We start from the raw sequence: 216261 nt of genomic DNA, 5'->3' as shown, positions 1-216261 counted from the left end.
GATTGCAGTAAGTGAAGTTACCTGAATTCAAGCTTACCAGGTGAAATCCACAGGTCCTTCACAACATAATGACGTGAGATGATCGGTTTCATTGAATTTGAAAATGAGGAATACACATGCGCCACTTTTTCACGCTTGTGATGTGCTTATGAACGATCTTGCAATATTTATAATGTTCTAAATCAAGCGCAGAGTTTTATTATTATTATTATTATTATTATTATTATTATTATTATTATTATTATTATTATTATTATTATTATTATTATTATTATTATTATTATTATTATTATTATTATTATTATTATTATTATTATTATTATTCCCCTGAATATGCTCAATCTAGAGGCAACATGGCGAAAATGTGATGCGAACAGCTAACCTAAATATATTCAGTTACGCGCAGGGATAATACATTCTGTTCAAATGTGTCGTTGGCTTCCAGCAGCTGACAGCATTTGATCCCTACGCTTTCCTGAAGTTTGGTGACTCGAGGCATTGTTCAGCGGAAGGTGTTTCGTGCAGTGCAACCTACATATGGTCAGGCTTGGTGGCTGTAATTTGAGGCAGTCTCTTTCGGGAATCGATCTTCATTTTACTTTTCGTGTTCCCTGTCTGGCGCCCGTGCTTTCGTTCCTTGCAAGTGCGTCGACTGGCCCCGAGGCGTCTCGGAGTCAATCGATACGCGGTGCGAGCTCTGGCGCGAAGAGACTGACAGAAGACCGGAGGACAAAATGGGATCAATTCTTTGAGAGAGATTGACTCCGAATGCAGGCCCGTGGCGGTTCCATTCAAAACTGACCAAGTTGGGAACGTCCGAGGCTAGGAAAGTGAATGGAATTCCAGATCATGTTAATGTCAACGGGCGGTAACCGGCTGTAACATTTGTCAGGCGCCCGAGTAAAACATCATCACATCGGCCAAGGAATGGATTTCGGTACGGGCTTCTTGGAGCGCTAACTCGGCCAAAAGCTTCGCATGCGGGAGGTTTACAATGCGGCGTCTGAAGTGTTGTGGTTTGGACACGGCTCCGTGCACCTGAGCGCACCCTAACAGTGACGCAAGATTTTCCTACAAGTAGCCTTGCACAGCTGGCTGAGCCTTGTGTTGCTCTGGAACTGAATACACAGAACGACTCTTTTGAAAAGCACTAACTCTCTTTAACCGTATAGATGTGTCTGCATTTTGTCTCGTGGCGTAACCTGAAAAATTCGCGCTATAGGTTTACATGAAAGGAGCATGCGGCGTAAACAAAAATTACTGGTCACAAAATACAAATAACACGTCATACATTCGATGTTCTGTGATTTCTGGATTGAAGCATTGAATGCTTCACGTCGCCTTCAGTGCATGGCTGCATGAGGAGCCGTTTTGAGTAACTTCGAGTGTAATTGGTCGGCGCACGCCAAACTACAGAGAGAAGACATTTCAAGGCTAAAAAAGAAGGAAGCTAATATTTTTTTCAAAAATGGACGAAGCGCAACCTAGACATTCACAAGAAAGGAGACACGGAAAAGCGCTCTTGTGATTGTGAATGTCTTGTTAGCGCTTCGTCCATTTTTGAAATGTTGCACCAACTGGCCCAGCAAAAAGTTCATCTTGCAGTTGATACTGATTTACAGCCGATTAACCGATCAATCATGATGAGCTGACAGAGGCTGTCGGCTTAGCTCGATAAACTCCCTGACACTACCGCGGCTTCGACTGTAGGTCAGTAGAGTTTGAGTCCGCTTCGATATTTCCACTTTTAAAACGCTGGATCTAGTCTGCCATCTTAGGCTCTGTCTAGCCACAGGTACTTTCAGCGCAAGCCCCATCGAAAGCATATGCTTGAAGTTGAAATACTTGTCCTTGGAACACAGGCACAGTCTAACATATGTGCTGCAAAAGTGGCATTACAGAAACATAAAATAACATTGCGCTCGACACATTCACAACAGCCTCTCCGCTGTTGCTAAGTGGATAGAGCATTCAACTGCTGATCGCAAGGACGTATAGGTTCAATCTCACCGCAGCGGCCACTTTTTGATGGCGGGGAAAAGCAAGGCGCACGCGTGTACCGTGCGATGTCAGTGCATTTCCATCGGAGAACACCGGGTAATCTCTGGAGCCCTCCACTATGGCATCCCTTACAGCATGAATCTCTTTGAGGCGTTAAACGAATAAATCAAATCAATCCGTTCACGTCACTAAATATACCCGATGGACAGGACGTGTTTTGTTGACAGTAGGCAAGTTGGGCCACGTCCCCTGAGGTTATTTGCAGCATTTGTCATCCATTAAGTTCAAGTTAAACTGTCGATGTTTACATAGATTCCTTAAAAATCATATATTGATTATCAACAGTACGCTTCGAGGGGTTAAATGGTGATACATTTTATTTCTTTCTCAGAAATTCATGCGGCGCTGCTTTTTCAGACACGCAAAGAAGCAGACATGGCAGGTCGGGCCATCACGTCTCCCTGCGCGCGTATCTGAAAAAAGCAGTGCCGCATTACGTTACATTGAATCTTGTGCAGCACATCGCACCAGCTTAAATGAAGCCAGAACAATGAGCACAAACACCAGCTATACTGCAGAGCGGCACAGAATTCTCACAGCTATGAGAACTCATTTATGGATCCAAACTTGGCAGAATAACTAATATTTACAGACTCATTCAATCTAGTATCGTCCCTGAGTTCAGGAAAATTTCAGAATAGACAAATCTTCTAAACATATTAAACTGCATCGTGATGGCTACGCCCACAGCCTCCGGTTAACGGTGAGCTATAAGTATCACTTTGTAATTGCTGGCCGAGATGCTGCATCTTTTGTTACTCTTCTGAACACTACTGACGCTGAATGCCTGCGTAATAAAGGAGCATCACAAACCGTACATAGATCATACTTAGGCCGACACGCAATCGAAAAGCAAGAACGAGCAAGAAAAACGTACTGCACTGAAGTTCGAGAACGGGGGATATACATACTAGACTCGTTTGTACCTTCTTAACGGTCTGCGACAACAAGGTAGGATTTGAAAGGGGTACGGTCCGCTTCCGGGGAAAGCCATGCTGGACAACTTTCTTTTCGGCACAAGTACAAGGAATGCATGGTTCAAATGAGACGGTCCCCTCCAAGAGTGACTGTTTAAGTCCGCCTTTGGGCGAGAACCGAAGTTTTCCGAAGTACAGAGCCTGCCTCCCTGTGTTCCATGCCTTGATGGAATGCCTCGTCAAGAAAACGTCAGAAAACGATGTTTCCATGATACGTGCTCATACCCACCGCGGTGATTCAGTGGTGCAGGCGCTAGACTACTGACCCGGCGACCCCGGTTCGATCACGGCCGCGTTTCGATCGAGGCGAGACGCAAGGCGCTCTTTGAACTGTGCGATGTTACTGTAGGTTAAAAAGCCGCACATGGTCTTAATTATCCGGAGCCCTCCACTATGGCATCCCTCGTAAGCTGAGTGGTTTTGGGATGTTAAACCCCCTAAATCATACCGCATGCCAGTGCATCTCGCTATGTAGTAACTTTGATATCGTGTCTTCTCGCCCTTTCACCCCATCAATTTTTATGCAATATCGCCCTCCCATGTTTCACTTTTTCATCAGCAATATCATCTCTCAGGGCTGGGGACATAACAGTCTTACTGTGCCCATAGTCTGTCCCCAGGCGTGTCCACTGATATTGCTCGACAAACAACTGGGCACCTTCTTCAATTTTTGGCCCCTTCCGCCCTCCAAAAGCACTGCATAAATCGTGCGCAGTTTATAATAGACCATGCATGCCTAACTCTATGGATTTGTAAAAATTCAAATTGGGGGCCGTCCGCGCATGACAGCTTGCTGCGCTAAGCTAAGAATCGCCACCTTTGTGCTATGATAAGCAACTTCGCTTTTTTACCGGTTGTGAAAAGGCACGGTTCCAGCGTGCATCTTCTGTAGTAACGTCCAATCTAGTTCGATGTGCGAAGGACGAAAAAAAAAGCAGCACTGGTATTAGCGTACCATGTCATGACTGGTTAGCGTTCTTGAGTACGACACGTACGATGGCCGCAGGTAAAAACGGAGCAGGAAGGCAGGCCTCGACAGTTTCGTTATTCTGTTTGTGTCAGCGCTTTCAACAAATTGAGTTCGTCGGCCATCCCTTGAAAGATGTCTGATAGTTTCCTAGCAACTTCCTAGGTATTTCGTAGAAAACGATGTTTCCGAAACCCTTTAACAAAAAGTTGGCCTCATTGAGAGAAGGTGCTCAGTTGGGAAAGACAGGCAAACAGCGCTCATCAAGAAAAAGAAGCTTAGAAGTCAGCCCTGATGCATCAAACACTAGCCACGTATACTCGGAGCTGAAGTCAGTGAAATCTCTCGATGGTAGAGAACGATCACTATGGCGATTTAGACGACTAAGATAAGGAAGCCCTAGAACAGGGTGCGGAGCATAGGGTGAACGCCGAACTTTGCAGGTGAAAAGAACTTCCATATTTTAAACATTTCCTTGAAAACATGTGGTCGATACGACGCTTTAAAATGCCATCTAAAAAGCAAAAATTGTTTCAGTTGCTATGTTCGGTATTTTTCAGATGTGCGGCATGTGCGGCCCTTCTTGAATTGAACCTGTCGACTAAATGAAATTGGCCTGCATTTTCGCCCTAGTAACATACAGCCATTTTCGCCGAAAATGGTCTCATTAATGAGCGATAAGCTTCTGTAAGTTATAAAATGAAATGCAGTGGTAGTCACCGGCCAATTTAGATATATTTTTTTTCTTAGTAAAGGGGCGCACTCTTTTCGATGTAGATTTGCCCCACAAGTTTAATTCGAGTGGCGGAAAAGCTTTTCGGCAATAAATGCGAATTTTGCCTCTGGATAAATATCAAAGTAACTAGAAAAGCACATAGGTCGATGTTTAGCCAGTATAACAATAGGGACGTTTCCTTCAGCGTTTGTTTAAGTTCGGCAGTTGAGACTTCCTGCTTAGCAGAAAGCACACAACTATAATCGATTCGCGTGCCGAATTTCTGAGTCTAAGGCTTTTCTGTAGGATGGGCGACACACCCTTATTCGCGACTCTCTAGAAGATGATGTCCCTGCCAAGATCAGTAATTATCTTGGGCGCTACGCCAGATACCAGCGAACATGAAATTCACGCCCGGACGTTTAAAAAAAAAGAAAAAAAAAACCGCTCAAGGGCAGAGTTGACGCCAGCTTTAGTTCTCATAAAGTATCGTTAGTCCCTTGCTCGCGCATGCCACGCCTTTTGCGAGGAAAGCACGCCATCGGCGAAATGAGCGGACTAACTGCCATGGTTGAAACTAACGGAAGGACGAGCCCCTGCATAGCAGGACACGAAAATCGCGGGAAAAGGCCCAAACATCAATACTGTTTTTTTTTCTTTTCTTTTCTTTTCTTTCCTTTTTTTTTTTTTTTCTTTTTACCGCACGATGTCATCGAATGATAATGAGAGCACAGCCGCTGACATCTCTGTAGCGGGTCTACTGCTCTGCATGAGAAAGATACTTTGGGGGATCAACGCAATCGGCAGCTGAGAAAGAGCATAAACATATATACGACGCGCTTAAATGCACGTCGAATGTGGATTGCGTTAAGTAACTAAAATAATTGGAATTCTCACTCGTTTGTTTATGAGCTTATGTGATGTAATTTGAGCATCGGTAACACTTGAAGAATCGGTGATATTGGCAAACAGTAAGTTGCCTGTCGCCGCTGCCCGCTACAGTGACAAAAAACCAAAAAACTATGTAAAACATTTGCTTATATTTTTATTTTCAACTGGCCACAACGTGCAGCTGCAGTCGCTGCAGATAAGATAACCTTATGCGCAAGGAATTCTGCTCCATCGGTTACGGCTCGGATTCGCGTACACCACATTGGCTACCTTCACAAGATCGCAGCTGAAGCAAGCCCGAATTGCGTGAACTGCAACATTCCAGAGACAATTTTTCATATTATTTGTGAGTGTCCTACCTATAGTGACGCGAGGAGGGCCTTGGAAAATACTATCTAGCAGTTGGGCAGCCACCCTCTCTCTGAGGAAAAACCTCTATAGGGCAAAACAAACGGATAACTGGAGCATGATGAAGGCCCTGTTCGATTTTGTAAGTGAAACGGGCCTAGATTCCTGCCTGTGACATTGGCGTCTGCTGTGAAGCGAGCGGGTATCACAAGTGCATACGCGCTTGCGCTGAAACATGTGTCAGTGCACATTGAGTTTTTTCTGCTGAAGTGCCTCGTGTGAATGCTTCCGCGTTCGTGCCGCCGTGTGTGTTCAGTAACAAGCGGTGCGTGTCCAAGACATATGCGGCATGTTGCGTTCTACGAGTGTGCATGGTCTCCTCAAGTGCGCGAGCACGACACATGTATGTGGTACTTTGAGGTTTTCTTGTGAAGCGCATCGAGTGCGTGTTTCTGCGTCTGTGCTGTCATCTGAGAGCGCAGAGTTTTTTGTAATTGTGGCGGTGTTTGTTCAGCGACAAGTGGTGTGTGTCCGAGACATGTGCGGCATGTGGCGTTTCAGGAGTGTCGTTAAGTGTGTGCATGGTTTCCTAAGTAACTCAGACCGCAAGTAAAAACTCACTGACTGTACTATGACATCATCGCCTTTCATTCACACCTTACCCCTCTTTTACTTCCTCTTCCCCCTTCTCCATTGTGTAGTAGCACGCCAGGGTCACTTTACCGCCGGCCGACCTCTCCACCTCTCTCATTAAATTACTCCCCCTTTCTCTATAACCTTATGCGCAAGAAACGAAGAAAAAAAAAAAACGATTGGTGGTTGCGGAGCATCGGGAAATAAAGGCTTTTTTTTGGTTTACATGTTTTAACGTTCTAAAACGAAGTAGGCTATGAGGGACGCGGTAGTAGAGGGCTCCAGAAATTTCGACCACCTGGGGTTCTTCAACGTGCATAGACATCGCACAGCGCACGGGCGCCTTGCTTTTCGCTTTCACCGAAAAGCAGCCGCCGCGGCAGGGATTTGATCCCGTATCTTGGGGTACAGCAGTCGAGCACCCTACCTACTCTGCTTCCATCGTGGCGGTGCGTATTGGGAAAAAGTGTACACGGTGCAGCATCGTCTTTTTTTTTCTTTCTTTTTTTGCTAAAGACGTGATTTAGAATGGTTTCCCTAAGCTGCAGGGATTACTACAGCTTGTTGCAAAAATGTAACTGTCACCGCCATTAGCTTGAAGCAGCACTAATTTAGATAAACACGAGCGGTCAAGTAAAATATTTGTGTTGTTCGTATATTAATGCTCTTCTTTGCCACTCTGGTCCGTATATGGTACGGTGACACAGTCATATCCACGCTCGGTTCCTAAATACAAGGTCGTGAGTTCAAATTGTGGTATTTTCCTAGGTATTTATTTGTTGCCTTTGTAGTCTTATGTGTGGCCAGTCCATAAACCATAGGTCACAAAATAAATTTGGAAATGAATGACGCGGAACTTGATTTTTTTTTTTTTTTTTTTTTTTTTTTTTTTTTCATCCGAAAACTTCCTACCGGGGAACTTTGCGACGTCCTCGGCGCGGGGTCACAGTCGCTTCCAAAGATCGCTCACTCCATAACCGCATTAAGGAGGCGATCAACCTTATTGAGGTGACCCGCACTTCGATAACTGTTCGAGTGCCACTGCAGAGAAATCCTCATGTGGAACTTGCCGGAGTGGACGCGGGCGTTAGCACGGAAGACCTGATTGCTGCCCTAAACCGCCGGAACCAATCGCTGCAGCTGGACCCTGCCACTTGTAAAATGCGTCTTTCTTATAAAGAAAGAGGCGGAACTTATGCACACATTAGTGAAGTGTGCATTAGTGAAGTGTGCATAAGGGGGCGAAACGCCCTGTGGCGTTTCGCCACCTGATGGCAGCCAGAAGTGTCATTGTAAGCTGGTCATCAATCGCAGTCCTTAAGGATTTGCACGTTCTTCTTTGTACGCACCGCTCAGAGTGTGGTAGTGGGCTGAGCCGCTTTCCGCACGCAGACGACCTCTCAAAAGCCATCTGCGCACGTTATGCTGGACCCCACCGCGTCACAACTTGTAGCGTGTGTGTGCGGGACTCCGCGGTTTGTTGCGAAGCATGCAGTCAAGCTGGGCAAATTTCGAACCATCCTGCCGGCCACGGAACATACTCAGTTTTAAAGGATAAAGTAGCCCGAGTGCGAGCCCGAAATAATTATGGTGGGGCATCTTAATCACAAACGACAGTCAAAATGTGAACCGCCGGCTACTGCCATGGTTGCGCGGCAATGGAATTACAGAGGCTTTCGTCAGAAAAGGCAGGTCTGCAACCATTTTTAGAGTCTCGCGAACGCAAATCAGATGTTATCGCCCTCCAAGAAACAAACTGCACATCAACACTCACAGGATATTCAACATGTACGCAACAAACATTGGATCCCTACGGAACACCACGCGTAGCCACTTTGGTTACCAATGACTCAATGACACAACACTCATACATTTTATACGTTTTTCTCGAGCTCCTGCCTCGGGAAAGAGGCCATGACAGTGTATTTGTGTTGAATGTTTACAGTCCTCCCAAAAAGGGGCAAGATGGACGTATTTGAAGAACTCTTCCACGACGCCCTCAAGCTTGTGAAGCCTCGTCACAAGTCATTACTAACTATGGGTGATTTCAACGCGTCCCATCCTTCGGGGGGCTACATAACCAAAACTCCCGAGGGCCGTAAGTTGGCCCTGGCTATCACCCGCACCCATCTGTCTCTTTTGACTGAAACTGATCATCCCACCCGTATGGGCAACAGCGTGAACCGGGATACTAGCCCGGACCTGACGCTAGTTCGAACGCAACACCCGTGCACGTGGACGAACTTAGAAGAAACTCTGGGCAGCTGCCATTTTATCCTTGAGACGGTGATGCAAGTGAGAGTGGGCCGCGTGACTGGTCGTCAGCGGCGCCTCACGGACTGGGACGCCTTCCGAAAACAAAGACTTACTTCGAAAGAAGGCGAGCGTCTCTCTTTGGCTGAATGGGTGAGACAGCTCCAGACGGATTTAAAGAAAGTCACCTCTGTAGTGAAGGCCACAGAAAAGGCACCTGAGATCGACCCACAGCTCCTACATCTGTGGGAAGCTCGAAGAAGACTTGTCCGAAGATGGTGGAAAGAGCGACACAATCGAAAGCTACGGAAACGTATAGCGGAACTTACTATTGCGGCAGAGCCCTACGCGGAAGAACTAACAAGTTCCAACTGGCACAGACTCTGCACAAGGCTGCAGGGAACACTCGGCACGGCCAAAACATGATCGCTCCTCAGCGTCCTTCTCGACCCATCCAAGGCCAAAGAGGAAATCTATAAAGCGGTTGCCAAACTCCTGCGTAAGGAAGCGAAATATAGCACTGCACTGCTGCATATCCTGGAGGACGAACGCTATATACTGACGGGTCCCAGACCGCAGTATAGGGACTACCCCCATCAGAATGAGTGTCCACCCCTGGACGACGACATCACGGAATCAGAGGTTCGGGCAGTGCTCGCGAGCCTGAGAAGGAGAACTGCCCCTGGGGTGGATGGTATTACATATAAGATGCTCCAGAACCTTGACGATGAATCAATAACTGCCTTGACCAGTTATTATAATGACGTATGGAGGACCGGTACACTTTCGCAAGAATGGCCTCATGCTGACATAAATTTAATTCCGAAACCAAGAAAGCAGCTCTCCCTCCAGAATCTTCAACCTATATCCTTGACGTCGTGTGTTGGGAAATTATGGAGCACGTGGTGCTCAACCGGCTCCACCCACACTTGGAAACCAACATCTTCTTTCCTGACACTATGTTCGGGTTTCGGCCGCATCTCTACTCAAGATGTACACCTTCAGCTTAAAGAGGAAGTGATAGATCATCTCGGCAGGACCCAGGCCCGTGCTGTCCTGGCCTTAGACCTGAAGGGGGCCTTTGACAACGTGTCGCACGATAACATCTTGGCGGGCCAACGAACTTATGATTATATGAGGGCTTTTCTCATGGATCGAACTGCTACCCTGAATATCGGAGACGTACGCTCTGAACCGATACACCTCACTGGTCGAGACCCCCCACACGGCTCAATGTTGTCGCCCACGTTGTTCAACGTGGCAATTGCAGGACTTCCTCCGCAGCTGTCAAAAATTCCTGATCTGCATCATGCGCGCTATATGCAGACGACATCACGTTATGGATAACCAAAGGGTCAGATGGCCACATCCAAGACAGCCTTCAAGAAGCCATTGAGATAACACAACACTACGCAACTGAGAGCAGGCTTACATGAGCGCCTGAGAAATCAGAACTGCTTGTGATTAGTGCGCGAACTGGGACCCAAGTAGTCGACCGGGAAATATACCTGCACCTCGAAGGCACTCTAGTTCCTAGAGTGGATCGACTAAGGGTGCTGGGCCTATCCTGTACCTGCAGTGCAATGGCAGAGCGACCTACACTATACCGCTGCTCAAGAAGCAATTCGCGCAGGTGGCACATTTGATCAGCCGTATTTCCAACAGGCGATGGGGGCTAAAGGAAAACGATACCATGCGAATCGTGCCGGCGTTAATCAGCCGTGTGACGTTAAATCTAACTGAACTTAATCATCTGAACAACTTTTTTTGCGACAGGCGGTCAAGGCAACCCACGGACTGCCCCCGTACACCTCGACGCATCGACTGCTTCAGCTTGGCCTCCACAACAACGCAGAAGAGCTGATAGAAGCCCAAAGGACTGACCAGCTCACGCGCCTTCGAGACACGAGGGTGGGCCGGACTGTTCTGCGTTGACTAGACTACCCGGAGCCGACAACACCGCTGCAACAGAGGTAAATCCCGCCCAAACTGGCAGCTAAGATCAGAGTCGAGCCAGTCCCGAAGAATATGCACCCCGAACTCCACACTGGTCGTAGGACCTCTAGAGTTGAGGCACTCCTTCGCTAGTACAGATGTGTCCAAACAGTTCTATATGTCGACGCGGCGAAATATCCATCGGGTACAGACGCTATGGGGACTAGATTTTACGGACGGTAACGGCTCGCTTAGGATCACGGGCTCCGTTTGGGGCTGGAACTCGAGCACGACGGCTGAGGAGACCGCCATAGCGGTAGCACTTGCTTTCGTACACCACATAGACACATGCGATGAACATCACACCAGTCTGACATATACAACAATCACAGATTCGCAAGCTGCGTGTCGCGCTTTCGCGAGAACACATTATCATTGGACGCTTCGCGCGTGCTCTCACTTATACACTGTAATACATTTCCCGTCGTTAAAATCGTTTGGACCCCTGGTCACGCCTCCCTTCCCGGCAAAGAGAGTGCGCACGCGCTCACCCGAGCAGCAACCTTCCGGGTGCTGTGGACGGAAGCGGAGGGGGAAGTAGACACAGAGGATGGCAGCGCAGTTCTGAAGTCTTACACCCACATTACTCTATATTACCGTACACAAAGAAGAACACTGCCACCGCTGCACCCAACACTCACCAAGGCCGAAGCTGTGGCATGTCGCCAACTGTAGACTCATACGTATACGAATCGGTACCACAAACATGTGTTCTTCCCCACCCGCTACCCAGAAAAATGCCCCACCTGCCAACAACATCGACCTGCACTATATCATTCTGTTTGGGCCTGCCCAAAACCACCCACCGGCATTCCACCCATAACTCACCCCGCCCTCTCCTCTTGGGAAGATGCCTTATCCCGCACGGAGCCGACCGAACAACGCCGACTAATCGAGCGTGCGGCGAGGATTACAGTGGCCAATGGAATTATGGACTGACACGCATTTATTACTTCCTGGGAGCGCTGCAATAGCACCGATCCGCAAGACCAGCGACAGCTGCTCTGGCGGGCCTGCAGGATCGAGGCGGCACATAGAGCCCTGGACTGAAGGCTCCACTCAGGAAGATAAGCAAATATAAAATAAAAGTTTTCCTTCTCCTCCTCCTTTTCGTCCTTTTTTTTTTTTTTTTTTAGAGTGTGAACTAAGGATTGGAACATGGATGCCGGCGGCTTCGTCAAGGGCCATCTTTTCATGCTGATCCCATCTACCTGACGCAACTGAAACTAAAGAGAGATGTCAACTATATAGTAATGACACTTACACTTGGCACAGTCCGAGACACGGCGGCTACAACTGAGGTAGCTCCTACGTACCTTTGGGCAATTTGTAGAATCACAGAGGTGCGCCTTTGTGAAAAGTTCGCTACGTCACGACGACCACGGCCGGAAGGGACTAGTAACCGAGAAGGAGCGCTGAAATCTGCGGCGCGGGTTCTTTGCGCAAGTTGGGAGAAGTGGGTCCTCTTGACCTGGGGCCGATGACGAAACCCTCTCAAAAAATTTACAAACGTCTACTACTCCAATGTGAGAAGCGTTGGTCATTCTACGGTGACATCGATACCTTGAGCATGAGGTTTACTTACTGTACAGATGACGCCAGACGTATTTCTATAGCGTTCCATTGCGCGGCATGCATGGGTAGCGAAATCTCATAGCATTCGAGGCGAAGTGCACCTGTCTTTGTGGCTTGCACGTCTGTTCTGTTTCACGTGGGAGGGGCGCGCACAGGCACTGTCCTCGAAACCCAGAGGCTGCGGACATATGGCTCTTTCCTCGGTACTTCAGAATAGCGCTTTCCAGCAAGGTGACAGCCGCTGCCGCACCCGAAGTGCAACGACGGCAAGCGCGTGACAGAAACGCGTCCGCCAAGCGAACCAGCCAGTGCGTCGGCGTATAGCCTGCAGATTGAGCTGGCCCCGTACGTGGTTCGCTTCGCTAAGCGGCTGCGCGCACGCGCGCCGCCCGCGTAAATTTAAACACAGGCAGAACAGCCACGTGTGCGCTTTCACATTCCAAGGCAACACCTGGGCCGTGAAGGGAGCCGTATAGGGAGCTGCAGTCTAACACATTCTTCAGCGTGCGTCACAATTTCAGGACAGTGCTGCACATGCATAAGCAGTCTATCTCGTCGTATTGCGGCCCCGTCCTTTATAGGACGTCTCAAAGCGTTGCTCCGAACACAAACTCACCCACTATGCCGCCGCATGGATAAATAATCGAACCACTGTGTAACAAAAACACCCACCGTGATTCAGTTAAACAGTTCGTGCATGATGAAAAAAAAGAAACACACACACACACACACACACACACACACACACACACACACACACACACACACACACACACACACACACACACACACACACACACACACACACACACACACACACACACACACACACACACACACACACACACACACACACACACACACACACACACACACACACACACACACACACACACACACACACACACACACACACACACACACACACACACACACACACACACACACACACACACACACACACACACACACACACACACACACACACACACACACACACACACACACACACACACACACACACACACACACACACACACACACACACACACACACACACACACACACACACACACACACACACACACACACACACACACACACACACACACACACACACACACACACACACACACACACACACACACACACACACACACACACACACACACACACACACACACACACACACACACACACACACACACACACACACACACACACACACACACACACACACACACACACACACACACACACACACACACACACACACACACACACACACACACACACACACACACACACACACACACACACACACACACACACACACACACACACACACACACACACACACACACACACACACACACACACACACACACACACACACACACACACACACACACACACACACACACACACACACACACACACACACACACACACACACACACACACACACACACACACACACACACACACACACACACACACACACACACACACACACACACACACACACACACACACACACACACACACACACACACACACACACACACACACACACACACACACACACACACACACACACACACACACACACACACACACACACACACACACACACACACACACACACACACACACACACACACACACACACACACACACACACACACACACACACACACACACACACACACACACACACACACACACACACACACACACACACACACACACACACACACACACACACACACACACACACACACACACACACACACACACACACACACACACACACACACACACACACACACACACACACACACACACACACACACACACGCACACGCGCGCGCACGCACGCACGCACACATCCACATTATTTAAGCTGAGAGCGAGGTAATCTAATCAAGTGATTAAGCTACTTCTTTATGGCTAATGGACTGAGGTGCTAATGTATAAGTGGCGGCCAGAGCATACTCGAAAGCAATTCGCATGTTCCTGTGCAAATGGGAAGCCGTGAAAGGAAGGCGAGATGAAACCTACCGGGCTATATACTTCTCACAGCGGTGCTCAATTGCTGGCTCGAGTGAGAAGGCAGTAGTGAACACGCCTGCTTGCAAACCTTGCATTGGATCATTTGCAAGTGGCACATTTCCGCACAGTATTTTGTGCCCGATGTTCAGTGAGCGTGAGGGCAGAATATCCGGCTCAGTATTCAAGTGGCACACGAAGTGTAGCCAGCGGCAAACTTCCTTCCGTGAGCATACATCTATGCTGGTGCAAGCAGCCGCAAAAATACATTCACGATTTTGGATGCCTTAAGTTTCAAATTGCGTAAATGCGCCGCATCGCGTCGGCTAGCAGCTCAGCAAGCGTTACTATAGAGACGAGGGCGCACCCGTAGGCAGCGTTTTTGCTTCGCTTTCAGCGATACAAACCCGGGTGGCAATGTGCACCAGACAGACCCTCTGTCGAAATATTTTCCCGCCGTCTGAGAAACTTTCCTTTGCTTCGGCTCGCTTGCGTCACTTTCATTGCGAGGGCTTCACTCGTGTTGTACCTCCAGCTGGAGAACGTTGATTGTTGCAAATACTTTTCTGTGCGTGCGTGAGATTAGCTTAATGCCAAAGGCGAGTATTTCATTGAGAAATGGGCACTGCTTCTTTTCATTCTGTCGAACGCAAAGTTTGATTTCTGCCCGCACTCTTGAACCTCGGCTCTTTCTGTTGCAGTGGAGAGTATACCTGCTTGCTTCTTGATCATGCAGCATACACCGTCTTCGCGAATAGCCCTTGCCGCGTGCTTTTCGCTTCTGCGAATGTGAAATTATTCCTCGGAACAACTGACACTATTCTCGTGGCATCGCTCCATGTATGTGGCAGTGCATAACCTCTGCGTGTCTGATGGACGATAGTGGACACGAGGGGGGAGATGATATTGTGAATACATAATATTGTCATATTCGCCCAATGTATACGCACATCTAGCCACCGTTAGCGATGTGTATTTTCTCTATTCTGATGACGGTGGTGAAGACGTAAAGAGGATGATATTATTATTACGCAGACCCGATGAATATAATAGGAAACACCCATTCTTCGTGTAACAACTCCTTGACTTGGTCCTTACTTATTAATAAACGGACAGCTGGACCCTGGTGGTAATCCATAAGCGATGTTAAAAGTGAAGATGTTTGAGAAAGAAAGAAAGAAAGAAAGAAAGAAAGAAAGAAAGAAAGAAAGAAAGAAAGAAAGAAAGAAAGAAAGAAAGAAAGAAAGAAAGAAAGAAAGAAAGAAAGAAAGAAAGAAAGAAAGCACTCATGAAGATGCCGTTAACTTAACTAGCAAATGCTGTCGCGCCATCGGCATTTGCAGCGATCTTAGCACATGCACGAACTTTTGCAGAATTTTTTTTTCTTTGATTATTTTCTCTAAGCGCTCTGAGATAGCGCGGGCACTGCAGAAGCGCCGTCCCGGAGGCTCGAAGCGTTTGGCTGCTCTTCCCAGTGTTTAAGTGCCGACGGAATTTCGATTTCGGACCGAAACAAGGGCAACTTCGAGATGGCGATTTCGCAACAGACAATGTGCACTCGACCTCCTGATGAGATTCGGGTGGGAAGAAGCCGACTGCTCTAAGCTTCTCCAGTCTTTACGCTTCCTTCACGTCAAACGCACCCGCCAAGTTCTGGACGGAGCAAGAGCCATACTAAGGAAGAAAAATAAGCTCACACACTGCAAGAACCACGCGAGAAGCAGCAGATAGCTTCGATTCGATAGCGGCATGCCTGCGGGGACGCATTTCGCGCGTTTTTGGTATCGGCTCTAATCAGCCAGCAGTGACGTCACATCTGATTCGCGTTCAAGAGCGTGGAGTGCCATTCCTTTTCGGGAATGACCGCCTACGGGCTTTTCAAGTGGAGCAGCGCTCCCGTGAACATCAATCGTTGCAGTGATAGACGCTGATAGTGGGTATGAGACGCTCGGTATGTCTTTGATAGCTTTCGAAAGCCACCGCCAGGGATACGGCTCTCCGGGCTGCGGAGATGCGTGTTCATTTTTCTAGGTTCTCCACTCTGCCAGTTTACTTGTGAAAGCAGTGCGGTGCCTGAGTGGACTATCTGGCTACAGAAACCTGAAACTCGGCGTCGTTAAGAACGTGAATAAGAGTTGAGTGCAGGAACTCTATCGTGGAGGCATTTCCTTACATTCCTTGAACACACACTCTCAACGATGTTATGGATTCCCGGTGAAGTCTTGTTATAAGGCCAGCATATATTAGTCAACGTGTGCTGGTTAACGCAACGCTATGACCAAAGCACGGGATCTGCAGCCAGCGACATCCGCGAATAACGGCTGATTACCGGGTCCTTTAGCATTGGGTATGTTAATCTGCTGAACGTGGACACAGCGGATCATCTGCCTTGTAAATGCTGGGGCCAGGTTGTATGCCGCCTTGAATGTGCATTGTTCACTGATGGAAATTATGTACACTCACGTGTGAATGGACATAAGGAGCCACCCTAGAAACTGCGGCCTTTGACCGATTCGTTAAATAAGCGTCTGCGCCTAGGAAATTGCAATTGTTACTATTAATCACGACACTAATTAATCGATCTGTTCCATAGTGCTAGCGAGGCATAGATGAAATATTAAACAAAGTTTTGTTCATTCTAACTAATTAAAACGACGGCAAAGCTACAGTAGCGCGCAAATAAGAAAAAAGTCGACTGGGGACCTCTGCTTAGGAGAAGGTTTGCCTAAATATTAAAATAATAAAGGCATAGTGAAGTGATGCTTCATAATAACCCGAGTAAAAACAAAGAAAAAAAGAAACATAATTTTAATTCTTATTTGTTAGTCTAGGAGTATACACGTGAATCCCCTGCCTCACTGTAACGGCCGCGAGTAATTATCACGCGAGGTTACTTGCGCACCGTTCGAAAGGTTTGCGAGGTTGTAACTGTTGTTGTATGGCTATGGGTTATTCTTGAGGAGGGGAGCGGGGGGGAGTTTGGGGGGGGGGGGACTGGACTCGGGTTATGCCAGTCAGCTTAGTGCCGTCACCCTTGGCATCCTGGGTTACCAAGCTCTACGGGAGGCCCAGGTAGCGTCTGATCCATCTCCACGGATTGTCTCTAGGGGATTTACTCGAGTTGGCCAGAGGGAGAGACAGGACAAGGAGGTAGCCGCTACCTCGAACAGGCGACAGGCCCAGGTCGTGGTGGAGCCGTTGCCCCCAACCCAGGAGGCGTTGAACAGAGCGTCCGACGCGGTTGAAATGGGTAGAAGGGGTTTGTGTGCTAAAATCCAGGTCAAGTGGTGGTCAATGATGAGCCCGAGCTACTTGACCTGGTGCTTTTTTTTTGGTATGTTTGTATACATCAATGTGTATGATGGTTACACGAGCCATGATACAGGCTCCCCGTGGATGGATCATTAGGTCCGCGGACTTGAGGGCCGAGAGGGAGAGGCATTTAGACATTAGGTACAAATGCACCGAGTCGAGGGCTCTCTTCTCGGATGGGCCTCCTGACCGAGATGACATACCTCCTCAGGGCACAGACCCAGACAGCAACATCATTGGCGTATATCGAACACAGGATTTTGTGTCGACAACGCTGTAGGATGGCCCTCGGGAGGCCAGCCAAGACAAGGTTAAAGAGGAAGGGGTTCTATGCCGATCCTTCAGGCACCCGGTGTTGATGGGACTAAGGAGGTTATAACAGAACTCCTGGAGGGGAGGAGGCGCCCGTGAGGAGAAGCCGCACTCCGCCATCTCTCCATAGGCAGAAAATGCGCTGGTTTCGCTTGTCGTGGTCGGTTCGTTCGCTTGATTTTACGCTCACGGATTCTGACCTGCGAGAATAGTGGCGTCGTGAATTCCACATGAATGTGCACATGGCGGGAAGAAAGGTTGAGAGAATATATTCCATCTGTAAGTACACTGAAATTAATAAACACAGTGCGTGCTGCTGGGATCTTGTATTCGGAATGCGCTCATGTATAGAAATACGCGGTTTCGTTTTTCAAATAACGACGATGTGCGAAGCATATGGAACCATTAAAAGTGAACAGTGGGAACCAAATGAAGGAGACAATTTGCTTCCTGTCCTTCCGCAGCACCTTCAAGAACCGCTAACTACCCCCGTTGCAGTCTCTATTAAAAGCTTTAGCATTACTGTGCGAAGGCGCAGCTTAATTGAAAAATGAAGCACAGGCAGGAACATTGTAAGTGTTTTGCATTAAAATCTCGCGGACAGTACCATTCGCTATTGTTAACGCTCAAGTGAAGATGAAAAATGCTGGCTGCAGCTCAGGTGTAAACATTGGCTAGAATCTTGGTTTGGACCTATTGGTCAGAATAACTGAGGCAGCGCGAGCAGAGAGTCAGCGCCAGTCCTGTTGTCTTGTGTTCGTCAAGTCTGTTCGCTCTGTCTCTTATTATTATGTAAACATTATACCATATAAAGTAATGGGATAAAAAGAATAAGTATGAATTATTGTAGTACTCTACAATTGTTTACTTCGCTATCATCCTACTGTCTAGTGCACACTAAACGACCGTATACATTTTAGTGATTCTTCATACATTTGTAGTCTGCACAAGTGATTACTTTGAAATACTGGTTTGCAAATTGTTTATTGAAAGTGAAAAGGAAACGATCGCCCCTGAAGCAGATGATCATATCCTTGACTATAATGGCCTGTACAACACCACCTTCAACTTTTGCAAGAAAATATAGTGGAACTGGATAAAAAATAATAATAATTTGGCATCACATAACAAATAATTGGCTGGGGATCGACCATATACTTGAACAGAGTTAGACGATCGATAGTGATCAGTTTTGCATTGTTTTGCGTGGTCTAGCGTTTATTTTTGGATTATTATAATTGAGATGTTTTCAAGTAGGTACGTATGAAGATGCTGTAGCGTAAAATACTCTACTTTCGTCGCAATAAATATCCAAATATTTAAAGTTAATTAAGGCCCGTAATTAGTCCGGTGCCATTATATCGACGCAAGCTCTCCAACGATATATGATATTGTCTGCAGTGTAAAGTTTAATTTTTAATCACAATTAAATGAACTGCGAGTAGTTGCGACGCGCAGTTAGTAAAGGTCTGTTCTTAACGTAAGCTATCCAAATATAAAACATTTGTGTTGCAATATTTCTCGGCGTAATAAGCTACACAACGATGTAACACTTGCGTGTTGCTAAAGCTTGACTGGGATATTCATTATTGCTACAACAGCAGGTGAAACTCACTAACAGAGCTGATGTTGATGAAAAGCTGAAATAAACTACATTTGCGCGAGGACGTTAAAGGAAGCTTGTGGGCTTTCTTTAAAATAGACAAGCACAGCGCTGATTGCGCGTTTGTCTCTTTTCCATCTTCGCCTGCTTTGAGCTATAATTGTGAAATTAATTTATTTCTCAAGACTTTTTTGGTTCAGCCTTAAGGTCGCCTCATCTTGCTTAGTTTGAAACTTCGTGTGATGAACGCGCGACAGCGGATTATTTAGAAACAGAGCAAGCACACCACCTCAGCAAAATATTGCGTTGAAACACTGCTAGAAACGCCACATATTTAAAAAGAAAAGGCTAATAAATTCATTCCTTGATCAAAACAAAACTACTCCTCTAACCACCCCTTCCAAGAGACCCTAATAAATCCGCTCCTGATCCGCAAATATGACCGCTGAAAGAATGTGTACGAGTGTGCTAGGCACCCTCTTTTTCCTACGGCAAGATGGCTGCCGCGCACTCGACCAGGCTTCACCGCCGTACGTATGCCGGTATAGGCGGCTCACACTCCAGCAGTTCTATCAAGGCGAAAGCCTTTATTGCCTCATCGTTGTCGACAGCAAAAGTGTCACGCTTTTGCGGCGGCTCTGATTGGTCGAGACGAGATGACGTTATTGAGATCTCGACCAATCACAGAGCACCACCACAGTATGCGCGAATGCGTGCCTTACATGGCAATCAATGATCAATTACAAATTAATTGCTAATTAATGACTAATTAAAGAATCACTAATTATCAATAACTAGTTACTTATTGTTTACTAATAACTAACTAATGACTGATTTTTAATAATTACTAATTTGTACCATTTGCGTAGTTAATTAATTAATTAATTAATAATGTCGTGCACCCGGCAAAATCAACCACACAACAGTAAACGTAGAACAACTGCGGAGAAACAAGGAGCGCGATCTCGTCGCTGCCAAGCAGAATTCAGTGAGTAAATGCACTCGCAGAATGTGAAAGAGTAGTCGCTCGCGTTACTCGTAGCAGCATTCATCGCTACATGCGCAACAGTCGCGTAGCAGAATGCAGCACTCAGGCTTTCGCCTTTCATCATTTTAGTCGCCAAAGTGTCCTCGAATTTTTATACCCTCCTTGGATGGGACGAGGCGGGCTGCTGGTGTGGCCTATCCGTACCTGCATGGATCGGTTGGAAAGGAACGCCGTTATGAACTGCCTCTCGTGCACCCGGGAGCCATTCCTCTTTCCCCATGTAGAACTGGAGAGACCTCTCCACAGACGGGGAGGCGAGCGCACCTCTCTCGAGTGCCTCTTGTCTTTGGCAGGTAGACGCGGACCACAAGCAGTGGGAAACCCTCCTGACCGACCCCGACCCGAACAAGAAGCTTATGTTGCTGATGAGGGCTGGGAAGGTGGCGGAGGTCAACGGGACCCTGGTATAGGGAAAACTTGACCACTGAAGCTCCAAATCTATCTATCCCGCACCGCCCTATATGCCTTAACTCTATTTTTTTTTTGTGTTAATGTTTTTACTACTAATACATGCAGTTTTTACAAAGAGACCACCGCCGCAACCAAATCGCCCGGCCATCGTACGCGACTGACTGCTGCAAGCCGTGAGCGCGAAGAAACGTGACATCAGAACTTTCCTCTCACCCTTTCGCATGTGCTTCCCCTTCGGCGGTTTCTTGCACCCCCGTACGCGGCCGTTCCCTCGCTACGGTGGTTGATTTTAAGTGTTGTTTTGCCTTTGTATATTTACTGGAGCGCAGTAAATGCTTATTCGAGCACGCAACTCGTTTTAGTCTCACATTGGTGGAACCCGCCGTTGTGGCGACTTATCGCACTTCTGGTTGGGGTCAAAGCTCTGACCGTTAAGGTCGGCACGCTGGGGCTAGAAGGGGGCTACCGGGCCTAACACTCTGAGCGTTATCGCAAAAAATAACCTCGAAAAGTTATATTAGCCATGTGCTAGTGGAATAAGTAATTTCATGTGAATATGAGCTATTGTTCTCTCTCAGACTAAGAGTTAAGTGATTATTAGATTTTCAGGTGCCAAATTAACAAAGTGGGCTATGAAGGACGCCGCAGCAGAGAGCTCGTATAGTCGGTGTTGGCCACCCGGGAATCTTTAACAAGCATCCGAATCTCGTTTCATGGGCGTTTTTGGTCGCCTCCATCGAAATGCGACCGCCGCCGTCGGAATCGAACGCGCTAACTATGTACTCACGCCATGGCCATTAGCCTCCTTTGCAGACAGACTAATAAATCATGCATTTATTCTGACCGTTAGGTCACGTTCTAGTGGCGCTGCTGTTCAAATACAAAATCAATGTAATCTTATACAGCTGCTGCTGCCAACGTTATGTTTGACGCCACAGGCAAGTCGAGCTTTGTAAACGGCTTCTGTCACAGTATAGGCCGAGCGAAGCTCATCAATCAAGTTTTCTATTATAGCAACCGGATGAGGTTGCTAGTCGGGTTAAAGCGAGACAAATATAAAATGTCACATATTAAGTCGCTACACTCGTTTAAAAAAAAAAAAAAGGATTTAGGGAGCCTGAAACGTAGTAAGATGGTCCAGAGACGCCGGACTCCAGTTACTGGATGCAGGGGAATGATGTACGAAAGCATCTTTGATGTCCGTCTGTATGTTATTACACCACCGTTTGCTTCAATGCGGCAATGCAGCGCTGCCGGAATACACGGAACAAAGCTTCTCATTTCAGCAACGGCGCGCCAGTAAAAAAAAAAAAAAAAAAAAAAAAAAAAAGAAATAAGACGTATAACCATTACAGTAAAGGTCAGCCCAAGGAGTGTCTTGCATTGATGAAAATGATGAACGAGCCTCGGAAAAAAGTGTCAGTCCTTAAGAAAAGTGCCCGGAAAAAGTCACCCGTTCCTGTCGCCTCTCCACTGGCTCGCTAGGATCGTGAAAAGCTGGGAAACGTCACAATCTCAGCGGCGGCTGTCACGGGATATAGCTACCAGGCTATCAAGGGCTGAGAACGCCGGAGGAGACCGATATGTGTCCAGCTGTGGAGTAAGCCCGAATTGCTTCTACAGCGGCGTGATTCTGACTATAGGTGCCTCAATTTGACCCATGCACACCTCGCTGCTTTTAGTGAAGAGCCTGATCATGCTCATAGGGACGTTAATAAAGGTTCAACGCGTCGACCGTTCCTTTCCGTAAATGTCTCCAAAGATATAGAAATTATGTAGCCAGCGTACAGCTTTAATTCCTAAACCCAGATAGTCAATAGTTCTGGAGTATACGGCTAGAAAATACTGCATGTCTGCGCCAGTGAGGTAACGACGGCATCTTATGTTGCTGGATGAGTTGTTTACAGACATCTTAAGTCATGCGAAATTGGCTGACGAAAGACGAACAGGCACTGCACCTCTGTGCAGTTGTGTTTTTTTTTTTTTCCGCGCTCCCTTCGTCTGCAAGAGCTGCACGCCTTGGAAGGAAATTAAGGTTTCAGTTCCATCGCCTGCTCCCAGCTCTTCGTTAAAGACCATAACGATGCACATAAATAAACTAGGACTTTAGTCACAAGAGTGACAACGGACGGGCATGCACCCCAGAGATGGTTTCCTTTTCGTTCTCTGTTTATTTGTGTCCAGTCCTCAAGAAAAATTACGTCTAGAGCAGCATGTGATCAGCAATGTTAATGAGTATCAAGGGCCATATTACTTCTCTTGTTTCTTCTCAATACGTTAACCTACTTGCGGCCGCGAACAAAAGTCCGCGGGGTGCGGGATCGAGGAAAGTAAAAGTATCTGCGGTGCCTATAGCCACACACTAAGCTAGTACCGATTGCTGTGGATGGAACATGCGAGTACCCAAATGCAGTAAAGTATTTCATGGGACCGGTTTTCTTGACCACGCAAAAACAAACAAAAAAATGCGCACGTTATTTGTGTATCAAAATTGTGCAGTGGTTAGGCCTGCATCATAACGTTTCGCTTCCGGTTTAGCGTCCATGCACCAGTGAACTCAGTTGGAGGATATATTTCCTTTTCCCGAAAACCAAACCAACTAAACACGTTTAACACTTTGCCGAGCTATATGGCAGTCTCTCAGTACCAAACCGCCAAGCGAAAGCATGTCAAAACATGCCAAAAGTGCTTTTGCAGGTCTTAATCGCTTTAAGAGTAGTTAAACTAGGGCTTATTTTACGCGATAGTGTATGCACCTCGTTCCGCCGAAAGGGCACTGTCGCCGTGACAACTGGCATCGCGCAAGCAGCCGCCAAACGCGTTGGGAAAACAGGCACGCTACCGCGTCAACCCGTTCGCACTTGAGCATTCGGCGGCGCGAGCGAGCGAAATCCGCTGCCGCCGACACGCTGCTTCGTTCACACTCCTGGGCCAACACATCGCCGCCGTCGCCGCTTCGACTGCGAGCTCCCGTTCACCCTGACCTGACCGCTAGACTGCAGCTACGTAGTACGCCACGAAAAGCATACATATGCTAAGTGCCGAAGGAAAAACGTATTATCATTCAATTGTTCACTGAATCACGGCACATCTGACCCACATACTGTGGCAACAAGAGCTTCAACGTGCTATTTGCAGGCATCGTAAACAAAAGGGGCATACTTATCGATCTTATTCCAAACGTCATCTTTCAACACATTGTTTTTGTGTTCGCGGTGAGGCTTGTCCCACCGCACACGATACAGCTTCTCGGCGTCGATACGGATTTCGGCTGTGGCCGTCACTTATTGTGAGCCGAAGGTAAATTTCGAGTACGCTGTTGACGTATTGGCCCCTGAGGGATGCTACCGATCGACGCCGCTGGCTACGCCGACTAAACTTCCTCGCCTTCCTATTGGATGATGGAATTCGGCGGAAAAAATCTGGCAGCAAGGTTCGGCCCCGGATCGAATTGGCTTTCCGCCGAGATTTCGGGCGGATTCTCTGCAGCGGTAGCGGATTTCGCTCGCTTTTTTTCGCCGAATGCTCATGTGTGACCGAACCATTAAGAGGTGTTGTCTGTCAAGAATTTTTTCCGGTCTGGGGACGGCGTCGTTTTTTTTCTACGGAACGAGCACTATACGCTATCGTGTAATATACCGGCACGAGTGCGCGGCTTCTCCACTAACTGATATGATCGGAAAAAAGTTTAGCAGAGAATGTATTTTCAATGCTCTAAATCAGAATGCTGCACTAGTGGTTGAAAAACTGATCCAACACGTTAATGCCACCACTGAATTTGGCCAGAACACAACTGACTGATAAGCGATAAGCATGCGGTTATCGATGGAAGTGATACGAAGCACACTGCCTTAGCCCGACGACTTCATATTTGTCTAAGGTAAACCAGAAAAAAAAAAAAGATACGACGTGAAGGAAGCGGACAAGACAAACGGCGAGTTATAGCTGCGCAACTGCACCGATGCTAAGTATAAACAACAAAACATGGCACCCAGCTTCCCCTGTAGCACGAGAGTGGCCTAAAACGTGTCGCATTTACCTACAGCAGCGCTCTTGCCTGTCGCATTCTCTACACTCTCCGAATAATGATCGGCGGAGCTTAGACAGGAGCATTCATGGCGTCGGCCTCAGAGATTTGGCCTCCATCGGTGCGAGCGATACGAACTTGCCGCACCGTGCAGTTATCGCGAGTGCAACATTTGTTGTGGCTGCAATTCCACGGTGTGATAGGTTGTGCGCAGTAGAAGGCACAACGCATGTGCACAGCTTCCTATGACGTCCACCCGCACACTGGCAGCGCTACGACCACGCCGAACCCATTCCCCCGTCCTCTCTCCCTCTCTCTCTATAGCACAAATCTGGACCTGAAACAGCGACTGCTATCGTGTTCTAGTGTTATAATATCGTCGGCCTTTCAAGAAACATCGACCTGTACGGGGAGGCGTGTGTGTGCGTGTGTTGCGAGTAGAGTGGATGGGGGTAGATGTAGTGCGGCGGATAGGGGCGGTAAATAACCCCGGTTCAAAACAAACTGTGGGTTTTGCACCGACCGGTGCAAAAGGCGCGCGCTTCAGAAGCTAGCCTCGTTTCTTGTCGGCGAACGCAAAGAAACTCTCTCTCGGTTTGCGTGAGAGGTTACTTTTACGGCGTCAAATATTATAAGCAACACCAACGGCCCGATAATATCGGAGCTTGTCTTGGGAGCGCTATTCAAAGAGCGGCTATTCACACCGCCTATTTTTCCCACTCTCAACGTCTGAAAGCGCCTCCGGTGTCGTGGCTATCAATATAGCTCAAAGGCGGCTTCCTTTAAGGCTTGTTAAGCAGCAGTAACGTAAAATGACTGGCGCGAAATATGTATACTCTCGTGACTTGATAAAGAAAAACGATATCCAAGCTTTTCCACTAAACTTACGTGAGCCGCCATGAAGCAGTCAGTTTGCACTCAGCCGTGGTCTTTCTGTTCACTTCCTCAAAGAGTTGTTAATGAAGTAAGGCGACTGGCGGCAGGATACGTCGCGATAAGGTTTAAAATAGCAGCCTTCTCAAAGAGCGAACATTATTTTTCCCACGTGTGTCATCGATTTCAGCACGGTCCGGGCCAGTGTGCGCAAAAATAGCGCTGACAGCGGCTTCGTTCGTGTCATAAGCGCGAAGAATAAGAAGGGTTCAAGCACGAAGATCGGATGCTCCATGTTCGGAGTTCGGTGTGATCGGCAGGTCTGCTCTATATACGACCACTCTTTCATAGTTCTCATTTCCTTCTAGCGCTCTCCCGATGTAAACGAGAAGGGACAATTAAATTTTTTAAATGAAATTTGCACTGAGAAAGAAAATGACTGTTCGTTCCTTAACTAAACTGTGCTTGTAACATGCAGTGTGAAGCTTCCTTTTTTTCTTTTTCGTCCTTCTCCGTAAATAAATGAAGCAGATCAGTTCTCGGATAACACAAGTTCTATAGTAGCTGAGTGGCCCATGCGGTTCTTAGCCACACACAGGCATTACTCGCCCTCTGAAGGAAAATGTCATGCGGTGCGTATTTTTATTTCTCACTTTAGAATCACCTGCCTTCCATTCTACAAGCGGCTTTTGCGAAACACAGCTGCTATGGTAACCACTGGCACTTAACTCAAGTCAGACGGCTAAATATTCATCACAGGGATTAGCCTATTAGCAAGTCATTCCAGCTGTTTAGCGCACTATTTAGTACTCTCGTAGCTGCCACGGACGAAGATCCAGCTCGAAAAACGGAGCCAGCCAATTAAGCGAAGTTCTTTTCGGCTACAGTAGGCCGAAAAAGATTAAAAGGCCGGCCCGCTTACGCTGTGGCGAGCAGGAAAGAGAAGGGAAATTTCTATTCTAAGTGCGCAGTCCGGGCCTAGCAGTGGTGTGTCCACTCGAAGCACGCCATGGAACCGTGGAATGCTAGAAGTGACACACACACGCACACGCACATACATATATATATATTATTTTGTTGATGGGGTATACTCAGCTCTTTCAAAGGGGATCAGGGTGGCGTCAGACGCTGTACAGCTAGATTTTGTGGCCTCTTGGAAGCAGTTGGGGCTATTTTGTGCAATGCTCGAGGTAATCATTCACTTTGCATCGCAACAGTGCGTCGTTATATCAAGTGCCTCTGCGCGGTAACCATCTCCTGGCAAAACCACGCTCCTTTCCGGTTGTATGTTTTTCGTTTTTTCACTCATACGGATTTATTTTAAGCGTGTAATCATATTTTCGCACTGCACGGCTTTATGAAAAGAACGCCTTTTTAACTGCATGCCTTAACAGCATAACACTTGACAGCCTGAAAGTGCGTCCTTCGCTCTACACAAGTTAACAAAAGCACGTGCACGTTCACCGAAGGCATGCAGTTAAAATAGCATGATGGTATCAGAATGTACAGTCGTGGGCAAAAGTGGTATACAACACTTAGCTGGTGGCGGAGCTCGGGAAAATTGCATTCCAACTTAATCTAGCAACAAATGTCTGGGATCGACATAATAGTGGCGGTGCCCCATTTTATCCACAAGCCTGTTTAGCTGTCGCTGTCGCTGCCGATGTCGCTAGATGGAATTTCAATGCAGTTTTCCCGAGCTCCGACATCCGGCTCGGTGTTGCATATCACTTTTGATCTCGAGTGCACTTCCTCTTTATATTGTCTCGGTAGGAGCCCGACCCATCACAGTTGAACAGGAACTCTTTGAGCGTCCTCTGTTGCACGCCTGAAAATAAACCCTTTCCAAACAGTCCAGAAAAACTAGGTCGATTTACTTGGGTTGTTTACATATCAAGTAGTGGGAATACTAGGAAAGCAAAATACCCTGTCTTCTAAGAATATTCTGACTGATGATGTTCATGTATGCAACTTAAAGAAGAAAGTTTTAACCACAGAAGGAATTCGCATTCTACTACATCACTTTCAAATATCACCGTAGCCTCTTACGCGGATTGGTGTAGTTTTGTAGTGAGGAAGGGGAATATTGGCGTTTGAATGTTGAGGGCATCAGCATGCATGCAATATCGTTCGTTCACTGCGAGGAGGCTTAATATCGGAAACATTTAAGAAAATGACCTTTTTCCTCCAGGCGTAACGTCCAAGCGAGGAGGAAAAACAGAAGAACGCGTTCTCACTTTCTTACCTAATTTTACACCTCCTAGAGTAGCTCACGAAGGAGGAAGATAACAAAGGCTTTCGTGTTCCGCTTCTTCCGTGATGACCTCGTGAATTACAGGCCTATCCCCCCCCCCCCTTTCTTTTTTCCATTGCGGTGCTGGTTGTCTGAAAGGACAACCATCACCGCCAATCCAAAATAAAGACGACATAATGGACTTTGAAGATTCTCAGTAATTATTTTGAACTATTTTGTACATTGTTATTTCCTCAGACGCATGCTTTGCTTTCGTGATCCGTGCGAGGGGTGGTATTGCAATATGAAACCTTCCGCTCGTCTTGTCCATGCGGCGAGATGTTTTGGCTTTATGATATTTTGTAACTTTAAATTAATCTGAATATTACATAATTTTAAGCAGCGAAATAAGTGAATTGTTGCCAAAACTATGTGCGAAGCATCAAATTCGGAAGCTAAGTCTCTGCTTCTACTTTCGAAGGCTGCAAATGGTTTACACCGGAGAATTGTTCAAGAAACTGTTCATAAGCAAGGTGAAAACCGCACTGAACGCAAGTGAACTCGCTACACAGTCGCAAGCAGACTGCGAACAAATGGCGTCAAATCGTAATAGGCCTTCATTGTGGATACTGTACAAGGGCTGCAAGAATTTGGCGCCTACTTCCCGTTCATAGACTGCTGTGCAAGGCTATTCACCTACAACCCTCGCGAAACGTGAAGAAGAAACGAGCGGCAAAATCCCTACATACCTGGTCAAACTACGTAAAATTAATCAAAGGTCAGCTGCGAGCTTAGTCCAACAATGGGGATCGACACTGGCCTAAGACTGGTCTAAAAGCAGGCAGCCAACATAAGGCCGGCTTCAATGGCCGACGTGAACATACATAGACCAGCAATCACCTTCTGTGGGATCGATGCAAATTTGCAACTTTCGATCGGCCATCCGCCCTATATTAAAGGAAAAATAATTCTCACACCGCCAGTTAAGTAAATCACGTGAAACAGATTGAGGCAGCGCATGCAGGCTTGTAACAACTTGAGTCATCAATTTAGGTCCACTTCCGAAAGTGACACAAGAGAAATCGCGCTTAATACAAGCCAGAACACATTACTACGCAACTGCATACCGCGCCCCATATGTATTTACGAAGCACGTTCTCCCTATCGCTCATATACTTGCCACATATATCTGGTTTCCCTTTTACTTTCCCGTTGACCGACAACGTTTATATTATGCCCATAGGTGCTTGCAACAGATGAGCGGAACAATGCTCATCAAGCTGCAGGCTCCTTTTTACTAAAAAAGCATTTCGAAACTTTCTTTATCGCGGCGAAAAAGTGACGAAATCACGAATGTTGGAACAGGCGCCGCCAGTGCTTGAGCCGTTACGCGTGCCCGTAATACGATAAATGCGAATAGCTGTGCCGAACCCGATCAACGGGGTAGATGTTATCATTTTGCATAACGTTATGTGCACAAAAAGTGCAGTTCAGTACACACTATATCGCAAAGTGCATATAACGGTTGTTCTGTTACAAGTTAGTTTAACTTTTTTCGCATGAGTTATTCCCGCAGCGATCGCGTTGTCTTACCGCCTGTAGTCGCGCCTGTGGATTCAGAAAATCTCATTGACTTGGAAATGCTGCCCCAAAGCAACTTTAATAACAGTTTCTGGGACCTGATTACACTGAAAAAAGTTTGGTTGGACTTAGCGGTCTAAAGTGCGAGGCAAAATACCGGCAAACGGCTTCCGCTATAGAGATGAAATGGTCAGACCAGGACATATAGTAGTTTGAGGCAGAGAAGAGACCTCGCTCACAACGCTATTTTATCGCAGGCAGCCGAACACATGCCTATACTTCCGCGCGGGCTTGTCTGGTCGAAAAAAAAAAAAAAACATGTCCGCCGACTAGTTGTCGACCGGTTACCAACCGCCGGCCACGTCTGCTAAGGAAAGCGACGACACCCCATGAACTTATCTCATACGACGCTCTGGGCAGAAACGTTGCACCGAGGACAGTAGCTCAACTGTGCAAGGTTTACTGATTTTTATTACACTTATTTATCGAGAGAATTCAATGTCTCAAGTTTTGTACCGCCATCCAACTCCACAGTGCCGGCCTCGCTATAGGCCCCCGCATTCTTTCGTGGAATCTCCCAGCAGACGAAACAAAGTTCGGGAAAAGTATGCATTGCTCGTTTCCGCAAGATCATGTGCCTTGTGCAAGACAAGCGTCGTAGTCGCGAGTTGTTAATTGCCAGCACTGCTAAAAACGATCCCGACGTGGAAAAATACCGTCGACAGAAAGGAGTGTCCAAAAACGGCACACGTATTCACACGCGTATGGGGGCCAAGGTCATCTGCTTGCGAAAGCGCGCTCCGAGGCCAGCTGCGGTAGCAGTCTGCGCTGTGGCTGACATCCGCCGGTGTCAACAACATGCGCATGGCTCACAAATGAGGGTGCTTTCCCCGAAGTAGCCAATCGGAATTTCCCTGGCAAATCTCCATACCTTGTCCTCTCGTACGAGTGGTTTCCGCCAATAGACAACCTATAACAGAGAACACGTCAAAGATTGCCTCGTAAGGTGAGAAGCAAAAGTACAGAGGCCATGTTTACTAAACTCGAAGATGAGGGGAAAAACGTAAGAGACCATACTTATTCCCAACCCGATGCGAAGAGTGTGATGGAAATCACGATGTAATGCAGGCACACAGGTGACCGCGCTGACGGAGCGAATGTATGCTTTCTGCTAATAGAACTGCGAAAGAAAAGAAAGCGTTCGGCTCGAAATTTTGAGCTGTCCTTAACGGCATCACTATTTCTTTGCGAACCTGGCTCGTTCCTGATTCCGAGCAAATTTCGCTTATTCTCTTCGTTGCACGTCCGTCAGGTGCCCTTGACTTGGTCGACTCAGTGAATGACAATCACATTCTTGGGTCAAAACCAGCTCCACAGGGCCACGTATGCGCAAAGATCTTCGCACGTCTAAGATCCAATCACCATAGGCCATTGCGCTGTGGTACTTCACCAGCCATCAGCCGATATCCCCCACGCAGACGTGCCAACTGCCTTGCGAATGAGGCCCCAGAGCGATAACCATGTGCAGGGGTTTCGACCCCTTCGCGGGACCGCCGAGCGAGCCGCGCTTGCAGCATGGGAGTGTCGTAACCACGTGACCGAAATCGTGCCCAATTTCGAAATCGGTCTGGTTTCACAGAAAGTGATGTCATGGTCTTTCCCGCCTTCCCTTTCTTGTTATTTTTTTTTCTTCCCTTCCCACAATGGCTGCGCCGCACTGGTCGATCAGTGGCGGAGACAGAAAATTTGTGGAGAAGTCTGGTACACTTCTGACCCTTGTGGCAGAGAGGATGAGATGAAAATTATGTGCATAACGCAGTCGACCGCATCACAAGGCGAAGGGAGAATGAAGGGCGCAGTAATCGGTATACGGCTAGGCTTCATTAGCTGCCCTCAGTCCCGACGCCGTCTTTCTTTACCATCGAAATCGATCGTAAAGCCACGGCGCTGTGGTCGGCCGTTCCCAATTATCAGCCTATGGCACGAGTGGTAGTCGGGGATAACTCGCCGGGGATAACTGCACCGAGAATCTTGGTCTCGGTCAGCGCACGAGAGACTAGGGAGTGCGCCGTCCTCGCAGACAAGGCCTGCAAAGCAGCCAGCGCAGCCGTGATAACCACTTTACGGCTCAGACGACTCTCGATGGCGAACGTTTCAAGTTTTCTTGCTGGCTTTTCTGAGCCAAACGCGAAAGGTCGAAAGCGGACAGCCGGTGCGGAAGCTTTCTTTTGCTTTTCCTGGGGCTCTTTCTTTTTTCTTCTTCTCTTCTAAAAAAAAAAAAAAAAGAGAGATAGAGAGAGAGAGAGAGAGAAAAAGAACAGAACAGGAAACGTATGAGCTGGTAGGCCTTGTTTTTGGTGGCGAGGCAACCGCTGAAAGCATTTTACGCGGCCAGACGGGCGCGTTGCGAACTGGGGCGCCGCGCGATCAGAGCGGGCGGCCGAAGCTATACCGTCACCGCGTCAAATAAAGGATAACGGCGGGTGCGCTCGTTACAGGCATCGAAGGACTCTGGTTACCGCGCGAAGCGAGGGGACGGTGGTTAATACATTATTTACACGCGCCAGTAGCACAGCTGTGCAACGTGCGATAGAAAAAAAAAAAAAAATGCAGCGCTTTTTGACAAGCGGAGCCCGAGATCAGCGTAATACGGTAGGTACACGTGCACCGTCGACGGGTGTCCACTGCACAGGAGTGACGAGGTTACACTGTGCTACACAAGCTCGTTAGCATTCCGCCTACGTGGAAACGAGATGTATGGTCGAGTGCGTATACCACCATGGTGAGAGGTTAGCCAAGGCGCTGAAGGGTGGAATGGAAAAGCGTGGGTTCGATGCGTCCGTATATAGTGGGCGCGCTTCGGCTGGAGCGGCGAGAATGTTCATTCCGGAACACTGCCTTCCGACGCATTACGCAGAGCCGTCTGCAGCTTAATTAGGCCTGAAGCGCTCGCCTGCGTCGTCCCTGCCAAAGCTGTTTACATTGCTGACAGATGTAAACGCTCAGAGAATTTTAGCACAGCGCACACATACTAGCGTAGACACATAGCTGTTTACCGGACGCCTCCGGCGCACGCGCACTGGCATGTGTGTGGCAAAGTGCGGCCACTAAGCATGTGCAGCTGCCGTCCGGCAAGCCGGTATACGTATACGTCATTACATCTCCGCTTTGCTAAAATCCTCTAATTTCGATAAAGAAGTTATGCTGCTACGTGCCCTTTTATAGCATCCCGACGACTGTGTCAGAGCCTGATAAAAAGCGCGGACAAAGACGATAGTAGAACAGACTATAGAGCAAGCAGCACTGAAAATATGTCGCGATGCAATTACTTTGGCAATCCTATCGCTCTAGTTGTAACAAAGTAAGACCATACAAGAGAAAAAAGGAAACATTTGACTACTACCCAAGTGCGCGGGCTGGCGAGATGACAGCAATTCCTGGACCGCATATACTATATGGAACTTAAACAAACGAATCATGCCCAAAAAGACGATGAAGCTAGGAAGCTTTACCAGCTTCAATGCAAAGAAGTATCAATAGCATGCTAGAATTCACAGCTGTTTTTATCATATTTTTTTTTTTCAACGCGAACATATAGTCTTACTAGTGCACCTTACAAAGCATTAGTAATTGGTTTTCCGTACTTAAAAGACACCGGAAAAAGGTATGTTTCTCGTTACATACCTTAGGTTTCTCTTTAAAATTGTCCAAAGGGTTATCGACTGTCCCGAACTGCTTAACTGAATCAAATCTTGCATTCACAAAAAGTGAGGAATGCCACTGAAACCCACTCGCATACATTCTGAAAGCGTATTCGGGACAGCTGATATAATTCACTGGCACGCGTTCTGTGCAACACTTCTGTCCATAACGTAGGCTTCTATTCCGTAACTGAAAAAAAAAAAAAAAAAAAAAAAAAAAACCGGTTTTCACGTTCCTTGAGATCGAGAACCGGAAATTGTAGATGCCTTGGTTATGTTGCGTTTTAAACTTGAGTTTGCTTCCTTTCCGTTATTTCTGTTTCGCAATTTTAATAACCCGATTCCAATCACACCGATTGTGTTTCTCTTTCTATGCACCCTATCATTTCTTCCAAGTCTCTGGATCATCTTACCCACCTGGATTACAAGTCTCTGGATTGCTTTCCCACCTGAAACCCTATGTCAGGTACTAAGTCATAACGTGACATACACCGACGTCAGATTTGTCTCCCGATGGGGCCTCCAATGCTGATAACCTGAAACTATACTCCACGCGTTTCTAGGCCCATTTCATGATGCTCTCAAGAACTATCTTTTTGAGCAATAGCAAGTTGTTTTGGACTAGATGCCAAAAGTGAGTAGTATAGGCTCAGTGGCTATGGGCGCTCCATGTACTGTGCTATGTCAGAGCACGTTAAATAATCCCAGGTAGTCAAAATTATCCGGAGCCCTCCACCACGGCGCCTCTCATAGCCGATGTCGCTTCGGGACAGTGACCCCATAAACGAAACTAAACCAAACTAAATACTTGTATATATGAAGTCGGCTTCCGTTGAAGTTCGAAGTTCCTAGGGGCTTTATATTATCACCTCTACGCTCAATATATTAAATAAGAAATTACTTATCTGAGGCCATTTCTGGAGATTAAGCATTCCAATCAATCGACAACAGTCCTGCTTTCAAAGCACTTATCTCCAAACATGGCCGTTACTAAACTGCAGGACAACGTACACAAAACAGTGGCTTTGTTGACTAATAACTGCTTAGAAAGTAACCCGCTGAAATCAAACGCCTTTGTTTTTGAACCCCATTAAAGTTAGCCGCAATAGGTGCATAATTTTTCTTTACATCTTCACAACTGTTCTTGTTCGGCGCGTATGCTTATTACCTGCGTGCACTCGGTGAAATAAATGGGAGTAGCCTTCCAAAGTGATATGTCTTGCTGCAGTCATGTTGGGGCAGCACGTTTTATTTTAAGGCGATAGCCTTTAGGCTCACGCTCGCCGATCGTGTGCGTCCGTCCGTCCGCAACGATTTCGTTACGGGGAAGGCGGCAGCTGGCAGCTGACATGACCGAGCACCAACTGGACGTAGGGCCTTCCTGACATTGCGTTTGGCCGAAGCTGCCAACTCGGGGCCCCTCCTTTCACATCGGAGGGTGATACAAGAATCAGCCTGCCAAGATATTTGCATTCACGTTATCCCTAGGCCACGCAGGCACGTTCCTACGGCTCGGTTAAAGCGGGGCTTTATATGATGGCTGGTAGGTTGCGCTATTGCGACATCGCGAAGGTGGGAGTGAAAACAGAGAGAAAAGAGACGCCGTAGTGGAGGGCTTCGGACCACCGCGCGATAGAGGCTTTCGCCTCATCGCAGTTTAGTGATCCAAAGTGCCCCCTATAATTTTTATGCATTAATTATATTGTTTCATTTCACATAAAAAAATTACTGCGCATGCTCTGGTCTACGGGAGTCCTCCGATATGAACGCAGTAAAATATCCGGTATGAATTTCATAAGGCTGTGGTATCCCGGTTCATTGCATGGAGCATCCGGCGTGAAACAGGACGGAGCTGTCATTCCGGATTGCCCTTTATTTGTCGGCTGCTTTGTTTTGTGGAGGCCAAAGCAGCCCTAGCTGAGTTCGAAAGAAGTTCACAGCTATAAAATTACATGGCTACGTTAAAAAAAAAAGAAAAAAAAAAGCGTACCCATCCACATCTTTCGAACCATCATATTGCCATGTCCTATAGTCGAGAACGCTAACCACTATTCTATGTCAACATTTTTTTTTTCTCATGACTAAACAACTTTACTTAGATTCATAAGTATAGGGTTCCTACTCGGCTATAGCCAATAGCACAGGCTGCTTAGAGTGTTAACATCGCTTTGAAGAACCAGGAAGGGGAGAGTAAATGAATGCAAAAGAAAATTATGCGGATGGGACTGTTAACAAGGGGATGGAGAAAGTCACTTAGACATATTGGCCTGTGATACCCACAATAAAGCAATCAAGTGAGAGAGCCAGGGAGGAGGGAGTCAGAACTTAGCACGGGGTTGTCGCCAATGATGCCGACTTCAGCGGCGCCTGAACCACTTGTACTATGGGGCCTTGAAGAAACCGCAACTCGGAAACCCGCTGCATCTCCTCCCGCAGGCTGTGTTTGGAGACAGACGCTTCGAGTGCGCTTTTTTATCAATTCTCTTTTGTTCCCAAGGTGCTGCCATGCTGGTTGTAGGCCACGCACGCAAACTGCCTTATTCACACGCGCGTGCCAGAGGGCAGATAGTGCGAGAACTAGCACACAGTCTCGGAAGACTGGACACTTGGATGGAGCTTCGAGGCACAAGAGGCCAGCCAGGTGACATGCAACAACATGCCGAAAAACTGCGCACTTCGTTCCTGAAGATAAGCGCAGTGTTACAGTACTCCATGAAGATGTGTTGTGAGGCCTTCCGCTTGCATCACAAGAGGCCGTTTGCGGCCCATGGTAGGAAGACACCTCGACCTTCCTGACGGTCGTCAGGGACAAAACTCCTGTGTGTAAGCTGAAGAAATCCTTGCAGCCGTTGGAACGCGTGGCCTCCTGACTCGCCTAAGAACATTATTTTCTTACCCACTCCTGCAGATGGTTTCCAACATATTGATGGTTGAAGAACTTGCGCCAGTAAGTCCCGGTAAAGCCTTTTGGGTTTTACTGAGAGCAGATATTTCTCTCACAACAGCGCCAGAGGCAGTGCCACTTTGTGGAATGTTGTCTCTCATACTGAGTGCACTGCTTCAATTGTGGGCAGCCATGGGGAAAAGTGCGCGGAACCGGTATGTTGAGTGCCTGCACGAAGGAAATCATCCTTTTCATCACGAAAAAAAAAACGAATATTTGAATGATAAGCTTAAGGTTTATGTTCACTAGGCCCAGTCCGCCTGCCTCCATGCTCCAGAACTGGTTATTTTGGCGCAAGGTCTCGGCCGTACAGCGCCATACAAAAATTGCCCATCATCTGTTTGGCTTACCCACCGAACCTATGAGCTCTATAGTGGTTGCTCTGGCCGAGTACAGAACGGCCCAAATAAACGACCTCATTACATACGTAGGCTGTTGTGAACATGACTATGTGTCGCGGTCGCTAAGGATAAAGCTTCCTTTCAGCGGCAGCTATAGTTTGGTTTACCACATAGCTTCTTTGCAGTTGACTTCGCCTTCCTTAAAAGAGACATACTGTACTTGCTAAAAACAGAAAATATGGCGTATAGCGCCTTAGCCTGGCAGATATCTTTTGGCATCAGTGCGAATCCCCCCTCTTTGTCCGAAGTCAGCGACGAGAGTGAATGATCTTTCAGGAACTTCATCGCACGTCCGACAGGGAGGCCTCTGCTGCGCAACTTGCATCGCGCGACCACGTCGACTCCGTCTGCGGTGCACCTGGCACTTTCTTGCTCCGTAGCCACCCGCGCCACTTGTCGTACCATAGCCAGGAGTTCCGGTGTGGTTTTCCTCGGCTCCAAAGCAGACTCGCTTTGTCGAATGCGCGGAAGGTGTGGTTTATTCTCTGCCGTCGAAATGTGAAAAAAAAAAAAAAGTACATAGGACCGACCGGCAGATGTACTAACGATAGACTGAAAGAACATAAAATTAACGTCGATCAAGCACGCACATATTGGAATACATGTGGGAGATTTCCCATCCAAAACTTGTACAGCTGAGTATGCACAATGTGAAGTTTTAGTTTGGGGTGGCACCGGTTCGTGGTTGCTGCACCCATATCGAGCTTTATGCGCGCTTATCGATTTTACCACTCTACTCCAAAGGGCTTCTTGCTTCAGCCCCCTAGTCGGGCTCCTTGGGATTCGTGGAGGTTTTGCTCAGCTCCGGAGGATTGGCAGAAGCTGTTTGCAAATCAGATCACCTCTCCTGATTGTTCCTGCAACGTGAAAATGAATGCTGCGTGATCCGCGCATGCGAGGATGTGTAGTTCTTGACAGCCAATATCTAAACCCTACTACTTAAGTTCTACTTAATTTATACTTAAGTTCTATTTTAATTTGAGGACAACCAAGAGGGCTATGGAAAGAAAAATGGTAGGGGTAACATTAAGAGATAGGAAGCGTGCAGAGTGGGTCAGAGAAATAACTCAAGTTACCGACATTCTAGTGGAAATTAAGAAGAAATGGGCATGGGCAGGACATGTAGTGCGAAGAGAGGATAACCGATGTTCGCTTAGGTTAACAAACTGGATTCCAAGGGAAGGAAAGCGTAGCAGCGGCGGCAGAAAGTTAGGTGGGCGGATGAGATTAAGAAGTTCGCAGGGGTCAAGTGGATGCAGCTAGCACGGTACAAGGTTAATCGGAGAAATATGGGAGAGGCCTTCGCCCTGCAGTGGATATAGTGAGGCTGATGATGATGATGATGAATATCTAAACCCGTGATGGATTTAGAAGCAAGTGCCATGCGACAGAGGGGCACTAGGAATAAGGTAAATAGTATATGTGATATCAGGTACCTGGTCATACCGATCTATTTACTAAAATTGGGGCGCTTGGTACGAATCTTGAGAACGATTGAAGCACTGATACCAGTGTAGCGAATTTCGAGCCAGCCTATTATGTCTTATCCAACTTCACATTAATGGAGGAGAGAAAACATACATGGTATAGTCTACCTGATTGAAAGCCTTTCCAAATCAATCTGGAGGACAGCTAAAGGAAGGAAGCCCACCCCCGCCACTTCACGTATGCAAATTAGAGCGACTTTTGAAGCCACATGTTTGATAAATTATCACTACACTGCCCCAAGTCTACAGGTAAGAGCTCTGGCCAGAATTTTATAGTCTGTGGAAAGAAGATTTTACGACCTGAAGCCAGCTACATCGGGAAACTAATAGAGGACGGCTCCTCAGAAATTAGAACTAAATTGCTGCGCCAGATGAAAAGGGGGAAGAGTTCTCGTTTTCTCGCCTCCTCAAAATTGCAGCTGTAGTATTGGGATAAGGTCTTTACTAAATTATTTAGCAAAATTGGGCAATTGTGCCGTCTCAGTAGAGTGATTTGTTCTTAGGGAGCTTTGCAATTACGCGCTCTATTTCCTTGGCAGTTAGTGAGGGGTTCGTTGTCTCTCTAATCGCCCGGGGGAATTTACGCAGTTCGCTCAGGACTTCAGATGGCGCGGGATCTGGCGGTTTACCGACCCGGAAAAGCGTAGTTTCGCGCTGTTTTTTCATTACGCTGTTTTGGGTGCAACACAGTAATGACACCATGGTGAAGAAGTTACTACACATCGCAATATCGCCCTATTTTGTATGTTCTCTTAACTGCTATACCGGCATTGCGCACTCTTTAGCCACACTCTTTAACAGCTCCGCGCCGGCTAACTGATCAGCGGCGGTTGATGCTGACCCGCACATCGCTTCGTGATAAGCGGACACATGTGTGTAATGAAGCAAATTTTACGATGCAGCCTGAATTTTCGAAAACTGAGGTCGGTACATATGTACATTAAGACCCCAGAAATTCAGGCTAAAAAAAAAAAAAACAGGCTGCTTGTGTCCGTTTGTGCAGTGCCTTTTATATCATCACCTATAGACAATGAAACAACTCGTCTAACGGCAACTTCTGTCAACGTACAAGAGTACGTTGACAGAAGTTGCCGTTAGACGAGTTGAGTCAAGAAAGGGAGGAATCAAATTGAAAATGAACGATGTTAAATAGCGAAATCGCAGATTATCGAGATAAAATGCTGTCGCAAGGTTCAAGAGACTATGCCGTGACCTGCAAGGAATGTCCACAACATGTAGTGCACTACAGTATAATGTGTTGATGTATCTTGCAAAGACAACACATAGACTGTGAACACCTCACGTTCGGAAGGAGGGTGATTATCATTCGCGATTTACTGGTGGGCTTAAGACGCATTCGGACTGCCGGGAATATCAGAGGAGAACAGTATTTGAACACGTTGTTGGCTCCCGATTCAATCAGGGACAGTATTCTGTCGTAATGTTTCATCGGTTCATAATAGCCGTCAGTTGTGGCATCAATGCAGAGTATATAGTTGCAATGAGGCAAGTAAGTTAGTAGCCTCAGCGACGCAGCCTTCATAAGCACCGGCTGGCCATTCGGCAGCCTCCGTTTGTTGAATCATAAGGCGACGGTAACAGCGGCCAGAAGAGGTCGTTCGAGAAGCTGCATAAGCGTAAGAGGGGCCTTGGCCAGTGCCGGCAGATTCTGACTGGACAGCAGCCGCACAGCAACAGCAGCCGAAGGCAAGCCGACGGCGTGTTGCGGCGAGAGTCGGGGAGAAAAGGCGGCCGAACAGTGGCAGCCATTAGCAGCGCGTATGAGCGGCGGCTGGCGAGGATTACGCGAGAACACATAAATCCCCACTCGCTGAACCGAGGAGAACGGCCCGACGCCCTGGTCTTGAACTGACAGCGGCGCCATCTTTATTTGGGCGATTAGGCAACTAAGCCTCGCTCTCGCACCCTGGCGACAGGTATCAGATGCAGCGGACGACATGGAACGCCAGAAAACACAACGTACTGATCGCCGCCGTGCCGGCTAATCCCATTGCACTGTGTGCTGGGCTTAGCCCGCGTGCGCGATTATTGACTCGGCGCAGCGGGGAAGGGAGAAAGAAGAAAATAAAAGAACAACAAGTGTGAGGGACGAATTCGCGGCCAGAGAGCCTTGGGATATCTGTCCAGCGGCGATTCGGGGTGAACGGGCGCAGCAGCGAGATTGAATCCGCTGCAGGCGCCGACGGAAGCGGCGCACCCTGTCTCGCGCCGGCGGCGACATCGCGCCGAGCGGAACTGTGATACGAGCCGGGCACAACAGAAGAAACAGCGGAAGGGGAACCACCGCGATTTATGCGTTTCGGTGAGGTGCAGCTTTGGCCGCGCTCTGATTGCCTGGCCCAGGTGACGCCGCACTGACACACGGCACTGACCGGACGCCGCAGCTGCCGGAGCGCTTCGACCCGAGGCTATCCAGGAAATGTAAAACTTCCTCTCTCGACGTGTCAAGCTATCTAATACTACACATACATTTCAATGCTGGTAAGTCGTTACAATTAACGGCGTAACACTGGATATGCGAAAGCACTCTTGTTCGCTCGGCTTTCTAACTCATTGAAGAAGAGTGCCGCGGTACGCTGTAGTGGACGTGAACAGCCGGCCCCGACAAGCACACTGTGCATTTTTATCCGTCCTGCCTTCAGAGGAAGGCACAAAAGATAGGCTTGTCTGTGTCACTAACTTCCGCTGTACACAGTCTTTTCCACATGCTCAGGTTTTCGCCATGACTCGCTTCCGAATGCCTCACTCAAAATAAATGAGTGTTTTTTAACGCAGAATAACACAATGGGTAACTATCACATAACTCACTCATACACTCTCAGGAGTAAACTTTGGAGAGCCTGCCAACGAGCCTCGTCACTGAACGGGCCCTCGGAATTTGCGGATGCGCCGTCGAGGCGCAGAAAAATGCCTGCAGGGAACAGGACTCGCGCCGTCTCGAGGTGCGCCTCGTTGGCGACGATTAGGCGGGCGGGTGTGCACTCGCCAAGGCCGCGGTGCGGACGAACGAGCTTCTCTGCAACAAGCTAAAGAGCCGTTGCTGCGCAGGTAAGGCGAGCCAGCGGTGGCCGAGGAACACGGGGCAATCGTCGCACTCCAGACGCATGCATTAAATCAATGACAATTAGGCAAGCGGTCGTACGTCGCCAGCGCCAAGGACGCAGACGGAGAAGCCATTGGTTCTGCAATATCCGCGGGGGCTATCACGCGGCCGCGCTAAAAAGCAACCAATGCAATGCTTGGATCGGCACGTCGCGATGAAAGGAGCAGCCGAACAGACCGCAGGATCGGAGGCGGTGGGTGTCTGGCGCGATCGAGGGCGTTCGCGCGAGCAGCCCTGGACGTGACCGCGACAAAGGATGCACAGGCGCGGGCCGGACGTCGCGCAGCCTGACACGCGTCGTGTGCCCCTCCTCCTGCCATCGCCGCCTCCTCAGACCCAGACGCCGCCGTCTGCAGCCGATGAACTTGCATATAGTGGGCTGCTCGGCTTACGTAAGCACCCTCCGACATGTTATACCTTGAGTTTCTGCTAAACGAACGAGTGCTGGGCAGCTTTGTGCGTCATCGACCCCAAAGGCACTCAGTAAGCCGGGTCACAATGCAGTTGACTTCAGGAAATAGAGCTTCCCATGCACGTGCATTTTGCGTGATAAGAGGATACACAGTATGGGACCCTTCGTTTTCTTTTTCCCCTTAGTTAAAGGAGTAAACATGGGGAGCTATTTTGCGGGCTCGAAGTCGGGTAAAACTCGGGCTATTCAACCGATATCTCTGACATTCGGGTTCCTTCGGGTTATTTTTTCAACAAAAAATAAGTTATCAGCTCAAGTTATGCGGTGATGAAATCGGCATGCATTAATTTCATGGACAGTCTCGAAATTGAAACTTGCACCAAGAAAGCCTCTACATGTCAAATATTTGTTCTTTTATATTTGCGATTGCAACATACCTCGTCGCGTTTGTTACCGCCCTCATGTGCCTCAATTCCGCGTCTCTCCTAGACCTACCTGCCTTTTTACACTGTGGAATTATTAACTTATAGCGGCTCCGGGATACAACCAGGTGAAGAATATGCACACACAAAGTGAAAGGAAGGGATAATGGGGACAAATGGACTCGTCTTCGTTAACGCAGCGCGGTCATCACTGATGGGGTTTTTAGGCTTTTGTTTCCCAAGAGCAAAAGCAGGAGCGAAAGAGGAGGCGAGTAGGGAGAGGAATCTGAGGCTCTCCCTCGACCCTTGCTCGGCTTCTTTTGTCTGACATCATAGCGGTAATCTGAAACTCACAACATTATTGTACTCCTACTTCGCTAGCGTTTTTCAGCACTTGATATCAATAATACGGCCGTTAAAGCATCCATTCAGTGGATATATTGTTTTGTCTTCCCTTCGGTGAGGCGTTCTTTTCGAACTTATAAACCATTCCGTTAATAAGTAGCGTCGCAAAAGAGGGTTCAAATCATCTAGGGGAGAAAGCCTCTCAGAAATACACGACGTGCGCTAGTTTCCTAGGGCGGTGTCTTCAGCTTTGTATGCGCACAAAGCCCGCGTTGAAATGCATTGTTGGGTTGGACTGGGGTTCCGAACCGTTAAACATCCAGCGTGAAGTGCAAGAACCAGGCGAAAGTATCTTAATCTAAAACAACCCCTCCTCCCCATTCCACCCACCCCTTCCCATTTTTAAAGTATTACAGATATGTTCTAGCAGCTACGTTGCCAGGAAACGTCTTTAGTGGTGTGTTTTTACCTCTGGCCTTTTTCTAACGCATGTTTTCTCTCTTGCAGGGAATTTTTGTCAACGGTCCGTTTCTTCTTTTTCTCTTTTCACAAGTTTTAGTGCGTAGCACTACTAGCCGCAATCACGGATTTCGCCGATGTCTGTCCGAAGCCGCTCACTCTCGCTCTCTCTCTTCGTGAACTTGAAGTGGAGAAAGAGAAGGTGGCGACGCGCGCGTAGCGCGGGTCAGCATTGAGGAGGTGGAGCGGCCGCATAGCTGCAGCAGAAGCCGCTCTCTCTCTCTTCTCTCTGTCCATCCGTCTCTCCGTGAACTTGAAGAGGAGGAAGGGAAAATGGCGACGCCCGCATCGGAGCGGCCGCATAGATGTACCCAGTGAGAGAATAAACAGTGAGAGAGGGGCGTGTCAGTTGCAGACGTGGCGGCCGTCACTGGGCAGCGTTTCACAAGCGTGTGTTACTCCAGAGTGAGCAGTCGTGTGTTGCTCGTGCGTCCTCAACTTCGGCTTCTCCCCCCTCGTATCAGTCACTCCTCAGCCTTCATGCATAGCAGACGTCCACGCGCGATGCTCACTAGAACTCGGCTCCTTACCGCTCGCCGCGTCGTGAAGCTGCTCGTGCAACTGGCGCTCGCCTTCAGTTCAATTCAATTAAATTTATTCAATTCAATTAGAAGCATGTTTCCCTCTCTCTCATCTGTTTCTCTTTCTCTATGATCCTATCCGAGACCTTTCGGTCGCAGAGCAGTGAACTGTAAAGAGGTACACTGTGTGCCTGTTTTCGTTCATTTCTGAAGATGGTGTAAGGAAAGCTGAGGACGCGACTGCGCCGCGCGTTTGCTTCGCGTCGCGATGGATGAAGCTCGGCCGTCAGGCACTGCGGCGCATGTTCGCCGTGCTTTATGTGCTGAAGTACAACGGTTAAGCAGTGCTACGCACCTACTTCGCATTTGATTGACTATGCAAATCGGCCGTATTTTTTTCTTTCTGATATTTTCTTCTAAACTGCTTCTGTCTTGTGTTCTGTCTTTCTTGATTTGTGCTGCACAGAAGGTTTGGGCAAAATCAAGTTTGTTTGAAGAAAACAGCGAGTGGAATAACGCAAACATGAACCTTTGAAGTGGAATTACTACCGTAACTTCAACGGCAACTTGAATCGCCGGTGAGATAGGCAGTTGGAGCTGAAACATTGGCTGGCATTACTTAGCCGAAGTAATTACTGGAAGTAGTAGGCGAGTATGTCTACTTAGGACAGGTAGTAACCGCAGATCCGGACGATAAAAAGGAAATAAAATGAAGAATAAGATTGGGATGGAGCTCATTTGGCAAGCACTCGCAGATTATGACTAGCAGCTTACCGGTATCGCTCAAGAGGAAAGTATACAACAGTTGCACCTTACCTGTACTCACCTAGGGGCTAAAACGTGGAGGCTAATCAAGAGGGTTCTACTTAAGTTGAGGACAACCCAGAGGGCTATGGAAAGAAAAATGATAGGGGTAACATTAAGAGATAGGAAGCGTGCAGAGTGGGATAGAGAATTAACTCAAGTTACTGACATTCTAGTGGAAATTAAGAAGAAATGGGCATGGGCAGGACATGTAGTGCGAAGAGAGGATAACCGATGGTCGCTTAGGGTAACAAACTGGATTCCAAGGGAAGGAAAGCGTAGCAGGGGGCGGCAGAAAGTTAGGTGGGCGGATGAGGTTAAGAAGCTCGCAGGGGTCAAGGGGATGCAGCTAGCACAGAACCGGGTTAATTGGAGAAATATGGGAGGGGCCTTCGCCCTGCAGTGGGTGTAGTCAGGCTGATGATGATGATAATGATGATGACGACGACGACTTAGCCGAAAAGATGCCCCGCCAGACCTTTGCAGCCAGCAAGTTCCTTGGCATAGTCTCATGACTAAATGTATGATCGAATGCGTGTGTCAGGTTTCTGAGCCCACTCAGTCTTTGTAAGTGGGTCAGTGTCGTAATACCTGTCGTCCCGCAAGTCGCTACTAGTAACCTCTGTTGTCCTTACGCTGACGAATAAAAACGCCTTTATTCAGCAGTTCAATCTTTCTTTTGTGCGGGTGATCACTGATTAGTAAAACTGGATCATCTGCGTCCATGCTATAGTTGCTTCTGGCAAATGGCATTTTCAATAGCATTTATTGGAAAGCACCTAGCTGTCGCCTAACAAATGCGCTATTATGCTCAGACACTCAGCTGTAACTTAGGCGAAATACTTTTGTTAGGGAAGCTTCATGAGAAAAGTAAGGAAATTCTAAATGGTGCGCACGTCCTCCGTTTGGGGCTCGGCGTGAAACTCTCTCTTCGCTTGGAAGAGAAACGGTTGGGAGCACTCTTCAAACTGACATTAAAGCGATTTTCTCTTATTGCACGCACACACACACACACACACACACACACACACACACACACACACACACACACACACACACACACACACACACACACACACACACACACACACACACACACACACACACACACACACACACACACACACACACACACACACACACACACACACACACACACACACACACACACACACACACACACACACACACACACACACACACACACACACACACACACACACACACACACACACACACACACACACACACACACACACACACACACACACACACACACACACACACACACACACACACACACACACACACACACACACACACACACACACACACACACACACACACACACACACACACACACACACACACACACACATGAAGGAAAGAAGCCAACAGTTGGCGAGGCCAAGGAAAGCGTTGGGGATGGAACTTTATTACTTTTTTCTAATTGTTTTCTTGGATAATCACAGAAATTAGTAATGTAGTGTTTAGGGGAAAGATAATTAAACACAAAGTAGAAGAAAAAACAACGTGCCGATGGTGGGAACCGAACCCACGACCTCCGAATAACGCGTCCGGTTCTCTTCCAACCGAGCTACATCGGCCGCTGTCCCCCCTGATACTTTCTTTGGTATTTATGTTGTCTGTATACGAACCTTGAGAGTGTTCACCAGCGCCACTCTCAACCATAGCGGCGGACGTAGAACGTCCTTTGTTACCGCCAGCGTTATGTAGAACGTGATCAAGAGCGAGGGCGAAAGCTGTGCTACGCTACCTATGGCTTCAAGACTGCCAGAACGATACCCCCGTAAGCTACGAGCAATCAATTAAGGGGAAATGAGGGTGCTCGTTATAATACATGAAGGAAAGAAGCCAACAGTCGGCGAGGCCAAGGAAAGCGTTGGGGATGGAACTTTATGTCTTTTTTTCCTATTGTTTTCTTGGATAATCACAGAAATTAGTAATGTAGTGTTTAGAGGAAAGATAATTAAACACAAAGTAGAAGAAAAAACAACGTGCCGATGGTGGGAACCGAACCCACAACCTCCGAATAACGCGTCCGGTGCTCCCCTAAACACTACATTACTAATTTCTGTGATTATCCAAGAAAACAATTAAAATAAAAAAGACATAAAGTTCCATCCCCAACGCTTTCCTTGGCCTCGCCGACTGTTGGCTTCTTTCCTTCATGTATTATAACGAGCACCCTCATTTCCCCTTAATTGATCTATATATATATATATATATATATATATATATATATATATATATATATATATATATATATATATATATATATATATATATATATATATATATATATATATATATATATATATATATATATATATATATTATCATGTTACCTATGGTACGAGCTCCCGGGTTTTCATTTATTTATGAAACGCAGAAATCAAGGCAGCATATGGCGACGCTGACGTTCCGGGTATACGGACATTGCGTGAGAATGACAAACGAAACAGTGCGGGGAGACATCGTACAGGCATTTTCTGAGGCAGCTCAGAGCGAAAAACTGTTTGATAGAACGCTTGAGAATTACTAGCACGAATAGGAAATCAGCGAGGCTTCCAAGAATGTTCAAGTGAGTATTACGTTGAGTCAATGAAATAAAGTAATTCGAAAAATAACCAAGCTATAAGCGCTAGACAAGAAGGAGAGAGTACTTAATGAAACGGCTTCTACTTAAACTTTCACGTTTGAACCTTGACCCACTCATTCTAACTTGGATAGAACACTTCCTCACTAACCGTAAGCAGTTCGTACACGCTAATGAATTTTTCTCACCTTTAAGCTCCGTCGCCTCTGGAGTGCCACAAGGTACTGTACTCGGTCCATTACTTTTCCTTATCTATATTAATGACCTGGCTACTGATATAACTTCTAACATACGACTATTTGCGGATGACTGCGTAATAAATCGACCTTTCGCTAACAGCAACGATACTAAACTGTTACAGAACGACTTGAATAACATCGAATCCTGGTGTAGCAAATGGCTCATGTCCCTAAACACAAATAAGACGTCATTAATTACATTCCACCGTAGACAGCCCTTTCCTTCACCTTCGTATTATATATTTGGCTCTCAAATTTCCGCAGTTGACTCTTATAAATATCTTGGTGTAACCATTACCCGTTCCCTCACTTGGTCTACTCACGTCTCTAACATTGCTAAAGACGCCAATCGCACGCTTGGTTTTTTACGCCGTAACTTGCGACTTTCACCTCCTTCTGTCAAACTGCTGACCTATTTAACACTTGTCCGTCCCAAACTGGAATAAGCATGCGCAGTTTGGAACCCTCACCAGTCTAACCTTTCCCTCACCCTCGAATCCATCCAAAATCGTGTAGCAAGGTGACTACTCATATCACTCAAGTGTTACTGATTTGAAGACAAAATCTAATCTCCTTTCCCTCCAATCTCGCCGCAAAATAGCCCGGCTGTGCCTTTTTCATAAATTTTACCATTCATCACTAGGAAACTGCCATCATGCCTTGTCACCGCGTATCCCATCGACTTAATCACAATAAAGTAGTATACCCGCCATCCGCAAATACCACTGCACATCTAAATGTTTTTTTCGTCCAGACAGCAAAGGACTGGAATCGCCTTCCTGCCGACGCAGTTCATCTCGCTCATCCAGCACACTTCAAAGCATTCATTGAAAGACTCGCCAATGAACTGTAACAGCCCACCCTCATGTAATACCCCACCAGGGGCATTTGAGGATGTACGAATTTTTCTTCAGCTATATACGAACTTTCTATTAAAGCTGTACAGCTGTTCTTTGTAGTGGTATGAGAGCTTTGGGATAGATAGTAAAGAATAATTGCTCCTTATTACTAGTCAGAATCATTATTGTTACGTGCTTTGTACGCATGGGGGGGGGGGGGGGGGTATTTACAGGGATCGGTCCAAACAGGACTGCGGCGAAGCGTACAAACGTTCCTCTGCCCTTGCTCTACTTTTTCTTCACCGATCTACCGGACCGTTCTTCCTCATCTTCCGTCAACGTTCTGCGAAGGCGTGTGACATTTCCCTCCTCGCAGACGAAACCCGTCAGGCGAGTTACATAGAACCTCTGAAATGAAATCGCTTGAGGCGGGCTATACATGCACCACCTGAGACTGCCGTGACCGTCGACCTCGCATTTATGCGTGCTATAACATAATTCAGATCATTGATGCGCTCTAACACAACAAACGGTCCGGTGTAGTGTGACAGCAGTTTTTGACAAATACCACGCTTACGGAGAGGTATCCACAACCACACATAGTCGCCAGGAACATAAGAAACTTGTTGGTGTCGGGCGTCGTAGTGGTTCTTAGAACGTTCTTGTGAAGATAAAATTCGAACTCTGGCCAGCTGGCCAGCTTCTTCAGCTCTGCAGAGTGTGGTAGCAAGAGAAGGTTCTTCATGAACGAAAAATGGCAGTATGGTATCGAGGCGTGCGAGCATACAGAAGGTAGAAGGGGCTGTATCTCATGTTGCGCTGTGTTGTATGCGTGGGTAATGAACGGTAGAACGCCATCCCAGTCCTTATGATCTGCAGCGACGTACATAGCCAACATGGTGGTGAGCGTCCTGTTAGTTCGTTCTGCCACACCGTTCGTTTGGGGATGATATGGCGTGGAGTGGCGAAAACTGCAGGCGCTGAGGCGAAGAAGTTCTTCGACAATGTCCGCTGTGAATTGGCATCCACGGTCACTAATGATGACTGCAGGAGAGCCGTGGCGAAGAATAATGAATCGAAGTAAGAAATTAGATACTTCAGACGCAGTAGCGGATGGTATCGCGGTTGTTTCACAATAGCGTGTTAAATAATTCACGCACACAAGAATCCATCGGTTTCCTTTAGAGGACCGTGGGAAAGGTCCAAGAAGGTCAGTGCCAACTTGCTCAAACGGAGCTGTTGGAGGTGTGACTGGCCGCAGTTTTCCATGTGGACTTGAAGTCGACAGCTTAAAGCGCTGGCATTGCACGCAGCTCGCTACATATCGTTCGATCGTTGAACGCATCTTCGGCCAGTAAAATCGCTTCTGTGTGCGGTGGAGTGTTCGGGCCACTCCCAGGTGACCAGACGTGGCGTCATCATGCATCATTTCTAGAACTGTGATGCGTAGGCTTTCCGGAACAACAAAAAGCATGCGTGCTCCCCCAGAGGCGAAATTCTTTTTATAAAGCACACCTTCGCGAATGTTAAATGTGTTTTTCAAAGGTTCGTTAGCGAAATCAAACAGAGAGGTGAATGTTTGGTCTTTGCGTTGCTCGGTTCGGAAAACTCGGAGATCGGGGAAGGTTTGTGAGATTGGAGCCAAATATTCATCGAAGTTGTCTGCATCGTCATCAGTCATTTGAAGCGGCAAACCCGAACGACAATCAGCATCTGAGTGTTTATGGCCGCTTTTATGCACCACAGTAAAATTAAACTCTTGTAGGCGTAAAGCCCATCGAGCGAGCCGCCCGCAGGGGTCACGAAGACTCACGTGCCAGCAAAGGGAATGGTGGTCGGTCACGATGGTGAAAACATTCCCGTACAGATAGGAACGAAAGCGCTGTACAGAGAAACCAAAAGCGAGACATTCTTGCTCCGTAACCGTGTAATTTCTTTCACATTTACTCAACGAGCGGCTGGCATACGCTATCACGTGCTGATCGCGTCCATGGCGCTGTATAAGTGCAGCGCCGATACCGATACCACTTGCGTCAGTGTGTACTTCAATTGGAGCTGATGGGCAGAAGTGACGGAGGATGGGGCCCGAGGTCAAAAAAGAAATTTCAGATGACGGAAAGCTGAGTCACATTCGCTGGTCCAATTGAATGGTACACCTTTATGCAGTAGACACGCGAGTGGGTAAGCTGGTTGGTTTGTGGTGTTTAACGTCCCAAAGCGACTCAGGCTATGAGAGACGCCGTAGTGGAGGACTCCGGAAATTTCGACCACCTGGGGTTCTTTAACGTGCACTGACATCGCACAGCACACGGGCGCCTTGCTTTTCGCCTCCATCGAAAAGCTGCCGCCGAGGCCGGGATTCGATCCCGCGTCCTTGGGAACAGTAGTCGAGCGCCGTAACCACTGCGCCACCCCGGCGGGGTGCGAGTGGGTAAGCGATGTCTGCAAACCTCGGTATAAAGATTCGAAAGTACGAGCATAGCTCCAAAACGTTCTGCAGCTCTTTTACTGCTTTGGGCACGGTGAAACTTTTGACAGCTTTATTTTTTGGGGATCCGGATCTGGTCGAACACCTTCTTTATCAACTAAGTGGCCGAGGACAATTGCTTCACAATCACCAAAATGACATTTTGTTTGCATTCAGTACAAGACCAGCTCGTTCCATGCAATCAAGTACGATATCCAGACGGCTGTTGTGCTCACTAAATGTTTTGCCAAAAATTACAACGTCGTCCAAATAACACAAACAAATTTGCCACTTTAGTCCACGGAAAATTGTATCCATGAAGCGCTCGAATGTGGCAGGCACATTACATAATCTAAAAGGCATAACGTTAAATTCATAAAGTCCGTCTGGTGTTACAAATGCCGTTTTTTCTTCATCTGCAATGTGCATGGAGATTTGCCAGTAGCCGGATCTCAAGTCAATAGAAGAAAAGTATGAAGCTGAGTGCTAACAGTCAATTGCATCATCTATACGTGGAAGTGGGTAGACATCTTTCTTCGTGACTGTATTTAAGCGGCGGTAGTCAACACAAAACCTCCATGTGCCATCTTTCTTCCTAACAAGGACAACTGGAGCTGCCCAAGGACTACAAGACTCTCGAATAATGCCACGCTTTAGCATGTCTTGAACTTGCTCATCTATTACCTTACGTTCAGTTGCTGAGACTTGATAGGGCTTCTGACGTATTGGACGTGCGGACCCGGTGTTGATCGTGTGATGAATACGACTGGTAGGCAGTGGCGTTGAGTCGTCCTTGGCAAAATCGAACACTGTCACGTGTTTCAGAAGTAGTTCCACTAGAATGCGGCACTCGGTTGTAAAAAGAGTCTTATTAATCATAGCCGAAACTTGGATCTCCATACCTGGTTGCACCTGCTGCTCAGAGACAGAGCTGTTTAACGCTGCGACGGAACCTGATACGCCTTCCTCGAAACGGGCGAGTTTTAGGCTCCGAGGCAACACATTTGGCTCTTCAGAGTGGTTCACTGTCCATAGCTCATTGCGGCCTTTAGTCATGGGAACGACGCAACGAGGCACAAGGATACTCTTCTTAGAGCAGGTGAGTCTCGTAGGTTCTACTACAGCTTCCAAAGATTCGCACTGGTTGCGAATAGAAGAAACCCGAACGAATTCTGCAGATAACGCTGGCACAATTGTGTCTTCTTCCACAGCAATTTCTCCAAAATCAGTTGTCGAGTCATCCACAAGAACCGAAAGTAGTGGAGATTCAAAGAAATCTCTCCGGTACTACAGTCTAAAGTTGCACCACGCTCTTGCAGAAAATCAATCTCAAGAATCACATAATGCGTTGATCGGGACAGCACTGCAAATTCTACTCTAAACTTGAGGCTACCAGTAACAACATTCGAAGCACACACACCAAGAGGAACTAAATGTTCACCACCGACACCACGGAATAACACTGCACGGTCACCACTGAACATTACTTTCCTACCTAAACGGTTCTTAAAACGTAAACTCATAACAGATACTGTAGCACCAGTGTCCACAAGAGCCATTGTTTTCACACCATCAACAAACATTTCTAATTTGTTCTTTAACATGAACACGGGTAGAGGTATGGACGTCTTCGACTCGCCGGCGGCCTCACCTCCATCGGCCGCGCCTCCTAGTTTCCCTGAGGCGAAAGGGATGAATGACGTCGAGGGGAAGGTGACCTGCGCTGGCGCTGGGGTGGCGGCGTCACACTACGATCAGATGCAGTTGATGAATTCCGCAAATATGTCGAATGGTATGAGTCCCAAGTGGACATAGTCGTGGATCGCTGCTGTTCTGTGTGCAGCCGTCCGTGAATGTTCACGGAGGATCGGTAGTCTTGGACAGTTGGAAAACGGCGGCGGCAGTACCTAGCAATATGCCTTGCAATGCCACACCTGTAGCACACAAGTTGAGGGCGCCAGCGATCAGCATAAGAGTCCTCACTAACAAAGTCGCGACGTTGGTTGCAGCCAGGCTCTCGCTGCTGACGAACAACGTTTCCAAAGTAGGCGGGCCTCTTTTCCGTCGGCTGGTAGTCATAATGTTGAGTAGACCTGCGCCGATCGTTCATATGCGAAGCGCCGCTAGGTTAAACCCACGGAGTGGACAGGGCGGCAACATTTGCCTGCGGTGCACAACTCTGCCGCACATATTCTTCACCTCAGATGGTGTCCCTGGACCTTGACAATTCCTCGCGTACAATCTCTCGTATGATATCAGCCATTGAAACTGAAGGACAGGCTTCAACACTTGCTACCGAGGTGACATTGGCCAGTCTTTCGAATTCAGGTGTAATTCGACGCAGCTTGAGAGCCTCAATTGTGTTCTACAATGCTTTATGACATCAGCGGTGGTGCTCAGGCTCTCTTTGCTAATAAGAAAATTACAAGCATCTTCCGCTATTTCTTTCAGGAGGTGGTCGACTTTGTCTTCTTCAAGCATAGTGGGGATTGACCAGCTTGCACAGCTTTAAGATGGCTTCGATGTATGAAGTACAAGTTTCTCCTGGCACTTGCGCCCGGTGAACTAAAGTCTGTTCAGCGCGTTTCTTCTTTGCAGGTTCAGCCCCAAAATTTTTATTGATCTCGCTTGTAAAAATAGCCCTATACTTAATGAGTCCTCGTGATTATCGAACCAGTCGAAGGCAGTGTCGGCAAGGAAGAACACTACGTTAGCCAGCTTAGTAGTGGCATTCCAACAATTGTATTTACTCACTCTTTCGTAATGCTTCAGCCACTCATCAACGTCCTCCTCAGGTTTTCCAGAGAATGTTCGTGGCTCTCGATAATGGGGCCAGTTGTTTGCCGTGGATGGTCCTGGCTGCTCTGTACTGCTGTCTTCAGTCATGTCCGATGGCATGGTTGGTAAGCCAGCGAGTCTACGGCTTCTTCGGTAGATGGAACGCTCCGTGGTCGCTACCCAAGCACCTCTCACCAAGATGTTACGTGCTTTGTACGCACGGGGGGAGGGGGGGGGGGTTATTTACAGGGATCGGTCCAAATAGGACTGCGGCGAAGCGTACAAACGTCCCTCTGCCCTTGCTCTACTTTTTCTTCACCGGTCTACCCGACCGTTCTTCATCTTCCGTCGACGTTCTGCGCAGGCGTGTGACAATATTAAGCCGATTCAGTTCAGTTCAATCGTGTCCGACCCTTCGTGACCCCATGGATCATGTCACGCCACGCTTTCCGGTCTCTCACTATCTTGCTAACATCACATAACGTCATCTGCAACGCCTGGATAATGCCATCTACACATCGCGTTCGCTGCCTACCCCTCCTCCGGTAACCCTCGCTTTCCCAACATCAAATCTTTCTCCAGCGACTCCTCTCTTCTCATCAGATGACCAAAGTAGCTGAGCTTTAACTTTATAATTTGACCCTCCAATGAGCAGTCAGGGTTTATGGTCGACAATATCGACTGATTTGATCTTCTGGCCGTCCAAGGAACTCTCAAGATTCTCCGCCAGCACCGCAATTTAAACGTGTCAATTCTTCGGCGGTCAGCCTTCTTCACAGTCCTACTCTCGCATCCATACATCACAACTGGAAAGACCATAGCACGAGTTATACGGACCTTGGTTGGCAGACTAATGACTCTGCTCTTTACTAGGCGGTCAAGGCTAGCCATGGCTCTCTTTCCCAGAAGCAGGCGTCTCCTAATTTCATGGCTGCAGTCTCCTTCTGGGGTAATCTTGGAGCCCAAGAAGAGACAATCTGTCACAGCTTCCACTTCTTGTCCCTTGATGCTCGAGGACTCTATAGGGCACGACGCCATGATCTTCGTCTTTTTACTGTTCAGTTTAAGCCCAAACTTCTCACTCTCTTCTTGTACGCGCACCAGAAGTCTCCTGAGTTCCTCTTCACTTTCTGCCATTAAAGTGGTATCATCCGCATATCTAAGGTTGTTGATACGTTTTCCTGCAATCTTCACTCCAGCTGAAGACTCATACAGACCGGTCTTCCTCATGATGCACTCAGCATATAGGTTAAATAGGCAGGGCGACAGTATGCAGACTTGTCTCACTCCTTTCTTAATCGGAAACCAATCAGTAAGACCCTGTCCAGTTCGGACAGTGGCTTCTTGCCCTACATACATGTTCCTGAGGAGACAGATGAGGTGAATTGGAACTCCCATCTCTTGGAGAGCTTGCCACAATCTGCTGTGCTCTACGCAGTCAAACGCTTTCGCATAATCAATAAAGCAGAAGTAGATGGGTTTCTGGAACTCTCTTGCTTTTTACATGATCCAGCGAAGGTTGGCAATTTGGTCTCTAGTTACTTCGGGCTTAACTACTACTCGTATAAGGAGCTCTCCTACAGCTCATTTCAAGAAGGGCGAACAAAATCCATTCATGCAGCCTGGTTCCCCTATAATTCATCGCTGATTTTAAGTGATTGTCGGACCAGGAAAAAATCACTGATCGTGGTTGGCCGTCATAAAACTGCGATCACCTCCCTATTTAGACGGCTATACATATTTTGTAAAAGTGCAATAGGAAAGAACCCTGACGAAATGGATATTAAATTTTATATGGATGTGACTCCTCGATGCCTAACGCTTGTGCAAATCAAATTGTAGTCAATCTTAGTCAGAAAAAAAAAACATCTCTCGTGGTTTTTCATCATATCATCTTAAACTTTTGAGAAATGTTTGCCTGAAAACTTTTTAACTGACTGACATCCAAAATTATTGATTAGTTTTCATGTTAAAGTTTTTTCGTCAGAATGAAGATTATATTTTTCTGATTACATTCTCAGTTCAACTTGTCTTGGGGATTAAAAAGAAAAACAGAAGTCGTGAGTCATGTGGACAGTGTTCTTTTATTAAAATTTTGCTGGGTAATGACATTTGCACTGGAATTTTGACCTAACATTGATTAATAACGTTTAAGCATCGGTGAGAAGCGAAAATTTACCTTCGATACAAGAACCAAGGCTATTTCGTACATTTTCTTCATACACTGCCTCACAAATTTTCTTCAACTGCTCGTACAGTAATGATGCACAAAAACTAACATAACTTTGTAATTAACTTGCTTGATTTGTACGTGCCACCGATCACTTACATGATGCCTATTTTTTAGAAAACTACTTGTTAACAACTCCTCACTAAGGTTTATTGCGAGGTCTTTTATTGTCGATATGAGCATTAGCCATAAGTACAGTGAAGTTCGAATCAGTTGAATATATCGGCGTGGTGTACTGGGTGTTTCAACGAAAATGAAACAAAACGTTTGGGGGCTTTTTGAGACATAGAGAGGGCTTTATCGGCGTTCCAATACCTGCGTTGGCTGGCGTTAGAAAATAGATGAATTATGCTAAGCTGGTTAATTATAATTCAATGATTTTACCTTAAACTATTGCACTTAGCTACTTGCATGCATTACAGATTTGCAGCCGGCTGTTAATATTAGCTATAACAAATTTCAATGTGCCGAAAGTGTGACTTCGCTTTGCGCTGCGGCTGAACAAGTTTCGTCCATCACACACCCTTCTCGAAAAGCGCCCGCTGTTAAGCGGTGTCCATCACTACCCGTTACTCTGTGGCATGCCTGCCACATGACTGGTCTTGTCTTGGCTTTGTCTTGTCCTGCCCATGCTGTGGTATGCCTAAAATCCCTAGGTGTGCCTCGATGCGCGCGCCCTCGGAGAGTGGGCGCATTGAGGCACCACAGCCGCTGCTCGAACCCCCACGGGAGGGACACCACGTCACAGGTGCGTCACGCAGTGGACGTCTCTTCACGGCCCGCCAGAGCAGCGCGCTTTTAGAAAAGGGTGCGTGGTGGACGAAATTTGTTGAGCCACAGCGCCAAGGGAAATGGTGCTTTCGAAATTTTCAACAGCGATATGGTTATTAGTAACGGTCGGTTACAAACCTCCAATTAACTCCAAGCCTTAAAGTGCCAAAGATAAAAAGTAAAATAGTGGAATTTAGTTAGCCAGCTTGCAAGTTCTTATGATTTCACCTGTTTCTTGATATCAGACGGTATTTAACATTATTATTATTATTATTATTATTATTATTATTTTTTTTTTTTTTAGATGACGCCCAGTAAGGACGCATGTGCGCTGTGCTCCCGCCCGTTTTTTGGCAAGCAGCAGTTTTTACGATGTGCCGACTGTGCGAAACGTGTTCACACGAAGTGCGTCACTTGGGCGGATGACGAGCTGCAACTCCTGAAGTCCGGCTCTCGGCCATTCGTGTGTAATTTGTGTGCGTCGTCGTCGTCTGACGGTGTTAGGCTTAGCGACGCTGGTGCGCCGGCGGCTACGTTCCTTTCTCCCGTCGCCCCGCTCCTGGCCAGCCACCCGACCGGTTTTCCCCCTTCAACCGCGACCGGCGAACATGGCGGTGAGTTTGCCTCGCTACGGGCTCTCCTCCTCGACGCGCTTGAGGGAACCTCTTTTCTGAGCGATGAGGTTGCCCAGCTACGGGAAGAGAACGAGCGCCTTCGTGGAGAGAACTCGCGGGCTTTCGTACAACAAGCCGAGGTCATTCATTGCCTTTCTACGTGTCGATGTTCGCGGCCTACGCCAGGAGCTTGTGCGGTGCTCTGCTTCGCAGTGTGAGCGTCCTCTCGTCGAGCGTCCTCTCGTTGCCTCCGTGGGCAATCCTACCCGTGAGGAGCAGCCATCTGTGGACTACTCCGCCGCTCTTCATCGAGGGATGACTCCTGGCGATATTACCTGTTCATCTTCTGCCTCTGCTCCTCCCCGTGCGGTTAACTCACCCAGTGCGATGAAGAAGCACCGAAGTCGAGCCATTACCGGCGCATCGAGCTCATCTGTCTTGAACGTTGCCATTTACCAAAAGAAGCGTCCGAAGACTACTTTCGTCTCTAAACTCAGTCCCGATACTACATCGGTAGACCTTACCAACCATCTAAAATCAGTGAATATTACCCCCATTTCCTGCCGGCAGCTGAAAACAAGGTACGACTCCTACTCGTCCTTCCATATTGAAGTTGATGAAGAATCCTACAGTAAGTTTGATGAGCCTTCGATGTGGCCGATGGGCTGCATATACAAGGACTTTCGTGGGAAGCTTTACGACGATATGCTTCATCCCTCTGAACTGACGCAAAATTGCAGTGGCCCCTAATTTGGATATCTATTATCAAAACGCCCGAGGTCTTCGGACTAAGGGATCTGAATTTTTTTCAAGCGTCTTGTCTTCTTGTTATACCGCTGTTGTGGTTACCGAAACCTGGCTGTCAGGTGATATTCCTTCCAATGATTTCTTTCCAAATAATTACTTTGTTTTTCGTATCGACCGCCCTGAAACAGGTCCCAAATCAAGAGGAGGTGGAGGGCTCATTGCTATTGACAGTTTTGTGAAGTGTGTTCGACGTTCCGATATGAAAACTGTTGAAGAATGTGTGTGGCTCGAGCTCACTTTAAATCGACATGAAAAACTTTTACTTGCAGCTTTCTACATTCCTCCGAATCTTCCTCCTCCAGCCTATGATGATGCTCTGCTCTCAATCGAACATGTTATAACCCGTCATAGCAAACACAAACTTCTTATTTTAGGCGATTTTAATACTCCTGGTATTAACTGGAACTCATTTATTTCTTCTCACAACAATCATTACATATTAAGTAAGTGTAACGCTCTACTTGATTTTATAGCCTTTAACTCTTTGCAGCAACACAATTTCATTGAAAACTGCTGTGGTAATATTCTTGACATCTGTCTATCGAATTTTGAAAGTGTTCGAGTCTCGAGTTCAGGCATACCGCTGACTCGCTGTGACAAATTTCACCCTTTGCGTCTAGTTACTACTGCTGTCTCTGCCTCACCTTCTACTAAATCAGATCGGGTGAGGAATTCGCCCCGTTTCGCGTATGCACGTGGTGATTATGTCGGTCTTTTCAATTTCTTCTCTTCCGTCGACTGGTCCCTTTTAAATGACATTAATGATTCAGATGGACAAGTCAGTCGCTTTACAGAAATAGTTCTTGATGGTATGCGTCGGTACATACCTTTGCATACTCCTACGCGTAGGAAGTTCCCTTCCTGGTTTTCAAGGGAACTAATAACGGCGTTAAAACTCAAGGAACGGGCCCATCGTAAAGCGAAACGCCCTGGGTTTCACAATTGGGCAGATGAGTTTCGCCGTGTGCGTTCTCTTTGCAAACGCTTATACAAGCGGGACCACGACTCCTATCTTGAGTCTTTAGAGAGGAGTGCCACAAATCGTCCTAGTCAGTTCTGGCGTTACGTTCGCAAGCGTTCCATTAAATCAGATTTAAGTATCAGCTTAGTTGACTCTCAGGGTTCGGAAATTCGGGATGTTGCCGACAGTTTTGCCCAAAATTTTTCCTCCGTTTACAAACATCCACATTGTGATTCCGTTTGCCTCCCATCTGGTGCACTATCTAATTCCATTCTCTTTGACGAGGAGTTGATAACTGAGAGTCTTAAGCGTCTGAGACCATCTTTGTCTCCTGGACCTGATGGCATTCCAGCTGCCATAATAAAAGCCTCCAGTTATATCTTTGTACCAGTACTGACTGCCATATTTCATAACTGTTTAAAAAATGCTGCCTTTCCTCGCGTGTGGAAAATGGCACGCGTGTTTCCTGTCTTCAAGTCTGGAAACAAATCTGATGTTTCCAATTATCGTCCGATTTCTCTTCTATGTGCAACCTCTAAGCTTTTCAAATTAGCTTTGCACAGCGTACTTTCCTTTCATCTCAAACATATCATAGTACCGAATCAACATGGCTTCATGTCGGGTCGCTCTACTTCTACCAACCTAGTCACGTTTATGACGTATGCCTCTGCAGCAGTCCTTCAGAGGGGTCAGGTTGACACTGTGTATTGTGATATGAGCAAAGCTTTTGACGTTGTTACTCACTCACTACTTCTTGAAAAACTTCTACTCTCTGGCGTTGAAGTCTCACTCGTAACCCTCCTACGCAACTATCTCCTTGATCGCTTCTGCTTTGTCAGTGTCAATGGACAGACTTCTTTCGTTTACCCTGCAACGAGTGGAGTTCCTCAAGGTTCAGTACTAGGCCCGCTTCTCTTCTCCGTTTTTATTAATGATGTTTCCTCGGCGATAAAGAACTCCTCGTTTCTTCTTTATGCTGATGATATAAAAATATTCAAGGTAATACATTCTTTTCAAGATTGCTTTTTGTTGCCGTCGGACATATCTGCCTTTTCTGATTGGTGTGCGAAGAATCGACTTACCCTCAATTCTTCCAAAACTAGGGTTGTGTCCTTTACTCGTAAAACACATAGCTTTCTCTACAATTATTCTGTGAATTCCGTGCTGTTGGACAGGGTTGATGAAATTAATGACCTTGGTGTACTTTTTGACCGCACCCTCAGCTTCTCCTCTCACACTAAACGCATTGCTCAGCGGGCTATGCGCACACTCGGATTCGTTTGCAGACTTTCGAGAGAGTTCCATACTCCACTTCCTTTCCTAAAACTGTACCTGTCCATATGCTTGCCGGTCTTGGAGTATGTGTCGGTTGTTTGGAACGGCACTTGCAAATCAAACTTGGACAAGGTTGACAGAGTACAAAAAAAAAATTTTACGGATATTTCATTATCGCTTTCCTTGCGCAACTTCCCCCTCTCGCTCCACCAGGAGCGCCCAACTGAATCTTCCTTCTCTTCACTGCCGTCGTATCAGACTTGATATCATATTTCTGTACAAACTCCTTCATGGCCACATTATGTGCCCTCAGCTCTTAGAGTACATCCTACTGCGTGTTCCCCGAAAGAGCATGAGGGAATTCAGACCATTTCAGGTATCTCCTCTTCATTCCCACTCCCCTCTAGACAGGAGGATGCAGTGGTTATTTAACTCTTTTTGTCCTCACCTTGACATCTTCCAAAACTCGCTCTGTTCATTTACATTGGATGTTCGTAGCGTTGTATTCTAAATAGTACTTTACTTTCTAGCCTTAATGTTGTATTTACTTCACTTTCTGCTTTTTCTCATGTTCAATGCTGTCTGTATCTTGAACTACTTTTTATCCGTTTCTTACTTATATTTCAACTTTAAACTTTATATTCGAATGTTACAGTCCCTTGTTCAATTTTACTTCTTTATTGTATTATTCTGTATTTCTAGCCTGTGTTTTAAGTACCAGGCACTTGTTGCGCCTGGAATGGTTGTTTATTTTATGTATATTTCTATATTACTATAATCAATGTCAGTTATTTGTTGTTTTTTTCTCTTCTATCTACTGCTCTTTTTTTTTTTTCTTTCCTGGTGTGCTCAAAAATTCTCTCACTGTGTATATAAGTGATGCTACTCATTGATTGCTTACTTTCCGTGATACTTTTCGTCTCAGTTTCATTTCATGTATTATTTATTTCTTTTTTTGTGTTCTCTCTGTGTGTGTAAACATGTTTGTGCTTTTTCATTTTTGTTTAATTTTTTTATTTGTGCTGCAGCACAAAGACCACATGGTTGTTCCTGCGCACATTAAATAAAGATTGATTATTATTATTATTATTATTATTATTATTATTATTATTATTATTATTATTATTATTATTATTATTATTATTATTATTATTATTATTATTATTATTATTATTATTATTATTATTATTATTATTATTGGAAATCCAATGGAGTCACTTCGATACCTCCGAAAGCCTATCTTTAAAAATTCTTTTTCACTTTTGCTGAACCGCCCGTTATATCCCCACAACATTTTCGTTCCATGCTCTTAATGTCGTTATTACCTGCTCCTTTCAGAATGTCGATGGAAGCTGTCTGTCCTAGTAATTTACTAGTTTAGTCTTTGTTTTAATTTCAGCGGAAATTGCATATAACTGTATACCATGGGTGATCGGGTTACATTTAAGAGAGCATTGCCGTAGCGTTTACATGCTAGTATGAATAAAAATTAGAACAAGAATGACAGAGAAGACGTTCTTTATTTTTATTTTATTTTATTCTTTTTTTATTTTTACCAGAAAACAGTTAGTTGTCCCGCAATCACCTATACTTTTTCGCAACCATATGTAATTTTCCGCATCCACCTATACATTTTTTCCAAGCCCCTAAGTGGCTGGGGGAAGATGGAGGCAATTAAGGGAATGGTCGTATCGTCCATCTAGCCATTCACGATAAAAAATTGTGCTGTCGTCTACCAATGCCACGATGAAAAACGCCAATGAAAAGCGAGTGTGCCGGATTGGTCACTGGCTCACATACCTGCAGGTAAGACTGCAGGTAAGAGCCCGAACAAATCAACGGTCTTTCAACACACGCTACTCATAGTGAGTGGCTCAGCGCGTCATTGCCCTATCTCTTAAAACGCTATTACACTAAGAGCGTTAAAGCATCACGCCTAAGGCATTTTCCCAGCACGCACATGGATGTATCCACACAGGCGCAACCGTATACGTACCTCTCTCCCAACATTCGGTCCGCGCCACATTAACACACTACATATAATGCGCTGCGGAGAGGTATGTTCCAGGGCCCTCTTCTTTTGGTGCAGTCATATTAGCGCTTTCTTTCTTACTCTCGCCCATGCTCTCGCATCAGCGGCCGTATCAGCGTGCGAGGCGCGGCTGCCCTCGGGGCGCACATCCGCGCAGCCGTCCGCTCCAGTGGCGGTGAGACAGCGCTCCCGGTGCCAGACAAGGCTCTTGTTTGTGTGCCGGCGGAACACGTGGCAGACCAGCGGACGTCGGCGAGCGGAATGCTTATGCAACTACAGAGGGGAGTAATCTGCTGGGCGCGAGCCCGCGAAGCGACGGCGGAGATCGACCCGCCATCGGGTAAAAAGCGGTCAGAACAAAGCGGCCGGGGGCCAAACAATCGCTGTCTGCCGCGCCCCAGTGCGGCGTAAATCAGACGCGCCGCAGTTGCGAACGCGGCCGGCCGCCCAAACACACAACCGTCGCCGAACTGCGCTGTCGCATTTTCGGCGCTTGAATCAGCGCCGCCGCGCGAAGCGGCGACAATTCGCGCGACTAAGGGCGTCGTTATCAAAGCCTCTTGTTATATTTGGTCGCCCGCGTATACGTCTGCGCGCCCTGCGATGCTCGAAATGGGCGCGCGGGGCACAGGAAAAAGGCAATAAACGGGCCGCAGCAGGCTGGGTTCCGTGTCGCGACGCTTTCCGCCTCGCGCCTGTCTGCCGGGCCCCACGCGCCGAAAACAAAGCGGCCAATTGGCGAAAGACGCGCCCCGTAAACATCCGCTTCTCGCCGCAGTCTTGGACGATAGAGCTCGAATGGTGATTCAGGAGAGCGACGAGAACCAAAAAGTAATCTCCGCGAATTTCCTTTCCCCGTGGCCAATACGCGCGGAACTTCTGTCCGCAGGTGCGCATGCCGACTCTGGCCTAAGGCTAATGTTAGTTTAAGGTCGGCTTCCTGCATTTATTTATTGATACCACAGCACTACATTGCAGCAAGAAAGTTAGGCCAGGAGGGTACAGGAAACAACGTCAATAAGCACAGCTGCAGAAACACAAAATTTGATTGCCTGCACGTACCTACATACTCGAGAAGTGAGTGCAACGTTATTTTTTGCGTAGATTTGGAGGTCGGGCCACTCCTCGCCACGTGCCACCGTATACCCTTAAGCGAAGCGCCGAAAGTCAGTGACGAGCCGGATGGAAAGATGCTGATGACGGCCCCATGAAGGAACTATATGCTGGCTGCTCGAAGTAGCAGTAGCGGTGACGCAAGAAGACTCCCTGAGTGCCCTGTGAGGACAAGCACGGGCTCAGTAAGAGGCAGGCTCTTGCTGGTGACGTCACGTCTGCCGAGCATGCCGCGGGCTCTTTTGCAATGACAGCCTTCGCCAATCCGTCGAGGAATGCTGCCCTCAGACGCTCTCGTTTTCAGCGGCGGATTGTGTTTGCGCCACTTCTGCTCTCGCCCGCAGCCGCCTGTGTTTAACGAAGCCCATGCCGAGAGGGCTTCGCTTTTCTTTTTCTATCGACTGTCTCCTCCGCCCTTTTAATGTGGGATATCATTGAACTCTGCCAGGTATTTCGACTTATATACGCAAACCTGTTTTCATATATAAGCAGCTTAAGCTTATCAAAATAAGCATTGCGAATGCAAGGGGGGTGGGGGGGGTGGGGGGTGAGGGGGCGTGGCGTGGCGTTATACTTTATTCGTTACTAACGGTTCTCCAGGACAAGGGCCTAGAATATAAGCTTTGATAAATGAGTCAGGAGCTTCTCGGATATCTTCGATCTGTTCCCTCACATCACCGAGGGACCAAAGCGCTTCTCAGCGGCGTATTTCGCTGCGGTGGATTTTTTTCTTTGGCCCCTTTTCGTTTTTCTGCAGGGCGCGGACAGTAGGCGCGCTAGCAGTGTGCGATGTGACCAGGGCGTCTCAGTGAGGGTATTGAAGCTCATCCTCTCGCGGCGCCCACTCAATTCGCGTGCCTTGCTCGCCTCGTGCCAACGACCTCTCGGCGACAGCGGTGGACGGAGGCTTGGAAAGAAACGGCGCGTTATGTAAAGACAACGCGCGTAGGCCGAAGCTGGCGACGCGAATGTGAAAGACAGCAGCACTGTCTGTAAGTAGATCGGATATGCACAACAGGTAGCGGTTCACACCTACACTGCATATAGCTAAGCTAGCGCCGAGAATATTCTGAGAACCAGCGCTGAAAGGTCATGGATGCAATACTTGGAGGCTCGGGAGCACTACTAGGAGTTACGAAACGCGCTGCAGCAATGGGGATAAATGAATTTCGCAGGTCGGAGCATCGGCTATTGCCCTCGTATCGTATATCTATTGTCCTTTGGGCTCAAGGAGGTTGTGCAGCCTAACGAACTGCTCGTTGGAGTCAGTGGCAACGAGAGAGCTGATGTATGTGCCGCAGCAGTCCAATAATGCTAAAATGGCTCATGTAAGTGTACCACATGTTAGGGGCAAAACAGGGCGGAGTGGCAGGATTAATGGAAGAATGGAATAAGCCACAAACTGCACCTTGTCGAGGTAACTGTCGAAGAATGGAAATCATGCATTCACCAAAAACGTTTCATCGAATTTTCTGTAACCGTCGCATTGGACGCACCACGTCTGACCATCTGACACTCAACTTCATTCGTATGAAAGAAGAGAATTAAGCCGATATGCGAAGGGGGCGGAGATGAACTAACAATAATCTGCATTTTGCTCTCGTACACTAAACTTCAGAAACGAATGAAAAAATGTTTTGCGCAGTTTTACAACGAACCTATTCCTTTCCATCCCAGCCTGCACTGAGAGAGAATGCGCTAGTCGAAATTTCCTGCAGTTTCGGTGCCTTAAACGAAGCAATATGCTCCTAATATGCTATTGTAGTCATTCTCCACAAAATAACCATGTTTAATGTCGTTTTTGGCACATGGCGGTCCTTAGTCGCCTATACGACAAAAAACGCAATGCAACAATAACGAGTTGGTGGAATTACGGTGTCCACTAGTTCCGAATAAGCCAAATTATTGACCTGGATAGCATTATCTAGAAGGAGCAGTTGGTCGGAGGAGATGCCTTCAACATCGAAACATTTTAGCTCGACGCCGTTTCTCGTTCAAGACTGCTGATCCCAAGGACGCGGGTTCGATCCCTGCGGCGGCGGCCGCGTTTCAATGGAGGCGAGACGTAAGGCGCCCGTGCACAGTGCAATGCCAGTGCACGTTGAATAACCCCAGGTCGTCCAAATTTCCGGAGCCTTCCGCTACGGTACCCCTAAAAGCCGATGTCGCTTTGGTTACTCCTCTTCACAGAGGTGACAGTTTCTCGTTCTAGCACTATATCCGACGAATGGTAGATGGTTACTTTTCTTCACAGGTGACTCTTTTACTTTTTTATACCACTATACGGCTTCCTTCAACCGGTGCATGACACTTTTGCCCGCACAGGAACACCATATAGTTAGCCTAAAAAAAGCGACAATTCGTACGAAGAAAGTAATTTATTCACACACACACGTACACACAAAAAACGAAAGTTGAGTTCTGAAATTAACACACATCGTTGGGTTCATATGATTCTGGACTGACCGCTCCGCGGAAATACGAAAAACGGAGCTGCGCACAGCACCGCAAAGTATCTATTGCCTGTCCTTACCCGGTATTCCTCTGCACGTTAGAAGCCGAGGCGTCGCACTGGCTTCATGGTGCTCAGTGGTTTAATTGGAGAATGTCCAACGCTTCCCGCATTTTTATGCGCGAGTGTCTCCTGCAGTCTGAAGCGTTTTTGTAGTGCCTTTAGATCGGTGTAGTCGTAGTCGTGTTCGTCGCCTGAAGTTTAGATTAAAATCAGAGCTATTTAGCTATTGTGCGCTGTCCGCACGGGCAATAACTGCATAGTGCTGGACAGGGTATTTAATAGAAGACTGCCTTGTGGAGTAGTTAGTAGGAAGGTTGCAATTATAGCGTTTAGCGGCCCGCTATTCGAAATTTGCACCTTCAGCTGTATTGGGCAGGCAGTTGATCATCATTTTGAAGAGCTTCTATTTTCGCACTGCTGTTTTCTCCACTCAGTGCCTTTTTCAATGGCTCCCAAGATTCATTCTCACGCGCGTGACGAGGGTCTGACTGTCGACCCCCTTTGTACTATTCCATGAGGTCTTCATCATGAATTTACTGCTCAGAAAGGGCGTGGTAGTTTCTTAGGTTACGCAAGAGCTTCGACTCATCTGCAATTTGCACGGTGCTGTCTCCCTGTTCGGGCTCGAGTTCGTCGCTCGTCGTTAGTTCCTCAAGATCCATCGAGAGCCTCTACAGTTGAGCACGCGTCACCGATATCTTTGCTTGAAGCCGCTGCGTCGTAGCCGTACGCGTCGCACTTGATTCCGTTTTCGTAGAGCGCTTTCGTAGAGCAGAGAGTTCTTTGCCAGATTTCGGCATCCGTTCAACCTTTACTGGGATCGGCCATAGCACCCCGTTCACTGATTCCATTCCATCTTCCTCTGGTAAAAGCGGATGAAATAAGATTTATCTTGAAGCTTGTATATAGCACACCCGGCTATTGCGGAATCCTCGGTACGTTCACATTACGCAATAGTCACTCAACTACTGCAGCAGCATGAAAAAGGCGGAGGGTAAAGAAAAGAATAAGGAGTCTTCGGAGAAAGGAGTGGAAAAGGCTGCAGATTTCACCTTGTGGAAGAGACTAATCACATTCAAAAAGAACAGGTACCTCATGTTGATTATTGCTTAACTTATGTAGTCACGGCTGCATAAGCAGAGAACAGGTATGACAAAACGGTAATAAGTATTAATACATTAATTTTGCTTAATGTTCACAAGAATCCTCTTCATATGACGAGGAGGGGGAAAAAAGAGGATGAATAATTTGCATAACCGGACGGATTTACTGAGGAGATGATGGCGCCGGATTGATTAATTAAGATCTGACCAATTAACCATATCCGGGGAGCTGGAGAAGGAGAAGAAGGTAAAAAAAGAAGCAAAGTGTGATGGAAAGATATGAAGACGACACATATTATTTACTGAAGCTAGAGCTTAGGCAAATATTTCGCTTGAAGCCTTCAACAGCCCATACTGCCTGTTCAGGGTTGGAAGATGATCGTTTCCAGCGAAGGCCAGCTGTCCAACTTGGCGAGAGTGATTCACAACTGGCGTTCTTTTCCCGCATGTCTCTTACGGTGAAAGTTGTATTGTCGACCTCACTCGAAGTCATGTAGGCGGCACTGGTGCCCCCTTCGCACACCATGTACATCCATACAATCATTTCACTCGTTTGTGCCCTGTCACTGTGCTTTCCGTACCAGGCCCTCACGTTACGTATACGTATATATGAGTGACCGCTCGTGAGCGTGTGGGGCAAACGGTCGTGCATCAGCATTTCGTATGGCCCCAAATTACCCCTCCCTCTTCTTCTCGCCCGTTTCCCTCGCTGTGCCTGCAACTCTGGACACGCGCCCGGACGTCCCGCCGTGCACGACGGAAGCCTATCGTACGCCCTCACCCCCACCCCATGACTGGCTGCTGTATCCAGCTGCTTCAGCACCCTCAGCAAAAAACATACACTATAAAGCGCCACAGCGAATGCAGCTACGTAAGTACAAGTCATTCCACACCCAAGGTCACTGAACACTTTAACACCCCTACCCCGGGGCACTGTTTCACACCATCCCTGCTGTAACATTTTTTGAGGGTAAATAAAAAAATATGTACACTTTTCTTCCTATAACTTGTGGATGAACAACATGTACATACGTTTTCTACGGAGCTGCCTTCCTTTTCAGTGAACTCTAAGCCTATCTAGGCACGAGCTTGACATCGTATAGACGATCAATACTATGAGCCCATCCTTTTTGAGTTCTCTTATATAGGTTTATATGTTTTCTTTGGGTGACGATTGTGATACAGAGACATTTTTCGAAAATCTGTACCACCCGCCACCTATCGGCTACCCCTCTTTTTGTCTTCCCTCTGCCCTGTAAGAGGAAAGGGGGATTTCTCTCTTTCCAGTATGCCACAGCCACCCAAGCCTCTCATCATCGCTTCGCATTCTCTTTCTCTCCCACTTCTCCTCTCACTTCTAGCGGAGAAAAGGGCTTTCCTCTCTCCCCTTCTCACTTTCCAACACCGTCGGCAGACACTTTATTTCTTTCTTTTTTTTTTTTTTTTTAATAGGGCTTTTAGTGCTGGAGCACGAATAAACAAAACGTTATTTAAGGCCACCGCCAAGGCTCAATGAAAAAGCGATTGCGCCGCTAAGTTCCGTTGTTCATTTACGGAGCCGCAAAGACGCCGAGCGCCCTAAGAAAGAGGGGGATTGGTAAGCGAAATAAGGAGAGGTAATGGGCGGTGTACAGAACGTGTTCTGTGCCTGCACTCACCTGCGGGTAGTTGGCACGATAAGTTGCGTCACGCGATTTTAATTTGCAGAGCATTAGTAGGAATAGAATAGTGTAAGTTTGAACTTTGAGAAGGACGTGTGCTTGTCCCGTGTTGAGTGTCAGGTGGGGTTGGGTATGCGCTATTTGCTAGTGTTCTGGAGTTAGTGTTCAGTTATTTGCTCTTTGTAAGTTGCAATGTCTTCCTCTGAAGTTGGGTTTAGCTAGGTTATCGAGGGCCCTCGGATGTTAACTTCACGGGCCCGTTCATGAACCAACCAATTTCCCTCAATCTCAGCATGACCAAGCATCCTGTGCGGGTTTAAGGGATTCTGTTTGAACGTCGAGTAGATGAGTTTAGTGTAGTCGGCGTTGTATGCTGTGAATGACTTTGCAAGAAGGAGGTTTTCAGTTTGCTGTGAAGCCGCACTTGCACCGCTTCCCACACATGTATAGGTGTGTTGAAAATCGGCCACAGCGCCAAACATACCTGAAATTAACGATATAGTTCAAATGACTCTTTGCTGACGGTTATGCCCTGTTTAAAAAATTACTCCTGCAACGCTCCTAACGCCTATTAATTTCACCGTATGTAGATATATTTTGATGGTGAACATTGTAGCGGGCGCCTAAATGCTGTCAGAATCACAACAGCTAAGAACCTAAGCTGGAAAACACTCGTCTCTGATAGTTGCGCATCGTCACTTTCTATAAGTCATTGCTTCTAATGAAGGTACCGACTGTAACTAAACGTTGACGTCACGCTGCTATCATAAGGAAATACTCGTATACGTATCCATAGTTTCAGACGCCTGCACCGAACAAACATACAGGCAGAAGAAAACAAACAGCAAAAATCTACCAGGCTCATCTACCCATTCATATCGCTTCTGAGTGGAAATGTGCATGGTTACCCGAAGATACAATCCGAATGAGAAAAGCGAAGAAAAAAAATAAAGGTAGAACACGCGGCATGCGTAGATGACCTGAATAGAGCTGTCTAATATGACTGACGTGTACGCTTACACCCATACCTAGAAAGTTTGCACATTTTCTGCGAAAGTGTTTTTTCTGAAAGTAATTTTGCACTCAGTGTTTAACATCACGATAACAATCAACATACCCCCAAATGTGCCTTCGGCAGGCTTCTATAGTTTCTTGCTACGCCTATTTAAAAACCTGCCCCTTTGGTTTTCTATGGCATCTTAATTACTCGCTGTGGGGACAGAACAAGCTTCAGAAGCACAATTTTCATACGCATCGTAAGCTTAGTAGATTCCCTCTATCAGTGTTGGTGCGTCCCTTTCGTGTCATTGTTTCTGAAGCAGGGACATGGCAGCAATCTGTTGCATCTTTTTTGCAGAGGCAGCTTTCACGACTAACTATTAACGACTCATTTTTGGTAAGGAATACAGGACCGGTGGCAAAGGTTTTAAAAGACAACTTCGAAAGGGCGCTAGCAGGTTTTTCTATTGACATAAAGAACTTATACTATGCCATTCCTCATGGAGACTTGATCAATTGCATCGGGGAACGTATAGACCAGCATGGAGCTGTAAAATTCCAGAATGCGAGTAACATTTCGACTGCCACAGGTGCCTACAATTATTTTTAAAAAAATACAGTCGATTTAACTAAGCTGACCAAATATGGGAACGTCCGTCACGTTTCATTTCGCTTTCACTTCGAGGCTAGGAAATTAAGGCTGGTATCGTGCTATAAAAGTTTTGGACATCTTAGCCACCTAAATTGGCACTGCGATAGCAGCTTGTTTCAATCCATTGCGCACGACCGGATGAAGACGACGGCGTGGAATGCACACCACGCGAGTGTGGCATTTAACATGCGACGACAGCTCTGAGGTTATGTGCGCGCACCCCGGAGACATTCCTGGGTTCCAATCCACCCCTACTAATATTTTTATTTTTTTGAAAAGTTCACCGTCAAGTTCACGCAATTTAGCCGCGAGATTCTTGGCTGGGTTTGACCATGTTAAGTAGCACTTTCGCACTGAAAAACGCAGTCATCGATAAAAGCAAATTTTTGCGACGCATTGGAAGCATTCCTATCAATGAGTGCGTGACAGTATCTTATAATATCGCGCAGTTGTCGCACAATTAAAAGGAGTGTCTCAGAAGTCTGGCCTGTTATCATCTCGTCGAAGTCGTCCGAAGCGGTCATCCGCTATTGTGTGACAGACGTCTATATTTAGACGTGTTAACTTCGAAACCCCTTACAGTTGTTTTATGGGGTTCGAGCCCCAAAGCAACTCAGGCTATAAGAGTCACCGTAGTGGAGGGCTCCTAAAATTTCGGCTACCTGAGGTTCTTTAACGAACACTGACATTACACAGCACACGGGCGTCTTGGTTTTCGCCTTTGTCGAAAAGCGGCACCCGCGGCCGGAATTGATCCCGCACTCTTGGGCACAGTATATTCGAGCGCCGTACCCACGGCACCACCAAGGCGGGGCGACACCCTCTGTAGTGACAATATAAATATTGAATTTAAAATTTTTTATTTTGTATGTTACAAAAGCAACTACCTAGTCAACCCATGAATAACTCAAACACAACTACGAAAATTCTACAGGGAACCTGCGATGAAGTTTGCTGTATCGATCGCCGCGCCGTAAAGCATAGCCTAGCGAGAAGAGCAAATAGTTTATAGGCGCTCCCGTAGGACGCTTTCACGCCACCTGTACGCGCTTACAGAGGTCAGATTGCACGCACCGTCGAACCCCTGGATGGCGTGCCTCAGATAACTGGGTTACACCGAGAGCGTCTGGGCACAGACGTTATCTGCTACACGCCTATATATAATGCTGCAGAATATCGTCGGTCGTTTATCGCGAACCAAGCGGCTAACAGCAGCAGTTTTTAGGCGCCCTGTGGAACAATTGCAGCTATGTCTAGGCAGTGCAGGTTCCCTATATATATGCACATGGATAGCCCAAGATATACATTATGGGTGCGTTCAGATAAGAACAGTAATCGAGGTCCCATGACCATTTTTTTGTTTTCAATTAAATTTTTGTATTTGGTGAGCAAATGTCTCGACAGAAAGGAATGAACCTTAGTTTTGCAAGACACGGCGTAGTTTTTGCGGACGAAAAATCATACATCCCTGGAGCTGGAAAACGCAGTTTTTGCCATTTCAATAAGTTGCAAGTTTGCAAACCTTAAAAAATTTATCAGAACCCCGTTTTGTTGCTGCAATTGATTTGGTAAAAAACCTCTAACTTTGCTTCAGGAGCTTCGCACTGCAAAAATGTTAGTTTTCAACCTTACATACTGGCATGATGCCTTAAGTTGTTTGTATTGAAGCTTTTTCCGTCTGTTATGCGGGTTACGTTCTTAATTTCAGACAAAATTTGGAGCTCTAGATGGCTAGGCGTATTCTCCAAAACGCATAAAAATAGCCCGAAATTTGAAAGTAAAAAAAAAAAAAAAAGGACCACTTTGATTCCAGTTAAAAAAAAAAAGAACAACAACTTTGATATTTATTAAAATCCCTCTCAACAATCTTAAATACCTCAGAAATATTATGGACTAAAAAAGTGTTGCATCGTATTGTTTGAATACATAAAAAGAGTGTTTGTTTGTTTGTTTGTTTGTTTAGCAGGTTTAACGTCCCAAAGCGACTCAGGCTATAAGAGGCGCCGTAGTGCAGGACTCCGGACATTTCGACTACCCGGGGTTCTACAGCACACGGGCACACGGACAGCACACGTACAGCACACGGGCACCTAGCGTTTCTCCTCTATCGAAAAGTGGCTGCCGTAGCCGGGATACGATCCCGCATCCTTGGACACAGTACTCGAGTGCCCTAACGCTTATTCTGAAAATAAAATAAATATAAAATCTAACGCTTATTCTGAAAATTGCCAATATTCAGCCATACATCCTGGCACGAAAGTGTTGTCATTGAAACTTTTTATATGTATTATCCAGCCTTTGTTCTTTATTTCTGGAAAAATTTGAAGCTCTAGAATAGTCCGTTCTTTCTCCATGTTATTTTGAAATCAGCCAAAATTCAATGATATCAAAACATTGACAATTTTGTTTAAAACTTAAAAAACTACTCCGATTTCGATTGTTATCGAAATAAACTAAAACAATACTAAGTAGTATAGAAATATCGGCACTAAAAAATATTATTATGTAAACTAAATATATAATGATAATTATAAAACCGAACGCATTCTTTTATTCTATAGAAGTGCTTAGGGCTTCCCCTTAAGGAGTAGGCATCAAACTTTGGACTTACTAACTTTTTATTAAGAAGAAACCGAATTCTTATACAAAAAATAAGTCACAAAGAATGGAACACTTGGCCAGACAAATTCAAGAGAGATCTTTTTCTTTCATCAGCCACATGAAAAACCTTATCAAGCGAGACCAAACATAGAAGCCCCCTCCCCTCCCAACGGCCCGTTTTACCAAGTATAAATTATCACCAGTATTTGCTGAATTTAGTTACATTGTATCTTATGCAATATCCCAAGCCATCTCAATGCTTATAAAGTCGTTTTCTGCTTGTTGACAGTGTTGATAAGAGCTTGAGACAGAATAAATTCGCGTTTTGTTGCAATCTCATGGGAGAATGCAAATGACGTTTGAAATTTTTCCGTATCCTTTAATCTATTTTATTGCGGGAACCATTGCTATTCAACCAAGCGTTTAAGTGTTAATGAATAACTCGCTAGCAATTAGTATATTTCAATAATCTGAAAATTTCTGTTATACAATGTCATACAAAAATTGTTGCATAAAGCATAAAGGAAACGAAACAAAAATGTTTTTTTTTTTTTTTTTTTTTTTTTTTTTTGAGGTTTGACCTCCCAAATCAACTCTGGGTATCAGAGACGCCGTAGCGGAGGGCTGCGGCAATTTAGACCACCGGGGGTCTTTAACGTGCGCTGGCATCGCACAGCCCACGGGCGCCTTGCTTTTCGCCTCCATCGAAAAGCGGCCGCAGGCCGGGATTCGATCCCGCATGTTTGGGCACAGTAATCCAGCGCCCTAATCACCGCACCACAACGGCGGGGCGGAGCAACAATGGCAAATAGAAATATTTCTCGATTAATCAGACAAAAATAAGTCTGTACCTAAAGTTGAGTACAATATTAACACCGACGATAAATTATCTCTTGCAAGATGGCAGAAACCAAAGCAGTTAGTTTCGACGGCATTCAGAAAAGGGTACTCGAAGATAATATTGATATAACCTGTCCTTAATTGTGCCACCTGTTCGAAACAGGTAAAATAGTTAAAGTTGCTAAAGTGGCTCGCATATATAAAGTAGATCCAGACCAACTAGGCATTTCTACGGGTCAATATATGTACTGAGTGTGTGCAACACTTTTTTTTTTTAAGTAATCGTGCAACAGGTTAAATAACTTCTAGGGGAGGATAGCATTATTACACCACAGCATTATGGTTTTATTAATAATATATTCAATCTACAAATATATTAACTTTATAAGAAGCTATTGATTCCGCCACGCGCCGAAATACAATGACTTCCGTTGTTTCGATCTTGTTTCAAAAATTTGTAAGCTGCGACTTTGCTGAGGGCGCAGTGAAATTCTTGCACAGCTATTTACACTGTCCTAAGCAAAGAGTGCTTATCAGGGATTTCATATCAGATGTCAAAAATGTAAATTGGTATGTAGCGTAAGGTTCTGTTATGGGTCCCACAATGTGTTAACCTCCCTTATATGGCCTTCCCCAGATGCGTACATCATTCCTTTTAACTATTAATGTACAGCCTTTGTCAAAAGCTCAGAGCCGAGAGGGTTTGCTTTTAAGCCGTATATAATGTCTTCTTTAACAATCGTGGAAGTCCTAGCCATTAGAGAGGATAGGACGAAAAATGTTCTTGCCTTCAGCAAGTTTGGAAACCTGGGAATGCGTTACGAGCCACGTAGTATGGCTCAAGAGCAGACCCCCTGGGCTCTAAACCTTTGACAAAGACTGTACGCATATGATGCATCCTTAATGGCTGCAGGTGAATCTCTACTTGTAACTAAAACCACAGTAATGAGTGAAGTGACATGTCATTTTTTGCCCTAGGCACAAGGCTACTCGGTATTCCAGAATTTTTTTTATTCAAATACTGAAGATAATTTTTATTGTCATTTGCATTGGAAAGAACAAATAAGCAATGCCTGCCAAAAAATTAACTTTCTGACGCCACGCATACGCTCATTTAATACAGCGAGATACTACTTCACTACTGCACTATCTATATTTCTCGCTCTGTCATTCATCTCTCAGTTACCTTCGAATCTTGGAGATAAAACATGCAAAACCTGTTTATGGGCTTTACTCCGCCCCAAAAACAGGTAGCACGTGCGATAACTTCTTTAAATTTCCATAGTTTTAGCAGCAACATGTCTGAGTCGAATCTCGTATTATTCATCCGGTCCTTGCATATCTATGAAATCTGGCTTTTGATGAAAAATATTATAAATAATATTTATCCCCTTCCATTAAGCCTCCTCGCCCTACCACGTCGTAGTACTAGACAAACATCTAAATGTAATTTTAACTAGTGAACGCCCGATGAAACCCGATGCAGCCAAAATATGGAATGCTTAGCCGATCATGGTCTGAACCCGGCGAGTAGATATTGCACTAACCTGGCCACTAGCCTTTTGAGCTATCGGTTCATGCATACTTGGTTTATCGCAATAAAGATTTTATTTTAAATTATTCTCCGGCTAACTTAATAAACAAACATAAAATTTAAACTGGTGGTCAGACACGGTGAAGATATCATATACTCGGTTTTTATTTCTGATAACGCATAAATAATTATTGTTCATTACTGGCCGACATGTATACAGCCCCTGATATAACAACTAACTAAGCATTATCCCCAAGCACCACGAACCCCACATTTGTGCAAGAACTAATGCGTTAAATATTTTTGTTTCTTCGGCGTACAATCACTGAGGAAAGCCAGGTATTTGTGTCATCCCTAAATATTATTGGCACTAACGTTGAGTTTCAATGTCAATTGCCGTGGTGGTGGTTATGGACTCTTTATTTCGCCCAAAAACAGAGGACCAGTCCAAGGACCGTTCGCGCTGGCTTAGAGGATGTCGGCAGGGATCCCTTGGGATGTCGCGGCCTCCACCGCGCTACAACCGCGCGCTGCATAAGCGGTCAATGGCCGAGAACCATTCACTATGCTTAGTAAAGCACGACAGTTATTGTTTGCACCACTTCTTGGGGATAACTACACAACCCCACTCTAGGCCTGATGTTTATGGAAATATTGGAAATATGGAAACAATATATAACAAAGAGATTAAAATAATATTGAAGCATACACTTCACCCCGAAGTGCGATCGACCCGCTATGAAGGCCTGTTTCTTCTCACCTCAGCACTATGATCTATGGGCGTGCCACATGCCTGTATATGAGTTACAGACCGCAGAATTATGCGTCACTCAGTTGTGGTCTTGGTTTCAGAGCATGGAAGCTGTGCAACCAGGAAGTAGTAAGTTCAACTCTCGTCCTGAATTTCCTGCGATCATATTCATTCTTGCAGCACTTTTTTCATTTTATTTGTTCGCAACTACTGCGATAACGCGTCATGATGATAACAGCGGCGAATAAGTGACCATCGTGAAGCGAATGCATTTGCCCACTCGCTGAGCAGCTCGAACTTTTCGAGCCTGCTTCATAACAGGGAACAACCATCTATTCAGCTTCTTCCCTCATAGTACAGGTTCCACTGTAGACTGCACGGTTTGCGTGGCAAATGACGAATTTATGCTGAGTGCTACGGCGAGAAGCGGTTAGACGACGTGCGGAGTCCGTTCGCTAGGCTTCAATGGCTATTCGCCAGAGGCACAACCAAATTATGGATCTCCTCGCGAAAGGATTACGTCCCATGTTCGTGAAATTCGCGCCGTTCATTAGTCACTTCTTATCCTAGCGCGTAAGAATCTCAGCCGGACGGCGCAGGAGATACACTGTGCATTATTTAAATGGAACGGAGTGTCATTATCGTTTGTCAAAAGAGAAGGAGCGTGAGAATGCAGCTTCAAGGAGCTCCTTCACCAGACCCTATTTGGCAGGGCACTTTATCTTATGCGCTTGCTACACGGACTCTATTACGCAGGGGACTTCTAATGAGCTTCAAGCAAAAGCGGGGCGACAGCATAGATAGTAGACTGGAAAGAAAAAGAAAAAAAGAAAGAAATATAGCTCGCAATGCTTGGTATTGTACTTCACTTTTATAAATCTAGACACAAACCATACGATCGTCTCTTCGTCCTGTCTTAATCCTGCATAAAAGAAAAAAAAAATGAATTTTACTGCACTATCGCATTTGTTGTTATGCCGCGAAGCGACCGAAGGGAAATTCGTGCTTGCTTGCATTAATTTCTGCCTGTATATTCTGCTAAAAAATTGAATAATGAACGTTGGTTTAGAATTTATTTCATTTATGTCTTCCGCCCTTTCGCCGCACGACATCCTCCAACGGCGCAAATCCCGCAACGAACGCTGAGGTTCTGCAAAGAACGTTAGTTGATAAATGTATTTCGATTTCTGCCACTAAACGTGAATTTCAGATCTTCGAGCACCACCTCATCGAAACAGGAAATTTATTCTACGCTCAGCGTGTATGTGGGCAATTATACTGCGAGCGCCATCCTCCCTTCTGATTTCCCACGGCAGACCTCGCGAAACTGCTTCCAAGCGAATGGAGGTCGAGGACCAAGCCGCCACCTATCGCCGCCCATAAGCGCGACATCTCATCTCAGCGCAGGTACGTGTGCGCAGGTTTTATCTGAGGCGCTTTCCGTCGAACGTTGAGACACCACCGCTGACCGCTGGCCAAGACAATGGTGAAAGAAACCAGCGCGCACATCTGCCGCCGCTGACGCCGTAGGAGAGACTAACATCGGCGTGACCTCTGCCCGTCTTGAACGATGTTTACTTTTTTTTTTCCTTTTTTTTTTTTTTTTTTACGTTTGGTGCGCCCATCGTTCCACTTGTCCCCAACCCTATTACGGCATCGTTCTCCTTCCTCTATTTCGCGATAAAACAGCGCTGCTCACTTCGTGTTTCCATCATTCTAATGATGTGGGATGACTCGTGCTATTCCTGTCTTCGACAAACATACGGTGCTGCTGGATGTGATTCGGGTCAAGTCGCGTACTAACCTCTACCAGGTCGGTCGCGATGGCGCTCGGGCTGGTAGTGCGCCGTGCCGACTCAAAAGTTAGTTTACGTTGTCCTCCTTGCACTGGACGAAGCCGAGGTGGTAAGAATTGGTTCTGTCAAAAGCACGGCTTTCACTACAGCCGGTGGAAAAGAGTCCTTTTCCGGTCACTAACGGCGGTTAGTAGTCGAGACCTCTGCACAGTTTAACCCCTGCGCCCAGGCCTACTACCGGTCAATCTTTGCAATATCCGCAAAATGTTTGGCACACCCCAGGCTGAACCGAAGCAGCATATAACGTTACTTCGCAGTCTGTATTCGGCAACGGATGCTGAAGCCGCCACTCAGACCCTCCACAGTGAAAGCAATCGGGTTATGTCTTCGAGTTATGCAGTGAAGCTCTCTATTGAACCCAAAATGGATACTAGAACTCGCCAAAAGCAGGAAAGGGTATACGCATGCATGCACAGAAACCCGCACACAATGCTGGTTATTAGTCTTGTTTTCCTTTGCTGATTTATTTTCCCCGGAACATGCTTCGGAAGTGAGATGTGATGGATGATCTATCGCGCATGCAATATGCATCCCCGAAAGGCGCATATCGCACAGGGTCATCACACGCATATGCAAATTCGCGAGACACCGTAGCGCCGCTGTGAGGGTGCGAAATGTAACGGCATGAGATGGTAAGAGAGGCATCGCAAAAACTGCAGCCGCGGCGTTACGACAGATGGCGTCGTCAGGACACTTCGTGCACTTACAACACCGACACGCTGAATCATGCAGACGCGCGAGAGTTTTTAGGCCCGCCCACCGGAGCTTTTTCTTTTTATCTATGTATTTTTTTCTCGTCGTCCTGGCTTATCGCAGCGCAACTCTTTGGACATGCAATAACGGCGCTGTATGATCTGTGAAAAAATATGCATGCACCATTAGCGTCGCCTTCTATACGTGAGTATTGCGATTGCAAAACGCGAACAGTGCTTCAGCATATTCAGGACATTCCTCATTTATTTTTCGTAGAAAAAAAAAAAACAGAAACAGATGAGAGTGAAAGAGAGTTAGAAAATTTGCGCATGCCGCTCGAATATCGACAAGCAGTGCGTCTGATGCAAAGCGAATGACTAGAGCTAACCCGTATCGAGAATATTCCCCGTGGAGATGCAATCCTCGCTTTCCTTGCAGATTAACGAGAGTTTGGAAAGATAAAAGAAATTCAAAATGGGAGTGGGGTACAGGGCGCCACAACCGATCAAAAATCCTCGGGCCACACGCGATAATGACAAACTACATTTCCTCCAATTTAAGTAAAAGCAGACGTCGATTGGCGGCCGCCGCTACATTCAGCAGGAGAAACACCCGAGTAAAGACAAAAATACTTGTACTGACGTCGAGAATCAAATCCGAAGTTTTCCAGTCGCAAAATGTCATCACGTCGATTCAGCCAGCGTACCGCAAGGAGGAGTTGAAAGCGAATAAAAACGTGCCCTTTTCGTGCTTCTTCAGAGGCTAACCGGGGGAAGTTAGAGAAAGGTCTATTTGTCGCCTGGCCCAGCACGATAATGTTTCTACCGAATAGAAAGAGATTCACATTGGGGTTAAGCTGGAGCGTTTTAACGAGACGCATCCCCGCCTAGAGGGTAGAGGTGAAGGAACGCGCGTCGCCATGACGTTATAAAGCGTTCACTGTTCGCGATCGTCATTAGGGCAGCACCGAGAAACAAGACCCGCGCCAGGGCAAACACGCAACTCGAGCCTGCAGCGCGGCACGCGCGTCTTTGTTAGCTCCCATTTGCCCCACGGCGGCCCGCAACCTAGACCAATCTCGAAGCAATTTCAACGCGCAGGGCAACCGGAGCGACGCCGGCCGCGCACGCACGCAATACGAGCAGCCAGCCAGACGAGCGCACGCATATTTCGCAATCAGCGCCAGTCTATGGAGCGTCACTTTCACAGAATGTGTTCGCGAACAGAAGTCGGCCGCTTAGCTTTACGCGCGCGCCTATATAGCTGCCTCCCTCGAACAAGCGCGACTAAATATAAACCGCAGTTCTTTCGAACTTGGTCCCTTTATTGGCTCGGCAAAATAAAATCAACGGAGTTGCAGCGACTGTTATGGAGCAATTGCAGACAGCTGTATCAGCGCTGCGATAATCACCTGGGGAGGATTGTTTTTCCCCTCATTCTTTCCCTGTCATTCTTACCGCGGTAAAAAAATTTTCCCCGAAACTGGGGTTCAAAAATGCATTTTAACTTTTCTTCTCGTAGCCGTCGGCCATGTAAGCTGCAACGAGAAAGCACGGCGCGGCGCTACTGTTCGCTCAGACCTGACTTTCTTGGCCAATTTGAAATCTAATTTCCCACCTAAACCGCGAGCTCTGCCCTCGCTATCGCCACCATGTGGTGAGATTTTGGCGCAACAGTAAAGGATTACATCGAAGGCAACGTTTCTTTGCAGAAAGCTAGAGTGGGGGGATGGATGGGATGGAATATAGGGGCGTCCCGTTTGAAACGGGGTGGTAGCAGTTACTATCATGCTCCTTTTTCCCCCTATATCTCAAATATTGTTTTAGAGTGGTTAACTATACTATCGTTATATTTACTGAATTTTTGTTTCTACATTACTAACTATATGTCACTTTTCTGCTTTTAAGCCACCAATCTTCCAATCGTTTTTTGCTAGCTTCCACCTCAGGTTCATTCACCCGGACACTGGTATCTCTAAACCCCAGAGCTTCAGGAAGAGTGACTGCGCCTGCATCGACTTCCGGATGGATACCATTACATTCGAGTATAATATGGTCAATTGTTTCACTGGAGTTACCACGTACAGCACATGCGTCATCTTCATTGTTAAATTTCTTTTTGTAGCTGCATGTTCTAAGGCGCCCTGATCTAGCTTCAAAAAGTAGGGCACTGCCTCTTGAGTTATCAAAGAAAGCTTCCTTCCTCATCTGCCTTTTCCACTTTCGGTATAGTTCCACACTCTTTTTCTTTTCCATGAAATTTATCCAATTTTTACCTATTGTGTTTTTCACTTGTTGCATAATGCTCTTTATTTCTTTGTCCTTGTGACCAGCATACTTATTATTTAGTTTCCTAGTTCTTTTCCTCCATTGTGAGTCAACGCTTTTTAGGTATAGGTATTTAAATACTTTAGCTGCCCATCTGTGACTGTCTATTTTCCTCAGGCGTTCCTACAGGCGTTCCTGATATTCCTCATATAGAGTGCAATTTAGAAGAGCTGCTCTCTAGCGGCCACTGGTTGAGGCAGTTGTTGCGCACTACGCTTTGACTGACGATTTTTCTGTGGAGGCTTGAGCAATGTGTATATTGATTAGCTATACTTCGCTGTATCTACAGGCCTTTGCATCGGGCGAGGGAGTTATCGAAATTCCTCCTCTCTGGACAGTCGGAAACCGATTTCGCTGCAGCTTCTACAGTGCTTGCGCAGGGTGCACACGACTGTCCAGTGAACAGTATGTCAGCGCCTAGGGAGACCAAAATGCAAAGGTCTTCTGAAAGTAATAGAAATGCGTACAGACAAAGCAAAATAAAAAACGGGTATCTTCGATGCCTTCCAATAATAGGTGATAGTGACGGAATCGCATAAATGCGCATTTAGTTGGCACTGTGGGAGCGTTTTCGGATATGGTGCGCGTGCGGATGCTGCCATTGTAGTGTGCGTGAATCCCTCGTGTGGTGTTCAGACGAAAGTCTTACTCGGCTCATTAGTGGCGTCTGCAGACTTTGGCAAACTATAGAATATATACGCCCCGTGCAAAGCAACGGCCACGCCACTGGTGGTGCAGTTGATAAGTAAATCCGAGATCAGAGTCGGCCACGTCGTCTGCTAGCCGTGTGTTTCAATGCAGTCGTTGTGTCATGGATTCATTTTCCCACGACGTTTGCATAGTCGCATAAACAACACCCGCTGCCAGTGCACAATGACACAAGCTACGGGGTATCCTCAGCAATAGTTTTTCCTTGGGTAAATGTTCGACAGCTATAAAAAACGCACTGCAGATTGCATTCACTCGTCTCAACTCGGCAAGCAATATGACCGCTTGTCATTCCTATCTTATATTTCGATATGAAAGCACTTGAAACAATGCCAGCGCGTAATCATGATTTTTATGACGATCGCTATGATTTGCTTTTAGTTACTAGAAACAAAATATATTGGTTGCTGCTTAAACCTGTAATAGTTCCTTTATTTAGCGCAGTGCTGAAAATTTTTGTGGTGCTTAATTTTTCAAGTCATTCCATAGTTGGCGAGTGCAAAGTAAAGACGGATATGATGAGTGTCAGGTACGAGATATAACGAATTAAACACTGTGCTCCAAGCGCGTAGTACATGCCTTTAATGGCATATAAGCAGTGCTTGTTAAGAGCTGCATCTCTATATATTTTTCCTTTTATCTAAGCGCATACCATTTACGGGGCGTAGAATTTATTGAAGGTCGTCAGCGCTCGGGTTATAGCGTTTCACCCAATTCCGACTGCGCACGCTAAGAAACGTGCCACCGCCACGATCCAATCCAGTGGGGGTGATGCTTTAAACATGGGGGTGCTTAATTAAGCATCGCCTATTTAGATCACAACGCGATTGCGTTGTCGGACCCCGTCCGCGTCGCTAATTAAGTAGGTCTACTTTTATTCAGCCTGAACATGCGAGCCTTCGCGACCTATGAGCGTGAGCCTATCTCGCAACACGAAAGTCCTGGATTCGGCCTCCACCCTCACTCAAAGTTGATTCAGTTTTCATTTCCGCCTAATTATCTTCCTTTCGTTACGGAACTTCCTTGAGAAATCATTCTGACTGTTCCTGAATTTTCCGGCGGTATTCTGCGTTCACAGCCAATTACGACGCTGCCGGATTATCTGCGACACAGGACCCTTAGCGACGTCGTATTAAAATCCCGTGAATTCAGCCGATGAATCAATATATATATATATATATATATATATATATATATATATAGAAGAGGGCGCGATGTAATGGCGGATGGCGCAGAAAGTCTCATATATTGGGTCTGGGCGCGTTACCATGAGCACATATGAAAATAAGATAGGAAAGGAAAGGCAGGGTAAGTAAAAAGAAATAAAAGAGCGAATATTCTTCTGAAGTAATCGATCAATCGATGCAGCATGTACCCACAGTAAAGAAGGGCTCAACATTGCAGCTGGTCATTTAGGGCTTGCTTATAAGAGGCACCTGGTGGTTATACATTAGTTTATCCCGGATGGCTGTAGCATCATCAATGTTTTCGCTTCTACACAAGAGGGTACCCCAATTTTAAGCTTCAGGTCACCAGAGCAAAAAATCGGCAGGAGGTAAAAAAACTATACAAAGATAAAAATCGCCGCCGGTAACGTCGGAAATTCTTGCAGCGACGCATGAGCAGCAGTAACTGGTATCCCGGCAGCACTTTTGAAAGCGACCTCTAGCGACCTCTAGGGCGTATATAGCACGGCAGTTCGCATCAAATTTGTGACGCAACCGTTGGTTTGTGTTGGTGCCATAGCATTTAGCTCCATCTGTTAGACAAGTTGGATGCCAGTTTGCGATTGGGATTCGACCCGACAACGTATTTGGTTCCAATTGTATGCCGTTAATTCTAAAAGAGTTGTCCACCGAGATGTGAGGCCGACAGTGCGCCTTTACTCAAAACCAACCAATTTTACGCGAAACGTACACAGCACGTTCGGTTGAAAAGCCATCGCCGTGCTCTAATTTCGGCTCTGGTTCTGTCGGAAGTTGAGGCGTTGTCCTTTACCTTACGGCATGGTGCAAGCGTTCGCCAAGAACTATGACAGATACTGCGCATTTCCTTTGCTTTCCTATATAACCCAATTTACAACATGAGCTCAAGTCAAGGGACACACAGACTTGAGTTAAAGTTGACAGATGGACGGCTCCGTTTTAAATATTTCCCCATAGTTCGGCCTCTGAGTTGCTTAGCGGAACATCGACTGGAGCAAATCGGATGTTGGTGAATTGTTCCTCCCTCGTTAACAGCCAATTACTTCATGCAGACACGCAGTAAGCAACAAACGGGGGTGCGGCAGCAATCGGGAGGGGTATGCCTGCCAGACAAGCAGCAGCTGTGCCAGGTCTGCCTGGCGTGGGGCTTCAGCAAAATGTTCAGTTTCACTGACCCTGTAATGTCTTACTGCAGACGACCAGGTTGGCAGGTTAGTGGCACCGCATTTTTCATTTCCTCCATTGCAGGGTAACTCCTGGGCCGGCTTGCACGATAAAGTCCGAGCTAAGTCCAGACTTAAATGGTGTCTTTAGAAAGACCAAGCTTATTTAAGACGGCTCGTGTTCCGAACGTCGAACGCTTCGGGTTCATGTTCACTAGAGTGGCTTCCCAGAACGGCCTCAGCAACCACTTGGGACATTTTTCCTCGTAACACAATCTTAAGACGCAAAAAGCAATGGCACGGATTTTACACAACGCAAAATTGAAGGAATGTGTACATCTTACAGCAGGGACAGTGCCAGCGCATCCCTGTATTTCCCTAATTTCTCTACTTAGACACCTGGCGTCCTTGTGTCTTAACCAAGACAGCACTAGAGTCGTAATCATACAAGCGACTTATTCAAGTCAGGACTGAAGCCCAGTCTTGACTCCAGTCTTAAGCGGCCATGCTAGTGGCCTATTCTTTAGACTCCAGTTAAGTCTGGACTTAGCTAAGACAGTCTTAAGATTGTTTTGTGCAAGCGGGCCCTGGTTAGGCCTCCAACCTGTTCTGTATCTATCCGAATACGTTTTCGTGCGTGTGCACATAAAAGCAACTTCTCCGCCTACAACGCTATAGTATCAACAATCGTCATGCGCTTTTTGTGTCGAGACCGAGCCGAGAAAATAAGCTCAGTTGTATGACATCACGACAGTGATCAACACCTGCGGTGGTGGCCACACTCTCTCCGGGGCAGTAGTAGATGGCTCGTTCGCAGAATCCCTTCATAAATTGTCCCCGGCTTTGCGTGAAATATTGAATTGGCGCATTGTTGATTTGTGTTCCTTCTTTAACTGTTCTTGATGGCGACTGTGGCAGCTGTATCGACATTTTCGGGCATCATTCGCGTGCCCTTCATTCACTTACGCCCCGATTGCTGAAAACCATTCATGAGTGGTCACGCTTTTGCTGAATCAAGTATGTTTTCCGCAATCCACGGATGTCCCACATTAATCTAACTGCAGGAAAGGGCAAGGACCCACGAACAGCACGTCTTGCTTTTACAAGCACCAACCCGATCAATTTAGATGACAGTGGCGCTTTTATCATTTTTTTACCCCCCCCCCCCCCCCACACACACACACAACTTACCCATAAATTAACTTCCCATTCAGAGCCATTGATCAAGAAGCCGGAGCTTGACAGTACAAGGTGTTTAGTTATATTTGCAGAAGCACCTTTCAGCGTTAGTGGTTCGTGATCCTTTTCTAATTGATAAAGCAGAGCAGCTAGTCCATTGCCTTAAGCTCAACAATCTGGTAATGGGTTCAGGCTTCAGTGTCGGTATAGAGTACCCTGTACTTTTCTCTACCGCACAAAGGCATCATGAAAGCTGTATAAAGCTGCATTGTTGAAGAGAATGATATAGTAGGTTTTATGGGTTAATGCGGAACATCACTGGATGCATTTCTTAAGCTCCTGTCGTTTTACTTGCAATCCACATATGTAGGATGGGGAGACGAAGTGTATGTGCAGAAAAGGGGTTTGTGCATCGGGTAAAATGTAGGTAGCACCAGTACCCAGCAATATTTTGTTGAGTCAAGTCCACAAAGCAATCAACAAGCACATCAATGGTCTAGCAGCACACATTTTCAAATATTGTGAAAGAAGGCTAGGTTGAGACGGCAAGGTCGCGACGGCAAGGCCAGCGATGCCTTGTCTAGCGTTTTAATCCCATGACAAAACCCAGGCGCGTGCCGGAGCCGGCGCCGCGGGACGATGATGATGGTATGTACAAATGAAAGAGGAAAATCATGGCATGTACAAATTAAAGAACATCCACAGAAGGCTCACACAATCTGCCCGGGGGGTCGGAAGCGGCCAGCCTGGCCGCTCCTACCTAACCGATGCATCGCGGCGCACAAACGGTTTCAGGCGAGACACATGTACAATTTCAGTTCCACGGTGGCGTCGATCAGCTGGGGGATCAACAGGCGTCACTTTGTAGTTCACTGGGGAAGTTTGCCTTATGATCTCATAGGGACCTACGTAGCGGTGGTGGAATTTGTCACTAAGGCCAGGGGTGCGCAATGGTGTGTAAAGCAGTACTTCGTCACCAGGACGAAAAGAGACCACTTGATGTGTAGAATCATAGCGAGTCTTGCGGACTTCCTGGCACGCTGCCGTGTTGAGGCGGGCAAGATGACGGCATCTGGCCACACCAGATAAAAAATGGGTAGGTACTGATGTGAAGTAGTCGGGCGTAGAGAAGAAGGAAGCGTCGAGAATTGTAGTGGGAGGACGGCCATAAACAAGGAAAAATGGAGAGTAACCGGTAGTTCGCTGTAATGCTGTATTATAGGCGAATGTGACGAATGGTAGAATAGTGTCCCAATTTCGATGATCTGGTGTGATGTACATTGATATCATGTCCGACAAGGTGCGATGAAATCACTCAGTCAGACCGTTAGTCTGGGGATGGTAGCTTGAGGTTGTCTTATGAAGGGTGGATGAGGCGTGAAGAACTTCGGCAACGACTTTCGATAAGAAGACTGTACCGCGGTCACTTAGGAGCACCCGAGGAGCGCCATGACGCAATACAATTGATCGCAAAAAGAAATTTGCTACTTCTGCAGCGGAACCAGTCGGTACAGGTGCTGTCTCAGCGTAGCGTGTGAGGTGGTCGACAGCTGTTATAATCCAATGGTTACCCCCATAGGAGAGAGGTAGGGGACCATATAAGTCGATGCCGACTACGTCGAATGGCGTGGTGGGACAAGGAAGAGGTTGTAGAAGGCCAGCGGGCGAAGAAGTCAGCCGTTTGCGACGTTGGCACAGAGGGCAGGATGCGACGTATTTGGCAACGGTGGAAGATAAGCCAGGCCAAAAGAATCGTTTTCTCACGCGGTCGTAGGTTTTGTCAAAACTAAGGTGACCTGCAGTAGCGTCATCGTGGAGAGCCGCCAGTATACGTGGGGGAAGCACACGCGGCGCGACTGGTATCCAGCGAGTTCCATCAGGGCTATACACGTAGCGGAGTAGGATGCCATCTTCGAGCTTGAAATTGCGAAGCTGTCGGCGAAGCCTAGCATTGGGCGGGTCCGAAGCGCCGATAAGGCGGTCGATGATAGGACGGCAGTAGGCATCGGCTAATTGCTGTGAGCGGAGAGCGTGCTTGTTCTCAGAGTCGTCAAAACAAACGGTTGTGATATACGTCGGGCAAAGAGATGGTCGGCTCTGGTCAGAGGTGGAAATGAATTGGGAAGAAAAGCAGCAAGTGGATTCCGAAAGGGGACAGCGAGAAAGAGCGTCGGCGTCTTGGTGCTGGCGACCAGATTTATAAGTGACGTCGAAATGATATCCTTGCAGGCGTAGAATCCAGCGGCCAAGTCGGCCTGTCAAATTTTTGAGTGAAGACAACCAGCAAAGAGCATGGTGGTCGGTCACAACTGTGAAGTGCCGACCGTATAGGTAAGGGCGAAATTTTTGGACAGCCCAGACGACAGCAAGACACTCCTGCTCGGTAATGGTGTAGTTTTTCTCAGCTGGAGTCAAGGTCCGACTGGCAAAGGCAATCACTTTCTCACGCGATGTTGCATCACGCTGCAGAAGTACAGCGCCAAGACCGTGACCACTGGCATCGGTGTGCAGGATAGTTGGAGCGCTGTCACTGAAGTGGCCAAGAACAGGATCTGATGTGAGGGTGTGCTTGAGGTCCTTAAAAGCAGTTTCGCACTGCTCAGCCCACACGAAAGGGCTGCGTGCTTTAAGTAGCTCATGAAGTGGTGCAGCAATAGTTGCAAAATGCCTTATAAAACGCCGGAAATAGGACGCGAGGCCGAGGAAACTGCGCAAATCTGTAGTCCGTTGTGGACGAGCAAAGTTCAAGACCGCGATTATTTTTTCAGGATCTGGGCGAATGCCGTCATGGCTGACCAGATGCCCCAATATTCTAATTTCCTTCTGTGCAAAGTGGGACTTCTTGGTGTTGAGCTGAAGGCCTGCCGAAGCGAGACAGGTGAGGACTTCATTCAGGCGCGTGAGATGGTCATTAAAGGTTGCCGAAAAGATAACAATGTCGTCCAAGTAACATAAACAGGTTCTCCATTTTAGGCCACGAAGTACAGTGTCGATCATTCTTTCAAATGTCGCTAGTGCGTTACAAAGCCCGAAAGGCATAACATTAAATTCGTAAAGGCCATCGGGTGTTGCGAAAGCGGTTTTTTCTTTGTCGTCCTCGTGCATAGGTATTTGCCAATAACCTGAGCGAAGGTCCAAGGTCGAGAAATATTCGGAGCCTTGGAGGGAGTCAAGGGCGTCATCAATTCGTGGCATCGGATATACATCTTTGCGGGTAATTGTGTTGAGTGCGCGATAATCAACACAAAAGCGTACCGAGCCGTCCTTTTTTTTTACTAGCACTACTGGGGAGGACCATGGGCTTGTTGAGGGACGAATTATATTGTGATGGAGCATGTCATCTACATTTTCTTCAATTACTTTTCGTTCAGAGAGGGAAACCCGATAAGGCCGTCGGCGAACGATAGAGTTACCTTCAGTAATGATGCGATGGTGCGCAACACTAGTCCGTCCCAGTGGTGTGGAAGTGGCATCAAAAATGGCTTGGTGGTGTCGAAGCAATGTCAGCAGTTCTTGGCGTTGGTTCGGCGTGAGTTTAGGATTAATAGCCTTTGCGAGAACAGAAAGAGAGACGTCTGACGAAACACGTTGCTGAGGCGGAGGGGCGGTGAACACCATCAGGGAAAAAGGTTGAACATCCACCATACAATTCAGAGAAGTTCCTTTTGGGAGCACGAGGGATTCACGTGAAGTGTTAGTGGCCACTACTGTCGCTGAGCCGTTGTGGAACCGGACAAGACTTGACGGGAAGGCGATGCCGCGTGCAAGATAACTATATGATGGTGCTATGAGTACGTCCCCGTCAGTGATGTGGTCAGAAACAACAGTAAGCAGTTTTTCGCACTGAGGAGGCAAAACAGTATCAGCGGCGGCAACGAGGGGATGATGTCGTTCAGAAAAGTCAGATGAAAAATCGCTGTCTGTCATATGGATAACACGGTCACCACAAGAAATTAACGCTGAAGCGGTTGACAAAAAATCCCATCCGAAAATCATGAGATGCGCACAAGGTGAGAGCACTGCAAACTGCACATGATGGCGGATGCCGTCGATAACAACTCGTACGGTGCACTTCGCTGAAGGGCGCAAAGGGACGTTATTGGCTCCACGGAGCTCAGGCCCATCATATGGGGTTGTCACTTTTCGCAAACGGTAGCACAAATCAGCGTGAATGACAGAAATTGCAGCCCCTGTATCAATCAAAGCTTCAACCGGTAAACCTTCAGCGATAACAGCAATCACGTTATACGGGCGATCAGGAGGACTTTTAGTAAGTTCGCAGAGTGCAGTTTGACCTCCGGAAACTGCAACACTTAGTTTTCCGGATAGCGGACAGGGAGAGCGGTTGCGGGGCGGAGAGGGGAAACTGAGCGGCGGTATGGGGATGGGGACCGGCGTCGGGATACATGGTTCCCACGAGGCTCAGAGGAAGATACTGGAGGTGGGGAGGATCGTCGAGGTGGGCTTGGAATAGACGGGCGTTGATAATATGAGGTTGAAGGCATGTCAGTTTCGAAGGCGTCGTAACCACGGCGCTCGTTCTGAAGGCGGCGACGACAAAAGCGGGATATATGTCCTCTAATACCACAGTAATAGCAGACTGGTCGGGAGGGACGCCAAGGTGCGTAATAGGGTGGTGTATGTTGAGCCATCGCCATTGCATTGACGTGATTGCATGTTGGTGCCGGTCGGGGCGGGGGAACCAAAGAAGTGGGGATGCAGCGACGTGCGCGTAGGTCGGCGCTGGGCGGATTGCAGAAGGTTCGGATGTCATAGGGCGGCTGATGGTAGCTAACTCTTCTTTAATCATGTTGCGGAGAACGGCGTCATTAGGAGGTGCGGAAGAATGATCGCACCCATGTCGACAGAAAGAATTGAGTGCTTGAAGCTCCTCGCGGATGATTGCTCGAATCATTGCCCGCAGATCAAGGTCAGCAGAGGTCGCACCAGTTGCGAAGCCGGGCTGTAATCGAGAGGACTGCAGCTGGTCGAGGCGTTGACAGGTCGTAATAATTGAATCAACACTTGAAGGATTCTGGGCAACTAAGGTGTGATATGCCATAGCATTGATCCCTTTTAAGACGTGGTGCACACGTTCAGGTTCCGTCATGGTGGGACTAATGCGCCAACAAAGTGCAAGAACGGCCTCTATGTAAGACGCATAGGATTCATCGGGACCTTGAAGGCGGGAAGCGAGCTTGTTTCTCGCGATCTCAGTCCGAACTGCCGGGTCGGCGAAGTATTGTCGGAATTGCTGTTTGAAAGTGGTCCAGTTGGTAGTGTGGGGTTCGCGATTAATGAACCAGTTTCTGGCGACCTCAATTAGATAGAACGAAACGTTGAGGAATTTTAAAGCACCGTCCCACCGGTTATAGGCACTGCAGCGTTCATATGTGTCGAGCCAGTCATCCACGTCTTCGTCACGACGACCAGCGAACAGCGGTGGGTCGCGTTGACGTGTGGGCAGAGTCGGAGGCGTCGGTGCAGCTGAGGTAGAGGGTCCGGCCGGGTCGGGATTGCTCTCGGTGGACATGATTATGGTGGCAGTTGCCAAACGGCGACCGGAACGTAGCTCCAGCTAGAGGCAGCAAGGGGATCGAATTCGACCTCCACCACTTGTGAAAGAAGGCTAGGTTGAGACGGCAAGGTCGTGACGGCAAGGCCATCGATGCCTTGTCTAGCGTTTTAATCCGATGACAAAACCCAGGCGCGTGCCGGAGCCGGCGCCGCGGGACGATGATGATGGTATGTACAAATGAAAGAGGAAAATCATGGCATGTACAAATTAAAGAACATCCACGGAAGGCTCACAATATGTACATGATCTTTTCATTTTAGTCAATAAAAACAAATTCAGCAGGGCTATAGTTGACATCCTTCAAGGGCAACTCCGGAACTTTTTTTGACATTCGCGTATTCTAGTAAACATTTTATTGCAGGTTTTCCTCTCCACCCTGACACATTTTACCAAATTTGGGAGCCGTGTGATCATTCGTTCGCGCGCAACTTGATTTCAAGATCTGCAGTTCTCGTGACCTCAGTTTAGATAATTTCTGCAGGTAACGCTGTGTTTGTGACGTCACAAACATTATTCCTGCATTACTCCAAGCTCCCCGTGTGTTCATGAAATTTTGAGGCATGTATTGGGCTATCTCAGGCATTTTATGTACTGCGTTATGATTTCCATGTTTTATTTCGGCCATCAAATGCGAGTGTTTTTCCAACACTGCATGTGACGTCACCGTTTTGTCACCAAGAACATCGTTTCTGGTCATTAAACCAGTTTCGGTTTCGATTTGCTGTTCTCACATTTTAAAAATATTTCTACTTCGAATTTCGTAAAACAGTTTTTGTGTCGGAGTTAGCACACATTCAAGAATGTAATGCAATAAATAACTCGAAATGATGAAAAAAAAAAAAAAAAGAACCCGGAGTTGCCGTTCAAGTTGCTTCGCGAATGTGCAACCAAGTTGTGTTTCACGGTCGAAGTTCTTTCAGAAAACACTCTCCAGTTTTTAAGTTTGAAGCTCTTTTAAACAATGATCACAAATGTTGATTGTATTCGCCAAGGTCCCAAAAAAACCATGCTAAGCTATTCGTCTGGCCACTCTAAGATTGTAAAAATGGAATCGCTTATTCTTGCATCCGCTCAGGCCTACAGAACACGTATCATCATAACATCCCAGATAGTGTACGGAAGCAGGCACACCGGCTGAAAAATTCGGGCTTCTTGTATCTGTCACCTTGGCAACGTGCGAAAAGCTTTTGCAACTGGTTAGGGATGGGCTTTCGAATCCTAAAAAGAGGAATAAGGCAGATAAAAAAGTGGCTTTCATTCCCTATGTGCACAAAGTATAGCCCACAATTTGAGAAACGTAGCAGGCAGTTTCGATGTTGGCGTAGTTCCTAGCGCCGTATAAGTTGAGTGGGCTATGCCGTGCGATCAGGGACCATCAACAGAGGTTAATAAAACTTAACCCCTTTAAATGCCAGGTGTCGCACGGATCAAGTATTGTAGCATGCGCTTGGGCTAGAGTATACGAAATTTTACTGTCATGCAACAAAGTATATATAAGGCAAACCGAAAGATGCATAGATATTCATCTGCCAGAACATCTCAGATCCCTCTCTGATACTAACTACTCACATTTGAAAGATGACTGTCGCAACTGCGAAAAAGATGAAAAGGTAAAGAAAAACAACTGCCGCCCTTTAGTTGCAAACACTAAGATTTTATTTCGGCACCGGTATAAAAAACAAGAGAGCTGATGGAGGCCTACTTGATCCAAAAAAGACAATCGCAATGTGTAAGCCAGCCTTTTGTTATGTTAGTTGATAACGAGATGCCGTTCCTTGATAATTCATAACCTTGTCCTTAATTTTCAAGGTAGAGAGGAGAGAATTATTTTTAGTAACTTGTCATCCAGTGATTGCGACCTATGTTTTGTACTCCTTGCAATGTGCTTCGCGCAAGTGCTTTGGGTTTCTTGTTATCACTTGAAATACTTGTATAAAGATGTGCATTTCTTTCCAATCAAATTTAGTTGCGAGTCAGAGCACGTCTGTCTGTCTTCTTCCTTTTCGTCTTGTGTCCTTTTGCGCTGTACCTTTCCAATATTAACCAATACCAGCTTGCCCAATTGTCTATCCTTTTTCAACGGCGCTTTTTATTTATTTTATTTATTTATTTATTTATTTATTTATTTATTTATTTATTTATTTATTTATTTATTTATTTATTTATTTATTTATTTATTTATTTATTTTGAGATACTGTCAATCCCACTCAGAGATTTTTACAGGCGTGGGTTCATTTGCTCATACAGGCATACACACATACGTACAGAAGGCATACACACATTTGTACAGAAGAGTAAAATCGAAAGCTCTTACAATAAAAGGAAAAAATAAAACGAGGCAAGCTTATGAAAAATGAAGGATACAGCCATTCAAAGGTTGACGTCATCACAGGTTCACATTATACATAGAAAATAAAACACATTAACGATGTCATCACTTCCTCGTGTTTGAAAATACAGAATTTCCGGCAAGTTCAACAAACTTGTCGATAGTGGACTGTGAGACCACTTCCTGATCTAAAGAGTTCCAGTCTCGCACAGCTCGCGAGAAAAACGAGAAACTGTATGTGTTATTAGCGCAAAAATATTCTTGAAGTGTGAGTTGATGCTTATGACGGGTTTCTCTGGAAGTATTAAAAGAAATGTAGGTGTCAGGATTTACTTTAGTCTTGTTATGCAGGATGAGATACAGAAATTTGAGACGTTGTAGTATCGCACAGCTAGTTAATGTATGAATACCGATCTCGGCCAGCATCTGCGTCGGCGAGTCGGTTCGCCTAAATCTGTTAGATAAAACGCGCGGCTTTTCGCTGGACAGCTTCGAGCGTAGATATTTGATGTTGGGTTAATGGAAACCACGCCACGTTCGCGTATTCAACTGCTGGGCGTATAATCGCCTCATAAGCCAGAAGCTTGGCTTCCTTTGTAGAGTAGGGCAAGGTCCTTTTTAGGAACATCAGCTTTCACATCGCTTTGTTGACCACATGTTCCACATGAGCCGCTCGTCATAGATCTGATGATATCACGACGCCCAAATACTTATACTGAGTGACAGAGCTCAGGATTGTGTTGTCGCAACTGTACTAAACAAAGCTTGGATTTCTTTTTTTGTAATTGACATTGATACTGTTTTATTAAGGTTGACGGCCATTTGCCAGTTTGTGCACCATTGAACTATCAAATTAAAATCCTTGTTAAGAGCAATTTGATCTTGGCACTTCTGCACTTCTCTATATTGGACGCAGTCGTCTGCGAATAATCTAATCTTAGATTCTACCTTGCTAGTTATGTCGTTTATAAACAGAGGGAACAGGATAGTGGCTAAAACGGAGCCCTGAGGTACACCCGAAAGGACGGGTGCAATTTGGGAAGTGTGGGCACCGTACTGAACAAACTGGTGGCTATCAGATAAGTAACAGCTTATCCATTTAACAATTGGCCCATGCCCTAAAATGTGTTTTATTGACAGTTTTGCATGGCAGACACGATCACAGGCCTTAGAAAAGTCTAGATAAATTACGTCTATTTGGGCTTTAGCAAAATCATGCAAGATCTCAACCAGTTGGGTAACTGTAGACAGACCTCTCCTGAAGCCGTGTTGGTAGGGATGGATGATATTGTTTTTTTCAACAAACTCTGTGATGGATTTTAAAATTATGTGTTTCAATATTTTACAGCAAGTACATGTCAGGGAAATTGGCCTATAGTTTGACTGGCAAGACGAATCGCCCGACTTATAAACTGGCACGATTTTCGAAATTTTCCATTCAGCTGGGAGGCATTTTTCACAGACTGATTTATTGTAAAGTAAGCATAAGTATTTACTTATAGGTTCAGCATAACGCCTCAAAAAGCGACTGGGGATTTCGTCTGGGCCACTGCACTTTTTGTCATCTAAGTTTAACAGCAGCGAGAACACGCCTGCTTCGGTTATAACTGGCACGCCCAGAGCATCATTTTGATCCATATTATCTGGCCTGAAATCATGCGTGATGCCATTATCAGGGGTAAATACGGAACAGAAGAAGTACATGTTAAAGACTTTCGCTTGTTTCTTTTCTTCAATCGCTGATAACGGTTTTGGGGGGTTGTCTTTGTGAGTGATATAACGCCAGAATTTCTGTGGCGAGTGGTTGATCAAATTACGGAGCGTTGTACTGCAAAAGCGCTGCTTGGCTACTTTTGTTTTTTCATTTATCAATCTGTTCAGTGAATTCACTTTTTGGCAGTAGTCTGGAAGTGGGCGTAGTTTGTAGCGTTTCCTTAACCTTTTAATTCTGCGTTTTAAATGTATCACTTCGCGTGTAAACCACGGATTGTGCTCATTTATAGTCTTTTTTACTAGTGGTACAAAGTGCCTCAAGCAGTGCATGATATGAGCCTTGAACTGTAACCAGATTTCATCAATGCTGGCGGAGCCCTCAGTAAACAGTTCACGGAAGTCGAAGTATTCGTGGGCAAGGTAGGTCATGATGGCATTATCATCTGCTTTGTTAAATACGTACACGTGTTTTCTAGTACTGCACTGGCGAATTTGATTTGGGATCAATAGCGTGCACAGAACCATATTATGGTCAGATAACCCTCCAAGAACATCAACGTTAGTCTTTCCTTTCAAAAAGTGATTACTTACAAAAATAAGGTCTAATATGGAACTTGAAGTGCCCTGCACGCGGGTATGCTTAGAAACCAATTGGGTCAGGTTGAAGGTAAACAAAAAACTGAGCAAGATATTGTTTGTTACATTGGATGGGCTCAAGGAGCTCCAGTTTACATCAGGGAAGTTGAAGTCCCCTGCCATTATTATGGCGCTTCCCAACATGTGCTTGTGCATGTATTCTAGAAGCTGATCAAGGTAAGTCACTTCAGCTTGGAGAGGTCTGCACACGGCGCCAACATAAATGTGGCTTCGTCCTGATCGGATCTTATACCAAATCGCTTCTACACCTGGAACATCAGGCATTAATGTATGCCTTGCCTCAGAAGCAAAGCAACACCACCGCCCCTAGTTTCTGTCTTTTCGAACAATGGTATAGCCCGGATGAGCTAGTTCATCGTTTGCAATGTCAGCATGCAGCCATGTCTCAGTCAAGCAAATAATGTCCGGTTCATGGGCGATCAGGATTGCCTCCAGCTGTTCAGTTTTGTTTACAAGGCTGCGTACATTAACATTGAGGACAGTTAGGTCCGTCCCCGGTTTCGAGTCTGCTTGGCTGGTCTGTCGCTCAAGCTTTCGTTTTTTGCAACTTCCACTATGTCGTTGATTTGATCGTCCCAGGTGTATACAAGCGGTTATTTATTTTTACTTTATCTTGAGTCAAGAAAACTTTCTCTTTCTAGCTGGTCGCGATGCACTTTTGTTCTTTCCCATAGCTTCTTTCTAACGACCCTTATATTTCGCGAACAATCCTCACTCACTGAGTAATCCGTCCCTTTTAACGTTTTGCAATTACTAAGTATGCTGGCTTTGTCACTATAGTCGAGTAACTTCATAATCACAGGTCTGTGTTTGGGGTCATCAGTCATTTGCTTTCGCCGAAGGCGATGTATTCTTTCGATGCCAGCCGTTTTTATTCCGAACTTATCTTCAAAGATTGTGTTCTCGACAGCATCGAGCAGGTCCATGGAGCGTTTCGTTCCCGTGTTCGGGTATACCATAAATGATAAGGTTGGATCTGCGGCTTCTGTTATCCAAATCGTCAACTTTTTTTGTCAAGGACGTAACCATTCGAGTTTATCAATCCTCTGGACACATATTCTGGTACTTGTTTTTCCATTTTTTCAATTTACTCTAGCTTTTTTCTATTGCTTCTAGTTTCTGATTGGTCACCGCTTTTTCATTCTTTATCTCTTGGATGTCCTTTGTATTTGCTTTACGTTGTTCAACTAGCGTTGTGTCATCAGGCCCAGGATTAGACTCGACATCGCCAGCTAGCAGCAACAGAAATCGCGAGGAAACCGACAGATCATAAAACCATTCAAGCAAAAGGTGTGGGCGAAGAGTGCTCAGAAGCGACGAATTATTACGGCAGAAATATGGTCCGAAAAGAAAAGAGAAGACAAAACCACGATAAAATAGGCACTGCTTCTCAAGCAGAGTGCCAAGTATCCTTAATTCAGACTAGCCTCTTCCCTGGGTACAAGTATAGTGCTTCCCTAATCCTATTTGTCGTTACCTTGCCTTGTCGACATTCGATTAGGTAAAGAAACGTGGCAGGCATTCAAGACCTGTAAAGTTTGCAAATTATGCGGACTAAACTGACCCTAAGCTACGTCGTATTTTCCGGGAAGCAGGCACTTTAAGAAGCGCACCGAGCTATTTCGCAACGATGTTGCACACATCACTCTGAGCTCCCGCGAGTACTGTGGCACAGGGAGAACAATAACCGCCAACGTGTAGACCCAAACAAAAAGCTACGAGCGCCGCACCTCGCGTCCTCGAAATCACATCCGCCGTCAGTGTCGCGCCGTGGAGCAGCCTGTCGTCAACAGAAAGGGCGTCCCAGAGGAAAAGGTGCACAACCGCGCGCACGAGCGCGGATGGACGCCGATTTGGCGGAAGAAGTGAGGATTGCGGCGGCGGGAGTAGTGCACGCACCGCGTGACAAGAGAGAAAAGGGCCGCGTGCAGAGCTGGCTGGCGCTCGGCCGGCGTCGGCCAATTTCCCCGCGGGCCCCTGGGTGTGCAGAGCGCGACTCCGGCTGAGCTGGCGCGCACCCTCCGACAGCGGTGGCGGCGGCTTGGCGCTTCTCCGTTGGGACGCTGCGCAGCTTCTTCCCCCCCCCCCCCCCCCCTCCCCCTTCCATCCTTACGCCCAGAGCGATGCTGCGGCCGCTGCAGTCGGCGCGACCGCCGCCGCCAGCGTTTCAGCCAGGGATCGATACCAAGGCACAGCCGCCGACTCGTCCGAGAGCGAGCGTGCGCGCTCCCCCGTGATTCCACAAACAAAATCGCTGTCAAGCGCCAAAGGCGAGCAGCAGAAGCGCAGAAGACGTCCCCCGCTAGCTTTGCCGGTGTAGACCTCCCCCAGTGCCGCTGCGTCGTCGCCATTGCCTGGCGACGCCTCCGCCGGAGCGAGAGGTCGCCAGAAGGTGAAGCTCGCGGCCGCGAGAGGCGGGTTCGCGATGCGGCGTGAGACGAACGCCTCGACTCGAAAGTGGAGGGGAAAGGTGCCTTGCATCGCGCTGCCCACAGATGTGGCCAGGAAGTGCAGGCAAAGACGAAGAAAAAAGTACTAGGAAAACAAATCATGTGATAGAGTGAGGGAACCCATCAGGGGCTCCACAGGTGACACTATAGCGCAGCGTGCAGACGGTGGCACTCGACGCTTTTGGATTATGGTCCTTGCTTTTCGAACAAGGAAGTCATTTCCGCTCGCTGTACGTAGTTGTTTTCGGTGAGAACTAGCGTGGAGGCGGTAAGTCAACAGTACGAGCTAGCGTTCATTAACGCGCGCGACATATTTGCTGCGTTTCGTGAAAACGGTTCGATGACACGTCTCTGGAACACGAGTTCAGGGTTTTTCATAGTCCAATGATATGTAAAACAATCTTCGGATGTATTCGTTATGGGATTGAAAATAATTAGGACCAAATAGCCAACGCTTAATTGACTACTGAAACCGTGCACATACACAAATGTCATGCAGGCCGTTGGCGCGCAGTGAAGCCGCAATAATGTTCGGTGATAAATTGTGGGACGCGAGGAACTGCAGGGACGAAAAAGGGGGAATGGCTGAGCTCCGCGCATTACGATTATTTGGCGGGGTGCATTATGCGGAATGCCCACTATACTGGGGCGTGTTTCGGTCAATAAAGTTTGTTGATAGCATACTCTGGCGAAAACGCGGAAGCCCATAAAGTGGCAAAACATCATGTCGCGCTCTTTTCCCGTATTTCTTGCTTTTCGGCGCCCCGCCACCGACCGCCAGTTTATGGACAACCAAGTCGCAAATCGAGCCAGCTAGAAGCCATTACGCTAACTCGAACGCGCCACGACATATGATAAGGGTGCCATTTTGGTTATCCTACGTTCACTTATAAACAGCCCAGATAATTTCCTGAATCTATGGGAAATAACTGCCGTCACTTATCGTGCCAGCAAATGTTCCGCAATGCTGTTGTCTCCCTCTCTATGACGCAGTGCCGGGTATGTCCGCTCCGCAACCGAGACAATCTACAGGGAACCGGCGCCCTGTGTCGCGACGCCGTCGGGTGAGTCATACCACGAAGGGAAAATCGCAGAGCATTGTGCGCACGGCACGATAGCGCCACTCGCTACATCCGATCAGCCACTCACCACCACGTGCACGTAACATGAAACTTCTCAAATGCGACATTATAACGTCGCATTGTTATAGAAGAACCGCCACTGCAAGATTCAGCGTCGCTTCTGTCATCCCTTCCGACTGAGCGTCAGGTGCGTGTCCGACAGGCGACACCGCAACTTTTGTATAACTGCGTTTCTCGCCCCAGACAATAGAGCTGTTTTAGATCGCCGCGATTTGCGATATGTTGCAGACTTAACCAAGCCGCATGCGCAGTATTTCCTGTGGAAAGCTCATCGCGATCGCGCGATAAGCTCTGACGCGCCGACTTCCATAACTGCCTCTTTTACGCTGCCTGGGATTTAATTCAGCTTAATCAACATTAAAGACGCACCTGTGCCGTTGATTTGATTAAACTTGTAATTTTGCAAACGTTGCTGAGGCGCGCTTACTTTGGTCGAACGACGACTCAGAATAATATCTCGGGCATCTATGCTAATCAAATGCCACCATTGAGTAAAAAAAACCACGCCGTATCGGTTCACGCGTCTCCCTCTTACGTAATGCTTTTAGCAGACCTTTGTCAAAGGAAGCTTTGACAAAATCGTCGCCAATATTTTTTGTCGCACAAGCCCCAATTCACTCGTAAAGGGTCGCATGTCAGCCATGAACAGCTCGACGGGGAAAAAAAAAAAAAGACAAATAAACATGGAAGCCACACGCGGGTAGCTTACTGCGTGGGCAGCGCTGTTCTAACCGCTTAGAGCTATAATGACGTCCTCCATTGATACGGCAGTCTGTAAAAGCTTCCCATTAACTCAAACTGCGTGATAGTCGCGGTTGTGCCTTTCATAATTTGTGTATGGGCTTTTAAAGCTTGTGTTTGGAAAGCACTTTTCATTATTCGTTCATTGTTCCACATCTAAATGTGTGATTTACCCCGGAAATGAATGTCTGAAAGGCACTTTCTTTCGCACAACCGCAGCTAATGCCTTTGACAAGTTGGTGGACCACTCTCCAAAATGCAATCGAGAGGGCAAGCAGATTTCGTTACCACCTCGGTACTCAGCTGGTTAGTGCGCTGGTAGGTCGGCGAAATCCAACAACAAACGTCCATTTCGAAACACTGCATGATGCGGCCGCGCGTACACCAACATCGCTCCATTTAGGAGCCCTATTCACGTCTTCGAATAATTTCATGCAGAGGCGCATGGAACACTCGCGCAAAGACTGGCGTACACTAGTCTGCAGAAAGTTGTCGGAACAATCTGGCCTTGTGAGGTGCGTGGCCTCCTAATATAGAAAGAGAACACTGGCGACGCCGAGGTGTGGCACTCCCTTTATGCATCCTTGCGTATACGTCATGGAGCAGATGTGCATGAATCACAAAGAAATGAAGTGTCCTGGACCGGTTTCGCTTCGCATTCCTTGGACATGCGTGGTCGCTGTCTCATGGGGCGAATATGAATTTTTGATACTGTGTACGTACATGCTTGCTTCCACAGGCGGTATGCGGTAGCCGAGCCACAAAAAAAAAAGAAAAAAAAAAAAAGTTGATTCCAATTCAGAAATTGCCGGTTGTTACCATGTGAACTTTTCAATCACGTTCTGCCCTTTGTTGAACCATACTGTATTCCGCAGATGATAATAAAATGCGACAGCAGTTTTGTGAAAAATATATGACCAACTTGTACTTTCAAACCTAAACCTAAGGAATAAAAAAACAATGATAAAATGCACATAATTCCTGTTCGAAGTTCAGTTTCAACCGAAAAAAGATCACAGCTCTTTACATGCGCAACAGTTAGCTGGCTAGCGTCTGGAAGTTATATTCAGTCAAACGAAAAAAATGAGCAAAAATGCAGAAGTCGGGGCGTAGTGATCGTGTGCCGTTCGATCATGTAGCGAGGCTGTTAATTTATGGTGTCGTTCCGTTGACACGTTTCTGCAGGATGAGAAGCTCTACACTGCCGCCATAGGCAGTCTTCTAGCGCAGCGCTGTCAGTTGTTATCAGCCGCTTAGGGTGGTTACCTGTCTTGACAGGTGTCACCATCTGAATGCGACGGCACTCGAAATCGTGCATAAGTGTCAAGAAAGAATGTTAAGCCACGTGATGCCTCTTCTCGCTCAGGCTATACCGTGCATGAGCCAGTAACGAATGTCCATTGAACGCCCTCCATTTAGTTTAGACATCAGTGGTAGCTCAGATGATAAATAGCAGCGCATCTTGTGTTACAGTAGGAATTGCTTGCAGTATACACATGTGTCGGGTAACGCCATATCCGAAAGGGCCAATTGGAACTTCTGAAAAACGCAACTGGAACCAGTGGGAATCTGGTTGGTTCCAGGTGGTGTGAAATTGCAATTTTTATGAACCAATTATTATTACTTCTGAAAAACATAAACCAGTTGGAATCTAGTTGATTCCAAGTGGTCTGCAATTGCTTGTTTTTTTTTTTTTTGTTTTTTTTTTTCAATGCCATTGTGCGCAGGAAGAGTGAAAGATGGAACTAATTTTATGGTGAAAAAATTCGCTGTACAAAAGAGAAGTAGACACAAGCGTATAAGGAACAAACAAGCCAGGGCGGGTGCTACACTTCTAAGGAAAATTTATTTCAAAAGGTTTGACTTTTAAATACAAACAACGCTTGTGGCGTGAAGACTAATCGCAGTTCTCCAAAAAAGCCATTTCATTTTCAAGCAAAGACAACGACGGTGTGCTGACACAGTTGTCATCAGCCTTTATGATGTGAAAAGCTTCTAATATTTCGCGCTCAAGCTTTGCAACTTTTGCAAGCCCAAGAAATTGTGTCTTCCCAAGCATGGGTCTGCATTTGCATTCCCGGCAGTGGGCAGCAAGTTGTCCACTTATACCATCCTTAACAAAATTGGAGTGTTCAAGCGCTTTCATTGAAACAACGGCTAGTTTGGCCGATGTACACCCTTTTGCACGTTAAAGGAATGATGCAGACGTTCTTCTGCCACTAAAAAGAACCCAGATTGCTCCCAGCAAGGTCATCGTACTTGGCGACGCCGAACTGTCGGAAAAGGTTCGCGGGGTCCTGAAAAAAGAACCAACGTTTTCTTTCAAACCTGCTTCAAAAAAGCACGAACTCTTGGCCATGGTATACATCGCATTGCAGAAAGAACGAAGAGGCGAGATAACTACCGAGCCATCTGGGAAGGTGCCGAGCCTGTGATGAAAAATGTGAGTCGCAGTTCAAATCGTCTTCCCAGGCATCAGAAGGTTGACAGCTATTTAAACGAGCCTGACCTCGTGGCACGTCAATCTGATAAAGAGTGCGGATTCGTAAGGAGATTTTCCAGAGACCGTCATGCAAGCTACAAGAAAAAAATTCAAAGAAACCAAGTTCAAGAAGAAATCTCAGAAGACAACGCCTATTCGGCTCCTTCAAGAAATGCGCCTCGACATCGTCGGAAGGCTTGTAAAGGAAAACGAAAGCCTAGAACCTTTCTTCTCTTGCAAGACTCACCAGACGAATTACCATTTTCAAGGTGTAGTTTCGGAAAAGAACTGTTAGCAGTCCGTAGTGGCGCCGTACTTACAACAGCAGCTAACCAAGCTGAAGATTTAAGATCATTTCGTCGTTCGAGGATCGCATAAGATTGTCCAAGGATTCACCTGTGAGCTCAACGGGACTATAGTAGGGGACAGATCAAGAAAACAGCGGCATCCAGCTATCAAAGGACCCCCTCCAACCAATAGCTGCCTATAGCTATACCATGACGTCACGGCCGACCACCTTGCACCTACGAGTAGCGCTTGCAACGTGGTTTCTTCAAGTGAGTCCATGCTTGCCAATAGTTCCTAAATGCTTCGTGAGTTGCATCAAAAATATACATACCTTTACTCAATTTACTGAATAGCCGTTTGCTCATCATAGTACAACAGGTAAAACGAAGAATTCTGATGAGGAATTTCAGCGCTGTCAAAATTTCACGAAACCACTTCGTTGTTCTGCGCTTCACTGCATCAGCTGTATCCCCTTGTAGGGCCCCATGGAGCCCGACGAGGTGACACCGCTGGCGACATCGACGGACGGACGCGACAACAGGAGGCGGCCATTTTGGTAAAAGTCCTCGAGAAGCACGGAAGAACACGTTTTTCTGCTTGTTTGTTTTTTCTTTCCCCGTGTGTGCCGTGACGTCACACATTTGGAGCGATGCCACTGGCTTCAGGGGGTCCTTTGGGGGCTGTTTGCCGCTTTTTCCTTGACCTGTATCCGACTTTAGTTCCGATGCCATTGGATTCTCTGTTGACGTTGAGGAAATTTATTACTTCATACAGTACGGCGAACTGTTCAAAGCCGCAAGGCTATAGGGAGATAGGAGAGACGGGAGAAGTGCCATTTCGCAATTTCTCTGGCATCAGCAGGGACAACTTTTTAACGCTTCTAGAATTTTATCTTCAAAGAACGGCCATCATTTTTAATGATCGTTTCTGCCCACAAAAGGCTGGCATATGCATAGGCTCATCAGTTGCCCCCATTTCGTGTGACAGAGCTCTTTCTTATGCTGACAAGAACATTCAAGATTCACTCAGGCGCCTTCATGTAAAACGAACATTTAGATATGTCGATTATTACTCATTAATCCTATAGGCAACGCGCATGTCTCATACCTTGACGAAGCCGTAGCTGAGATTATCACTGTTTTTGTAGATGCTGCTGGTGACTTAAATTTTGCCTACGAACTTCCCTAATGTAATGCCATAGTTTTTGGACCTAGAAATTTCTTTCACGAACAACCACATCTCTTCTCCCCTGCAATAGCGCACATTCCAAAATTAATAAAAGAAGGGACTGTTATGAACTGCATCAACGCCGCACTGAAAAAAAAAACAAAAACAAAAACAAAAACAAACAAACAAAAAAAACTTGTCCACATAAATTGCCAGAAAGCGTTAATAGGCAGGTGAAGCGGCTACGCATGGCTGGTTTCCCTGAAGATAACATTTCAGCGGTTTTGCGAGGGCCTACAGCAGAAATGCAAAAGACGCAAGAAAGGAGGGGATCAAGAGAAGAAAGACAAGCACTAAAGTAATTCCGTATCTCCACAAGGTTTCCCACCAACCTCAAGAAAATATAATCAGCCGTTACAAGGTTAACGTATAGTGTTTTCAGCACCATGCAAGCTATCAAAAATTTGCCCGATGATGACAAGGAAGAAGAAGGTGGTGTGCAAAATTAAGCATGTGACCAAGTTCACTAGATGCGTGATCAAAGTCATCGGCCAAACTGGCCTCTGTTTTAATGAAAGAGCGCTTGAACACTTCAATCTTGTTAAGGACGGAATAAGTGGGCATCTTGCTGTCCGCTGTCGGAAATGCAGACCCATGATTAAGAACACAGTTTCTTGGCCATGCAAAAGATAAACTTCAGCGTGAAATATTAGAACCTTCTCACATCATCAAGGTTGGTGACAACTGTGTCAGCACGCTGTCGTTTTCTTTCCTTGAAAATAAAATGTCTTTTTTAAAGAACTGCGACTAGACTTCACGCCACGAGCGTTGTTTGTATTAAAGAGTCAAACCTTTTTCAAATAAATGTCAGTTGGAAACGTAGCACCCGTCCTGTCTTGTTTGTTCCTTACGCGTGTGTCTACTCTTTTTTTGTGCTGCGAGTTTTTTTCACTATGGACTGCAACCAACTAGCCCAAACCACCGTGTTTTTGCAGCGAACTAATTCTATTGTGCGTAAAGCCTTAGAAATTATCATGACAGTGACCAACTATGAATATTTATTTATTTATTTATTTATTTATTTATTTATTTATTTATTTATTTATTTATTTATTTATTTATTTATTTATTTGTTTATTTATTTATTTCCAATACCTCAAAGACCCCAGGAATGCGGGGTTTTACATGAGGGGTAGACTTGATAGTTTTGTCGCGATTAACAAAAAAATGTTTCAGTAGCGGTTCTGAAATGGAATTGGGTTAGAGTGAGCAATGATGTCAGCGGGAAGATCGTTCCAGTCGAGGGCTGTCCTTACAAAACATAAGACAAATATACATGACTATCACTAACCGTGCTTTGGCTAACCATTATTATGACTAACCCTCCGTGGTGGTGCAATGATTACGGCACTCGACTACTGTGCAGAAGGATGCGGGATCGAACCCAGGCCGCGGCGGCCACTTTTCGATGGAGGCGAAAAGCAAGGCCCCCGTGCTGTGTGCGTTGTCAGTGCACGTTGAAGCACCCCAGGGCCCGTATTCCAGTTTGCGTCGTTACCGAAAGTGTCGCAATCTCCTCGACTTCGAGTCAGCTGATTGGTGGAAACGTCGCAACATATGTTGCCACCTCTTCCGGTTCCGTAGTAGCAACACCCGGTTCCGGCGTTTCGACCAATCAGACGACTCGAGGTCACGTGAGATAGCGACACTTCAATAATGACGCCGGCTTAGAATACGGGCCCAGGTGGTCGAAATTTCCAGAGCCCTCCATTACGGCGTCTTATAGCCTGAGTCGCTTTGGGACGTTATACCCCATAAACCAAATCATTTCTATGATTGTGAATAACTATGAATAGCCGTCGTTATTACTGACTATCACTGTGACTATCCATGACAATATATAACCATTTTCATTGTTGGTTTGGTTTCGCGAGGTTTAACGTCCCAAAGCGACTCAGCTACGGGGACGCCGTAGTGGAGGACTCCGGAAATTTCGACCACCTGGGATTCTTTAACGTGCACTGACATCGCACAGCACACGGGCGCCTTGCTTTGCGCCTCCATCGAAAAGCGGCCGCCGAGGCCGGGATTCGATCCAGCGTCCTTGGGAGTAGTAGTCGAGCGCCGTAACCACTGCGCCACTCCGGCGGGGTCATTTTAATGGTTAGTCATAGTCATCTGTAGTTATATCTAATTGGTCAGGATTAGTCATATTCACAGCATGGTTTGTCAAAACTGTCATAGTCATGACTAATCATAGTCAAACTATGACTAGTCACAGTCATGGTGAGTCATACTGATAGTAAGGGTTAGTTTAGTCATGGTCATACCCTAATTATGACTGACTATGACTATACATTGATTATTCATGACTGACTATGACTCACTATAATTATGTCAATTTATGACATATGACAATGATTATGAAAAACCAAGCTATTAATATGACTAACCATGACTGCGGCTAATTATTTATGAATATTTACCATAAATACCACTACTGATGACTGACTAAATATGACAACGTTTAAGCATTGTCATGAATAATCATACTGACTGTTAGTCATAATTAATATAGCGTGTACTAGCCATAACTTTAAAGTAATAAGTCAATCATAGCGGCAGGGAAAAACAGCCAGACGTTCCACCAGTGACGAAGGACGAGATCAAGAAAGCAATAGAAACTATGAAAAGGGGGAAAGCAGCTGGAGAGGATCAGATAACTACAGATTTCCTAAAGGACGAGGGGGGGGGGGGATATCGTGCTAGAAAAACTGGCCACCCTGAATACGCAGTGCCTGGTGTCATCGACGGTACCGGAACCATGGAAGAATGCAAACATTATCCTCATTCATAAGAAAGGGGACTCTAAGGACCTTAAAAATTACAGACCAATCAACCTACTGTCTGTTACGTATAAGGTATTTACTAAGGTAATCGCTAATAGAATCAGGACAACCTTAGACTGCAATCAAGCAAAGGATCAAGCAGGGTTTCGGAAACGGTACTATCGATCATATAGGTGATAGAAAAATGCTCGGAATATAACCAGCACTTATACATAGCATTCATTGATTACGAAAAAGCATTTGACACAGTTGAAACATCGGCGGTGATGCAGGCATTGCGAAATCAGGGGGTAGACGAGCCATACGTGAAAGTGCTGGAAGATATACATAGTGGCTGCACAGCAACCATAGTTCTGCATAAAGAAAGTAACAAAATTCCCATAAAGAAAGGTGTTAGGCAAGGAGACACAATCTCCCCAGTACTATTCACAGCTTGCTTAGAGGAAGTATTCAGAGACTTGGAATGGGAGCAGTTAGGGATAAGGGTAGATGGAGAATACCTCAGTAATCTGCGATTTGCTGATGACATTGCCTTGCTAAGAAACTCGGGGGATGAACTGCAAATAATGATTGATGACCTAGACAGGAAAAGTAGAAAGATAGGCTTGAAAATCAATATGCAGAAGACTAAGGTAATGTTCAACCGCCTTGGGAAGGAACAGCAGTTTACATTAGGTAGCGAAGTACTGGAAGTAGTAGGCGAATATGTCTACTTAGGACAGGTAGTAACCGCAGATACGGACCATGAAAAGGAAATAACAAGAATAAGATTGGGATGGAGCGCATTTGGCAAGCACTCGCAGATTATGACTAGCAGCTTACCGGTATCGCTCAAGAGGAAAGTATACAACAGTTGCATCTTACCTGGACTTACCTATGGGGCTGAAACGTGGATGCTAACCAAGAGAATTCTACTTAAGTTGAGGACAACCCAGAGGGCTATGGAACGAAAAATGGTAGGGGTAACATTAAGAGATAGGAAGCGTGCAGAGTGGGTCAGAGAAATAACTCAAGTGACCGACATTCTAGGGGAAATTAAGAAGAATAAATGGGCATGGGCAGGACATGTAGGGCGAAGAGAGGAAAACCGATTGTCGCTTAGGGTAACAAACTGGATTCCAAGGGAAGGAAAGCGTAGCAGGGGGCGGCAGAAAGTTAGGGGGGCGGATGAGGTTAACAAGTTCGCAGGGGTCAAGTGGATGCAGCTAGCACAGAACCGGGTTAAGTGGAGAAATATGGGAGAGGCCTTCGCCCTGCAGTGGGTATAGTCAGGCTGATGATGATGACGATGATGATGATGGTCATGGATAGTCAGAGTCATAGAGTTAGAGTTAGTCATGATTAGCCCTTGTGAAATTTAGTCAGCCGTAGTCATGTTTATGGTTAGTCATTGTCATAATCATAGTCATGGCTATTAATGTCATAGCTTGTCCTATATAGCTTGTCCTAGTCATAATTTTAAAGTAATAAGTCATAATCATGGTCATGTATAGTCAGAGTCATAGAGTTAGAGTTAGTCATGATTAGCCCTTGTGTAATTTAGTCAGCCGTAGTCATGTTTATGCTTAGTCATTGTCATAATCATAGTCATGGCTGTTAATGTCATAGCTTGTCATGGTGTTAGTCATGACAATGGTTAATAATCGTCACAGCAAGTCTGTCATCGCATAGATATAGTTGGCGAGAGTCATGGTTAGTCATAGTAAGTTACTTATGATCAGTCAAGGATAATTATAGTCAGTTATGGTCATGGTTAGTCATACGGTAATGGTTAGTCAGTCTAATCATGGTCAAACTAATTATGACTATGACTAACCATGAGCGTGACTATATAGATCTTAATTAACATGATTACTTATCAATGATTGAATTCATTATTATCGATCTCTGGGTAAATGACAAGTGCGAGGGAAGTTTTCAGATCACTCATTCTGGTCACGCTTTCTAGTCACACGAAGCATGAAGCATTTAAAAAAAGTAGTGGCTGAATGGGACATCGACGCAACAAAGCACAGAGCCTGCAGGACGCCCTGACGGGTTGCTTTGTCTTTGCCATAATGATTGCCCCACTGCAGCAACAAGAGAATGTCATGGGTTTACAGCAGAAAATAGACGAGAAGCAGATATCTCCTCTTTTCCTCTGTATACTGTCAAACATATTGCATCAGAAGATCGACAAAGAAAGAAATATATTTTCAAAAATACCCGTCTTCTACATATGAGCAAGTAGAATGCAGTTTATAATTTTAGCATCTGCTTTTGCATTCTACGTATTCTACCTCCACAAGGAAAGCGCCGAGAAAGCGCCGAGAAAGCGCCGTAGCAGACGACGCCAGGCTGACTCAACCTTGCGCACTCACTTCGCATGTACCTGGAGTTCCTAATCCTCGAAGGTTATCGAATGGGCACTCTGCGGAGAGCGGCGGCTAAGCGGCAGGGTGTTCCCTTTAACAGTGGACCATACTGTACATGTCACTATATAATGTTATGATTCGCATATGCACTCGGAGCCAGTTTGTGTAAGTCATATGAGTAGGAAAATGCCACCACCACGGTGCTCTACTGAAAAGCTTAGCAATGGTATGGCTCAGTGTGCTTGGCTCTCGCTCCACGCGCAAAGCATTCTGTGGGCCTTCTGTTGCTACGGATCGTCAAAAGCCGTTCGGTGGCGGCGGTATATCGTCGCCCTACAGAGAGGCCCTCCTTATACGCGTCGGCTTAAAGCCCCTCAATCCATCCAACGCCATCTGTCGCACAGATTACAAACTCAATTCGGCAACCGGCTACGTTATATCCAGTGGGCTTAATTCATTATATCCGAATTTTACTCTTAAGACCTAAATTCTAACTCTCCAACTTTCCCATTCACATTTTGGTCTAAAGCCAATATGTATTAAGTTAGAAAAATTAACACAATTAATCAATTAAGCAATTTCAAAAGAAAAATTTCCTGTGGTGCGCAAGGCGGCTGGAAGTTGTATGCAACTGGTTTCCTGGCATTTTTTAATTGGTTCAAGTTAGCTGGGACACCCGGTGCGTGCGTGCGTGCGTGCGTGCGCGTGTGTGTGTGTGTGTGTGTGTGTGTGTGTGTGTGTGTGTGTGTGTGTGTGTGTGTGTGTGTGTGCGTGTGCGTGTGCGTGTGCGTGTGCGTGTGCGTGTGCGTGTGCGTGCGCGTGCGTGTGCGTGTGCGTGTGCGTGTGCGTGTGCGCGTGCGCGTGCGCGTGCGTGTGCGCGTGCGCGTGCGCGTGCGCGTGCGCGTGCGTGTGCGCGTGCGCGTGCGCGTGCGTGTGCGTGTGCGTGTGTGTGTGTGTGTGTGTGTGTGTGTGTGTGTGTGTGTGTGTGTGTGTGTGTGTGTGTGTGTGTGTGTGTGTGTGTGTGTGTGTGTGTGTGTGTGTGTGTGTGTGTGTGTGTGTGTGTGTGTGTGTTGTCAGGCATGCGCACAGAAGAGGACAGGACAAGGAAGTGCAAAAAGAGGCTCTCCTGGATAGAGGTTGAAGAAGAGGAAGCTCGCCATCTGTTCGTTAGCGCACCAGGCTAAGGTGCAGAATCACTCTGTAAATAAACCTGAACAGTGTGGTGGAAGGTGCTGCAACAATCAACGCGGATTCCTCTCTACCTCGTTCGAGCCGACGACTCGACCCACAATGATCCAAGACGGCGACGCACGGCAGCCAGGTCTAGCGGCACCCGCATGGCAGCATTACCGTGAGCCGCGGACCTTTTCTCGCAAGACTGGCGAAGACGTGGATGAGTGGCTCACCAATTGCCAGCAGGTGAGCAAGTACAATCGCTGGGATGCCACTGTAATGCTGGCAAATGTTGTTTTCTTGGACTCCACAGCCCTGACATGGTTTGAGAACCATGAAGCGTCCTTAACGAGCTGGGATTGTTTTGAAGAGGAGATTCGAAATTGTTTCGGGGATACCACGGCGAAACGGAAATGCGCTGAGCAGACTGTATTCCAGCGAGCCCAAGGGCCTGGTGAAACATGCACAATGTACATACAAGAGGTCCTAAAACTCTGCAAAGCGGTGAATCCGAGCATGTCTGACGACAACAGAGTTGGCCACCTCTTAAAGGGCATCGCGGTGGACGTATATAACTTTTTAATTACAAAAGAAAACTTGGATTCTCCCACGGCCGTGATCAAGCACTGTCGGACGTTCGAAACTTTAAAGCTGCGTCGCATAACCCCGAAATTCGGCCGTCTGCCTAACGTGACCACTGTTGCAAGAGTGCATTCTCACGAGCATTCACATGAGCCTCCGCATTTGACCGACATGATTCGCCAAATCGTTCGTGATGAGCTCTCCCGCCATCAAGATGTGAACCACAGTGCAATCCTCTGTGATAGCTGCTTCCTTCAGGCAGCTCCCATCCAGCGCTCTTCTTCTTGGGGTTCTACCGCTCCTCCTTCCGTCCGTGACCACCTTAACGACTCCCCTAATTCGTTCCCAGTACAGGGCGCCACCTCCTCCGCAACAACCCCAGCGCTTGTACTTTGCTGATCGCTTCGATCCTGCTACCGAGGGCTATTATTTGGACCGTGCTCGTGAACCACCAGTCTGTTACCGCTGTGGTATGCTTGGCCACATATCCAGATTCTGCCGCCGCCGGAACCCGGCACCACGCTACCAGTGCCAATGGTCAAATCGACGTTCTACCGTGAGTTCAGAAGTCCGTGACCCGACCTATCCCCCTCCTTCCGGCTCCTACCCCTACGCACCAGCACGCAACGACGCACCAGTTTCTGACCGCAGCCTGACGCCTCCTGCCCGCCGCTCCCGACGTTCGGCTTCTCCCCGCCGTTCTTCTCCGCCACCGGGAAACTAGCGTGTGCGGCCGATGGAGGTGCGGTCGCCAGTTCATCGATATTGCCAATTCCTTTACCGGTCGTTATACTGAAGAACCGCTTGGAAGTGTTAGTGGATGGTGTTTGTGTTATGGCCTTAGTGGATACGGGTGCTGTCGTTTCCGTGATGAGCTTAGATTGAAGAACCGTCTCGGCCGCAAAATTATGTTTGGTTGAGATAGGACTGTCATATTTCGAGGTCTAGGGGGATAATCATTGGTTCCACTTGGTATTTGTTATGTAAATGTAGCGATCGCTGGACACGAGTTTAGAACTACACTCTATGCACGATGACGTTACAGCTGGGCACTTGGGGTTTGCCAGGACTCTTGCCCGCATTAAGGAACGTTTCTACTGGCCAAATATGCGTCGAGCGACTCAGCGTTACGTTAACTCCTGCGTGAAGTGCCAGCGGTTCAAGCTCCCCACGACTTCTACGCCGGGCCACTTACATCCGGTGACACCACCGACCACACCATATGAGCATGTGGGTGTTGACCTCATAGGCCCGTTTCCCCGCTCGTCGAAAGGCAATCGCTGGGTCATCGTGTGCGTTGATCATCTCACGCGTTACTGTGAAACTGCCGCCATCCCTTCCACCACCGCCGCTGACGTCTCTTTCTTTCTTCTTCACGCTGTCGTCCTCCGTCATGGGCCTCCTCGTGTAATTATCAGTGACCGAGGCCGCCAGTTTACGGCAGATGTTTTTTTGTTAGCGAGGTAAAGGCGAGCTTGGGGGGACCATCGGCTTTACCGGACCAGAAGCTTGAGCGATGCTTTAGGGTGACCATGATGCACGCCCGGTGTAAGCAGGACGAGGATTACCTCCTCCTGCTTACACCATCACCGCCCTTATCACCATTCTACCACTATCAGAGCAACGGTTGAACCTCGTCGCCAAAAATCTGGGTGGTAATTCTAGTAACGTCTTCTGCTTTGGTTGGTTCCCGGGACTACCATGCGCCGATCCGCTTATACCTTTCTCAGTAGGCAGTATCGCCAAGCTAATTATACATGTCTCAATGATTGTTTAACAAGCTGCGGAACTCTGAATCACGCAACGTGTAAAGAGCCAGATAGCTCTTTCACCATGCTTTTACGTAGTTCTTGTAAACATCTCGAGCGCCCAGAGGACACAGGTTCCAAAAGATAATTACATTTAACTCAAAGACAAGAAAAAAATGGCATAAAATTTGTATTTTTTTGGCGAGCCTTCGGAAGAAATCATTTTTAGAGCCAATTGTTGCCTTCTTAGTTGCCGCTTCTTCAGGGACAGTTTCTTCCGGGGCCGTAACTTCCGCGGCCGTAACTTACGGGGACCATTTTTGCGGGGGGGGGGGGGGGGGGGGGGTTACCTACACCCAGTACTTGGGACCCCCCCCCCCCACTCCCCAAATGACTCTTTGCGACATGTCTTGGCCTCGACTATATATATACATTAGGAAAAACGGCGTCCCACGAGTACTCTCGAGGACGGCGGCGTTCTACGAGAAAATTACATACGGGATGCGCAAATTCCAGTCTCTCTGGTCGCGTGCCGCAACATGCGAGAGCAGCTGCTTAAGAGTCTTGTTTAGCCACTCTACTTTCCCATTACATTCTGGGTGGTATGCTGTTGTTTTCAGCTTTTGGCCTTTAGAAATTGACGCACTTCTGTCATAACCACGAAAGTGAAATGGCTCCCTTGGTCAGTAAGCAGGTTTTCGGGCACACCGTGGTGCAAAACGACTCTCTCAGCAAAGCTCATCGCCACTATTGGCGCCTTCTGGTCACTCATTGGAATGGCTTCTGCGAATTTGGACAGATGATCGGAGAACACTAGCACGTACTTATTGCTTCCATTACTGGTTGTCGATAAGGGTACGATAACATCCATGGCCGCTCTCTCAAAAGGTGGGCTCATCTCTCCAAATTCCTGAAGCGGAGCGAGTTTCCTGTTTTTCGTAGCTGGCAGGATTCACACTGAGCGCAGTACTCTGCAATCGACTTCATTTCTGGCCAGAAATACTTCAATTCAATTTTCTGTCTCATTTTCTTGGCCCCGAAATGACCGGAGTATGGTGCGTCATGATATGCACGTAACACATCTCTAACCAGGTTGCGCGGTACAATCTTTCTGACCTTCGCGTCGGGTGCGGGCACACCTTTAAGAGCAAGCCAGATGCGCTCAATGCGTATCTCCTTGAATACTCCGGGTCGCCGCGTAGTTTATCCCTCATTTATTGATGTTTCTCGTCCTTCTGCTGGTCTTGTTCCAGCTTTCCTTCATCAAGAACCGGAATAAAAGCTGTGGTCTTCACTTCAGAGTCTGGTTCCGAGCTCACCCGACTCAGGGAATCCGCGTTTGCGTGCACTTTTCCCGCTCTATACTCTATTTCAAAGTCATAGCCTTGAAGTTGAAGTTCCAGCGTGCCAGCCGCGAGCTGGATCTCTGATGTTCATAAGTCACTTCAGCGGTTGACAGTCTGTCACTATTTTGAACTTGCGACCATACAAGTAACAGCGAAAGTAGCGGACCACCCATACAACAGCCAAATATTATTTTTCTCTATAATTTTGTTCTCTATAATGCGGCAGGCCCTCTGGTACACAGCTAGAAGAGGCACCCCATGTGTCTATGGGGTGTTGGATTGCCCCACATTAACTGAGGTCAAAGTTGCCTCGAGAAACATCTTCAGTGTATGCTTTGATTACCTTCCTCAGTTAAGTCAAGTCATTCTCAGTTATGTGAGACACATCAAAGAGAGACGTGATTTCATCATCTGTCAATTCCTGGCAATGATCTGTGACCGCAAGCACTTTTTCGTCTTTTAGTTCTTCCACAGCGCACAGATAAGTAGCAATGTTCTTATTTCGGGCCAAAGTTATTTCCAGGTTCACGGCTTCCTAGACTGAGGAGGCTGCCAACGTAGGGCAAATATTTCCCGCCTGCTCTGAATAAATGTTTCCCTCTCTCTCTCTCTCTATCAGAAAGAAGGAAGCCGAAGCAACACGCTCACGCGTGAGAATAATAATATAACCGTTCTTCAGTTGCTGTTCTTCCTGCTGAGGTGGCTTCGCATCGCTCCCTTGAAAATTTTCGCCGTCCTTGTAAACCCCTGTCCTGTCACCAGAGAAGTGGATCCTCGCCTTCCAAGGAAGATCCAGACGTCCTCTCGGCGTCAGGTTGCGAGACATCCAGCGCATAGTACCCATCCATGATTGGAGCTCAGATGGGTCCTGAGGCTAGGTCTAGTGCTGCCGCTGACACGCTAGCAGAGGTAGCTTTGCCGGCATTGTTCGCTGCAACACTTGCCCCGCAGTTGACACCTCAACCTGAACATCGGCCCCAGGTTCAGCTTGGTGCTCCCGGTACATCAGCACCAGCGCCCATCCAGCCTTCCCAAAATATTGAACTGCCCGTAAGTGATCCGTTCCCTGGGCGGAGCACGGCAGTGGCCACCCAGTCAGCACGCCGATATGGGCATCGAACAGTGCGACATGAAGAGACGTGTCAATGGACTTATCGGCACCACCATCCGTGTCAACGAGCACCCGTGCCTCTCACAAACGTCCTTCGGAAGACAATCAACCGAATTCATTTTCGGCAAGTGATGGCTATCAAGGAAAGCGCTCCGGTCTAACGATCGAATAGGTTGCGCCTACACCGGGATCGACATCTTATAAAGTGGCGATTAAATATCTAGCCAACAAAAGCTTGACAGATATACCAAACAGGATCATCCAGGCCAACTTGGACGCGTGTCTCGGAACCAGAGGTTTTCGGGGCTTCACGGCCAGGAAGAAGTCAATTAGCTGTGTGGCTCCCGACACTCACTGCGGTGGAACGTATCCAAACGCTTAGATGTATTTCAATCACAAGTGAGATCTCAGTGCCTGTGCAGGTGTATCTATAGTTGAAGGCTCCGACTTGCAGCGTTGCGTCGTTTACAACGTCGACATAAACGAAGATCAAACCACCCTTTAACGTGAGCTGTACTGCCCCACGCACCGGGTGATCCAGGCCCGACACATGGGAAAGGGGCGTTACTGCATGGTCACCTTGCAAGGCCCTCCAACACTCCCGGCCTGTTTGTACTCCTACGGCTGCATATTAAGGCCGCGGCCGTATAAACCGAGTGAGGTTTACTGCTACTACTGTTTCCGGGCAGGGCACACGCGCAAATCTTGCCCTTTTGCTACTGCCGATGAAGGTGCGTCTGAAGAAAAGGTTACGTACCGATGCGGCTTCTGCAGATCGGACGACCACGACATAACATCTACAAGTTGCCCGACAAAGCAAAAGGCTACGCAGAAGGCTCGTCTTCGGAACGCTAAGCATTCCTCAATAGAAGACATGACACCAGTGCAGGCATCCAATCGCTTCGTAGCTCTTCAGTGGAATGATGACGAGTGGCCAGAGCTTCCTGAGCCCGCTTCGAATGCACCTCCAGCTAACACAGTCTAGCGATACGGCACTCAAGGAACGCCGCCGACAGCCGCCAATACAGCAGCGTACTGATCTACCAGACGACGATATGGCTGTAGTGGATGAGCAAATCAATCGTCTCTTAGCAGAGGTCTCTAAGCTCCGACAGTACCGCGAAATGCTTGCTCGACGTCGGCGAGCTGCAGAATTAACCGCCAAATCTCCCAGCACCGCCGCCTTCATCCCGCGAATCAGTGCCATTTGCTGCCTCTTCCCAGTGTACCACAACGCCCGATGATAATTCTGCAAAATCGCTGCTCCGCTATATGGTCAACCAGTTGTCCAACCTGGCATCTGTGATATACTGCAGCGCTTGGACTAGTACCCGAAAATGGCGAATACCGGTCGCCCTGGTGTACCACAGTGGAACTGTAGAGGCATTTCCACGAAGGAGGGCGAGCTCAAGACCCGACTACGATTTAACAAGCTCCGGGTGTGGGCTATGTTACTACAGGAAACAAACGCATTGTCATCAATTCCGGGCTTCAGCGGCTACGTGTCTCCTTCAATGACCGACCGTCGCGTGCAGACTGCTTCTCGCCCGGGAAAGGCGGCGGTATATGCTGAAGCGCGTATTTCTCACGTGCGCCTTTCTCTCGAAAACTGGTGCACATCATACCAAGAGGTAGTAGCAGTTTCTGCGAAATTTCTGAAAGGAACCGTTGTGCTTGTTCCATAATACGTTAGACAAGCTGGAGGCGCCCCTTCCCATATTAATCTTGGCTGGTTATTAAGTGTCCGTCCGCAAAACCCTGGGTGTCGAATTTTAGTCGGAGGCGACTTTAACGCCCCTCACCCAGATTAGGGGTATCCAACGGCAATCCCTCGTGGTAGGCGTGTGCGGGATGCGTCCACTGATGCCCTGTTTGTTCTGCTTAATCACCCTGGGATAGCAACACGGCCTATGCGTCACATACGTAGTACGTGCTCCAGACTCGACGTGGTGGTTGGGCGCAGGAACTCCCTCATGGCACATGGAGCCAGACTGCTGGGGAAGTGATCACCACCCTATCATCATCGGTCTCCATCCCTCACACATCCGCCCTTTACGCCGCAAATGTTCTGAGATCAACTGGGACAGCTTTCGCTCGTCTCGACAGTATGTCTTCAGATTCGTCGTCACTCCTTGTTGGGCGCATAGAAAGAGCACTAAAAAGCGCTACGACTACTACCTAGATTGATGTAGGTCGACCGGCACCAGATCTCTGCCTGCTTAACTTGTGGGCTGCCCGCCGTCAAGCCGAGCTGGCTGCTATGCGAGACCCTACTTCGGCGCAGGCACGTACACGACTGCATTATCTTACTGCGAAAGCTCGGAGATATGAACGCGATCCCTCGCGACGCCAGTAGCATACATGGTGTGAACAATTTTCTGCTAAATCCTCGAATGCCTCACTCTGGAAAACGTTTCGTGCAATGGAACACGGCCGTCGTTCTACTGACGCAGCAGCAACAGCTTGCTTAACGGCTAATTTGTTGCCGGGAGATTTCGCCAAAGAAGCTGCTCGAAAAGTTTTCCCAAAATACGATATATTGCCTCCTTCAGCAGCAAATTTTAATTTGGCAGGTATCCTTTCAGACGCATGGAAACTACCATCTGCTGCCGACGCAGATGGAATTGCGAGTCCTTTTTAGATGCCTGATCTGCTGGCTTCAATTGACGATGGGAAACGGAAAACAGCGCCCGGCCTGGACAAAATTCAGTAAGAGGTTTACAAGAGCCTCAGTACTGTTGCACTCCCTCAACTACTGACACCATGAACAAAGTGTGGCTGGATGATGTCGTACCCGAGAGCTGGAAAACCGCTGTCGTGATCCCTATTCCCAAACCTCGATAGCCTCCAACAGATCTCGCCAACTTACGAACAATCTCCTAACGCTGTGCAAACTTTCAGAGAAAATGCTAGCCACACGACTTTCTTGGTGGCTTGAACAGCTCGGTTTTTATCACCCTGCTCCGGATTTCGTACATACATAGGTACAGAGGACGGGTTGACGGTCTTAGCATCAGCAGTTCTATCATCTACCCGCAGCCGCAATGTACGTACCATATTAGCAATGGACGTTGAAAAGCATATGACAACATCAGTCATGCTGCAATCCTGAATGCCACTGACATGCTTCATCTCCCTCCGAGAGTACGCACTTTTGTCGCATCATTTTTGGACGGAAGAAAATTTGCAATACGCCTCAGTGGTGACACATTTGGTTCATTCGTTTCACTACGTGACGTGCCCCAGGGATCAGTATTGTCTCCGACGTTGTTAAATATTACTTTCATCTCATTGGCATGGCGCTTCATGATATCCCTGAAATCAAGTTTTTGCAATACGCAAATGATATCACGGTGTGGAGCACTCACCATGATCTGCTCATTCAAGAGGCCGCCCTCAGCATTAGACATAACCTCTGATTACGCATCCTCCATTGGCCTTCAACTTTCTGTGTGTAAAATGGACCTTTTTCACGTTGGGAGAGCGCCCCTAGCGGCTGCCACCGAATCCCAGCTGGTGGTCTGAGCGGTTCGCGTGGCATAGTCAGTTTGGTGTTCCGTCAATGGGTGAACGAATGATTTCGTGCTATAGTGTTTGATTATGCCTTTGCCCTAAGTACTGCGAACAATATTTTTCGTGTAGTTGACAATGTTTTCGCAGCCGCATTTCGCGTCATTTTTGGACGAGCGCAAGCAATGGACCAGCAACCAGACTTCTGTGCCGCCGATCAGTCAGAACGTGATTGACGTGCACTTCGGAACGTCAAACCGGCAACTGCGGAAAGGATAGGGATTTAAAGAGGAAAAATACATTCGCCGCATTGAATGTTGCATTCATCAGCACAACTCGTGGCTACTGTTTTTATTTTCTTCGACCTTTCGAAGCGGGCGAGAGCCCAGACGCCGCTAGCGTTGTTGTGTTTGAAGATGGATGGCACGTAATCTGGGTGGTCTACGAAACGAGAAGGCACCCCAGCAAAAAAAAATAAATAAATAAAAAAGTAAAACTTATATGTATACGAGAAATGCACGTCAATCTGACCCTTTTAGGAAGTGCAATGATGCTGCTCTAACCACTGCAGTTTTAAGAGTAACTAACGAGAAGCAAATGTGTTCGAAAGCCCGATAGGGGTACCTAGGCGAGTATGCTCGTTGTTTGATAAGGCTGCGGCACAGCTGTTAATGAAGCGCATGATCTAGCAACCCGACACTGCTCTGTGGAGCCACCGAGCGCGCGAGGCGCTCGTCGGCTGGCTAGCGAACGCACCAGAGTTTCGCTGAGGAAGCCGTCCGCTAGTATATCGATGTCCTGAAATGGGCACAATCCACTGCAGAAAAGGTGGCAAGTTGCTCCTACGCAGAAGGTATCCGGTGTTCTGGAGCTATCGTCGCCGTTTCGGCGAGCACGGAGGCCGCGGCGCGCGCACAATCCCGCGGGCGTACATTCCTTCTACAGTTTACCTTTCACCCTCTCTTTTAGGCTTCCTTCTATTCGCATGCGGCGGTGATAATATAGCTACAAAGAAAGAGCCGCACGAACCTCGTAGACACGGACGGCGAAGAGGCAAACACGCACACAAACGCAGCGTATGTATGCTTCTTCGCCCTCCGTGGCTCGTTCGCTCTGTTGTTCGCATCTGTTGAATCAACTAGCCCGACAAATTTCCCACCTCCAAGGTACCAGGAGACAGGCCCAAGTAGATCCGCTTATTTCTTCATGCAGCAACCTCTGCTACACATCAGTAAACGGACGATCGAGTGTCCCACCCTGTTTTGCACTACAGCTTCTCGGAAGTGCAAAAAAGCAGAAAAGGAGCTCTTACCTGTCACAAAGTGGTCGCTGCAGACATGCGAGTTGGCTGTTGCCTACCACGAAGTTCCGTCAACATTCACATGGTACATTGCCTGCACCCACTTAGCCTTTTTAGCTGCGTACAGTGATGCCGCGGGGAGTCTAAAAAACCTAACATTTCCTGGCTTTTTGCTAGAACTAAAGTCCCCCACGGCGGCGCATCGCTAAGGCATCTCGCCGATGATTTCAGCGCGCACGCAGAGCGCAGAGATGACGACAACAGCGCAGCGGCGAAGTGACGAACGAAGCAACCAGCCGCACTGCTCCAACCGCCGAACTGGCCGACGAACCACCAAAAAACATGGCGGTCGCGAACTTCCCGCAATGCATTGCGCGCGCATGCGCAGAGTGCCATCATGAAAAAGGTCCATTACATACACGTCTGTCGCCAACCGCTGGGGACGCCGTAAACTTGCTTCAAATCCAATTCGTCTCTCTCTATCAGGAACCCCACTACAAGAAAGTCCGAGCATGAAAATTCTGGGTTGAACAATTCACCAATCAGGATCAGCGACTGCTTGGCTTTCTCAGGGAAAAAAGCAAGCACTTCAAACTATGAGTTTGATAAAAAGAATTGCGCCTAAAACGGGTGGTGCTGGCTCGTCTGTTGCACGCCAGTTAGTGAGGGCGATTCTGCAGCCATGTACGTATTGTTTATCAGGCCCAGTTCCAGCATCTTACCAGAGCGCAATGGGATCGCCTTGAAGCCGTACGTCGAGAAGCTATAATGACCATAACATGCATACCACGACTCACACGGGTCGTAGCGTTACAGGAGAATGCTCAGCTTAATACCATCGATGAACTTGTGCAGCAGCGCCGTGATGCTCGCCGACTCTAGGCCACTGTCACATTCCACGAAAGCACTGAGGGCATATGCGACGTCACAAATTATTCTTCAGCCACATGAGCCCAGTTCTCCCTCCCTGGAAATTTGTACAGTTAAGAGACAACAAGCCAACTGATATCCGAAGACCAACGTCTGCCAACTCAGCATCGTTGCTTCGCCAGATATTTGAACAGTAAGATGCTCAGCTGCCTCAAGGGTCCATTATAGTGTACGTGGATACAAGCCTGCAAGGCTGTGAAGCCAAAACAGCAATCTACTGTCCACGGAGACCTAGCCTGAATCAGACCTCTATGTTTCAGCTTTCGGAACCACTTACCTCTTTCTGCGCTGAGCTCGTGGCTGTTCAGGAGGCTCTTCTCCGTGGCTTCCACAACCATGCTCCCTGCAGCCAACGTTGTCATCCGCACTGACGCACTTCATGCAGCACGTTTGCTTCGACGTGTCAGCCGCTGCCCTAAAATATGACAAAACATCCACCACCTTGCGGCGCGCATCCTGCAGTCAGTACGCATCGAGTGGGTCCCACGGGACTGCTGCCTTCCCAAATTCAAGCAGATTTACCGACCCGCCTCGTGAACCAATGCTCATCAATGTCACGGCTCCTTGAAGTGTACAACGCTACCTTCCATTTATCAAGAAAGGAAAACCTCCGGCGCCGCACACGTGCACTTACTTATCTTTCCGTGTGCGGTATCCCTTCCCCGCGGTCTCACCCGCGCAGAGGAGGTTGCGCTTAGGAGGATCCGGGTCGGTGTTACCCACACCAGCTGTCACTAGAACGTGGTGTCACTTCCGACACTTATATTCCGCCCAGGGTGCCCGATCTGTTAAAACAAAAATGTTGAAGCCGACATTCACCACTTGTTGTGGGACTGCCCAGCACTGAAGCCAACACGAATCGGGCACCTAACGGTAGCTGGCCTTTCAGCAACCAATCCTACTTCATATATCGCTTGGACGCAGGGACCTCATCATCGCTCACTCCTGGACTTCATAAAATCAGCCAACCTTTTTCCAATCATTTAATCATTTATTCATCCTTCATCTCATGCCCTACTGATGCCCTTAGGCAATAAATATCGATTTAAAAAAAGTTGCTGTTCTCAACCACTCTGAAAGACCTTTATGGACATGATCCTTATGATTAACGTCGGGATTTATAGAATGTTTCCTCTCCTGTTCTCTTTTCATTATAGAAGAAAGACGGGGCAGTAGCCGGCCGCACTATTGCAAGGTAGGAACCTGCATTACACAACGCTACCAGTGCGAACCGATCGATGAAGCCAGCTGCTAACTCCCTCACCCGTTACATTATCGTGATAGGCAGTGTTTCTAAAGATGTCTACATGGGGCAGCGTTGCACGTCTAATTTCGGTTGCAAAAGAAGAGAAAAACACCACCACAACGACATTCTCTGTCTGGCGCAGCCTCCAGTAGCAGAACGCGCCATGCACTCTCTAACTAAACTTGCAGAAAGGTCGCATTCGTATTCATATATGACCTGCATTCTGATGTCTTGTGTCATTTAATCACGCCAAATACGAACACGAAGAAGCCGATCATAAAAAAAAAAATAAAGTCACGTCTCAGCCCCCAATACGAAGGCCTTGTTTACAACTGCAAAAAAGGCGTATAAACGTAGCTTCCTTCGAGACCAGTGGCTCCGTATGTTTGACGTGGCCATCGTATTACAGCGTAACCTTTAAATTGCGATGCAGCTTCAGGTTTCGCTAATTATTACTCAAACGACTTTGACCTTTGACCTCAAACATTTTCCCTCCCCTTACAGCGTGGCTCAGGTATCCACCGAAAATCGAGTCGGATCACTGGGCATTCTTTATTCTAAAAACCAACTTGAACGTTTTATTTATTTATTTATTCAATATACTTTGCAGGCCCTAGTTCGGAGCATACATTTCAGAGGTGTGTGTGTGGGGGGGGGGGGGGGGAGGAGGGGGGGAGGGGGGGGGAGGGGGGGTAACAGTTGTAAACTTATACAGACTAGACTTCACCATAAAACTATATACATTGAAACCGTGCACAACCTTCCATGCTTAACAAAGCTTTCGCTCTTATGACCAGGTTCATGCCATGCATAAACCCCCGCCGTGTTTTGCTACACGTTATTTTATTTTTATTTCGTAAGTTTTTTTACTATTTATCTTAGCTATAGAAGTAAAGTACCTTCGGCAACACATTTATGCGCCACGAAAGCAGAAAAAAAGAAATGGCACAGCCGCTTTTATCACACACTTCTAAAAAGCAGCCAGAATACGCGGCCGTCCTGAGAATAATGCTTCGGTCAGACCGATGACATGCGCAGAGTACAGTCGTACTCTGTGAGAGGAAGTTACTGACACGCGTTTTTCATAAACTACAGGGTGCATTATCGGCACGTCAATCTACAGTAACCTGCAAATTAGCCACGTAAAAGTTTTATACTCAAGTGAAGGACAGAAAATAATAGTCGTGTACACCGTGTGAGCGAAACAGTCCTCCAAACTGCAGCCGGCGGTGTATAGTAATTCGGTCGGCGACAGAATGGAGAAGGAGGTTCCTTTATCGCTTTCTGAGTAGATGGGCCATTAGCCTGCTGGGCCAGGATTTTCAGCTCAGCCAGCGGTCGACTGCAGAGTTCGTTGAGAGCCCTGAAACCGACTTGCACAAACGCCTACGCCGGCTTGCACAAACGGACGGCCGCGTCAAAACAACGGCGTCCCGCATCGACTGTCGCGACGCCTTTGAGCCCCAGGTCGTTGCAAAATGCCCTCGGCCTCCTGCTGAGCCAGTGCAGCCTGGAAACGCCCTCGATCGACATTGTCGTAGTCGTCACACGTAACGCTGTCAGCCGTTCCATTTGGGGAAAGCGCACGCCTTGCATCTCCTGCATGCGCTCTGCTGAAAAAGCAGACCAGGGCCGCAGTGAAGAGGCAGATGGATATGACACAGCGGCAACTAACATCCAAAGACGCAGTCTGCGGGGCCTCCTCACCAAATAAAGGATCATATCTTCCGAAAGCTAACTAAGTCTACGTGGCAATGTGCGTCCTGGCCGCGCCGCGGCTTGCATGCGGCGAAGGCCCCGAATTGCCCTCGGTGCCTCTGTGCCTGTCATCACATGGGGTAAAGTATTGCTCGCTTCGGCACCAGAGCTACCGTGGGGAGCCACTGGAATAAACCGCCGCACCCGATTCGAATGCAGCTTTGCCTGTGACAACGTATAACTACACGCGAGCATGTAAGAACACAATGCTGACTGCTTGTGCACCAGCGACATACTGTATATCATTTATTTTGCTTCTCTACTCTAGTTGGTCTGTCGTGGGAGCTTTCGTTGCACACACCGCACGTGGATAGAGGTATACCTTGATCTATTCTCTTCAGGAGAGCGATATTGCACGCGAGCAGTGCGTTCAACATAAACACATGGCTTTTCCTGTAGCCGTTAGTGTCACCAAACGGCTGAAAGCAAACAAATAAAAACGTTGAGCGTGTATCCAGTGCGTCTTCATCATCGTTGTCCTTTTCAGCGCGAGGATGGAACGCATTCGTTCTTAGACACGCAACACCCGGCTTCCACCGGCGACATTAGCTCATTCGAGTGCATGCTGAAGCTGTTGGGTCCCACGATTCGTACTTGTTTTGGAACCCAGAAATCGAAGGTAAGGGGCCAGACACGACCAACGGGACACGCTTCTCTTCGTTTCCTAACTACCGTTCCTGGCGAGACTACGAGCGAGTTCGGACGAGCAAGAATTTACATTGCTCGTAAGCAGCATTAGCCCCCCCCCCCCCCCCCCCCCCCACCCCCCCCTCCTCTCCTCTTTAAGTTTTCAGAATATTTCTCTCGAAGCTGCCCGCTGCGGAGAGGTGGTCATGCACAGGCGACGGCAAATGGTTGCCTCGAGAGGCAGCCGACCAGCGCCTACCGATGCAGACTCGCAGGGCTCTCCATAACTGCGGGTTTCCGAATTACCAGGTGCATGTCCGCGAGGCCGCCAGCACGCATTTCGACACCAGACAGTAGAGGAAGGGAGGGACGGTGGAAAGGTCGGCTCTCTGGAAAAAGTACGGCGCGATACAGACAAAGGGAGCCACGAGCTGCACGAAGGGACGCACGCGACTGCACGATCGGGAGACGTAATTAGGCGGCTGGCTCTCTCCATTACTCCCCAAGAGAAGGCTGCTAGCGGAGATCTCGAAACGATTAGTCTTAGCCGTACACAATTGCCGAGACGCTGCAGCACTGTCTGGCCGGAAAGACGCGACGTAGAGGTCGCAGCAATTTTAGTTTTGTTTTCCTTCTTCTACTTCTTCCGGCGAGGCGGATTGACTCCCGCAAACGCCAAAAAACACGCAGCCCGGCGTGAAAGCCGCCCAGGGCCCTCGCGTTGTCGCGTTCGACCGGCCGGCCGAGGACGTGCAACCACGCACGCGCCTGTGCGCTGACGATGCAGCGCCCTGTGCGCACTTCGCGGCTTGCACAAACGGCTAACTGCGTCAAAACAACGGAGGGCCACATAGTGCCCTGAGACGCCTACTCCGGGCCTGTTGCTAAACGCCTTATTTTTTGATGGGGTAAACGCTAGATTATACGTGGGCGAGGTTAGAAGAGGAGCAAGACGACGTCTGAGCAACACTGCGCGCTCTCCGCTGTGTAGACTCGCGTATCCTTACACACTCTTACCCACCCGCTGGGAAATTTAAGAAAACATTCTCTGGACGGCAAGGACATTCGAAACCTACCTCTTTTAGAAATAACAAGCAGCCTGTTTAATTTTGCTCGCATCTTGGCCGATTCTTTTTCTTCAAGTGGCGTCTGCTCAATTACAGCTGCAGTTCAATATAGATACGTTTACGCTACATGCAAAGCGGGCCAGTACGGCTGACGCATCTGCTTCACAGGACACTGACGTGGCTGCATGGGCAGCAGTTAGAAAAGCGAGGGTTGAGAAAACAGGCTCTCTGAAATAGAAATTTGTCTGCGCTTACAGTATGTGGCCCGATTTCGTCACGCAGCCGATTTTGCAAGCTTCTGTCCACGCTGGACTTTTCGACACCCACCGAGCGCTCCTACACGCTGGCGCCGGGGTACTGCAGGAAAGCTTTTGTCGGGGCAGAGCATTTGAATGTACGAGAGGAGACCGACCTGATGCCTTTACGTGGTTTCTTTTCTCCTTTTTCCTATAGTTTACTGGCTTTCACCAGTACACTCTTGTTTTCGCTATGTCCTAAATATCTAAGCGAAGCCTCAGTACGTGCAGTTATTCCCTAGCTGGAGGATGCTCCCCACGCAAAGCCATTATTCTTCAGCAAGATTGGTTATCAAGTGTGCTCTACGGCTTGCACCTTAAATTTGTTTAGTATTCCCTGCATTGTGCTTTATTCCTTGCGACATTTTCTAAAACAGTAGTGGGCGCCTTTTTTTTTTTTTTTTTTTTTCTTTGTCGACTCCAATGCAGTGAATTGAGCAATTCAGTTGAGAAAGCTGGTAAACAGCCATAATTTACCAACTGCGCGAGCAAATGACCTGACCAAGAAAGAGGACCGAAAAGGGGGGGGGGGGGGGGGGGGGCACAGGTGTAGTCTTGTCAGTCCCTTCGTTTTCTTTGTCACAACTCTTTTTCGAAAGTGCTGTTGGTTCTGCCTGACTACAATAGCCATGCACGGTACAGGCCGTCGGTCGTATCTATTTGCACATTTTTTCTTAATCCCTCCCCCTAATTACGGCGCTGTTGATGCGTCCACCGAAGGCGAGATAATTACACTGCTCTGACTCTTTTTTAAATAACACTTATTCCTCCTAATCGTCCCTTTTGAATTTTCAAAGGTAGCCGTGTTAGGTTCTTCTTCCTCCCGCAAGGCGACTGGCATGTGATACCACGCACTCCAGGTAGTTTGAAAGCTTGGACAACTTTCTTTTAGCCTCTCACCAACTAGAAATGCCAGAAGGGCTGTGGAGTGCTCCACGACATTAAGGAGATGGAAGCCTTTAAAGGGGTGACACTTTCATAGGCCCTAAAACGTGAGAAAAAAAATCAAAATGCTTAGATATAAACATGGATAGTGGAGGGAGCAGACCAAAACAAATTTCTTGAGGTGTGTCTACCCTCCACTAGCAGCACATAACAGAATAGCTTCCGAGAATTAAACAATGGCTTTCATAGCGCATAGCGCGTATAAAGTCGTATACCAGGTTTCGCAGTAAAAGAAAAAAAAAAAGGTCATTTACGTACCAATCTGGAGGTAATTTGTTTCCAATCACTTTGCATAGCTCTTAAAACAGACAAGTTGAAATTATATATATATATATATATATATATATATATATATATATATATATTTGTAAAACAGACTTTGTGTACGGATTTTCGGAAGTTACTTGCTGTTTAGTACGGCAGCTAACCCGCAGGACAGACGCCATGGTCTAAGTTACGCTTAAACATTCTGCAGGCGTAGCGTTACAACATCATAAAGTCTGCGCAATTCTTACAGTGGTAGCACGTTATTCATATGTGGTTGCTCCAAGTTATACACCCATGTTCTGTGCCTCTTATGCAGGGGCTAGAGGCGCTTGCCCCTCTATTATAGTTGTTGTTGTTGTTTTTTTTTTTCATTTAGTTTCCACCGCAGCGATAGCGCAACTGATGAGTGCAATTTCATAAATTACGCTGCTGATGGCTGTTACTATAAAAACCACATTAGTGCCCCGATTGTTTTCCAATATGCAAATGTTCATCCGGGCACACTGGGTAGAGTGTTGAAAGCTTCTTGTTCAAGGCAGGAAAAAGAAGTTGGGCGAAACTCCGCCTTTAAAAGTAGGGCACGACAGGGTTAATGGCTCGTCTGGCAGCTCCCCTTGCGGATCCTCGTTTATTTATTCACTCACTCGCTAATCTTTTAATCCGTGGATCTGCTATCTCGCACATACTCATTAGCGAAGAGTCGTAAGCTACACATTATATGAAATATCCTCCTATATAGATACAAAGCCCCGCTTGAACCAAGGCGCACGAACTTGCCTGCGTGGCCTCGTGTCTAATTCGAATACAAGGGTCCAGGAGGACTAAATTCTGATCTCAAACTCCCATCTCAAAAGCGAAGCGCGATTTGGCAGCGCCTGCCAATCTCGGCCATGTCATGTGGTCCCGTGACGTCACTCAACCGAAGGCCAATCAGTGCACGGCCATGTCACCTGCCAACCAGTCTGTCAGACAACGCCGACAAGACCAACCCCGGATTTCCTGGAGCACGAGTCATCTAACGCTATCGCGTTCAAACATAGACCAGTTATGGACGAATCGTCCGTTTTCCGCATTGCGGCACATATCATGACCTGATTATGGACGATTCCGCTATCAATTTTTTTTTCCAATGTATTCCTATGTTGATTGTTATTCCCTACAAGCGGAATGAACAGCTCAAATATAGAGTCAGTACTTGAGAACTCAAAGTTTGGTTTGGACGCATCCAGAGGAGGAGCGCTGAAGTACCAGGGATGACAAGACAGCCTTTTGACCGAATTGGTAGCTTACTATGTTTCGTCCTATCCACTGTACTTGTAAAATAACAGATGCGAAATGAGCGCCGCTGGCGGCAATATCGACTGACGCTCATGTGAATGAAATGCACTGTGTTACCCGCCACAGCGGCTCAGTGGCTTTGGCATTCGGCTACTGATTGCAAGGCCGTGAATTCGACCCCGACCGTGGCAGCCAATATTTTTATAGAGGCGAAGCATTAAAACACCTATGTGCTGTGCGATGTCTGCCCACGTTAAAGAACATCGAGTGGCGTAAATTATTCCGGAGCCGTCCACTATACGGCGCGCCCCTCAAAGCCCATATGTCACTTCGGCCGGGTCACCTCACAAGCATGCCACTTAGAAACGCAAATGTGTACAACCGTGTTTATTCGGATCAAAGCTGATTGTTCTTTTATTTTTTTTTTTATTATTATTATTTTCAGAATAAGAAATTCGAAACTGTTCGGCTTCTAAAACAAATAGGATTTATAACACTCATAATACACGACTACAACCGATTGAAACGGGAAATATGGCACGTAGATGGTGCCCCCACAAAACTATCAGAAGACGGCAGCAGCTATTACACTACTTCTAGCTGTAGCCGATGGAAGTATACTTGAGAAGACGGGCGTGACTGAACGCACCAGTAATTTCGCCAACCATAGAGCTTCGTGTGCCCCGTGACCCGCAGCCTGCGTGTTGTATATACGGTGCTTGCAAGTTCGCGAGGGGCAGGTGTGAGGCACCTTGCAAATAAACTTCGTTTGCTTTTTGTAGTTGCCGTCGCTCTCAATTTTCTCATATTTAGGTCGGTTTACTCTCATGGAAAGTGTTTTTTTTTTTTTTAATCTGGCCTTTAACTTTCCGGTGTCGGCTTAGAATGGGGGTCGGTCTAGATTCCAGTGAATGCCGTACGCACCTAAGTTTAACGCATGTACACTTCACGCGTCAAAGGCTTCTGCAGTTTACTTTCGTGCAAAGCAAATATAACCTTTTAAGCAATATCTTGCTGATGGATCAACTGTACACGATCATAAGATTACGCGGCTATAGTATAGTTTATACACTGGTCAGTTTCAAGTTGTCCTTCAAGTAAGGGTTCAAACTAAAAACCGTTGAGAGGGGGGAGGGGGGGGGGGGCGGTGTAGAAGAAAACTGCTAAAGTGAACACGAAACGTCCTTTTGTTGTTTTTATTTGTCCGGTTCACATAGAAAGAGTTGCAAATAGTATCATTTTCATACGTAAGATCATCCGGTTGAAGGTTTTTAACATGTTAAAAAGAATGATGAGTAACCGAACGTAATAGTCAGTTAGTCATGGATGCCGCTTACTCAACCTCCAACTGCCATTGGGTAGTTTTGTGGAATGGCTATGTTTAAATGCAGCCGAGCATTCACAAGCGCCTTGCATAACGTGGCAGAAGGTAAAAGTGCTCTCAAGCTTTATTTTGCCCCAGTACACATGAGAGCCTCAGTAAGTGCATACCCCATTCAACAGTAATAGAAAGAGCACAGCATCCCAACCTCCTTTACTTTCCTTTAGAAATTAACCTACAGGGCTGACGAAGAAGTAGCATAATTTTCTTTGTCTTTATTAGCAAAAGATAGACAGCTGATAAAAATACGGGACTTAGACAGATGCGTCAAACTTCCAACGCTGGTGTAATAAACGTCTATTTCCCAGTATGAGCACCTTATGCGTGGAGAAGACAGGCCTATTATCTGAGAGGCACAAAGGGAAGTAGCTTTAACTTTGGTATAGGCGCGAACGAATCCCTCGAGGTTTCAAATTATTTTATTTATTTATTTATTTATTTATTTATTTATTTATTTATTTATTTATTTATTTATTTATTTATTTATTTATTTATTTATTTATTTATTTATTTATTTATTTATTTAATTTTTTATTTATTTATTTATTTATTTATTTAGGAATACTGTCAATCCTGGGCGGGATCGTTACAGGCAGGGCACAAAACGTATACAAAAAGTCAGACAATATTTGGAACCTGTTCAAAGACAGGGACAATCATTTAAAATGAAAGGAAGATTGCGGTCAGAAATAAACGAAGCAAGACAATGATCAGTGTACAGTAAAAAGTACAGTGAACTATTGATACATGAAAACAAAGAACAAGTTATATGAATGGACACAGAATGGAAATAACAAAACAATAAGGGATTAGTACAATTTGCAAGTTATCAATGTATGCTGACAAGGAAACTATTCGGATGAACATTCATGAATTTGTGTGTAAATGATCCTCCACTAGCTTTACAAATTCATCCAGTGTTGCACTTTGTGTCATTGATGGTTTCAAGGTGTTCCACTCTCTAATTGCAAGGGGGAAAAATGAGTTTTTGAAACTGTTACAATGGCAAGAAAATTCATTTATAGTCAAAGAGTGTTTATAACGCGTGAGTCTTGTATCTTCGATGACGATGTACTTTGATGTATCTATATTAAAGTGGTTATGCACGAGTTGATAAAGAAATTTCAGACGTGCTAGTACTGCGCGTTTTTCCAAACTCAGCATGCCGGCTTTCTTAAGTAGGTGAGTTGGCGAGTCAGTCATTTTATATTTGTTAAAGATGTACCTTATCGCCTTCCGTTGTATTCCGTCTAGTTTTTTTATGTTTTGTTTAGTTGCCGGGAACCATACGATGTTTGCATATTCCACTGTTGATCTTATAAAGGCATTGTAAGCTAACATTTTAGTTTCGGGTGGTGCATCTCGGAGACGACATCTAAGAAAAAATAACTTTCGTGTAGCAGCTGCTGTTACGGTATTCACGTGCGAGTCCCATCTTAGGTTATGCGTATCAAGCCAAGATATTTGTGCTCGCTGACTCAGGTTAGTAAAGTATTGTTTATACTGTACGGAAAATGCAGGCACTCTTTTTTTTTTGTTATCGGCAGGAATACACATTTATTAACATTTAGCACCATCTGCCACTCTGTACACTACTGTGACACTGTTTCCAGTGCGTTGTTTAGAGCTATATGATCTTCAGAGGAATTAATTTCACGATAAAGGATGCAGTCGTCTGCAAAAAGCCCGTTATTTACGAGAATATTTTTCGGAAGGTCATTTATAAAGAGTAAAAATAATATTGGCGCCAGTATGCAATCTTGCGGTACTCCAGAGGTAACAGGTACTATTTGTGAGTTCTGGTTATTTATTTGCACAAACTGGTGACGATCTGTTAGATAGCCCTGGATCCAATCTATGACAGTGTTATCACCGAATATGGATGTTAATTTCTTGATAAGTTTTACATGAGAAACGCGATCGAAAGCTTTGGAGAAATCTAAAAAGATGAGGTCGATTTGTTTTTGGTTATCAATGCTAAGGGAAATGCCGTGTATTAGCTCCAGTAGTTGGGTGACGGTTGATAGCCCCTTGCGGAAACCATGGTGGAAACCACCAGTGCTCTCGATCATGAGGTGACGAAACAAACAACCGTGTTTCAGCCTGAACAATATTCAAGGACGGCGACTAAGAACGCCCAGCATCGCATGTCCGACCATACGCCTCCGCCTTGAGCATCCTTGTTCCCAACTTAATAGAGGAGCCGACGCTCTTCAGACGACGAAGTTAAAATAAACTGTAGATCGCTGCGCGTCCAACGATGTCACGAACCAGTTTACTCGCATGCCTTTGATTATCTCTGGAAACATTTCAGAAACGGACTGAATGTGAACGACACTATTAAAAAAAAAAGCCAAACGTTGAGGGAATGTAAATTTGCCTTCTTATGAATGTAAAGCCGTCAAGCTCGTCACTTATCAATGAGCCTTTGCAGAAAACATCCAGAATGCAATCAGCACGCGTTTCAAGCGAGTCAATGACAGCCCCAAGCTTAGCAGACTCCTCTAACATTTCTTTTTAAATGCGCGTGTGGGAAGAAATAAGATGACTTGTTTATTTATTTATTTCTGGAAAAAATGGCGACTGATTTCGCAGCTAAACTGATGCAGCTGTGAAGCGGCAGACGTAGAAATATCGATTTCGCTTTAAAGTAAAATTCAGCTTCATTAGGTATGGAGCCATTACGGCCTTGGTCCGAAGGAGCAGTTTTAAAGCGTCTGAAAGTCCCAGAACATGCCGGCTGCTTGCGGAGAGAACTTTTTTACTGCTAACCAGACATAAACAATCCCGATATGTGTTCTATTACATTTTGCCATTATTCGCGGGGTGCGCGAAAAAGAAAGAGCGGATTTGAAAACGTGTACGCTAAACGTCTGTCGCCAAGATAAAAAAGAAAACATGTGCGGTAATTTTGTTCCTCTTTTGAACCGACGAAGAGCGAAAATTTCACATCTCCGTGAGAGCAGTGTGGTGCTCAAACTGAAATGATATAGAGGCAAAAGTGCAGTGAACGGAGGCGAAAGAAATGCGACTGCAGTCACGAAACCACACAGTTTCAACACGCCGCTAATCGCTTCCCTAGGGTCCTGGACCTGCCTGTCCAGTCCCTAAACACTGGGGATAATAACTACGTCCTTAGTGAGTTCTGATCACCGAGAGTGTGCTTCCATTAAAAGCGCATATTTATAAATAAGAAAAACATTTTAAAAAAAAATGGAAAACAGGTGTCGCTATCACATGCCGTTTTCGTAAGTACACGTGACGTCAAAACTTTGTTTTCTGCATGGTTGAGGATATGCCGCCATTCACTTTCTCACGGTGATTACGGAGTACTTTTCTAGGTATTGACCTCGCGAATTGAAATCAAGCGGTGGAGAAAAATACTCCATTTCTTCTTGCAATGTTCTCAGCGATGCATCAGCTTCTCTGACGAAAACAACAAAAACAAAACGTCAAGATAGTCACAAAAAGTCACAAAATTGATTTATAAAAAGGCCCGATATTTTACCGAGCTCTCCTCAGTGTCTCTTTGAAAAATAGCTGGGCGTCCGCCATACTGGAGCCGCGTCGGTTTGCTAAAATCAGAGTAGCTTCCCGCCGCAACGTGTATAGCGTGGTATATATTGAATTGAAGTTTATTTGCATCATATACACATTGTATGTGCTATGATTTTATATGACACTGGACTCGCGAGGAAAAAGGTGTCTCAAGAACACCTTGACAAAGCGCCACGCTCCCATAGTGGCATCACACAACAGTGGCAGAACCGCTCTGTGACAAAAAATAAATAAAAATGCAACAATAAAACAGCAATAACAGTACTAATGCATTACTGCGCAACAGGGTCAAACGGAAAGGATGAGGCGAAATTGGCCAAATAACTGAAAACATAGACAATTTACAGAGAGTGCGCACAACACGGCTAATAACTAAAAAAAAGCGAAGGAAAACAAAGTAACGTATTGCCTTAATTACCATTGTTGAAGGAGTTACTGATAATGGTACGTATTTATTTGAAACTAACTGTATTGAGGTGAATGTTTTGGCTGTGAAGCCAATTAAGTAGCCTTGGTAATCTGCTCTCGATAATTTGTTGTCCATATGTTGTTCTATGTTTTTACTCGCCATGGTTCGCTATATCGAGTTGTGTGGATATGTTCACTTAATTGCAGATTGGCCAGAGTTGCCAAAAAACCAGACTCAATATTCAAACCTTGTTTCAGTGTCCTATAAATGGGACAGTCATATAGTTTTGCGACTGGCATTACTGCGTATTTGAAGAACAATTTCTGGGAATGAAAGGAGGCTGGAACGTTCTTAACAATTCTTAAAACCCTTTTTTTTTTTATAACAAAAATATTTTTGAAGGTTTCATTGAGTTGTGAACCCTGGACTAAATGGCATTAATTCTAGAGGAAAATAAGGTATTGTAAATTAGCATCATAATAGTTTGAGGCAATATGTAGTTTGAGGCAATATTCAAACCTTGTTTCAGTGTCCTATAAATGGGACAGTCGTATAGTTTTGCGACTGGAATTACTGCGTATTTGAAGAACAATTTCTGGGAATGAAAGGAGGCTGGAACGTTCTTAACAATTCTTAAAACCCTTTTTTTTTTTTATAACAAAAATATTTTTGAAGGTTTCATTGAGTTGTGAACCCTGGACTAAATGGCATTAATTCTAGAGGAAAATAAGGTATTGTAAATTAGCATCATAATAGTTTGAGGCAAAATGTAGCGATGACTGTAAACGAGCCCTATTATTTGAGATAGCTTACTTGCAACAGCGTCAACTTGCGCGTCCCAGGAAAGATTCCCTTCAAAGATGACACCTAGCACCTTGAACTTAGGCATGTGTTCGATCGGCATTGAGTTTATTAGAATTGGTTGATCGACTACAACAGTTTTAGTTTTGCTTCTGAATAACATTGCTTTTGTTTTGACATTGTTTATTTTTAAACCGTTTACACGAGCCAGTTGATTTAATTTATCCAGCGTATGGTTTGCTTTGTGAACGAGCTGATTGCCTGTACTACCGGTTACAAATATGCTTGTATCATCTGCATAGATAATATAGTTAGTGTCGGAGTTTATTTTTAAAATGTCATTTACATATATATTAAAGAGAAAAGCGCCCAAAATGCTGCCTTGCGGGACACCACAGGACAGTGGCAATGTATCAGAAAGGTAAGAATTTATAGTAACTATTTGTAGACGATGTTGTAGGTATGAATTAATAAGGGAAGCCGCGTTCCCTCGAAAACCGTAACGCTCAAGTTTTCGCATCAAAAGTTTATGGTCTAGATGGTCGAACGCCTTTGAGAAATCTACAAACACCCCCAGTACTATCTGTCCTCTTTCTATTGCTGCTAGGATGAGCTCTTTTTGTGCTAGCAAAGCAAATTCTGTTCTATATCCTTTGCGGAAGCCCCCCCCCCCCCCCCCCCTCCTTTCCAAACTGGGATGAAGTTTATAGATTATGCTTCCGTTCAAATTCTGTAAATCTACTCAAAACTACCTTTTCGAAAGCTTTTGACATAACAGGGAGTATAGATACGGGGCGGTAGTTATGCCGTTTTTATCTCCTTTCTTGTGAAGTACAGTAACACGAGCAACCTGCATTTCGCTTGGAAAAACTGCCTGGTTTAGACAAAGGTTAAAAATGTGGGCTACGCATGGTGTAAGAAGATCTGACACAAACTTAATTGGCTTTATTTGCATGCCGTTAATATCCTTAGCGGTACTATTGCTGAGGCTTTGTATAATGCAGTTAACTTCATGTTCATTCACTGGCTTCAGAAAAATGTTGCTCTCATTGCATACAAAACCCCGTAAATCATTAACAACGCATGTGTTATTACTAATCGTAATGAAGTGATTATTGAAAGCATCAGCAAGTTTTTTTTTCCTGATAGCTTGTAGTTGTCTATTTTCAGGTTATTTATTTTTTCATGAGGAACGCGTTTCAATATTGAATTTAGCCTACTCCATAGGAAATCAGAATGCCCAGCAGCTGCGATAAACAAGTTTGCAAAATAGTCACGTCTAGCCTTTTAAAGGTCTTTTATAATTTATTCTTTTTTGTTATCCTCTTGAGTAGCTTGGAACTGACCCATGGTTTACGCATCCTTTTTTTCTGCTTAGTTTGAAGTGGAAAGGAAGCTTCATATATCTGTTTTAGAATAAGCATGAACTCATTGTAGGCACTGTTTGCATCAGCATACCCGCGCACACTCTCCCAAGAGGTGAGGGCAATATTAGTACGAAAAACTGATAAGCTATGTTCTGTGATTTTCTGTATCGTTATCGTCTTTTGCTGCACCTTACTATTAACGTGGCGTTTGCAGCAAATAAATGTAGGGAAATGGTCACTCAGATCGCATGAGAACACTCCAGCCTTAACATTCTCATCGGTTGCATTTGTTACAAATATGTCAATTAGATATGCTGAGTGTTCTGAAACTCTTGTAGGTAAATTAGTTACATTGTGAAGGTCATAAACATTCAATAAAATGCCTGGCTTGTTTCTAGCGGAATCATTATTCAGCATATCAATATTCACGTCTCCACCAAATATGAAATTAGTGTTTTTCAGTAACCAAAGAAAAAAATGTTTTCTATTTGCTCTAAGAAAACAGCGACAGAACCACCAGGGGGTCGGTAACAAACTACAATTATTGTGTTTTGCAACTTAATTGACAATAATTTAGTCACCAGAAAGCATTGAACGCTCAGGCAATAATTCAGCGTTATAAGCCTTTCTGACTAAAATACAGACACCATGCACCACCTCTACAATCAGTGCGATTAATAAAAAAGGTGTGTGACTGGATGTGGAAAACAGTTTGGGCATCAGTAGACCACGTTTCCGTTAACAGTACAGCATCAAAAGCTGGCTCTACCTGATCAAAAAACAGCGTAAGGTTAGTTTCTTTATTCTTTACTGACCTTCCATTCAAGTGGAATGCCTTGAAGGATTTGTAAAACTTTGCCGATATACCTTTTAAAGTCATTTGGAAGCAAATATGATTGATTATTTCCACGCGCCATGGATGTTCAAATAGAGCCAAGCTATAGGCCTGAGCAGTGACGTCACTCAATGTTATCAAGATCACTTTCATCTTGGATGCGAAGCGCTTTATCATATTCGGCCTTTCTTACGAACGCGTGTCCTTCCCTCTGCCACACGAAACGATATCCCATCGCAGCAGTTTTAGTTCGCACTTTCCAGGCAAGAACGCTCTTCCATCCGTTTCTTTTTCAGTGGGTATGAAGCAAATCGTGCGACCACAACAGGCATCTTATTAGCCGACGTCGGCCAACAGTGCAGTTCCTCAAGATTCCAGTCAAGCAGCTCGGGAAGTTTCAACTTCGTTGCTAGATCATTTAGTTTCTCGAGCAAGTTTTCTTTTTCCTCCTGCGCCAGGCCATTTATCTCCATATTTTGACGCCGGCTGTATTGCTCAACATCATTTAGCTGCATCTGCACCTGTTTCACTGCCGGTGAGGTGCCGGCTTCAATCCCTGCCACTTCCTTTTTCAACGTCACAATATCTTTGCTGTTTGTTTCAAGGTTGGTAAGCACACTGCCATACTGTTTTGAAAGATGTTGCACTGACGCTTCAATATCTGTTATTTTCTTGTTCCGATAAGGCATCAACTTTTGCAACGAGTGGTAGAAGCAATGTTATTTTGTCTTTCAGCTCGTTCAGTTTACTGACAAGGCTCGGTTCATTGTGCTTTTTTGTCTGAGGTCCAGTTTTCTCCTTTTTTTTTAGCAGATTCACATGTGACGCATTTCCAGGCCTCCCTGAAACTTTCATCTTTGTTACGTTACGTAGAAGATGATATCCCCGAGCACTTTCCGGGGTGGTACGCATATTTACAGCCCCGAACATGTGACAAACAAACCATCCTCGGGTACAGTTTCATGACAAGAGAGGCATTTAGTCTCAGTACTCATAGCAGAATGAACAAGCAAGCAGATTTATAGGACCGGGGCACAAACAGAGGCCGCAGCGACGACGGCAAGAATATGCGCGATTGTGGTAACTAAGGGGATAATCACCAACCTGCAGTTTCAAAGGACAGCACTTTGAAGAGCTTGCATGCTGGTCGCCGCCACTGCTGCGTGCCAATTGCCGTGTGACTTGAACCTCATTCGCTTGTGAACCTTGCTCCGTCCGTTGGCGCAGCCGCAGTCGCAGGTGTGCTACGTTTCAGACGGCTTGGTAGGTGTTTCCAGGCTTATCTTCGGCGTCAGGTACGAAAATGGAAAGCAGCGTGGCGAAGAACTGGAACTTGCAGTTTCAAAGGACAGCACTTTGAAGAGCTTGCATGCTGGTCACCGCCACTGCTGCGTGCCAAATATACTCTCATGATTCGCTAGTACCTCGCTAAATAAAAGTTATGCTAGTGACTTTTTACCTAGCTTCGTTAAGACGGAAATGATGGTCTTACTGCGTACAAAATTCCTTCGAAAGGGCCTAAGAATGTGCTTATCGGCTAGTTAACTTCAGGCAAGAATCTGATCCACCTCTGGACTTCGTAGGACAAACAGTCTTCGTGGGACACAAAACAATGGCCAGTAAGAGGCGCTCAGGTATAGCGACAGCAGGCAGCCGAACAAAGCTAAACCCTTGCCCCCGTGCACTACCCAATACCGCTACCAAAAAATAATGACCACCTCCTTCGCTACCCGATACATTTGATCGATAGTTGACTGTTGGCATGTCGCGCCTCTCTCCTGAAAATAAAAGCAACTAAACTGACGACGTCCTTTCTTATTGTCTTGTGAGGCTCGCCATGTCACACAATATCCCCGAGCAAAAGGAATCACTCAAATTTCGAGCCGAGCGCCGTAGGACCGGAAGGGGGGAAACTACATCCGCGCGCAGCGCCTAACAGTGCACCTCCACAGCATGCTCGAAGTAGAAGACAAGAGATGCCGTGGCGCCGCTTCTTTACTTTCGTGCCTGAGACACCGGAGCGACTTTGAAGTCGGGTACGGTTTCGCTGACGTGACACGCAGGCAGCGGCCCTTATGATGAGGCTTAACCTGCTGGTTTAGTTCCGTGGTGGAAACTCGAATCTCTGGCTTTAACACGGTCACGGGGCTTTCTAACCGGGCGAAAGCCTAGGACGCCAAGCACAACCGATCGAAGCACGACAGCAAAAACACACAGAGAAAAATAATACGCCCGACAGGCATGCCAGACGGGCCCTTAGCAACGACAATGCCGTTGCCAGAGGCCCGAGCTTTCTCAGCAACAACAGTGCTGTTGCGAGTGACCCGACTTTTTAACCCCGAGCCCCATGGCGTGAATGCGGCCATGCTTCACTGAAATTAATTACTCAGACTCATCCTCTCACCTCTGAAATCGCTCCTATAAGTGCACGACAGGGTGCTTAATGAACTGCGTCGGCACAAGACGTTAGTGGTATTTGTGAAAGCACTTGACAAAGCATTCATTGGTGGCCTGGTGAATGATGACCACGCCGTAAATCAAATGTAACGAGGTCTCGTACGTTGGCCAGCCAAATTGATGCCGAAGGAAAAAAAAATAAAAAGAGCGTTCATAAATGGAAATCTTGTTAAAACACTGCACACACCAGACAAAAAAAGAAAGTGCGAAATACAACCATTTTTGTTTAGAGTACGTTACTACGGTTCAAATGACTGTTTGCCAAACGCCACCGGCACCAAGCACCAACTTGACAGCGTGCTTGCTTCATTCATACTGTAATGGCAGTGTGCAAATGTGAAACGAATTTATCAACATTGGAGAGCTTAAAAAGTGCATTCCTCTCCAAATTCTGCAGGAACAGACTGCCGTAACTAATATTCATTTCTAACCAAGATTTGTGCCGACGCTACGAGTTGGCCTCACGAGAAAAAGCAGATAGTGCGCACCGCCCTTGAGTCGGGATGAATCGAGAACGAAGCATGACAAAGAAAATTCCGTCTTGTGCTTGGCTACAGCGTAATGTGTGTAAATTATTTCCAATTTCGACGACTACACATTACACCACTTTTTGAGATCTCTGATTTCATTTCTTGATGTAGATAAAGTTGAACCGTGTAGTTATACGGTGAATAAAACAAGCAAGCTGCCAGTGCCAGTGGCGTTTGACAAATGGCCATGTAAACCATACTATAGTGAACTCCAAACAGAAACGACTGCATTTTGCGCTTTTTTTTTTTTGTCTAGTGTACTCTTCCCCTTTGCGCACTATACACGCAGTGTCTCAGTGGCAATGGTGTTCTCCTATGACCACAAGGCCACAGGCTCGATTCAAGTTTTCCGATGGAAGCGTAGTATGAAATAACGCCCGTGTACTGAGACTTCAGCGAAGCTAACGAACGACAGGCGGCCACACTTATACCGGAGCCCTCCACTAAACTTTTCCTCATAGCTCATCGTGTTGCTTTTGGTCGTAAAACTCAATCAATATCTTGTTCTTCCTCCGTACACCATCGCCATCGTTATCACCAAGTTCTTTAAGCATGGCCGACCATGCCGTAAAGCAGAGCGCCTTCCGAAAGCCCTCGTCAAATGACCGAACGTCTCGGCTTTCTCTGCTGACAACAGCGAGGCCCTTTTTCTCATGCTGCTACAACCTACCCGATGCTACAATCCACACTCTGCTACAATTTTTCATCCGGCTCTCACGGTAGCCTGCATCAATCACTTTGAATTTGCTTCTGTATCCGCCGCTTCGTTGCCGAGCTCAAATTTCGCTGCTGCTGAACATTTCTTTTTAATAGAACTGTAAACCTTACCCTTCGCGAGAAAAAAAAAAAAAAAAGGAACTTCCGACACGGTAAATTTGAACCGAATAGTGTGGCCATAGCCAGTTTCGAGTTACCATTTTCCAGGCTAATTGGAGGCAGCAGGAATGAAGAAACAATGGCCCTGGGAGCAGCATAATAAGAGAGGTTTGGCGTAGGCACACGCGCGTCAATTCATAGCGGCGCGGCAGCCGTCAGCTAGCGTCCAAGGCTCTCTGCAAAGAGCCAATCTTTTGGAAGAAGCGCTAATCTCTGCCTTAAGGAGGAGGTCTAGACGCGCACACAAGGAGTGCGAAGGTCGCTACGCAGCTTTTCCGACAGCTGTCGCCTTGGGGTAACTTTCATGTATATGCCATTCCCTACATGCCTTTGAGCGGCTTCGGTGGCTTAGATGCTATGGCATTCAGCTATATTGAGTCGAAGGACGCAGTGCGGAATGTGTGGGTCACACTTGATGGTTGCGGGGTCAAATAACCCCAACTAGCCAGAATGAATCTAGAGTTCTCCACGATGACATTTATTATACACCATGTACATCCTCGGACGTTAAATCTCAGATAACATATCATATCATACCATATCGTAATGTACCATGCATCAATGTATTCTATTCAAACACATGGGTTATCTATGCGCATGGGTTTGAAGCTACATATATATATATATATATATATATATATATATATATATATATATATATATATATATATATATATATATATATATATATATATATATATATATATAGCTGTGTAATATATATATATATTTCTTTGAGACCAATGAATACTGCGTAGATATCATTGAATCTGGGATCATTTTTCTTTGGTGCACTGACCCTCCAGTTGATGCGAATCACTGATACGGCGCCAGATTTCGAAGTGCTGCGAAGTGCTGGTATAAGTGCCGCGTGACAGCACTTATACCATGTCACCCATGCCGCACGCTACGATTAGAACAAGAGGACATCCGCCTTCCCTCCAATTCAGATTTAATGGCCATTTCTCCATGACGATGTTGTCGTTATGACCGTGCCAGCGCCGAAGTTACCTTAACTAAAGGCAACCGCTTAAGACTGTGTGCCGCTTGTCTGCAACCGCCCGCTACAATTTTGGCGCTTGTTGTGTTTGCTTTTTTTTTTTTGTTTTTTTGTTTTTTGCGCCGATGACCTGGAAGCGGGTGGCGGACAGAGATTCCTAATTTGGGGGACGACGAGCTGCGTGCACCGCCTGCACGAAGCGACGCTCGGACCGATCGCGTGACATGGGCCACTGTTCGGCGCGCATCCGTTGTGGCTGTCACAGCGCGCGCATCAGCGCCGCCGCACCCCAGCAGCAGCGAAGGGGGTTCGCGCCCGCACTCTGGAAGGAGGAGCGGGAAACCGAGGGGGAGGGCGGAGAGTGGGCTTCCCCCACTTGTCTGCGGTGCGCTAGCTGACATTGGCAACGTTCAAACAGCAACGGGGGAGGCGCGATAGCATTCTCTCGGCACTGCGAGACAGCCTCGCGCGAGCGGTCAGAAAGCAGAATAAAAGCAGAAAACTACCAGTGTTCGCGACGCGCGCAACTGCTATCATGGAACGTGGAGCCCGGCGCGCACGTGCTACTCTGCGGAGACCAAGTTTACGCAGATAAACGAGCACGAGCCCGGTTTCCGCCGTGGCAGATGCCGGCACTTTCTGTCGCCGCACCGAGCCACGCTCGAGCGGGCGGTGACCTCAGCTGAGGTGTCTGGATGCGCATCAGCTGCCCATGCGCCAGAGCTTATTCTGTATTCCATCACCACCCATCCGCTATCCTATGCTTTGTCTCCCCGTTACGACATCTGGCTGATGTTTTCCTTTCACCCCACCCGTTCTAATCGGGTCCTGCTCTCATCTGCACACTGGAAATCATTTTATGGCCGGCTATGAAAAACGCACTGAGCGCACTGAGCACTGCAGCGACTAGAGTGAGCATCGGCTTTCGCCCGTGTTTTTTTAGTCGCGGGCCGCAGCAGCGGGCAGCATTGCAGTCGCGTGTTTTGTCTTCTTCCCGAGAGCCGCCGCGCTCGAGGTTCTCTCGCGGCTGTACTGCGTAGCGCACAACAGGGTTCATTGTCTACTCACCACGTGCTCTTCGGAATGCTGCAGAGGCGGAAACCTGGCGCCACTGCGCCCCCCTTCCCCCTCCCTACTTTTACTAAGCGAGCGTTGTCAGTCTGCTGCAGCAGCCTTCGCAGCGACGGCAGCCGCTTTCCTTCCAATACGTGCGGCGAGTGCAAATAATAAACAAAAACTTTACACGCGTCTGAGATAACCAGAGGTGGCCAAACTTGCTCCGGCTTTCCCTTCTTCCCGCTCACCCTTAAACTTACGCCCCGAATTGCCTCGCCTCCGTGGTCCTAACTGCCACCTTTTGTTTCTGGGATGCAGCTAAACGTAAGTTAGAATGTCTCGAGGCACTCGTTAGATTCGTTAGGGAGAGTCGCCATTTTTTTTTTTTTCTCAAATAGCTGTGGACTCCCTTTTGCGCCGAGTGGCGAGTTGGATAAGGAGTGCATGCATATTTCATAAACGCAGCCTGTTGTGGTTTTTACTGACTACGGAAGTGGGGGAGGGAGCTAACGGGCTTCGCCATCGCTCACTCGTGAGCTCCCATCGTTAGGTAGTTCGTGCTGTATACTTGCTCATTTTAAGAAAATGCGCACAACGAACTTCACCGGGGCTACAATTAAAATAGTTCAAGTGTCTCGGTGCAAGAACGCCAGCCGGCCAAAAGCTTGGCACTTCTTTCGCGTCACTTCCCCAACAACACCTGGACGGCCAACTGCACTAATACGTTCGTGCTGCAAGAGTGCTATCGAATATGGAGATCTTAACCAGTTCCCACACTTTAATATATACGTCGCTACTCCCATTACGAGAAAAGCGTACTTGCGGATGGTCCTAGAAATACGCCATCAAGCAGTCGTATGGTGCAAAACTACGACTAATGACACGGATCCATTCTAGACGGAGAGCATCGCCCCTTTAAATAATTACATGCCTGTCGTTTGTATATATACTGCCTACTCAACTCTGGAGGACCTACGTATGACGGCAGTTTTCCCGACATTTGTGTCGAAATTGTCATGCAGCCGTTCGTCGTACCATGTTCCGGTTTGTGTCATACCATTTTTCAGTGTGTATAGCGCACATCTGTGCGTCCAGTTGTAGGCTAGCTCGCAAGAGGGATTCAAGCCGTGTGTACCTCAAATTACGCGCCTTCCCGTACTTTCGTGTAAACATTGTTGTGCAACCATTCGTCGTATAAGCCCCCCCCCCCCAAGTGGTGGTGGCATAATTCCTTGCTGCATATAGCATACATCTGCTAGTCTGGACGGAGGCTATAGCTATCGACAGGGGTTCGAACCGACGACATACGTACCTCGAATTGCATGGCTTCTTCGACTTTAGGGTCAAAAGTTTGATGCAACCCGCGTATGATTTCTCGTTGCAATCAGCATGGATCCACTACTCAAGTTGCAGGCTAGCTCGCGAATGGGATTTGAGCCGACGACGTAGTTATGACTATAATTCTATGCCTTCAAAACCGAGGTTTCGGCGATTATCAAACGCAGCGCGAAGCACGCCAGTCTATGTCCAACTTAAGAAACCACACACCCCGAATACAATACCAGCCGAAATAACTTTAATACAAGTCAGAAACCTCACTCGAAAACATTTCACCCTGGGAACTCTCGCTTGAATACCCGCCAAGTTCAAAATTTAAAATACCCAGCGTACGCCTGCTCCATCAGTCCACAACTGCCTACATCGACGTTCCTGAGTCGCAGTCAATGCTTGAATATGCAAGGCGATGACAGGGGAGGGTCTGTAGAAAACTTAAAAAGGTGACGATTGGGCCTAAGAGGGATCCCTCAGCCCACAGTAACTGGAGGGGGTTCTCAAATTTTCTCGAAGCTGAAGTGGTGTGGTGCCATTGCCACAATAGTTTGGCTTGAGATCGGTGCAGCGTATAGTCAGCTGGAATATTTGCATACACAAGCCTCCATAACAGGGGACAGTTCGGTAAGGGTGTTGTTAGATCCGTTGTGGTGTTTGATGGCTGTGGCGCTCGAGAAATGAGCACTGCAGTTCATGGGTGCGATCACAGATGTGTTTGCCAAATTTGTAAGGATGTCATATGCGAAAATGGTAATGCACGGACACTAATGTGCACGTTAAAGAAATTGAGGTGACTGGAATTAACCTGACGGCTCCATTACACAGCGCCTTGTTGCTGATTACAGGGCTAATTGATTTGCCACGCAAGAAACAGAACAGTCATGCATGCTCATTCGCAAATGTTGCTCAATCTCAAAATCGCGCGGTTGTGCGCTTTGGGGTACTGTTCCATCAGTTGACGCACCTCTTCGAGCTAAAGAGGCTCCAGCTCGTTGCCTACTGCCCTCTGCTAAAGCGTATGGAGCTGATCACTGTCATCACCCGCATAGGGCACCTACTTGGTTAAGTAGCTTCGTACGCTGCATGCGAGGACCGGGAAATCATGTCGAGAAAGTATGTCATGTTCTGGATACTGCGACGGTTAAGCATCCTTAAATGTTCAAAGGCGTAAAGGACAAGACGATCACGAAGAACACGGTGGGACGAAGCGCCTACTTCGTGTTCGTTTTGTTCTGTGCGCCTTTTGAATATTTAAGAATGCGCCGCAATCAACAGCAAGTTACCTTAGCCGGTTCAGCAGCAATTTCATCGCTACTGTTAACATGCAGACCACGCCACGCCTCGTCTCCTCGGCATTGCGCAACAATCAAGGAATAATATGACAACTCCCGGTTGGAAATCAGCGTCCACTTGCGTTTAACAGTTGTATAGTTTAGTAACTTCCGATGCTTTCGTTTTATCCGGTAACGTTTAGTTATGCAAGCTGAGCTTGAAATTTTTCGCTAGCAATTAGCGATAATTTGTTTCTTTTGTTTCACTGCTAAATCGAATGCTTAGTCCGACAAAAACCTTAAAATAAACACTAAGTGATTTTTTTACCTGATAGGAATGGCACATTATATCACCGGGGGAAAGTCCGTAATCTACAAAAAATAACGTTCGTCGACGAAAGAGAGAGAAAGAGAGAACTGCCGCAAATTTCGCTCTGAAATGAAAACTGAGAAATGTTCGCCGAATTATCAAGAAACAAAACCTAAATGTCCAAATCCTAAATATGTATATGCCTTGACAGGTATAAATGAGGATTTTTTTCAGGGTGCCCTAATACTTTTTATCGAGCAGTCAGCCGTTGTTATGTTAAACTATTTACGCTGTCAAGTCTGTCGAGAAATTTGCGGAACGAGATCAGGTATTTTTGTTCACTATAAGAACGCCAGGTTTTCCGAGGTAGCAATTTATGCTAGGCATTTAGAGAGACGCAGCCGAGAACGAGAATAAACGATATATGCACCGTCTTTACCGAAAGCAACCTTGCAAGCAGACTGTGCTCTGCCTGCCACTCGTATTACGGTCTCCTTAAGAGAAAAAGAAAAGGTGGAGTTTTGTAAGGTGAAGCCAAACATATTCCTTATAGAAAGTTAGGTCCTGAGGGATGGCATAAGCTAGCGCTCCGCTACGTGCACGGCTGAGAAGCAAACCGCATGCTGTCTGGCTGCGTACCTATAGAAAAGACGGTACGTTTCCTCTTTGGCTACAGGCGCGTCCGAATGCAATGCACGAGACGCTGGGTTTGCTTTTCAGCATTATACAGCGATGTGCCGCCTTGCGAACTTCAGCAGTAATTTTACAATCATAATGTCATCGACTTAGCGAAGCCAGTTTTTCTCCTGGTTAATACACGGATGAATACGATCGCCAAGTTCAGTACGCTTGAGCCAAAAAATAGCATTTGGAGACACTTTTCAGGGTCGCAGCAGACCGAAATAGCATTCTGGCTGCCGCATAAAAAACGCTTTCGTGCTTGTTTACGTGTGTGCTCTAATTCACCTCGATTGAAGTGAAATGCATGCAGTGAGCAGGTTTTAAGAGTTGTCTGTTTTGGATATACGCTGCGTCCCAGAAAGAATCAGCGCCACTTTTAAACGCCAGCGTGTTATTTCATCAGGGTAAAGAAAAAAAAAAAGGTATGTATGGGGAAGCCTGAACCAAAAGCGCATCTCACGAAAAGATAGAATCGACCAAAAAAAAAAAAAAGCTCACTGATTAAATCTGCAAACGACTGTCGTCGGCCGACCTCGATCAAAGATCACTGATGAAATGGTGTTGAGAAAGCTAATTCTGCAGATTAAGGCCATCTGACATGTGTGCAGAAAGTGGATTGACTACTCGCGGATCTATTTACGTGGGAAGGTCTTGCGTACAGACGCCTGCCTTATTGATCCGAAATGAGAAGACTGTGCTTCGTTTGATGTTTTATAGTAGTCTGATGAGCCATGACTAGGATGACTAAAAGTACTAAACACGCAAGATCAGTGCAGGGGAGCACACTGCTTTGATATTTAGCGCCAAAGGCATATCTTTTCAATATCCATCTTGCACTGGCTTCGCCTAAGGAGCTCCCACCGCGTGTTTTGCATGTTGCAGGTCGTATTGAGAGGAACAGTACATTTATCGTACATTTTTCCTGGAAAGCGTGGACCCATGTTCTGTGAGAGCACAATGTGTCAATGTTTCTGCCCTCATGCAACGTCTCCTTAATTGTGCTTCTTCTTCGGTTTGGTTTGGTTTGGTTTGGTTTGTGGGATTAAACGACCCAAAGCGACTCAGGGTATTAGAGACGCCGTATTGAAGGATTATGGAGATTTCGACCACCTGCAGTGGTTCTTTTGCATGCACTGATATCGTACAGCAGACGGGCGCCTAGCTTTTCGCTTGCACCGAAAAGCGGCCGGCGTCGTCTTCTTCAATCTACCATCCTCAATTGTGCAAATCTGTGCAGAAAATATGCACAGATTTCCCTATTATACCACGCGATCGTGGGAGTAAAAGCTAAAGCTGAGGGCGACTTCCTGCGCACTTGTCTGCACTTGTCTGCGCCCGCGACGACGTCAATGCGTGCCCGAGATGACCGCATCCTCGTCAGCGCGCGAGCCTAATTGGCCACCACGGTTACACGACAATCGCTTTCTGCATGACAACAGCCAACCGAAGTCACGGGCGCGCGATGGCACCCTAAAGTCGGTGAAGCTAAGTAAAGTCTGCTTTCTCTGAGTTTTAGCTGTGGCGTTGTGCAGCTTTTTTTATTATTATTTAAGTACCCTAAGGACCCAGCTGGGCATTACATTGAAGGGGGGGGGGGGGGTGATAATATAGAGAAAATTGGTTACATAAAATGCACATTGGTTCACGTCATACATAATACAAGTAAAGGAAAAACAATAATGAAAGAACATGGTGTGAGTTATAAAATCAGCTTTGTGCGAGGTCAAAGGTTCGATGCCTCCGCTGTGCGGCTAGATTTCCATGATAGAAAATGCAAACACGCCGTCTACTGAGGCTTTCGGAACAGGATAAACGACCCCGGGCTGTCTGCGCATCCATTATGTGCATTTGAAAACACCAAAATAACAGCTAATTTGTCAACACTTGATGGACACTGCGTGTATTGATGTGGCACGTAATCGTGAAGGCGCCACACGTTCGGCAACTCTCATGCCCCGCTTATCCAGCAATTTTGTTCTCCTGCAGCCACAGGGTAGATAGAAGAAAGGTCACAGTTGTCATATCTCGTGTGTATTGGCAAAATTAGGCGTGCCACTTATGATGTACAACGCAGTCGAGGTACCGTTAAGCGTCAACGCCACGAAAGAAGCGGGAGGCGTCAATCATTTCCTTGCCGGCTTAAATGCAGTTCTCCAAGTTTACCCTGCGGCTTATATAGGCCGAGGAAAGTTCCACTCGAAAGGTAAGCGCGGTCGCTGCCATCCAACGAAGAACAACTTCGCGACTCACCGTGCCAAGCTGTTTCGCAGCAGGGGAACGTGCTCCTTTCAGCCCCGACACAGGCGTCAGCAATGGCAGTCTGTTTGGCGGCCATTCGCCAGTGAGTGTGCGCTGTTTTTCTTCCTGCGCGCGTCAGCCACTGCCCGTCTGTGTGCTCGAGAGTGCAATGCAGCGCTAGTTCTTGTATAGACCAGACGAAAAGCGAAAAGAACTGCAGTGGTGCGTAAAGGGCCGCACTCTGCGAGGCCAGGTTCGATTCCCACCTGTGTCGAGGTAGCTCTATTTCAGGAGTGCAACTCGAGCACCGGCTCGCGGCAGATTCAACTGATGTTTCTCCATGGGCTCCCAACGGCTTCTGAAGCAGGAACTCCGTAGCACATTCTGTTAATGATTAAACTTTCGAATGGAACTGTGCGCAAAGTACTCTACCTATTGATTGGCATAATGATGAATATTGGGCGCGAGCTCTATCACTGAAGCGAGCAGCGCTAGCGTCGACCTAGAGGAGCAAGGTATATCAAGTGACTTCCCCTGCTGCTGCTGGAGGAGGCGCTCGATGGAATTTGTGCATTTTAAAAGATGAGAGTCGCGTTTTTTTTATGTAGTTTTACTTGCTAACGACTGTTAGTAATGCATATTTTGATTTTGCGTCGTCGTGCGTTTGGTTTGGTTCAGTTGGTTTGGTTTATAAGGTTTGATGAAGCAAACAAATTCAGACTATGAGAGGCTCCGTAGTGGAGGGCTCCGGAAATTTCGACCACTTGGGATTCTTAACGTGCACTGATATGCCTTGCTTTCCGCCTCCCTCGAAAAGCGGCCGGGATTGGATCCTGTGTCCTTGGGTTCAGTTCGTTAAACCTGTTGCCACGGTCCGTTACTGCTCGGTATCCAACGACGGACGTACGCGACGGAACCCGGCGCAAGCTCCCATTTTTACCTGAGCAAAGCTGAGAGAACCTTGGTTAATATAACTACGAATGGCCAAACAAGCTAGTGGCTGTTCTCATGTGTGCAGCAAGTGAGTGTTCCAGCGAGCAAGATTTCGTCTATGGAGTTGGCTCTAAAGGGTTCAGGGAGTAGCGACTTAAGGACAGGAGCGCGTGCATGTTTGCGTCCTTGCATTCATCACTTGGCGGTAACGAAGGCTGATTGCTGACAGAATGATTACTTCACAGAGAAGTGCCTTCTCAGGGCAATGAAAGTTGTTCCGAAGGCCGGGTAATCTCAAATTTCTTTTCAGCGAACGCACTTATGTCCGACAGCGACAGTTTTACGGCACTGATTTTAAATAACTGAGGAAGCAAATAAGCATAAATAAGAACATGTCATGATCTGATGAGAAAAACGTCAGTAATACTCTGCGCGAGGCAAGCAAACACCCGCCGGAAGCCCGAGTGACAATGATCGCAGTCAGTGCACAAGAATTCGCACCATTGAATATACCTCTGCTATAACTCTGCACAGATTCATTAAATGATTTCTCCGCGTCGTCTCCATTATCCAACTTCCGTATTCTGTTGCCCATAGCTCCCTAGTCAGGTACCTGACAACTCCGCTCTTATTATATCGTATTACCAATATTCAACGGCCGCCTACATCTGACTACCCCCCCCCCCCCCCCCCCCAGTTCTTTCTATAATAATAACAACAATGCTGCAACCGGGCGCGTCGTCGTCACAATAAAGGTTGCCGGGGTACGCTTCCGTAGCTCTCTGACTCAATGAAGCGCTTTCTCGCCGAATGAATGGGCCTAATATCTTAAATTAAGCCTAGCCCAGACCAAACAACCGGCCTAGGCCCCCCCAGACCAAGAGGTATAAATAAATATATTGCGAGCCCTCCACGGATCTTCTTTCATTTGCACATACCAAGATCTTCTTCCTCTTGTACATACCATCATCATCGCTTGGGTTTTCTCCATCAGATTAAACGCTGACACGGCATACCTTGCCTTGCCTTCACGACCTTGCCGTCTGGACCTGGCCTTCTTTCACAAGTGGTGGAGGTGAAATTTGATCCCCTTGCTGCCTTGTGTCCTGCCTCCAATATCATTATTACAATATCATATAATATCATATTACAATATCATATTATTATTACAATATCAATGTAATAATAACCCGCAATTAAACTGCCTAGCAAAGCATCACACCCCAGAAGTTCAGCACGCGTTATCCCACTTAGTGTACGCCACGCAGGCGCTACCGACAGGTGGCGCTACGGCATGCCCTCGCGTAGGGAGAAAAATTGAGCATGATAGCTACTGCTACCACCCCGTCTCAAAGGGGACGCTCCTATATTCCATCCATCCATCCACCCATCCATCCAGCGTACCCTCGCGCCCAGTGTTGCATCAGTGAGACAGGGTATGCATTAGTTGGCAGTAATTCATGGACAAGTTGTTTCCTTCCTCCATGTTCATGGACAGCCATGGTTGAGACAGCTTTGCCAAGCTCCATAGTAAGTGACCAGAGCGCGAACCACCAGCTTCCAGACTCGTTTGGTCGGATGAGTGCGTGAGTATAGCAGCGGAAGGCGTCGCCTCGCGTTCGCAGCCGCAAAGCACACACCTGCAGAAGTTCGTGCTCGAGTATCCCAAGATGAGAGGAGGCGTTCCGAGAAGCACAATTCGTTAAAGTCATTCCGCGGTGGATGCGAGAGTACCTCACGTGGGGGTGCTTCCTCAGGCCACCTTCTGGAGTGAAGCAGTCAACAGCCTGCCGGTTTTGCTGCGACCTCTTGTCGCGCCTCGGGCGTCACCCAGGTGAGACGCCGCGCGAATGCGTACACCTGAATACAAAGTGCGGTTTTCTCCCGACTGCGCTAATCCATACTAATCCATTACGCAGCCCCCTGACACTGACGGGCACGAGCAGCTGGGGTGTGATTTCTAAAATAAACCTTTCAGCAGCAACAAAACAACGGAACGGAGCGGCGTTCGGAAGCCTAGCAGAGAACGACACCTTTTAGGCACGGTCTCAGGTGACTCCCGCAATTGCTGTCGTCACCATGGCGTATTATTGTGTAAGCAATACTACGCCAAGTTTCAGCCCGTCGCGTAAACCCGTTCGGTAGCCATGCCGCGCCGCAGATGGCGCGTCGTTGCCGTAGCAACAAGAGCGACCACAGATGGGGCTGTTATGATCGTACGAGCTGCGGCGGCCGTGGTGGAAAGGCGACAATGGATCGAGACTGGAGTGGTTTCAAACCTACATTGTTGCATACACACAGGAAAGTTCGACACCCGGCGGCAATTACAGTATCGAGCATTCCAGGCGTCTCACCAACCGGGCCTTGAACACGCAGCCGGGTCACAACAGGACCCCTCTTCAAGCCGTTGGGTAAACCCGGTCGGTAGTCACGCCGCGCCACAGATGGTGCGTCGTTGCCATAGCAACAAGAGCGACCGCAGATGGTGCCCCTCTTCAAGCCGTAGGGTAAACCCGGTCGGTAGCCACGCCGCGCCGCAGCTACAGCTGCGACGCTGCCGAGTGGTGGCGCTGGCGTCGCTGAGGGGGATAAATTGAATAAAAAGTGGATAAAATTTGATAAATTCGATGGAGAAGAAACAGAGTGTGGAATTATACCGAAAGAGGAAAATGCAGATCAGGAAGGAAGCTTTCTTTGATAACTCAAGAGGCAGTGCCCTACTTTTTGAAGGTAGATCAGGGTGCCTTAGAACACGCGGCTACAAAAAGAAATTGAACAATGAAGATGACGCATGTGCTGTATGTGGTAACTCCAGTGAAACAATTGACCATATTATACTCGAACGTAATGGTATCCATCCGGAAGTTCATGCAGGCGCCGTCACTGTTCCTGAAGCTATAGGGTTCAGATATATTAGTGGCCGGGTGAATAAACCGGCGGTGGAAACTTGCAAAAAACGACCGGAAGATGGTAGAAAAACGGTAAACTTTAATCCGACGTTTCGGCCAGGGTCCGGCCTTTGTCAAGGAATGTAAGGTCAATGAAAGACAGAACCCCGGCCGAAACGTCGTTGGATTGAAGTTTACCGTTTTTCTACCATATGTCATCTCCTTTACGTTAATATATATTAATTAAAGGTATTTTCTGTGACACCATACACCAGAGAACATAAATGGCTGCCTATAGTTACGCGTCTCTCACTAATGATCCCGCGTGGCCATACGTCGCGTATTGAAGCGTAATAATTAGAGGTGTGCCAATAGTAGCCTTTCAAAGACGAATCAAATAAAATCTGTTATTGATAGAACAAACTCGAATACTAATCGAATGTTTCTGCTAATATTCGCTACAAGGTAGAACAGCGCAAGCTAGACAAGGACCACAAAGGGAAGACGAGACACGTACAGATACGTACTGCGCTGTACGAGTCTCGTCTTTCTTTTCTCGTCCTTGTCTATAGCTTGCGCTGTTCTGCCTTTGGACTAGCTCGATATGTGTTACTTAATATTCGCTACTTGTGCGAATATTCGTACAAAACGAAGAATAGCGTGAAACACCGAAGCTCCAGCGCCGACACTGTGGTACGGTGCAGCACGAGGTCCGTGAATTTATTAACTCTGTGACTGTCAAGTTATACGTGTAGGAAAATGATCTGTTGCTATTGCCGACGAAAGAGAACGAACTAGTCTCTTATCAGGACACGAGACAGGTTATGGGTGACAGCTACCTGTTAGTCATGACCAAGGAGTCTTTTTTTTTTTTTTTTTTTTTACTCTCAAACGATGCGACTGAAGGACCAAGATGTTAACATATGAAGGCTAAAACCTTTAAAATTCTTCCCAGATATGTTCTTACTCCTAAAAACTATGAAACTTTCAATTCCGCTCATGAAACTGGGTTTCATATGGCAGGTAAAGCATTCTCCCCCCCCCCCCCCTACTCTTTTTAAGAAAAAGAGAAAAGGAAAGGAACCTGGCCGCTCCCTTCCTCCTTTCAAAAGTACCGTTCAAAGAGAAATAATTCACGCAAGTGTGGACAGTACTGGAAAAGATGCAGAAAAGATTACACTTTCAGAAATGCACCAAAATATAACAAAGTGGTTTCTTTTATTGCCTGATTTTCCTGTCTCCTGAGCGCGGTTCAGAGGCGTCGGAACCAACCGGGGTGGGGAGGGAGGGGAGGGGGGTGCTGGTAGAGTCCCCTCAAGTATTCTGATGTGTAGGCGCACCGGCCTTCCGCCCACATAACTCCCTGCCATATTTATATTTTTTTTTCTCTAGCCTAACTTCGGGCCACCTAGCTCCCATAAAATCAGCAGCCCGCCCCGCCGGGGTGGTGCAGTGGTAAGACGCCCGACTACTGTGCTGGAGTACCCGGGTTCGAACCCAACCTCGACGGTTGCGTTTCGATGGAGGTGAAACGGAGTGGCGTCCGTGTGCTGTGCGATGTCAGTGCACGTTAAAGAACCCCAGGTGGTCGAAATTTCCGAAGTCCTCCACTACAGCGTCTCTCATAGCCTTAGTCGCTTTGGGACGTTAAACTCCACAAACAACAACAACATAAAATCAGCTTCTACCACGAAAACCTAGTAGGCAGTTAAATAGGATGACATCCACGAAACACGAAAAGACACAAGATTAGAGGTGCTTTGCGTCATTTTAGTTTTCATAGAACAGCAGTTTCGCTTGTATCGTTATGAGTACTCATTCGAGAAAGGACATAGAATGAGTACTTTCAGGTACATAAGCAATAAATAAAAACAATAAAGCAAAAAAAAAAAGAAACGTTTTCCCAATTGAAAGTTCCCCAACGAAAACTTGAAATTAAGGGAATGTACGTACGTTTTAAAGTTTACTGCACAGCTTTGCTACAGGCACCACAAGAGGAACCAAGTTAGGCACAATTAAGTACCCCGTCCCAAAAAACAATATAGCAAAATGTAATATACAACTGTGAAAGGGAAAGTTCCCCAGCAGTTAATGGTAAATTTTTCTTGTAGTCCGGGCAATAACACCTGATATAACCTTTTCTTGCAAAACGTTTTGCAATACCTTTTCTATGACATGTAACAAATTTGTTTAATACAGATCTGTGAGGGAGAAAAAGTAAATTTCAATAAAATACAAGGCAGAGCTTGCAGAAACTAAACAGTTTAAAGAGGCATGTGACCGAGAAATACTGACCTGCAACAATGCTTGGTACAGTGTACATAAACATTGCTACGGCTTTTTTAGTGCACACAGCAGCTTAGTCCAAGTTAGCTTCAGATTTTCCTAAAACTTCCTTCCACTAAATTGCATAATGTTGAACTAACTAGTCGATCCAGTTTTAATTTTGGCATACCGCTTTGGCACAGCTTCAATGCCCTATTGATTTTTGGCTAACCATTTCCAAGACATTAATGATTACAAAAAAAAAAAAAACCTGGAATATCTGTGGACACACTGTTTCCTAGCATTTTAATACTAGCAATTTCATGTCATTACTAGCTACTACTCCCACGCTCATGGACCCAACAGCTACTGCCTAGACCAACCTCTGCCTATCCTGTGGCGCCTTGCACATCTTGAAGTAGTTAACCACCGTCTCAGTAATGATTTAGATCACAAAAACGCCTTTTAACTTTGTTACCTTTATTTCTAAAACTTATTGCCTCCTCATTGTTAAGAAAGACGTGGTGTATCTCAAACACAACGCGTAGAAGGCAGGCTGTGCTTGCCGGCAATTGGTTTCCAGCCATTCTGAAACTCGTGCGGAATACCTCAGAAACGAGAAACAATGACACATGAACTTATTTTATGCAATATCATGAAAACAATAAGTGCAGTACTATGCAGATAATCATATGTAAGCTATATACTTAGATGTAGACATTCACATTTTATGCACATGTTCACTCGCAGGCTGCAGTCATAAGTAAACTCTGCTGTGCTGCATAGCAACAATTTGGTTTTATACCATTTTTCTCGGACAGCAACCATCATCATCATCATCATCATCATCAGCCTGACTATACCCACTGCAGAGCGAAGGCTACTCCCATATTTCACCAATTAACCCAGTTCTATGCTAGCTACATCCACTTCACCCCTGCGAACTTCTTTACCTCATCCGCCCACCTACTTTCTGCCGTCCCCTGCTACGCTTTCCTTCCCTTGAATCCAGTTTGTTACCATAAGCGACCATCGGTTATCCTCTCTTCGCACTATATGTCCTGCCCATGCCCATTTCTTCTTCTTGATTTCCACTAGAATGTCAGTAACTTGAGTTATTTCTCTTGCCCAACCTGCACGCTCCCTATCTCTTAATGTTACCCCTACCATTTTTCGTTCCATAGCCCTCTGCGTTGTCCTCAACTTAAGTAGAACCCTCCTGGTTAGCCCTCACGTTTCAGCCCCATAGGTGAGTACAGGTGAAATGCAACTGTTGTATACTTTCCTCTTGAGCGATACCGGTAAGCTGCTAGTCATAATCTGCGAGTGCTTGCCAAATGCGCTCCATCCCAATCTTATTCTTCTTGTTATTTCCTTTTCATGGCCCGAATCAGCGGTTATTACCTGTCCTAAGTAGACATATTCGCCTACTACTTTCAGTGCTTCGCTACCTAACATAAACTGCTGTTCCTTCTCTAGGCTGTTGAACATTACCTTAGTATTCTGCATATTGATTTTCAAGCCTACCTTTCTACTTTTCCTGTCTAGGTCATCAATCATTATTTGCAGTTCATCTCCCGAGTTACTTAGCAAGGCAATGTCATCAGCAAATCGCAGATTACTGAGGTATTCTCCATCTACCCTTATCCCTAACTGCTCCCATTCCAAGTATCTGAATACTCCCTCTAAGCAAGCTGTGAATAGTACTGGGGAGATCGTGTCTCCTTGCCTAACACCTTTCTTTATGGGAATTTTGTTACTTTCTTTATGCAGAACTATGGTTGCAGTGCAGCCATTATATATATCCTCCAGCACTTTCACGTACGGCTCGTCTACCCCCTGATTTCGCAATGCCTGCATCACCGCCCAGGTTTCAACGGCGTTGAATGCTTTTTCGTAATCACTGAATGCTGTGTATAAGGGCTGGTTATAATCCGAGCATTTTTCTATCACCTGGTTGATGGTATTGATATGATCGATAGTAGAGTACCGTTTCCGAAAACCTGCTTTATCCTTTGCTTGACTGCAGTCTAAGGTTGTCCTGATTCTATTAGCGATTACCTTAATAAATACTTTATACGTAACAGACAGTAAGCTGATTTGTCTGTAATTTTTAAGGTCCTTAGAGTCCCCTTTCTTATGAATGAGGATATTGTTTGCATTCTTCCATGGTTCCAGTACCTTCGATGACATAAGGCACTACGTATACAAGGGTGGCCAGTTTTTCTGGCACGATATCCCCCCGTCCTTCAACAAATCTGTAGTTATCTGATCCTCTCCAGCTGATTTCCCCCTTTTCATAGTTTCTATTGCTTTCTTGACCTCGTCCTTTGTCACTGGTGGAACGTCTGACTGTTTTTCCCTATCGCTAATGTCATTACGGTCCTGACTACTTTGGCTACTGTGGAGATCTGTATAGAACTCTTCGGCTACTTTAACTATCTTGTCCATATTCGTGATGACGTTGCCCGCCTTGTCCCTTAGCGCATAAATCTGGTTTTCGCCTATGCCCAATTTCTTTATTGCCGCTTTAAGGCTTCCCTCGTTCTTTACAGCATGCTCAATTTTCTCCATGTTATACTTCCTTATATCGACCACCTTGCGCTTATTAATTAGCTTTGATATCTCGGCCTATTCTATCTCTACTCTGGCGTTTCTTAATCAAATCTTTCGTCTCCTTAGACAGCTTACCGGCATCCTCTCTAACTATCCTACCGCTATACTTCTGCAGTGCACTCAGTAATGATATCTCTGAAATTATTGTTCATTACTTCTAGGGTAATGTTGCAATCCTCGGTTAGAGCTGAATATCTATTCTGTAGCGAGATCCTGAACTCTTCTGCCCTCCCCCTCACCGCTAATTTGTTGATGGGTTTCTTTCTTACTAATCTGTTGCGTTCCTTCTTCAGATTTAGGCTAATTCGGGACCTCACCATCCTGTGGTCACTGCATCGCACCTTCCCGATTACCTCCACATTTTGCATAATGGCGGGGGTGGAACGCCGTATGAAGTCAATTTAATTTTTAGTCTCACCGTTAGGACTTCTCCATGTTCATTTCCGGTTCTTCCATTTGCTGAAGAAGGTATTCATGATTCATAACTTATTACGCTCTGCAAACTCAACTAGTAATTCTCCCCTGCTATTCCTTGAGCCAATGCCGTAGTCACCTACTGCCTGGTCTCCTGCCTGCTTTTTCCCTGCCTTGGCATTGAAGTCACCCCGAGTTACTTAGCAAGGCAATGTCATTAGCAAATCGCAGATTACTAAGGTATTCTCCATCTACCCTTCAAGGGGTCAGTTGGATCCAGCTAGCACAGAACCGGGTTAATTGGAGAAATATGGGACAGGCCTTCGCCCTGCAGTGGGTATAGTCAGGCTGATGATGATGATGATAATTTTTCTCCACTGTCAGTTCTCCTACGTGCTGTTCAATAAAAGATTAAGAAGTGCTGTACAACGTTGACGCCATGTTATTTTTTTAATTACTTCGAGCTCAAAAAATGCTTATAAATTATTCTTATCTCTTCCTAACGGGATAATCTTATTTGTAGCCCTATCGTTTAGTACACAGAATATGAATAAACCTAACTGCGCCATTCAGGTCTGAACGAACAGGAAAATTTATTGTATCATCTTCCTTCTGATATTTCCACACTTGCAGCGTGTTCAAATTGATTTATCATCTACTGGTGAAACATTTTAAGAGCGTAAACTCTTCTCACGTTTGGCAATTTCTGTCGGTCTGTCGGCGGCTCCAAATCCAAGGTGGCGGCCTCCTCATGAACCTCCTGGGTTAAGTAGTGGTGGCATCACCACGCGTTGCATGACGAATGAAATGAAACAACTTTATTGCCTAGGATATGGTCGGTTAGGGCAGGTGGGCTTGGTGTGGCCCCCAGACGGGAGCGACTTCCGGAGCCCACGTGGCGAGTGCCAATAGTGTCATTTTATCTGGTCGGCGTAGGAGTATGTTCCAGCCCTCCTCAGAGGGGGCTGGCAGCAAAGTTTGAGGAGGCGGAAGTCCCGCGCATCCCCGTAGGATATGTGCTTGTGTGGCAATTTCAGCCTGCGGGCAATTTGGGCATGCGGGATGATATTCCCCATTGGTGATCAATTACAATCTCGAATGACTGAGAATCGACTGGGTCTGGAGTCAGCGCAGCGTCGTAGCCTGCGTTCGAGTGAGGTCCGAATGAAGGGGCAGAAAGATACGTCGCATCTCCCTGTAAAGATTTGTGATTTCACCAAAGGTCTGAGGGGCCTCAGCGCACGTGGCCGGAGCGCAAGGGGGTGACCACCCGGCTTGTTAGTCATCGGGTTAGACGGCCGACCCCCTTGTTTCCAACGTTGGCCGCATGGGCAGGAACCCAGACAAGGTTTATTGGGTGGGTAGGCGAGAATCCGCGCAGTACACGGGCGGCAGGACGGCACACGAAACTGGCTGAGTAACTTTATGATCGCTGTTTTAGGATCACTGAGAATGGTTCGCGTACGGGGGTCGGCGATGGCCAGCGCTATTGCTGTCTCTTCTGCTGCAGTAGATGATGTAGTGCGTATGGTAGCAGCAGCGAGGAAAGTGGTGTGGCGGAAGCGGCCACATAGGTAGTGGCGTCCTGTCCTGCTGCATCTACGTAAACTACACGCTCGGCAGTGGAGTACAAATCGTCCAGTGCTTGAGCTTTAGGTTGACGGCGTCTTTCATGGCGGCCAGGAAGCATGTTTTTGGGAATTGGCTTGATGATCAATCCAACGGTGAATTTCAGCGGGGAGACGAAAGACAGGGTTGCGGCTCACCGATAGGGTTGATATTTATACGACCAAGGATGATGCGGCCGTGCTCAGTACGAGAGAGGCGGTGTATTTGTGCTGTTTTGTGGGCCTCGATGAGTTCAGAGAGAGTATTATAGACTCCTAGTTGAAGGAGGCGTTGTGTAGTAGCATACTGAGGAAGACCCAGAACAGTCTTATATGCGGAGCGTATGATGCTATTTACTGTCTTCTCGTCCCTTTTCCTCAGTTGATAGTACGGATATGAGTAGACAATTCTACTTATTAGGAAAGCTTGGGTTAGTCGGCAGAGATCAGCCTCCTGCATACCATAGCGAGTAGCTACGCGGCGAAGTAGGCCAGCAATCTGTTGGACGGTAGTGCGAAGTCGCTGTACGGCTTCCGAGTTTTGCGTATTATTTTGAATGAGCATACCGAGGACACGGATAGTGCGGACGGAAGGGATTAGGTGCGTATCGATTTGTAAGGTAATGGGTTCCTGTGTTTGCGGGTGAAGGGGTCGGGAACCTTTACTCCGGATCACTAGGAGTTCTGACTTGGTTGGTGAACAGAGTAGCCCATTTGTTTGGACAAAGGTGTGAACTGTGTTGATTGCTTCTTGGAGTGAAGCTTGAATTTCCCCGCCCGAGCCAGTGTTTGTCCATAAGGTAATATCGTCGGCATATATGGAGTGTTTTACATGCGGTATGTCGCTTAGCAAGGGGGGGAGTCTGCGCATGGTGATGTTGAAAAGAAAGGGAGAGAGTACTGCCCCTTGCGGCGTGCCTCTGGAGCCGAAGGTATTGCGCTTGCTGGAAAGACCCCAATGTGGAGATCTGCAGTACGGTGACGGAGGAAATCCGCTATGTAGTTGTATGTACGCATACCCACGTTCATTTGCGAGAGGTTGTCCAACATAGCGGCGTAGGACACGTTGTCGAAAGCTTTGCTGACATCGAGACCCAAGATGGTGCGGGTCGCTCGAATGGGGCTGGGGTCTAGGATGTCGTGTTGGAATTGCCACATTACATCTTGAGTGGAAAGGCCCGCTCGAAAGCCTAACATAGTAGGGTAGAAACGATCTGCTTGGTCAGCGTGTATGTGGAGTCTGTTTAGCACAACATGCTCCATAGCTTTCCCCAGGCATGACGTGATATGGGTCTGAGATTGCTTAGATCAAGCCTCTTGCCGGGTTTCGGAATTAAAATGATTTCGGCGTGTTTCCAGGTATCAGGCAGACGGCCTTCCACCCAAATGCGGTTGAAGAGATCTGTAAGTGCCTTAACCGAGGGGTCGTGAAGGTTCTGAAGTATTTTATTGGTGATCATATCCCCTCCGGCTGCAGTGGTCTTAACTTGATTGAGTGCAGCCCTAACCTCCGCGGTTGTAATAGCTGCATCCATGTTAAGGTTAAGTGTGCCTGTGTATTCTGTCGGGATGGGGATTTCAGCGTAAGTGTTTATATATTTACCCTGTAAGGTATCGAGGAGTTCGTCATCCGTTCCCGAGAATTCGTGTATGACTCGAGTGAGATTTTTGCGAGACGTCGACTTTGGGTTGGGTCTAATAGGTTCTTAAGCAGAAACTAGGATTCATGTTACCTAATTGCCCATTGAGGCGATCGTAGGTTTGATACCATTGCTCTCTGCTCAATTGGTCAGAGTAGATTTCAATTTCTCGCTCTAGGCGAACTAATCTGAGGCGTAGAGCACGATTGTGTTTCTTGCGAAGCCATCGAGCGTGGAGGCTGCGCTGTGCTGCCCACATGTGGCAAAGTTTGGCATCTGGTGCGGGGCCAAGCTTTCTTGAGTAAGTGCAGAGGTGGCGTTTTCTACGTCGTGAAGGAGCGAGCTAGTCCATGAGTCAAGATCCTTAATTAATGAGGGTGTACGGCGTTTTCGAACGTACCGAAAAGTGTCCCAGTTAGTGTGACTGTGCGGCAGGAAGGTTTTACCAAGCGTGGCTGTGAAGGTCGCGCTTAGAATATAATGGTCGCTGTCCAGATTCACGTGTAGGTTTTCCCAACGGGCGTCTGGAATGTTTCGGGTAAAAGTGAGATCGGGACAGCTGTCTCGTTCAACACTGTTGCCGATACAGGTTGGCTGATTGGAATCTGTGAGAAGTATGAGACCGAGAGTTTGGGCCATCTCCCAAACCCTGGCGCCCTTACGACCACACGCCTTACTGGGGTAACCCCATTCAGCGTGTGGCGCGTTTAAGTCGCCAAGGACCAGAAGCATGCCAGCTTGGACGGATAAGCAGGCCTTGCGGATGAGGGTCGCAACTCGTGTACTTTTATCGCTGGGGAGCTGTAGATGTTGAGGATGTGGAAGGGGGTGTGAGAGCGACTGTTGGGAAGGACCTGTACGAAAGTATGAGGAAAATAGGTGTACTCGAGGTCGAGCTGATTAGCCGTTACGTTTCTGTGAATTAAAATGGCCGTATTCGGTCGTTGGTGAGAGGTGCTGTATTGGTTGTATGCAGCGTAGCTAACCAATTTTGTTGTGATGCATGTTTCCTGCAGGGCGATTATGTCAGGTGTGTGTGACTGAGCCTGCAGGGTAAGCTCCAGGCCCCGCCGCTTTGCCCTGAAGCTCCTGCAGTTCCATTTCCACACTGTGACGGGAGAGCTGGCCATCGCGTTTTCCGTACGGCTCTGTGCGCTGTGGAAGCGCTACAGGTGCTTTAAGCATTCCGCCTGCTCGTGCCCGCGCGTCTGCCGTATCGGGGACAGGCGTCGCGGCCTGTGTTGAGGAGTTGGAAGAAGTAGCTGGGGTAATCGAAGGGACAAGAGCTTCAAGGTGCACGGTGAGGTTTTGAACGTTTGCTGTCATTGCTGCACAGCTCGCAACGAGACGGTCAATGGTGGGGGTAAGTTGAGTGAGGGCGTTTTCAAGAGCGGTCAACCGCTTTTCCGTAGCCTTCTGTTTGACGTCAAGATTAGCTTGGGGGGGGGGGGGGAAGGGAGTGGTTTACGTTTAGCGCGTGGCGTGGATTCAGTTTCCATACGCGGAGGATCAGAGGCGCGAGTATGGGGTTGAATTTGGCGCCTTTCTGTACCGACTCCAGACTGTGGATTTTGGCATTTGCATTTGCTAATTGTAGCTTAAGTGCATCTGCCATTGCTGCCAGCTCTCACACCTGTGAGGTTGGGACGGAGGCGTCTTCTCGCACCGGTGATTTCCATCCAGCTCGTTTGGTATTGGAGCGGCTGCCTGCGCGGCTGGCTTGGTCGCTACCGCCAAGAGGGGGGAACGACTCTTCTCTCAGTGGCTTGGCATTTGGCGGAATGTGGGTTTGAGGTCGGGATTTATGTTGTGAAGCGTCGGGGTTGGTTGACTTCGAAGCATCATGCACCGGTGCTTCGAAAAGGGAAGACTTCGAAAGTGAATCCCAGGTACCTCACGAAGCGGGGTAAGTCTTTGTTGCCAAACGTAACGACGAAATGGCGCGTGCCGCCCATGCGGCGCGCCGCCACCACAGGGAGGTCGAGGTTGCGAGCACGTATCTCGGCAAAGATCTCGGTGTTTGTCTCGTGGCTGTAGGTACGGTAAAGCACCCCACGTACTGAGTTTCCCGGTGCTGCGGCGTAAGTTGCAGCTGGAGTAGTGGTCTATGCAACAGTGATACTCTTGATGTGGACATATTGAGCAGCGCGATGCTGGTCTGGAGTGCTGACCGTGACGGTGTTATTCGTGGGGTGAATTATCACCTGGTTAGCTGTTATTGCTAGTCTACCGTCAATCTTGTCGGCTTCGTAGATTGCCATGGACAGGCCGGCCGGGCCTACAGCAAAAAGGTCGAGTGACCCTAGTGGTCGCAGAACCAACTTATAGTCATCTTCCGGTAGGCATGGAATGGGTCGGTTTTTCTGTTGTGGGGGAGGTCGGGCACGAAGTCGCGCCGCCTGGCGAGCAGGCGGAGTGTTGTCCGGCTGGTCAGTAGATATTGAGGGGCGGCGGTACTGACGCCGCATCGTCAATGCCGTCCAGGTGCTGTCGGCCAGCTCCGCGGCGGTAATATTTGTTCCTGAGACTGCGTAGTGCATCCTCCGAAAAGTCGATGCGCGAGGCAGTGGCCGCAGCTAGACAGGCTCGGATGTGGAGGCGATGGAGCAGCGGCCGGGGCTCCCTCGAAGACGCGCGGGGTCCCGGGAGGCCCGTTTTCACAGCGGCGGCAGCACTAGGTTCTCCAGACGCAGACGCTTTTCCAGGAAACTGGAGCCCTACTCGGGGCGATGGGTCGCGAGTTGCGGCGAGGGCACCGGAGCTGTCGAGAAATGCGTCTGCTTCCTATGCTTTCTTGGAGGGAACCACAACGCGTTACAGGTTCCCCCTCGTGCGCGCGTGGTTGCCCGGGCTAGCAGATACTTCACCACTTAGAGCTTCCATTGGTGTCAACATTGTGGCCCACCCGTTCAACACAGAGAGTTCGGAGTGGTGGCAGACGATTCTGTATGATATCCATGGAGCACAGAATTACTAGTTGAGTTCAGACCTAGCGTTTGTGAGGGACTCTCAGCGACTTTTTGTCCTCGAAACCGTACTGAGTGTTACGTTCGGAGGGCCATGGCGGCCGAACCAGTGGTCGCCGTAGGACGTCACTTCAACGCAAATGAACGCCACTTGGTTTTAGACCTTCGGAGCGCCGTGGCGGCCGACCCAGTGGTCGCAAAGGGACAGCAGTTCATTGCAGAGGGACGCAATTTCGTCGCACACCTCCAGAGGGCCGTAGTGGCCGAACCAGTGGTCGCAGAGAGACGTCACTTCACTTCGTCGCATAACCTCCAGAAGGCCGTGGCGGGTGTACCAGTGGTGGCAGAGGGATGCCAGTTCGTTGCAGAGAGACACCACTTCACTTCGTCGCATACCTCCGGAAGCCTGTGGCGGACGAACCAGTGGTGAAAGACTGATGCCAGTTGGTTGTAGAGATGTCATTTTACTTCGTCGCAAACCTCCGGAGGGCCGTGGCGGCCGAACGAGTGGTCGTAGAGGGACGCCACTTTACTTCGTCCTAGACCTCCGGAGGGCCGTGGCGGCCGAACCAGTGGTCGCAGAGGGACGCCACTTCACTTCGTCTCAAACCTCCGGAGGGCCGTGCCGACAGAACCAGTGGTCGCAGAGGCACGCCAGCTCGTTGCAGAGGGACGCCACTTAACTTCTTCGCACACCTCCGGAGGGCTGTGTCGGCCGAACCAGTGGTCGCAGAGGGACGCCACTTCACTCCGTCACACACCTCCGGAAAGCCGTGGAGGCCGAACCAGTGGCCGCTGAAAGACACTAGTTCGTTGCAGAGAGACGCCACTTCACTTCATCAGAGACCTCCGGAGAGTCCTGGAGGCCGAACCAGTGGTCGCGGAGGGATGCCACTTCACTTCGTCGCAGACCTCCGGAGGGCCCTGCCGGCCGAACTAGTGGTCGCAGAGGGATGCCAGTTCGTTGCAGAGAGACACTTCACTTCGTCACAAACATCCGGAGAGCCGTGGTGGCCGAACCTATGGTCGCAGAGAGATGCTACTTCACTCCGTCGCACACCTCCGGAAAGCCGTGGAGGCCGAACCAGTGGCCGCTGAAGGACACTAATTCGTTGCAGATAGATGCCACTTCACTTCGTGACAGACTTCCGGAGAGTCATGGAGGCCGAACCAGTGGTCGCAAAGGAATGCCACTTCACTTCGTCACAGACCTATGGAGGGCCGTGGCGGCCGAACTAGTCGTCGCAGTGGGATGCCAGTTCGTTGCAGAGAGACACCACTTCACTTTGTCACAAACCTCCGGAGAGCCGTGGTGGCCTAACCATTGGTCGCAGAGGGACGCCAGTTCGTTGAAGAGGAACGCCACTTGACTTCGTCACAGACCTCCGGAGAGTCATGGATGCCGAACCAGTGGTCGCAGAGGGATGCCACTTCATTTCGTCGCAGGGCCGAACCAGTGGTCGCAGAGGGATGCCAGTTCGTTGCAAAGAGACGCCACTTCACTTAGTCGCAGACCTCCGGAGGGCCGTGGCGGCCGAACCAGTGGTCGCAGAGGGATGCCAGTTCGTTGCAAAGGGACGTCACTTCACTTCGTCACAGACCTCCGGAGAGTCATGGATGCCGAACCAGTGGTCGCAGAGGGATGCCACTTCACTTCGTCACAGGGCCGAACCAGTGGTCGTAGAGGGACGCCAGTTCGTTGCAAAGGGACGCCACTTCACTTCGTCACAGACCTCCGGAGAGTCATGGATGCCGAACCAGTGGTTGCAGAGGGATGCCACTTCGTTGAAAAGGGACGCCACTTCACTTAGTCGCAGACGTCCGGAGAGTAATAGAGGCCGAACCAGTGGTCGCAGAGGGATGCCAGTTCGTTGCAAAGGGACGCCACTTCACTAAGTCGCAGACCTCCGGAGTGCCGTGGCGGCCGAACCAGTGGTCGCAGAGGGACGCCAGTTCATTGCAGAGGGACGCCACTTCACTTAGTCGCAGACCTCCGGAGAGTAATAGAGGCCGAGCCAGTGGTCGCAGAGGGATGCCAGTTCGTTGCAAAGGAACGCCACTTCACTTAGTCGCAAACCTCCGGAGAGTCACGGAGGCCGAACCAGTGGTCGCAGAGGGATGCCAGTTCGTTGCAAAGGGACGTCACTTCACTTCGTCACAGACCTCCGGAGAGTCATGGATGCCGAACCAGTGGTCGCAGAGGGATGCCACTTCACTTCGTCACAGGGCCGAACCAGTGGTCGTAGAGGGACGCCAGTTCGTTGCAAAGGGACGCCACTTCACTTCGTCACAGACATCCGGAGAGTCATGGATGCCGAACCAGTGGTCGCAGAGGGATGCCAGTTCGTTGAAAAGGGACGCCACTTCACTTAGTCGCAGACGTCCGGAGAGTAATAGAGGCCGAACCAGTGGTCGCAGAGGGATGCCAATTCGTTGCAAAGGGACGCCACTTCACTAAGTCGCAGACCTCCGGAGTGCCGTGGCGGCCGAACCAGTGGTCGCAGAGGGACGCCAGTTCATTGCAGAGGGACGCCACTTCACTTAGTCGCAGACCTCCGGAGAGTAATAGAGGCCGAGCCAGTGGTCGCAGAGGGATGCCAGTTCGTTGCAAAGGAACGCCACTTCACTTAGTCGCAAACCTCCGGAGAGTCACGGAGGCCGAACCTGTGGTCGCAGAGGGACGCCAGTTCGTTGCAAAGGGACGCCACTTCACTTCGTCACAGACCTCCGGAGAGTCATGGAGGCCGAACCAGTGGTCGCAGAGGGATGCAACTTCACTTCGTCGCAGACCTCCGGAGGGCCGTGGAGGCAGAACCAGTAGTAGCAGAGGGATGCCAGTTCGTTGCAGAGAGACACCACTTCACTTCGTCACAAACCTCCGGAGAGCCGTGTTGGCTGAACCAGTGGTCGCAGAGGAACGTCACTTCTCTCCGTCGCACACCTCCGGAAAGCCGTGGAGGCCAAACCAGTGGCCGCTGAAAGACACTAGTTCGTTGCAGAGAGACGCCACTTCACTTCGTCGCAGACCTCCGGAGGGCCGTGGTGGCCGAACCAGTGGTCGCAGAGGGATCCCATTTCGTTGCAGAGACACACCACTTCACTTCGTCGCAAACCTCCGGAGAGCCATGGTGGCCGAACCAGTGGTCGCAGAGGGATGCCAATTCGTTGCAGAGAGACGCTTCACTTCGTCACAAACCTCCGGAGAGCCGTGGCGGAACCAATGGCCGCGGAGGGACGGCACTTCACTCCGTCGCACAACTCCGGAAAGCCGTGGAGGCCGAACCAGTGGCCGCTGAAAGACACTAGTTCATTGCAGATAGATGCCACTATGCCACTTCACTTCATCACAGACCTCCGGAGAGTCATGGAGGCCGAACCACTGGTCGCAAAGGGATGCCACTTCACTTCGTCGCAGACCTCCGGAGGGCCGTGGCGGCCGAACCAGTGGTCGTAAAGGGATGCCAGTTCATTGCAAAGGGAAGCCACTTCACTTAATCGCAGACCTCCGGAGAGTAATGGAGGTCGAACCAGTGGTCGCAGAGGGATGCCAGTTCATTGCAAAGGGACACCACTTCACTTCGTCACAGACCTCCGGAGAGTCATGGATGCCGAACCAGTGGTCGCAGAGGGATGCCACTTCACTTCGTCGCAGGGCCGAGCCAGTGGTCGCAGAGGGATGCCAGTTCGTTGCAAAGGGACGCCACTTTACTTAGTCGCAGACCTCCGGAGGGCCGTGGTGGCCGAACCAGTGGTCGCCGAGGGATGCCACTTCAATTCGTCGCAGAACCGAACCAGTGGTCGCAGAGGGATGAAAGTTCGTTGCAAGGGGACGCGATTTCAATCGCAGACCTCCGGAGAGTCATGGATGCCGAACCAGTGGTCGCAGAGGGCTGCCACTTCACTTCGCAGGGCCGAACCAGTGGTCGCAGAGGGATGCCAGTTCACTCTGTCGCACACCTCCGGAAAGCCATGGAGGCCGAACCAGTGGCCGCTGAAAGACACTAGTTCGTTGCAGAGAGATGCCACTTCACTTCGTCACAGACCTCCGGAGAGTCGTGGAGGCCGAACCAGTGGTCGCAGAGGGATGCCACTTCACTTCGTCGCAGACCTCCGGAGGGCCATGGCGGCCGAACTAGTGGTCGCAGAGGGATGTGTGGGGTTTTAAAGGGGGAACGGAAATCCGAAAGGGGTCTCCCAGAAGGCGCTGCGAAGACAGGCGTCGTCTCCTAGCGAACTCGCTGACACAGTCGACATCACAAGCATCGGATAGTCAGCAGCAACAAAGCCTTGGGTGCCAGCGACGGTCGCTGCTCTAGCCGCCACAACAGAAGCGCGCACTCCCTCGAGACCGGCCGTGCCACAACCCAAGTCGCCGCCGCCCAGCCGTCAGGAAGCAGCGCGCCCGGCGACGGTTCTGGACGGCTGTAGGAGCAGCAGCTGCCGGCTGCAGTGCTGCCTCTCGAGCGCCGGATCGCCATGGAGGGACACTTCTCGAGATAAGCGCTTCGGATATCGCCGCCGTGTTTCCAGCAAGTGGCGTGTGTGCGTGCGTGCGCGCGTGTGGGTGTGACCGCGGTCGTCGCAGCTGTGTGACAGCATTTCCGTGCGGTCGGCATACCGACGAGCGGTGCCATGTGATCATCGCGAGCTTCGAGGCAAGGGACATAATTCGTGCTTCACGGCACACAGAGTAGCGGTGGAGCAGCGAACGGAAAGATTATGGCGCAAACAACCCTTCAGGCACTGGACGTCGCGAAACCGCCGTGGCGGCGCTTACACCTGCGCAGTGAAGAAGTGTACGGAAGACCGGACTACTCGACCATCCCAACTAGCCACCCGGACAGCGGCGTTGGAGCGTTGGATGCAAGACAAGGCGGCAAGGAAGTTGTTGCCGGCCTACCGTCGCCTGATTTCAGGTGACGTTCGGTCTTTAGGTAGGAGGAGTGTAGCGATCGCGGAGAACCGTGCATCCCTCCGAAGCACTGCGCGCCGCGGAGGATGAAGGGGACAAAAGTATTCCTTCTCTTCCGAGGTTGAGTAACCCAAACGGGTTGCTCGATAGCGCCGCGTTTCCCTCTTCCCTCGCCGAGCGCAGGAGCGCACCGCTAGGCGTCGCAGACGCGACGCTCATTGGCCGAAAAAGGACAAAGGACGGGGACGACACAGTTAATACTCGACTGCTATTTATTGCACTTGCAAATAATACAGAGCATGCCGGCTAGCTATACATCAACAAGGTTTTCCTTGGAAGGGCAAGGCTACGTAAGAAGCACTTTTGACTCACCGGCTGGGGAATGGGGGTGCGACTTCGGCGGCGGACATTTGCACGCGCCGTGAATATGGTGGCCGGGATCTCCCGTGCGCGCCGCATTCTTCGGACAAAGCCATACCACGGCGTTTGCCGCGGGAGGCGGCGAGAGCGTGAGGTATTTACCGGTCGCTTCGCCGTTGGGAACCAGAAGATGGGCGGTCGTGCACGACGGGTTCTCCCGTGTGCGCAGCGTACTCCGTGCCCGCTATCCGCCGGCATTTGCCGGGAGAGGCGGCGGCAGACGACCGCTCTCGGTGCCGGCTGGGTCCAGAAGCTCTCTTTCGTCTTCTCGCGGGAACCCGCGTAGACGTCCTGGTGGCGAGCCCATCGCTGGTCTCCTTCCCCTAAGGGGAGGTATTTACCTCCTCTCCCAGCCGGCGCTGCCATGAAACTCGTTGGGGTGGTGGTGGTCGGTCGCGGCGAAGGAGGAGAAAACTGGTTTTCCACAGATGCCAGTTCGTTGCAGAGAGACACTTCACTTCGTCACAAACATCCGGAGAGCCGTGGTGGCCGAACCAGTGGTCGCAGAGGGACGCCACTTCACTCCGTCGCAGGGCCGAACCAGTGGTCGCAGAGGGATGCCAGTTCGTTGCAAAGGAACGCGATTTCAATCACAGACCTCCGGAGAGTCATGGATGCCGAACCAGTGGTCGCAGAGGGATGCCACTTCACTTCGTCGCAGGGCCGAAGCAGTGGTCGCAGAGGGATGCCAGTTCGTTGCAAAGGGACGCCACTTCACTTCGTCACAGACCTCCGGAGAGCCATGGATGCCGAACCAGTGGTCGCAGAGGGATGCCACTTCACTTCGTCGCAGGGCCGAACCAGTGGTCACAGAGGGATGCCAGTTCGTTGCAAAGGGACGCCACTTCACTTCATCACAGACCTCCGGAGAGTCATGGATGCCGAACTAGTAGTCGCAGAGGGATGCCACTTCAATTCTTCGTACGGCCGAACCAGTGGTCGCAGAGGGATGCCAGTTCGTTGCAAACGGACGCCACTTCACTTCGTCACGGACCTCCGGAGAGTCATGGATGCCGAACCAATGGTTGCAGAGGGATGCCACTTCACTTCGTCGCAGGGCCGAACCATTGGTCGCAGAGGGATGCCAGTTCGTTGCAAAGGGACGCCACTTCACTTCGTCACAGACCTCCGGAGAGTCATGGATCGCGACCCAGTGGTCGCAGAGGGATGCCACTTCATTTCGTCGCAGGGCCGAACCAGTGGTCGCAGAGGGATGCCAGTTCGTTGCAAAGAGACGCCACTTCACTTAGTCGCAGACCTCCGGAGGGCCGTGGCGGCCGAACCAGTGGTCGCAGAGGGATGCCAGTTCGTTGCAAAGGGACGTCACTTCACTTCGTCACAGACCTCCGGAGAGTCATGGATGCCGAACCAGTGGTCGCAGAGGGATGCCACTTCACTTCGTCACAGGGCCGAACCAGTGGTCGTAGAGGGACGCCAGTTCGTTGCAAAGGGACGCCACTTCACTTCGTCACAGACCTCCGGAGAGTCATGGATGCCGAACCAGTGGTTGCAGAGGGATGCCACTTCGTTGAAAAGGGACGCCACTTCACTTAGTCGCAGACGTCCGGAGAGTAATAGAGGCCGAACCAGTGGTCGCAGAGGGATGCCAGTTCGTTGCAAAGGGACGCCACTTCACTAAGTCGCAGACCTCCGGAGTGCCGTGGCGGCCGAACCAGTGGTCGCAGAGGGACGCCAGTTCATTGCAGAGGGACGCCACTTCACTTAGTCGCAGACCTCCGGAGAGTAATAGAGGCCGAGCCAGTGGTCGCAGAGGGATGCCAGTTCGTTGCAAAGGAACGCCACTTCACTTAGTCGCAAACCTCCGGAGAGTCACGGAGGCCGAACCAGTGGTCGCAGAGGGATGCCAGTTCGTTGCAAAGGGACGTCACTTCACTTCGTCACAGACCTCCGGAGAGTCATGGATGCCGAACCAGTGGTCGCAGAGGGATGCCACTTCACTTCGTCACAGGGCCGAACCAGTGGTCGTAGAGGGACGCCAGTTCGTTGCAAAGGGACGCCACTTCACTTCGTCACAGACATCCGGAGAGTCATGGATGCCGAACCAGTGGTCGCAGAGGGATGCCAGTTCGTTGAAAAGGGACGCCACTTCACTTAGTCGCAGACGTCCGGAGAGTAATAGAGGCCGAACCAGTGGTCGCAGAGGGATGCCAATTCGTTGCAAAGGGACGCCACTTCACTAAGTCGCAGACCTCCGGAGTGCCGTGGCGGCCGAACCAGTGGTCGCAGAGGGACGCCAGTTCATTGCAGAGGGACGCCACTTCACTTAGTCGCAGACCTCCGGAGAGTAATAGAGGCCGAGCCAGTGGTCGCAGAGGGATGCCAGTTCGTTGCAAAGGAACGCCACTTCACTTAGTCGCAAACCTCCGGAGAGTCACGGAGGCCGAACCTGTGGTCGCAGAGGGACGCCAGTTCGTTGCAAAGGGACGCCACTTCACTTCGTCACAGACCTCCGGAGAGTCATGGAGGCCGAACCAGTGGTCGCAGAGGGATGCAACTTCACTTCGTCGCAGACCTCCGGAGGGCCGTGGAGGCAGAACCAGTAGTAGCAGAGGGATGCCAGTTCGTTGCAGAGAGACACCACTTCACTTCGTCACAAACCTCCGGAGAGCCGTGTTGGCCGAACCAGTGGTCGCAGAGGAACGTCACTTCTCTCCGTCGCACACCTCCGGAAAGCCGTGGAGGCCAAACCAGTGGCCGCTGAAAGACACTAGTTCGTTGCAGAGAGACGCCACTTCACTTCGTCGCAGACCTCCGGAGGGCCGTGGTGGCCGAACCAGTGGTCGCAGAGGGATCCCATTTCGTTGCAGAGACACACCACTTCACTTCGTCGCAAACCTCCGGAGAGCCATGGTGGCCGAACCAGTGGTCGCAGAGGGATGCCAATTCGTTGCAGAGAGACGCTTCACTTCGTCACAAACCTCCGGAGAGCCGTGGCGGAACCAATGGCCGCGGAGGGACGGCACTTCACTCCGTCGCACAACTCCGGAAAGCCGTGGAGGCCGAACCAGTGGCCGCTGAAAGACACTAGTTCATTGCAGATAGATGCCACTATGCCACTTCACTTCATCACAGACCTCCGGAGAGTCATGGAGGCCGAACCACTGGTCGCAAAGGGATGCCACTTCACTTCGTCGCAGACCTCCGGAGGGCCGTGGCGGCCGAACCAGTGGTCGTAAAGGGATGCCAGTTCATTGCAAAGGGAAGCCACTTCACTTAATCGCAGACCTCCGGAGAGTAATGGAGGTCGAACCAGTGGTCGCAGAGGGATGCCAGTTCATTGCAAAGGGACACCACTTCACTTCGTCACAGACCTCCGGAGAGTCATGGATGCCGAACCAGTGGTCGCAGAGGGATGCCACTTCACTTCGTCGCAGGGCCGAGCCAGTGGTCGCAGAGGGATGCCAGTTCGTTGCAAAGGGACGCTACTTTACTTAGTCGCAGACCTCCGGAGGGCCGTGGTGGCCGAACCAGTGGTCGCCGAGGGATGCCATTTCAATTCGTCGCAGAACCGAACCAGTGGTCGCAGAGGGATGAAAGTTCGTTGCAAGGGGACGCGATTTCAATCGCAGACCTCCGGAGAGTCATGGATGCCGAACCAGTGGTCGCAGAGGGCTGCCACTTCACTTCGCAGGGCCGAACCAGTGGTCGCAGAGGGATGCCAGTTCACTCTGTCGCACACCTCCGGAAAGCCATGGAGGCCGAACCAGTGGCCGCTGAAAGACACTAGTTCGTTGCAGAGAGATGCCACTTCACTTCGTCACAGACCTCCGGAGAGTCGTGGAGGCCGAACCAGTGGTCGCAGAGGGATGCCACTTCACTTCGTCGCAGACCTCCGGAGGGCCATGGCGGCCGAACTAGTGGTCGCAGAGGGATGTGTGGGGTTTTAAAGGGGGAACGGAAATCCGAAAGGGGTCTCCCAGAAGGCGCTGCGAAGACAGGCGTCGTCTCCTAGCGAACTCGCTGACACAGTCGACATCACAAGCATCGGATAGTCAGCAGCAACAAAGCCTTGGGTGCCAGCGACGGTCGCTGCTCTAGCCGCCACAACAGAAGCGCGCACTCCCTCGAGACCGGCCGTGCCACAACCCAAGTCGCCGCCGCCCAGCCGTCAGGAAGCAGCGCGCCCGGCGACGGTTCTGGACGGCTGTAGGAGCAGCAGCTGCCGGCTGCAGTGCTGCCTCTCGAGCGCCGGATCGCCATGGAGGGACACTTCTCGAGATAAGCGCTTCGGATATCGCCGCCGTGTTTCCAGCAAGTGGCGTGTGTGCGTGCGTGCGCGCGTGTGGGTGTGACCGCGGTCGTCGCAGCTGTGTGACAGCATTTCCGTGCGGTCGGCATACCGACGAGCGGTGCCATGTGATCATCGCGAGCTTCGAGGCAAGGGACATAATTCGTGCTTCACGGCACACAGAGTAGCGGTGGAGCAGCGAACGGAAAGATTATGGCGCAAACAACCCTTCAGGCACTGGACGTCGCGAAACCGCCGTGGCGGCGCTTACACCTGCGCAGTGAAGAAGTGTACGGAAGACCGGACTACTCGACCATCCCAACTAGCCACCCGGACAGCGGCGTTGGAGCGTTGGATGCAAGACAAGGCGGCAAGGAAGTTGTTGCCGGCCTACCGTCGCCTGATTTCAGGTGACGTTCGGTCTTTAGGTAGGAGGAGTGTAGCGATCGCGGAGAACCGTGCATCCCTCCGAAGCACTGCGCGCCGCGGAGGATGAAGGGGACAAAAGTATTCCTTCTCTTCCGAGGTTGAGTAACCCAAACGGGTTGCTCGATAGCGCCGCGTTTCCCTCTTCCCTCGCCGAGCGCAGGAGCGCACCGCTAGGCGTCGCAGACGCGACGCTCATTGGCCGAAAAAGGACAAAGGACGGGGACGACACAGTTAATACTCGACTGCTATTTATTGCACTTGCAAATAATACAGAGCATGCCGGCTAGCTATACATCAACAAGGTTTTCCTTGGAAGGGCAAGGCTACGTAAGAAGCACTTTTGACTCACCGGCTGGGGAATGGGGGTGCGACTTCGGCGGCGGACATTTGCACGCGCCGTGAATATGGTGGCCGGGATCTCCCGTGCGCGCCGCATTCTTCGGACAAAGCCATACCACGGCGTTTGCCGCGGGAGGCGGCGAGAGCGTGCGGTATTTACCGGTCGCTTCGCCGTTGGGAACCAGAAGATGGGCGGTCGTGCACGACGGGTTCTCCCGTGTGCGCAGCGTACTCCGTGCCCGCTATCCGCCGGCATTTGCCGGGAGAGGCGGCGGCAGACGACCGCTCTCGGTGCCGGCTGGGTCCAGAAGCTCTCTTTCGTCTTCTCGCGGGAACCCGCGTAGACGTCCTGGTGGCGAGCCCATCGCTGGTCTCCTTCCCCTAAGGGGAGGTATTTACCTCCTCTCCCAGCCGGCGCTGCCATGAAACTCGTTGGGGTGGTGGTGGTCGGTCGCGGCGAAGGAGGAGGAAACTGGTTTTCCACAGATGCCAGTTCGTTGCAGAGAGACACTTCACTTCGTCACAAACATCCGGAGAGCCGTGGTGGCCGAACCAGTGGTCGCAGAGGGACGCCACTTCACTCCGTCGCAGGGCCGAACCAGTGGTCGCAGAGGGATGCCAGTTCGTTGCAAAGGAACGCGATTTCAATCACAGACCTCCGGAGAGTCATGGATGCCGAACCAGTGGTCGCAGAGGGATGCCACTTCACTTCGTCGCAGGGCCGAAGCAGTGGTCGCAGAGGGATGCCAGTTCGTTGCAAAGGGACGCCACTTCACTTCGTCACAGACCTCCGGAGAGCCATGGATGCCGAACCAGTGGTCGCAGAGGGATGCCACTTCACTTCGTCGCAGGGCCGAACCAGTGGTCACAGAGGGATGTCGCAGACCTCCGGAGGGCCGTGGCGGCCGAACCAGTGTCGCAGAGGGATGCCAGTTCGTTGCAAAGGGACGCCACTTCACTTCATCACAGACCTCCGGAGAGTCATGGATGCCGAACTAGTAGTCGCAGAGGGATGCCACTTCAATTCTTCGTACGGCCGAACCAGTGGTCGCAGAGGGATGCCAGTTCGTTGCAAACGGACGCCACTTCACTTCGTCACGGACCTCCGGAGAGTCATGGATGCCGAACCAATGGTTGCAGAGGGATGCCACTTCACTTCGTCGCAGGGCCGAACCATTGGTCGCAGAGGGATGCCAGTTCGTTGCAAAGGGACGCCACTTCACTTCGTCACAGACCTCCGGAGAGTCATGGATCGCGACCCAGTGGTCGCAGAGGGATGCCACTTCACTTCGTCGCAGGGCCGAACCAGAGGTCGCAGAGGGACGCCAGTTCGTTGCAAAAGAGACGCCACTTCACTTCGTCACAGACCTCCGGAGAGTCATGGATGCCGAACCAGTGGTCGCAGAGGGATGCCACTTCACTTCGTCGCAGACCTCCGGAGGGCCGTGGCGGCCGAACCAGTGGACGCAGAGGGATGCCAGTTCGTTGCTGAGAGACACCACTTCACTTCGTCACAAACCTCCGGAGAGCCGTGGTGGCCGAACCAGTGGTCGCAGAGGAACGCCACTTCACTCCGTCGCAGGGCCGAACCAGTGGTCACAGAGGGATGCCAGTTCGTTGCAAAGGGACGCGATTTCAATCACAGACCTCCGGAGAGTCATGGATGCCGAACCAGTGGTCGCAGAGGGATGCCACTTCACTTTGTCGCAGGGCCGAACCAGTGGTCGCAAAGGGATGCCAGTTCGTTGCAAACGGACGCCACTTCACTTCGTCACAGACCTCCGGAGAGTCATGGATGCCGAACCAGTGGTCGCAGAGGGATGCCACTTCACTTCTTCGCATGGCCGAACCAGTGGTCGCAGAGGGATGCCAGTTCGTTGCAAAGGGACGCCACTTCACTTAGTCGCAGACCTCCGCAGGGCCGTGGTGCTCGAACCACTGTCGCAGAGGGATGCCACTTCACTTCGTCGCAGGGCCGAACCAGTGGTCGCAGAGGGATGCCAGTTCATTGCAAAGGGACGCGATTTCAATCACAGACCTCCGGAGAGTCATGGATGCCGAACCAGTGGTCGCAGAGGGATGCCAGTTCGTTGCAAAGGGACGCCACTTCACTTCGTCACAGACCTCCGGACGGTCATGGATGCCGAACCAGTGGTCGCAGAGGGATGCCAGTTCGTCGCAAAGGGACGCCACTTCACTTCGTCACAGACCTCCGGAGAGTCATGGATGCCGAACCAGTGCTCGCAGAGGGATGCCACTTCACTTCGTTGCAGGGCCGAACCAGTGGTCACAGAGCGATGCCAGTTCGTTGCAAAGGGACGCCACTTCACTTTGTCACAGACCTCCGGAGAGTCATGGATTTCGAACCAGTGGTCGCAGAGGGATGCCACTTCACTTCGTCGCAGGGCCGAAAAAGTGGTCGCAGAGCGATGCCAGTTCGTTGCAAAGGGACGCCACTTCACTTCATCACAGACCTCAGGAGAGTCATGGATGCCCAACTAGTAGTCGCAGAGGGATGGCACTTCACTTCGTCGCAGGGCCGAACCAGTGGTCGAAGAGGGATGCCAGTTCGTTGCAAAGGGACGCCACTTCAATTCGTCACAGACCTCCGGAGAGTCATGGATGCCGAACCAATGGTTGCAGAGGGATGCCACTTCACTTCGTCGCAGGGCCGAACCAGTGGTCGCAGAGGGATGCCAGTTCGTTGCAAAGGGAGGCCACTTCACTTCGTCACAGACCTCCGGAGAGTCATGGATCGCGAACCAGTGGTCGCAGAGGGATGCCACTTCACTTCGTCGCAGGGCCGAACCAGAGGTCGCAGAGGGACGCCAGTTCGTTGCAAAGGGACGCCACTTCACTTCGTCACAGACCTCCGGAGAGTCATGGATGCCGAACCAGTGGTCGCAGAGGGATGCCACTTCGTCGCAGGGCCGAACCAGTGGTCGCAGAGGGATGCCAGTTCGTTGGAAAGGAACGCCACTTCACTTTGTCGCAGACCTATGGAGGACCGTGGCGGCCGAACCAGTGGTCGCACAGGGACGCCAGTTCATTGCAAAGGGACGCCACTTCACTTAGTCGCAGACCTCCGGAGAGTAATGGAGGCCGAACCAGTGGTCGCAGAGGGATGCCAGTTCGTTGCAAAGGGACGCCACTTCACTTCGCCACAGACCTCCGGAGAGTCATGGAGGCCGAACCAGTGGTCGCAGAGGGATGCCACTTCACTTCGTCGCAGACCTCCGGAGGGCCGTGGCGGCCGAACCAGTGGTCGCAGAGGGATGCCAGTTCGTTGCAGAGAGACACCACTTCACTTTGTCACAAACCTCCGGAGAGCCGTGGTGGCCGAACCAGTGGTCGCAGAGGGATGCCAGTTCGTTGCACAGAGACACTTCACTTCGTCACAACCCTCCGGAGAGCCGTGGCGGAACCAATGGCCGCAGAGGGACGCCACTTCACTGTGTCGCACACCTCCGGAAAGCCGTGTAGGCCGAACCAGTGGCCGCTGAAAGACACTAGTTGGTTGCAGAACCGCCACTTCACTTCGTCACAGACCTCCGGAAAGTCGTGGATGCCGAACCAGTGGTCGCAGAGGGATGCCACTTCACTTCGTCGCAGACCTCCGGAGGGCCGTGGCGGCCGAACTAGTGGTCGCAGAGGGATGCCAATTTGTTGCAGAGACACACTTCACTTTGTCACAAACATCTGGAAAGTCGTGGTGGGCGAACCAGTGGTCGCAAAGGGACGCCACTTCACTCCGTCGCACACCTCCGGAAAGCCGTGGAGGCCGAACCAGTGGCCGCTTAAAGAGATTAGTTCGTTGCAGAGAGATGCCACTTCACTTCGTCACAGACTTCCGGAGAGTCATGGAGGCCGAACCAGTGGTCGCAGAGGGATGCCAGTTCGTTGCAGAGAGACACCACTTCACTTCGTCACAAACCTCCGGAGAGCAGGGGTGGCCGAACCAGTGGTCGCAGAGGGATGCCAGTTCGTTGCAAAGGGACGCCACTTCACTTCGCCACAGACCTCCGGAGAGTCATGGAGGCCGAACCAGTGGTCGCAGAGGGATGCCACTTCACTTCGTCGCAGACCTCCGGAGGGCCGTGGCGGCCGAACCAGTGGTCGCAGAGGGATGCCAGTTCGTTGCAGAGAGACACCACTTCACTTTGTCACAAACCTCCGGAGAGCCGTGGTGGCCGAACCAGTGGTCGCAGAGGGATGCCAGTTCGTTGCACAGAGACACTTCACTTCGTCACAACCCTCCGGAGAGCCGTGGTGGAACCAATGGCCGCAGAGGGACGCCACTTCACTGTGTCGCACACCTCCGGAAAGCCGTGTAGGCCGAACCAGTGGCCGCTGAAAGACACTAGTTGGTTGCAGAACCGCCACTTCACTTCGTCACAGACCTCCGGAAAGTCGTGGATGCCGAACCAGTGGTCGAAGAGGGATGCCACTTCACTTCGTCGCAGACCTCCGGAGGGCCGTGGCGGCCGAACTAGTGGTCGCAGAGGGATGCCAATTTGTTGCAGAGACACGCTTCACTTCGTCACAAACATCTGGAGAGTCGTGGTGGCCGAACCAGTGGTCGCAAAGGGACGCCACTTCACTCCCTCGCACACCTCCGGAAAGCCGTGGAGGCCGAACCAGTGGCCGCTTAAAGAGATTAGTACGTTGCAGAGAGATGCCACTTCACTTCATCACAGACTTCCGGAGAGTCATGGAGGCCGAACCAGTGGTCGCAGAGGGATGCCAGTTCGTTGCAGAGAGACACCACTTCACTTCGTCACAAACCTCCGGAGAGCAGGGGTGGCCGAACCAGTGGTCGCAGAGGGATGCCAGTTCGTTGCAGAGAGACACCACTTCACTTCGTCACAAACCTCCGGAAAGCTGTGGTTGCCGAACCAGTGGTCGCAGAGGGATGCCAGTTCGTTGCAGAGAGACACAACTTCACTTTGTCACAAACCTCCGGAGAGCCGTGGTGGCCGAACCAGTGGTCGCAGAGGGATGCCACTTCACTTCGTCGCAGACCTCCGGAGGGCCGTGGCGGCCGAACCAGTGGTCGCAGAGGGATGCCAGTTCGTTGCAGAGAGACACCACTTCACTTCGTCACAAAGCTCCGGAGAGCCGTGGTGGCCGAACCAGTGGTCGCAGAGGGATGCCAGTTCGTTGCAGAGAGACACCACTTCACTTCGTCACAAGCCTCCGGAGAGCCGTGGTGGCCGAACCAGTGGTCGCAGAGGGATGCCAGTTCACTCCGTCGCACACCTCCGGAACGCCATGGAGGCTGAACCAGTGGCCGCTGAAAGACACTAGTTCGTTGCAGAGAGATGCCACTTCACTTCGTCACTGACTTCCGGAGAGTCATGAAGGCCGAACTAGTGGTCGCAGAGGGATGCCACTTCCCTTCATCGCAGACCTCCGGAGGGCCGTGGCGGCCGAACCAGTGGTCGCAGAGGGATGCCAGTTCGTTGCAGAGAGACACCACTTCACTTTGTCACAAACCTCCGGAGAGCTGTGGTGGCCGAACCAGTGGTCGCAGAGGGATGCCACTTCACTTCGTCGCAGACCTCCGGAGGGCCATGGCGGCCGAACCAGTGGTCGCAGAGGGATGCCAGTTCGTTGCAGAGAGACACCACTTCACTTCGTCACAAACCTCCGGAGAGCCGTGGTGGCCGAACCAGTGGTCGCTGAGGGATGCCAGTTCGTTGCAGAGAAAAACTTCATTTTGTCACAAACATCCGGAGAGCCGTGGTGGCCGAACCAGTCGTCGCAGAGGGATGCCACTTCACTTCGTCGCAGACCTCCGGAGGGCCATGGCGGCCGTAACAGTGGTCGCAGAGGGATGACAGTTCGTTGAAGAGAGATACCACTTCACTTCGTCACAAACCTCCGGAGAGCCGTGGTGGCCGAACCAGTGGTCGCAGAGGGATGCCAGTTCGTTGCAGAGAGACACCACTTCACTTCGTCACAAACCTCCGGAGAGCCGTGGTGGCCGAACCAGTGGTCGTAGAGGGACACCAGTTCATTGCAGATAGACACCACTTCACTTCGTCACAAACCTGCGGAGAGCCGTGGTGGCCGAACCAGTGGTAGCAGACGGATGCCAGTTCGTTGCAGAGAGACACTTCATTTTGTCACAAACATCCGGAGAAGTGTGGTGGCCGAACCAGTGGTCGCAGAGGGACGCCACTTCACTCCGTCGCACACCTCCGGAAAGCCGTGGAGGCCGAACCAGTGGCCGCTTAAAGACATTAGTTCGTTGCAGAGAGATGCCACTTCACTTCGTCACAGACTTCCGGAGAGTCATGGAGGCCGAACCAGTGGTCGCAGAGGGATGCCAGTTCGTTGCAGAGAGACACCACTTCACTTCGTCACAAACCTCTGGAGAGCAGTGGTGGCCGAACTAGTGGTCGCAGAGGGATGCCAGTTCGTTGCAGAGAGACACCACTTCACTTCGTCACAAACCTCCGGAGAGCCGTGGTGGCCGAACCAGTGGTCGCAGAGGGATGCCAGTTCACTCCGTCGCACACCTCCGAAAAGCCGTGGAGGCTGAACCAGTGGCCGCTGAAATACACTAGTTCGTTGCAGAGAGATGCCACTTCACTTCGTCACAGACTTCCGGAGTCATTTAGGCCGAACCAGTGGTCGCAGAGGGATGCCACTTCACTTCGTCGCAGACCTCCGGAGGGCCGTGGCGGCCGAACCAGTGGTCGCAGAGGGATGCCAGTTCATTGCAGAGAGACACCACTTCACTTCGTCACAAACCTCTGGAGAGCCGTGGTGGCCGAACCAGTGGTCGCAGAGGGATGCCACTTCACTTCGTCGCAGACCTCCGGAGGGCCGTGGCGGCCAAACCAGTGGTCGCAGAGGGATGCCAGTTCGTTGCAGAGAGACACCACTTCACTTCGTCACAAACCTCCGGAGAGCCGTGGTGGCCGAACCAGTGGTCGCAGAGGGACACCAGTTCATTGCAGATAGACACCACTTCACTTCGTCACAAACCTCCGGAGAGCCGTGGTGGCCGAACCAGTGGTCGCAGAGGGATGCCAGTTCGTTGCAGAGAGACACTTCATTTTGTCACAGACATCCGGAAAAGCGTGGTGGACGAACCAGTGGTCGCAGAGGGACGCCACTTCACTCCGTCGCACACCTCCGGAAAGCCGTGGAGGCCGAACCAGTGGCCGCTTAAAGACATTAGTTCGTTGCAGAGAGATGCCACTTCACTTCGTCACAGACTTCCGGAGAGTCATGGAGGCCGAACCAGTGGTCGCAGAGGGATGCCAGTTCGTTGCAGAGAGACACCACTTCACTTCGTCACAAACCTCCGGAGAGCCGTGGTGGCCGAACCAGCGGTCGCAGAGGGATGCCAGTTCGTTGCAGAGAGACACCACTTCACTTCGTCACAAACCTCCGGAGAGCCGTGGAGGCCGAACCAGTGGTCGCAGAGGGACGCCAGTTCATTGCAGAGAGACACCACTTCACTTCGTCACAAACCTCCGGAGAGCCGGGGTGGCCGAACCAGTGGTCGCAGAGGGATGCCAGTTCACTCCGTCGCACACCTCCGGAAAACAGTGGAGGCCGAACCAGTGGCCGCTGAAAGACACTAGTTCGTTGCAAAGAGATGCCACTTCACTTCGTCACAGACTTCCGGAGAGTCATGGACGCCGAACCAGTGGTCGCAGACGGATGCCACTTCACTTCGTCGCAGACCTCCGGAGAGCCGTGGTGGCCGAACCAGTGGTCGCAGAGGGATGCCAGTTCGTTGCAGAGATACACTGCTTCACTTCGTCACAAACTTCTGGAGAGCCGTGGTGGCCGAACCAGTTGTCGCAGAGGGATGCCAGTTCGTTGCAGAGAGACACTTCATTTTGTCACAAACATCCAGAGAGCCGTGGTGGCCGAACCAGTGGTTGCAGAGGGATGCCAGTTCACTCCGTCGCACACCTCCGGAAAACCGTGGAGGCCGAACCAGTGGCCGCTGAAAGACACTAGTTCATTGCAAAGAGATGCCACTTCACTTCGTCACAGACTTTCGGAGAGTCATGGAAGCCGAACCAGTGGTCGCAGACGGATACCACTTCACTTCGTCACAAACCTCCGGAGAGCCGTGGTGGCCGAACCAGTGGTCGCAGAGGGATGCCAGTTCGTTGCAGAGAGACACCACTTCACTTCGTCACAAACCTCCGGAGAGCCGTGGTGGCCGAACCTTAGGGCGCAGAGGGATGCCAGTTCGTTGCAGAGAGACACCACTTCACTTCGTCACAAACCTCCGGAGAGCCGTGGTGGCCGAACCAGTGATCGCAGAGGGATGCCAGTTCATTGCAGAGAGACACTGCTTCACTTCGTCACAAACGTCCGGAGAGCCGTGGTGGCCGAACCAGTGGTCGCAGAGGGATGCCAGTTCGTTGCAGAGAGACACCACTTCACTTCGTCACAAACCTCCGGAGAGCCGTGGTGGCCGAACCAGTGGTCGCAGAGGGATGCCAGTTCGTTGCAGAGACACCACTTCACTTCGTCACAAACCTCCGGAGAGCCGTGGTGGCCGAACCAGTGGTCGCAGTGGGATGCCACTTCACTTCGTCGCAGACCTCCGGAGGGCCGTGGCGGCCGAACCATTGGTCGCAGAGGGATGCCAGTTCACTCCGTCGCACACCTCCGGAAAACCGTGGAGGCCAAACCAGTGGCCGCTGAAAGACACTAGTTCGTTGCAAAGAGATGCCACTTCACTTCGTCACAGACTTCCGGAGAGTCATGGAGGCCGAACCAGTGGTCGCAGACGGATGCCACTTCACTTCGTCGCAGACCTCCGGAGGGCGGTGGCGGCCGAACCAGTGGTCTCAGAGCGATGCCAGTTCGTTGGAGATAGATACCACTTCACTTCGTCACAAACCTCCCGAGAGCCGTGGTGGCCGAACTAGTGGTCGCAGAGGGATGCCAGTTCGTTGCAGAGAGACACCACTTCACTTCGTCACAAACCTCCGGAGAGCCGTGGCGGCCGAACCTGTGGTCGCAGAGGGATGCCAGTTCGTTGCAGAGAGACACCACTTCACTTCGTCACAAACCTCCGGAGAGCCGTGGTGGCCGAACCAGTGGTCGCAGAGGGATGCCAGTTCGTTGCATAGAGACACCCCTTCACTTCGTCACAAACCTCCGGAGAGCCGTGGTGGCCGAACCAGTGGTCGCAGAAGGATGCCAGTTCGTTGCAGAGAGACACTGCTTCACTTCGTCACAAACTTCCGGAGAGCCGTGTTGGCCGAACCAGTGGTCGCAGAGGGATGCCATCTCGTTGCAGAGAGACACCACTTCACTTCGTCACAAACCTCCGGAGAGCCGTGGTGGCCGAACCAGTTGTCGCAGAGGGATACCAGTTCGTTGCAGAGAGACACCACTTCACTTCGTCACAATCCTCCGGAGAGCCGTGGTGGCCGAACCAGTGGTCGCAGAGGGATGCCAGTTCGTTGCAGAGACGCCATTTACTTCGTCACAAACCTCCGGAGAGCCGTGGTGGCTGAACGAGTGGTCGCAGAGGGACGCCTGTTCGTTGCAAAGGGACGCCACTTCACTTAGTCGCAGACCTCAGGGGGGCTGTGGCTGTCGAATCAGCTGTCGCAGGCAGAAGGATGTCACTTCGCTGCGTTGAAGAAAGTGAAGCAACGCGTGCAACGGAGCGCGCCATGCTTACGTGGCGATGGACCCATTCGGCATTAAAACATAACTGCTTATGCTCTTGCGTTTCAACGCCTATCGGCGATGGCTGCATTTTTCATTATTGGGCAATAAATTAGCAATGATTTCTCACGTAACAATGTATAAACCTTACAAGTGCTTATAAAACACATTCGTTGACAACCTGGCCAGCAGTCACGCAACGACCCTTCGATATCGGTAGCTGATATCATTGTCGCATTGGCATTGATTCGAGGATCCCGCATGTAGCACAAATACCCGTCGAAAACTTATTTCACTGCTTATAACGCCTTATCACGCACCTTACCACGCTGTACTGACGTAGGCCGAGTGCGCATGTACTACGTTTGCGAAGCTTTTCAAGAAGTGGAACGACCACGTGCGCGCCACTGCCGCGACAGAGCATAGCCGATGCTGACCGGGCGACAACTTTGTACTATACTTAACGAGAGAAAGCAACCTACTCTACCAAATCCACTAGTCTTCACAACACTGTAAAACACTTACCGACCACTCGAAACAAAGGGCCCGTGGAGCTAGCCGTCGGCGATATGCAAGCGGATCGCAACGACCGGCCTACTGTTTTTGCCGCTCATTCATTGACTGAATTCAGGGCGTCCTGTATCCCATCGCAAAGGAGTTGCTGCAGTTTGAGGCAGCGCATGACGCCGTTTTTCCAGCGATGTGAGCGCTAGTATTGACGCATTACAGGTTAAAACCGTACTCTAGCAGGCAATACCTTCACAAACGAATCCACAGAAACTCAAACTGTGAAACTGAATCCACAGAAGCTGAAATTCAAGTGACAAAGCTTCGTCGTGACGTAATTTCCGTCGGTCGTCATTGCACCACATCTTTCTGTGGAATATTGTAACATGCCGTTAAGAAAAAATATTGAAGGGAATGGTTTAATCTCCTGATGCGCAGCAAATCTTTCTTTTATTAAACTTTGCCCTTCACTTTGGTGACAAAACTACGCGCCTCTCGATGGGAAACTTGCAGGTATATCGATTATCATAGCGTAGTTTTAAGATATACGAATAAACTGCACCCAAAACAACTTCCCGCTGAAATACTCGTTTGCTCGAAATTTCTCGTTACGAAAGCTGTTAGAAACAAATAAATCAAAAACCAGCGTCGGCGCTCAGTTTGTCTCCTTTCCTATAGACCTGCTGTTTTAGCGCTACATTTTGTACGTATTGTCATCGCCCCTTGCCCTTGTAAGCAAAAGAACAGGAAATTTTAACACACCCAGTATTTGCATACAGCCGGCTGTGTCTGTCAACTGCGATTAAGAAGCCTCACATTTCAAAAATGAAAGATCGCCTGCAGTGTGGCAGCGTTCAGCTGTGGATTTGTTAATGTCAATCGACTTGACAAGCATCGTATTACCACACTTCGCTTCGGAGAGTGAGTGAAAAGCAGACGTTCACACCTGCCCTCCCTCTGCGGGTGACGACTGCAGCAGCAAACTCGAATGCCACGAAACTTGATCACCGGTGCATGCATGGCATCCCAAGTTATCTGCATGAATTGCGAGGCAAGTTATCCACACCATGTGCAGCCAAAGCAATATTTTCCCTTTTTTGTATTTGACTACACAATTGCAGCGTTTCACTGTAACACCACAATAGCAGGACTTGCATTTGATGGCCACACCTGCGCTGAGGTTCATTAACTTTAGCCAGCCGCACTGATGCATAGACGGGCTTTTTAAAAATTGCTTCTGCTGCTAGTGCTGTCCAGTACTCTCATTGCCTTTCACCCTCCGCATTGGCTCCGTTGTTAAGGCGTTCAGCTACACAATAACCATTCTTGCTTAACGTTTTATTCTCAACTTCGATAGCTGCGGCGGCAGCATTTCGACGGAAATAAAATGCAAGAACACACGCACGTGCCCATATCTGGGTGCATGTTAAAAATACTCCGTCTAGTTTTAGCAAGAAAAAATGTTATCGATGTCCTCTTTCAACGTGACGCCGCGCCCTCCAACGCGCATTGTTTTTACGTCGCTAATATACAGAGATGTGCTGTGAGAAAAAAAAAACTTTGATGGAAAAAAAAATTGCTGGTGGCTTAGCTCAGCTAAGCCAGGATATACGTAACGAAAACTGCGGTTAGGCCTAGTTTTGCTTGTGTGTGTATGCAATGATACTGTAGTAAGAGACACGGTTTGTGGTGTGTAAGATACATGTTTATTCAACATTTGGTTTTATGCTTGTGAAGAGACAGTCAGACGGCCGCGGGTGAAATGTTTTCTGAGGTTTTCACTGAGGTTTTCAACATGCATTAAAGTTCTTTCCGCAGATACTGTATTCAGTGCCTGTATGTTTGTGTATTCGGCGTAGACTGTCATGCTTCAGGTGTCGTCTCTCGTCTGATGCCGCAATCGCGAAAACCTCTATTTGAAGGCATGCAATTGGAGGTAGCCTACATATGCCGTCGGGTCGAATACTTATGACGAGCTAGCCTCTGACTCGACTAGCAGATGTGCGGTATGTGCAACAAGAAATTGCGTTTCACCACTCGGAGGGCTATACAACGAACGTTGCATCACAATTTTTACACGAAAGTAAGGGAAGGCTTTCAGTTTGAGGTACATAATCCCTGTCGCGAGCTAGTAGATGGATGATAAACTCAACGAGAGATCGTATGACGCCACCCGGAGCACTGTAAAATGAAGGTTGCATTACAATTTTGATACCGCTGGGAAAATAGCAGCCATAGTAGGTCCACCAGAGCAGAGTATAATATATACAATCGACATGCACGACATTATTTAAGGGTTCGATGCCCTCAGTCGTAGAAGCATGGGTTTGCGTCACGGCGTTATGGTATCGTAGCTTTTGCGTCAAAAGGCTGCTTGATGACGGACTTTTAGAATCATCTGGGCGTACACTTCAGCTTTTCTTCTAATAGGAGTAAGGCTTCGGTTTATGGGGTCTAACGTCCCATAGTGACTCAGCCTATAAGAGACACCGTAGTAGAGGGCTCCGAAATTTTCGACCATCTGGGGTTCTTTAACTTACACTGACATCGAACAGTAGACGGGCGCCTTGTTTTCTATCTCCATGCAAAAGCGGCCGCCGCGGCCGGGATTCGACCCTGCATCCTTGAGCACAGGAAATTTTCCGCAACCGTGGAGAAAATTACTACACCGAGTCATTCAGGCACATCTGGCCTAATTACGCCTTTACGTTGAATTAACAGTTTCTGAGCTGCCAACTACGCAGCAATGCGTTCCACGTTTTTTTTTTTTCTTCTTTTTTTTTTTTTTTTTTTTTGCCTGTGTGAACGTATAATTGTGACTAATCAGGGTGCCACTCGATGTACGTTGCCAAAGCAAGCTCACACCAAAGCGCACAGAAACCGGCGGAGTGACTCGGCATACGCGTCCCCCGTACGCTTCGCGGGATTCCCGACAGGCGGTGCAGCCATCGACATGCCCATAGGGTTTTGTACTGACGTTAAAATAATGACTACTAACGGCGTGCTGGATGTTTTTAACCTTTCTTGCCTCATGCGTTGCGCGCACAGAAAGTGTGACCAGAACACGTCCTTCCCTTAAAGAAAAAAGCTTTCTCCACGAGGAATCGAATCCCTATCCCTCCGGTCCCCAGCCGAGCGTGCATACTAGGGGTGTGCGAATATTCGATAATTTCGAATATTCGGTCGAATAGCACAGCATTCGATATTCGCTTCGAACCGAATTCTCGGTATTCGAAATTTCGAAGTATTCGTCTCGCGCGAATTGTTTCTGGGACGCTCGCCCGCTTGCTTTGTGTGGTTTCGGTTTCGAGTAATGCCGCATGGCTTTTTACGCGAAAGCGTATACAGGTCGTTCGCCCGAAAATTCGTCGGCCCCCCTCCTTTTTTTCGTTTTCAAGAGTTGCAGAAACGATTATCCGACAGGACAGATGCAAACATAAACACGCAGCCCTACCACGCTATCGCTTCATTCAGTCAGGTGACGAATCATGCGTACCGAACATGGGCGACCGTTCTCGGAGTGGCGAAAAATTCAGCGGCAGCCCGGAGACTTGATGTCGCCGAAGTGTATACTTACGTCAATGGGAAGGGCGCCTTTAGCGTGTAATAACGCCAAGCTTATTGCGCACCCGTGGAGCGTTATACTGCCGTGAACGCTCGGCATAGGTCACTGACAACGGGAGAAACTTTGTTTCGGTGGTTGCGCGATCGTCGTGGCAGGGCGTGCTGTGTTTCGACCACACGCTTCAGTTATGCATCAATGATGTCAAAAAAGATGTGGCGGGGCTTGCGCAGCTTTGTGCAAAAGCAAGGTCAATAGTAGGTCGGTATAAGCGAAGTGCCAAGGCTCGAGCACGCCTTAATGAAATTCAGAAAAGCATGCCTTTGGATTGTCTTGAAGTAGTGCAGGACGTACCGACACGTTGGAACAGCGAGCATGCCATGATGGCCAGACTTCTAAGACTTCGTGCCCCTATTACTGTGGAACTTTCAGAATGTGACGTGGTTGAAAATCTCGCCGCACAAGAGTGGAAGCTACTAGCAGCATCAGTAAAGGTCCTGCAGCCGCTTGATCAGGCCAAAACTCAACTCTCTGGGGATAGCTACCCAACTCTCTCACAAGTTATCCCGCTGCTTGAATGCACAAGGATCGTTCTTGCACAGCATTTGAATGATTATGATGCAGCATCAATTGCATCCAGCCTACTAAAGAGCATCAAGTCTAGATTTCCTGACATCAAGATGTCTCAGCTTCCAGCATTAGCCATGTTGGCTGACCCTAGGTACAAAGATGCATGCTACACTACCGAAGCTGAAAAGAAATGGGCGCTTGATCTCCTTGTGAAGGCAGCAGAAGAGACGGTGCTAGTGCATCAGCATGCTGAGGTTCCAAGCGGAGTCTGCGCATCTCCAAGACCTTCCACTTCGGGTGACTCTGTGTGGTGCGCCTTTGACAAATTTAGTTCCGATAAGAGCCGCCGACCACACCATACAGTGAAGAATGAAGTCGCCGAGTACTTGAAAAGCCCCCTTCTTCCGCAGTCTGAAGACCCTTTGGCGTGGTGGAGAACCAGCGGCAGCCGTCTGTACCCATCCATAGCACCACTTGCACGCAAATATCTTTCAATCCCAGCAACACAGACTACCAGCGAAAGGCTGTTTTCAGCTGCAGGAAACATTGTGCGCTGTCAGAGAGAGAACCTGCTCACCCGTCATGTAGAACAGCTTGTGTTTCTGCACGATAACGTTTAGATTGGAGTATGCTGGGCTGTAAATGGAAGCTGTCACCGGAAGTGCAGAATGTCTTTTTTTTTTTCTTTACTGTTCTTAGTGCTCTTGCTGCAGTGTAGTGCAGTTACTACTATACTTTCAGTTATTGGTTGTACTACTGGCACCGTTCTGTTATACTCTCATTTTTCTAAATTTTATCTCGAATTTCTTATTAGAAAGCCAGCAGTATCTTTATGTGCTATAACTTTTTATTACCAAGCCAGCAAAAATTGTTCATCACTCACTTTAGGTGCTTTCTTAAAATTTTGAAGTGTGGTTTTAAATAAAGCCTCAGTGCAGTATGTAATGGCATCGTGTATTGGGAAAATAAATGGTTTTGGAAATGCCTACTGTGATTCAGCCGCTTTTTAGTGCCAGAAGTACTATTCGAACTATTCGCTTCGAAATTATTCGAAGAAAATCACTATTCGCTTCGAATTCGCTTCGAATCAAAAAACCACTATTCGCACACCCCTAGTGCATACTACTACTTCACGCCGGGCTCGCGGAAAACCAGTCGTAATTATCCTTGTGTAATGTAAGGATAATGGCAGCAATGATAATGACGATGCAGTTAGTGATAATGATAATAACTAGTAGCGATGACAGTGACGGTGCATTTAGGTGATAATGGTAAAGATGATAGTAGCGATAATGACGATGTTACAGTAGCTATTACAATAACGATATAGTAACGAAAACAGTCCTGTAAAGTGGTTTTCGCCATTTCCGCTCTCAAGCAGACAAAAGAGCAATCCTGTAATTTTAGTATAATATTAATGTAAAAATAACGCGAACAAGTCCGTAGTACCATAATTTGTCCGCGAAATTTATGAAGGGACTACATCCTGCTGCGCACTCAGCTGGTGAGTGTCGACTCTATAATTTTCACTGCAAGGCCATAGAAAGTTGTCCCATAGTGTACAGTTAAACGCTTTTAATGAAACCGTGAGTATATCTGCGAGAAAAAGAAAAACGTTGTGGCAATGATATTAGATCATTTGATCAATTGCGTAGAGATTCTTTCTTCTGTTATTATTAAGAGCATAGTCGTATTTTCATGCAGAACGCCCGCAAACGAGGAAAACAACAAGCGAAGCTTCTGGCGCCATGCATAATTTCCACCTCACTCTGCAGCAGGCTGTGCTCTCGGCCTGTTTCATCAGTTCCCTACAACGCAGACAATCGGAGCAAAACCGTCTCGAAGCTGTCTGCATGAATTATCAGTGACGGCAAGAAAAAATATTCATTGAAGCGTACGTGACAAGACTAGCGAAGATGTGTTTTTGTTTGGTGCAGTATCGTCCGTGCAGGGTTGTGATTCACTTTTCCCCGCATGCACTCGGCAGTCTGGAGCTAGAAGAGTAAGAGATAAGGGGTAAACTAGCAGCCAGGGAGAATACGACGGCTCATGACCACGGCCTTCCATCGCTTCGTCTCGTCGCTTAACCGAGGAGCAACCGCCTGTGCAAGCGATGCTTGGGTGATCTCATGCGTCTAGACTGGTCTAGACATCACTGCAGTATAACCAACGCGCACCCGTTCCCAGCGAGACGAATCAAGATATAACGAATGAACTGATGTTTTTCGTGCTCCTTCCCCTCTCTCATCTCCTTTCTAGAATCCCTAGCACCGAAAATAGCGCAGTTACTAAGTTCCATCTAATTGGAGGCATTTTCACTTTGTGTTTACTAATGGCGCGCCTCGGGCTCGCACTTAGGTCGCGTTTGTAAATAGTAAATAAAACATTGGCTTAGCAACGCGGCATACAGCCGCTTCGGAGGTCGGAAATAATGCGCGCAGAGGCGATGGCTCCATTTTGCATGGCGTAGTCCGCGGCAACGGCGGCGGCGGCGCGACGCATTACTAATGGCCCGCGCAAGGGAGACAACAACCCAGGGACTTTCCAGACGTTGCACGACCGACCGCACGGGAGCGCGCGTGGTGGCGGCGGACCCGTGCACTCGCCTTTTTTTGCAGAATCGTGTGCGCGCTAGTTCCCTCTCTCCCCTCCCCCTTTCCCAAGTTTGGTGTGTTGCAACATGCGGCGTCATTTTTCAAACTAAGCCGCAGACACAATGCGTTCGCCAGACGCATATACAGGCCGACCGCCATTATAGCTTGGGACACACTTGCACAACTCGTTAGGCGCGTCTTTTCATCGTTACACTAACGATCGAACACCCTGCTGGAAATGTCCATAATAGCCGGGAGATAAATATTCCGCCGCCTCATGCTTCTGGGTCACGCGAGACACCACGGCTGCGTCCTTTCGTCTCGAATGACACTCCCGCCCGGTGCGGTGCGTCTTCGGTTTGCCTCGCTTCGCCAGATGGAAAGAAAAATTAATGTGAAAAAAAAGCGGAAACTGCTGTTGGGGGATATTGTTCTCGAAGCTATTCGATGCGGGCCGCAGCAGACGCCCAGCAACAGGCCAGATGTACTGCCTAGTTCGTTAATCAACGGCCTACCGACTGGTGCTTAATTTCCTTGTGATGGGAATTGCTTTTTAGTCGTAAGCGTCAACTTAACGGAGTTTGATCACATGCGATACCTTTCGACCTTGCCTGATTACACATAAAAAACATATCTTAAACGAAGCGTGACGAACGAGTGCTTTCAAGGAACAAGAAATTGTAACAGCAAAAAACTTTCTGGAACGACCAGTGAGAGATGTAGCTCGCACTCATCATCCTCATCATCATCAGCCTGACTATACCCACTGCAGGGCAAAGGCCTCTCCCATATTTCTCCAATTAACCCGGTTCAGTGCTAGCTACATCCACTTGACCCCTGCGAGCTTCTTAACCTCATCCGCCCACCTAACTTTCTGCCGCCCCCTGCTACGCTTTCCTTCCCTTGGAATCCAGTTTGCTACCCTAAGCGACCATCGGTTATCCTCTCTTCGCACTACACGTCCAGCCCATGCCCATTTCTTTTTCTTAATTTCCACTAGAATGTCAGTAACTTGAGTTATTTCTCTGACCCACTCTGCACGCTTCCTATCTCTTAATGTTACCCCTACCATTTTTCGTTCCATAGTCCTCTGAGTTGTCCGTCCTCAACTTTAGTAGAACCCTTTAAGTTAGCCTCCACGTTTCAGCCTCATAGATGCAGTACAGGTAAGATGCAACTGTTGTATACTTCCCTCTTGAGCGATACCGGTAAGCGGCTAGTTATAATCTGCGAGTGCTTGCCAAATGCGGTCCATCCCAACCTAATTCTCCTTGTTATTTCCTTTTCATGGCCCGGATCTGCGGTTACTACCTGTCCTAAGTAGACATATTTGCCTACTACTCCCAGTGCTTCGCTACCTAACGTAATCTGCTGTTCCTTCCCGAGGCTGTCGAACATTACCTTAGTCTTCTGCATATTGATTTTTAAGCCTACATTTCTACTTTTCCTGTCTAGGTCATCAATCATTATTTGCAGTTCATCCCCCGAGTTACTTAGCAATGCAATGCCATCAGCAAATCACAGATTACTGAGGTATTCTCCATCTACCCTTATCCTTAACTGCTTTCGTTCCATTCTTATCCCTAACTGCTCCCATTCCAACATTCAGAGACTTGGAATGGGAGCTCGCACTACTCTCTCTGAAATTATTTGTACGCAGTTATTTTTCTTGCAACGAAGCAAAAGTGGAGTTCATGTAATGCGATGACGATCCATTTACGGTTTACGCGCTAACTAGTTCAAAGCTCCACTAATCTCTACTCGTGCAGCTAACAAGACATGCGGAACGTGTACAATGCGGCATCATGGCGGATTCACTAAATATCAGTGCCCCCGTATAAACATCACTCAGGTATAAATCAGGTATCAACATCACTCATGCCTTGTTGAAACGCGACGACCATCTTGGCACGCGCAGCCTTTGTCAAAAGAATCGAGCAACGGGCTCCTTTGTAGGTCACGCAGTGCGACTCGTTATAGATCGCCCTCGTTCCAAATATTTCGATGACGAGAGTCTCTTTCTAACCCGATGATGGTTAGGATTTAAAAGGGCTTATACGGCTTAGAAACAAATCCCTTGATTTAGAATTCACCATATTTTTCGCGCGGGCTTCGAGTGAGGTTTACTGCGCACTCACGGTAAATGTACATAGCGGCGTAAGGACGTGCAACTTCACAAAAGCGAAAAGCAAAAATCATCGCCACGAAGACACGTGACATATGCACCGTCTTATCGAAAAGTATGAGCGGGCTGCCTGGTCTGCTTCTCAATCGCATAGTGGAGCACGTATATATATATATATATATATATATATATATATATATATATATATATATATATATATATATATATATATATATATATATATATATATATATATGAGCATTCCTCGGCGATGGCAGGGTCGTTCGATGTATTGCCGTTTTATACTTCTATGAATAATACACAGGACTGTGATACTACTCGCAAAGTTTTAGTGCCGAGCGCGTGGCGCATACTAAAAACAAAACAAAAAAAAACGCGATAGACATTGGAATCGAGAAGCTTCTCCCACCGACAGAGACCGCCATTTTGAAATGCGCGTGTGACGTCTGCGATGCAGGCTACAATATCAAAGGACACGCCTCTCTTCTGCCTTTTTTTTTTTTTTTCACAATTGACACATTGGTCGTTCCTCATGCAGAAGTGCTTGATGAAGATGTTACCGCACGAAAGCGATAGAGAGCAAGGCATGTTTTCTTCAGCATAAGGAAATAACGCTCACAGTCAGTGGTCTGCATGGTTATAGGAAGGTTCTTTAGCTTATCGACGCACTGATCTTTCGCATTACACCGGCGACATACGACGCTAACACGGCCAACGGGCGCTTATCGTCGCAGTGTGAAGTTTCCGGCCCCGCGACGCCGACCGAACTGATCAGCGGACGGTCGTCCGATATGTTTTGGTCGGATCAAAGGCCGAGCGAGAACCCGATGAGTGAACGGCTTGAACAGCTGCGCTTGTCGGTAGCCTAAACTGTGTTCGAAAAATGAAGACAAGAAGTTACACTTTATATGTTCTCCTTGCCATCAGCAATGACCTTGGCCAGAAATTTTAGTCGGCGCCGAATGAATGAATGAATGAATGAAAAACTTTATTCAGACAAAGGGAATCCGCTCGTTCAGAGACGAGTAGGCCTAGCGCGAGTACGCGGAGTTCGGGTCTAGAGTTTCGGCGATTACGGAGCGCGCATTCACAAGTTTCACGGTTGCATGTGGCCATCGAGTGTAGTTCTGGCAGTAGTGACCCCAAATCGACGACTGCTTACATCACAAAACGAGTGCACATTGAGCGGGAAGCGTCGATATGTGACCCTGTCTAGCGAGCGCAGACGACAGCTGTCGGCGCCGCTTAGCGCAAGCAGGGGATGTATCATCCACGGCGCTTCTTACAGTGCAGTTTTAGTTTGTGAACAAGTAAAGGTACAACCGATGCGAAAAGAAGTGGATAGTTTTGGTATTGCTAGCTCAGTTTGCATTTTATGCCGTGCAAATAAGCAGCATACATTCAGTCGTTGCAAAAGCCATGTAAGCAAACACGCTGGGGGCGCAGTCGTAAACCGCGAATCGGCGCATTCCTGCGGGATTTTAGGGTTCACACACTAAATACTAAATGGCGTATGCTTACGTTGTAGCACTCACGAGTCATTTGCAGGAGAAGCACTATAAAAACGCAAGGTGAGGTTCGGGAGTCGGTTGCTTGCAGTCGCGCGCGCGGCTGCGGAGGAGGCGAGACGGAGACGGCAGCGACTGGGAGGCTCTTGCTGGGTGAGGACATGCAGTGAAGAGCAATCGAATCGCGTTGGATTTTGCGATGACGGGACTGAAGTGGCGGCGGCACGTGCTTTCGTGCGCTGGCCGTGGCCAGGCCAAACATAGTTTTGCAAAAATGCTTTACTAGCCGAAAATAATTAGGTCTTACTAACACGCGCATAAACAGCAAGTCAAGACGAGGTACCGCTTCGTTCAAAAGTTCAAGAGAGATGCAATAATCAATTTGTGCTCAGTTGTTAGCTGTCATGACCCCTTTAAGGAGGCCTCTTTGTCTCACCTTTCAAAAACTTTTGATCTTTGGGGAATTGCTAAGAGCTTGACGGTACGAATTGGAAACAAACCTCGTGGCCTATTACTGTTTGCATAACATCCGTAAGCACGTGCAAGTCGCAAAAGGCAAAACTTACCATGACAGACTACAAACCTGACCTGTGCCGCGCGCTCTTTCTTCGAAGTATAAGAACTATTTTTCAGAGAACGAGGCGGTCGTTTCGATAACACCCTTACCAATTTCATTTTTAATGCAATAGGATTCATAGATTTATCTGCTAAGCTAAGGAGAGAACGTTTTGTTTTATTTGTTTGTTCGTTTTTTATTTATGTCCATTTCCTCAGTGCATAAAGCGGTTTTCATCATGGAATAAAAAAAGAAGCCGATAGCCAAATCAATGATGAAAGATCAGTTCAATAAAGGACGGGTGCTTTGCCTTAGGATACTTACTTTTGACAAAGGCTATACGATAGGAGCAACTAATAAGATCATAGATGTTTTTCCACTCCAGCAAGTCACATAGTTCATGTAACAATGAGGAAGGAAACCGATAAAACAATTCACATCTCCACCTTTTTTGTGTAGCATTTACGAACGGTGAATAAAGACGTTAGATTCCCGGGTAGAGCTGAATACAACTACTTGCTTCAATATCAACTCGATTTTGAAGTTCCTGATATATAAAAAACAAGAAGAAAACAGGGAAGGCGCACTTAACAGGGGATGCAACGCACCGACCGTTAGTTGGTGGCTAGCTTCTTGGTAAACTATCAGCGCTCCAGGAAGCAGCGGTGATACCGGGAAGCAGGGTGATTACAGCTCGGGGAGCGTACATGGCATGTGCGACTAGGTCGCGGTGAATCATAGGGGAGGAGTTGGCCGGATGGCCACATCATCATCCCCGCCTTCGCTCCCCAAGTGCGACTCTTCTGCGCTTTGCAAGATGACAGCGTTGCTGACAGCCCTCGGCGAAGTATATGCAACTGCGGTTGCTCCTTTTGTAGCCTGTGTTCCTTTGTTAAGCCGCAGTAGCTTTGCTTCCACGCGAATAAAAACGTAGGAGTCAATAAATGTTTAATCGCCGGAGAAATGCAAGAAGAAAAAAAAAGGTTCAGAATGAATTAACGCACCGCCAGGTATTTCGCTGTTCGTGCATGCAAAGTGGCTCGTTTTTCAAGCTAGTCTACCCGTTTAGTTGGATGCTAAAGACGGCACAGGGGTGGCTCTCGTACCGTCCGCCTCGGAGTTCTCTTCACCCTGCGCTTTCAAGCACTCAGCCTTGTGAGATCGCTCCCAGTCCTGACCCTGAGCGCTTGATTCTCTAGGTGCTCTCAGCTTTCTCGTGCCGTCGCACGATGTGCGCTAGAGCAGACAGTTCTCAATGCAGGAAGAAAAAAAAAAATCACAGCACAAGCGGTCATAAACGACAAAAAAAAATAAATAAATAAAGCGCGGCAACTGCCGGATCCGCGCACATTTTCATTACACGTTCTTAGATCCGTCGCAGCTGCAGCTAGGTGTAGTCTGACGCCCCGTCTGGGCCCTCGCAGCCGCGCGCCCGCGTTGTCCGCGCTGCGTAGCGTCATGACGGGCCCGACTAAATAAAACGGGGTCAGCCAGCCGACGGCGGCGGAGCAGCAGGGGCATTTCCGCTCTGGGCCCCGGTGGGCCGAGCTGCAGGTGCGCGCGCGAGGCACCGTCGCAGTGCACGCAGTGTACGCGCGGTCAGCAACGACCCCTACTCACCCCTAAACGAGCAAAGCCTTGTCTGCGAGCCGCAGGCTATCTCCAATGCTGCGGATTCAATTCTAAAATATGTGCGTGTTTTGAAGGGGAGGGAGGGTACCCTCTATTTCGTCCCGTCGCGCTGGCTCAGTGCGGCTGTGGCGTTCGGCGTCGCCGGATGGAACCCTGGCGGCGGCGACTGCATTTCTCTGAAAGAAACCTAGCTGGTTGAGACTAACCCGCAGCCCCGCGCAGAGGCGTACTTAAAAACTTGGCATGTAAAACATATATTTAATGACGACAAGATGGCGAATCTCAGAGCGTTCACCAATCATCAATGCTTGGCGCTTGCGCGGTTATTGTTCGCGGGCTTAGTTTCGACGGGGCTGCATGCTGCGTGTGGAGCGAGTGGTATCGTGTGAATGCCACGTCGCGAAGGGCAGAAAATGAATAATAAAAATTAGTTGTGGTTTAGCTCTGGTTAACCCTAGTTGAATTGCAAAAGTAATGGCGGGAGCTTCTTTTGCCTGCTACATTATTCCCCTATCACGCCCTGTCAGTGTAAGGTGCTACATTATTGGGGACACTTAAGCTCATCATTTAAGGGTATGACGTGAGAGCGTAAGCTTCAATCAAGCCGTATAGACGTGCCTGCGTGTCGTAGGGGTAACGAGAATGCAAACTGTTCTGGAATGTTGATTCTGATATCACCCTCCCATATTTTCGAAAGGAGCGACCCCAGTTGGCAGCTCCTGCCCTTTGGCATAGGGGTAACGTGAATTCAAATGTCATGACAGGCTTTTATTATTATTATTTTTTTTTTATGAGGGGTCGACCGTAGCTACGCCTCTTCATGGCGTAGCTGCGGCCACCCCAGGTCTCGCTTTGGTTGTCGGAGTGATGCTTTCGCAACAATAAAGAATGTGCGCAGTATATTTGTTCTTAGCAATTTAATGAAACAACGGCAGGAAAGCATGCTTTGCCTTAATGAGATATTGCAATTTCGCCTTCACCGAAACATAAAGGTGTCCATGTTCTGTGCGACGTCAGTGCACGTTAAATATCCCCAGGTGATCGAAATTACCCCGTAGCCCTCCACTACCCGGTACCACTTTCTCTCTTTCTCCTTCCATTCCCACCTTCCTCCCTTCCCTTGCGGGGCGGTTCAGCTGTACACTGATAAGAGTGACAGATCATTTTATTTCCTGATAACCAATTTACATTAACGAACATGTAGAGCCCGCGAACGATGTACCGGAATTTAAGCCAACGATTATAACCACCTTCAATACAACGATATGAAGTTGACTTCATTTTATTTGAACATTGTATCGCCATTACGCACCAAGTCAGAAGCACGTTTTCCTTCCGTTGTTTCATTTATTTGTTTTGGCAAGTTCATGCGAGAACAGACAAACTACTAAAAGCATTTTTTGTGTGTGCGTGTGCGTGTGTGTGTGTGTGTGTGTGTGTGTGTGTGTGTGTGTGTGTGTGTGTGTGTGTGTGTGTGTGTGTGTGTGTGTGTGTGTGTGTGTGTGTGTGTGTGTGTGTGTGCGTGTGCGTGTGCGTGTGCGTGTGCGTGTGCGTGTGTGTGTGTGTGTGTGTGTGTGTGTGTGCGTGTGCGTGTGCGTGTGTGCGTGTGCGTGTGCGTGTGTGTGTGTGTGTGTGTGTGTGTGTGTGTGTGTGTGTGTGTGTGTGTGTGTGTGTGTGTGTGTGTGTGTGTGTGTGTGTGTGTGTGTGTGTGTGTGTGTGTGTGTGTGTGTGTGTGTGTGTGTGTGTGTGTGTGTGTGTGTGTGTTCAGAGGTGCAAACCAAAAACCTCTGAGGTGTACTTTGCAACTTTTACTTTTTTCTTCTACATCACCCGGCGTAGCATGAAATACCGTAATTCATTCCATGCAATGGGGGCAGACGATGCATCGTGTGCAGATATACTAAAATATTCTCGTTTTTTTTTTATTCAGATTTTTGTGCGGACTGTACGCCGAAATTTACAGTACAGGAAAGAGCAAAATATCTTGCTGGGATATCCCACATATCACGTAACGGCGCTAAAAATAACGCCAAATGCAAAATTGTCAAAAACAAACCGGCCCACACAGGCGCTGACTGACAACTAAATAGATGTTTTGCAACCGGGCATCAAATGATGAAACACTTAGAGGCTTTCTAGCGTGCAGTGCGACTCAAAGCAACATCTTTTTTAATCTAGAGCAGATTTGAGGAAACTCATTTCAACAAGGGCAACGAACGTATTTGAAGAGTCGGCATCTAATAGCGTTAAGGTAACGCGTGCAGGGATGTGGGTAAAAGCCGCGTCAAGCGAGCAATTAATTTTGCACTGTGCTGAAACTTCCTACCGCCGCAGTCAGCGTGGACAGCGAACTGAGCGATGAGACGCTTATGCCGTTGCTTTTAGCGCTTCCTTGTCACGACTTCGTAGACGTACTACGTTGTCGCAACCGTCGCCAGACATCGCAGGCGGGGGTGCGAAAATCCCTCGCGTTGCGTCACAGTACTCCAGCCGTCGGGCGCAGCTAAACGATTGCAACCCGCAGCATTCAAGAAACAAAACCTGCAGTGAGGATTTCTGCTGCTCTATTGCGCCAGGTCTTGCTGATGCCGGACAAGACTACGCCGCTGTCAGTGGGCGAGCATCCGCAATGAACGGAGCTTTCAAATTCATTTTTATTATTGTTTTGTAGAATGAGCAGGTATATCACGCTGGAGTATAGCTGCGCTTGCCCAACGTCACTTGGGCTAGGCAAGGCCAGTCCAGTCTCCACTGCTCCCACCACGATGAGCCTGGAGGTTCGGCTTCCTCAGCGAGGTTCATTTCTGCGCGCCCCTTCGTGTTGTGCTGGCCGCGTTCGCGTTTCCATAAGTATAAAATACTGCGCTATATGCCACCACTCTTTAATATAGCGGATGAATTTCTAGACTTCTAGTTCGTACGATGTTGGCGAACTACACTGCTAATGTTCACAATTGCTATGCGAGGAGCCCGCCTGGCAGAGCTGAGCAACGGCCACGCATAGCACCACCGGTAAAAGTAAAAATAAAGAAAAAAGCTTAACGCGACTGTTGCGCAACTTTGAACATAACTTTTATCATTTTCAGACAAAGAGCGCAACGAGTGTTTTCTTCTTGTTTTTAACGGCCAATGTGAGATTTGCAACAACCTGTCGCACCGCTTGCTCCGACATAACGGGGCTCGGTGCTTAAATGGCGCCTGAAGCAGGAGAGATACGACGCGGTGCCATTGCGTTACTCGCACGAATTCTTGGTGCTTAACGGAATGTTGCCCAGCCGTTCTTCGCACATAGTGTTCCTCCAAGTGGGGAGGCCTGTTATGTGGACTTTCAGAGTGTGCGGAAATGATGCCTGAATAAGTAACATAAAAAAAAAAAAAACAACTAAACATACAGGAAGAAGAGGTTCGCGAAGTAATTATTTGATCACTAAAAATGACGGGCAAATACATTTCATTATTTATTGTAGCACGCTATATTACGCAACCATCTCACTTTCTCTATGTATTACTTATTTTCTTACACATCTCGCTGAACAAGGGTAAGCCATGTGTGGCCACTTCACCGCACGCCGACTGTGGATGGGCCAAGTATAGCGTCGCTGGAAATAAAGAGATTTAGCTTACCGTGATCCGCGATCCGCTACGGTGATCCACCACCGCGCGTTCCATTGCGCATGCTCAGATCCTCTTGACGCCGATAGATGGTGCCACATACTTGATGTCGGCACATAGACCTGCCGCGTCGGGACCAATCAGCATGTGCGCCCCGCCCCGCCCACGCGCGATAGAGGGTCGCGGTAGCGAATCGCGGATCACGGTAAGCTAAATTTTTCTAATGTGACAGGGTGCCAGGTGTAATTCCTGGTGCATATGGGGTGCAAAGCACCCCATATGCACCATGCATATAATATATGCTTTGAGGTGAAGACGGACACGGTGCGAGCTGAACAATGTTATTGAAGAAGCACTTTTTGTTGCGGAAGCAACGCTACGCTAGTCGGTGAGCCATTTCGCGGAGCCCCCGATGAGCCAAGCTGCGCATGCGCGAGAAGCGAGTGACGTCACCCTGAGCACAGCTGGAGAGTCGCGTCAGAACTGCCGCCGACTCCTAAGCTGCGCGGGTGACTCAGAGGTGCCGCCGCCGCGCCAGCTCGCATGCACCTGAGGGAGGGGCGTCACACAGTGCCATCATACGATCATACTTCCGTGGCGCGGTGACTCAGGTGCCACCGCCGCCACGTTCGCCGCGTCGCGCATGCACAGTGACGTCATTGCTCTTCCGGTACGCCGGAGCCACAGCGCATGCGCGGGGTGTATATATGTGGCATCGTACCGGACCCGATACCGACGCAGTCAGCCATGGAGAAGTGGAGCCGAGCAGAGGCTAATCATTGCCTTAGGCGAGCCAATCTTCGTGGTCAAACCACAGCCAATTTTTTCTCATTGCTGCACGCGAATATTGTGCACGCTTTACGTAGATCTGTCGATATACAGACGCAGTGAAGATAAGCAAATGAGGTTTGAATATACGTCGAAGTATCTACAAGTTCTAAGCTGGCTGCCAAACTTCGGAACATTGAACAACAGAGTGACATGAACGGCACGTGCAAATGCTTCCGCGTTGAGGAGCGCGTGTGATTCTGTCAAATGTGCACAATTGCGTGGTCGCATTTTCAATAAGAGACAGCTGTTGCCAAAGGAGTAGGACCATTGACGACATCCTTCATGGGCCTCATGCGGCAACGGAGCCAGGTTCACCGCTTTACTTGAAAAGAAACAACATAGCTGATTTCCTTGAGCTAAGTGAAGTGCAAACCATGCACAGTGTGGACAGGCCCATGGACCGTGCTCCGATATCACCTGTTTCCAAAAAGCGCACTCTTTGTTTCTATCCCAGGATGAGCCAATTTCCTCCGGATATTTATGGGGGAAACACTTCCACAAAAGGATTCATTCTAGCCGTGCCTGCTGGCTCACGCAGGATATTTCCCTAGGGGTGCAACGGGGTGCCCCAGGAAGCAATGTGTAGTGTCCAATTTTGGTAAAGCGGCATAAATCAGGTGTCGGTTATGTGTCTGTATATATGATGACGACTCATCACGGCCGGCGACTATAGCGAAAGGGCTTTGTCATCTTCGTCAGAATCGAGGAAAGTAAGCAGAGTAAAATGCTAGAGAAAGAAAGGAAATCTCTCACACATCGGAAAAGCTGAGAGGTCAGCGTGGCGCCAAGGGTAGGCGACGGTGACGGTCGCAAAAATCTGCCAAGCGCTTTGTCCAGAACGTGACGGGAAGTACGTACGTTTCATAAGATATTGCAGCCCTGAATGACACCCTCGCTGGTTGTGTATGACGCTCTCATCACGGAATTTTGAGCATTTATTTTTCCGACTTGCATAATTCCTGTCTAAAAATCTTCCCCTCCCCTCCTTCGTTCTCCTTCACACCACTCCACCATGAATGTTCTAGTGCCGTCCGTGCGGAAGATTTGTCTTTGAGGTCAACCGCAGGAGCAACCTGCAGCCGCCTTGTTATTTTGGCAAGGAGAGTAGAAAGTGAGCAGTCTGGCACCCACTCCTGCTTTCTGTAGGCTGTGCTCCAGTTAAGAATACTTTGCGGAGATCGGCTCTGACTGCAAAACGTGTTTTTCCCGCATAGCACGCCCGCGCCACGGCGTAGATAGCGGTTATTTGCTGTGTCTCATGATATATTTTTTTTCTCATCCGAGAGGATGTGTAAGCCTCAAAGCGAGCTTTTTAGAGAAACCTTGAATAACCTTTGTTAACACGTGCGCCTATAAAAAATCCCTACCGGATGTGTTAATGATTAACTGCAAAGGCACCGATCAGGCTATCACCAAGTGGCACTTTGGGCTAGTGGTTGCGACGCCAGTGTCTGTGTTCTGTCTTTCTCACGCTGCACCTCTTCGCAATACAGAGTTCTTAGAAGTTGGTTATCTAACCATGCTGTAATCAAGGAAAAACCTTTCTTGTGCGGGGCCTCCTTCTTCCTTTCAACGCTGTCGAGGTCCGCGATCGGTTCGAGAAGGTAGCAGAACATCCATTAGGGGCTGGGAAGTTTTGCATCAAGCATGTTAATGAAGCTCGAATCTCCGCAACCGTTCTTCGTCTCCAGGAAGCTCTAGGCTACATAAGTATATATTTCCACAAACGAGTCGCCTTCTAAATATACCCATGCCATGTATTTACGCTGTGGCCAGAGGTAGCATGCTTTTTGCAGGGGAATGAGTTCTCGCAAACGAAACGCGTGTTTGTACTTTCAACTGCTATAATAGTAATAGAAGACCCGTTGCGTTGCGCAAGTTGTCCCTCATCGCCACCCCGCTTTCTCGTGTCGTCATTGCAATAACCAGAAAGAAAGAGGGAGAAAAAAAAAATGAAGCGGATACAGACGTCGGAGGATGTGCCAAGTGCGCACTTCACTGAAGGATGAACAATGCGCGCCGCCTCAAGGCCGGCGCCGACAACTCATGCTTGTTCGTACCGTTTACAGTAAGCAGACCTCGGATAATAATTAATACATTCGCTGACAGCCCGCAGTTTACAGGCTCTGAACTGCGCACTGACAGCAGCGATAAAATAAAAAAAAAAATGAAGAGGGGGAGGGGGGGAAGGGAATGGTGCAGACAGAAGTTTAGACCGAGCGCTTCGCGTGCGACTAGTACAACTACGTCTGGGTCACTTCCGTGAAATGTATAGCATTTCTTTTCCCTGTCGCTGAGCAACGCCTTTTCCGCTGGCGGGCCACTAAAACACACACACAAAACAAAAAAATTTTTTTCTCATTTATTGCGCTGGGAGACCAGTGGAGAATCCTGCCTTTCAGGTTGCTTACAAGAAAAATGCGAATACAAAACGCAGACGCGGAACGAAGTCTTTTTGTCGTTAGTAGTGCGGCAACAAAACAAAGATCGGGATGTGGAGGTTTGGAATGAATAAAGAAGTAGATCCGTACTGTTAACGGCTGATCCCCCCTCCCCGCTGCGAACCGGAGTGGTAAAACAAGCAAAGCTAGTTCGTTCGTGTCTGTGGGAGCCGCAGCGAATATGCTACCTTGGGCACACACATCGCTTCCGCAGTCATAACTCGTCGGCTGCCAAGCGTACCGGCTGCTCGCACGCGTACGCCGCCAGCGGCCGTTTGGACAGCACGACCGGAAGGACAATAACTTAGTACGAGACAGCAGAATGGGGGGCTGGCTGCTGCTGCCGTGATCGGGGAAGGCCCGTCTGGACGAGCCCAATTAAGCTGCGCGCGCGATCGCAGCTGGCCGCCGCCGCCGCATACGTGTCGGCCGGCGGCCCTTTCGTCACAGGTCCGAGCTGGGGCGGCGCCGCGACGGAGCCTGCAGACGGCGGCGAGGGGGAAGGTGTTCCCCGCCGCCGTCTGGGTCGAGGCTAGCCGAGTGTCTGGGGGGGCCCCTGTCGCGTCGCCATGGCGACGCCGGCCTGCTTTCGCTACCGCTCGCGTCCGTCCGGAAGGCTGCTCGCCGCCGGCTGCTGCTTTTGCTGCCTCCGCACGGCCTCGTTCTTTTCTCCCGAAGACGACCAACGAACGGCTGCGTGCGCAGCCTGCGTGCCAACGACAGTCTGCGACCCACACTTTTGTGTCGTCTGTGGCTTATGCAAGCGGCGCGCGCGCGCCGACGCACCATCAAAACTCCCCTCTCCTACCCGCCGTCTCGCTTTTTCTTCTTGCTACGACGCCGCGCCGAAGGGAGGCGAAAAACAAACGCCCTTCCCTCGACTCCAGCCCCAGGTGCAGGCGAGCGACCGGCAAAAAGGGCAAGAGCCCTCCTCGGTTGGCCGTCTAGCGCGGAAACCGTAATGACCAGGCGGCGGGCTCGTACGCGCGCCCGCCGCCGGCGCTCGTACAGACAAGCATGCAAATATGCGCAAAACAAAAGAAGGGCGTGAAATACGCCTCCGAATGCGCATGCAAAATGCAAGTATGCGCCTACATTTGACTCCCTTTCACAAACGCGCCCGTGCACAAGGTGCTTTCAGCCTTGTTCACTTGGTTAAAATGAGCGAAAACCGAAGCCTTGAAACTGACCAGGGTCGGAATAAAAAGATGACAAGAAAACCAAACACCGCATACAATTCCAATTTGTTACAAGTGAGGGTTGTCGAAGCTGTAGGAATATGAAATGACAACGAAGCCGTAAAAGTACCCGTGCAACAGTCAGAACAGGCGGATGAATACGCCTGCAGTCTTAAAGGTAAAACTGGAATTTGTGTACTTGAAAAAATTTAGGCTCTCTTTGCGTCAGCTAAAGACTGTTAGAAGTTATTCTTCTCGATATGGGGGCGCATGGACGAGGCTAAAGGCATAGCCAGTTGTCGCCGCACTATGAAGCATCTGTTTGTCTTTTGTCAACACCGTGATCTCGTGAGATAAAAAGGAGAGGAAATCGTTTTTTTTTTTTTTCATATTCTTGTGCCATAACGCAATAATTTTTGTTCTGATGAATTCATCATGTTCAAATTAAACCTATTCACGAAGCTCATATGTACACCCCCAAAACAGCTAAGGTGACACACCTTCTAAGCATGTGCTTCGAAAAAGCCGTTTTCGAAATTGGTAATCAACCTGTACAATTGCGCAACAAAACTCACGAATGGCCTGAGAATTCAATGTAACGTAGAAGGGCAGGGGTGCCAATATTGGCGGCCTATATATTTTATATTAGGGTATTAGGACAGGGAGGGGGGGGGGGGGGGTGCACAGACCAGTTAGCCTTGCCCCCAAATGTCTACCTTAACGTGGTTTGTCTGGCGCATGGAGCGTCCAACCGCAAGAGGTGGCATTAGGCGGTTTTCGTTATATGAGAAGGCTGTTTGAATTGGAACCTTGCACGGCATCACGGATTAATGTTCAGGAATAGAAACCGATCAAGTCAGCGCAACGTTTGGCGCCAAATCGCCAACACTCCCATAGGCTCTTAAGATATACTAAAAAAAAAAAAAAAAATAGATACGTAGCACCCGCATATCTCTATAAAACTGCGCTAATCGTTAAAAGGACCGGCTTATGCATTCAATTGCGCCCATATACACAACTATCGGCTGTCGCCCGTTTTTCACAAGTTCCAGCTGACGAACACAATGCCAGACTCTATGCGATATCTTTTTAATACATATAATTGTTGAAGCCTGCAGGTCTTCACAGGTTCTAATTTAAGTCAAAAAGGAAAAGAAAAGAATAAAAATGTAGACAAAATAAGAATGGAGGATACATACTGGGTTTTGTGCAACTTCCACTCAAATTAAAATATGTGCCACTCTTTTTTCTCATCGCTGAAATGTCGCACATAGGCATCATACTTTGGCTGCAGCAACCACGGGCTTGACGACAGTAAAACCGAAGTACGAGTCCACTGCGAGCTGCAGTTTAAGTCCCCCACTGCCCAACAGATAAACACTGCGTCATAACGAAAAGGTATGCAACGGACTGTTGGATATAACGAAACTACCGCAATTTTCGTCAATCTTCGCGCCCGTAATTATGCGGGGGTATCTGCCAAAGAGTGGTTTGCGGCTCCGTGCTGCCCACGCCGGCTGTGCCGTCGCTGCGGCAAAAATTATGATCCCGAAGCACTGAGACGGGACCGAGCCAAGCTTCACGTTCCAAGACCAAACGCCGAAGGACGGCGGCAAATTTCTCCGCCGCCACCAGCCGAGGACGAAGCAGCGGCCGGCCCTGAAGCGCGCTATCCGATCGAAGTAGGCCACGCGATGCCCTCCCAGTGCCAAATGTGGGTGCGCAAGACCGGACGGCTGAAGCGAGCCGCTTTGTTTCGCTTTCGAGACAGTTACGCAATTAACAGCCGGCGTTTTTATGCGGACGCGCCGCTGGCGCGAATTTGCGCACTGCTCCCGCTTTTACATGTGGCACCAGTCTGTGTATAGTATACTGTTTCGTTTCAGCGTGAGTGAGGCCATTCAGCCGCAGGCGCTCAATGAGACGTTGTGTAAACGTTGCCGACACAAGGAAAGAAGAGGGAAAAAAATAAATACATAATCGCACTGAACTTTGGGGAAGCGCTGACACCAATAAAGCAATGGAAGTACTTAAATTCCCTAAATTTTCCAAAACAAAACCGCAGCCGGTTCGCTCGGGCGCCTGATGATCTGTGCCATAGGCAGCTGCGGTGCCGCGCGCTTGGCGCCCATTGCCGCCTCGCCTCACTCCCTGAAAGCCGCGTTTTCGCGCGCTTTCTCGAGGGATCGGCTGCGCAGGAGGGTCACCGGGAATAATATTACTCGCCGTTTCCTTCAACATTTTACAAGTTCTTGAATAATGTCAGGTTTTTATGTACAAAAGAGACATCTTGCCTCGTTTTGTTTGGAAACAATAATAAAAGGCAATTCCATTCCCGCGAATCGCATATGCATTTCATTTGCGTTTTTCTGCATATATAGTCTCTACTGCTATTTAAGTGCACAGTGGTCGCGCAAGCTGTTGTCGAATGTTGTTGTACGGGTTGCAGTCGCGGACATTTTGAAATGCGCATGCATCTGCTGAGAACTGGATCAGGCGCCGTCCCCGCAGTTTTCGAACATGTCAGCGGCGAACGAAAGCCTGACTCGAAAAATTTGGAACGGTTAGGAGCGGGGAGCGTTACGAGTCAACTGATCCTGCAGTTGACTCGTAACGAAGTCTATACATTCGTTTCCCCATCCACTCTACAGCATGCCGTTTGATTTTGCATGTAGTCACTCGTGGCTAACTTTGGATCATGAAAGAATGATAGTTTCCTCGTACTGGTAGGACAGCATATATATCATATACATAACTGTAACAGTCGCCTCTTTGAAGAAAATGATCCGGTGGTTGGATCGTCGAAAGGACAAATGGCCCAGATAAAAGATCAGAATCTGGTCATGAATGCATGAAAAAACACGAGAAGAAGTATGTGTCATGCCAAGAAAACGTCGTGTATTCAATCCCGTTGACGTGTGGTGGTTCATACATTGGCCAAACTGGCCGTTGTGTAAATGATAGACTTAGGGAGCATGGAAACAACGTTAAGAACGCGACCCGCCACATAGGTATTCACTGTCGTGATTGTTCATGTTTTCCAGTTTTCAAAAACAGCCAAGTAGTTACCAAGCACAAGGATAAACTTACACGAGAGATTATAGGGGACCCAAGCATCGCAGGGTGTCGTTGCGGGCGGCAGTGAACAGCGCCCTCTCTGGCCAACGCCATGTAATTGGTCTGGCAGAGTGAATAGCTCGCCTGTAGACTTTCGTGTATTTGCAGCTTCTGCACGCGGGAGCAACTCGCTTTGCGCGCGCTCGCGTTCTTTGTCGCTCGCGTTGTTGAAAGCTGCTTGCGCGCGCCCTGACCGCAATCTACACGCTTTGCGCGCGCTTGCATTTCCGTGTTGAAAGAAAGCTGTCTTGCGCGCATGCGCTTCTGCTTTTCAAACTCGCACTTGGACGAAGTGGTGTTTGAAGCGAATGTGCAGCCATGTACACGCTTCAATGTGGTTTTAAGAAAATAGCCGACAGCGGTGGCTGTTTTGCAGCACAAATGTCAAAAAGGGAGAGCTGTTAGTCAGCCATGTACATTCTGTTGAGCAGATTATAGAACATAAGCTGTTATCGTGAAGGCTAAGTGTGTGTCGCAGGTCAGCGACCACATCGCGTACTACGTGGGATTTGAGGCAAGTATTTAATTTTTATTATACCCATTTCATTAAGGCCCAGGTTTGTAAGGCGCATGCAACCATTCGATGCGCTGTTTGCTTTAATTTCTGAAGAGCTTGGAGATGTAATCTAGTTGGTGCTTATGGACTTAATAAAAGATATGTGGGTTCGTTCGCATCTTAGGCGCGCTTTTCGGTATATGCCGATATGTAAATTTTGATGCCGATTGTCGTGCAATTGCATACTCAGAACATTTTATACGTAGCTTCCACTTGAATAGAATGTGCATTCACATGTATACAAAGAAACATCAACCCTTCTGCTGCAAACGAGATATTTTCGCGTTTTAATTTTCGTGAACCGCATTCAGCTCCTAATAACTGGTCCCGCAATTGATCAAGTAATTTGAATTCCACAGAGTATATGAGACAGTTCTGGACAATATCTAGAAAAATAAATTTTCGCTGCGTGGTTATTACTTCATTGTTCCCATAGATTTTATATTTGTATATAACTGTTTCATTCAATAACTCGCCCCGCCGCGGTGGCTCACGCGTTAGGGACTGCTGGTCATGGCGACGCGGGTTTGATCCCGACCGCCGCTCGCTGGAGGCGAACTGCAAGGAGGTCTTTAGAAACATACGTGCTTGTTAAATAACCACGGAAGGGAGGGGGGGGGGGGGGGGGCGGAGTTTTACAGGTCTTCAATACAGCGCCCCTCGTAGCCTTGTCACGCTGAGGTGTACGTTAAACACTACAAAACTAAACGAACATATTCACTCAATTGTATCCTTGCTTACAGGTCGTTTTATATATCCTGTCTTGGAGCTTCCAGTGTCTGCTTTCTAAAGAAGAAACAATCTGCGTCTGAGCATGAGTTGCGAGGCAGCATATCCTTGTTCTCTTTTGTTAGTTTTGCTCTTTATGTCGTGGGTTCGAAATAAACCAAACGGCCCGTCTCTGTTAAGTGACATGTTTCTTTGCAGCTAGCATGGACATGCCCTGAAAAGCGCCAGCTTGCGATTTCCCGAGCCAAGTGTACCTGCAAGGCAGGAATTCAGGGGCGCTGAAAGCATGTTGCTGCTGTGTGCTGTTTCATAAACACGCACGAAGATGAGTCCTGCACAAGCCAGGCACAACAATGGGGCAAACTCAGCGACAAAAATCCGAAGCCCTCTTTAGAGAGCATCTGGGTCTTAATGAAATGGGCATAATAAAAATGAAATACTTGCCTCAAATTACACGTCGTACACGATGTGGTCGCTGACCTGCGACATACACTCAGCCTTCACGATAAAAACGTCTTCTACAATCTGCTCAACAGAATGCACATGGTTGACTAACAGCTCTCCCTTGCGTTGTGAAAATAGCCACCGCTGTCAGCTATTTTCTTAAAACACATCGCAGCATCTACATTGCTGCACACTCGCTTCAAACACCACTTCGTCCAAGCGCGAGTTTGAAAAGTAGAAGCAGGAGCGCGCGCGCGCGACAGCTTTATTTCAGCACGGAAATCCAAGCGCGCCAAAAGCGCGCGCAAAGCGAGTAGACTGCGGTCAGGGCGCGCGCGCAAGCAGCTTTCAACAACGCGAGCGCGCGCAAAGCGAGCTGCTTCCGCGTGCAGAAGCCCCAAAGACACGAAAGTCTACAGGCGAGCTGCTGCGACAGCCAACAACACAACAACATACTTCCCCACATTTCGAGCGTCACGGAACCACTCCAGCCATGTTTTAAACTCGGCTGTGACACCCGTTTGCATGCCTGCGAAGCCGCCAGAACACGTTCAGTCAAGCGCCGCATCAGCGCCGCGCCCAACCAATGCTTCAAAATTTTGCCGCTTGCGGAGGAGCGCGTGCTGCAGTCGCGCAGCCAAACTTGAGGTTGGGTTCCCTATCGAAGCATCTGAAATCATGAAGCTGGGTGATAATTGTGCCAGCACCCCATCCGTAGTCATCTAGTTGAAAGAGCGTAACTATTTGATATCGTATAATCGTTGTACACGCGAAGCGGTTGCATGCGCATAGTGACTGGGTTGAATCTTTCCGCTCCTCTCTGTTTCTTTTGTTTTTTCTATTGTGCGAAAGTATATATATGCTAATAGCATCCGGAATAAACATTTGTTGTCAGTTCAGCGCTGTGTTTGTCCCTTTCTTCCTCTGACCTTGCGCCGTTGCGCTGCTTCACTAGATATATTAACGGAGCAGCTCACTGAAAGGGATGTTCGGGGCTCGCGGTCGTTTTCGTCAGTTTTTTTCCTTTCTTAATGTGCACGTCTCTGTGGAACCACATGTTGTAAGCGCCGGTAAAAAGAGTAGGAATGCCGAACATTCTTCTACCCGATGACTAATTTCAGCGCTTGCAGTATGCGAACGAAAACTGAGTTGCTTCTCCAATCACGTTATAGCGGCAGGTCTATAATGCCCCCTTCGCTGCACCAATGTCGAATTGTTCCAAACATCTTGCTGTTACCAGCATCCTGGATGCCTGTATGAAGGGAAAATATGCGGTTCGGGCACGAAATTGGTTTTCCGGAAGGGGCACAAACTATTTTCTTTACTCGCTGCGCGGGAGGGGGCTCCAAACTGCCTTTTCCTTCACTGTTCTTGGATACATGCCTCACGTGGAGAAAGAATTTCACTCTGTGCATGTTCGTTACCTTCGTCGGCGCCTTACTTTCGATATCAAAGTTCATAGCATATTTGTTGCCCATATAGAACGACGGTTGTGTGATGTACAGTAGTGCAATTTCGTAGCATAGTATTTTGTATTCCTCAACTTTCTCCTGGGATAATGTTGTGGGCTTGACAGCGATCGACGACGCACAATTGTAGATCACGTGTAGACAGCTGATCCCAACGATTGCATTTGAGGCACTCAGTTGATATTGAATATGTCGAGCAACTTGTGCTTTCCCTTGGAATTTAGTGAGGACGCTAACGAAACAAAATAATATGCGGGCTCTAAGTTGACGATCACATGCGCGCGTATATTCAGTTTTAAGTTTCATGAATATGGGCGGTCGGAATGCAGAGCGCTGTTAAGGGAAGGAAGCTCCCAGAGTGTGATGTGCCTGCAATTTACACAGCTCTAAAATTAATTAGTTTCCCCATGGCCGTACAACGATGAGCTGAAAAAAGTTAGGTGTGGTTTAGCTTGTGGTTAAACCTGGAGTTACGCGAGAGCTATCTGCATAGCTACGCTTAGGTTCGACTTGAAAGTAGACATGGCTTTTGAACAGTTTACTCTATGGTTTCAGCTTTATTTATGCCATAGGGGGCACTTTTGACCACTAAAGTGCAATGAGGCGAAAGCCTCTATCGCGCGGTGGTCCGAAGCCCTCCACTACGGCACCTCTTTCTGTTTTCACTCCACCTTCGTGATGACGCGATAGTGTAAGTTACCAGCCAACATATAAAGGCCCGCTTTAAGCGAGCCGTATGAACGTTCCCGCGTGGCCTAGGGATAACGTGAATGCAAGGGTTTTGGCAGGCTGATTGTGATATCACCTTCAGAGGCCAGAGTTGGCAGCTCCTGCCAAACGTAATGTAAGGAAGCCCTATGTCCAGTAATTAGTGCTCGGCCATGTCAGCTGCAGCTACCGCCTCCCACGACTTCTTTTTATTATTATTGTAGCGAACGCTAAACTGGCCGCATTCTCGCTATTTCGCGGTGCCTGTCCGTGCCTGGCCGGTGGGTGCCCGTCTGTGCCTGGCCGAAGAGAGTAGAAAGAAAAAGAAGTCGTGGGAAGCGGTAGCTGGCAGCTGACATGGCCGAGCACTAACTGGACGTAGGGCTTCATGAAATTACGTTTGGCTGGAGCTGTCAGCACGGGCCCCTCCTTTTGTATACACGGGAGGGTGCTATCAGAATCAGCCTGCCAAAACCCTTGCATTTACGCTATCCATAGGCCACGCAGGCACGTTCATACGGCTCGGTTGAAGCGGGGTTTTATATGTTGGCTGGTAGCTTACGCTATCGCGTCATCGCGAAGGTGGAAGTGAAGACAGAGAGAAAGAGGTGCCGTAGTGGAGGGCATCGGACCGCTGCGCGATAGAGGTTTTCACCACATCGCACTTTAGTGGTCAAAAGTGCCCGAGTCTCGCCATTTCCGCGTCCGAAGAGCACGTGCCCGTCTGAAGAAGAAAAAGAAGAAAAAAGAAGAAGAGAAACAAGCAGCAGCAGCAGCAGAAGAAGGACGGATAACTCGGTAGTTGGTAGAGGTGAACGACAACAGCGAGTTGCTAGGACAGAATGGTCGTTCGAACACTGTGACGGCGGTGTGCCCCGGAGTTCAACGTAGAGACGATGTCACACTACTAGGAGTCTTCGACACCCGAACGAGAATAGTCAACGACGAGAGACAAGAGGTGCTCTTACGTGAAGTGATCCCCGTATGACAAAGTTGAAACCATAGAGTAAACTACTGTGTGCAAAAGCCACGTCTTTACTTTAAAGCCGAAGCTAAGCGTAGCCATGCAGATAGCTCTCACAAAACTCCAGGTTTAACCACAAGCTAAACCACAGCTTATTTTTATTATTATTTCTTCGCTCTTCGGGCGGGCACGGACAGGTGCTGCGAAATGGCGAGACTGTGGCCAATGTTGATCTCGCTACAATAAAGATTGATAAAATATGACGTCACAGCATGCTGCAAGTTTATCGCCAGATTAAAGCCGAACTAAGTTTTGAGAATGAGCTGAGTAATTTATAAGCCTAAAGCAAGTGTTCAGTGTCACAAATATGCCTCTACAGAACGCCTTTGCACTGCCCGAACAGCGCATTGCCGCACGGCGGGAACACAAGGATCACGTGATGCCTCATCACGGACCTCAACCTTGCTACCGGCGATTGCCACTGATACAGCACCGCCGCTTGGTAGCGCTCCCTCTGCGGCCACGGTATAGGCTACATCGAGGCACCCTAGGCCACGGTCGCGGTGGGTTCCAAATTTTGACAAAGGCTGTGCAAGGACGCTGGATCAACTGCAGGATTGATCATTCACATTTATTTTTCTTTCTATACCGCAAAGCGAGGTAAACTGAAGACGCACTGAGCGCGAGTGTCATCCGAGACGAAAGGACGTGGTGCCTGGCGTTATCCAGAAGCTTGAGGCGGCGGCATAGTTTTCTCTCGGATATTGGACGCATTTTTTCGTGCGTATGTGAAAATAACTGTAGCCAAATAGTTTGTCTTGAGCACAATGCAGATATGAACAAGTCGTTTCGTCATTGGAAAGTCGTGAAGGAGCACAGTTATTGTTGGGGGCGTAGTAAAAAATGAAACATGTGGACAAATAGAGCCGTCATTAACGTCTTGCAAGAGCGAAAGACATCAGCAGCAAAAATCCACGATATTATGTTGGTAAATTTGCATGATTTCCACTGGTCGCTCCAGAGGAGATTTTCTTGCTCTGGGATGACCACTTCGAATTCCACTGGTCGACCAAGATAGGTTACGCGCATTCCGCTGGTCGTTTGAAGCAACTCGGTGCAGTGCGCTCTAACTCGATCCGTCGATCAGAGTCGGATCTCGCCGGCGGTGATGTCGTCACTTCCGGAGTTGTGTGTGTGTGTGTGTGTGTGTGTGTGTGTGTGTGTGTGTGTGTGTGTGTGTGTGTGTGTGTGTGTGTGTGTGTGTGTGTGTGTGTGTGTGTGTGTGTGTGTGTGTGTGTGTGTGTGTGTGTGTGTGTGTGTGTGTGTGTGTGTGTGTGTGTGTGTGTGTGTGTGTGTGTGTGCGTGCGTGCGTGCGTGCGTGCGTGCGTGCACGCATGTGTGTGTGGGCATTACCGTTTCTTAATACGTAGCACTTTTGGCCGCTATTACTGATTTCGCTGGTGAGAGTCCTACGCCTGGTCTCTCTCTCCCTCCGTAAGCTTTAGGCGCGAATGAGACAGCGGTGTTGCAACGCGTCGCGCGTCTTAGCCAATGAGAAGGCGGAGCGGCCTCACAGCTGCAGCCAATGTGAGGGTGGCGCGTGTTACAGTTGCAGCCGTCGCGGCTGTCAACGGGCAATGCTGTACAAGCCAGTACAAGCAGCAGCCGCGTGTCGCTCGCACGCCCTCAAATTCGGACATTCGGACTTTCCCCTATAGACCATTTACAGCGCGAGCGCATGGGCGCCGCCATATTTGATCATGTGACCCTTCTGCCATCACTGGCCTTCTGGTTGGACGGCTTCCGGCGCGCTTCCACCCGGCTGCACGGTGCTGCGTACCCGCTATCGCTGGGACAACGAGTTTTGTAGACAGCCCTGAAACTTCATGTGAATGCTCGTAGTATGTGTAGGTGCTACAAAATGTTTAATCTCACCATGTAGTTCTTTTATTGCGTCCTTCTGACTGTCTGCATTGGGTAGAACGTGTCGACAAACCCATCAGTCGTCGGCGCGTTTTTTTTTTTTTTTTTTTTTTTTATCAATTCCCTCTCTAGCGCTATTTGTGGAAAACATGGTTTTCTCTAAAGCTGAATAGATTACAAACTGATTATCCCCTCAAACGTATTTTTTTTATTTTCTTGCGCAAAGGGTGAACGCATGTTCAGACCGTGTTGGCTGAGACGCATTATGAATGTTCACCATTTAGCATTGTGCACAATATTTAGTGCTTAATATGGATGCGCGTGTAATCCCCGACAATTGATGAGATACAATTTTACCTCCTGTAAACGTCCTGGCTTCAAAGATTATTACGCTGCTCGAAGGCCGCATCAGGCGCTCAGCGGCGTTCACCTGCGTTCGGGCGAAAGTGACTGGAAATTGCACCGGAATTCAGAACACACAGTAGGCAGCCCAAGCAAGCGGGGATATAAAAATCTTTTCATGGTAAATTTCATCATTGGCCCGTGAATTAGGTTTATAAAAGCTGTGGTAATTACATGTATTGCAGCCGTGCTTGTCTAATTAAAGTTTGGTTTGGTTTGTGGGGTTTAACGTCCCAAAGCGACTCAGTCTATGAGTGGAGGACAAAGAAATAGGATGCGCAAAAGGGACGATTACTTAAGAGGATAACACAGGACAGGCGCAAACTTCAACTAGCTTTTATTGAACCCACACGCATCTTTATATACATCATCTTCACACAGGCGCATTGATGGATCAGAAGCAGTAACAAAGGCAACAGATAAACTGTGTAGATATACGGGAGATATTTAAACAGTTTGATAGAAGTGTCACTAATGCAATCAGCCCCCGTGGAGGACTGCGGAAATTCCCACCCCCTGTGGTTCTTTACCGTCACTGATATTGCACAGCACACGGGCGCCTGGGTTTTCGGCTCCATCGAAAAGCAGCCTTGGGAAGAGTACCCAATTAAAATCACTGACATGCCCACACGGACTTTCCTTCTCTGCACAATCAATTCTTATAATAGCATAGACATTGTTACCCACGTCAAGGTACTTAACACCCTGCGAAAATAACGCGGCAGCAGTGCAAAGACGCAATATACAACTCCTCAGAAAGCGTCAAGGTCTCATTCCCATGAGTATTGCCGGTGCTAAAATGAGCTGCTCTGTGAGGTATAGCCTTTCTCTACAATTCACAGGCGCTTTCTTGTCCCAGAAAGGAACATGAACGCGTGATACAGTCCTCCAAGAAAAACGGCGGCCTAGGCCATGATGTGCACCTTATGTAGAAAGCATCGTCTGTTCTTCCGCCAATAAACAACAGGGTCATTAGCTTTATACTTCCTAGCAGAATACTCCGACAATACAAATAAAACCTGCATCAAAGCAGCGGGCATTCTTACACAAGACGCACAGCAGCAGTCCGTACTGTGCGTCGATGCGTTCCGAAGGCCAGCAATGACGGCTGTCCTAGTGGCGCCACCTGTTAGGGAAAGCGGAACTACTCTCTGTAAAGTCACTCCTCGGTCTACATACCTATGTACGCGTGGTGCTACCTCGACTCCGAGCCCCTCACCCGGGCGCTCGGTGATAAGCACCACTGCAGATGGTGTGAAGATAGATCAGGACGCGGCTGCCGCGCTTTTGATTGGCGTCGCTATGGGTGAAGCCTGGTACTGCGCAACTACTTCTCTAAAATAAATGCAAATCG

The 216261-nt window shown here is 48.2% G+C and overlaps 1 protein-coding gene across 1 annotated transcript; it reads left to right on the top strand.

Annotated features, from left to right (window-relative positions):
- The first annotated feature begins 17843 nt into the window (after positions 1-17843).
- On the top strand, positions 17844-190103 carry LOC146205590 (zinc finger BED domain-containing protein 4-like). The gene is made up of 4 exons (XM_084607490.1): positions 17844-18020; positions 21036-21146; positions 187632-188527; positions 190085-190103. Exons 1-4 carry the CDS (start codon positions 17844-17846, stop codon positions 190101-190103), a joined length of 1203 nt encoding a protein of 400 aa, XP_084463616.1.
- The last annotated feature ends 26158 nt before the right edge of the window (positions 190104-216261 follow it).

Source organism: Amblyomma maculatum, chromosome 1, assembly GCF_055883805.1.
Source record: "Amblyomma maculatum isolate TAMU_Amacu chromosome 1, ASM5588380v1, whole genome shotgun sequence".
Taxonomy (NCBI): domain Eukaryota; kingdom Metazoa; phylum Arthropoda; class Arachnida; order Ixodida; family Ixodidae; genus Amblyomma; species Amblyomma maculatum.
This window is presented reverse-complemented; position numbering and strand designations above follow the sequence as displayed.

Bases quoted from the DNA above. Each gene is read 5' to 3' on its own strand.
- LOC146205590 (XM_084607490.1), top strand. From the start codon at position 17,844: ATGATACAGGCTCCCCGTGGATGGATCATTAGGTCCGCGGACTTGAGG. The intron at 18,021-21,035 runs GTATATCGAACA...TGTCTTTGGCAG, and splicing joins CAGACAGCAACATCATTGGC to GTAGACGCGGACCACAAGCA. The intron at 21,147-187,631 runs GTATAGGGAAAA...CGCTCGGCATAG, and splicing joins CGGAGGTCAACGGGACCCTG to GTCACTGACAACGGGAGAAA.